Source organism: Zalophus californianus, chromosome 17 (genome assembly GCF_009762305.2).
Source record: "Zalophus californianus isolate mZalCal1 chromosome 17, mZalCal1.pri.v2, whole genome shotgun sequence".
Taxonomy (NCBI): Eukaryota; Metazoa; Chordata; class Mammalia; order Carnivora; family Otariidae; genus Zalophus; species Zalophus californianus.
Genome location: NC_045611.1, coordinates 6,954,350 through 7,193,064, shown reverse-complemented (window position 1 = coordinate 7,193,064; position 238,715 = coordinate 6,954,350). Strand labels below are relative to the sequence as shown.

General features: G+C 45.4%; 5 protein-coding genes and 1 pseudogene across 8 annotated transcripts; 2 read left to right on the top strand and 4 right to left on the bottom strand.

The window, feature by feature from the left end:
* Positions 1-2,474: 2,474 nt before the first annotated feature.
* Positions 2,475-14,107, bottom strand: C17H16orf46 (chromosome 17 C16orf46 homolog). 4 transcript variants are annotated; one of them, XM_027617180.1, is made up of 6 exons: positions 13,909-14,107; positions 11,448-11,620; positions 11,041-11,127; positions 10,341-10,410; positions 8,608-8,855; positions 2,475-4,745 (listed from the first exon to the last, which is right to left on the bottom strand). In XM_027617180.1, exons 5-6 carry the CDS (start codon positions 8,815-8,817, stop codon positions 3,750-3,752), a joined length of 1,206 nt encoding a protein of 401 aa, XP_027472981.1. In that variant the 5' UTR covers positions 8,818-8,855; positions 10,341-10,410; positions 11,041-11,127; positions 11,448-11,620; positions 13,909-14,107; the 3' UTR covers positions 2,475-3,749. The 4 variants fall into 4 exon arrangements, with proteins under 4 accessions (XP_027472981.1, XP_027472982.1, XP_027472979.1 ...); XM_027617181.1 differs by lacking the exon at positions 13,909-14,107 and adding an exon at positions 13,724-13,782; XM_027617178.1 differs by lacking the exon at positions 11,448-11,620.
* A 140-nt stretch (positions 14,108-14,247) lies between these two features.
* On the top strand, positions 14,248-150,470 carry BCO1 (beta-carotene oxygenase 1). Its single transcript, XM_027617413.2, is given in 24 exon segments — positions 14,248-14,332; positions 32,635-32,906; positions 66,491-66,569; positions 76,997-77,142; positions 87,605-87,773; positions 91,957-92,053; positions 98,121-98,320; positions 105,135-105,243; positions 105,474-105,782; positions 107,773-108,046; positions 112,163-112,387; positions 116,277-116,342; positions 116,345-116,392; positions 125,173-125,302; positions 126,902-127,054; positions 127,698-127,716; positions 128,630-128,795; positions 131,208-131,428; positions 133,834-134,091; positions 141,811-141,916; positions 145,035-145,129; positions 146,324-146,351; positions 146,354-146,434; positions 148,349-150,470. Coding segments are annotated over 14 exon segments (1,755 nt in total). The 5' UTR covers positions 14,248-14,332; positions 32,635-32,906; positions 66,491-66,569; positions 76,997-77,142; positions 87,605-87,773; positions 91,957-92,053; positions 98,121-98,320; positions 105,135-105,243; positions 105,474-105,782; positions 107,773-108,046; positions 112,163-112,323; the 3' UTR covers positions 148,669-150,470.
* Positions 19,013-33,237, bottom strand: GCSH (glycine cleavage system protein H). Its single transcript, XM_027618873.2, has 5 exons — positions 32,993-33,237; positions 29,028-29,107; positions 27,757-27,820; positions 22,136-22,267; positions 19,013-19,884 (listed from the first exon to the last, which is right to left on the bottom strand). Exons 1-5 carry the CDS (start codon positions 33,138-33,140, stop codon positions 19,787-19,789), a joined length of 522 nt encoding a protein of 173 aa, XP_027474674.1. The 5' UTR covers positions 33,141-33,237; the 3' UTR covers positions 19,013-19,786.
* On the bottom strand, positions 37,670-99,375 carry PKD1L2 (polycystin 1 like 2). The gene is given in 29 exon segments (XM_027617412.2): positions 37,670-37,780; positions 39,167-39,298; positions 39,833-39,934; positions 41,493-41,703; positions 45,472-45,632; positions 47,954-48,081; positions 49,627-49,760; positions 51,323-51,650; positions 52,532-52,717; positions 54,143-54,280; positions 57,225-57,316; positions 59,031-59,240; positions 59,660-59,815; positions 59,817-59,886; positions 62,230-62,406; positions 63,358-63,499; positions 64,188-64,305; positions 66,145-66,352; positions 67,905-68,022; positions 69,734-69,783; positions 74,881-74,958; positions 77,121-77,525; positions 79,311-79,540; positions 88,239-88,386; positions 90,783-90,893; positions 94,023-94,202; positions 96,639-96,803; positions 99,076-99,093; positions 99,096-99,375. Coding segments are annotated over 29 exon segments (4,587 nt in total).
* An 18,136-nt stretch (positions 150,471-168,606) lies between the features above and the next one.
* Positions 168,607-230,427, top strand: GAN (gigaxonin). Its single transcript, XM_027617675.2, has 11 exons — positions 168,607-171,055; positions 197,240-197,354; positions 199,928-200,278; positions 202,143-202,360; positions 202,581-202,702; positions 206,007-206,119; positions 207,078-207,227; positions 208,081-208,217; positions 208,445-208,573; positions 217,785-217,894; positions 217,982-230,427. Exons 1-11 carry the CDS (start codon positions 170,889-170,891, stop codon positions 218,161-218,163), a joined length of 1,794 nt encoding a protein of 597 aa, XP_027473476.1. The 5' UTR covers positions 168,607-170,888; the 3' UTR covers positions 218,164-230,427.
* LOC113935556 lies at positions 174,982-175,226 on the bottom strand (annotated as a pseudogene).
* Positions 230,428-238,715: the final 8,288 nt, after the last annotated feature.

Genomic DNA, 238,715 nt, shown 5'->3' with positions numbered 1-238,715 from the left:
GCAGCAAGCCAGACTTCGCCCACTTTTCCTTTGTCCCTGTGCCAAGGCTTGTGCTTTGTAAGTAAAACTGTCAGAGAAGCTGCGAACACAGGCATTGGATTCCCTAAAGCATTGGTTCTTCACTGGGCAGATTTGGCCTTGTGGCACTTGGTAACGTCTGGAGGCATTCTCGATTCTCGCAACTGAGGGATACTATTGGCATCGAGTGGATGGAGGCCAGGGATGCTGCTAAATATCCTAGTCTGTACAAAACAATCTCTACAAAGAATTATCCAGGCCTGGAACAAAGGAAGGAGAAAATGATCCTTGACACTCATGCATTTGCTCAGGATAAAGAGAATAATACCCAGAAGGGGCTTAGAACTCTTAGAACAGTGCCTTGTAAATTCAAAGGAATTACTGTATTGTGTGGCTGGTAGTAGAGCTTGGGGCAGAGCTTAGTCTGGACACCAAAAGCATGGCACTGAGTCTCCTGGCACCAGCGTCCCAGTGAGCTTGGCAGACAGTGGTAGAGTATTCCCTGGGGTACCAGTGACTGCCCTGATATGCCCTTGGTCATAGCCACAGGAGCCCCTGTTTATTTCCCACCTTGATCTTCAGTAGCCCCTAAACTGCAGCACTGAAGTTGCGCTGGACCCAAACCCGGACACCCCAAAAAGCCCCAGATATGAGGCCTCCAGTCATGCAGCTTGGCCTTGGCCAGCTGGGGATACCCAGAGAGATGGGGTAGGATTCTGTGGTCTCTCTGGGTCCTGAAGCTCTTAAGTGTGGAGGGAGGGAGAGTGAAAGGCAATTTGATTCTGGGTTCCAATCATTTTATAGCATGGTCCTTGAAATACAGGTAAATTTCACAAAAGGGGGCCACGTCCAGAATAAAAAGAAAGATGCTAAAAATTAAGGAAAGTCTCCCTGAGTAACCAAAGTCCTATGTACTTGTCCAAATGTAGCCTGGCCTTATTCTGAATTAATTAAAATCTTCCCCTTGCCCTTTGAAAGTGCCACCCCTTCATCTCTGTCAGAAAACATTCTGTCTGTCCAGGTTCCCTGCCCCTCCAGCCCCTTCCTTGCCTCACCCAGACCCTCGGCAGCGTCCCCAGGCCTCAACCCGGCCTCACCCAGAAGGTGACCTCGGGCCCTGCAGGAGCCGTGTCTAGTGCTGCCACAGTTCCACGTGGTGATTTTTAAAGTTTTGAGAAAAACAGGAGTTTGGAAAGTTTGATTAATGAGACATCCAAAACTAATAGCATGAGGGGTGAAACACAGCCCTCCATGCTTGGTTTAGAGAGGAGTAGAGGATCCAAAACCCAACTAAGACCATTACCCTGAGATAGGAAGAGGGCTGTTGCCATCATTAGAACATGCTTAACACCCTTAAGTGGCATGATTTCCCCTGAAAGTTTTGTTGATGACCTAGAACCCTAATGGGGACTGCATTCTATTAGACATTTTTCCTTTATCTAGACTTGGACATCAAAGACCAGTCTGGACATCCTGATTGAATCTGAATGGAAAGGGGCAAAACCTGGAGTGATTTTATCCACAGAAAACAAGCTAAACCCAGGCTAATGCAAATAAGATCCCAGAAGGGCTTAATCAGGTTAATTGAAAAATTACCTAAAGAGATGCCAAATGCAAAACACTCATAGACGAATTTATTCATAGACAAACCTCTTAGTCAATATTTTGCTGGCCAAACTAATGTTTTGGTCAAAAAGAAGAATACTACACATCTTTAAATTTGGGCCCTTCCTTTGTTCAGACCGGCCCTCCTCTTAATTCTAAATCATTATGTTTGCCCCCAAATCTATAGAATTTATAACCCTTATCTCAACAAAAGAGTTTTTCTTAAGAAAGAAATATTTTGGGGACGCCTGTGTGGCTCAGTCAGTTAAGTGTCTGCCTTTGGCTCAGGTCATGATCCCAGGGTCCTGGGGTAAAGCCCCACATCGGGCTCCCTGCTCAGCGGGGAGTCTGCTTCTCCCTCTCCCTCTCCCTCTCCCTCTCCCTCTGCCTCTGCCTCTGCCTCCCTCGTCCTGTTCGTGCTATTTCTCTCTCTCTCTCTGTCAAATAAATAAAATCTTTAGAAAAAAATTTTGTTTTAACAAGTGTTTTCAGATTGCCTCAAGATCTCAAAACGTAAGCACCCTGGACTGAGTTGGTGGGCTCTGTCCCTGGCTCGTGCTGGTAGATGCGCTTCACTCCGTGTTTCAGCACTCTTGCCTGTTTTACATACTGAGCTTAGTCATGATCTTGCTGTTTATTAGACAGGGCTTGAAGAACCACTGACTTAGGTGGGCAGGCTAGAGCTGGAGGGTCCTCACAGAGCACAGGATCCAACACCTCATGGTCCAGACACAGTGGGAAATCAGAGTTTCTTGGGGGCAAAATCCAGATGGTTTGTTCATTCAGAGAAGAGGTGGGCAGAACCTGAATTGTTTCTAGACTATGAAAAAGCGTCCAACCTCAGTAGGCAAAATACACCTTTTAATGACAGTTGTACTATAATCATTCCTGCATTTCCGGTGTTTTGTAAATAGAAATCACAAAACAATAAAAAACCTAAACTAAGAGAAAAGACATTACAAAGACCAATTGTGAAAAGCAGATGTTTACAAATACAGTCATATAATCTGTCTACCCATCATTTAGGGGACAGAAAGTCCAGAGTTCAAGTACAACCTACCTTAAGCAAATGCAAACTATGTAATTACAGAGCAGCTAAATGGTTATTCATATTACAAAATGGTTTTTCAGAGCATTTCTCTACATAGCATTGTCACTTGGCACTTAAAATATAACTCATTTACAAATGTTTCATTTATATACAACTTCAGGAAATATGCATTGGGGTAAAATGAGGGAAGAAGGCGGACAGAAGGGAGAAAGTAACATCCCTATTCTGTAAGAGTCTGCCTGAGGTTGTGAGTTCCCAAATATTAGATGCAAGGTAAGGCTGGAGGAAGCATGTGGGGTGACAATTACAATCACAGTGACATTTTTTTCCAAATAATTATTCTTAACCTGCTTCTCAAGATGGACTTTATAGATCTGTGGCTAAAACTTTTGCAGACATGGAGACTAGCACGAGGCTATAACATAAGTATATGAAAAACCCTGGGATATGCAGCATGGAGTGGATATGATCTATCCGTGGATTTAAGGATATGACACCTTGGACACAAGGATATTTATCTGGACACAGGCTGGAGTTACCTATTAAAGCAATGTTCCAGATCTTTGTTGCAAGAGAAAATAAATCAAGAGATAGATACTTGCCTGGTTCAAAAGATCAGGAAACAATTTGGTCTAAACAAGCCCTTACACTCAGCTTAAGGCATGGGGGTGGGGCGGAAAGAGCCCCTGCTAGTTGGCTCGGGGCTGCCATGGGCATCACTGAGGGAGGCCCTTCAGAGTCCCCACCATCCACTTGGCTTCTAGGGGGAGTAGAGAGATAAGGCAGGCAGAGGCTGAGACTGGCATTACCAGTTTGCATTTTGTAAATGGCTGAGCAACAGAAGCAGGTGACACATAAATGTGGGGGTTTTGAGAATACATCAAAACCCATACCATGAGGTTCAGTTTCCTCTGGTTCGACTGCAAAAAAAGGACAAGGGAAGGGCGGGTGGGTGGGAAGAGTATGGCAGAAGAGAAGAAAGGAAGAAAAGCTGGGATGGGGTGGGAGAGAGAGACAGGGAGAGGATGAATGAATTCAAACAGTGCTTATTCCCAGGCAATTCTATTATAGCAACTCAGAGCAGTCTGTGAGTGGAGACAGGAATAACAACTCTGCTCACGGTGAGGGACGGCAAGAGAGTTCTCGGGAACATTTTGGTCTCCAACGTTTGGGGCCTGTGTTCCTGCTTGGCCTCCGTGAGAACGTGCTTTTGGGTGCTGACGGGAGGTCTTGGCTCCCTGGCTTTGAATTTGGCTTTGTAGTTTTGCACTCCGTGTTTCTGCAAAAGCTGCACGGTGGCGAGATAGCGCACGTTGCTGGGGTTGGGAGGGCACATCGGGTTTTTCTCAGGCAGGAGGGACCAGTGCAGGCAGCACCGCTCCGGATTGGCCAGCAGGGATGTGGGGGCCACCCGGGGAGGGAAAGGCAGTGTGTCATTGCCCTTGGGGTGCTTGGCCAGCTCAATGGGTCTCTTTTCACCTTTCCCATCAACTGTTTTCAATCCATATGCACAAGCCACACACTCATCCTTTTCCACACTCAGCACCTTCTCTTCCGGCTGCAAGAAAAATTTCTTACTCTTCTTACCCAGAACATCCAAGCCGTTTGCGGGTGAAGCCTTCAGGGGAGGTAAAACTAAAAGGGCCCTGGAAGTCAAGGAGTCTGAGACGGAGGGACCTCTGCTGGGGCTTCTCGGGTCCTTGCCCCTAAGAGCCTCGGGGGTGGCCCAGTCTTCCTTGCACCAAATAAACTCCTTTATTTGCAGACTTTTTTTCTCTCCCTGACCGTAGGGGGGAAAGCAGATCTTGCTAATCTCCTTGGAGGCAGCGGTGGGGCCTGGAGGGGTCCCCTGAGTCTGGGAGGGGCTGCCTTGATCCTTCTCTGGACCCACCTCAGCCAGAGCCCCCGACCCCAACTTCTCCGCCTCGGCCTGAGGCCTGGCCTCAGCGCTCCCTTGGGAGAGACTGCCACAGAGTAAGCAGCTGCTGGTACTTTCTCCCACCTTCGCCTTTTTAAGCTTCTTCCTGGGCCAGATGCAGGCAGTTGGACAAGTCCTTCCCCAGCCTTGGACCTGCAAATAAAGCAGCACGTTACTCCCGGCAGAGCTGCTCAAACTCTAGCTGGCCAGCTGTGGCCACACCCCCATTTTGGCCATCCTATCTGAACCAATATTTTTCTTAAAATTGACTCACTTTTTTTTTTTTAATCTTAACACTATTTTAGCCTCATACTAAGTAATAACATTTGTAACAGTATTTGTTAATCTGAAATATAGCAACTGGATTTAATACTAAAATACTAAGCAAAAATATCTGTACATGGCCATCTTGATGTGCTGACTATATGTTTTTAGATGCACATCAAAATAAAGTCAGGACTCTTAAAATAAAATCAGAACTGTTTGTACTTGTCTCCCTACCAGGCTCTCTCAGACCACCAGGCTCTGTTACCAAACCCCAGGAGACTGCTGTGTGGAGGGGCTGGAGGAAGAGACAATGAACAGAGGCAGGTCCCTGAGTCAGGGTACTCCCCAGCACCCTGCGCCACCTGCCTCCCCCCACCCCCGCAATCCGTCCATGCCCAGAGTTCCCTGGCTGAATTTGCCACAAATGTCACCGTTAAATAGAGTTGCCAGATAAAAATCAGGACCACATCTGAGACATACTTAACACTGAACATATTAGGTACCGTTGACCAAAATTCAAATTTAACTGGGCATCCCGTATCTTCATTTGCTAAATCTGGCAAACTTATGTGTAAAAAAAAAAAAAAAAAAGCAATCATAGTTTCCATGCTTTTACTATGTTCCAGGCACTGAGCTAAGGATCCACTGGTATTGGCATTGGTTCATTTCACCCACACCACAGCACTATAATTCAGGTATTCTGATGCCCAGTATACAGAGGTGGAAACTGCCGTTCCAAACGCTATTACAGCCAATGGCAAGTTCTGCCACATTCAGAAGGTCTGTGCATTCCCACGCAGGGGACAAGGAGAGGCTGTGAGGAGCCAGCCTCTGGTCATCTTGCACAAAAACATCCCTTTATCATCCTTCCCTCCTGACCTCTGCACCCTCTCACTGCATGTGCTCAGCTCCCCAAATTCCAAAGTGTGAAGCATCACTTTTTCAAAAAGTCTAGTAAGTGCCCGACACTGAATCAGGTGTTCCTGTCCTCCTCGTACAGCCCTCTGGCCAGCATTTACGGATGAGGAACTTGGAGCAACAGCACAGGAGCCCTCCCCAAGGTTAGCTGCCTACAAGTGGTGAATTTGAACCTGAGCTTTCTTATTCCAAAGTCCTAGCCCTTACCAAAGCCGTGCTGATACCTCAAATATATTCCAACCAAAAAACCCCATTTTCTTTTGCATAGTTAAGTCCTAATTCTTAGATGGCAATTATATATGGGGGTTCTAAGGTCGCTGCCCTGAGCTGCACTCTTGAGACAGCCTACGGACAACTCTCCCAGCCTACTCTTCTGGCTTCTGTTCTGGAACCTTGTCCCTTCATGTGCTGCTGAGTTGGCACTGGGTCTTCAAGAGGACCATATTGCTTGCTTCAGACCTCACTGCTCTCAACCCTGACTTCCCAGGTGACTTCCCAGCTTTTGCAGAGAAGGGTCCCAGCACATTAGCTAACAGATCCTCAGGCTAACTGGCCTCTCTACCGAAGGTGGCTTCAGCTGCAATGAGACAAGTCCCACACTCCCATACGCCCTCCTGCACCCTCCCCACCACCCTGCTCCCTCAGACAAGGGGGGATTTGTCTCCTGGCCATGCTTATGTAGCATGCCAACTTTTACTCAGCTGGATAATTATTGAGGGAAACCTAAATTCTGGGGCTTTAATCTTTCTACAGATGTTTACAGATGTTCTATTAAACAGGTGCATTTGATGAGTCAGCAAATGTTCTCTACTTGCTTGACCCTAAGAGTCATCTAAGCTGCTGCCTAAAAATCCAGATTCCTGAGCCCCACCACAACCTACTAAGCCAATACTCACAAGATGGACCTGGGCAGGTGGTTTTAAAAACACCCCAGGTGAGCCTTGGGTTGAAGCTGCTATAGAGGATCTACGTCTCCAGGGTGTTCCGGTGGCCTGGCAGGGGATCCAAGTCCAGAGATGGGGGTCAATGACACCTGGCTCTTTTGATTCTCACAGGTGGGCTGTCACAGGTAAGCTAAATGTTGGTTGCGTTGGTCTGGGTCAAAAATGTACAGCCCTGAGGCACCCCATCCTGAGAGGTCTCTTGGCTCTGCAAACATAGGCAACTCTCACTAACTGCTGCCAGCAAAGTGTTCTCTGTCCTCATTTAAATGCTGGCCCATGGGTCCCTGGCACCAGTACAGGAAGTATCAAAGGGCCACAAGCCAGGGCCGGAAGCTGGCTTTGGTGGGACAGGCCTCTGACACCCCTCCTGGGACAAGGCTGCCTGAGAAGCCAGGGAGGGCTAGTGGGCAGAGAGTGAAGAGCAATGGGCAGCAGGAAGGAGGAGGTGGCACGGCACGATCATCCTCGACAGACTGTGAGCGGCAAACATACTCTCAGCATGGGGCACATGTGGCATTTCTTCCAATTAATAGAAAATTCTTTTCCAACAGCCCTTGGATAGATACATTTCAAAGTCATTACTTTCAATAGTAAACTGAACCTTCTAAATTAGAAAGTTTCAAATCCTCAAATAGAACTGTCTGTAACCCTGCCTTAGCGGGCATGAGCCTGTGTGTACACCAGGTGGGGGTGGGGCGGTGCCACAGAGAGAGTACAAGAGGAGGGTCCTGACGACACGACTCCTTCAACTGTCAAGTGGACTTAGGGGAGTGGCTCTGCCATGTCTTGGCCTCAGTTTCCATATTTATAAAATAAACCAATTAGATCAGGATTCCTCAACCTCAACACTACTGACATTTAGGGCATGTTATGGATTGCATGACTGTGTTCCCCCAAATTCCTCTGTTGAAGCCCAAATCCCCAAGGTGATAGTATTTGGAGGTGGGGCCTTTGGAGGTTATTAGGGTTAATGAAGTCAAGATGGGATCAGTGCCCTTATAAGAGGATATAAGAGATCTACTTGCACCACGAAGGAGGGCCTTGTGAGCACAAAACAGGAGGAGGTTCCCCCACCAGAAGCCAACCATGCTGGCACCCTGATCTCAGATATCCACCCTCCAGACTGCAAGAAATAAATGTCTGTTGCGTATGCTCCCAGTCTATGGTATTCTGTTATAGCAGCCCCGAACTAAGACGGGACTGGCTCATTCCTTGTGGTGGGGGCCATCCTGGGCGCTGTGGGATGTGGAGCAGCACCTCTGGGCTCCATCCAGTAGATGCCAGTAGCACCCTCTTCCCCTCACCCTCAGTTCTGTGACAGTGCCAAGCATCACCTAAGAATCACTGTATTAGACCAAATTTCCTTACGGTTCTAAATTTAGGATTCTATTGTCGATTCCAAGAATCGTTTAAGAATAAACCCCTGGGGTTCTGAGTGAGCCATTAGGACAGAAATCCCAGGCCTCCGGGAGCTTAGCACAGCAGCTAAGGAGCTTGGGTTCTGGAGCCCGGAAGAGCTGGATTCGAGCTCTGCCTTGGCCTCCGGCCGGGTGATGTTCGGCACACTCTTTCACCTTTTGGGTGCCTCGTTTTCCTTGTTTGAAAACTGAGGCTGTTCATAATACCTACCTCATAGGGCTGTTGAGGGGTTGGATGAATTGATGTATGTGAAGCATTTAGTCCTGTGCTTGCCAACACTCACTGGCCACAAATACCCAATGAAAGGTACCGCTCTTACCATTACTTATATTTTACCTCTATTCCTAAGGTTTCTGTATTTCATTGTTTATACATTTTTTAGTAATAATTATTTTTGGCAAAAGTAAAAGGAAAGGCTCACATCAAAACACAGACACACGAGGCACCTCAGCCAAGGAGATACTCACAGCTTCTTCCCATCCAGTTCCGATGACAAATTCGCCGGCCCTTTTATCTTGTTCAAGTGTAATGTCACTGATACTGAGAAGACAACAAACATGATACTTTTCACTTCTTTCATCTGGGCAAGGAGAGGTTAATTCTGTTTCTTCTGGGCTTTGAATTTTGTTATTTTCACTATTTTCTAACTCAGTCTCATTTTTCTGACAGAGATCCATTACTGTGATTGTGGCTGAAGGTTTTTAACATCTTCTTCCTGTAGCATGAAATGCGGGCTGAACTTAGTTTGTAATATTCATTTCTTAAAAACTGAATCAGTAACTCAGGCAAAATAACATCCAGACACATTCCAGAATAGACTGGAATATTACAAAACCATCTATTGCCGGATATTGATATAATAAAAGATACAGCTAATTGGAAAGACTAATGGATTTAATTAAAGAGCAGAGTTGGGATTGAAGAGAAGAGGACAGGGGGAGGCTGGCAGAGGCTCTGGCCCTCATCATGGGGTAGAGTGCGGCAAGGAATGTAGGTCTAAACACCCCTGCTGTCCATTCCAAAAAAGTCCAGATGCTACTGTGCTGACACCATGGGAAGTGTGGTGGGCACGTGTGACCTGGCCACTTTCCCTTCTTTTCCTTCCTGGCAACTCTGGATACCGGTCGAGGCTGGGGAGCATGTGTTCTAGGCTGGGTCGGTCTGCTCAACCTAATCCACCCTGGATGACTGAGTCCTTATGAAAGTGGACACAGACATGCAGAGAGGGAGGCCATGTGACGAGGCCCAGGGAGAAGACTACAAGCCACAGAGAGGGGCCTAGAGCAGATCCTTCCCTCACGGCCCTTGGAAGAAACCAACATTGGCCAATGCCTTGATTTCAGACTTGCTGCTTCCAGAACTGTGAAGCAGTACATTTCTGTTGTTTAAGCCACCCAGTCTGTGGTCCTGTATCAAAGCAGCCCTAGCACACTAGGACCACATGTCGTGGTAACGGTAGCAGTGGCAGTGATGATGAGGGTGATACCATCCATCCTTAAATGATGTTTTTCCAGGTTGAAAAATGGAACTTGGCATTTATAATCAGTCAAAGAGTCAGGAAAGTTGTCATCCTTTTTTTGTTTCTGGGTTTTGTTGTTTTTTGTTTTTTTTTTGAGTAGACTCCACACCCAGCATGGAGCCTAACGCAGTGCTTGAACTCACGACCCTGAGATCAAGACCTGAGCTGAAATCAAGACTCAGATTCTTAACCAACTGAATCACCCATGGAAAGTTATCATCCTAATCAGGAGCACAGACTTGATTGCCAAACAGCCAGGGTTCCAATCCTATTAGTATGTATACGACCTTGGGCAAGTTACTTTTCTGGGTCCGTTTGCTCATCTCTAAGTTGGGCATGATTATAGTATCTTCCTACAGACAGAGGTTCCTCCTGGGCAACCCACAAGCTTCAGAGATGAATCCCTGGGCCTAGGCAGTGACCTCCAGTGGTCCAGCTGCATGCTGATGAACAGCCAGTGCCTTCTTGAGGATTCCCTGCTTGTAATGACACAGAGGCCACTGGGGACCACACACTTTGCTTTCTCTCACCCTAACCTGATCCCTGCCAGAAAGCCACGTGTTAAATTTTCTGTTGAGGGAGAGATCAATAACTTTTTATAACAATATCTGTTTAATTACCATTTTGGCTTTTTCACATAGGCTTAAAGTGGTATTTTGATTCTAATAAAGTTCCATTTACCTATGGAAGGTCAAATATCTTTGGACATCTTAATCTTTTCCAATATGACATCAGAGGAAATGAATGAAATCTGAAAGGAAAAAACGATATTAGGAGTGGCTAAAAACCAGAAGTGCTATTCTATTTACAAACACTGTAACTGCAAAGGATTGAAGAATCATTGATCCGAAGATGGCCCATTGCCTCAGCTCCCCAACGGCCCTATGAAAAGGATGAAAAGGTTCCATGTACTCTTCTCTCTGTCAGGTTAACCATCTCCAGCAACTTCAACTATTTCTCACATGTCATGAGAATATGTGAAATCTGAGAGGAAGACGATATTATCTCTATATCGAGACAAACAAACAGTGGAGGCCAAAGATGCGATATTGGGGAAGCCCCTATTTTCGAGTCAATAGAGGTTGGACCCAGTGAGGGCACCAGAAGTTCTAGTCACATTATATTCCAAAGTGCCAAAAGAAACCCAGGTAATGATAATATTAAATAATAAAAGTAAGAGCTGCATAATAGCTCTTACTATGTGCCAGGCATTATTATGAGCACTTTACATATTTGTTATAAATACTGCATTTTATAAGTACTTAATTCATTTAATGGAAGATTGTGGGAACAATATTGACTCCTTATGACCAAAAGTAAGAATCATCTCTGAAGTCAGTAAACATAGTATTCTTAGTCAAATGGCCAGATTACCGCATACCAGATTGCTAGGTGCTTCTCTGGAACACTGGTGTTCAAGCTGGATTAAGATGCTCCACTACTAAAATGGAATGTTGGTGGTCTTTTCCTAATTAGAAAAAAAAAAAAAAAACAAACGAATTCAGTTAGTGGAAAGAACAGTCTTAATTTAAAATTTTTCTCCAATAACCATGCCTTCAAGTTGTATTGCCCATTCTTGTCTTCCGGCTCATGTAAGAGATGAGAAATAGAAGTATACAAGAAGCAATCAAAGATCAACTAAAAGAGTGGATATGTGATTTCCTGCAAATGGTATGCATTCTAACTTTTATGTTGAAATGCAGACATCTGCATGGGTATAATAGCCATATTTTCCGATAGTAAAAATATGCCTAGTTTACAGAGTTGAAGTAAATCAATAGGTCATACTATTCCACTTCTTGACTTCCACGGAGTTTTGCCATCATATAACTGAGAGCTCATTACTTTACAAGCATCTTGTTTCATTCCGCTGGTGGCTCTAAAGAATAGGGTGACATCTGCAACCCTGAAACTTATGCTCCTCAGTTCCTGGTGTTCCTCCCAAAAGCAACATGATAATCCTGAAAATAAGTGAAGATGGCTATTATTTCTTCAGAAGAGAATCTCAAATTTCCTCACCTTAAGAATGCACAATTGCCTGTCAATGTCTTTAAAATGTAGTACCTGGAAATGAGGGTAATATTTCAAATGTGGTCTGGCTAGAAATGTCTATTTTGAAATCTGACTCCCTTTGATCTGAAATCTACACCTATTAATTGGACAAAGATTGCTACATGTTTAAAAAGCTATATCCCAATCTTGATTAACACTCAGCATGAGGTCAATTATAACTTCTACATTTTTCCCCATGAATTGTTAATAATCCCTGTCTTCCTCACTCCATTTACATGCCGTTAATTTTCTTTTAAAAATTTTTTCCTCTTTTTTTCCACTAGATATAGACCTCTGAATGGATCAGATCTTTCTAAAATTTCCTCTTGTTGGTTTTGGACCATTATTCCAACCTGCTTAGATACTTGCAAATCTGACTCTGACAGAGTTTGGCCATTCCTTGGCCATTCCTTCCCAATTTAAGACTTGCATTTGATGGGCATACCTCCTGTAACTTCATCTAAGTCACTGATAAAATGTTGGCGAGGAGAGGGTAAAGGACAATGCCATGTGGATATGCCTTGTACTGGGGCATTTACTAATTACCAACTGGCTGCAAATTCACCTCACTATACAATTGTCAGGCCTATGTGTATAAATCTCATCTACAGGATTCTTGATTCCATCGATTTAGGTAAACTTCATTTTTTTAAAAAAAAGACTCCTACCAAGATTTATAGAAATTTACATCTATGTCTATTAATTTTTTAAAATATTTACTGTCTATATTAGGGATGAAGAATAGGTTCCAAACTGTCGGTTCCAAACAGTCCCAACACAGCTAGAGTGTTGTGTTGAGAAGGATGTTAAAACTTGGCCACTGCAGGGAAGAGTTCTGTGGTTGATTAATGATGTCTGCCAAAGACTAAAGAGTGGTAACATACATGCCACCTAATTGCCATTGCTTATTAAAAAAGTCAGATTCCAAATGCCTTACTCTAGACTCCTACATCTGGTTGACACATTCCCAGGTAATTAATGGGGGGGGGGATGTTGATGGGCCAGGAGAGGTAAAAAGCGCAGGACATTTAAGTCAAAAGCAAGCTATGATCCCTTAAAACTCCCTGCCACCTCCCTGGCCCTACACTGTGCCCTACACCCTCCCCCCATCTTCCTGGAAGTTTCAGGTTTAAAGGAATCTTGAATCTATGTCAGAATTTCAGATGGGCTTCTGGCAGTCTCAACTGGAATTCTGAATGGATGGGCCTGTGGATCCTTAACGTGTGTTGCGTGAAGAAATCAATGAATAGAAACACTGTTAGCTATGGTGGAAGCGAAGTTTCTGAATACAGAACTGTATTTAGTTGAGCTCCTATATATGAAGCTCATATGTATGAGCTTCAGGCATATGAAGTGGTTAAATAGGTCTTGAAGATTGTCTTGGGCATGCTGATCACTGGTAATATAGTTTCTAAAGGAAAATGATACGAAGACTTCAATCTAATTTACAATTTTGGAACACAGCTCGGCAGGGAGTTGAATCTTTGCCTCAAAGTTAAGCACATGCGCCACTCAACTTGCACAGTTTGTTCACATTTTCGGGAGTATAAATCTTATCTCTCCAAGTTACTTATCTGTGCCTTATGCTTATTACGTGCCCACAGAGCACAGCAGCTTTGATGACCCATAGAAGGAATCCTAAGGGCGTGGTTTATACAACCATCCCTCCGGATCAGTTCTTTATTCCTGCAGTCCCAGTCTCCAACCCTTCCGCTCTTTCCACTCACACCCATTCACTCACTACATGCCTATTAGATAGCTAGCTCTGGTAATAAAATAGTAAAGCCACGCGTGTCTTCTCAGCTGTCACACAGCTTACAAGTCTACATGAAAGCACAAGTCATCAAAGACACACACTCCACCTGTTGCTCCAAAAGCCCCGGCCTTTCACACCTGTCTCTTTCCTTTCCTAGAATAGGCCCTCCCCTTCCCCCAGGCTCCTTCCCTTCTTCCAAGATCCTTCTTCCTCCTCTTCATCCAGCAGTTCCTGCCGTGCCACAAAAGATGCCTACCCTTCTTTCAAGAGCTGTCCTCTCCAGCAAAACGTCCCCACTTGCCCACGAGCCCCTCCTCTTCCTCCTTTGGCTCCTCCCTCACAAGGCTCCGCCCTTTCAACAGCTCCTCCCACTGCCCCACCCATTCCTCTCCGCTCCTCCCAGGACCCGCCCACTCTTATTCCAGCCCCGGCCCACACTACCTCTCGCTTTTGCCTCCCCGCCTCGGAGGGCAGCTTCCTTTAGAACCGGGCAGGGCCTGTCGCTCTGCCGCCTGTGGAGTTGTCTGGGGCCTTGCCCCGGAGGCGGGGGAAGCGGCCGCGGCCGCTCACACCCTTCTGTGGGCCCCACGGGATGGAAGTCCCCGGGACAGTTAAGTCCCCGCCGGCAGGCGAGCGCGACAGTTGCCCTGGGTTACGGACGCGCTGGGGGCGGGGCCCGCGGGGGGTTGTCGCGGAAGTGATGCAGGGCCCGCCTTGCGTAACAAAGCTTGAGCGCGGGAGACGCCTCTGGCTGACGGCTGTGGGCACGTGCTCCCAGCAGGCTCTGCGCAGCTGCGCACCTTCCCTGCCCCAACCGCGCCTGAGGAGCGGCGGCCGGCTGTGAGCGCCTGAGGACTCGTTTGAGGTAAGGTGCAAGACCAAGCACGAGTCAGGGAGATGGACGCAGCGGCCGGATGCCCCGCGGACGGTGGAGTTAGAAAAGAGAGGGCCGTAGGACCGGCTTCCCCTCAGAAACCCAGGATCTCACGCCCGGCACTGTTGTCGTCGGGCCGGCGGGGGCTAAGGGGGGGGGCTCCTCTGCGCGTTGTAGGATGCTGAGCAGCATCCGTGGCCTCACCCTTTAGATGCCCGGCAACCAAAAAGGTCCCCAGCTTTGCCAGCTGTTCCCAAATTGCCCCTCCTCCAGGAGAGCGACTGCGGGCCAGAAACTTCCTAGTGGAATCTGCTCTTTAACTTTCGGGCCCCGCTTGCCTGACGGGGCAGTACTAGTTTGAATCCGCTGGCGACACCACGTCGCGCTCGTCGAACTTGTGTCGTGTTGCGGTACAACCCTGAAGGGAAGTAGCCTCACGCCCTTAAGTCAGACGACGAAGTGGGCACAGCTACCCACTGCTCCCCTCCTTTGGTCCTCGCACTTTTGAACACCTCGAGGTTCAGCCAGCGGTGGGAACCTATGGCTCAGGCCAGGTGGTTCAGTGGTGGAGCCTGGACCCAACTCACGTCTGATTCTAACGCCGGCCTGCTTTCTAGTTGTGTGTGTGTGTGTGTGTGTGTGTGAATAATTCTGTTGTGTAAAAGCATTAGAATGTCTTTTATAGCACTGTGATAAAGAGGCATTTGGAAAGATAGCTGTGTATTACTCCTTTTTTTTTTTTTTTTTTTTTAAACAGAACCCACAGTAGTAATTAGAATGCCTGGAAAGTCTACGGAAAGACTATTGTGTAATTATTCTGGGATGTTAGAACAAAGTACTTTTCTAGATATTACTACTTTTTTAGGTGTAATTTCTTTGCCTAAAATATGCATATTTGTATCTTGTATCTCACAACCAGGAAGAAATGGTAGGCCTTCATACTTGTAAAAACAATTGTACAAAACTGCATTACTTCATTGCACATTTTTAAAACATAAAACGTTCATAAATTTAAATGATAGGAAAGTATCATAAATGTTGGCATTTAAAAATGTCACACCCCAGGCCACCTGGGTGGCTTAGGCAATTAAGTGTCCCAGTCTCTACTTGGCTCAGGTCCTGATCTCATGGGTTGTGAGATTGAGCCCTGCATCAGGCTCTGCGCTCACTGGGGAGTCTGCTTGGATATTCTCTCCCTCTGCCCCTTACCCCACTCGTGCACTCTCCCTTTCCAATAAGTAAAATCTTAAAAATAAAAATGTTACAACCCTTTGAAAGGTACTGAAAGAAATCTAGTAAGTTTGATACCCATCAACATCTATTTAAAAATATAAACTAAAAGGATAGAATTTTTTTCTTAAATTCATAATTTTATTTTTTTAAATATTTTTTATTTGAGAGAGAGAGAATGAGAGAGAGAGAGCACATGAGGGGGGAGGGTCAGAGGGAGAAGCAGACTCCCTGCAGAGCAGGGAGCCCGATGCGGGATTCGATCCCGGGACTCCAGGATCATGACCTGGGCCGAAGGCAGTCGCTTAACCAACTGAGCCACCCAGGCGCCTTCGTAATTGTATTCTTAATTCTACCTCCTACACAACTTTATTCTAACATTTATGGTCAAATGGTCAAGACTTAATTGAGTAGTCTTGTCAATTTGATGTGCAAAAAGAAACAAATTTGAAAGTGAAAAACACCATAAGGCGAAAAGTCCATTGTTTTTCCAGATCGAGAATTGTCTTTATCCCTACTCAGTTGACAAACAGTAGGAATGTATTAAATGTGTTGATAAATATTAATGTTGCTGGAAGTATATCGGAATGAAATGGGTGGCACTGTTCCTCCCCTCTGCAATTCTTGTATCTGGATAAACGTCACATACTGCTAGAATGAGACAGATTCAGCCCCAATTTTATTCATTTTTTAAACATATATAATCTGAGATACCTTGTTCATATGAAGATGCATATGGAAGAGGTTTTGTTATAGCAGTTTCCCAAGTTTTTAAGAACTCCTTTCCACAGAGAAATCAGTTAACAAAATTTGAAATCACCTGACTAGCAGAAGGCTTTGTTACCCACTCATTAAAGCTACTTTCTGTTTCTGGGAAGTATACCAAAAATTTTAACGAAGTATTTTACTAAATGACTCTTAATTAAACATGACTGTAAGCATGTTCTCATGAAGCACATGTGGAAAGTTGGAAGATGGTAATTGATTTCCTTTACAGTAACTGTGCCTGCACACCTTGCTTTTAAATGGGCTAGTGGTAATCACTGTTGAAGTTTAGCAGGTAAAAACCTGATAGCATGACTGAGCAGAAACATGAAGGGACAATTGTTTTGTAATTACAGACTGAATCAAGATATCAGAAGCTCTAGTAGAATAAGGTCCTAGAATTGGCCAAGGAATGTTTCAAGAACAGAAAGATGGAGGCAAGAGATAGATGAAAACTGTATTTTCTATTTAATTTTTCTGTGAACCTAAATCTGGCCTAGAAAGGGAAAATACTGATGGGGATAGATAGTAGTAAAGCCATTTGCAGGGAAGAATTTAATCTCCTTGTAAAGTGAGGGCCCTTTCTGAGGAAGGCATATGTGTGACTGGGTCTGAAAGAATAGTGATTGTTAAGCAGTAATAAGGACAGTTACATGGGAGAGGGAGAGGGAACACAAGCAGTGGGAGTGGGAGAGGGAGAAAAAAGCCTCCCCGCGGAGCAGGGAGCCCCATGTGGGGCTTCATCCCAGGACCCTGGGATCATGACCTGAGCCGAAGGCAGATAGATGCTTAACCAACTGAGCCACCCAGGTGCCCCAAGATTTATTTATTTTAGAGAGAACACAGAAGCAGGGGGAGGGGTAGAGGGAGAATTTCAAGCAGACTCTCTGCTGAGGTCAGAGCCTGATGCAGGCAGATCCCAGAACCCTGAGATCATGACCCCACTGAAACCAAGAATCAGATGCTCAACCAGCTGAGCCACCCAGGCGCCCCTAGTAGTTTTTTTTTTTTTTAAGATTTTATTTATTTGAGAGAGCGAGAATGAGAGAGAGAGAGAGCACATGAGAGGGGGGAGGGTCAGAGGGAGAAGCAGACTCCCTGCTGAGCAGGGAGCCCGATGTGGGACTCGATCCCGGGACTCCAGGATCATGACCTGAGCCGAAGGCAGTCGCTTAACCAACTGAGCCACCCAGGCGCCCGCCCCTAGTAGTTTCTTTCTTAAAACTTAACATTGTCAACTTCTTTAAACTTGGGGAGGTGATAAAATTTTTAAGGTTATAAAAAGATTTTTGTAATACCTCTAGGGTAACCTGTTCTGTTTCTTGAGTTTTAATTATTAGCAATCATTACTCAAAACCTTTATTAAAATGCTCTATTAAGACCAAAACCATTCAAAAGGAATTATGAGGTCAAGGAAATTAAATTCTCTCTTGATTTACTGTTTGGAAGGCCATTCAACGCCTGTTATTTTTGGCAGCACTACGATACAAATGAGGGTTGAAATGGTTCTGTATTCTAAATAGCAAGAGAGCAAGTTGCCATACTGTTCAGCTCTTTGAAAAAGCTCAAAGGGAGCCTAACAAAGCAAGCATGTGTCTTTGGGAAAGGATGGGAGAATAAAAACTGCCCATCTCTTTCAGATTATAATCACTGATGTCCTTTCACTCTGGAATTGCCATTTTTGCATACTTCCCTCCTTTAGAACATTCATTCTCCCTCCCTACCATCCCTATTCCAGTATAAGTATTTTTATAGTAACACTAGCTAAAGAACTGATAAAGAATGGACCAGGAAATGTGAAAATCCTAACCATGGATTTTTAAGTGTCCAGCTCTTTAAGTGTCTTACCCTCTCTACTACCTTTCTTTCCTGTGAAATGGTGGTATTTATGGATCTGTCCTACCTAGCTCTGGATATTGCTTTAATCATCAAAGAAGGTAATGTATGAGAGTACTTCAAAACAAAAGAGTAAATCTATGTAATTATTACTCATTCTGTTTCTAAAGCAGAGTAAATTAATTTTTAATAACTAAAAATTGACTAATAATTATACAAACAAGGAAAACAGTCACCCAAAATATTTTCAATACTTTCTTGATAAGGGTGCAAAGATATAGCTCAGCAGTGACATGGCCCTTAAAGGATGGTTTCTCTCTCCGGAGGAGCAGGAAATATTTGTTATTTACCTACCTATTTCATCTAGGTTTTCACATTTGCAGTTTATTCACCGTCAGAAGGTGGTAGTATTTGAATACATCCCTTTTCCTGCATTAACTGGGAAAAATGATAGAGGTTTGTCTGCTCTTGCTATGTGTATGTGTATATTTATATATATTTACAGTTTTGTGTGTATATATAATATCCCCTTCAAAATATCAGCATATTATACTTGGCTTAGAAAATATGCTATTTAGCTACTTAAAAACACCAGTGGGCACTGTAAATTTGCTTAAGCTGCGAAGAATATTCACTAAGTCAATGTGCGAGCTCATAAAAAGTTTCACTATGTCCATTTCTGTTCCCATTAAAGTGGAAACCTGAATGTGGTTTACTTTCTTAAGGATGCCAAGTGTTGTGCTTATCCAACTTTTACCTTTCCTTGTTTTCCTCTTCTGTCTTCTAACCTAGAAGCATTACAAAAAACAAAACAAAACACCACAAAACAAAAACCACCAGTCAGTGCTTTCTTTGTGATTATATTAAAGATGACCAAAAATGGTACTTAATGCTATCAGGCAATTAGGTCTTTAAGAAAAACCAGATTTGTGACTAAAAGGAAACATTTTCTTGGAACCTTTCATTGCTATGGCTTAAATTTCCTTTTAAAAAAATAACTTTCCATAAGTTAAAATTAGCATTTTCACAAATACTAGCAGAGTCACTAAATGAAGTATTAAAACAAAAAACATGAATAACGAAGAAGTTGAATGTTTTATTATTAAACTATCTTCCTGCAAGGCTGTTGCTTCATTGTATAAAAATAGCACCAGCAAGTGCAGTATATTGCAAAATTAAGGTAGTATTGTTCTTTATCTGACACATACAACTAACAAACCTTTCTCTACTGCCAGTTATGTCCAATGGAAAGATTATTTAAGCATTTTGACCCCCATCCAGGGATAGATGTAAGCTTAAGGCTTAAGGCAACAATGTCATCCTTGAATTACATAATTTTTATAACTAGTTTTTAACCAAAGATAATTTCAGGATTCTGAATATTATAACTGGAGCATAAAAATCAGAGGGTGTTGCAAAACAGATGCATGTTGTGTTTTTCTGCAAACGTTATAAAGTTAAGGGGTATTTTCTTCCATTAGCATTGTTGCAAGTAGTTTCTTTCTCCACTGGTATTGCTAATAGTTGCTATTTTAAATCCTCTGTGTACCACTAATTTAAGACAACTATGCTAGATTAAGTTGTTTCATACTAGTTTATTTAGGGGTTCCATTTTCACTCCTCAATAGATTTTATGTATTTCTCATATGCTTCTTCACTCATTAATTCATCCAGTTCTGAAGGATCACTGAGTGCTATCTTGATCAGCCAACCTGCAACCGAAAAAAAGTATTATATTCCAAATTACCTTTTTAAATTGATCTAGTATTCTTTACATAAATCACTCATTATTCAAGGAGCTTTATATTTTAGCCCTAAGAATTCAGTTAATATCCTTGCATATCACAACTGAAAAGCATGAAAGCCAGAATAGATTCTACTATAATGGATTAAGAACTCTTAACCTCAAACCTGTCAGAATGGCTATAATAAAAAAACACAAAAAACAAAAAATGTTGACTAGATGTGGAGAAAAAGAAACCTCTGTGCACTGTTGGTGGGAATGCAAACTGGTGCAGCCACTGGAAGACAGTATGGAGGTGCCCCCAAAAGTTAAACCCTATGATCCAGTATTTGCACTACTGAGTATTTATCCAAAGAATGCAAAAACTAATTCAAAAGGCTATATGCATCCCTATGTTTACTGAAGCATTATTTAAAATAGCCAAACTATGGAGCAGCCCAAGTGTCCATCAACAGATGAATAGATGAAGATGTGGTGTATATATTTGTGCGTTTGTGTATAAAATGGATAATTACTCAGCCATTAAGAAAAATATGAAATCTTGCCATTTGCAACAACATGGATGGTGCTAGATAGTATAATGTTAAGCAAAATAAGTCAGTCGGAGAAAGACAACACAGGATTTCAATCATATGTGGAATTTTTTTAAAGTAGGCTGCACACCCAGCATGGAGCCCAACATGGGGCTTGAACTCATGACCCCAATCAAGACTTGAGCTGAGGTCAAGAGTTGGATACTTAACTGACTGAGCCACCCAGAAACCCCTCATATGTGGAATTTATGAAACAAAACAAACAAAGGAAAAAAAAAAAGAGACTCTTCAGTATAGAGAACAAACTGATAATTATCAGGGCAAGGTAGGTGGAAGGATGGATGAAATATGGCATGGGGATTAAAGAGTACATTTATTGGGCGCCTGGGTGGCTCAGTTGGTTAAGCGACTGCCTTCGGCTCAGGTCATGATCCTGGAGTCCCGGAATTGAGTCCTGCATTGGGCTCCCTGCTCAGTGGGGAGTCTGCTTCTCCCTCTGACCCTCTTCCCTCTCGTGTTCTCTATCTCTCATTCTCTCTCTCTCGCAAATAAATAAATAAAATCTTTAAAAAAAAAGTACATTTATCATGATAAGCTATGAGTAATGTGTAGAATTGCTGAATCACTATATTGTACACCTGAAACTAATATAAACACTATGTTAACAATACTAGAATTAAATTTTTAAAAATTAAAAACAACAAAAAAACCTCAAGTTGTCGCAACCATCAACAACATTGAGGGATCCAAATATACAAGACCAGGGATATCTTTCTTTAACAGAAGGAACACCGACACTGTAACTGCTGAGGTGAAGGAGAGGAGGGAACAGAAAGCACTACTAGAGTTAGAAGGGCTAGGTGACAGGCAACAGAGAACTACAAGCTAATCTTAATTTTGTAATTCATGTACAAAATGGAGAAAACTGCTGCTACCATACTTCACTGGGTTATTAAGAAGATGAAAATGTGACAAAACTGATGCAATACGTATTAATTTATTACCACCTTTATGTCTGAAGAGTTAAATACTTTGAAAAGTGTTCATAAAAAGTCTATACCTGTAATACTAAGAACTCTGTAAAAGAAGGCAATGCTTTTATTGACAGAGATCTTAAAGCTAACCTTTTTTTTTTTCAAAGATTTTATTTATTTAAGAGAGAATGAGAGACAGAGAGCACGAGAGGGAAGAGGGTCAGAGGGAGAAGCAGACTCCCCGCCGAGCAGGGAACCCGACGCAGGATTCGATCCCAGGACTCCAGGATCATGACCTGAGCCGAAGGCAGTCACTTAACCAACTGAGGCACCCAGGCGCCCCTTAAAGCTAACCTTATATATTCAGCTAATCTGTGTTTCCCTTTTTTAAAGCAAAATATCCCTATCTCGTATCAAAAAGAGGGGCACCTGGGTGGCTCAGTCGTTAAGCGTCTGCCTTCAGCTCAGGTCATGATCCCAGGGTCCTGGGATCAAGCCCCGCGCCCAGCTCCTTGCTCCGCGGGAAGCCTGCTTCTCCCTCTCCCACTCCCCCTGCTGGTGTTCCCTCTCTCGCTGTGTCTCTCTGTCAAATAAATAAAATCTTAAAAAAAAAAAAGTACAAAAAGATAGCTAAATCTGCTAAAGCTTGCTTTAAACTCTAAATGTTAACTGCAGCAATAATCCTTTGAAAACATTTCTAGCAACAACTTACCATCTTCATAACAAGATTTGTTGACAAGTCCTGGATTTTCTGCAAGAGCTTCATTAATTTCAGTTACTTCTCCTGATAGAGGAGAATAGAGTTCACTAGCAGCTTTCACACTTTCCAAAGCACCAAACTCATCTAAATTGAGAAAATTAAGATATTAAATATCAAAAGTCAATGACCTGAAAATATAAAATAGGGATAAGTGGTCACCTTTAATACAGGCACGATAAAACATTCTAAATATCTTTAAAGATTTTACTTATTTATTTGAGAGAGATACAAGAGAGAGCACAAGCAGGGAGAAGGAGAAGCAGACTCTCTGCTGAGCAGGGAGCCTGACACAGGGCTTGATCCCAGGACCCTGGGATCATGACCTGAGCCAAAGGCAGACACTTAACTGACTGAGCCACCCAGGTGCCCCCAAAGCATTCTTAGTATCTTTAACTAAAAAAAAAAAAAAAAAAGTTTCGTCATGCTCATATCACCTGTGTGAAGGGTATAAATATCCTCAATTAAGTGGACCTGTTTTTAGACGGAATCAACAACAAATGGTGATGTATCTAAATACCAGATGTACTTAAACCCAGTAAAACTCAATGAAAATGAAATTTTAGGAGATTCCAGTAATGGTGAAGTACCTCATCAGACCAGCCTTCTTACAGATAACAATTATAAACTCTGAACAAAACAAAAAACAATTATATGAAGGCTCTAAAGGGTGACCAAAGGAGGAGTCAATCCTTAAAAGGGGCCCAAACTGAGTGAGATCTTCTTTTATATAATTTGTACTGACAACACTGCCCCATTCAAAGCACACAGTTTCACCAGAACACAGAGAAAACCAGTCTTATTTGCTTGAGAGGTCAGAGGATGGAACGTGGGCCTGCGAAGGTGGCTGGAAACTGAGGGTTGAAATCCTATAAAGAAGGGAGCCATGGTCAAGAGAAAAAGTAGTCAACAGATGCTAAAAGGACCCATAGACCCACATACTGGAATAAGCAGAGAACCTAAAAGTAACTATTACAAATATGTTCAGATTTTTAAAAAGATCATCATGTGTGAACACATGGGGGAATACCTGCAAAGAAATTGAAATTTTAAAAACGGACATTCTAGAACTGAAGTATAATATCTAAAATAAAATTCACCGGGTGGCAGTAACAGCAGAAGGGTCAGTGAATGTGAAGAAAGAGCACGTGAAATTAACCATATTTCAGTCTTTTGAATGAAAAAAGACTGAAAAATTAACAGAGCCTTGGTCACCTCTGGGACAACACTGAGTGATCTGAACTGAATGATACTGAGAATAAAATATACCCAAATGTGTGGGATATAGCTAAAATAGTGCTTAGAAGGCAATTATCTTTAGGTCTCATTTACAAAGAACATCTTAAAAATCAATGACCTGGGTTCTAGAGACACTAGAAAATGAACAATAGCAGTCAGTTCATGGAAAGGAGACAACACTTGAAAGAAGGGACAATAGTGATTTTTGATTTTTTTTTTAAAGATTATTTATTTATTTATTTGCCAGAGAGAGAGACACAGTGAGAGAGGGAACACAAGCAGGGGGAGAGGGAGAGGGAGAGAGAGAAGGAGAAGGAGAAGCAGGCTTCCCGCGGAGCAGAGAGCCTGATGCGGGGCTCGATCCCAGGACCCTGGGATCATGACCTGAGCCGAAGGCAGACGCTTAACGACTGAGCCAAATGGCTTTTGGCCTGAAGACAGGCACCAATCTTTGCCATTTGGGGCAGACAAAATTCTGAGAGAAAATCTCAGTCTGAATTGGCATAAGGGACCAGAAGACAAGTTGAGGCCGCCATAACTACTGGAAAGTGAGGTGGGAAAGCCCAAGGAGAGAGACTAAAAGGGAGAGCCCCAAATCCTGTGTATAAACTCTGTCCAGGTCTCTGAATGATGCCTGAGTCATGCATGCACAGCTGGTGTCCCACCTAAGGCTAAAAGAATTAAACTTAGATTTTAGCTGCTACCGATCACAAGGGAGACAGCGTTTTATAGTATGGGTAAAAAAGTACTTACTAAAACAAAGCCCCAATTTTCTACCTAAGGAAAAATTAGATAGAGAAATTAAGTCTAATTTGAAGGAAGAAAACAAAGCTAGGAGCATGAAATAAATGGACTATAAAAAAATTAACGGTAAAAATTTGCTTCTTTCAGGATTAATATGATTAATAGCTAACAAGACTGATGAAAAAAAAGAGAGAAAACACACAAATTACCACATCTTTACTACTGAATTTGACAACCTGGAAAAATTCCCCCCAAAATATAAGGAAATCAAAGATAATGTAGAAAATATGAACAGCCTTATATCTATTAAAGAAATTAAGTTTGTATCAGAAAGAAATCATCTGACTCAAGATTTAGCTAATTAATTCTATTAAACATTTAAGGAAGAAATAATACCAATCTTGCACATTCTTTCAGAAAAAGAGAGAAGGTGAGAACATTTCCAAACTTAGTCTAAGAGGCCTATACAGGGATGCCTGGGTGGCTCAGTTGGTTAAGTGTCTGCCTTCGGCTCAGGTCATGATCCCAGGGTCCTGGAATTGAGTCCCAGATTGGGCTCCTTGCTCTACAGGGAGCCTGCTTCTCCCTCTGTTTGATGGTACCCCCCTGCTTGTGCTCTCTCTCACTCTGGCAAATAAATAAATAAAAATCTTAAAAAAACAAAAACAAACAAAAGCAAGAGGTCAATATAACTAATTCCAAAATCTGACAAAGCCATTGTAAAAGACCAATCTCTCTAATGAATATTAATACAAAAATGATTAATTAGCAAATCAAATCCCACAGTATATTTTTAAAGGTAATTTTTGCATCATAACTACCAGGAGTGCAAATCTGGTTAAACATTTAAAAATAACCTTATTCATCACATTAACAGAATAAAGGAGAAAACCCTTATGATCATGTCAATAAGATGGATAAAACAAATGTGACAAAATTCAACATCTATAAACGATAAAAACTATCAGCAAACTAGATGGAAAGGAACCTCCTCATCTGATAATGAGATTCTATCAAAAACCCCCAGCTAACTATCATGCCTAAATGATGAAATCTTAATGCATTCTCAAGATCAGGAACAAGGCCAAGGCAATGATGTCTACCTCACTGCTTCTATACAACATTATACTGAGGGCTCAGTATATAAGGCAAGAAAAAGAAAGAAAATGCATAAATATTGAAAAGAAATAAAGTTCTTTATTTACAGATTACATTATTGTTTACATAGAAGATTCAAAGGAATCTATAAAACTGTTAAGAATCAGTCAATTTAATAATGCTTGAAAATGGAAGCAAAAACTATATAAAGTTTCAAGAAGAAAACACGGAGAGTACCTTTGCAAACTTGGTATAGGCCAGAGTTGCTCAAACTTTCTTGGTTCATAGTGCCCTAAGTATCTTAGTAATATATTTTTCATTTTTAACTACGAGTATTTACTGATAATGTGTGTCTGTTGCATACTATACAAGTTCTCTATCAGGGAATCAGACTGAACACCACACTGTCTTACTGATGATCCTTGCTTACTCTCATGCAAAATTTGCTTCAAAGACACATTACCCAAGATAACACAGATCTAATATTGGATAACTTAACTCTATTGAGCTATCAGTGTGTGGTGTCCAAAAGAGACTGAAAATTTTAACTATCCCATAGCTCTAGGGCATATAGGATGGGAACCATGGAGACAAAGATTTCTTAGAAAAGATGCAATGTTCTGTACATAAATAAAAACATTAATAACTTGGACTTGTTAAAAATTAAAAGCTTATCAAAAAAAAATTAAAAGCTTATCAAAAGAACAGTTAAAATGAAAAGACAAAATAACAAACTATGACAAAATTTCACAAAATATAGATCTGAAAAAGGATTTGTACCTAGAATATATAGAATGCCTAAAAATCAATGGTAAAAAGACAACACAAATAAATTGGAAAAGGCTTGACTAGAGACTACAAACAGATGTGAGTGGCAAAAAGCACATGGAAGGGGGTACTCAAAAATAATTTGTCATCTCACAGTGAGATCTGCAGTGCCTAGAACTCTCTCATATTGCTGGTGAGAATGTAAAATGGTACAACCACTTTGGGAACCTGTTTGGCAATTTCTTAAAAAGTTAAAACATACAACTACTATACTACAAGCCACAAATTCCACTCATATATATATGCATATATATACACATATACACACACATATATATACCCAAGAGAAATGAACACATCTACAAAAAAGACTTCAACAAAAAAGTTTATAGTAGCTTTATTTCTAATAGCTAAAAACTAGAAACACGGAAATCCATCAACAGGAGAAAAGATTAAAATGTTACCTAATGGTACGCTACTCAGCAATAAAAAAAATAAACTACTGGTCACTCAACATAAATCTCAAAATCATGACACTGGACAAAAGAAGCCAGACATAATATAAAAACTGTGTGGTTCCTTTTGAATGAAGTTTAAATAATAGACAAAACTAACCTATGGTGTCAGAAATCAGAGAACAGGTTGTCTTGAGAAGGGTTTTAATTGGCAAGGCTTACACAGTGTTTCGTTTGTCAGAACTCACTGGATTGTAGACTTCATGCATTCACTGTATGTAAATTTTTCATCAATTTTATAAAAGCCTTTAGCAGAAAAGTTTAAAGACAGTATTCACTAGGGATATTTATGTTAACGTAAGTTTTTTAAGCATAGAAACCAGGTTCATGCTGCTCACTTGCTGTAAAGAGATGTTCAGAAACAGGATCTCTTGCTTGAGAGCAGCAGAGTGGGTACAAAATATCATGAGAAAACAAGAACAACTGTTCTCTGATGTAGAGAACACAGGAAAATGGACAAAGATTATTAATCACAACAGGATCTTGTTATGGCATCGGAAAGGTTCCTATGAAGACCTTCAAAAAAGAGGGATATGACCTAATATTATATGAGAGCCAGGAAGCAGAAAAAGTTCAAACAAGATAAATGATGGGGAGGGCGCCTGGGTGGCTCAGTCGGTTAAGCGACTGCCTTCGGCTCAGGTCATGATCCTGGAGTCCCGGGATTGAGTCCCACATCGGGCTTCCTGCTCAGCAGGGAGTCTGCTTCTCCCTCTGACCCTCTTCCCTCTCATTCTCTCTCTCTCAAATAAATAAATAAATAAATCTTAAAAAAAAAAAGATAAATGATGGGGAAAGTTTAAGCAGAAAAAAAAACATGGCCAATATTGTCAAAGATACCTAGAAAAAGATTCTTTACTGTCTCCAAAGAAAAACAGATTTTACCTTCTCATCCTACTTTTGGATATGGCCATTTGAGAAAGTGATGCTTGAAGATTTTGCTGCCATTTTGTGACCTCTGACACACTGAGGCAGAAAAAGTATGAAAAGAGGTCATGTCCTTGATGAGCCTTCACTGTGCCACTAAGCCAATCCCCTGTATCCACCTATCTCCAGACTCCTTGAGGGAGATAAACCCCAACTTTAATCTTTTAGATGAGTTTTCTATTACTTGAGTAAAAAGCACTCTAACTGGTCCTAGGTGCAAACAAGTTATTATTCAAGGTAAAGAAAACTTACGGCATGGATAATATACCAAGATGAGAAAAATACCTTGTTTGTTCAGTTTTGTCCCAACTTCAGGCAGACTACAGTAAACAACATCTCCCAGAGCTTCCTAAAACAAACAAAACAAACCTTTAAGAAATCAAATTAAACCTCCTAGTGAATAGAAACAAGTCAAACACTAACCTTCTATAATTCAGATAGTACATATTTTACACTCCAGGGGCCACATTCTTTAGTTTTTCTTACAACTCTTCAAAAATGCAAAACATTCTTAGCTCAGGACCTGTAAGAAAACAGGCCACCAGCTAGCCTGGCCCACAAGCAGCAGTGACTCCTGTCATAAACCATATCCCCCTCATCCCCCCCATATACTAGCTCCTCTGAGAACAAACACCTTGTGCTTTTCTACCTTTGCAGTTTTGCTTAGGCCATTTCCCCTGCTGTATTTGCTAAAATCCTACCCACTGATCTGTAAATCATAGTCCTCATACCTTGTACTCCCTGAAGATCTTGATTCCAAGTTAAGAAGTGAGCTCTCCATCAGGTGAGTTACAACCCTTGTACTATGCAGGTTATCCATCATATGTTTTGCGTGTCATTTTCCATGTAGGTGATTCCCCTCATAGATAAAACTCCAGGAGGTGAAGACACTTGTACAGTGTTGTACACAGTACCCTGTACTGGGCCTCAGTATGTACACAGGCCAGTGATGATAACAATTGTCATTGATGCTCAATACCTGAGATCCCAACACTTCTGAAGACTAGTATATAGTCCTATCAGTTAACAGGTTCCCCTTCTTGCCCCACCGCCCCCCACAGCCCCAGCTGAAAATCACTGACTCATACTTGCTCTTTGGCTTCTCATTTTCTTCTGAATAATTTCTCATTATGGGATCAGTGGGGATAGTGAAATTAAAGAAAAAGATTGGCTACATAAAAGGTTTGCCTTTGTCTAATCTGTGCCAGTCTAGGTTTTCCTTCTTTATCCCTTGGGGTTGTGCATGTATCACAGTATCCACAAACACTGTCAACACTCCCAACGCCTTCTGCTTGCTCTTATTTTTTCCTTAACTGCCCAAAGATGAAACATTTCTTTCTTGAATAAGGTGTTTACTTCTAAGTGTTAACCTTTTAATAATCTCTTAAAGCACTATATACTGCTCTAACTAAATTTATATTTTTACTTGTTTACTTCATTGATGTTCTTTAAAGGGCCCAAAATAATAAGGGGCAGAATAAACAATCTTTAAAAGGTAGAGCAATCCAATTTAGGCAAGAGCACATTGTTTTAAGTATTTCAAGACAATCCAATACCTGTGCAAAATTGCTGATTCCCACTGTTCCAATACCATTTTCTGTTGTTATCCATTCATGTTTGTCTGTGAATTTACGCACTAAAATAGAAGACCAATATTTCAGAAAAGCAGTGGTATCACTTCTTAAAAAGCACTTTTCATATCAATACTGTCAAAAGGCAAGACTTTCCCAGTATTTGTGTTTGACTTAACACTGCATTTCAATAATACACTGCCCAGAAAAAACCAGATCACATGAAAAGACGGAACATCTCAAGAGTAGTATCATTTAGGCAAAGATGGCTTGATGTGAATAACACCTTGTGCATCTTTTGGAGATTTGGTTATTCCAACATTAGTCTAAATTACACATACAAACTATTTTGGAGCGTACTTCAAAATATATACTCATCTATTACTGGTCTGTCTTACAGAAGGTAGTCTGTCCCTCTGTAGACTTGGGGTGAGGGAGCATAAATGCTCATAATGCTTATAAATGATTTAACCTGAAGAAAAAAAAATGTGCCTCTTTAGGTAGAGTTGACCTAAGAGGGCTTCAATGCATCCTGGTTATAAAGTGGAATCTTACATGAATGAAATTGACCTGCAACAATTACAACTTGACCAAGTTCTTAAAATTCCATTTTCATTGAATTCAAGCCTGCCCTTGAAGAAAGTGGCTACTATCATTTAAAGAAACAAACTATAAGATCAGAACTCAACAGTCACCTCAGAGCTAAGGCATTAACTGGTGGAAAGTCAAGTTCTGCTCAACATTCAATGGACAGGTTAGCCCTTGGCTTTATGAGCTTCTTTTCTTCAAAGACATGGCCGAACTATTCAAGGATTCCTAGAAAAAAGACTGACCAAAGTTCAAGACATGTGAAAAAAGCTATTTAGAATTTAATGTTAGTAGTACTTGCTTTAAAGAATAAATAATTTTTTTTAAAAAGCATAATGCTACCTTCTTAAATATTATGTTACCACATTCTGAGGCCAAGTATTTTTCCAAAAACAATGCCTCAGAAGTTAATAGGACAATGGTTCATCAATTCACATGCTGTATTCGAGTAAGCCTTTCTGGTTCACTCTTACCCCTTACCCACAAGAGAGTTGTACTTAAAACAGCATTAAAATGCTTTGATTACACAGCTCTGATACACAGCAGAATGTAACTTACTGCTTTCTTTTTCCCTTAATCATTAAAAAACTTTAATTTCATATTCTTCACTGTAAGAAGTTGTAAAATCTGTCACAAAGGAACTTGCTTTGCTTCATTCCACTTCAAATAACTAAATGCTTCAGGTCAATCTGATCTTTCCGTAAAGTTTCTAACTTGGTGTTCTGACTGCAACTCTCTCCCCCACTGCCTTTTCTTGAGTACTTCAAGTTAGAATTTCTTTCCTGCCAGAAGCCTTTTGTAGCCCTCCAAGGTTCCTAGGCCATCCAACTGACTCCTACAGCACTCTGTACCACTCTCTTCAGATCCTGACCCTACAATACACAGCACTTAAGGAGCTACACATATAACCCTTTTGTCCATTCTTCCCAGCAAGGAGATGAAGTACAAAGCAAGCAAGAGCATGGTTTATCTCATTATCTCATTTTCATTTGTATTCCCAGTTCTAACACAGAGCTTACCAAACAGTAAGCACTCAGAAGTTTAAGGAGTGAAGTAATTCTTTAGTTTTAATTAAGTAGATTCTGAGCAAAATATCTCTGTACATATTTGGCTACACTCAATTCTCCCTATCACTGTTACAACTCTAGAACTGGTCGATTATAATACAAATTATGAAATAATGACTTCTCTGAGACTACTGTCTCAATTTTGGCCTTGGCATCTTGCCTTATTGTAAAGATAATCTTAGGAGTAAGGTTGCTCACATACACTCAGTTTAACAATTGAACAACCACAAATTTGGAGGAAAGACAGCAACATTAGTAAGGTAAATGCATGTTAAGTCCACTTAATTTCAAAGTCCGGGAGACTTTTTACAAGGCCAAGCTGTTTAGGCTAAAGACAATGATTAGTTTAATTCTCCTTTAGCCCTCAGCCTAATAGGAAAAAAGTGGACAGATTAGGTAAAAATTACTTTCCTACTGAGCCTTTAAGAACATCATTTTTGGCCTCAAAATGAGGCATTTCAGTAATTTATGAAAAGTCTGCATTTTCCTCCTTTCAAAGTCACAAGTCAAGGGGCACCTGGCTGGCTCAGTAGGTGGAGCATGTGACTTAATCTCAGGGTCATGAGTTCAAGCCACACGTGGAGCATGGAGCTTACTAAAAAAAAGTGTTCCAAAGTCACTAGCCAGATAACAAATATTGGCCAATTTTTACCTACTTGGTTCTATAATATTTAATAACGAGTAACATTTGCCAAGTACTTACTATGTCTTAGGCTATATGAGAGCGCCGAATCCTAACCACTAGACCACCAGGGAAGGTTATATGTACAGCAGTTACATTATTTCATTTCATCCTCCCAACAACTCTGCGTGGTAGAGGTATTATCATTTACATTTTTCTGATGAGGGGAACAGACTCAGAAATTAAGTGACTCTGCCCAAGATCACAGATCTAGTAAGAGGATCAAAACTGGAACTTGGATCTCTCTGTTCTTAAAAACCTTGGTGTTCAACCAGATCATGGGTTATTACTATTTTGGACAATATTTTTTTTTAAAGATTTTATTTATCTATTTGAGAGAGAGAGAATGAGAGATAGAGAGCACGAGAGGGAAGAGGATCAGAGGGAGAAGCAGACTCCCTGCTGAGCAGGGAGCCCGATGTGGAACTCGATCCCGGGACTCCAGGATCATGACCTGAGCCGAAGGCAGTTGCTTAACCAACTGAGCCACCCAGGTGCCCTATTTTGGACAATATTTAACTAGCTAACTGGAAACTGCAAAAAGCCAGCAGTAAGCGTCACACTGAATAACCAAAAAAACCCACCAGACTTGAAATTCATTTCTTCTCTGAGATATGCTTTCCCCTTTGTATTCAAATTGGTGCTTACTGATAGGTGTCACCAACAGAACTAAAGGAATATATTGGCAACGGAAGAGAAGCATCTTTATGTTTCAGACTGGAATAAATGTCATCAAGTGTTCCATTCCCAAACAGGTTTCTAAGACAGTGAACTTAACGCGACAACAGCCATCACAGGCTTATGCACCCCTAAGAAAGAAGCCTGAGTTCTTGGAGGTGCATTAGCATCTCAATCATTTGTGCACGCAGTAAGGAAACTTTTTCTGAGGTGATAATTGTGCTGAAGTATGGTAGCACAGATGACCAAGACATTTGTGGGCAGGGCCCCCAGTTATTTTAATTGCATGTCCGTATGAGGCCTCATTTCTGTCCCAACACATCCACGACTCAATATAGGTTTTAGTAGAATGTAAGAGTCCCAAAGACTTTATCTCACTGTTTGTAGGAAACAGCCAAGTCTTCCAAGTTATGCTCACTTTTGCTAGTAAAAATCTAGCCCCAGTGCTTTAATTACATTAATCGCTCTATAATTTTACTTTAGAGTTTAATTACATTAATCGCTCTATAATTTTACTTTAGAGTTCTCAGTGACAGTCCATGTAGCAAACTAAAGCCTACCATGTCTCCAATTTTAGGGCCCACGATGCACACACACGCGGGATAACCTAAGGTCGCGAAGGAGCTTAGCGACGCTTGCACGGTTCTCCAGCAGCGAGCGGCCGGCGCTCCCGTGGAACGAGCTCGCACTTGGCAGTCGCGCGTGTAGTCCAGGCTTCCTCCTCCTGGCTCCCCAACCCTCAGGACAAAGGCTGCGGTGTCGGCCACGCAACTAGGGATCCCAGCAGTAGAAAGAAGCGTGGGCAGGGGTCGCCTCGCCTGACCCGGGTGTCAGCACTGGGGACTCGAGGTAAGCAGCGACCCGCGGAGGGAGGCGCCCAGCCCTGTTGCCCCAAGCAGCCCGGCTCTCCCCCACGTGCCCGCCCGCGCGCTTACCGGAGAGCAGAGCGGAGCCCGTGCGCAGTGTCCGGACGGCGCCCGCCCTCAGCCCCCAGGGCCGCGTCAGGCACGGTGCGGCGGGCGCGGAGGCGACGCGCAGACTGCAGGCCGCAGCCCGCACGCTCCGCACCGCTCGCAGCGCCATGTTCACAGACGTGCGGGGGTCGCGGTACAAGGGACTCGGGAACCCCAGCCGGCAGGGGCGGGGCAGGGGCGGGGCGGAGGCGGCCCCAGACCGGAGCGAGCCGGAGCGAGCCGGCTGGTCCGGGCCGTGGGGGAGGGGCTTTGTGGGGCGGGGGCGGGGACTCCAGGCCGGGCGCGGCCTCGGATAGGGCGACGCGCGCGAAAGGGGCGGGGATATGCGGCCGAATTGCGGCCCGGTAGGGGCAGGCGGTGAGGGGCGGGGCCTAGCGCAGTAGCTGGTCGGAGTCGGGGGCTGCGGTGCGGCGCGGGGCGGGGCAGGACCTCGTTCCCCGGAGTCGCTTTACGGCTAGTGAAAGTGCAAGGTCAGCAGCTCCAGCTTTGCTAGTGTGGGAGACGCCCCGGGGTATTGAGGGGGTTCCCGGCAGAGATGGCTTCGCGGGAGCGCGTTCCTGTGCCGTTGGGTCCCTGAGGTCCCCGGGAAGGTAGTGCCCCTAGTCCTGTTAAAGGATACTCTCCCCTCCTTCTACAGAGGATCAAGGTCACCCAGAGCAGGGTTCATAGCCAGGTCTAAACTGAGTCATTCCAAACGAAGCGGGTTGTTGGGCATTGGCCATAGGAGCTCTGACACAGTTTCTCTTTGATATTTCAAAATACTGGAAACAATCCAGGAACCGACTTTATTACTTTACAGATCCCAAGAGGCCTGGGTACCCCAAACGGGACAGACAGAATCATGAACCTCGTAGAGGGTGCAAGGACTTGTCTGAGGATCGGGAATGTCTCCTTGGAGACTGGGTGGGAGCCAGTCGGCTGATGCAGGAGTAATCAAAAGGCAAAGATGAAGCCCAGCATGGTCACTTCCTTGTATAAGTAGCCAGCCCATGACCAAGGCCTTTTGAGAAAAGCAGAAATCATGTTTCCCATCCAAGGAGACAGAAAATAATTAAGTTCTGGGAAAGACCTCACCTTCAACACAAATTTTATGGAGTGGGCAGGGATCAGCAAAGAAACACCAGAGTGAAAAACACATCAAGCTCCACATCCTCATTATTACAGGGTGGGCAACTTAAAGTGATGTGAGTGTGTGCAGGGATGTTTGGGAGATTCATGTTGTTACACTGATCTTCCACCCCACTCATAAAAGGGGCACTGTCAGCACATCTGTGCAGTGGCTTGCAAGGGCTGTCATGCTCCATTTTCCTTTCCCTTGGTATGTGCCAGGGTCTGTGCAAACATTACCTTTTTATGTATTTTATTTATTTATTTGACAGAGACAGCAAAAGAGGAAACACCAACAGGGGGAGCTGGAGAGGGAGAAGGCAGGCTGGGATCATGACCTGAGAGGAAGGCAGACACTTAACAACTGAGCCACCCAGGTGCCCCAAACATTACCTTTTTAATCTCCAAACCACTTTCTGATAGGTATTACTTTCATTTCATAGGTGAGGAACTGGAGGCTCAGAAAGGTTAAATGACTTGCCCAAGAGTAGAATGAGGAAAGCATTTATAGCTTAAGCAGCTATTAGGTGGCAGTAGCAGGACTTGACCTCTAATCGGATTCACAGTCAACTTCTCTTAAGTTCTGTTCTTTGTGCCTCCATTTGGGAAGCTGACTGGCTCACAGTGGTCTTTTCCAAACTCCAGATCTTGGCTAGCTTCAATGTCAATATGCTGTTTTATTGTTGTTTCATTATAAGCCAACATAGCATACTGCAAACCATTCCCTAAAATATTTGTTTCCAGCTCGACTAATGCATTTGGTGGGAAGAACAAGGTCACATATCAGTCTGTGGACCATATCACATGCCCTTCCACCAAAACAATAGGAAATGTGTCATTTTTTTTAATCTAATAAGCATTAGGATAATAAAAAAATTTTTTTTTCATAACTGATAATCTTTGTAACATCCATGGCTTGAGATTTGAAAGGTCATCTCATAGCACATTTGGTACAGACACCTGAAAATTGCATGTGGTGTTTTCTTTCAGGTGTCTTAGAAGGGGCGCACTCATCTTGTTAAACTTTTTTTTTCTCTCATAACTATAATTGAAGGAGTTGCCAATTTGATATTTACAGTCAGTAAAGGAGTGGAGAGTAGATGGGAAAGATGAGAGAGATGAAGAACTTACAACTTCTCCAGATCTTAGAACTTTTCCTATTTAAAAGAGACTGTATGGGGGCACCTGGGTGGCTCAGTTGGTTAAGCGTCTGCCTTCGGCTCAGGTCATGATCCTGGGGTCGTGGGATTGAGCCCTGAGTCAGGCTCCCTGCTCAGCAAGGAGTCTGCTTCTCCCTCTGCCTATACCCTGGCTCATTCTCTCTCCCTCGCTCTCCCCCTCCCCTTCCCCCTCTCCCTCATAAATAAATAAAATCTTAAAAAAAAAAACCCAGACTGTACATATCTGGGTAGGTCTCTGTACCAGTCTATTGGGACATGTGTGTACACCTTGCCATGGGTTATTTGATGAACATCTCTGCACATGTAACTCATGTTCATACATGACACAATAAAGAATAGATGATGGGCTTTTGGTTGGATAGAAGATGATGAAATCCCCAAGGTTTTGTGTATGTTCAATGTTGTGTGGCTCTTTATAAAGGATCCTGGGTGTGGTTTTTTGTTTGTTTGTTTGTTTTTTTGTTTTTTTGGTCAGGGCGGGATGCGGATTCACCTGTCATAAAAAAACATTGAGGCTCTCATCCAGATAGAAGACAGTAGTTCAGCTCCAGGGTTGATTAAGTCAGTCATCAAGCATTCATGTTCCTCTCATCTTTCTGCTCTGCTTCGGATTGCTCCCCATGGTCTCAAGGTAGCTGCCAAAGTTCCAGAAGTCTTGTTCAGACCAGACAATATCTAGCAGCATAAGACCCCATGTCTATGTGTCTCTTTTTATTAGCAAGTAGACCTTTCCAGGAAGTGTCCTGGGGACTTCAGTTTTCATTGGCCGGAACTGGGTCATGTGACTACCCTAAAATCCTCACACCAAGGGAAATGGATTATTATTACTAAGACAAATCAGTATTTACCTTAGGTAGCTACAGGGTAACCTTCCCATGAGTCATGTGGGAAAGGGGTAGAGGTCTACCTGAACGAAGTTGAGTTCTGACAGCAAGGAAGAAAATGTGGGATGGAACCAGGCAGGCAGCCTGGAGGATGTTTCCGAAGGTATGTGAGGAGGAGGGACCAGACGGGTGAGCTGGAGAGGATATGGGAGGTGTGTCCCCTGCATGGGGGAGGGGAAATGTGCCCTTATCCACACAGACACCTGAAAGCCTTTTATAATCTAGATCTGTGGTTCTCAGAATTTAGAGCATGGTTATCAAGTCTGACTGTGCATTGGAATCACCTGGGGAGGCTTTAAAACTATTGTTGCCTGGGTCCTAGCCCAGAGGTTCTGATGTATTGGAATGAAGTCCGGGGATGCTAGCATGCAGCCAAGGTTGTGAACCACTGGTGTAGATCAGCAATTCCCAAAGTATCATCTAAGGAACACTAGCTCTGACTGAGGTGCTGCAGTATTGGATGCCTGGGTCAGAAAGGTTTGGGAGTCATTATACACTTTATCTCTTGTGCTCATCTCATCCCAGGAGACTACAGTGCCCGTTTAGCATATTAAAAATTCCCATACCAAAGAATTGTATAACCTTTTATACAAATGTGTTTCTCACATTTATTTGATTCAGAAACATTTCTGAGGGAATGACACCTGTTACGTTGAATTTTGTTTTCTAAAGAGGTATGTTGAAGTCCTAACCCCCAATACTGCAAATGTGATCAAAATTGGAAATAGGGTTGTTGCAGATGTAACTAGTTAAGATGAGGTCATAATGGAGTAGGTTGGGCCCTCAACCCAGTATGACTAGAGAACTTATAAGAGGAAGAGAAACACAGGGACAGACACAAGGAAGAAGGCCATGTGACGACACAGAGATTAGAATGACGCATCTTCAAGCCAAGGAACACCAAAGGACACCAGAAGCTGGAAGAGAAGACTCTTCTCCAGAGTCTTGGTGAGAACATGCCCCCCTTGACACCTTGATTTTGGGCTTCTGTCCTCCAGAATGCAGGCCATAAATATATGGTATTTTAAGCCACCTAGTTTGTGGTACTTTGTTCTGGCAACTGTAGCCGTTAATATCTCTTGGACACAGTTTGAGAAACCCTGAACTAGAATCATTCAGAAGCAACCCCTCACCAACCAAGAAGATGAAATAGTCCATAGAGATTATTTTTCCCAAACTCCAGACAATATTTGTTTTATTTCTAGAACGAAATACATTTGAACAAACAGTCTATTACAGTAGTGGCAATCGCACATATCTGTATATATATTTTTCTTACTTTTTCACTTGCCAGGCTTGGTGACTTTTCTATGCACACAGGAAAACATACAGAGAGACTGTAGAATCACCAATAAACATAGGTCTGAGGCTCTGGCCTTCCCCCCTCTACAGATGCTTATGTGTAGATGAAGACCTTAACCCTTGGGTGCAGCTGGTACAGGTGGAGGGGACCAGACCTCTGACCGCTACTTGGGCTGCTCACTGCTGTTTCCAGGCTCCTCTTTTTTACATTTAATACCCAGGAAACCAAGTATTTTCATCAGCAACAAATCAACAATCTCTCCTTCCTCCGACAGCTGAAGAGGGAAAAAGAACCATGTGATGTACATAGAACCATCCTCTTTGGGGGCTTCTCTTTCTTTCTAAGGGGAAACCATGGTTTTATTTGGTCTCTGCCAAAGTCACTTGAGTATTTTTTTTTTAAGATTTTATTTATTTATTTATTTGACAGAGAGAGAGATAGCAAGAGCAGGAACACAAGCAGGAGAAGTGGGAGAGGGAGAAGAGAAGCAGACTCCCCGCTGAGCAGGGAGCCCGATGCGGGGCTCGATCCCAGGACCCTGGGATCATGACCTGAGCCGAAGGCAGACGCTCAACAACTGAGCCACCCAGGCGCCCCAAAGTCACTTGAGTATTTAGAGCCAATTTTGTGTTGGGAGTCCCCTTCTTCTGGGCATCCCAAGGGTGTATGCTCCCACCTTTATCCCCAGGAGGTCCCTTCTTCCCCTGTGATGAGAATAAAATTCCCTCTACCCACCCCCAACGGAGGCTCTTAGGAATTTATGTGCAAAGACCCTTGTGCTTTGCTGCTGGGAAAGCGAAATGGTGCAGCCACTTTGGGAAATCGTTTGCTGGCTTCTCAAAATTTAAACTAGTTACCATATGACTTGTTGAAATAAATTTCCAGGCCCAAGATGGAGCTGCTCCTGCCTGGCATGCCATGACAGCAAACCGAAGCTTACAGAACTTTTGTGTCCCTGTAAATGCTTCCTTGCCCAGAATTCAGTATATCAGTTCAGCCGGTCCCCAGACACCAAGCGACCTCTGGGCTCTATACTTATTTTCTTTTCTGTCTCTCCCCAAACAAGGTTGACTGTGCAGCCCTAGCTAATCAGATATATATATTTTTTTCCTCTTCCTTGTTCTTTATTATTTATCCTGTAAAAGCTTCCTGCCTTCCACCCCCTTTGTACTTTTCTGAATGGAGAGTGTCCACTTCATGAAGTGTTCAAGTTTATATCACCTAAGTTATCTGCTTTAATAATTTTTTAACAGGTTCTCAGACTTGGCTGTGTGTAAAAATCACATGGGAAGATTTCAAAAATAACGGTGTTTGACTCATTCCCCCCAGGGATTTTGTGTTTATTGGTCTCAGTGCAGCAGCAGACGTCCCAAAAGCCCCCACATGATTCTAATGTAGAAGTAAGGCTGAGAATTACTGTGGTCATGAGTGGGAGTGCCACCTTGGGAATCAGGAGACCTGATTCTAGTCTGCTCTTCATTTGCTTGGCATCTTAGGGAAGTAATTTCCTCCTTCTGCACCTGTCCCCCCCCCCCCCCCTGCCATGAAATGAGGGCTTTGGGCTACAGTGGTCTCTCACATCCCCTTAATGTCTAATGCTGCTCAGTCTCTTCCTAGTTCAAGGTCAGTGGCTGTTGAAAAATAGGCCAAAGGGACTCACCTGATCATATTTTTGCTCCTCATTGAAGGCCACCAGGATGACAGAGATAAATAGATTCAGCACTACAAATGTCATGAAAATGATGCAAGACCCAATCAGGAAGGAGCCAAGCACTGGGCTGTAGTCTAGGACCTGTGGGGAAGAAAGCCAGTCACCCCCAGGAGTCCTGTGCCCTAATGGCCACTTCCCCTAGGCACCCTTTGAGGGAAAACTGGTTCCCAGACTAGGCAGAGCCTGGGACCAGGAAGGTCCCCTTCTGCCGGGCAGTGCTCTCAAGAGCTGCTAGGAGAGAAAAAGGACCGCATCCCCTACTCCCTACTGCCACCATTTCCAAATATGGCTACCATTCCTGGCTAGGGCCAGGAGCATTCCCTTCTAGAGACCTCCCAGCACAGCCCTCTCCTGAGTAGCCAGTGCCTGTTGTTCTCCCATAAGCTGGGGTCCCCAGGGCAAGCTATGGGCCCTAGTATGGGGCTGTCTGCCTAGAGGAAGGGAAACAATTTTATTTGTCCAAAGTTGCCCTGTGCTTACCAAGCCACGGACCCAAGGGGTAACATTCACCCAGGAGGAGGCATTTCAGGAGGGTGCTTTTTCTAATTTTCATAAAGGCTTGGTGTAGATGGCAGTGTCTATGTCCCCCACCCCCACCACACCACACCCCATTACCTCCTCATAGTTAAAGATTCCTAGCTGAAGGCTGATCATCGTTTCTGCTGCATCAAAGAGGGTTTTGTAGGAATGGAGTTTCCAACCAAATATTAAGTTTGACTGTTATGGAAAGAGTCCTCGTGAACAGAGAAAGAAACCTGTTTCTTTCAGGTTTCTTTCAGAAAGTGACCTCCCCGCCCCACGCCCAACGCCTATTGATTGACAGCAGAGACAGTGTTCTGGGTCAGCCACATCCTTGGCCTGGCTGTACCTACTTTTGGTACCTACAGGGGCTTGCAAGTGGGTGTATGTACATACCCAGTTCTGTAAGGGATGCATACGCACTTTGGGGGCTCAGGCACTATTGTGTTCACTCAGATGACTGCTCTAAGACTCAGTGATGAAACTGGGCTCTTTGAGGCCCTAACCTTTGCTCTGGGGGAGTTGGGTTGGATAACATCAGGCTTCTGCCTGGACAGGGCCTTACCCGGCCTTACCCGCCCCCCACCATTGATGAGTTCCTCCTCACCACAGCACCCTTCCCCCCAAAGATTTCCACTATTGTGTCAGGCAGGCCAGGCACTCCCTTGGCTCTGAGTTGGTGACCTCTGGTCCCAGAGGACACTGCAGTATCCCTGCAGCTCCTGCACTGCAGATGGAGGACTGAATAAATCCATTTGAATTGAGGGGTCGGGTGGAGAATTTTTTATAAAATCAGACTTCAGCTTTTTAGCATATGCCCTCCATCACTGCATCAACCCACCTCACCCGATTTCTCAGGGGGAGAGGAGAAGATGGAGTAGGGTCAGAGAGTAGGGAGTCAGGGTTGAGGTGATAGGGACAGGAAGAGGAGGCGGAATGTGGAAAGGGTTAGAGAGGGAGTGGGACTGGGATAAGAGGGACCACTGGGTGCTATGGAGGTCGGGGATGGTGGAATAGGAGGCTGGGTGGGCCAAGGCAAGAACTGGGAGAGGGCTTGGGGTAGGGAGTGGGTCAGGATTGGGTGAAGGGTCACAGAGGAGTGGGAGCCATGGTATTCTGGGGAATATGGACTTGGAGAGGATGGGGGCATATTTAGATGGAGATCAAAATTTGGCAGAGGGTCTTTGTTTCCCACATTAATTGATAATAAAAGAGTTGATAACGCAATATTTTTTTCATTCACAAAAGAGATGTGATTGCCAAAAAGCTCTCAGTGTCAAGGGACTGAATGAAATGATTTTTGGCCCTATTAAGTTCATGCCTCATGTGTAAGGCATCGAGCAGTGACATAGTCTACAGATGTGTCTGTCCTCACTTCCCCTTCTCTGCCCAATTCATCTCCACATCCCCCAACACAGAGGGAATGTTCTGTGCATGTCTGCGCAATTGGGATCTTAGGAGAACTGACACATCCAGGCAGGGTCTAGATACAGAAAGGAATCCTTTATTGGAGGTAGTCAGCCCTTTCTGTCTTAGAGACTATACCCCCTCACTCTTACCCAACTGAGGTCTCCAGCCTTTGCCATTTGGGGTGGCCAGTTTATGAGCTCCCATCTAAAAAGCCCTGGACTCAGAAGCTCCACCATCTCCCTCAGGTACCAAAGTCTTCTTACCCTAACCCTCAACCCCCCACCACTGAGAAGCCTGTGCTTCCAAGGAGACCAGCCCTGAAGGTTTCACCGAAGGAGCCACTCACTGCAATGGAGTAAGCCAGAAGCATGATAAGGATGATGATGATAAAGCCTGAAATGTCCCCCCAAGCACGGCGTAGGGCTGAAGTGATCATATTCATTTTGGGGTTCAACCTGAGCAGATGCCAAAGCTTCACTGTGGACAGCAACACCAGGAAGGCAATAATGTAGCCAAGGGCAGCATCAGCCGCTGCTGTCTCACTGAAACTGATACCCCTGTGGGACCAAAACGGGAGACTGGGTCTCAGAGACTATGAGAAGCTCAGCCAGAGCTCATTTGGCCTCAGTTCAGCCCAGGATGCAGGATTAGATTTATTATGATCTCAGAGGCCATCACTTCCCACAGTAGGTCTGGGAGATAGAACTGGTCCAATCTCCCCAGCTAGGTAATGATGAGCTGGTGATGATGGTGATGGTGGTGATGATGGTTATGATATGGATGACGATAATGATGATGGAGGTGATGGTGGTGGTGATGATGGTGATAATGATAGGGCTGATGGTGATGGTGGTAAGAATGATGGTGAAGATGATGCCTATGATAGGGATGATGATGTTGATGGTAGTCATGGGACCATTTCCTAGCATTTTTGGTTAATGGCAGCAGAGCTATGGAAATCCTCCCAGTGTCAAGAGGATGGAAGTGAGGGCATTCTGTGAGCCTCCTCTCCTGGCTCGGGTTCCCTAGATGCCACATCGTCCCTCACACTTGTCTTGAGTGTATGTCTGCACTGCTCTTGCATTTGAAGGAAGGATGGAAGTATCACTCACTTTCTGTGCTAAGTAAGGACCTAATAAACCTCAACTGCATTGTCTCAACTGACCTTCAAGACCACTGGATGAGGTAAGTATTGCTGTCTCTTTTACAGATAAGGACGAAGAGTTGGCACAAGGTCACAGAGCTAGTGACCTAACTAGTGGTGAAAGAATGAGAGTTGGAATCCAGGCATGTCTGATTCCAAAGTCTGGGTCCTTCCTGCCCTCCCACCCTGCCCTTCATTCCCTTCACTTCCTGTATTTGCACTTTTAATTCAGTCTTAATATTGGTGTATTGTTAAAATGACATAGAACTAAGGGTGCCTGAGCAGCTCAGTCGGCTAAGCGTCCCACTCTTGATCTCAGCTCAGGTCTTGATCTCAGGCTTATGTGTTCAAGCCCCATGTTGGGCTCCATGCTGAGCATGGAGCCCACGTAAAAAAAAAAAAAGAAAAAAGTAAAATGGAGTAGACCTATATCTGGTGACATAGATGGAGAAGAGGTTATTGTTAAAGGATTTCCTTTTTCCCTTGGTGCCTGTGATTCTTGACCACACCACTTCGAAGAATGAAGAGGTAGACCAGACAAAGAGTGGTGGGCAGCAAAGCAAAGTTTATTAAGCAATAGTAAAGTGATAATACAAAGCTCCTGAAGAGGGAGGGGCCCTGAGAGGCTTGCCGCTGGAGTTTCTAAGTCTAGGGGTCTTGATGGGCTTGTTGTCAGCTGTTTTAATCTGAGAAACCCTCCATGTTCCTGTCATCCAATCAGGTTTTTGTCATCCATCTGTGGGAAAGGGTGGAGGGCTCCTTCCAGGGTGGTGTAAAATCCTTTTAAAGGTGGTTTCCTCTTAGGGTGGGGCCCCTTGTCCCTGCCTGCCTTTCTTCCAACTCTCCTTCATCATTATGGAAAAAAATTACATGATCTCAAGGTTGTAAAAGCATTTAATATACATTTATAATGCCTGAATGAAAGCTACCCTTCTACCTAATCTCCTGCCTTCCAGAATCTTCCTTCCCTTTGAGCAGACTGGGGCTGCTGGTATGGATGGCTGCTTCCTCCTTTGGCTCCTGCAGCACCTTTTTCCTGCCTCTTTTAAAATACCTAACCCTCTCTCATGCCATTTAGAGCTCAGTGAAGGTCTGTGAGCTAAATGACCCAGCCTAGGGTATAGGTTAGGAATGCAGAGTTCAAATTACAGGCCCTGCATTTCCATTTCCAAATTCTCTGACCTTGGACAGACATCCTTTCTGAGCCTCAACTCCTTATCTGTAAAAAAACAAAAAAAAGATGTTCATAATTCTATCTTTCAGAAATTTGGGGAAGATTAAAGTAGATGAAATAATGCTTTTAAAGTGGTGTTTTTATAACAGTGTACAGCATCCAAGAATGAATAAATATTATCCATATCAATAAAATTAGTGGGTGAGTCAAGAAACACAATGGTTTGAAGGATTGCGATCCTAGAGACACACAAGCTAGGTTTTTGGGGTTTTTAAACAAATTTTAAGATTTTAAGTAATCTCTACACCCAACATAGGGCTCAAACTCATGATCTTGAGATTAAGAGTCGCATGTTCTACTGACTGAGCCAGCCAGGTACCCTTTAAGGATTTTATTTTAGGTAATCTCTACACCCAACATGAGGCTTGAATTTACAATCCCAAGATCAAGAGTTGCATGCTGTACTGACTGAGCCCCTCACATAAGCTAGGTTTAAATTACTTCTCTGCCACCTTTTAGCTCTGTGGCTTGGGGAAGTTACCTCTGTGAGCTTTAATTTCTTTCCTTTTTTTTTTTTTTTTTTTAAAGATTGTATATATGTATGTATGTTTTTATTTGTCAGAGAGAACAAGCAGGGAGAGCAGCAGGCAGAGGGAGAAGCAGGCTCCCCACTGAGCAAGGAGCCAGATATGGGACTCGATCCCAGGATCCCGGGATCATGACCTGAGCCGAAGGCGGATGCTTAACCCACTGAGCTACCCAAGCATCCCTTCAATTTCTTTATTTGTAAAATGGAATATTGTTAATGTAAGCAGAAAGAGTTAGGGGTCCCCAGAAACAGAAAGACCTAGCTTTCTTGACATAGGAAGTCATTTTAGGCCCCCAGCCATCTTGTGAATGGATGTAAGAATAAAACAGCCATTATCAGGCCAGGAGATAGTCTGATCATATCAGGGACAATCTGTGCTAAAACAAAGCCAAGATTGACCTGATGTACATTCTTGAGTTCTCGTTGCAGGATCTAAACCCCCTTGAGTACTCAGATACCAGACCAGCTAAAGCCAGGGAAATGATAATGCTGAACTTTGCCAGCCCTAGTGACTTCCACCTGGACTCAGTTACCCTTAGATGACTTCTGCCCCAATGTCATGCTGTATTCCCCATTGTGCACACAAGCCCTTTTGAGTATGTATTCACCCTTACCTTAAAACTTCCCCAATTTTGTGGTTTGGGGAGACACTGCTTTGGGAAAGATCCTCGGTGTTCTCCTTTACTTGTTGCAAGTAAAATTCTTCCTTTTCCTACTCTCTTGGCTTGGTCTTTTGTCTTTTTTCTTTTGGCTCGACACCCACCAAGAGGCAAACCCATGTCCGGGTAGTAACAACATCTACCGCCGTGGGTTCTTGCAAGCATCTGGTAGGCTAGTGCATTTGGTCTAGCAGAGTGGACACTTTATGTAAACAGTAGCAGATGTAGGCAGACTGGTGTGCTACTACATCTTTGGGGAAGGGACCTTCACAGGGTGTCACATGGTCTTATTTTTTGGTAAGATTTGCAAAAGTAAGATATTGTTCTATTTTGTATTAAAGAGCCCTCTCAACTGCAGATGTGTCAGGCCCCAAACCTGAATCTAAGTGGTAGCTATAGTTATGTTTTTTGTTTTTTTTTTTTAAGATTTTATTTATTTGAGAGAGAGAATGAGATAGAGAGAGCATGAGAGGGGGAGGGTCAGAGGGAGAAGCAGACTCCCTGCTTAGCAGGGAGCCCGACGCGGGACTCGATCCCAGGACTCCAGGATCATGACCTGAGCTGAAGGCAGTCGCGTAACCAACTGAGCCACCCAGGCACCCTATAGTTATGTTTTTAAAGAGTGACCCTGGTGATCTGAAGGTCAACAAGATTTCAACCCACGCCTTGGGGGGGGTTCTCCCCCCCCAACCCTGGGGCCACAGAGCTGGAGGAAGCAGGTCTAGTGTGGGAGTTGGGGGCCAAGGCAGAACCACTTACTCCTCCCCATGGTTCCGGTAGCACTGGATTTCACGTTCTGCCAGGATGGCCCTCTTCACAAACATCGCCAGGGCACTCCAGCTGGCCAGGATGATGGTCAGCTCCAGAAGATTTCACTTGCTATGGAAATAGCACCACCTCTGTTTCCTCATGAGCTTGCCCTAGGAAAGGAGCTGGAGGTTCTACCAAATGCTGTAGCCAGAACTGTGCCTCCCTACCCCTTCCACCATGGCTCTCCAAACCCCCCAAGATGACCCTCCAGCAGGGGCCTACTGTATCCTGGAGAGGCTTCTCAATAAAGAAGCCATAGAGTGCCTGGGGCCTCTCCCCTGTCTTGTGCACAGCCCCCGCTCTGCTTTCATTACCAGCTTGGGCTGCTTTCATTACCAGAATTTGGGGGTACATAAGAGTAAATACAGCATCTAACAAGAAAAACATTTATCTCCGATGCAAAAAATTGGGGAATGGGAAAGAACCCCCCACCTTTCATAGAGCATTTACTTTAGAAAACTTGTAATTGTGAAATCTTTCTCTGCCTCTTTGAGACATATATAAATCTTTTTGAAAGTTAAACTAGCCTCAGGAATGTTTTTCTAAAGGACCTGGGAGCTTTCTCTTTGAAGTGGGAACACAAAGGAAAGAAGGTAGTGCCCTTCACTCCCAGTTTCCCTGGGACGGTAAAAGCCAAATGGTAGGCCCCTGGCTCCAGGTTGCAAAATTACCTTCTAGTGTGAACATGTACATTTATTTTTCCTTTTGATAAAGGCAGTTAGCAAACACAAGTGGCCACCCCAATTACCGGATGAATTTAGGGTGGACTAGTGGGACAGATGATTCCATAAATCCTCTTGAGGATTAATTACTGTTTATCTTAAGGATGTATATAAAATGGGTCCTATTTGACTGGCAATGCAAGGGTGAGACTCCTTTCTGTCTTTGGAATCTGTTAGTGGATTGCCTGGGATGTGCATCACAGTCTAGTGTCATGCTTATTCAATAAGAAAAGTTGTTTTCTTAGGGGGAAGTGGGGAGTTACCGTTTAACAGGTACGGTTTCCGTTTTGTAAGAGGGAAAAAAATCTGGAGATGGATGGTAGTGATGGTTGCACGACAATGTGAATGTACGTAACGCCACTGAGCTGTACATTTAAAGATGTTTAAAGTGGTAAATTTTATGTTATATATATTTATCTACCACAATTAAAAATGAGTAATTTTGTTAAAGTAGTTTTTTTTTCCTACCTTTGTGGAGAGGTTTTCTAGATTGGCAGGAGACCGTTTTTAATCCTCTTTCCCCATCGGGTGTCACACGTCGAAAGGAATTACGCTGTGTGAGTTCTAGGCCTCCCTCCTGTTTTTCCCTCTCACTAAAGAGAATCTTCCTACTGTTCTGTTCTATTTCCCTCCTCCTCACTACTCTTACGGAGAATGGATTTGTGTTTGGCTGCTAGGAGGCTAAAGTTTGCCTCCATTATAAAGGGATGGAGATGGCGGAAGATTTTAAGAACTGCTTAAGTGGCATTTTGAGAAAGATGTAAGGGCTTTGGAGAGAAGCGTTGTGTGGCAGCTGCAGGCAGAGGGTGAGGGCAATCCGGAGGGGAGGAGTGAGCTCGGGGGTGGGTGGTGGATGGGCCTCCTTTGATGTTCTTAGGTTGCTATTTGATGACTGTTCCCTGTTGGGTTTGCAATGGTGATGCTCAGAGGCCCCATGGGATCGAGGTTTATGAGTCTGAGGTGCGACAGAGGGGTTGAGTGTCGAGTTCAGGGGTCACACTTTCTGGATTCAATTTTGGCCTTGGATAAATTCCTTAATGTCTCTTTAGGTTTCAGCTTCCTACTCTGTGAAGGGCTTCAGCTTCCTACTTTTGAAGTGGAGCCAATAGAAACTTTCTCCTGGTATTAAAGGAGAAAATCCATTCAAGGTTCTTCGCACAATGTCTGTCACGTGGTAAACAATCAAAGTATCATCCTTACTTCAAAGTGGTTGTTGTGGCTCTTGAGCAGGGGATGGGGAGGCCCTTTCAAGATGTCTGATTTGCATTTTTGGTGGGCAGGGGCGGGGGTATGTACCAAGCTTCAAATGAGTTCCCAGCTTCCTCAAACCACCATCATTATCAACATCGGCACCTTCGTTTTGCAACATGGTGCTATTTAAAGTTGGCAGAGGGGATTTTTTTTCCTAATTCCCAGGGACCACAGGTGAACTGCCAGCTACCTTTGAAATTTTTGGAAGGTCTCAGTTCCTCTCCCTTCCCCACCCAGGAAGGACTACGCTCTGAGTCTCAGTTCCTGAGAGGTGCTGAAAGCTGGTCCCTGATCTGGGTCAGCCCTCAGGACTGCAGAAGGACCAAAAGGGTGCCATGGCAAACAGGTTAGCAGAATACTCCCCTCTCCTTTCTTGAGGCTTCACTCTGGGGAACGTGTGTGAGAGGGGACAGGCACACTGCTGCTTCTATCCCATGGAGCCATAGCCTACACCTCACCTGCAAAATCATGTAGTAGAGGAGGAACAGGAGGTAGATGGCCTCTGCTGCTAGCACGAAGGGGTGCCAGCCGTCAGTGAAGGGGTACAGGCGCAGGCTCTGCAGGCTCATATGTGCAAAGAAGGTTCCTGGGAAGCAAAACATGTTCTGCTTACTCCTGGTCACCCACCCGCTCAGAGCCACCACTTCTGACCAGAAGTCATCAGTGGCATGATGAAAACTCAGGCATTTTGAGGGCTGGCCAGGGCAGAAGAGAAGATAAAGGTCCTTCAGACCCACAGACCCGAGAGACTGGACACATAGTGGATGTCAAAGATAATGGACATATCAGAGGGGACGCAGGAAGCTGAGCTGGAAGAGCCACTCCCTATCCTCTGCATCTGGTGTCAGCCATTTGTGCCCTCAGTCACCTCCAGCCAAATCACACCACTCACTGAACATTCATTTACTCCAGGCTGGCTCACTTAAAGCTGGTTCACCTAAAGAGAGTTCACTGAAGATCAATTCATCTATTGACCAGTATGTCTAAAATTCAGCCTTCTTTTGAATCCTCTTTCATCCATTTATGTGTCTTATTTTGGGGGGGAGTATTGTAATGATATTTTAGTAATGATTAAAAAAAATAGTTTGATAAGGCTACCGCCTCTGAAGACAAAGCCAACCCCGAGAAGGTCAGAATGGAGAGACACAAACAACCTGAGTCCTTGCCAATATCAGTGGACTGCTTGAACCAACCAGACCTGAAACCCAATCCTCATTTCTCATTTGTAGAAACACATAATTTAGTCAGATATGTTTGGGGACAGGCTGCTTAATTGGTCCCTAAGAACCACAAAGGTGGCAAAAAGAAGTAGAACACAAGGATACAAATACCCCCCCACACACAAAAGGATTTAAAAGAAGCACTTGACAATGGCCAGTGATCATGAAAGTTGAAGGCCTTTTACTTTTCTTTCCACTATTCTGAAATTTAAAGAACTACAGGCATGTATTAGCTCTATTAAAAATGTAATTTGATACTAAAAATGGCTTAATTTTTAAAGGAGAGGTGGTTGAATTTTAGGAAAATTCGTTATCAGCTGAGGAAGCTTTGGGTCAGTGTTTTCAATAGATTTTGATAGCATTAAAAGAGGAGGAAGGCGGGAAATGGGGAGAAAGAAATGGAACAGAACACAAACTATCAGAGTATATTGCATGTAGTGAAGGAATATATTTTTGAAGCTTTTGTCTCAGTTATGTATCTTTGTGTGTGTGTGTTGGAAAATAATGTAAAATGTACTTTGTCCTGTAGGTTGAGGTACAAGTTGTAAAATGTTGTTTTAGGTGAAATTATTTGTTACCAGGTCACCCCCTCCCCAGCCTGCCTTCCCCAGAGCAGGAAGCTCAAGGTGATGAGCTGCCTTCAGACTCCAACTGGGTTCCCTCAGGGTATCTTGGGAGACAGGCCAGAGAAAAGTAGAGGCAACTAGGAATAAAGCTGGAGCAGCCCTGGAACCTGGCCTTTGGGTGCCCAGGGAGAACCAAGACCCACCCCCAAATCTCCCAAACAACCACTGGCTCCAGAACTCTGGCCCTGGGGCAGCAAGGCCCAGCCTGGTCAGGAGGCCTGGCCCAGAGGGAGGGGAGTCTGTCTTCAGAACATTCTAGATGGGGTCACAGGCAAGGCTGCCCACCCAGGGCGCTAGTCTCCAGGGTCAGAATGATGATGCAGAACGGGTTGACGTTGGCGTTGTAAACAATGAACTCCACAAAAACGGCTCTGGTCAGTCTGTCCAGCCAGGTGTTGTCAAAGAGGTACTGGAGAATTCTGTAGGAAGAGGGCTAATTAGGAACATTTCCAACTACAGTGGCTCTCTGCCCTCTATGCCCGGGGCCATAGGGCCTTGGAGCTGCTCCTGGGAGTGATCACAGTTTCCCACCAATGGTGCAGTGTCTTTGCACCCATGGTCTCCTGGATGTTAGAGAAGAGGTCCTCAAAGTGTGGTCCCCGTACTGCCGGCATCCACATCATCTGAAAACTCAGTAGAAATGCAGATTCTCAGTCCCTACCTCAGATCTCTCGAAACAAAGTCCTCTGGGGGATCTGTGTTTGGGGGATCTGTGTTTTGCTGAGCCTTCCAGGGGATTGTGACACTTTTTAAAGTTTAAGGACCACCATGTGAGAGGAACCGCATAGAAAATCAGGGGCTTAAGCAGGCAGCAATAGCAGCAGTAGAGACCTCTCTTGGGTTGGCATTTCACATGAAACCAGTTTCTGGAGGTCTGTCCACTGGTGTTGTGGAAAGAGCATGTGCTGGAGGGATTGGGGTTCAAATCCTGACTGCCTCGTAGGCAAGCTGATAACCTCTCCAGGACTCAGCCTCCTCATCTATGATAGTGTTACCACCAGTGCTTCAGGAACATTGTGAAGAGAAAATGCAATAGCATGTCTGTGTGTGTGTGTGTGTGTGTGTGTGTGTGTGTGTGTGTGTGTGTGTGTAATAGTGACAGCTGTTATTACTGGCAGCAATAGTAATGGGCATATTTTAAAATATGCCCTGTGCCCACTGGGTCTGTGTCCTGCCTGGTGTATAGAAGAGAGAATATCAGTTGTCGCAGTGGCAGGAAGACCCGTCTTGTGCTGAAATTGACTATTCCTGTCCTGTCCTTAATCCCAGGGGACCCCCGCCAGTTGTTCTCCTTGGGGGTTTGTTACCTGTGTTCCTAGAGAAGACTGAGGTGCACATGGGTTCACTAACTTGCCTGGGGCCACACAGCTAACAGGAGCAGTGCCAGGGTTTCACACTCAGGGCTCTCTAACTCTAGAGTGTACTGGGAGAGGCGGTCTGCATGGGCTGTGGATGTCCATGCACAATCATGTTGGGTATTCCAGGAATGCAAGGTCCTGGCTGGGCTTTGCCCAAGCCATTTCTTAAGGCTATGTTTGTAGTGAGCAGCCTCGAGGGATAAGGTGACATCCTTCAGACAAAGAGCACGCTTGCTTCTATCACTATAGGAACAGTGAATGCTCCATACTCAGTGCTCTTCCTTGGTACTGTAACTCACTGCACATAAAAACATGATTCTTCGCTAAGGATAAGAGTCTTAACCACTTCCCACTGCCTGGTGGTGGATGGCTTTGTGTGGTAGAGTTCCCCATCACTATACTGGCTTTTGCAGAGGCCACCAGACTCAGCCAATCAAGCTGAGAGTGCTGGAGAGGGACTCTGAGATTGCAGTTTCCAGGGGCCTGGAAATACAATCTGAATACTTCTGAGTCCCCCAGTTCCTCCCTACAATGACATGAATGAGCTTTGCTGCACCTGTTAATCAGACCTAGACTCTAGCAAATGGCTTTCCTTGGCCACACACGAGTCAAGTGAGTCTTACCTTGATGCACTTTTGCGATCAGTCCCCAAGGGGACCACATAACCTCCTCCCCGGTACACAGTGAGTTTGCCCCAGATGGGATACCCTCGGCATTGGCTCTGGCTCTGGTACTGCCAAGCCTGGGAAAAGCCACTGCTGTTATTGGGTATGGAGGCATTCCAGCCTTCCCCATAGTCTGACAGGTCTTCAATATCCAGGGAATATGGTGCATGGCATCCATCAAGAGAAGCCTGCAGCTGTGGGGCAAGAGGGCAAGAGCTTTCCAGGACCCTCACTTGGCGAATCTGGGCACTGCCAACCAGCTTAGAGTTCCCATCAGTGATAAAGCCTGGAGATGAAAAACAGGTGGGTCAGCCTAGCCATCAAAATTGTCTTAGTGCATCCTGGCCTGGATGCTAACGTGAACTTCAATGTACCCATTGTAAAAACAGTCAAGAGTAAGTAGTTCATGGTCAACCAAAGGCTACATTCATCACCATCTTCTTACCTTAGGTGTTTTCTACTTCCTGCATAACTTCTCTTGAGGAATGGTACCCCCACCACCTAGTCATCAACTTGGAGACACTTTGTACCCTTTCTCTCAATGCCCACATCCTAATAGTCAACAAGGCTCATCAACTCTACCTCTTCAGTGTTATCTGCACCTGTGCCCATCTCTCCATCACTCCTGCCTCTCATCCCTGCATCAGCCCCATCATTTCTCCCCAGCATCCTAACTACTCTCTATTCCAACTTCCACAAGATTCCGCAATGATCCTTCTTAAATGCAAATTTGATTATGTTACTCCCTCAGAGAAACTGTGAATGCTTTCTCAATATGAACTTCTGAGACCCTTCATGATCTGGTCCCTATTTCTCTCTCCTGCTTTGCTTCTTACTCAACTTATATCTTACACTGCAGGCACACTCAATGCTTTGTAATTCCAGGAACAGCAGTGCTGTGGTGTTTCAGGCTTGCCTTTTCTCACGTTGTCCCTTTTGCCCAGTATACTGTTTCTGCCTAGCCGATTCATGTTCGGTTATCTCTCATTTAGGAAGTCCTCCACTCTGCATCAGGGGAGGGTTAAGGCCCCTCTCTTGTGCATACACAGCCTTCTGAGGGTCTCTCCTTCAAAGCATATGGCTGATGGTGACAGTGACCCACTCCTGTTCCTAGAAAGGAGTCTGCACAAGGGGGCTGACACACGTCCTGGGGTGAAGGGAGAGTACTTGGGTAATGACTGTACAGGTTGCTCACGAGGGTGGTGTTGGCCCACATGAAGAATTCCTTGAAGCTTAACACAGCTGAAAAGCCCTGGGTGAAGCTGTGCTCAAGGTGTCTGTTGAAGTGGTAGGTGCTGGGGTCCCTCTGCCCATAGACAACCAGCAGCAGCATCCACAGGAAGCCCAGGTATGCTGAAAACGGAGGCACAGCCCCTGGTCAGGCAGAGTCCCCCACCTCCCACCAAGCCCAAGGCAGGAAGTGGAATGGCGTATAGCTCAGAATAGTCGAGGTCTTGTAGACCAGCTACTTGCCCCCATTAGACAGTGGGAAGGAGTAAAGTCCACAGATCATGAGCTTCCTGCCTGGGTTCAAATCCTGGCTCTGCCACTTCCTATCCATGTGCCCTTTACAAGTGACTTAACTCCTCTGCTTTACTCTCATCTGTGAAATGGGGATAATAATTCTATTTCACAGGGTTGTAATGAGGGAGTCAACAAATTAATATTTATTAGCACTTAAAAATAGTGCCTGCCCAGAATTCATGCTATATAAATGTTTCTTTAAAAGAATCTTCTAAAAATGGGGCTCTGCCATGTTGCAGTGGTGAGGATAGGGCAATGAAAATGACAGTTGTGTTCCTTGCCCTCGTGGAGCTCACCTGTGGACAGGTGAGTGTGATGTAAGGGCCCCTTACATACAAAGATTTAGTTTAGGATGCCAGCCATTAGAATGTGGGGGATGCAGAGCCTTTCCCAGAATCTCTGGGTCCAGGGCCTGGGAATATGCATCCCAGCAACCCCTCCCTGGGATGTATTGGGGCTCTGCCCACACCTCTGGGCTCTCGTCATTCTGTAACATGCTGCTACTCCTCTGCAAGTTCCCTGCTCTCTGCATTTGTCTGGCTGTATGTGCTGCAGGGTCCGTGTCCTCCCCGAGAGCAGCCCTCACCAGTGACCTGTGCGTGACAACCCGGGAGTGTGTACTACATGCCCCCGCAGAGGTCCCCAGCAGGACTGAGCTCCAGTTCCCACATGAAATCCACTCATCACACCTTTCACCTCCCTTCTCTTCTCTACCAGTGTTTCCCAGGATCACCTCCCAAACTAACTACTTGTACCCCAATCTGCTTATGGGGGAACCCAGACTAAGATACACAGTGATGTTGAAAGCTCCTGGTCGGTAGGCTTGGGCAGTCTTTCTGAAGACAGTCTTTGGGCTGAGAATTAAAGAATAAGGAATTAGCCGGAAGAAAAGATGGGGAGGAGGGGAGGCACATTCCAAGCAGATTAGATTAGCCTGGGCAAAGGCCTGGGGTCCAGAGAGGGCAAGGAGTCCCAGGAGCAGCAGAACATGGTGTGACCAGAGCTCAGGGCACAAGGGGCTACAAGAGGTGACTCAGGGTGTGTGGAGCAACAGTAGGAAGTATGGATTTTATCAAGGGCCATGTGGGGCCATCAAGGGATTTTAAGTGTAGGGGAGAAGCTGAGGCGAACTGGTATTTGGAAAACAGGCCCAGAGGCAGCATGGGTCTGTCAAAGATTGCACCATTGTCTGTTCAAGTCTGTGCTGACAAGCAATGAGTGGGGAGGCTGCTGTGGGTGACCTTGGTTGCCTACCCAAGATTTCTCTGATGAAGGCAAATGCCTTCTGTTCCTTGAGATGGGTGGTTTTCATCTTCTCGATGTCAATGGCCAAAGGCGGCTGGTAAATGTCCTTTCTGCTGCATCTTTGTGCTCGAAACAAGGCAGAAGGGCCTGTGAAAGCAAAGACACGAGGACAGTCCCCCAAAGGGCAATGGACCCAGCCTCTACTTTTGCAGCCAGAAGCCTCCTCCCTCACCAGGAACAACAGGATCCACCATTCCTCTTCCTCAGGAGCCATTTCCCAATGCTGCCCTCCACGCCCCTGCCCCTGCCATCCCTGTGCTCAGAATTCTGTCCCTACTTCAACTGGGGGATTCTTCTCATACTGAAAGCACAACGCCCTCCCTTCCTGTGCTCCTGGACCCTAAGATGGATCCCTGTGTTCCCGAAACTGTAACAGATGGAAGAAGGGGGGTCACTAATATTTCCAATTCCTGTCATGTCTAAGTATATCTTTTTCAAGCCACTTTATTGAGCTATAATTTTCATAAATTTTCCCATTGGAAGTCTACAATTCAATGATTTTAGGACATTTATAGAGTTGTGCAACCATCACCACAACGATTTTAGAACATTTTCATTAGCCCAGAAAGTCCCCTCACATCCCCATGAAGTTAGTCCCCACTCCCAGTCTGTCCCACCCTCAGCCTCATTAATCTGCTTTCTGTGTCTGTAGGTTTTTTCTGGATATTACGTATAAATGGAATCCTACAGTGCATCGTTTCTTGTGTCTGGCTTTTTTCACTTAGCATAATGGTTTGGAGTCCATCCATATTGTTGTGTAATTAGTATTTAGTTTCTTTTTTGGTATGGATACACTCCTGTTTGTTTATGCATTCACATCTAGATTGTTACTAGTGTTGGCTATTAGGAATAATGCTGCTAGGAACATTTACATACAGGTGTGTGTATAGACATATATGTTCATTTCTTTTGGGTAGATTCCTAGGAGTGGCCATTTGGCTATTTCAGATGAACCTGCTCTGAACATGTCTATACAAGTTCTTGCATGGAAATAAGTCTTCAAGTCTCTGGGATAAATGCCCAAGAATGCAATTGCTGCAGCATATGGTGAATCCATTTTTAGTTTTGAAAGGAACTGCCAAACTTGTCCAGAGTGACTGCAACATTTTACATTCCCACCAGCAGTGTGTGAATGCTCCAGTTCCTCAGCATCCTTGTCAGCATTTGGTATTATCACTACTTTTTTTTTTTTTAAATATTTTATTTATTTATTTGACAGAGAGACACAGCAAGAGAGGGAACACAAGCACAGGGAGTGGGAGAGGGAGAAGCAGGTCCCCGCTGAGCAGGGAGCCCGATGCGGGGCTCGATCCCAGGACCCTGGGATCATGACCTGAGCCGAAGGCAGACTCTTAACGACTGAGCCACCCAGGTGCCCCGGTATTATCGCTACTTTTAACTTTAGCCATTCTGATAGGGGTGTATTGTCCAAACTGTCTTTTGAATCCATGCCTTTCTTTCCACCCCCACTGCCAGGACATGTCACTTCTTGTCTGGACCATTCCAACAGTCTTTTCCCCACTTGTACTTTTGACCCAATACTTCTCATTTCCTAAGAGCAACCACAGTAATCTTTCCCAAATCACAAGGTAGATCATGCCTCTCTCCTATGTAGCACTCCAGAACTCCAGCACTGACCTGGGTGCTACAAGGTTCTGCTCCCCACCCACCTCTTGGCCCTCATTTTGAACCATTCTTCCCCTAATTCCCCATGCTTGGGCCACACTGTCAGTAATCACTATAAAATGACAAGCTCTGTCCCACCTCAGGGCCTTTTCAAGGGCCCAGTGTGCATTTCCTCCCTTCGCCAGGCTCCAGGAGCCAACGTAGGTACTACCTCAGCAGACAGGCCTGCACTCTCCCCTTCTCTCCCCAAGTTCTCCTCACATTTCACGCTAGCATTGTTTACTTGTTTAACGTGTCTCCCCCTGTGGGCTGTGCTTTTCAAGGGCAACCCGTTCCATCCAGTGCTGCGTTGCATTGCCGGGAGTGAGAGCAGGGATTGGCTTCAAATGGTCAAGAGGGAACCTTTGAGTACGACGAGTTAAGAGCATGGTTGCACAGCTCTAGAAATTTACTAAAATCAATGAATTACACACTCACAATGAGTGGATTTCATGTAAATCATGTGCCTAAGTCATCGAACTGTGTGTTCGATGTACTCCCTGAGTGGCTGCCAAAAGAATGAATGAATATTTAATTGTTCTGGAAGCTGGCGTCTCTTTGGACAAAAATTACTCTTTTGTCTTGGGAAGGTTTTAACGGATCTGCAAAGCCAAAACAAAAACAAATCCAAACCCTATCCTAGAGTGGAAGAATACAGGCCCATGAGGAGGAAACCACACTATATAATAATGTTAGTACAATAATATAGGTATGCCTTTTGTTTATTTGCTCCTGTTTTATTTTCCCCAAACATCAAAATCTCTGCAGTGACTATTAGAGTGTTGATTCTGTTCTGTTCACATATTTGTTTTTGTGATTATCTTATTGTAGGCATTCTCAAGAGTTTAGGTTGGGAAGTGAGAAATCAGGTTGCGGGGCAGGGGGCTGCTCAGTGGCCTCCTCCAACAGGGGTCAGCATGGCTCTGTTCTAATAAAACTTCGTTTACAAAAACAAGCAGTGGGCTAGATTTGGCCTCATGGCTGTGGTTTGCAGACCCTTGTCCTGGAACCCACCTGCAAGCATGTTCTGTTTTGGTTTTCATTCTAAAGACCAGGGCCCTGAGCCTAGGAGGAGAAAGTTGCTTGCTTGGGATTTCACAGAGAATGATGGCCAGGCAGAGTGTGGACCCCAAGGGGCCTCTTCTGGCCAAGGGGTTGTGCTTGGGTCCAGAGAGAAAGGCTAGGGTAGAGAAGGAGCAAGGTTGCTCGAGAGAGTGAAGGAGTCATTTGGTTTTGGATGGTTTGGGGCTGCTTTCCCAATCAGGGGTAAAGGAATGATGGGGCAAGAAGGTCAGCAGCTGGGCTATGTAGGGCTGTCTCAGCTTCATCGGTTTCCAGGCCCCTTCCTCCACCTATGCACCATTACCTGGGCCAGACAGACGTCCTGGGAGGGAGGTCACAGGCTCCTCCTCATTTTCCACTCTCTTCAAGACCAGTGCAAAGAAGGCTGCAAAGCATCTCAGGAAACAAACTGAGGGTTGCTGGAGTGGTGGGGGGTGGGAGGGATGGGGTGGCTGGGTGATAGACATTGGGGAGGGTATGTGCTATGGTGAGTGCTGTGAATTGTACAAGACTGATGAATCACGGACCTGTACTTCTGAAACAAATAATGCAATATATGTTAAGAAAAAAGAAAGAAGAAGAAGAAGATAGCAGGAGGGGAAGAATGAAGGGGAGTAAGTCGGAGGGGGAGACGAACCATGAGAGACGATGGACTCTGAAAAACAAACTGAGGGTTCTAGAGGGGAGGGGGGTGGGGGGATGGGTTAGCCTGGTGATGGGTATTAAGGAGGGCACGTTCTGCGTGGAGCACTGGGTGTTATGGAACACTACATCAAAAACTAATGATGTAATGTATGGTGATTAACATAACAATAAAAAATTATTAAAAAAAAAAAAAGAAGGCTGCAAAGCCCAGCACCTGGAAAACACCCACTGTGAACCCCAGGCCTGGGTTGGAAACTGTCAACTCCTGGGATCTGAGAGGGGTCAGGATCAAGGCCACATCTGTGTCCTGGGCACAGAAGCCATGCTCTGAGGAAGTCAGGCGGGAACCAAGGCCATCCTGTGCCAAGAGGGGACGTGGCTGTGAAGGGAGAGGGCCAGGGCACCTGGCCACCAAGCAGAGACTGTGAATCCTGAGCTCAGCCTGCTTCTCATACCAGAGCTTTCCCACCTGCGCTCCCCTGCTGGTAGAGCTCCCTCTTATCTGTTATACTAACTCTAGTGCTGAAATACATCTCCTTCCTCCCTCCATCCTGCCCCCTTTCTTCCTGTATTAAGTAATTCATTCCATCCATGCCTTCATCTCTGCACCTAAGCTTGTGCTTCGTAGGATTCTGTGCTTTGGTTGGGAGCAAAATGGCTCACATCTCCATTCTTACTATTCTCAGACTAGATTGGAGGAGATGTCGGGAGTTGTTTATACCTTCTGATAAAGGCTATTCAGGGCAGAACTGGGGACTATCAGGTAAAATGGGGGTTAGGGATTTGGAGAGTCTCATAGGCATAAAGATTCACTGTAAATGTCCCTTCCTTTCTGCAGTCCCACCCCCCACCCCAACACAAACAGTATATTCCTACCACCTGACTCCTTCCAGGGGGAGCTGTGGCTCCAAACTCCAGGCTGGGGCTCAGTATTTCTCCAACTCTGACAGTAACTTTACATTTCAGAAATAGGAGTGCATCTTTCAAATGATGCACAGATTTAATGACTTGGTGTTTTGTTTTGTTTTGTTTTGTTTTCTGAAGGTAAAGTTCCTGTAAATTGCTGGCCTATCTCACAATTAAAACGATCTTTAGAATTGAAGAAATGTGGTATTATTCATATTTATACATGTGACCTAGGGCAAGATGTTTGTGACCTTACCTTCCTAACCTTGGGTTGTCATTTATAGAATGGAGGCGAGGACCCTCCTGAGGGTCACTGATGGTGACTTGCCACATCTTGGTAAGCCATTCGGCCTGGCCTAGAGTCTCTGTCCCAGAACCCCTGTCCCAGAACTTGGATTATCACAGAGATTATGTTCATTGTAATTCCCCACCCGGCACCAGCCCCACCTCACCGACAAGATGCTGTGTAGGTTTGTAATCAATAGACAAAGGAATGGCTGAGCCTAAGGACAAGGCAGCTGGCAGGATGGAAAGTGTGGGCAGAGGGGTCCAGGGCAACCTGACCTTCAGGGACTGGGTGACAAACACGCTCTCCACGAAGGAGACGGCCATGGAGATGAGCCACTTGAGGGAGCTGCCCGGCCCATAGTGCAGGCCATAGAGCATGGTGAAAAAGGCTGCCACGCTGCTGGTGGCTGCCACCAGGAGCCAGCCCACCAGGACGCACCACCAGGGCAGGCCCTGAGGATGCTTGCTCGCCATCAAGAAGCTGAAATGCAGGATGGGTGTGATCAGAGTGGCACCCGCCTGGTCAAGTTCAAATCCCACTTCACCCTTACCAGCTGCGTGACTGTGGCCAAACTCCTTGACCTCTCAGACCCTGTATCTCATACCCATCTCAAAGGGCTATTCTGTATTCTATCTGGCATCTCGTACCCACCTCTTTATCTGGTACCCACCTCAAAGGGCACCTTTAATTACTTCGTTTTTTTTTTTTTTCTGAAGGGAAAGTTCCTGTAAATTGCTGGCCTTTCTCACAAAAAGATCTTTAGAATTGAGGAAATATGGTATTATTTATATTATACATGTGATCTGGGTGAACATCCTTAAGGTGGCCTGGGATATACTCTCTCTGCAGGCCCCCCACTGGGGGCAGGTGCCCACTAAGCACCCAGGGGAGGGGATTACCTGGTGTACCCTGGGGGTGGGGTGCCCAGCTGTCCCCCCAGGCAGCCCTTCAGCATCTGCACCTGGCTGAGGGCCCGGGCGTGGCTCTGGCTCTGGGGGAAGCCACGGGGCCCCACCAGCTGAAGCTCTTGCTCCATGTGTTCCAGCTGAAGGTAGACACTGCTTGTAGGCATTGTCCTTCTGAGGGTCACTTGGGCCCACCTCTGGCATAAGGCATCGCATTTGTTCTGGAGGTCAAGGGACAGAGAGCATCAGCTGGTGCCGAATGACAGAGCAGACTGCCTGCCATAAAAACAGTGTTAGTAACAGCTTTCTTGCATCGAGCACTTACTATGTGCTTTGCCATGAGAGATCTAGACTCAGAAAGATGGGGAAAGGTACCAGGCTCCAATGGCCAGTTAGAATTCATATGTTCCTCTTCAACCTTTTATCAAGGGCACTCTCAAAATTTCCTTACACATCGACAGAAGAGAACAGAATAAATACCTATCACCTGCTGCTGTAAGCGCCAACCTTTTGCCAATCTTGTTTTGTCTCTGTCCTCTCCCCCCACTTTCTTCTCTTTCTGGAATACCTTAAAGCAAATCCTAGACATGGTATAATCTCATCAGCAAATGTTATTTTAAAGATTTTTATTATTTATGTGTCAGAAAGAGAGAGAACACAACCAGGGGGAGCAGCAGCAGAGGGAGACGCAGGCTCCCTGGAGAGCAGGGAGCCCGATGTGGGGCTTGATCCCAGGGATCATGACCTGAGCCAAAGGCAGGCGCTTAACCTTCTGAGCCACCCAGGCGTCCCAGCAAATATTTTAATATATACAAGATTTGCCTGGTGCCAAAGATAGTGTTAGCCTTAATCTTTTGTTTTCAACTTATTTTTATTATGAAAAATGTTAAACTTACAAAAGTAGAGTAATGAGATGAACCTGCACACACCCACTACTCAAAGTTATCAACTCGTGGCCAGTCGTGTTTCCCTGGCACCCAGCCTGCTCTCTCCACGTGGATGATTTTGCAGCAAATTCCAACGCCCAGGTCATGTCACTAAATGTTTCGATTTTTATATGTTTCTACAGAAGAGAGGGACTCTTTTTTAAAAAGAAAACCATGATGTCATTATCAACCTTTAAAATGAGTAATGATAATCCCTTAATAGCATGAAATACCCAGTGAGTGGTCAAGTTTTCCCCCGTTATCTCATGAGTGTTTTCCTACAGTTGGTTTGTTCAAATTTCAGCTTCCTAAAAAGTTTTAAAACAAACAAACAAAGGGTTTTTTTGTTTTAAATTACTCACTGCAAGGAAAAAAACAAACCTGAACATTTCCACTCTTCCCCATGTGTTCTAGGGGAAGCTTGGGCTTGGCCTCTCCAGGCAGAACCAGGCCTAGGACTCTGTCCCTGAGCTGAGAGGCTGGTGCCCCGGGGCACCTTCTCCCAGAGCAGCAAGGGCTCAGGTTGATTGGATCAGTGTTTGTCTTTGCCAAGAGGAACAGGAAGCCAGATATGGGAGATGGCAGGAGAGAGCACCCCCCCCCCCCACCACGGCCCCTCTGCAGTCACCAGTGAGAAGTGAATGAGTGGGAAGGTAACCAGCAATGTGGAGAAGGGTGTTGCTGGGCTTGGGCTCGATGACGGTGAAGGTCTGGGACAACATCAACTTTGCCTCCCGCTGACTCAGGCCTCCTCCCTCACCCTCCTTGCTGAAGCCACAGCTGCAGGTTCTGACATCAACAGCCTTCATGTTGCAACCCCTCTGGCAATGTTTCTGGAAGATTCCATCACTCCCAATCAATTGTAATACCACTTACTGAATACCTGCTTTGTATCAGGCTGGGTCTAAGGTTTCATGTGTCTTATGACCTCATTCAGTCCTCGGAATGAGTCAAGAGGCAAAGTGGATCAATACTCCCATTTTACTGGAGAGGAAGCTAAGTCATAGGCTGAGCAACCTGTCCAAAGTCGCACAGCTACTCTTGCAGCTGGGAGAGCCCCAGGGCCTGGCTGACTCGAGAGTCCATGTCCTAAGGCCTCTGCTATGAACACCAAAGCCACAGCTCATGAAGGCATGGCAGGCACTCAGGGACTCCATGCTTTCAGAGAGAAGACAGCCATCTATACTGATCCACTGGCCTCTCTAGGTAATCACATGCTGCTAGGACTTTGGAATAATTTTACTGGAATCCATAAAAAATTCAAAAAAATTTTTCTCTCTTTACAGACTTAAAAAAATTCAAGGTAGTAAACCAAATTACAAAAAGGAGAAGGAGGAAGAGGAAGCGGGGAGTAGGAGATCTTAAAAATTAGCTCAAAACACATCCAAGTTCACTCAAAAGTCACTTCCTGTACAAAGGCCTTCCTAGGCTGGTTGATCTGAAGAGCATCCCCCTCCCGCAGGCATGTGGCTGGGTCAGTGTGCCTGGGGCTGGGGTTAAGGTGTAGGAGGTTCTTCATTCTGCAAACCTCTCTCACATGGAACATACTTTTTGCAGCTCTCACAGAGAGACAGGTCCCTGTTCTGGGAGAAATGGAGCCTAGCAGGTGAAGGGAGAGCAATAGCCCTGGGCCGGTACCTGACTCCAGACAGAAGCAGTACTCCAGGGGGCCCAGGGCCGAGGATGTGTTGCAGAAGATGGTGAAGCGTGTCAGAATGGTACCCTCCTCTGGGGTGATGGTGCAGATGGGCACCTCAGGGGGAGGCAGAGAGCTGATCACATAGGTGTCCTCCCCATAGGCATGCCCAGTCACTGCTGGGGAGTGAAGACAGAGGGTGCTTGAGGGGCTCTGTGGGTCACACAAAGTACCATGCTTCAGGATTGCCCTGGGACCTTGTTAAGCATGCAGATTCCCGGGCCCATGTTCTGACCCGAGCCTCAGACCTCTCTGGAGGTTCTGGGATGGGGTCCAGAAATCTGCATATCTAACAGCTACCCCTATTGCAGGGTATCCTGGGGCCTCACATTTTGAGAGTCAGTCCTTCATCTGTAAAACAGGGCTAATATTAGTAGCTTCCTTGCAGCTTTGGTGAGGAGGAAGTCTATTGGGAAACAAAATGACTTGCTCAAGATCACCAAGCCCAGAAGGTCCATGGTCAGAATCTAGAAACAGGCTGATCCTGCCCAAGGCCTTACTCTTTCCAGGCTTCCACCTGCACCAGCATCCCACACAGCCTGGTATTTCAAAAAGAGTATGTACCTGGAAGAGCTGGGCATAAAGAGAATTTTAACCAATTAAAAATGATTAGTGTAGACCTAATCCAGAAAGTTTGGGGCAAGTCTGGGAGTGTTCATTTTAAACCAATACCCCAGGTTGTCCCAGTGTGGGAGGCCTATGGGCCATTTTGAGAAAAACTGAATCAAATGAATCCATCCAGAAAAGAATAATCACCCATCGTTTGTCTTTTTGAGAGTCTACATTTCCCACCGCACTGGGCTTGTTTAAAATGAGAATCTTCCTGGCAGGACATGCAGGCTGCACCACCCCAGAATAATATGTCTCATCCACCCTGCATAATGCAATTCAGAGGAATTGAGGAAACTGAGGCACAGTTTAAGTGCTGGTGATGGGATTAACACCAGAGCCTGCGTCTGGCCCCTGACCCTGCACTGAAGTCCCACATTTCAGGGCTTCTGGGTTTGTCTTGGTTCACTTTCTGCAGCAGACGGGACCCGTGACAAGAGATTTAGGGGAGGCCTCCACACCTGTGGCTCTGATCCGGATGGCCTGGCCCCAGGTCTGCAGGAAGGAGCTGTTCAACCGCAGCATGGAGGTGTTGCTCTGAAGGAGGATTAAAGCACTCAGCCAAAATTCCTGGAATCCGCAGGCAGCCGGGAGAGGCTCAGCCTGAAAGAGCACCAACCAGAGCCCTTGAGGCTTCAGCCAGGCTGCTGGACCTCAGCAGTACAGTGGCTTCTCACCCCTAGGAGGCCTTCCAGATCTGTCTCTGCTGCAAAGACACCACCTGCTTCCCCAAGTCAGCCCAAATACCCAATTTCCAGTCTGGTGTAGGTGTTTGTCCGAGATCAGGTTCCCTTGAAGAAGAGCCTGAGACAAGGATTCGTGTGCAGGTCATTTACTGAGGGAGGGCTCTTGGGAAAACCAGAGTGGAGAGAGAAGCAGAGTAGGGCAGAGAAGTGGTTTCAGGAGGTGTCCAGTCAGCCTCAGCCTGATCCCACAGGGAGTGTGAGCTGCACCACAGAAGTTCTCTTACTCAGAGGCAGGGAGGCTGGACCATTAGACCCCCACCTCCATCAGTTACTGGCCGGCAGTCACTCCACAGCGGCTGGGATGGGTGCATCAGCCTGGGAAGAGGGACTGGGCTGGGGCACCTGCAGCATCTGCTGTGATGTTTCCCCATTGCTTCTGCTCCCTTGCATCTGTTCTCCCTTCTGACCAATGCCCTGGTTTTTCTCTGGGAATACCACCACCCCGCCCCCTCACCTTTTGGGCTCTCGCCTGCCCCCAGCTCAGTCCTGGGCATGTGACCCAGGTTCTGGTCAGTCGAAGTGGGAGTAACTGCCAGTGTCCTCACCTTCTCCAGACAGGTGTCCTCTAAATACCAGTTGAACATGGCCACTGAGGAGTTGTCCCGCATGGTGACTCTGAGCACGACATCTTCACTGGCATTCGCTGGTCTGCAGTTCTCACAACTGAGAGGGAGACAGAAAGGAGTGAGGAAGCTCGCTCAGGCCTCGTGACCTCGTCTTTTGTCTGGTTCTTCTCAGGTCGTTTGCAAAGGTGGCAGAGGGCCTTTTTTCAAGTGAAAGGTGGAATAAAAGTAACCCATGCCCCAACCAAAACCACACATAGTGTTGGTCATGAGATGGAGTGATTTGTGCCTGACCAAATTCCCACCTCATTCCCGACGAAAGACAATGGTTTGGAAAGTGCATGAAGCCCAGGGTCCTCGGATCCTGTCCGTGCCTCGTAAGAATGGTCACCTTGCATGAGTCACTTAAACTCTCTGAGCCTCATTTTCTTCTGCAAAGTGGGGGGGGGGGATAAAAGCAGACAATATTTTCATGAGTCCTTCTGGCTCTAACAATAATAAAGGAATGCTATGGTTTTATTGCCTGCATGCCACAGGTTATAAACAATTTGCATCATTATTTGCTTATCCAGTGCTTACCACGACCCTAGGAGCAACATCTTAGAATCCCCTATCACAGACAAGCAAACCAGGCTCAGGGAGCCAATGTGATTTGTATCAGGTGACACGACTCCTGAGTGGGAGAAAGGAACACGCACCAGCACATCTGCATTCAGATCCTGGGTCTTCTCTCTAGCGTCCCAATCCCTCCCTAGAGCCAGTGAGAAATCACTCTGGCATCTGCCGTGTGTCTAGCCCATCCGCAGGACCTTTCAGTTTTAACTCCTTAGCAGCTCTCAATCTCCTACTTCTGTCTTCATGTCTTCCTAGCACAGGTGTACCAGACATTCTCTAACAACTCTTTGTGGCTCTGGGCACTAGGAGACTAATCTCCATAGACTGGGTCACCTGAGTTCCCATGCCCTCTGGCTTCTGGTTGGCAATGGGAGGCATTGGCTTGGGAATCAGAGGGTGAGGGAGGGAGGTGGGTATTTATTCACCACTGTCACTGCGCCTTAGCAGGTGGGCAACAGTTGGCAGTGGCTGTGTTCCTCCCCTAACCAAGACCACAGCTCCCGGGGGGTTCCAGCAACGCCATCCCCCACTCCTTCCTTCCGCAGTCCTAAGAAGAGTGGCTTCTTCCTATTGTAGTCCTGCACTGTCATCCCTTTGTTTGCCCACATTTGTAAATAGACCCTTTGTCCAACTCTCATCAATTCCCAGTTTGAGGGAGACATCTACTTCTTGCTGGGACCCAGTTGATAGACCAGGCTACCTTGAACTTTCACCTTGACTCCTGCAAGAACTCAAGCAATCTCCTGGAGCCCTCTCTTGCCCTCCTGCAACCTGCTCTCCACCCTGCTACCACAGCATTTTGAAGTAAGACATAATCATGTCCCCAGCCTGCTTGCAACTCTTGGGTGACTTTCCAGAACTCTTCAAATCATGTCTGTGACATAACCCACAAGGTTGCACCAGAGCCAGGCCCTACCTTTTCTCCCGGTTTCTTCTTGCCCCTCTCTCTCCTTCCATACTTGAGCCACATCAGTCTCCTTCACTTCCAGCTTATTCTATGCTCTCTCCCTTTGCCATCCAATTTCCTCTCCAGCCCCCTTTTCCTGCCAAGCTGGTTCCTCTTCCTTCTTCACATCTCTCCTGAGGGAAGCCTTCCCTGGTCCCGAGTCTGGGAAGTTGTCTTTGGGGTGCACTATCTCCCTGCATTTGTTGGGGCAAATCATTGCTGACCACCAGGGAGCACTACCTGTTAGAACTATGACCGGGGCTTTTGGGCCACCCCTGTAAGACCTGCCCCTACGTCAGTGCCAGCTGGAGCTAGCTCTTCAGTAAACGGTGGCTGAAGGGGTGGCAACACCACAGGAGTTTGCTCTCTCGCCCCCACCTGACTCGAGGCCTGAGTTCCAGGGGGGCGGACACATAGAGGCACTGCTCCTCCCGGTTCTCCAGCTCCCTGCCTCTCCAGGTGGCCAGGCGCAGGGTGATGGCAGAGTTGGGTGGTGGCAGGCAGGACGGAGGAAGCACCAGCTCCCTTTGGTCTGTGCAGAGCAGCTGCCTCTCAACACAGTAGCTCCGCTGGGCTCAGCAATGTCCTGAGAGAGGGGGGCAAACACTGTTATCCATCCAGGGACCCTTCTGGTTTGGGATTTTTAGAAGAAAAGAGTCATATATAGATAGGAAAAGCAGCTCCAAAGAGAGAGTTTGGTTTTTAAAAACACTGTCATTTGCAGGGTGCAGGAATGGTGCTGCGGAAGGATGCTTCTGGGGAAATGAGCGGCGCTTCACCCTGACTCCAAGCAGACCTGCAGGGTATGTCAGCTTCTTTTGTTTGTACCAGGCACTTGGCACTGATGAATGAATGGGCAGGCATATAGCAGGAGAGAGGCCAGGAGGATAGACCACTCTGCCTGGGAGAGCATCCAGGGCAGTTTCTTATCCCTGGTGCAACTCTCACTCCACTTGGAAACGATTGTCCTCAGCTGTATGTCCCTGTGGGTACACTGGGGACCTGGGGGGCTGTATCTCTATCTGAGAGGCTGCATGTCATCTCCAGCTTTATGATACCAGCTGGGTAAGTCCCTGTATCCTTTGCCCTTCATCTCTGTTGATCGATGTTTATCCATCAGTCACCTTGCTTCCTCTGCCCCCCAGTATAGTAGCCACTCACAGCACACATGATCTAGGGTTGGGCCATTAACTCAACCACCCAAACTCTATACGTGCATCCTTTATGAATTCTGATAATGAGAATTAACATTCAAAAGGATGTCCTGAGCACTTACCAAGGGATATTGAAAGGCTTCAAATTTTCCATGACTTTTGACCCAGCTATTCCATTTCTTGAAATTTATTTACTTTCTCAAAACTTATTTATGAAAGTTACCACAGAGGCAAATAAAGATAGAACTACAAGGATGTTCATTACAACATTGTTTATAAGGGCAAATAATTCAAAACAACCTAAATGTCCAAAAATAGGGCACCAGTAAATAAACGATCATACATCAACTAAACAGGCTATGTACTTATTATGAAATCAAGATGGAGAAGATATCATGACATTAAAATATGCAGGATATATTGTTCAAAGAAAAAATCACTAATAAAAATAATTTGTACATTAGAGATGGCATTCATTTCCAAAAGAATGTCTGCCTAGCTAGGATATATCCCTACAGAAAGGAGGACAACCGTTTCTAAATAATGGGTACTGGTGCTAGCTACTCTCTTGGTTTGTCTGAAAATGCCTCCTCACTTCCAGACTCTCTTCCCAGTGACATATCAAGCACGAGGAAGTGAAAGGAGGGATCCACTCAGCGGGTGGAGGTTTTTTTTATTTTATCACTGAAGTTGTTTGTGGTGAAAATAAAGCAGATTGACTTTTAGGATCAATTACTTTTCTCAGATTCTTTACAGATAATGCATCTCCTTGTTGCCTGCCTTCAGGGCTACCTCTGCCTTGGTTTGCCACTGCTTTCCCCCAGCCTCCCATTTCCATGGAATTCTCAATCTCTGGCACATGCAAGGTGCACAAAATGGCAGGCATAAGTAATGCCTGTGTGAAGGCTAAAAAACAGCAAACCTGACCTCTATCCATTACTGTGTGGTGAGCTAGGACAGTTCCAGAGCTCTGCAGCCACCTACCACATGACCACTGGAAGCGTAAATCCTTGTCACTGTCTGGCCAGCCCAGAGTCACAGTCGTGAAAGGACCCACATACTGACCAGGTTCCACATACACCCGCACATTCCCTTTCTCTCTCTGCAGAAAAAGCAACTAGTTGGTGAGATAACCCCTCCACCTCCACTTGGTATCCCACCTCCCACCCACAGCAATCTATGCCAAGGGTAGCCACAGCATAGGACGTAGAATGGAAACAGACCCTGTATGATCCACCTGGCTGCCCTCTGGGGATGAATCACAGGGTAAGTAACTTTAGTCTGAATGTGGGCTCAGTGCTAAGGGTCCACCGTGCATCTAACTGTTAACAGAGCCTGCTCTGGGACAGGGCCCGTGCTTGATGCCCAGAGATACGGGAATAGAGACCTGGGCCTTGCCCTTAAGTTTGGGAGGGAATACAGACAAGAAAACAGGCCATTAAAACACAGAGTGCTAACTGCTATAGAGATAGGGGCCCAGAGGATTATGAGAATGTGTAAAAGGGAAGCAGTAGATTGAGAACATCTGTTCCTATGAAGGTTTGATAACATTCGATTCCTGGGTTGCTGTGGATTAAATGAGAGAAGCTACTGACATGCTTTCTATTGTGTCTGGTGCAGAGGAAGGCACAGAGCTGTGACCTCTGCAAAGTGGATAGCTGGTGTCAGGGCAAGCTTCCCCAGAGGACAGGACCACAGAGTTATTGTGAAGGAGTGAGCCTGTGGGTTCTAGGAGGAGAGATCTGCAGGTATAAGGTGTGCTCCTGGAGTAAGTTCTGGTAGGACCTAATAAACGGCTAGGCCTAGAGGGCTTAGCCTGGTGTAACAGGAGGCTACATGGCAGAACTCAACCCCTAGTGGTCTCCCATGGCCTGAGAATAAAACCCAAACCCCTGTCTTGGTACCCAAGACCTCATATGATCTGGTCTCTGTCCATCTCTCTGTAATCTCCTACATAGTCCCCCCACCATAGGCCTAAGGCTAACTTTTAGCCCCAGGGCCTTCATATCTCTGAAGCTCTTATTCTGCTTTCCAGCATGACTGACTGTCTTAGCTTCAGGTTCCCGCTTGAATGTCACCTGAATATCACCTTCCAAGAGGCCTCATCTGATCGCATTTGCTAGGCCACCCTGTTTGGTTGCTGTCATTGTACCCTGTTGCTTCTAGTTAGACATTTATCACAACTCCTAACGCGACGCTAATTTGTTCGGTAGTTTCACCCACTAGGCTCCAGGAAGGCGCTGTTTATTCACCTTTGTATCCATAGTCCCTAACACCAAGCCTTGGACATTGTAGATGCACAGTCTTTGTTACTGAACAAGTGCATGCATGGGCAATGTCAACAGCAAGGAGCTGAGGACTCAGTCTTGCTGTAAAAACAAAGGAACCTGGACCTGTTTTCTAAGTTAAGCATTAACAGCTATAAATTTCCTTCTGAACACTGCTTTAGCTGCATCCCACAAATTTGGATAGGTTGTACTATCATCACTCAGAAATATTTTTAAATTTTCCTTGTGAATTTTTTCTTTGACCTGTTGATTTTTTTTCAAGTGTGCTGTTTAATTTCCAAGATGTCTAAAAGGTATATACATATCCCAAATATCTTATTACTGAATTGTAATATAACACTGTTCTGGTTGGAGAACATGCTTGGTTTCATTTCATTCCTTCTGGATCTCTTTTCAAATGGAAGAAACCTCTGTGCTTCCTAGTATTCTGGCTATTAGCACCAATAGACCCAAATTCAAAACTAAAGCAGAGTGCTTAGACATCTTTTTCTTGTGAGGTTAAGTGTTTAAAAAACAAATACTCACATTCTTTTCCTTGGCATTTGTTCCAGATGGTTCTTGTAGACTGGAAGGAGCTATAAACACAATGGGAACAGGCATCAGACTTTGATAGTGTTTATAAGGTTGCCAAAGGGCCCTTTGAAGGTCCTGGAGCATACCATGAAGAAGTGAGCCTGTGGGTTCTAGGAGGAGAGATCGACACGTATAAGGTGTGCTCCTGGAGTAAGTTCTGGTAGGACCTAATAAATGGCTAGGCCTAGAGGGCTTAGCCTGGTGTAACAGGAGGCTACATGGCAGAACTCAACCCCTAGTGGTCTCCCATGGCCTGAGAATAAAACCCGTGGTCCTTCAGGGTATGCTCAAGATGCCCTAGGGGATCCACCTGTCTTGGAAATGGGTTAGGGAAATTTAGCAAACACTCAGACCATAGAAATGGGTAAAAACCCAAACCATCATGTCCACCATTGGACTAAAGACACCTCTTTTGTTGTTAAGAAAGGCAGGCACTTGCCAATGCAGATAACACACAAGATTTGGAGACAGACATGTGGCTGTATGCTGTTAATGTTTAACTACCAGTTGAGGGAGGAAGTGGGGAACTCTGATTTGTAGTGTTGCTACTTTCTGTGGTGTCACTATTCCCACTAAGGCAGATTTCAAGCTACCAAGCTGACCTCAGTGAATGTAGAGCAAGAGATGGACAGAACGAGCTCTGACAAGCTGCTAGGAGCCAGCTTCAGCACACCATGGTGCATTTCTGGGTCCTTCTATTGGCCTCTTACTGGCTATGTGAACCTTTGAAGTTTAGTTATTCTTTCTGACTCTTAGGTTCCTGACCTGTTTGTTATAGAAAGGCAATCCCCATTTCTCAAGGCTCCAGGAGGGCTGAATGCTGTGATTCTGTACCATTGCTTTGTAATCTATATCTATATATATATCCGTAAAGAGTATTAGTATATCAAGTGAAAAAAATGGAAAGTGTACATGCAGTGGATATGCTCTGAAAATACTGAACTGTGAATATGTTAATGTCTAACTAAAGTGTAGTGATTAAGATAGGAATGTGTTTTATCTGCACTGGTAGATCCATGTGAGTCTCTAGGCCCCAGTGACCTAGTTATTTTAAGATCTACCACCAATCGGGCACCTGGGTGGCTCAGATGGTTAAGCGTCTGCCTTCGGCTCAGGTCATGATCCCAGGGTCCTGGGATCGAGTCCTGCATCGGGCTCCCTGCTCAGCGGGGAGCCTGCTTCTCCCTCTGCTTCTCTCTCTCTCTCTCTCTCTCTCTGTCTCTCATGAATAAATAAATAAAATCTTTAAAAAAAAAAAGATCTACCACCAATCTTTAAAAAATTCTCTCCCAGTGAATTCTCATTCAGAGAACTCTAACTTTAAAGGGCTATAAAATTATACAAAGCAAAGCTAAGATGCCAGACATAGAGGCCCTTCTAAATCTTAAGAAGGAAGATGGTCCAGTAACCCTGAATGAAGAAATCAAGAAAAATAGTTGCTGCCTCTGATCCTGCCATGAATTAGCTGAGTGACTTCTAGAGAGACTTCTAGAGACTTCTAGAAAGTCATTTAAGCTCTCTGGGCCTCAAATTCCATATGTGGAAAAGGAGGGCTGTGGACAGTAGCGAAGACATCTTATGGTTTTTTTTCATTTTCCCTGAGGAACCATCCTTTCCCCACTCTCAGTCCTTGGTTTGGGAAAGTTGGCCCTGCCTGCATCATGTTCCAGGTGGACATGTGATTCTGGTCTGCCCAAACTGAATACCACTTTCCGCTGGCCTCGGCACTGGCTCCTGGAGGGAACATGAACCAAGCTTGGACCAGTAGAGGCAACCTCAAGACTTCTGGAGATATCCACAAAGAGGCGCTCCTTCTCTAGGGTTAAAGATTGAGGCCTGGGGCCATCCTGCTACTGCTTGGGAAGAGGGAATCAGAATGAAGCCTAAGTAGAACCAAGAGATGGGGAGAGATAGACTTCTGATGACATTGAGTGATTGATCCAGCTGTGCCTAAACCCTGGACTTTTCCTTTCCTGAGTTGATAGAATTTCCCTTTGACTTGAGCCAGTCTGAACTGCTTTTCTGTCCCTTGCTACTCAAAGAGTCCTGGCAAAGACATTTGCGATGAACTTTCAGCTCTGTGACTGTTACTGTTGGTTGCCTACCCAGCAGCCAGTACTCCACCCTTCTTCCTGGTTGCTAGAATCCACCTTCTCCCACAAAGCTGGAGGTGCTGGATACCTGCTTCCTAGCATCCCTTACAGCTGGGGTACATGACCCCAGCTGATGGTATCTGAGGGGAAGATTGCTGGGGACAAGGGGAAAAACGTCCCCCCTAGTAACAAGAGCTACAGAGAGGGAAGCGGGGTTGTGCAGCTGCTGGATAATGCTGGGCTGATATGTGATGTCTGGAACTGCAGCAGCTGTGTTGATGAGACACAAGCCTAAGGACAAAGCAGAAGCTCTGAGGATGGCAGAACAGGACAACAGAGTGAGCCTGGATCCTTGCTGGTGACACTGAGCCACTGAACCAACCCTGGAACTACTTACCTCCTAACTTCTTAGTATGTGGGATAATAAAGCCTTGAACCTAAAGCCACCTTGGTTGGGCTTTGTGTTGCTTGGAGCTTAAAGCAACATAACGAATACAAACTGTGATATTTTAGAATTCTGTAACAATGGTTGGATGTTTTACTGCATATATCACTGCCCCTTAACATCTGTAGAGCAAGGTAAATATTCAGAGCTTTGTTTTGAAGAGTTCCTCACTGGATCCCAAGCAAATACAATGCCCCAGACTCCTGGTCATGAGTTCTATACTCCCTTGCAGAAATTCCTTGCCTGTCAGGGATGTCCACTCTCACCACTGCTATTCAACATAGTATTAGAAGTCCTAGCCACAGCAATCAGACAACAAAAAGAAATCAAAGGCATCCAAATCGGCAAAGAGGAAGTCAAACTCTCACTCTTTGCAGATGATATGATACTGTATGTGGAAAACCCAAAAGACTCCACCCCAAAACTGCTAGAACTCATACAGGAATTCAGTCAAGTAGCAGGATATAAAATCAATGCACAGAAATCAGTGGCATTCCTATACACCAACAACAAGACAGAAGAGAGACAAATCAAGGAGTCGATCCCATTTACAATTGCACCCAAAACCATAAGATACCTAGGAATAAGTTTAACCAAAGAGGCAAAGGATCTGTACTCAGAAAACTATAAAATACTCATGAAAGAAATTGAAGAAGACACAAAGAAATGGAAAAACGTTCCATGCTCATGGATTGGAAGAACAAACATTGTGAAGATGTCAATGCTACCTAGAGCAATCTACACATTCAATGCAATCCCCATCAAAATACCATCCACTTTTTTCAAAGAAATGGAACAAATAATCCTAAAATTTGTATGGAACCAGAAGAGACCCCGAATAGCCAGAGGAATATTGAAAAAGAAAAGCAAAGCTGGCGGCATCACAATTCCGGACTTCCAGCTCTATTACAAAGCTGTCATCATCAAGACAGTATGGGACTGGCACAAAAACAGACACATAGATCAATGGAACAGAATCAAGAGCCCAGAAATGGACCCTCAACTCTATGGTCAACTCATCTTTGACAAAGCAGGAAAGAATGTCCAATGGAAAAAAGACAGTCTCTTCCACAAATGGTGTTGGGAAAATTGGACAGCCACATGCAGAAGAATGAAACTGGACCATTTCCTTACACCACACACAAAAATAGACTCCAGATGGTTGAAAGACCTAAACGTGAGACAGGAGTCCATTAAAATCCTAAAGGAGAACACAGGCAGGAACCTCTTCGACCTCAGCCGCAGCAACTTCTTCCTAGAAACATCTCCAAAAGCAAGGGAAGCAAGGGCAAAAATGAACTATTGGGATTTCATCAAGATAAAAAGCTTTTGCACAGCAAAAGAAACAGTCCACAAAACCAAAAGACAACCGACAGAATGGGAGAAAATATTTGCAAATGACATATCAGATAAAGGGCTAGTATCCAAAATCTATAAAGAACTTATCAAACTCAACACCCAAAGAACAAATAATCCAATCAAGAAATGGGCAGCAGACATGAACAGACATTTTTCCAAAGAAGACATCCAAATGGCCAACAGACACATGAAAAAGTGCTCAACATCGCTCGGCATCAGGGAAATCCACATCAAAACCTCAATGAGATACCACCTCACACCCGTCAGAATGGCTAAAATTAACAAGTCAGGAAATGACTGTTGGCGGGGATGTAGAGAAAGGGGAACCCTCCTACACTGTTGGTGGGAATGCAAGCTGGTGCAGCCACTCTGGAAAACAGTATGGAGGTTCCTCAAACAGTTGAAAATAGAGCTACCGTACAATCCAGCAATTGCACTACTGGGTATTTACCCCAAAGATACAAATGTAGGGATCCGAAGGGTTACATGCACCCCGATGTTTATAGCAGCAATGTCCACCATAGCCAAACTGTGGAAAGAGCCAAGATGTCCATCGACAGATGGATGGATAAAGAAGATGTGGTATATATACACAATGGCATATTATGCAGCCATCAAAAGGAATGAGATCTTGCCATTTGCAACGACGTGGATGGAACTGGAGGGTGTTATGCTGAGTGAAATAAGTCAATCAGAGAAAGACATGTATCATATGACCTCACTGATATGAGGAATTCTTAATCTCAGGAAACAAACTGAGTGTTGCTGAGTGGTGGGGGGTGGGAGGGATGGGGTGGCTGGTTGATAGACATTGGGTAGGGTATGTGCTATGGTGAGCGCTGTGAATTGTGCAAGACTGTTGAATCACAGATCTGTACCTCTGAAACAAATAATGCAACATATGTTAAGAAAAAAGAAGAAGAAGAAGATAGCAGGAGGGGAAGAATGAAGGGGAGTAAGTCGGAGGGGGAGACGAACCATGAGAGACGATGGACTCTGAAAAACAAACTGAGGGTTCTAGAGGGGAGGGGGGTAGGGGGATGGGTTAGCCTGGTGATGGGTATTAAGGAGGGCACGTTCTGCGTGGAGCACTGGGTGTTATGCACAAACAATGAATCATGGAACACTGCATCAAGAACTAATGATGTAATGTATGGTGATTAACATAACAATAAAAAATTAAAAAAAAATAAATTCCTTGCCTGTGACAGCGATGCTTCCGACTTCCAAACTTAAGTTTGAGAAGGCATTCCTCACCGTCACAGTGACCAGAAAGGTGCCTACAATGCAAAGAGTAGAGAATTATGGGTGTTGCAATGAATTGTGTAACTTATGCTGACACAGCTCTCCCACCATGTGCTTCTCAGGTCCACTGACAGCAGCATTTGAATCTTTCATCCTCTGAGCATTTAATGAACCCCTCTTGTATACCAGGTATGGTGCAAGGCTCTGGGGACACAGAGATGAATGAAATGTGGTCTTTGTCTTCAAGGTCCTTATAGTCTAGTAGACGTGCAGGAGACCAAGTGCCAAACCATGGTAGAAATTGGCATGGGGGCATTGTGGACACAGAGCAGGGGGTCACTTCATGGATAATGGTTCATGGTGGGGCTAAAGCTAAAGTTCAAAGGACGAGTAGTGCTCATTAGTCAGATTAGAGAGGAGATTCCAGCAGAAGGAAAGACATGACAGGACTTTTAAAAGATTGAGGGGTAGAAAAGGGAGAGAAGGATTTGTAAGACTTATTTGGGGTAATTGTGTATCCCTTTTCCTCCTCCCTCATGGGGAAGAGTGGTGGGTGCTACCTTCGCAAGTCTAGAGGGAAACTCATCAGAGGGGACCCTTGGAAAGGTGGATATGTGCTCTTTGCAGTTGAGTACCCCCATGGAAGGGTTCCTTACTTATGCCCTTGAAGGATGGTCTATGACAGGGGGTGGAGTGAGAGGGAGAGAGGGAGGGAGGAAAGGTCTGCATTCCTGCCTTTGGAAACACCAGCAGTCGCTGGTAGCAGTCCAAGGAAAAGGTGAGAATTTTCTACAGACCAGGTGCTTGTCTTGGGGATAGGGTGTGCTGGAAAGGGTAGCAACAATGAGAACAAGGAGTGACCTTGTTGGTGATCCAGAAGAAGCAGCAGCTGGGCAGATGTGGCCAGCTGAGGGAGAGGCATCACGCCCATCCTGGGAGCTGAGGGACACAACAGGGGCCTCAAAAGCCCATAGAAGCTCCCACAAGAGGTAGCTGCAAACATCTGCTGGGCCCTGAAAGCAAAGACTGGGCCAGCGCCACCAAGTGAGGGCCTTCCTGTCCTATCTGGTTCTGTCTCCTTCCTCCTCACCTCCTTCATCCCTAGAGTCATCCAAATCTGTTTTTCTTGAGGGGAGAAGACTACTTATCATCTAAGAGTGAGCTAAAACCTCACAGGGCCTGCAGAGATTTTATCTATCATGCCCTGCCAGGCAACTTTTATAGAAGACAAAAATTAATTTGCATTTGAATTATAGCCTACATATTGTGCTTATTTTCCATTGTCATTTTATTTCATTCTGGATTCTCTGTTTCAAGCTGGACCTCTGATACCTGGCAAAATTCCAGTGTTTTTCTTCTCAAATCTGTCATTTAACCTGCTATTTCTTTTGCCAGCTCTGCAGCTGAGGGCATGGTAGCCCCATACCTGCATAGTGTTCCCCTCTTTATTACATACCTCTGAGACCCAGGGCCAGGGACCCAGGGTACAGAGTTCTGGTGGGCTGGAGACTCTGTGACCCTCATCACATTCCTGCCTGCTGACCTCACCGCACTGCCCTGAAGGACTGTCTGTTCTCTCCAGATTAAATGCAAATGTCAGCTGTGGTCACCTCCCCTGGTGGTGCCAGCCAGTCTGTCACCCTGTCTCTGTTCCAGCCCCCATCGTGACACTTCCTCTCTTCTCCCTCCCTCTCCCACCCTTGTTTTTACCTGTCTCTCTCCCCCAAGGGCATGGACTAGTTTCCTGAACCACACTCTCCTCTAGAAATGATGGAAAAATTGGAATACTCCAGTTATCCTTCAGTGGTTCTCAGTGGGGGAGATTTTGCTGTCCAGGGGACAGTTGGCAATGTCTGGAGGCATTTTTGGTTGTCATGACTTAGGGGCCTGGTGCTACTGGCATCTAGTGGATAGAAGCCAGGGATACCGCTAAACATCCTACAATGTGCAGGACAGTCCCCACAAGAAAGTATGATCCATTCCCAAATGTCAGAAGTGCCAGAATTGAGAACCCCTGTGACTCTGAGCTCTATGAGGGCAGATAATATGTCTCTTCCTTATTTTGTGACCTAGGCTGGATGCTGTGAACCAGGTTTGTGACCAGGACACACCAAAACTGGCTGGCGGAATGCTGGATACCCAAGTTGGGAAGGAAAGAGGAGGGAAGTTTGGAAGGGGGCCCACCAACCCCAAGTACCTTCAAGAGGAACTGCCACATGGTAAATCCCAAATGGCCCCTTGAGGCTTTCTTCTTGATGGCTGAAGTTTGCATTGAGTCCTGCCACTTCAAAGGTCAGCCCCTCTGGGATGCCATGAGCCACTGAGATGTTGACCAGTAGGTCTTGTCCAAGCTCCAAGTGGTCAGAACCCCAGGAGGCCTGTAGCCCTGACAGAAGTTCCATGAAGTGGACTGTGATGTTTCTAGAGGGTGCAGAGGTGGTAGTGTTGCTGGTGGCTCGGATCTCCAGGTGGTGCATCCCGGGGCCCATCCTCTGCTGAGCTGCTCTGTCCAGGGTCAGATTGTAGGGTAGCAGGCCCCTCGGTGTGGTGAACTCAGCCAGGGTTATGTTACCAAACAGTGCAGTGTAAGTCACCCCAGTTCCTATGTGGGGTAAGAAATATTTAACAATGTTGGCAACAACCATGCTGTAGATTGTACCGAGTTAGTTAAGACTCAAGCTCTGAGGTCAGATTCTGGATAGAGCTAGGGGCATGATATAGCCGTAAAGACATATGAAAGGATAAGTCCCAACCCCAAGTATTAACTGTGATTATTTCTGAGTAATGGACACATGAATGATTTTTCTTTTTGGGTCCTCTCGGCTCATCTGCACATTCTAATTTATACTATGCATGTGTTACCCATAAACTTAAAGGTTTGTAATAAAGATTTGAGAACATTTTGTTGACAGGTTTGGCCTTGGAGGGAGGAAGGCTAAAAAGGGAGCATCTCCCGAGGCATGGCTCATTTTTATGCATGACAATTAGCCTCCAGTCTTGTTCTAGGCAGGAGCAGGTGAAGCTGTTTCCTTCCACCTCCATGGCAGACTGCCTGGAACCCTGCTCTACAGGAGCACTCAGCCTGTCCACATTAAGAGGTGCTCCCTTGCAGGTTGGTGCTGGCTATCCTAAATGGATGCTGAATACTGTGGTTGACTCTTAAAAATCTGATTTAAACCACCAAATTAGGATTCTTTCCAATAGAAACCAAGCAAATATATTTCTTGTTTGAACAATGATGATGCAGCTAATGCTGCCAAGAGTAATGTTAGCCCTCTGACTTTTATGTTTACTGCTCCCTCTCCCCACACTTGGCGAAGAGCAGGCACTTAATTATATTTGTAGAATGAAAAAATAAATGGATTATTTTGGGTTTCCCAGGTGCACAAAGCCACCATCTTCAGCCAACAAGCACACTGGAACAGAGAGGAGCCCCGAGTACCATGTTTAAGGACCCACGGTGGCTCCGTTAAGTCACTGCTGAGTGAGGCTCCAGGAGCTGCGAGGTCTGACTGAGTCATGTCCTCCCCTCTGCAGCTCTGCAGCACACAGTTTACCTCAACAGGCTTCTGTCCAGATCTCAAATTGGACCTGTGCCTGAAGGAAAGATGCTGCCTTTGGTGAGGATGGGTCATAGTTGGTAGGGTCTCTATTGAGAAAAGGGATGATATTCAGAGTATTCAACAACTGAAACTGCGTGGGTCCCTCCTGGCCAAATAGGATGGGTGTTCTGATAAATCATAATGGACACTGTGACCAATCAGAATAGATGCTTTGACTGATCAGAAGGGATACCTTGCCTAATCAAAATGGACATGATGACCAACAAGAATGGCCTCTGTGACCAATCAGAAAAGAAACTGGCCAATCAGAGCAGACACCAGCCATAGCAGCTGCTGTGGGTGTAGCAGTATATGTCACCAAATAGCAGTCCTGATTGGCGGCAGCATCACTGTGCCAAGCTGGTCAGTGCTGGCCACGCTGAGATGACCTCTGGCCCAGCTGGTAGCTCTCCCGGTCCTATGCAAGTTCCCCAACAAGGAGTGACTTGGAAATTCAGTTCTTCTGATGAGACCGTGGGCATGCACAAAAGGACATTCGGAAGGCTGAGAGCTTCACTAGCTTACTGGGCTTGTGACTTTGAGCCAATTTCTGAACCTTCCCTGCATTTCTTCATATGTAAAATGGAGATAATAGTAGTACGTACTGGGTGGGCTAGTACACGTAAAGCACTTAGACCAGTTCCGGGCACATACTAGGTGCTATTGAGCTAAAAAACTGACTCAATATATGAGTGCTGTTAGTATTCACTAAAGCCTGGGAGTTGGGTGGATAGATTTGGGGAAAATCAAGGTCGCCTTGACCTTGATCATTTCTGTAGACTCACCTCCATCAAGTACCACCTGAATCCACAGCAGGTCCCCAGAGACAGTGCGGCAGAGAGGGCTGGCTCCTGACTTGGACAGGCTGGAGCACCCGGTCACATGGAGCCTCTCCATCTTGTCTCGGATGGTCACGTGCTTCTGAGCCATCACATGCCACTCAGTGGTTGTGCACTCAGCAAACACAGTGAATTCCCCAGGGGCTCTGAACTGGTGGGTCACGTTGCTGGATGAACTGCAGGCAATAGTCGGTGTTAGCAGTGTTGTGGACACACAAACACATGCATTCACACATGTGTGCACACATGCACTCACCCACCTCATGCTCCCCTGTTCTGCAAAGAGAAACAGATGAAGAAAGAGATGCTATGCAACCAAGCTGTTGGTGTTCATGAAGGTTACATTGAGATATCTGGAACAGATGGGAGTGGAAGAAAGAGCAGTGACCAGCCAGGGTCACTTCAATATTTGGTTACAAGTTCTTTTTCTGCTATTTATTCCTTCTGTCACTCACATAAATCCCCTCCCTGGGTCTTCTTGCTTTATCTGTAAAATACTATGCCCCAGCCTACCTTTCTGAGTCATATTTTCCCCATGTGTAAAATGGGATCCTATTCCAAATGTATCAGAATTATGGGTATGTTTTGCTTCTCATTTTTCCAAGGGAACTAGTTAAAAATCTCTAACATGGCCTGTAAAGACCCACATGACCTGCCTTCCTGACCTCACCCCCATCTCCTGCCACACCCCTCTAACTCTATATCCACTCAGACCTCTTTTCAGTTCCTGGAATGTGCCACCTCCTGTCTGCGTCAAGGCCTGCAGGTGTGCTATTCTTTGCTGGGAAGACTCTTACCCATCTCAGCTCACACTCATACTGCTCCTTCCATTCTCAGCTTAAACATCACCACCTCAAGGAAGCCTTCCTTAGGTCCCCGTAAAGGAAATGCTGTAGCTTCTTCTGATTCTTCTCTGCTAGGTCGTCAACACAGTGTCTGTCTAATTCTTGGTTATAAACCTGGCACCTAGCACAGTGCCCCGCACAGAGTGGATGCTGAGAAATATTTGACAAATAAACGTATTTGTGAAAAAGCTTGGAAAACAGTAACCTGACTTTTAGTGCTGGCCACCACAGTGTAAGCCTACCACAGCCCATTTCTTCCATTGATTACAACGAAAAACCTGGGCAGATTTCAAAAAAACTTCCCAAGGATTCTGAAAAGTAAACAACAGCAGACAGTTGGGGAAGAAATTTAAAACTTTAAGAATTATCCATAAAGATGGCATTTTCCTGTTTTGTCTTTTTTTTTAAACCTCCTTTATCTGTTGGCTTTGTCCCTAGGGTAGCCTGAGTCACGAAACTGTGCAATGAATGAAGAAAACAAAAACCCCAAGAGAAATTCCCTCTATTTAGCCAGAGAACCAGGAAAAGGGACCCAGTGAGCTCAAGAACACAGGGAAAATATCTGTTTTTGTTTTGTGTTCTCTTTTTTTTTCTCTTGGCCCTGACCCAGGCTGTCCTCCCTCAGAGCTGTATTGACTGTGTAGGGTGATGCAAACACCAAATCCCCAAGAGAAAACCCATCTTTCTAGCCAGAGGAGCAATGAAGAAAGACCTGTGGGAGCTGGAGATTGTAGGGGAAACCCTGAAAAGGAGAGATGTGGAGAGGAGGATCCCCCACTTCTTTGTACAACCTAGCACAAACCATGACCTCCACCACAAATTATACTGTAAAACAGACCCAAAGACACACAGCCAAGGCTTTGTTGAAGTCAAACTACAACATAAATACCACCCTGAGTGGCACATGAGTGGGGCAGACCCAAACAGTTTTGGAAACTGAATGGACATGGGAACCACCACTCACAGAAGGCAAGTCATAAAATGTGGTCTGAATCTAACCGGGGGCGGGTGGGGTTGCCTGCTAAAAGAAAATAAACAAAAATCCATTTTCCAGAGGATTTTAACAGGATCCAGAGTCTCAGAACCTACTATCAAAGTGTCCAGAATACAATCCAAAATGGCTTGATATACAAAGAATGAGGAAAATTTGATCCAGTCTCAAGGGAAAACATAATAGATGTCAGCCTGTAGATGACTCAGGGGTTAGAATTATCAGACAGACTTGAAATCCACCATTATAGCCATGCTCCATGACATAAAAGTAAACCCTCTTTAAATGAACGGAAAGCTAGACATTCTGAACAAAGAAACAGAAACTATTTTTTTTAAGAATGAAAGTTTTAGAAATAAAAAACACAATATCTGAAATAAAAAATTCCCTGGATTCAATAGCAGAATAATGACGACAGAGGAAAGTCAGTGAACTTGAACACAGAGCAAGAGAAAGCATCCAAGTTGAAGAACAGATATTAAATAAATGTAAATATTAATAAAATATTAAATTTTTAAAAATGAGCATCATCAATCTGTGTGACAATATCGAAAGATAAAATATTTGTGTCATTGGGGTATCAATAAGAAGAGTGAGATTGGTGCAGAAAAGTATACTCAAGGAATAATGGATGAAAACTTCCCCAGTTTGGCAAAACACATACATTTGAAGATTCAAGAAGCTCCATGAACCCCCAAAAGGAAAAAAGTTAAAGAAAACCATGCCCACACATATAGTAATCAAACTGCTGAAAATCAAAGATAAATGAGATAAATAAAAAAATCAAACTGCTGAAAAAAATGGCACATTACACGTAGATTGTGAGTGACTGTAGATTTCCCCTCAGAAACCCATGGTGGTCAGAAGACAGTGGCAACATCTTCAAGTATTGAAAGAAAAGAACTTTCAACACTTAATTCTATATCCAGCAGAAATGTCCTCCAGGAAGTGAAGCAAAATAAAGACATTCTCATGAATAAAGAAATCCTCTAAGAGAGTTTGTTGCCAGAAAATCTGCTATAGAAGAAATGGTTAAGGGAGTTTTTCCAGCTGATGGGAAATGGTATCAGAGGGGAACTTGGAATTTCAGGGATGAAGGGAGAGCACAAGTAATGGTTAATTATTTTGGTAAATGCATAGGCTACTTTCCTCCTCTTCAGTTCTTTAAATGTGTATGACTGTTGAAAGGGGTTTTCAATGTATGTAACTGTCCTACATAGGATAATTATAAAGGAGGTTGGGCAAAGGGACCTATATGCCAGGAAGGCTTCAACATTTTACTGAAGTCAGATATTAACTCCAAGTAGACAATGAAAGGTTGGATATGTGTGTTGTAATCCCTGAAGCAACTACTAAAAAAGTAATAAAGAGAACCAAAAAAGCTGATAGATATGTTAAAATGGGATACTAAAAATATTCAAATACTCCAAAAGAAGACAAGAAAGGAGAGGAACAGAGGGAAAATAAACAGAAGGGCAAAGAGAAAACAAATTAACAAAATATAGTAGACCTAAATCTAACTATATCAATAATTACATTACTTATAAATGGTCTAAATGCAAAAATTATTGTGCCAGATGGAATTTTAAAAAACAAGACTCAACCAAAGATTGTCTACAAGAAGGCTACCTTAAATATAATGATAAAGATATGTTAAAAGTACAAGTATAGGGGAACCTGGGTGGCTCAGATGGTTAAGCATCTGCCTTCGGCTCAGGTCATGATCCCAGGGTCCTGGGATCGAGTCCCGCATCGGGCTCCCTGCTCCTTGGGAGCCTGCTTCTCCCTCTGCTTCTCTCTCTCCCTCTGTCTCTCATGAATAAATAAATAAAATCTTTTAAAAAAAAAGTACAAGTATAGAAGCTACACCAGCAAACGCTAATGAAAAAAATGCTTGATAAGGCTTTATTAATATCAGACTGTGTCGATTTCAGAACAAGAAAACATTATAGAGAAATGTGAAGGATGGTTTTGAATAGCAAAATCTGGGCTATTTTTCAGGGATCTGCCTGGAAGAAGCAACTCATTCCATTCTCTGAACTCTGCTGCCAACTGAAATTGCCCAGGACTAAAAGGCAGAGAAATGGATTTTTCCTGATTGTCTCCCAGTGAGCCCACCCAAGGGAGAAGACAACAAAGTCATTTTAGAAACGGCTGCCAACAAAGGGACGATACGCTCAGAGTACAAAGCAACAGAGGCAACAACTATACATTTTGTTATGATGCTGTGAGCCAGCAATTCCACCCCTGGGTGCAAACCCAACAGAAATGTGTACATGTGTGCACAAAAGACTTGTGCTCAAATGTTCACAGCTGCACAATTTGTAATTGCCCAAATGGGAAACCACCGAAAAGGCCTATCAACACTAGAATGGATAAGTAAACTGAGAAATGTCCAAACAATGGAATGGTATACAGGAATGACAAAAAAGAAATCATAATTATACACAACCATATGGATAAATCTCAAAAAGGCACTATTGAACAGATGTCAAACACAAAAGAGAATACACTTTATGATTCCATTTATAGAAGTTTCAAACAGGTCGCACTGATTGATAGTGCTAGGAATCAGTACCCTTGGGGGCCTGAGGAGGTTTCCTGAGAGACAGGTCATGTTTTATTTCTTGATCTGAGTGCTGGTTACATGGGTGTGTTCACTGTGTAAAAATTAACTGAGCTGTGTCTTTTTGTGCATTTTTTGCATGTGTCTTATGCTTCAATAAAAAATACAAAAATTAGTTTAAGATACTGCCATTCACTGATTTGTACATGCTGCTTGGTAGTTGACATTAATGGGATGCAGCTTTTCTTTAAAAAGAAAGAAAATGGAGAAGGAAGCTCACATTTTTTAGCTTTGCTCATAATGTACAATTGTTAAGAATACCAAGGTCTGTGTCATTTTGTTAATGTCACTCACCGGTTGCTAGCCAGCTTGGTGGACAAGGCCCTCTGACTAGATAAGGCAGTGTGGTGGAATGGAGAGGGTAGGAAGCTAGAAATGAGGTCTCCAGGACTCCATCAGTCACCTGTATAACCTAATGTCTCAGTGCCCTTGTCCATACAATGAGGCAAGAGCCATTCCTGGCTGGGTCGTTCTAAGGTTTACATGAGACCATGGCTGAGTAAGTACCTGGCATGTAATAGACTCAAATATTGTAGTTTTATTTTTATAATAGGATGACGTTTATGCCACTTAGCCTCTTAAAAATAAAAGTAGTGCCTACTTCTATGTAATATGAATGTAATGGCAACAGTTACCCATTTTTGAGAATCAACTCTGTGCCAGTTCTTTTCTTCTTTGTAGTCCCATTTAGTCCTTAAATTACCAAGCGACTATTAGCAATACTTGCAATAATATTAACAATCACAGGTCATGTACCTGAAATGCCTGAAGATTCTTATATATCCTCTGTAGTGGATGCACGTCACCGAGAGTCTGTCCTTCGAGACCGAAGTCTGCATCCCCCCAACACTCTGGCGTGTTAGTGCCCAAGGGCTCACACCTGAATCCATCTCCAGGAATTCCCCTTAGCCAAAGGGAGCTGCCTCCCCCAAGATGCCGTCTTGCCTCCAAGGGCTGCCCAGTGCCAGGGTACAAAGCTTCCACTCTCTTGCCTCAATCAAGACAGGTCCCAGCTCTAGAGTTCTCTGTGGGGATTGGAGGGGCCTGTGTTGCTAGTGCATCCCAGTCAGACTTCTGCCCCTGCTCCATCCTTGTACCCCCCAGGAAACCTGCTGCCTCACAAATCAGTTTCCTGGTATCCAAATTACATATTCTAAAAACAATTTCTCTAAACTGGCTGGCATCAAGGCTCTTCATCAGCAGACCTCTTTTGAGTTTTCCAGCATCATCTTTCATTTTTCCCACACACTCCTGAACTCCTGTTGTAATAAGGTACTCAAAGTTACATGAGGAGGCCACTCCCCTTCACATCCATGACCTCCTTTTCTCTACCTCCACTCCTCCTGCCTGGTTCCCCTGAAAGACTTCAGTCCTTTGTGACCATCACCTCCCACATAATTCCTCTGAGCCTCCCAAAATTCTGTACATCTAGGTCACCCTAAATTTTGTGTTGTCTTGAGAATTACTGATTTCCTGGGAAGTCCCCCTTGCAGACTCAGTTGTGTGCAGGGGCAGCTCTGAATAGACCCAAGAATGACGGCAATCCCCGGATATGTCTGTAGGTGGCGCTGAGTTACCCAACGCGGGACAAGGACAAATTTCACCTTAGCAAATTGTTCCATAAGGCACGTAATCAATTTCAGAAACATAGACAGTTTCCCACAGCAAACAGTAAAGCAAAACAACCTGACGTTCAAATGAACACAAGACATGGAGAATGCAAGGCGAGCAGGAACTTCTCAAGGAGAAAGCCTTTGACTTTTATTTTGCTGTTTCTGTTTGAGATTGGATTCTCCCCAGTCAGCTCATGCTATTTGTCTACAACAGAGCTCAAGTGTCTGATTTACGTTTTAGCTTAACAAGGAGTTAAGCAAAAGCAGGGTTCTGTACAAACACATGAAAGAAAAGCACAGTGATGTTCACACAAGATATGTGACTTCTGTATACTTAAAATTCATGCCATTTCTAAAATTCTGGCTGAGGCTGCTAGTGCTGATAAGAAAGCATCAGAAATATATCTCCCAAAGTTAACAAAAATGATAGAAGAAGGTGGGCAGGTAGTTTCAAAGTCCAAGTTTTTAAAATAGATGCAATTGGATTGTTTGAGAGGAGTGATGGCAGAGGGTATCGCCACTACTTCTTTTGGAAAGAGAAAATTCCAGTGGCTTTGGCTTCGAGCTAATGCCCAGAGGGATTGCAAATGTAAAACACTGATTATTGTTTCTCTTCAATTATCAAAAACTTTAATCACAGAGTCTCCAGAGAGCAAGATAACAAACACACTTCACCTCACCATCCAGAGTTGACAAATACTAGCATTTTGTCCCATTTTCTCCAGTTTTTAGCTACTGTTTGTTTATTACTGGAATGTCCTTGTTTAACTAAAGGTCTTAGCAGGGCTACCAACAGTCAATTTTGACTAATGCCAAATGCAAGTTGTTTAAAATTTGGGGGCCGGAAGATTGTGTAGCTGAGCATTTGTTGTTTTACCGATGAAATGGTAGCAAGCAAGGAAGAAACCTGCAGAACAAGGCCATGGGTATGTCACTAAAACATTTTCTTCCCCAAAGCATCTACACATGTAATGTCTCGTTTTACTCCATGAAACAATCAAGGCAGTCATCAATATAAATGCAAGAGAGAAGGAGATGGAAACCCAAGACCAGGGATTGTCTCGCACATGTTAGCATCAGCTGGGATTAGAACCTTAGCTTCTGGACATGCCATTTTATTTTGACGGCACTGCAGGATGCGTGAGACCTCAGAAGACCGTTGGGTTTGAAACCAGCACTCACTGGAGCAGATTTGGGCCATGGACAGGGCTGGCCCCCTCTTGGTCCCACCCCACCCAGGGCTTCCCTCAATGTCGAGCATGCACAGGGCTGGATTCAGAACCTCTAGCTCCAACACGCTACAGCTGCAGATGTCGTGGAGTGAGGAGAGGGGCTATGGCCTCCATGATTTCCCTGGGGATTCATGTTGAACTGAGGACCACTATAAGAAGCCTCCAAACCCAATGACGACCTGAAAATTCTGGAACATTCTCGGGTACCCAGCAGAGCAGAATGGAGCTTACCCCAGGCCCCAGTAGGACTTTGAAATATTATGAACTGGGTCCAGCCTCTATCAGATTGGGAAGGCTCTGCTCCCCTAGAGGATTCAGAGTAGGGCCTTCAGGCCCTGATGCCACATGCTGTATAATCCGCTGGGGCTTCAGAGCTTCAGCTTTGATGCCAGACAGTCCTGGTTTGCATCACCATGCTGCCATTCTCTAGCTGCATGGCTTGGGCAATGCCGCTATAACCCCTCTGAGCCTCAGTTGCTTTGTCTATAAAAACAAGATAATAATTACCTAGCTCAGCACTGTCCAATAGAAATACAGTGTGAGCCACATGTGTGTATGTTTTGATAGCCACAATGAAAAAGTAAGAATAAGTAAAATTAATTTTAATAATTTTCTTTAACCCAATATATCAAAAATACTTTCATTTCAACATGTAATCAATACAAAAATATTAGTGAGATATTTTACATTTTTTATGGGAGGTTGGAGGGGGGAGCTAAATCTTCAAAATCCCAAGTGTATTTTACATTTACAGCATATCTTAAGACCTGCCACGTTTCAGGTGTTCAGTAGCTCATGTGGCGGGTGGCTATTCTATTGGATAGGGTTGCAGTGAGGATTAAATGAGATTATATGTGAGATTATATGTGAAAGCTGCTTGGCTGGACTGTTTTTAATGTTGCTACTTTTATTTTTTATTATTCTTGCCAACAGAAAACATTCCCACACCCAGGTGAGCATCTTCTTCACCTCATTACCGACTCCTTGGGCAGTGACCCAGGAGAGATTCTACCCAGAGCCAAACCATAAGGACCCAGCTCTTCATGACTTCATGCGGACTCCATCATGAGAAAACCTGTGAATGCCACTTCCTCCCATTCCTGTATGTATGCCCCTTGGTATTGTGGCTCTGCCATTCCTTCCATCAACAGGTGGAGTCCATTTCTCCACCTGTTGAAGCTGGGCTTGGCCATAGAACTTGCTTTGGCCAATGAGACATTAGAAAATGTGACACAAGTAGAGATTTGAGAAATGCTTGCCCATTAGGCCTTGTTCTCACTTGCTACTAGAACCCCTCAGACACCATGCCTGTGAGGCTAGGCTAGCCTCTTGGGTTATGAGCAACACACACTGCTAGCCAACATTCTGCTAACCACCAGACATGCAAGTGAGGACTTCTGAGACCATTCACCCCCAGCTAAGCTGGCCCAGATAAGCAAAGCCACTTAGCTGATCCAAAGAACCAAGAGAAATAATATTATTGTAACCTACTAAATTTTGGGATGTTTTGTTATGCAGCAGAAACTGACAGATACATCCTGACTTAAGTCTCAGAGATTCCTCTTACCTGGGGGGGTAGTAGGGATCGAAAGTGTGGCCATCTCCTGTACTAATTATACATGACAGATTTCCAATGAAGGGAGAGAGGAGCCATGTGAGGGAGATGGTGACATTTTCAAAGATGAAACTCTCGTTGGACACCATCAGCTGCAGGCCTGCAGATCAAAAAGGCAAATGCTGTGTGCCATCAGAAAGCAAAATTGCATGCTTCTGTTTCAAACCTACTCTCTTATATCCACCTGTCCGTCATCATCAGATGGGGCTTTTAAAGTTTTTTAAATTTTATTTTTACTTTTTAAAGTTCTTTTGAATTTTATTTTTAATTCATAGGTAATAGGTGACCAAGGTACAGAATTTGAAATGTATAAAGGGTACAGAGTGAAAAGAAAGCCTCCCTTCCCTCCTTCAGAGGCAATCATTGTTACCAGTATCCAGGGTCACCTTCCAGGGATATCTACACATTCCCAAGCACATACATACTTTCCTATTTGTACAAATGGTGCATGATGTATATTCACTATTTGATACCTTCCATTTTTTTCACTTACTGTATCCTGGAGATTGTTCTGTATGAATTCAGTTAGAGCTGCCTTGTTCTTTGTAATAGCTGTACAATGTACCCTAATTTATTTAACCAGGATTCTACTGATTGTCTAAATGTATTTTATCATGTTTAAAAAGACAAAAGGCAAAGCACCTTTAGGAAAATCTACTTGGCTAAGGTGGGCAATGATTCATTGTAAGCCATTTAGTGCACATTAAATTTTATAAAACCTGAGCTTTCAAAGTTAGCATGGAGGATGGGGAGGGGAGTAGAATTTGCTGGGGCTTCATGCAGCCCTGGGCTAATTGTGCAGCATAATCTTTCAGTTTCCAAGCACAAACAAGGAAGAAAAAGATCGAAGGAGATGAATACAAACAAAAAGGACTTTCCTGAGCTGCTCAGAACATTGTCGCCGTCCTGATTCGCAGCGACCTGAGGAAACACGGACTGTGGCTAGGCCCCTCTGGGCACTGTGGCTGGGGGCACGGGGTGGGAGGGGATGCTGGATAAAGTCTCTCCTTTTACAAATCAGAAACAGTGTGATCAGAACACACAGGTTCACAAGGGGGCAGGATATTTGAAATCAAAGTTGGAGCAGAAAATTTTGTCTGGGGTCTCCAGATCCAGTACACCCGCTGGCCTAAACAATGCATTGGTCCAATGACAGCCACACTGTGACTGGCAGATCTCCAAAGGGCACCCTTTGTCCTTTAGCAAAACCACCAAATGGAAAGCACTGCCAAAACACATGGCCTCTTCTTCCCAGAAAACAGAATGAAGACATCCTGCTCACTCTTACTCCGCCCAAGGGTGTCTAGCAAACTGATGGCGCTGGGGAAACCTGTCCTCTCCTCGTCTCTGTGCGGTCCTCCCTCCTATATGGACTCTGCTCTCTCGGATGGCCCCTGGGGACCCCAACGTCCCCTGACTCACTTCTTCACTTTAGAGCTCCTTGCACCATCTCTCATGCTCTCAATAGAAGGTGCCGTTGTGACTAATTCCCTGGACAATGGCATAGGGGAAAGTGGCGCTCATGTATGCTGCTAGTGGGAATGTAAATCGATGCAGCCATTTTGGAGTGTGAAAAAGCATATACCCTATGATCCAGCATTCCCTCTACTAGGGATCTCTCCTCTAAAAAGAATCAGGCGTATGTCAAGATATATGCACAAGAATGAGCACTGCAGTGATACTTAACAACAAAAAGTCAGAAGAAACCTAAATGTCCATCAGCAGGGGACTTGTCCAATAAATTTTGACATAATCTTATGATGGGATACTATGCAGCCATTAAAAGAATAAGGTAGTGACTGGAACAGATGTCTAGGATATATTATTAAGTAAAAAAAAGTTGAGCTGTAAACTAACATATTTAACGTGATTATATTTTACATATATACATTCATACACAGTCATGTCTATGAAAACAGTTTGAAAAGCAGAGAACTTATTCTAAACATTTAACAGTGATTTCCTTAAGGAGAATAGGACTGTAGAATTGAAGGGAGGAATTCTTCCTTCTTGATTTATAAAACTTTTATAAAGTGTACTAATATGGGTTATTTTTATGGCTTTCAAAATTTGTAGTTTTTAAAAGTCGCTGTGTGTTCTAAAATGCAGCCTACGGGCAGGGTGGTGGTTGAGTGGGTATGGGATATGGTAGCAAGACATCTTTTGACTTCTTTCAGCCAAGCAATGTTGGTCTTGTCTGATGTGTTTATTGGGTCACACCATGAAACTTAATTTGAAGGGTCCTAGGAGTTAAAAAATAAATATATTTTTAACTTCTGGCTTGACAGCTCATTTCTGCAACAGGAGCCTCAAACCCTTTACCGCATGAGGCTAGGTCAGGTGGGGAGGTCAGGCTGCAGGGAATCAGCTGTGAGTGAGGAAGTCTCTTAGCGCACAAATCGGCCCCCATGAGAGGCTGCTCCCTCTGCTCCAAGTGGGGCTGGACCTGGTGTGGAAATGAGGGAATTCCCACGTCCAGGCAAGCTGGGGACTCACCTTCTTGGCACTGGTAATGCACCCACAGGTAGCTGCCCTGGGTGGGGCACAGGTCTCCAAAGTAGGTCCCATCTGCTGCCACCTGGCATACTTGCAGCCCCTGGCACTGGCCTGGGAAGTGCCCGAATACCAGCAGGAGCAGGAACAGTGTGAAGGACGAAAAGGGACAGGTTCAGACAGAGGTGAATGATCTCTCATTCTTTCATTCATGCATTCACCCACCCTCCACCCAGTGAATATCTGCTGGTATCCACTGAAGACCAGACACTGACCTAGGTACTAGGGAGAGAAGTAGGATTCTTTCCCTCAAGCAGCTCAGGGTCCAGCACAAGGGTTCTCAAATCTTAGAATACACCAGAATCTCCTGGAGGGCTCTGGAAGACACAGATTTCCAGACCCCACCCCCAGTGCTTCTGAGTCAGTTGCCATGGGGGGGTGGGCAGTGTAAGAATTTACTTTTCTAACAAGCGTCCAGATGATGCTGATGCTGCTGGCCCAAACACCCCACTTTGGGAAGCACTGGTCCAGTAGCATCCAGTCAGATGGCCTGAAGTGGAAACTTACATTTGGAGAACTGTCAAGGAGGGGAAAGATCGGGAATCCTGTCCAGGTGCCCATAGGAAGGAGAAGCATGGAGCGCCCAGGCTCATGTCATCCCAGCACCTCTCCCTCCTGCCCAGGCAGATGAGTTACATCCCTACAGAGAAGCCTAGAAGGACAGGCAAGTGCTGCCTGGTTGTAGGACCCATTTCCATGCTGGATGTCAGCTGGGACCCACCCTTAGCTCCTAGAGGCCATTCTCTAGTCCTTGTGCATGGCCCTCTGTTATCTCAGAGCCAGCAATGGGGTATTGGATCTGTCTGACATTTGAACTCTGATTTCTCCATCAGCCCCATCTCTGGCTTCTAGCCAAAGAAACTTCTTTGTTTTTAAGGGATCATGTGGTTAAATTGTGCCCACTTGGATAATCCAGATTAGGAGCCACAATGGCATCTGCAAAGTCCCTTTGCCATGTAAATTAACATATTCACAGGCATGGTATCTCATCATACCCAGAGTTCCAGGGATTCGGGTGGCAAATCTTGGGGGCCATACCTCTGCCTATCCCAGATAGGAAGACATAAGAAGGCAGAGTGCTTTTCATCCTGTCTTTTCATCCTCTCTCTGACTGCAGCTTCCTCTGGACAGGCCCTCCCTCGTGGTCCTCGCTTCCAAGGGCAGCCTCCACCATGATTCCAGCACCCGCTGGATGGCCCTGACTTCTGATTTTGGTAAGACCATCCCCTCCAGTTGTCCCTCCAGCCCTTAGGGGTGGCAGTGGCTTTCCATTGATGCTAATCTCAGGTTTGTATCATTATCCCGTTCGACTTCTCAGCATTTCCATGCTGGGTAATCAGTTCCTTGCATTCAATTTCCTCTGCTGAAAGACCTGGCTTGGTTTCTGTTTTCCTAATGGGACCTAGCTTGATACACTCCTCAATCAGAGTTCTGTACCCCAGCACTAGACTACAATCTCCAAGAGAGGGGGAGTGTTTTGTTTTGTTTTTGTTCACTGCTGTATCTCCACTCCAGTACATAGAACAATACCCAGCACGCAGCAGGTGAAAAATAAGTTTTACATGAGTAAATCCATGGCACCATTGCTCCCTTCCGTCGTGGCATTGAGCACAGTGCTAGGCGATTGCTTGTACCCGTATCTGTCTCCCCATTAGACTGGCAGCTCTTTGGAAAACAGACTGTTTGATCCATCCCTTTATCGACAGATCCCAGGTTAGAGCCTGGCACAATGTTGGGCTCAATGAATGTTTATTGACCAACTGACAGTGAATGAGTGAGTGTGGCACTTACATACAAACAGATTCCCCTGGAATCCTGCCCAACTCTGTTCCTCTGACCCTTCCCAGAGGGATGCAGGGCTCCTCTCCAAGGTGCTCTCTGGGGTGTGGTTGCAAGGTTTGGAAACTTGCACCTGGGCCCTTGAGGAAATAGCCCACTCAGTGCCCTGGAGGGGGACTCAGGTCACCATGAAGGAGGCACATCCTTCAGCCCACCCAGCCCAGGCCTTTCCCCCTCGGAGGGACCACAGCCTCAGGGATGCCAGAGCAACAAGGGGAGTGGGTGGGAGCCAAGTGGCTGATTTTAGTATTTCCTTCCCCCGCACCTGCTCTAAAGGCACCAGGGACAATGTGGACCAGACGTGGAGGGGAGAAGAACAAATCACTTTCCCAGGGAGACGCAGCACACTTCCCCAAACTGGGGATGAGGCTGCTTGGCAGGTTCTGGGAGTACAGGGCATTCCTTCCTGAATCCTCACGGGGCCTTTGGGTGGAGGCAGAACCCCTCATTGAATTGCCGAGAGGCACATGTAGGGAGATTCAGCCTGAGGCCCCAGAGCTTCCAGCTTGGGCCTAGACTGCTGTGTCCTCCTTTGGCCGAGAAGTAACAGACCACCTGTCTTCCTGGCACCTTGTAGGCCCGACACTACTAACCACAGCAGAGAGGAGGGGGCCCCCTGTGTCCTGGACAGTAGACCCCCAGGAGGGTGCAGGGAGCCCCCATCATCCCTGAAACAACCCCTGTCACCAGGCAAATGCAGCTCAGAGGCGGATTTAATCTGATTTAGAAAAACAAAGCCATGGAGAAACTCTCCCACATGAACAAGAGATGCCACCAGGAATGTGTGTTTCAGCATTATTCATGACAGTGAGGATTAAGACACAATCCATTCAACTCTCAACAGAGAAAAAGACACATCACGGTATAGTTATACAAGAGATTAAACGAATAAACTAGTACCTGTATCAAAGTGGATAATAGGAAATTTAAAGCCATACTCACTGCTGTAATGAGGGGACGTTAAGCAAATATGGCATAATGTTAGGATTTAACAACGATGGGTAGTGAGTCTATGGGAGTTCACTGAAATATTTCTATATAATATATAAAATATATGTTTGGAGTATTTAGAAATTTAAAAAAAGAAAGCAATATTTCTTGCACCCAAGTGGAGTGGGGAGCAAAATGGCCCCCTGGCCCATCCAGGTGGGTTTGCTGTTGGGTGAGGGGGTGAGCCACGGCCTTCTTGCTTCCCTATATGGTGCTGTGGGCAGAGACTGGCCCGTTTTCCTAATGTTGGAGGCCCAGATATGAAGGTTGTTCAAACCTTCCAGACCCCTTGGCTGGGTTCAGGACCCCAGGAACTGCCCTTTCCCGACAGCCAGAGCTGTCCTTGGGTCTTACCTGCCACTTCATCCTTGACGCTGGCCCAGCTGCATTCCTCCTCTGAGGGGCCTGCAGCACCCTAGGTGCAATAATGGGGAATCTGGCACCCATAGAAGGCATCCTGGATCTGGATGACCTCCCCTGAGCCACAGTGCATGGTGGCATTGAGGCCATCACAGGCCAGACTCTGGCGAGCACCTGTGACAAAGGGAAGGGGACACCTTAGGGAGGGATCATGGTCACGGCTAGGCAAGTGCCTGGTTGATGGGAAGTGGAAGGGTGTCAGGGGTCGGGACTGAGATGAAGGGACACATCAGGAGCTGGCTCCACAGGGATGAGAAATAGAACGTGGTGGGCATGAATACGGCTCTGGAGCGAGACTGCCTGGGCACAGATGCCACCAGCCACGCACTACCTGTGTGACCCTCTGCAAATTCCTTAGCTTCTCTGGGCCCCCTCAGCACGGGGGGAGTGACAGCACCACACCACATAGGGTCTTTAGGAGGATTAAATGAGTTTATACATGCAGAGTAAGGGCTATACAACTGGCAACTATATTCTCCTATTTTTTAAAGATTTTATTTATTTATTTGACACAGGGACAGGGGAGAGCAAGCACAAGCAGGGGAAGGGGCAGAGGGAGAAGCAGGCACCCCACTGAGCAAGAAGCCCAATGCAGGACTCAATCCCAGGACCCTGGGATCACAACCCGAGCCGAAGGCAGCCGCTTAACTGCCTGAGCCACCCAGGTGCCCTATATTCTCCTGTTTTGAGTACCTTCTTTGAGCTTTATCTGAAAGCAATGCCTGGCATATGGTAGATGCTAAGCCAGCTTTTGTTGAATGAATGAGTCTTCATACCAATCCTAGAAGCTGGGCTACTGACCTCCCCACTAGGAACGTCAGGCTCGGGGGGGTGGGGCACTGTGCTGAGACCCTCCTACAGACCAGCTACTGGCATGTGGTCCACGTTTGGTAAACATTTGTTAGAAAAGACCAATCTGGCTCAGCTGGGCACAGCCAGAAAGTAGGAAACTGGATCCATACTCAGTCCTGTCTGCCCAGTGGGAACGCCACAGGGTAAGGGATGAGACCAAAATCTGTGTTCATTTCCTATGGCTGCCGTACAAATTACCACCAAACTAATGGCTGAAGCCAGTACAAATCTATCATCCTCCAGTTATGAAGGTGAGAAGTCCAAAATGCATCTTACTGGGCTAGTATCAAGGTGTGGGCAGGCCTGGTTCCTTCTTGAGCTTCTAGGGGATGGTCTGCTCCCTAGCCTTTTCCATCTTCCAGAGGTACCCAGTTTGTTGAATTGTGACCCCTTCTTCCATCTCCAAAGCCAGCAGCGCTGCATCTGCTAGTCTCTCTGATCATAGGCAAACCCAGGTTCAGGTCTCATCATGGTCACTTCCCAGCTGTGTGGCCTTGGGCAAGGAGCTTACCCTTTCTGAGCCTCACTATTCTTAGCTTTATAATGGACCTACAATAGAACAACAGAGGTACTTCTGAGTACCTCTGATGAATACACACAGAGTGCACAGCTCTGTGTCTGGAGGTCCTGCTTGATACATGTTAGCTGTTCATGGTGTGACCTCAGACCATGGCGCCAAGACTCTGGGGGCTGGCAGATTCTGAGACAGGCTTCACATTGGGTTGCAGAAGGGGGTAAGGCTTTGGGAGGGCTGTGATAAGCAGAGAGGAAAGTTGTATGACCCACGGGTACCAGAGGTTACAAGTCTAATTCTGACACCTATTTAAACCCACACAAGGGGGGGAATTGGGGCAGGGGCCTCTGTAAATGCCCAAACCCAGAATGGGTCCCGGGAGCTAGGATTCTTCACTGAGGGGCTTGAAGGAGGGGGCTGAGCCCAGGAAGCCTGGAAGCTTTTGTCAAGCCTGGCTTGAAAGTGAGGGGACCATGGGGCAGCTTGGTTCCTAGACCATGACAGGCAGGACCCAGCATGGGGCCATGGGCCACTCATGCCAGGGTTCTTGCCCAGAGTCATCAGGGAAGGGTCCCCAGGGTACAAAGGGGGTCAACCATGGACAGCAGCTAGAAAGGACACAAGAGCAGAGTGCAGGGGATTCAGGAGTCAGAAAAGGTGGGTGGTGGGGACTCAGACCCAGGCTGGCCAGGGCAGCAGGAATCCAGGGTGAGGGAGAATAGCCTCCTGGGACCACATCTCCTTCACTGGAAGATTAGAAAAAGAGAGTAAATAGGGCTGGGCATTTGCACCTAGATGCAGATATCTGAGAGAAAAGAGGGACAGGAATGAAACTAGTGGGCGGGGAGGCAGGTAGGTGGACAGGGAGAGGTGGGGTGTAAGCTGCGGAGACAATAGGAGACAGGCACAGAGTGCCACACAGACAGAGATGGGTGGGCATTTAGGGAGACACAGAGATAGAGACAGAGACACAGACAGACACAGAGACACAGAGAGACACACACAGAGACAGAGAGAAACACAGAGACAGAGATAGAGACACACAGAAAAAGACAGAGACACAGAGGCAGAGATAGAGACAGAGACACACAGAGACAGACACAGAGACAGAGAAAGAGACAGAGACACCCAGAGGGACACAGAGAGACAGAAGGAGGGAGACCCCACAACAGAGGCCAGCTCACCAAACTTGCAGATGAAGGCAAACGGCTGCGTGCAGTTGTCTGACGCCGCCCACCCAAAGGAAGCATCTCTCCCGATGTAACCACAGGTGTTTGGTGCAGGAGAGGCCTGTCCTCTGTGCCAGGGGCTGTAGCTCACATTTGAGGTATCCAGCCAGCTCCCTGGCCCTGGGATGTGAACACAACCGCCAGGACTTGGAGACATTCTTCTGACCCCTTTTTATGGACGGGGCTGGCCTCAGCTCAGGTCCTGGTATTCGGGAGGCACTCAGTCAAGGCTGGCAGGCTGAGTGCCTCTCTTTCCCATGCCAGTGAAGGGACCTTGCTAGCTGTTATCTCTCAATACCCAAACAGAGAAACTCAACCTAAAAACCGGGGCACCAAGTCAGGGAGCCCAAAGTGGTTTGATTCAGTACATGATGCTTCTAGCTCTGTCTTACCATAATCTAAAACAGAGCACAGAAGTCTGCTTGGGATGTTCAAAGGTGTTCCACCGAGAGGCAGGGGCCCTTGTCAAATATATTTGGGCCGTGCTGAATTAAAATGGAAGCAGTATTCCTTACTTCAGGACTCTTCCGCCCCTGGAACACACTAATGTGCTCTTGAAGAAGTGCCCTGTGCACGTGTGTGGAGTACAAAGGCATTTCAAGGACACTAGAAATCTAGAAAACACTAAATATAAAATATTTACTCTGAAGACTCAAAAGTGTATTATTTTTTTACATAAATCCATTACAAATGGTTAAAAAATTTAGAGTGAAAAGGATATAAAATGAAGACATCTCCCCTCTCCCAACCTACAGGTTACTCCCATTACTGGTGTGTTTCTTATGAATCGATCCAGACTGGTTTGTATCCACATATCAGCATCTATGAGTGCCTGAAATCAATTTACACAAATGTCATCATATTGCACGTGGCACCCTGTCCCTTGCTTCTTAAATAACGTTAAATATTGGAGGTGGTTTCATGTCAGCCTACACATATCTACCTCATGTTCTGTAACAGCCATGTGGTATCGCTTGGTAATTTTTGAATAGACACAACTCCTTTAACTGCACATAAATGGACGTTCAGTATACAGAAATCCACAACTGCTATATGGGCAAATCAAGAAACAATTCAATAGACACTGCCTGAAGATGCATTTTAGAATTCAAATCCCAAGGCTATGCATTTCCTAAAACAAGCTTCTCCAACTGCTCCCTTAATTAAGCCTTTCCATCCACTCTGGTATATAAGTGCTTAGCCCAGAATGAGTTCCTCATTTCTAAAACTCAGTAGCTTCGACAGGGCAATGTGATGTGGTGGGAACTGGCAGAGTCCTCACTGCCCTTCACCAGTAGCATCATCTTGAGCAAACCATTTCCTCCCCCTGGACTTCATGTTCCTCACCCATAAAAGGGGAGTAGCAATGTGTACCTCGTGGGGCAGGTGCAAGGATTAAATATGAATGTTCATTTGTCCATTCTCTGCTATGTACAGGCACTGAGAAAACAACACGGCCAGAATGTGTTTCCTTCCCTTGAGGAGCTCATTTTCTAGGAAGAAAGACAGACACCTAAAAACTTGAGGTCATGCTGAAAGTACCCTTACAGGGGTGTGGACAAGGCCTTACAGGTGCAGAGAGAAGCACTCACCTGACTGTACTGGGGTTGGAGGAAGGAGTCCTCACAGAGTAAAAGGTAAGGAAGAGTTTCTAGGAGGACCACTAAAATGAGACTATCTAATGTGAGGGGAGCGATCCCAAGCTCTTAACCTGCTTTAATCCCGTAAGAAATGGGGAAAGCCATGTGGAAGTGTTTAAAAAAAAAAGAAAGATTTATTTATTTGAGAGAGAGGGGGTGGGAGGAGGAGCAGAGGGAGAGAGAGAGAGAGAGAGACTTAAACAGACTCTGTGCTGAGTGCAGAGCCTGACACGGGACTCAATCTCACGACCCTGAGATCATAACCCTGAGATCACGACCTGAGCCAAAACCAAGAGTCAGATGCTTAACTGACTGTGCCACCCACGGGTCCCTGGAAGTGCTTTGAAAATAGCTTAGTAATTATTTCCTGGGACCCTGTTTTCTCATCTGTAAAACAGAAGCAACAATATTATCTCACTGGTTATCGTAGGGATTCAAGGCGATAATGGACAAGAAGTACTAAGGGTAGTGCCCGGGGCTATCCCAGCAAGAACTGAAGAAGTCATAGTTAGTCTTAGTTTTAGGCACATTCAAACAAATGGACGTTTCCAGAGTGTCAGCAATGTGCCAGATTCTGTGCTGGTCACTGTACATGAGTTATTTCGTTTGGTCCACAAAACAACCAAAGAGGAGGGTATCCTCACCATGAGAATTAGGATATATTAATTTGTTCCATGAGACTCTGGGTAAGAAGCAATGGTGACAATCACAGCCACAAGCTTCCCATGAAATACAGCTTTCACAGCACCTACCTTCTGTGGTTCCATCTGAGCCGAGTTCCCTATGAGTCCAATCCACCATTCCCTGTCCTGTGAGATGTGCTTCTGCAGAAACTGTTGGGTGTCTTCATCGTGAATAAAGACCAAATGCCCCCCTTGCTCCTCACACCAGCTCTGGGCCCCATAAAAGGTGCGACCAAGAGGCGCAAATTCATAGCAAGAGTCTCTGAAGGCCACTTGGTTTTTTGAGCAAAAGTTGCCCTCCTCTGGGTTAGAGATTGTGGCCCTAAACCTCGGAGCAAGCCCCAAGAGCACCAAGCCCGCTGTGCTCATCCTTGAACCTGCTGGAGCATCTGGATGGAGCTGGCACTCACGTCCTTCTTATGCTCACAACCATCTGCCATCCATCCTTCCTTCTCTCTTTGCATCAAATAATAGTTACTACCTCTTGTTTAAGAAACAAAAGGCTCAGGATGAATGTGTCTGCATTTTTGCTTTGCCCAGCTCTTTGTTCAATTCCTGTTCCAAGTCCAATTATTTTGCAAAACGGTCTTCGAGAGAAACATATAGCTGCTATCCCACCTGTCTGCTTGTCATTCGATCAACTGTTAGCCTCTGATAAAAATTCCTTGCTATGGGTTTTATGTTCTTTTCACAAGAAGCCATCAGCATGTGGGAAGTATGTGATAAAAGAAAAATGGCAGGAAAGTGAGAGTGATGGTAAAACAAACAAGTCGCACTCATCTCCAGTGCTATTGTCTGGAGCGGTGGCCGTGCCCAAACGACAATCACATTCTCCCCAGCATGGCTTAAATCCCAGTGGATATGTCTCCCTCTCTGACTCATCACATTACTACTCATGCCTATTGGAGAAAACAGATTTTCTACACAATTGTTTTGATATCATCATGAAAACAAGCTAATATCTGGCTTTAAATTATTCCCTTGCTCTGACATAATTCAACTTATTTTTCCTCCCCAGTCCCTGGCAACCTCTACTTTCTGTCTCTGGATTTATGGATTCTGAACATCTCATGTAAATAGAATTGTACAATATGTGACCTTTTGTGTCTCGCTTCTTTCACTCAGCATAATTTTTTTCCAGGGTCATCTACATTGGTGGGTGTATTAGTACTTCATTCCTTTCTATAGCTAAATAATGTCTTGTGTATGGATATACTACATTTTGTTTATCCATTCATCCATTGATGGACATTTGGGTTATTCTTGCAGGAAAGGGATGATCTCTTAATCTCTACACATCCCATGACTGGCACACAGTAGGACTCAATGAACATTTGCCAATCTGGCTCCATCTCCCAGGTCCTTGGGTATTGGGAGAGGTCGAGAGGATGTGACTGCTAGTTGACCCGTGAATGGGACCCAGGCAATTAGAAGTTCCTCCCGCCCTCCCTGTCCTTAGAATGTGCATTCTGCTTGCCTTCCCCACTTCCAGAAGCTGTCCCAAGGACACAGCCTTGAGATAGTGGTATGGTGTTGAAACCATCTGGACAATATACATGACTGAACCCAGTTAAAGCCTCTATATAAACTTTTAAGACTTGGCTGGTGAGCATGGAGATTTACTCGTCTTGCAGCACCCAGGACAAGCCTTTTATGTTAAGTTCCCCTGCTCATTAGACCTGCCACCTACCAGTCTAGAGTGATCTGCTTCTTTCTTTGGTCTCTCCCTGCCCTACGTGTACAGAGGCCAGTTTTCGAACCAACACCGGGACTGACCCTTGGCCCCCATCCCTTTCCCAGAAGCCCTTCCAAGCCCTCTGGAGTAGCCCTGCCAGTAGCCCAGGGCAGGACTCGATGTTGTTGCTGAGTCACAGGCTGGAACACAGAGAACACTGGCCTCTTATCTCTGAGGCCAAGCTTCTAATGACTTCTATTAGAAAAATATGTGGAAGGCCTCATACAGCGATAATGTATCTCCTGGGAAAAGGCTTAATTTTTGTCCCTCACAGAACATGCTTGGAAACATTTGATAACAAATGCAAATCTGCAGGCTAAATTCCACTTTTGCATTCTTTACATTCTGATAAATTGCAGACTCCTGGGCACGGAATTCGTCTTGGTGATGTCAGCTCCCAATGTGCCTTAGCATCTGTGTACATGAAGAAAGGAAGGAGGGCATGGCTGGACCCATGTAAGCCTATTTCCAGTGATCTGATCCAAACCTTGATTTTTGGATCCAGCAAATGAAAACAGAAAGAGAATGAATTTGGTTTAAATGGGGCCTTAAGTACATGAAAAGAACCATAAAGATGTTCACGCCCTATGGCCCAGCCATCCTGGTCCTGGGAATGGACCCATTTTAGTTTGGGTTCCCCCAGAAGTTAACTGAGATGAGAATTTAAGAGCAAGCAATTTATTTGGGACGGCATGCAGGAAACAGTGGCAGGGGAGGGGGCACTGTACATTGCTTTATATGAATTGGTGTTTTTATTGGCTATAAACTGAGTTGAATCTTTGCCCTCCATTCAGCTGAAAGACAACATAACAAAAGAATCCTCATGGTCCCCTCACCCCCATAGATTTTCATTTCTTTGTGGTTCCTTCAAATGCTCTTTGCCTTGGAGATGGGTGTTTGGCCAGGCACAAATATAGTGTGCACATAATTCATCCTAGGACCTTTCCCACTTAGCTTTAGGTGGTAGGCCTTTTCCATGTTGCTAAAGGGCTTTGGAATTGGCATGGTGGGGGCTGTGCTTCCTTTCCCTGAACAGACATTTACTACACCATTCCCACAGTGCTGGATACTTTGTGTGGTTTTCCTCATCTGTTTGTTACGTGTTCAGTTTTGCAATGCTAGTCAACACGGCTATGAACATCTTCTTGCACTTGCAGTTTAGCCTGAGCTGAGTTCTCTCCTGAGGGTTGTAGCAGGCATTATCAAGGACCCATCTTAACCCCTCACACTTACCACGTAAGGCTTCTAAATGCAAGCCCCTGTAGCTCTTGGCCTCCCTCTACACACAAGGGAGAGGTTGGAGGTGCCCGGAAGTTTGTGCTTCTTGGGGAGAAACTCTCACCCTTGATTGGCCAGGGTTGGTGAATCAGTCCCCTAGATCCTTCAAGATAACTCTATAAAGCATGCTCACACCCCATCTCACAGCCCGACAGCCAGACTGAGCTTCAGTTGCCCACGATGGTAACAGCCTTGATGATGCACCGCTAACATCTTCCCTCCCTGTTTCACTTCCCCACGCCCTTGCTGGCATTTCCTGGCTTCAGCTCCCAAATAAGCCACTTGCAGTTGAATCCTTGCCTAGCCCACAGGACATGAACATCTTCATGATTCTTGCTATGGACTCAGTGCTTATTTAAACCAGATCAATTATCTTTGGGTTTTTCATGTTGCTGATCCCACTTGAAGGCTCAGACTGCCAGATCAAATCCCAGGAAACATGCTCACACAGCTCAGCTGTGTCTTGCACACTTTCCTGATGGTTTCAGTTCTATACTTGGGGACCATCTCTGAGCAACTAATAATGACCTCAGGCATTGGGATGGTGGGTGGTATTCTCTTGGTTTTTTAGATGTGTATGTAGGTGAGTCCTCCGTGTTTGTTCACCCATGCTAAGTTGTTTGTTTCTATAAGGTGGCTAGTAACCTGGATCTTGAAGGACTAGCCAGGAAAAAAGAGGTGGGGTTGGAGGCAGGGGTGGGGGGAGAGCTAGTAGAAAGGGTGTCTCAGGAAGAGGCCCTATAATACCAAATCCTTATTTCTTGGCAGTATCCCAGAACCAGCATAAACTAAAGCCCCCTGCATTATCCCCCACAGGGTGTTCTGCCACCACAGTTTTGCATATGCAGTTTCTTTCCAAGAGTGCCTCTTCTTGGGGCACCTGGCTAGCTCAGTCAGTTGAACCTCTGACTCTTGGTTTTGGCACATGTTGTGATCTTGGGTCCTGAGATCGAGCCCCGCATTGGGCTCTGTGCTCAGCGGGGAGACTGCTTGAGGATTTCTCTCCTTCTCCCTCTGCCTCTGTTCCTGCACACTCGTGCTCTCTCTCTAAAATAAATAAATCTTTAAGAGAAAAAAGAACACCTCTTCTTATACACTTGTCTGTACGCCTGCATCCTTTTCTCCAGAATAGCTCAACTATAAATCTCTTCTCTGAAGCTTTCTCATGGTCTACAGGAGTTAACTGCCATGTCTTCCATGTTCTCATAGCAGTTTAATCTACTTCTGTGTTAGCACTGTTTAAAAGTATTTGGCCCTAAAAAAAAACATAGCAAGAGACAATGAGAGAGAAACTACGAGAACTTGGCTATAAAAATGAGCCCATGGATATAGCCTTTTAAATTTCTGCTTTTAAGTTGTTTTGCTTAATGACTATTATGGGTTCAATTGTGTCTTCCAAAAAGACATGTTGGGAGTCCTAACCATTGGTACCTGTGAATGTGCCTTCTTTAGAAGTAGGGACTTTGCAGGGCGCCTGGGTTGTTCAGTTGGTTAAGCGACTGCCTTCGGCTCAGGTCATGATCCTGGAGTCCCTGGATCGAGTCCTGCATCGGGCTCCCTGCTCAGCAGGGAGTCTGCTTCTCCCTCTGACCCTCCCCCCTCTCATGTGCTCTCTCTCTCTCTCTCATTCTCTCTCTCTCAAATAAATAAATAAAATCTTTAAAAAAAAGAAAAAGAAGTAAGGACTTTGCAGATGTAATCGAGATGAGGTCATGCTGGGGTAAGGTGGGTCTAAACCCAGTGACAGGGGTCCTTATAAGAAAGAGGGGAATCTGACCACAGAGACGAACAGACACAGAGGGAGAAGGCCCCGGAACAACAGAGGCAGAGCCTGGAGCCAGGGACCATCAAGGATTGCTGGCAACCACACCAGAAGTTAGAAGGAGCAAGGAGAGATTTTTCCCTAGCGACTTCAGAAGGATCATGGCTCCACTGACACTTCGATTTTGGACTTCTGACCTCCAGAACCATAACAGAATAAATTTCTGTTTAAGCCACCATGCTTGTGGATTTTTGTGATGGCAGCTCTAGCAAACCAGCGTGATGATGATATAGCACAATGCGGCCATGTGTCATTCATTCATGCAAAAAATATTTGTTGAGCACCTACAACGTGCCAGGCACTGTGCTAAACTCTGGATTTTAAATGGGAGAGTGACATGATCAGGTTCACATTTCAGCCAGGTCACCTGGTGGCAGCAGGGAGGGTAGATTGGAGTGGGTGGGACTGGAGACAGGAAGGCCAGGAAGAGGCTACTCCCAAGAGGTGAGCGATAGTGAAGATGGTGGCTAGGGGGCTGGAGGAAAAAGGAATAATTGGAAAGATTAGTTAGGAGGCAGAAACATCAGGACTGCAGTTGTTATGTAAGTTTTATTTTATTTTTGTGAAGCTTCACTGACTGGGCCCTGAGCACAACGCGGTGGAAATTAAAGTGTTTCAGCTCAGGCATTAGAAGGCATTTCCTTTTTTACCAGTAATGCCCTCTGCGTTTCGATCTTGTCCCTTCTACCTCACAGGCATGGCATGTTATTATAATAATTACCGTTTGTTTTCCTTTCGTCCCTGTTAGGCTGTGAGTTCATGGGAGTTACGATTTCCCATCTTTCTTTCTATCTCTAAAACCCAAAATGACAATAGTCTCTGCATCTAGTAGGACTGTGTGGAATTGATGAACCCTCCTAAGTGTTAATGGGGTACGTTGTAGTCTTTCGTTTTAGTGGTGAAGCGTGCACTCCAGGACGCCCTCCCACCACTCCCTACGTCCTGCTTCCTGTACAGGCCTGTGGAGTGTGTGTCGTTCTGGGGCTCATCACTGACACTTCTCCCTTGGGGAGGCAGCTGCCACTCTCCTGGGACTTTGCCTGTCACCTTGAACCCTGTTATTCAAGATTTCCACAATATCTGCTCAGTTTATCATCCTGGCTAATTAAGGGCACCATTTAGAAGCTAACTTAATTGGAAAACCGGAAAGTAACTTAGATATCATAACCTTATCTCCACAAAGGGAAATATTAACTCATTTTTAGAAATGACTTTGTAATAGGAGATACAGAATTGCAAAATAAGGCTTTTTTTTTTTTTTAATAGCACAAAAACTTTTCTTTTCGAATTCAGTTTTTACTTCTACAGCCCATGACTGCTTTCTGGATGCAACACATCCCGTGGAAAAAGTGGCTGCTGGAAAGGCAGCCTCCTCTTCCTTGCTCCTTCCCCAAATTGTAAGGTAAGAGGATCCCATGTTCAAATCTCCCACCTCTGCTGCGTGTTGTTTGATCTGTGGCCCAAGGGCACAACCTCATGGAACTTCAGTTGCTTCCTTGATAAAAAAAAAGGGGGGGGGTGGATAATAATAGTACCTGCCAGGTCTGTGCCAGAATTAGAAGATATGGTGTGTGCAAAATACAAAGGAGGGGGCACATATCCATGAACATCTCTCCCTTCTCCCCACCAAAGGGAGGAGTCAAAGGCTTCCTGCTTGCCCAGTGAGCATCTCGGACCCTTCGAAGGGCAGACCGTGTGTGATTTTGTACAAAGTCCTGCACCCTCTGGGAGTGAATCCCCTTCTACGATCTCTGCATAGATGCTGGAGGCAGCATGGCTAACTTGTGCAAACGTGTATGTGACTTGGGAGGAAGCCTGGGAATACCTGACCCGACTTGGGGAAGAGCCCTGCCAGGTGGCACCTCCATGGAACTCCCGCCCTCTGCTGGCTCTCTGCTGCTTCCTGTTTCCCTCTCAGCAACCCCAGCCTCCAGGTCCCAGGTCTGTGAACATTCCCCTCTTCCCTCTCTCTGTCACCTGCGTGCCATCTTCCTCTGGCCCCTGCTCACCTCTCCCGCCTCTCTCCTGCCCCAGCCCCACCCCTCTAACAATCCAGAGCGGTGTGGGGTGGCCACATGGTGTGATGCCTCTGGGTCTGCACCTTTTCCAGGATCACTCTTCCCGGCTTCTCTGCTTGGCCAACTCCCAGCTGTCCTTAAGCTTCGAGGCTCAGTACTGCCATTTTCAGAAAGCATGGACATCCCTTCTCTTCACCATGCCCTTTGGCCCTGGAAGATTTCCCCCACTTGCTCTCTGGTGCCACAGCAGGCTGTCACCTCTGATGTGCAACTGCTCCCACTGGATGGGTGGCACTCCATATTTGAGGGACAGACAAATGAATAAGTGAGTGAATGAACGCATGGGCTAATTCACATTTTTCCCATTGCCAACCATGGACTTCTCTGACACTTGTTCCATCTAAACTGGAATGTCATGCAGCCATAGCTGCCTCTGTCCACCTTGGTCATATATAAATGCCATCTTAGCACCTCTCCTGCTAGCTCAGCACTGTCAATAGAACTTTCCCTGATGATGGAGATGTTCTGTCTGCACATACCAGTATGGCAGCCATTAGCCACACATGTCTGTGGAGCCTTTGAAATGTGGTTAGTATGAATGAGGAATTTAATTTCACTGTGATTAATTTGTCTTTAAATTTATATAGCCAGACACGTGCTACTAGTGGGCTACTGTACTGGACAGCACAGCTAAGCTCCCACATTAATGCCTTCACTGGACATGATCTCTTGACTTAGGATGCCATTGTCTATAGTATGAAGCCCAAATTCTTACATCCCTGCACTGTCCAATCCCTAAACCACTTTCCACCCCCATCTCAGTGATCGTGGAGGCGAACAGTGATTGCAAGTATGGCCTCTAGAGTCGAGCTGCTTGGGTTCGAAGCCCAGCTCCAGGGTGCTGGCAAGTTACTTAACTCCTCCGTGTGTCACTTTCATTATCTATATAATGGGGTTGAATACCTACTTAGGGTTCCTGTGAGGAGGACATACATTCTTATGTGCCAAAGGCTTAGAAGAATGCCGGGCCCACAGGAAGCTCTCAATAATGGCCCCTATAAATACCATCGTTTCTCTCTGTCCCTGGCAGAGAGGCTTGTCCTCACTCTCCCCACCAGAGCTGTCCAGCTCCGTGCCATCATTCACACCGGTCCTCTTTGCCTATCCAAACACTTCCCACTCTCAAGGGCTCAGCTGTGCACCTCCTTCTCCAGGAAGCTTTCTGTCCCAACCTTCCCTAACCTAAGCAAACTTTCCTCCCTCGGAACTCCCACAACACTTCCTATCTCTGCCTTTTCTAGAGCCACTGTAATAGACAACTAGTTATTACTTACCGTGTACATGTCCTCACAGCCAGACTAGAGCAAACTTAAAATCCTAGACTAGGTCATGGGTGTCTATTTTCCTTTCAGGGACAGGCCAGAGATGTATGCATTGTAACTGGTCAAAAAATTAATATTTCTGATTATCATGTTGGCTGACCTTTCCAATTTTTCTCTCTTGCCCAAGAAAAGGAAAGGAACACGCTACAAGCTCCCACTTTATTCTAAGCCCCACCACGGGCATGATCAGAGTTTTTATAGTTTAATTTAAACTTTACAGCCACCTGGTAGGACAGGTATTATAATTCCTCTTTTCAAGATCAGAAGATCAGGCAGCGGAGGGTCTGAGATTTAAGCAAGCAGCATAGGCGCTCAGCTAGTAAGCAGAAGAGCTGTGGCTCCAATGCACATGGGTCCATTGGCGTTGCCAGGGCCAAAGATGGCCCAACAAGAGGCCACACCACCCAGACACCATGTTCACACCCTTGCTTAGTCTCCTTCCCCACTGCATGTGGGCTGGTTCTGGGATTTGTGCTAACCAGTAGAAGGCAGTGAATTGAAAGTATGCCAGTCCTGGGTTCACCCTTACAGGAGGCTGGCAGCTTCTGCTTCCTCTCTCTTGAAATACTTTTGGGAGGCTTTTGCCGCCCTCGAAGGAGTCCAGCTATCCTGCCGGAGAGATCCCATGGAGAGGGTCAAGGACAGGCCCTGAGACCACATGGAGAGAGAGAGAAGCCCAGACCCAGCCCTCCCAGCATGCCAGTCAACTGCCAGCTGACTTGCAACCACATAAGGAACCCCGCGTGATGAAAGCAGAAACACTCCCAGCAGAGCCTAATCAGCCCACAGAACTGAGCTCCGAGAGGTAAGAACAATGACAGTTGCTTTAAGCTGCTAAGTTTCGGAGTGGTTTGTTTCACGGTAGTGAATGATCAAACCTCTTGTTTGAGATGAGCTACTTCCCTTCATGTTCCCGTTGCCTTGCTCTCTTATGCACTGGCCAGTTTTCAGTCCACTTGAAGGCAGCAGATGCATTTTAAAAACTGTCTTTGGAACACCCACCTTTGCTCTCCTATCTACCTCTGTTCCTCAACCAAAGACTTCAACATGTGGTAAGTGTTACTGTGTAGTGGGGAGGAATATGCACTGACAAGCTGTAGACCTGAATCAAGTTCCTTCCCATCTCTGAGGCTGTAAAAATAAGGTTGCTTATGACTCCCTTGCAGGACTGTGTAGGAATTAAATAACATGGTGCTCATCAGACACCTAGCATGGTACTTGGCACGTGTCAAGCATCCAGTGAATGGCATTCGTGAGAGGCTGGAGAACAGGCCAGGAGACAGTTCCTACTGGTGACAAGGCTCTCGTCCCACTCTTCCCTTATTAACAAAGACCTAGAAAGCAGGGGTCAGGCTTTCAAGGGGCCAGAGCAATGCCAGAGCTTCTTGAGAAAGAGCAGCTGCTGCTTGTTATCTCTGTTTACGAAGAGGGAAGATAAACGTTCAACATGAAGGCTGTCCCGTGAACCACTGCAGGGCCCCTAACCCCTTTGGGAAATGTGTGTCCTTGGGGATATGAAGACACTGCCTCCCAACAAAAAGAACATAATGGGAGTGAAGAAGGCAGAACTGAGTCTCATTAACCACCTCTATAACTCCAAAGCTTGGCAACTAGTCAGTGTGCGTTGAAAGAAGGCACAGAATTATTTTTCTGCTTAATTCACTGCTGTATTTCCAGCACATAGTAGGTGCTTAGTAAATATATGTTGAATGAATAAATGAATGTGGGGGGTGAATGAATGCTGCACTGCCTGTAGCCAACACTGCAGGTTGCCTCTTGCAAGCCATTCCCTCCTTGTTCCTTGCTAATGGATTCCCGGTGTGAGTCTGGAGGCAACATGCTGCCCAGGAAGACTCCTGATGGGTTTAAGAAAGTCAGGGCACAGCTACTCCTCCTTGCCAGGAATTGGTCTGGGGGGGGGGGGGGTCATGGGACACCATTTAACCAATGAGACTAAGAGAAAAATCTGCTCAGGGGATTCTGGGAAAGGTTTTCCTTGGCATAAAGAGAGGGAGCTATAAGAAGGAAATGCCTCCTTCCCCCCCCCCAACTATGTGTCTCTGCTTTAGCACATTATTATGGAAGGACATGATTCCTGGGTTGAAGGCAATCACTCATAAGCAAAACTGAGCAAGCCCAAGGATGAGAAGCCATCCCCCTGAGGATGGCATTGTGGTGGCTGGTGAGATGGTCCGGATGAGCTTCTGGGCCACCCAGGATCCCCAGATGACTTGCTGTCTGAGACAAAGTCACATCCTCAGGGTTTCTGCAGATACTCTGTTACTTCCAGCCAAAGCATCTTCCCTTAACTCTTTGAACCTTCATGATATCATTATGGGCTGAACTGTGTCTTCCTCTTCCCCACCCTAAGATTCACATTTTGGAGCACCTTGGAATGTAACTGTGTTTGGACATAGAGTCTTTAAAGAGGTGATTAAATTAAAATGAGTCCATTAGGGTGGGCCCTAATCCACCCTGACTGGTGTCCTTATAAAAAGAGGAAATTTGGACACACAGCCAGAGATGCATATGCCCAGAGGAATGACCATGTAAGGACATGGTGAGAAAGATGGCCATCTACACCAGGGAGAGAGGCCTCAGAAAAAGCCAGCCCTGCCAACACTTTGATTTTGGGCTTCCAGCCTCCAGAAGTGTAAGAAAGCAAACTTGTGCTATTTAAGCCACCAAGTGGTACTTTGTTATGGTAGCCCTAGAACACTAATACAGATAGCCATGGTTATGATCAATTTATTATCCCCATTATCAAAAAATCCTAACCTCAACATATAATTGTCCCTGGGGTACAGTTGGGGCCTGAATAAAGAAAGCTGGCCTTGGTTTCTCAGTTTTATATAACAGGGCAATGATGTCAACCCAAGACTGGCCCTCTTACATCCTCCACCCATCGACACATCTACCCATTACTTCATTCCACAAAAATCTAGCCAACATCCATCATGCATCGGCACTGAGTAGAATTGTCACGGAGTGTATACTTTGGAGTCAGGCTGCCCAGCTTGGCTTCCTAATTGTCTCCTAGTCGCTGTGTGACCTAAGGCAAGTTGGTTATCTTTTCTGACTTTTTACATCTCTAGAATGATGCTAAGAATACTCATCTCATAGGATTATATAAAGTCAGAGCAAGCTAGTACACGTAGAATACTTTGCAAAGCACTTGACTCAGAGAAGGTGCTTGATATGGATGGGGGCCATTGCTTTGCTGGATATACAAAATGCACAAGAAAGACACGGTCATGTTTTCACTTCTGTAATTTCAATATTGTCCTCCCCACAAACCATGTGGCCCAGGTATTGCCACCCTCTCTCGCAGAGTAAAGTGAGGTTCAGAGGGGTTGTCACAACAGTCACACTTTTTAAATCGCAGCCCGGAAATGCCAGTAGATCTTCTGACTTCTAAGCCTTTAGCTCTTTTTTTTTTTTCCCTGCACCAGAGCTGCTGCCTCTGGTGGTGCAATTTTTTTCCTGAGCCCATAGTTTATGCCAGACATTCTCATTTAACCCCCACAAAGACACACCTTTCACAACCTAGGAATAATAACCCTGACATGGATACACATGTTTAGACCAGACAGAAGAACAAACTGGCAAGTTACAGGACTGAATGGAAAATGTGGGTTAAAGGGAATGCCTTCTGAGCAAATGGGGAAGAAAAGGCAATAATAGTTGGTAGTGTTTGGGCCCAGGTGCTTTTGCTAGACCCTTGATTTACAATACTTTGGGACTTTGATATCATTACACCCCCATTTTACGGTTAAGGAAATGGAAGCTCAGAGAGGATAAGGCAGACGCATAGAAAAGGGAAGAATCTGAATGTAGTATCAACCCAAACTCGCAGCATCTTCCCCTGGACCAGGGCTCCTCAACAGCTACCGAGAATCAGAATCATCCAAGACATGTTTAAGACCACCCAGGGCTGGGCTCCCCCTTGAGAGATCCTGCATTAGTGGGTGTGTAGTGAGGCTCAGCGCCGGACCCTGAGCGCATGCAGCCAGGTGATCGGAGTGTGTAGCCAGGGGTGGGCGTGCAGCCAGACCAGGCGGCTGTCCGGACTGGGCCCCTGGATCCAGGAATGCGGTCTCAGCCCAGACCTGACAAGAACTGTACTCAGCAGCTACGTAAAGACCAGCACCACACCCTGTCTTCCTCTACCCAGAGAGGAAACAGCTGCTGCTTTCTTTAAGCAAGAGGAGTAGAGAAGAGTCCATTAACTCATCAACATTCAAAGCCACTTGAATATGGATTTTAGGCAATGGCATCACACCAAGAGGCACAAATACAGGCGACTCTGAAATCACAGATAGGCATCCTTTCTAGTTCCTGTTAGATCAGGAAGTCGAACTGACATTTGTTTTTTTGTTTTGTTACAATTCCTCATTGTTCTCAAGTAGAGTTTTTGGTTCCCTATATTTATGGTTTAAATGGGTAAACATTTTATGTTTACTTCTCTAAAAAAGAGATATAATAAATTAAGTTGCTCTTTGAATACAATTTTTTAAGGAGGGGGAGGTTCAGGGACCTTTATTCAAAACAAAACAAAAACGCTCTCTCTGCTGAAGAAGTTCCCACCATGTGCAGAGGGAATTCTAGCGATTGACGCACTCTTGGCTCCCCTAATCCCAGGTCCTGATAGTTTCTCTTCTTGTTCTGATCATAAATCCTCTCCACCTCCTGGGCTGGATTATTTCAGGCTGCATACCTACGCAGAATGCACCCACTGAATTATCCCGCCAATTTAAACCCAGCAGAAGACTAGCTTTTCTTGCTTAAGCCAGAGTGGAACTGGAAAGGGATTTGGGGATACAATAAGAGGGTTAAAGATTAGACAGGACTCAGGCTGCGGAATTGACCTTTGACCACAGATAAATAACGCCAGCGCAGCTTCCCCCTGGCGTGTGAATAGATACCAGGCTCTCAGGGCATCGGGAGGGAAGGAGATGTAAGAGAAGGGAGCTGCAGGAGAGCGGAAAGGAAAGAAAAGGAGGAGCCGAAGAGCAACCAGTTGCCTTGAACAGAGCAGAGTGTCTGTGTGTCAGAGTGTCAACATCACTCCCGCTCAGCGCCATGGATATCATATTTGGCAGAAATAAAAAGGAGCAGCTGGAACCTGTGAGGGCCAAAGTGACAGGTGAGCGTTTCGTAAAGACGGCGGGCTCTTCTTATGTGTTTAGACATACACTTTTTTTCTGTTTATGAAAGAAATATTTATTGTAAATTATTTTTGGAAAATCTGGAAAACAGTATATAGTGGGGAATGATCCACAATCCAGACGTATTCTCTGTGAAAATCTAGGTGTGCTTTTTATGCACCGAAACTGTTTCCAGGGAGAGAGAGAGTCATTCTCACTACTTCAGGGGAAGAGCCTGAGGAGGCTATGACTGGCACGGATACAGTGGAATTATTCGGCAAAATGTGGCCCATTCCAAGCAGGTGGTACCTTTGTGCAAATATGTGCAACCTAAGTTAGTTGCAAAATGGCATGAGACATGCACGTGGGCTCCCACTTTTGCGTGTGCAAGCTGGAGGGCATGCAGAGCATGTCTTGATTTCCTCGCAGGAGCCCACGGTGTGATCTGGGCCCTCGAGTACCTGCAGAGCCATAAGTCCAACAGACCCAGAGTGGGACCCTCCAAGGGAGAATTCCTTTATCAGGCCTTGTGTCTCGTTTTCTTCATCTGTTATTTCTCTGGCTCTCTCTCTCTGTGCTGTCCCTGAGAAGGGCGAGTGAGCTGGCTCAGGCACATAGGCGGTTTCATCTTCAGATACTCGGATCTGGAGGTTTTTCCCGAGTGAGCATTTCTCTGTGAGGAAAGTCAGATTGGAGCTTTTCAACCAAGGAGTTGCCTTGGAAGGCTTTTCAAAGAGTAGCTTTTATGTTTGTTTTTCTCTGATTACGAAGGTAACATAGGATCTATATGTGTGTGTGTTTTATGTATACGTACATATATAAAAACTTGGAAGTGCTAATGGGAACACAGAGAGGGAAATCAGCTGTATTTTCATCTCAAGCACTCCTAATATTGGAGTATTTTAAGTTTTTAAAAGATAGAGATTGTATAGACTACAAATATTTTTTTCAAAAACAAATGTATATTTACTATTAATTTTTTATTTTATTTTTTTTAAGATTTTATTTATTTATTTGACAGAGACATAGTGAGAGAGGGAACACAAGCAGGGGGAGTGGGAGAGGGAGAAGCAGGCTTCCCGCAGAGCAGGGAGCCCGACACGCGGTTCGACGCAGGGCTCGACGCAGGGCTCGATCCCAGGACCCCGGGATCATGACCTGAGCCGAAGGCAGACGCTTAACGACTGAGCCACCCAGGCGCCCCTAATTTTTTATTTTAAAAAAGAGAGCCCCCAATAGCTATCTTTTTATGTTCGGGGATGCCATGAACATGTTGCCCATAAGCATTATGTTTAATGACTGCATGGAAATCCTTGGAAATTTTAGAAAGCCGGAATCCTAGAACCTACAGATCTGAGTGGACCCCTGGATCCAGATCAGCTGTTCTCCCCACCTCTACCCTACACCTGCAGCCTCCCCATCACCTGGGCGCTTGTTAGAATCACAAATTCCTGGGCCCACTCCAGACCCATGGAATCAGATATGCTGGGGTTGGAGCCCAGCAATCTGTGTTTCTACAAGCCCTCTGGTGGCTTCCAAGTGTGAGAACCACTGCTGTAAATCATGCCTCCCTCCTTGAGGGAAGCCGAGGGCTGGAGAGGGAGGGGCTGCAACTTGCCCAAGGCCAGGGCGGCCAGTGAAGGACAGGCTCCCAACCCTCACTCCAGGCCTCCAGTCCTGGGTCAAGTCTAATCATTGGCTAACTGCTAACTGAAGATTGTGCCTATGTGGCCATGTCTGCCCACAGAGGCCATGTCCAGGCTTCATGTCGGGCTGTGCATTGTTAGCTCTGAGACCTCCTTGGCCAGTTACTTAAGCATTTCCTGCCTCCGTTCCCTCTTATGTCAAACGGTCCGCGTGTACCTACCACATGGGGTTGCTGCCATGACTATATGATTTAATGCCACCTGCCCCCCAGTGCCTGGCACATGGTGCTCAATATGTGTCCTTCTGTCTAGAGCTTTGACTGTGCTCAGATTCATCTCTCTCTGCTCTGCCTCACCTGCTCCTTCTCCTGCATCTGGGTCTCTGTGAATAGCCCCACTGCTCACTTAGCTGCCCAAGGCAGGAGACTTGGTGGCACTTTGGGGTGCTCCCTGCCCTCTCCCCCTACGGCTCAGACTCCCGGTCCTGTCCATTCCACGTCCTCCAACTCTCTGTCTGTTGTTTCTCTCTTCCTTTCTCTGGTCGTCCCACCTCTTCTTGGCTCCTCCTCCCACCACACTCTACACCACAGAGACAACTTTTAAAACCCCAAATCTGAGCACATTCCATTCATATGAGCTGTCCAGAAGAGGTAGATGAGTGGTTGTCAGGAGGACAGGACTTTGTTTTGGGGTGATGGAATGTTCTGGAACTAGACGATGATGATTGCATAACATTGTGATTATATTAAAAACCACTGAATTGTACACCTTAAAATGGTGGATTTTTTGTTGTTGTTGTTATGTGAATTTTATCTCAAGAAAAAAATTGCACACGCACGAAAATCAGATCCTCTCATTCCCTGTTTTAACTGGCCAAGCTGTCCCATTCTTCTGAGTGTCTAGTAAAAGCCCTTGGTGTGGTCTCATTGACCTTTATCACATGGTCCCTGCTTAGCTCTCCAGCCTCAATACTTGGGCTTCCTCGCTTGAAAATTGCAGACCAGTCTTGCTATACAACTGGCACATCTCCTGGTCTTTGACCTGGTCTTTGATCTCTTCGTTCAGGTTCCCCCAGAGATAAGAATTCAGATGTAAGTATTTTAATTTGGGATGTGATCCCAAGAAACACTGGGAGGGAAACCAATAAAAGGGCATTGTCAAGCCACTGACCACTGTGAGCCCTCAGAGCTGAGCCCTCTGGGCATAGGGTAAAACATGCCTCATATTGTCCCAGCTGAGGGCAAAGAAGTGGTGACAAGTGATGCCCAACTCCCCATCCATCTTTGGGTGACAACCACTTCCAGGGGCATTAACTCCAAGGTGTTCCAGCTTGCCCAGTGTGTGGGCAGATCATCTCCCTCAGTGAAAACAAAGCCCTCAGGCAGAGAGCTGCAGGTAGTGGCAGAAAGCAGCCTTCAGGGAGAGGTCAGGGCCAAGAGGACAAGGGTGGGGCACCAACGGCGTCTGTTCCAGCACCCTACCTCCAGAGCTGTGCTGTTCAACAGAGATAGAATGCATGCCACATGCATAGTTTTAAATTTCCTAATAGCCACACTGAAAAAGGGGAAAAAAAAGGTCAATTTTAACTGTATATTTTTAAGGCAACATATCCAAAATATTATACGTTCAACATGTAATCAATATTTTTTAAATTGCTATTGAGATATTTTACATTTTTTTATATTTAGCCTTTGAAATTCAGTGTGTATTTTACACTTTACAGCACATCTCTGTTCAGACTGGCCAGGTTTCAAGTCCTCAGTGGCCACATGAGACCGGTGGCTACCATATTGGGCAGCACAGTTCTAGAATGTTCTTTCCCCACCTTTGGGAGGCCACTACCTACTCCCCTTCAAGACTCAGCCAGCGGCTCCTCCAGGAAGCAAGCCCAACCCTCCTGCTCTCACCCCACCTGGAGGTGAGGTTCTATTCTACACAGCCTCCTTGCTGAGCCTGTCACATTGCCTTCCTTCATTGTGGTGTGGTTTGGGTGTCTGTTCATCCATCTGCTCCGTGGGTGGTGAGCAACTTGAGGACAGGGATGACGTCAGTTCATCTCGGTATCCTCAGTGCTGGCACAATCCAGGCATATCCTACCCTTTCTGGAAACGACTGCCGAAGGAATGAGTGGGTGCAGTGAGTCGTGTTGGGACTGTGACCTCAATTCCTTTCCATGGCCACGTCTCATAGCTTTTTGGTTGGGATGTGAAAACTGGAAACAAAACATTCTTTCTCTTAACAGGCAGGATTCCCACATGGCTGCAGGGCACCCTGCTCTGCAATGGGCCTGGAATGCACACAGTGGGGGAGACTGGTTTGATGGCCTGGCCTTGCTCCACAGCTTCACAATTAGAGATGGTAAGAGTACTGTGTTGGTTTGCCATTGCTGCTGTAAAGACAACCACAAATTTAGTAGCTTAAAACAGCACTCATTTATTCTTACAGTTATGGAAGTCAGAAGTCAAAACTGGGCTAAAATCAAGGTGTTGGAGGCTCCAGGGAAATAGCCCATTTCCTTGCCTTTTCCGGCTTCTAGATGCTGCCTGCATTCCTTAGCTTGTGGCCCCAGCTGCACCTGCAAAGAGCAGCAGAGCATCTTGCACACCTGCTCTCTCCCTCACTCTCCCCACTTCCCTCACTTCCATAATCAGTTCCTTCTCTGACCTTCCTGTCTGCCTCTTATAAGGACCTTTATGATGGCATTGGGCCCACCCAGATAATCCAGGATCATCTCCCTTCTCAAAACCTTTAATATAATCATGCCTGCATTGCCCTATAAGGTAACAACTTCATAGGTTTCAGGGATTAGAACATGGACATCTTGGAGAGTCCATCATTCAGCCAACCACAAGCACAAACCTCCCTGGAAAGGCGGCCAAGTTTCTCTTTCAGAGAGCCCAACCTGCAAAATGATATGCATTCTCGTTAAGATGGGTGAGAGCAGGAGGAGATTACTGGCTTTGGAGTCAGACATGCCTCAAATCAGAATAGGAAGAGAACAGAGCTGAAAGGAACAGAGCTGAGTAGATTGCTCACCAGGCAAGGGAGACCAGTCACTCAAGCAACAAGTTCAGTGGCTCTCCCAAAGGGGAGACTGAAATGGCTGAATAAGGCAGAATTCTGGGTTCAGGTGACTGGCTCACGAGGTGGATGGTAAACTCTTTGCTGTTGGCCATGAAGCTGCTGTATGTCACAACAGCACACTCTGAGTTCTTAAAGAGGTCTGGGATGGGTCACATGAGGCTTTAGCAGGCTCAGAGTCACATGCTGGGGAAGTTCGTGTCCTAATGGTTCAGCTTGGTGACATTTTTCTTTAACCCCTGCATTCCAGCATGACAAACAGATCACTTCACCTCCCTTGGCCTCTGTGTCCACCGCAGTAAAAAGAGCTTGATGATCTCCTCTGGAGAGCTGTCATGATCATTAGAAGGGCCAGGTATCTAGCAGGGGCCTGACACCTGGTAGGCGCAGAATAGATTGAAAACCACCATCACTGTCACTGGGTTTGAATCCTCCTTCATCCTAGCTAACATGCACCCAAGCTGTGTGACCTTGGCCAAGTTACTGACCCTTTCTCTCTCTCCCCATCTGTAAAATGGAGATATCAGGAATGTGGAATTTAAGGAATTTAAAGGCATTAATATGTGTAAGGAGCTTTGTATAATACCTGGCACAGAACACGTGCTCAATAACCATTAGTGTTATTTTTGCTTAATTACTATTTCATCTAAGCCAGTCAGCAATTATTTTTTTGGTGCAGACTCTGTGCCAGTGGCTTGCTCTAGGATTTCATGAATAGAGACCCCATGTGTGAAAACCATGAGCTCTGAGTTTGCAAAAACTTAACAGATTTTACTGAGACTCAGCTACAGAGTGGGTGGTTCCATATTTGCCGACAGCTCTCAGCCTTAACAGTCCCCTCCTCTCCTGATAGAAGTTACCAATGATTCCTAGGGAAATCAACGCTGTTCTGGATGACGTGCATGAAAGGTAAAAGTACACTGGCTTCCTTTCCAGAAGGCCCTGCTTTGCCATGCTGTCAGGTCCCTTGTGGTCCATTTCAGGTGCTCACATTAGCACTGCGTGGGAGGTGTGCTTTGTCCCCTCTTTGCAGACACAGAAATGGGAGCTTTAGAGAGGTTGAGTGACTTATCCGAGCAAGGTCACTGAGGTAGGGCTAAGATCTGACTTGTTTTGTCTAGGGTTCAAGTTTGCAACCATCCCTGCTCTCCTCCTCCCACCGCCACACATCCCCCTGAGAAATGGCAGGTAGCTTAAGTGAGCCCTCACAGCTTACTGAATGGTGGTTTCCACATCCTTCCATAGAGGCTCTGGGGACAAGAGAACCAGTAGGGGATGACCAATCCATGGCTGTCTTTCAGAAGCATGGCTGCCATCCACCAAAATCCTTGAGTGGGCTAAACTTTCTAAAAGTTTCTAGTAGATTTTTCAAATTAAAAATTCATTGTCAAAGGTAAGTACCTGTTTTATTGTCTTTTATGGGATGGTCAGTTAGGTGTGACCACAAAAGGAGACAGAGAGAGGCTTGGGAGCAAAGCCTTTTATACTCACAGGTCCTAGGAGGCACGGCATGTCACACCGGTCCACAGTGGATAGCAACAGGGTGGTCCAGAGGCAGAACACAGGAGCAGGGGAAGCACATAGGCCATGGCCTGTCCTGGGGTTTCTGAGGGAAAGACAAGATGGAGCAGAGTAAACAGCTTAGGATCAGCTGGTGTGAGTAGTGCTGGCAGGCTTTGGACTTCGGGGGTGGTCTCTGGTCGCCTGGCACCTGGCCCTGGGGTGATGAAGGCAGAGGAATATTGCTTCCTGGAGTGCGTGGACCAGAGGGAGGAGATCTGGCTCTGGATAGGTTAGTTTTCATCTCACAGATATGCTGGGCCCTTGGCTACCTCTAAAAATTGGCTAGTCCAGGGAAGGACAGTCTCCTCCAACCAGAACGGTTTTTTAAGATATCAAAACATAATATATAGGAAAATTAAAAAAAATATGCAATAGCATGAAAGACTTGATTCTATGCATAATCTGGAACTGGCTGGAAAATGGGAAGTACAGAGAGTCCACTCAATTACTCGTCCTCCCCCATCCTGCTCTTGAACCTGGCCTGTGTCGAAGGTACATGCCCTACTCTGCTTTGCAATGATCAGCTTGCCATTCTCCAGCCTAGGGTGGGAGGCCCCAGAACACAGGGTTTCTGTTCAAATTGTTGTGTCTTCATTACCTGGCACTGGGCCTGGCCCAGAGGGGCACTAGGAAACTCTTTATGGAGCCCAAATGGCATGAACGAGGTAAAGGTTGTTTTGGGAGAAGGAAGCAATACGTTCCCAGTCGATCTCTTCAACACTCACTACAGGGAGTGCTTGCTGGCCACTGGCTCAAGTGCTTTGTGCCCACCCACAACTCAGCCCTCACTACAGCTTCTGAGGAAGGTACCTTTTGATTTTACAGATGAGCCTGATGCCCAGAGAGGCTAAGTAACTTGCCCAAAGGCACACAGCTAGGAAGTGGTGGATGTCAGATATAAACCCAACGCTCTCTAAATCTAGAATCTCATGACTGAAGACTTACGCTGTTCTGCTCTGCTTCCCCCTCTTGCTGGCTACCCTCCCCCCTCGTCTCTCCAGCCCAATCCTCTCGAGGCTGTCAGATTGCCAACATTAGTGCGGCACAGCCTGGCCTCATCTCTCCTCTCCTCTACAACTCTCAATGGCTCCCCATTCTACTCCCCAAGAGTAGAAGCATAAACCAAAAATGTTAAGTACTACTATACATGATTCAAGAGGACATGCACAGGGTGAGCAGGGTCCTCTGATTTACAGATAACACAAAGCCAATATTTCTCAAAAGGTGGTTTGTGTACCTCTTAACATCAGAATCCCCTAGGATTAAAGCTCTAAACCCTGAGACCCCACCCAGGGCTGAGTGAATCATAATCCTGAAGGGTACGGTCAGGGCATTGGTGTTTCTAACACATTTCCTAGATGGCCCTGAGCACACTGAGGTTTCAGAAAACCTCTGCAGTGAGCTGGTGCAGCCGCTCTGGAAAACACTATGGAGGTTCCTCAAAGAATTGAAAATAGAGCTACCCTACAACCCAGCAATTGCACGACTGGGTATTTACCCCAAAGATACAAATGTAGTGATCCAAAGGGGCATGTGCGCCCCAATGTTTATAGCAGTAATGTCCACAACAGCCAAACTGTGGAAAGAGCCTAGATGTGCATCAACAGATGAATGGATAAAGAAGATGTGGTGTACACAAACACACACACACACAGGAATATCATGCAGCCATCAAAAAATGAAATCTTGCCATTTGCAATAACGTTGATTGAACTAGAGGGTATTATGCTAAGCGAGATAAGTCACTCAGAGAAAGACAATTATCATATGATCTCACTGATATGAGGAATTTGAGAAACAAGACAGGATCATAGGGGAAGAGAGGGAAAAATGAAACAAGATGAAACCAGAGAGGGAGACAAACCATAAGAGACTCTTAATCTCAGGAAACAAACTGAGGGTTGCTGGAGTGGGGGGGTTGGGAGGGATGGGGTGACTGGGTGATGGACATTGGGGAGGATATGTGCTATGGTGGACGCTGTGAATTGTGTAAGACTGATGAATCACAGATCTGTACCCCTGAAACAAATAATACATTATGTGTTAATAAAAAAAAAAAAAAAGAAGACCTCTGCAGTGAACCTCCAGTCTCTCTGCCCTGTCCCACCCAAGACCAAGTTCATCAGCACACTGTGGAGGTGGGGCTCAGGCTTCTGCCACTGTTTCAAAGCACCAGGTGATGAGTGTACAGCCAGCATGGAAAACCTGAATCAGTGCCAAACCAGTAAGAAAAGACTGGAATAAGAAAGCAGAAAGATAGAAAAATGGTCTGTGGCCTTCAGCAGAAACCAGTGAAAGTTAATGTTTTAAAAACCTAAGATTTAACTAAAGGAGCAGAGCGGAGGAGAAGCCGGACAAAGGGTATATAGGAGTGCTCTTTTTTGTAAGTCTAAAATAATTTGTGTGTTTTTTTTTTTTTAAAGTAGGCTTCACGCCCAGCACAGGGCTTGAACTCATCACCCTGAGATCAAGACCTGAGCTGAGTTCAAGTGTCGGACACTTAACCAAATGAGCCACCGAGGCGCCCTTAAAATTATTTCAAAATTAAAAATTTTTATAAAGCAGGCATAGAGATGAATAAACTCAAGTCTCCCTCAACAGTACATTTCGATAATTTTTTATTTAGAGACAAGGTCATTGTCCCACGAGGATTTCAACATGTGAATTCCAAGAGCCAGCATCACCAAGGTTTAGAGGCAAAAAGAGCTCTCCAGAATTTAGCCTTTTCTGGAGCTTTTTCAATTATTATAGCTTTAAACTAGCCTTTTGGAAGTTTGCTTAAAATGGAGGTAGATTATATATATATGTATATATATATAATCTCTCAGTCCCCCCAGAATATCAAACTTGACCCAATTCTAGAAGATTCCAGGCAGGAGCACATCTGTTTACTTGTGTCCCTTTAGAAGGAATGTGGCTAATTGGGGCTCACCAGGGAGCAGGGTTCTGGGGAATGTGTGGTGACCTTCTTTAATCTCAGCCTCAGAGTTGAGTGTCAGCCTTGAGTAATTCCAGAGACATGTTTTCCTATGGCCCCTGAGCCCTCCATGCGTGCTCTGAGGCTGGTTGTTTATAGGAAATGGGCCTCCTGCTGACAGCTAGCCTGGGATGGGTGTTTACATTTCAAGTGAACTTAATCCAGCATTTTAGGGAAAGCACCTTAGCCAGTGCTTTTAGGTGGTGACCCTCAGAGAGTGACCAGCGAAGCACAGGCTGAGTCAGGGGGAGACCAGGGTGGCCGTGAAGTAGGGTCTATGTAGCATGTGACCAAAGACCAGTGTGTGTGGCCACACCAACCCCCAGCTGAGTCTTCCTGCCTCCAGGATTTTGTTGGACCATTCCAAATTTCCACAGTCATTACTTGGCAAGTGCATGCCATGTGCCAATGGGCCTAACTCCTTATATCATCCCATCTCATTTAAAACTGCCAATCCTATCTGGGGAGGGCTGCGTGATCCCTAATTTCCAGTTGAGAAAACTGAGGTTCAATGAGATAAAGAGACTCACCCAGGGTCACATGGCTGGAATTAGGACTAACCCTGGAACCAAAGCCTGCCCACTCTACCCACTGCATCTCAATAGCATATGTAGCTTTTATTGAGCACCTACTATGTGCTGAATGCTTTACAGGCCTTAAGCATCACAGCAACTCCATAAGAAACATATCATGATCCTCACATCAGAGCAGAGAGGTCAAGTCCTGACTCTGACACAAGGTCAAGTGCATGGTCAGTAGATGACAGAGTAGGATTCATAGCCACTTGGAGACCTGAATCCCCTCAGGGGTAGAGATGTGCCTATGCTGGTCACCCCCACTTCCTGGCCCACCAAGGTGATTAATAGATACTGGTTGAATACACAAACCCAGGGCTGGGTTAACCCGAAGTCATTCCTCCCTATTTCTTCCTGCAGCCCCAGAACAGAGCCTCCACTCCTGAAGTATCTCAGTGATACTTATTTTCACAGCAGCCACCTGTGAAAAGACGTTTGAGAAGAGGATAGATGGTGATCTGCCCCTGGGCACACACAGTTTACCTCCCAAAGCCTAGAGAAAGAACTAGAAGATCTTTCATGGTCTCTTCCAATTTTATGAAGACTAGCGTCACCATTATTGCTATTATTTCCATCTAGGTGCACAGGCTGGAGTCCTTACCACTGAAACGAACACTCACGTCCTTTGGAGATGGACATGAAAACGCAATCCCGAGGGCAAATCTAATAGAGACTTTTAGGGGTCAAAATAGTGGCTCGCGGGGCAGGGAGGGGAGAAGCTTGTGACTGGACAAGTTATGGGGGACCTCCAGGGGGTTCTCATGTTCTGTCTGTTAACTAGGTTGTAGTTCATATGGGTCAGTTCAGTTTGTGAAGCTTCAGCAAGCCATGCAGTTATGGTAGCCCTTTTCCAGAGGTGCATTTTTAATAACGAGGATCAGACAGAATGGTCAAACTCATGGTGGTGGCTGTGTCAGCTTTGAATCCAGCTTACCCCTCCCTAGCTGTGTGGCTTAAAGCAAGGTACTTAGCCTCTCTGTGCCTCAATTTTACTCACTGGAACTGGGCCTGCAAGGTCATGAGTGCCTAAGCCCCTTGTACTTCATTTGGTAAGAAATTTGAAACCCTCAAGTGCTTAAATTTTCTTATTTTGTTGATTAGCAAATGACATTAGGTTGATTCCCGCCCCCCCTTAAGAACACATTTCTGGTTGATGTATTCTATACACTTCCAATGTTTTAGAATCAAACCAGAAAAAATACACATAAAGTGTCCACACAGTACTTAGCACACATGTGCACAATAAATGTCAGCTCTTAGCACTGTTTCCTTTCTTAGATATAAAAAGTCACCAGACAAGAATTTCTTGGGAAGGTGTTCTCTCCTAAGCCCATCATCATGACAGTGGATACATGATTTATATCTCTCTAATCAACTTGTTTTATGGGAATGAAATGTCAGTATGACCTGGGCTTTTTGCATATTATATTTGAACCAACATTGGAAACATATATTATATTACAGCAAAGAATGTATTCTATAGCAGGGAAAAATCAACATGTCACTTGCTAATTAACAGCAAAATTAAAATTTAAAAACCTAGAGGTTTCAAATTGTCCACCAAATGGTTTGAAGGCCTCATATATGCCAGTAGAGCCCCCGCCCCTTAACCTCATCCCATAGGGCTGCTCCCAAGCCCCTGCCTCATGCTAAAACCCATGTTACTCAGCTCCTGCAGGAGGTGGGCTGCCTTTCCCACCTCCAGCCCTTCGCTTTCAGACTTTCAAGGAAGAGTGAATGGAAGTGCACTACTCTCTCTCCTACTTACCACTTCCCCAGTCTATGGAGGGCAAATAATTTTATTCATCTTCCAAGGGCTATTTCAAGTCCCACCTCCTCCAGGAAGCCTTTCCTGATCCATCCACTCCCAGATGGGCCTCCTCAGCTCTCTCCTCTCTTCTCCCCCACCCCTGCTCCCCTTTCTCTTCCAGAAGGAAACTGTGAATATATTACATTACTCTGCGAAGTAAAAGGGTCTTTGCAGATGTGATTAAGTTAAGGAACTTGAGGTGGGGAGATTATCCAGGTGGGCTCAGTGTAATTACAAGCGTCATCACAAGGGAAAGAGGGAGGTCAGAGTCAGAAAAGATGTGACAATAGCATCAGAGGTCAGAGTCATGTGACCATAAGCCAAGCAATGCAGGCAACTTCTAGAAGCTAGAAAAGCCAGAAATAGATTTCCCTGCTGACACCTTGCTTTCTAGGCCTGTAAGACCCATTCAGGCTACATCTTCCAAAATGGTAAGATAACAAATTTGTGTCATTTTAAGCCACTAAGTTTGTGGTAATTTGTTACAACAGCCATAGGAACCTAATACAGGTCTAGAAACATATATACATTTTCAGGTTGGTCTTGATGAACTGGTCAAGAGTCCCTGCTTTTATGCAGTGAGTTAGATTTTCTCCAGTGTCTATGTGAATGAGACCTCCACACAGGTACTGACACTTTACCATATATGGAATCAGGTGCTAGGTCACCCTCTGGCTGTAGTAGGTATCAAATATTACTCCAGGGGCTGAAATGGTCAGTGGAAGGTTTCTAGGGCTAAACCAGGTCCTGAGGAAACCCAGGCCAAGTATGAGGCCTTCTGGACCAGTCCTCCAAATTCGGACCTTCCCTGGAGGGATACTAGCATGGTGGAAGAGATGGTCAATGGGCCAGATCAGCACCTCTTGGCAAGGTGACTGAACATGTCTGAGCCTCAGTCCCCTGCTATGTAAAATGGAGCTCATAGGGATACTTACCTTACCATATTGTTGTCTCAAGTGAGGAAATGTGTGTGAGAGCTCACTGCAAATGCTCCTTGTATCCAGCCCACACTAAAGAACACCATCCTACTGAACTCACCTTTCCTTCTGTAATACCCCTACAATGACTGAAATTGACCTTAAAATTGACTGTAAAAGTGTCAGCCTGGATGATTCTGCATGTTCTCTTTTAGGTGAAGTCTATTACAGGAGCAAATACCTGAGAAGTGATACCTACAATGCCAACATCAAGGCCAACAGGATTGTGGTGTCAGAGTTTGGAACGATGGCCTATCTAGACCCCTGCAAAAACATATTTTCCAAGTAACTGTCTGTTTTGAATCTGGTCATGCTTTTTGAGATCCTTGGTGGTCAAAACAACAACCAGCGTCCTCTCCTCTGACAATCCTCTGTAGAGTACATGAAAACCTTCACCTGGCCAGGCTTTGCCTGTCTATGGCACACAGTTCTTGATCACTGATAGCAAGAGGCAAAGGGCATCTGACAGATTATTAGGTATTTTTCCATATGGCTGGTAGGAGAGCAATTTGGAATTATATCTCAAAAATTATAAACGCACGTTCTCTTCAGTCTAGAGAGAGGCTTGCTCGCGTCTGGAATGGCAAACGTACAATGTTATCCATGGCTGCATCATTTGTTATAATGAAGAACTGAACATAACCCAAATGCTCATCAACAGAAGGGTAGTTAAATAAATAAGAGTGAAGCTGTACAAGAAAATACCAGGCAGGAGCAAAAAAATGTGGGGGGTGATGAGGATGCTCCCTATGTGCTGAATGGAAAGATTTCCCAGATACCTTGTTGAGTGGTGGGTACAGGGCGGAATAAGGTGTAGAAAGAGCATATGCTATGCTATGTTTTGTGTAAAAAAGCAAGAAATCTGGATTTATTTTTGCTTGTATGTGCGTAGAGAAAGTGGGAGGATCTGTGAGGTGGGGAAACTGGCAAATGAGAGAAAGAGACAGGGAAAGGTTTTTAGTTGAATATGTTTCAAATCATCTGGGCTGTGATGACTATGAATGTAGTACAGGCTTGATGATTAAACTGTTGGCCAGGGAATCAGACCCACTGTCAGTGTCTCCTTCCTGATACTCTTCGGATATAGACGAGTTAGGAAATGTGCTAGCAGTAGACTGGTCCAGAGATGGAAGATTGCTCCTGCTTTCCTGGAACTGACGTCATCTTTCCAGTTCCAGTATCCAGTGCTGGGGCTGGCACACAGCAAGCACTGAACTGGCATTTGCAGGCGGGGGAGGAGCCACGCAGGAAGTGGGGAGGGGATGGAGGGGGGAGGGAAGGAACGCAAAACCACCCCTTGTTGGGCGGCTTTGCTGCTTCACCATTCACCAGCAGGGGGAGCACTAACCAATATATGGATCCAGGATCTTCTGATCAAACTGATGAGTTTTTCTCTCATAATTTGTTTACTTTCCTTTAAAGAAAAAAAAAAAACTAATTTCCTGGACAAATTCAGAGTGTCCATTGTGGACTTTCATTTCTTCCAAAAGCAAGGATTAGCTGTTTTGCTAGCCTTAGGGGGCCATTATGGATGGATACATAAGATTTCTGTAGAAATTCTTAAAATACTTCAGAACAACCTACCAGCTCTTGGTGTCTCTGGTGTGGGAGACCTTTGGATTTTTCAGAGCCCAGGAGGGTTCAGTTGGTGGCCATCTTGTCCCAGATGACTCACTTCTTAGCTAATTCAACACAGTGGTATCTTTGGGCAACTTGATCTCCAAGTCCTCCAGATTCCTCAAGTGATCCTTTGGGACTTGGAACTTTCCCCCCTTGAATTGTAGAGCATTTTAAGTGGTAGGAAAACTAAAGCCATCTTGAGCAGAACTTTCCAGCTGGGTAGACACAGCTATTGATTTGCTCTTGATCTGCTTTCCTCCACAGAGCATTCACATACTTGTCCCATACCATCCCCGATTTCACAGACAACTGCCTGATTAACATCATGAAGTGTGGAGAAGACGTCTATGCGACCGCAGAGACCAATTACATCAGGAAAATCAACCCACAGACTCTGGAAACCCGGAGAAGGTACCAGTGAATCTACTACAACCTCAGCATCAGTTCCTGCTCATGAGAGAGAGACCGCCTGGGTTGGGCCATGTGGCCTGCAGGAACACACGGGGGCAGCCCCTCCTCTAATGCCATTGGATCCTGAGCTTCCCCAGCACAGCCCTTAGCACTAGATTCTAAGCTCTCTTGGGGTGAGGTCTGTGTCATTTCATCTCTGTGTCTGTGTTTATTCTTAGGGCTACCGAAGCAAAGTACCACAAACTAGGTGGGTTAGAACAACAGAGATTTATTCTCTCACATTCTGGAGGCTGGAAATCTGAAATCGGGGTGTCCTCAGAGCCATGCTCTCTCTGAAGGCTCCGGGGGAAGATGCTGGCTTCCCTCTTCCAGCCTTTGGTGGCTGCCAGGAATCCTCAGTGTTCCTTGGCTTATAGATGCATCACTCCAATCTCTTCTAGAGATAAAAATCATTGGATTAGGGTGCACCTCCATCCAGAATTACCTCATTTTAACTTGATTACATCTACAAAGGCCCTGTTTCCAAATATACATACCAAGGGTTGGGGCTTCAGCATATCATTTTGAAAGACACAATTCAACCCATAACATTGTCCACTAGTGGGAGCGTAATGGGAGTTTGAATGAATGACTGTACTGGATTGCCCAGACTGGAGCAGCCCTACCTGGTATTGACCTGAAGAGGGAGACCTTAGGCAGAGAGGAAGAGGACAAAAATAAATACCCAAGCAGATACCTTTCCTGGGCAGAATCAAATCAACATTTTCATGAAAATCAATAGACCCACTCATTTTTTCTCCAGCTGGCTATTCAAAGCCTCAATGTCTTCTCAATACATTTTAACGGTCTGTTAAAGGGAATACTTTTCTTAGCTGTGAAATTATGTCCAGCAGCTTTTAAGCTGGGTGGCATAGGTCCAACTGATGTATGCTTTCCACAAAGCCTCAGAGAGGAAATATTAAGAGAGAATGAAGCCTTGCCTGACTTTTGGCCGGAGGTCATGCTCTTCTGGGGGAAGAGAGGAGGACAGTTGTTTCCTCAGGCACGCATTATTCTGTGGCTGTGCCCTGTTGGGGATGGGGGGGCCATTACTGGGCTTGTTAGTCAAGTTTCGCTTTGACCAGGCGTTTTTGTAACTCTCTGTTCCCAGAATAATCCTATGAGAGAGCCCTGGAGATTTATGCCTCTGTGGCATGCAAAAGGGGAGAATTTAAATGATGTAACCAGAAAGACACAAAGCAGCGGTTAAGATTAGTGCTAAGGCTGCCTCTCTGTGCAGGTCATTGATTGGTCTGTGTCGAGGAATCCTGCTGCCATGCTGAGGACACCCTCAGGGCCAGGGGGCAGGGTTGCAACAACTGTCACAGAAAAGACACACAGCTCACCGACTCCCCTGCAACCTCTGTGCTATAGGAGGCCACCCATGAGGTGCTATCAGGTCACACGGGTAAACATTCTCTTTAAAGGTGAAGTCTGCCTTATTTTCACATCAGGAGATAGGCAAAAGGAGCCCTCATCTCTCTCAACCTAGAAGTAGGTGCTTTTCATCAAGTTTCACCCTCCCCCCATTTGTAAAAGCAGGTGGCTATCATTTTGCAGGTTGATTATGGCAAATATGTGCCTGTAAATCTGGCAACAGCACATCCTCATTATGATGCAGCCGGAAATGTTCTTAATATGGGCACATCCATCATGGACAAGGGGAAGACGAAATATGTGATCTTTAAGATCCCTGCCACTGTACCAGGTAGGTCATTCTGGGGATATCTTGAAGGACAGATGCCAAGGGTGGCTACCTCTAAAGAGTTCTGATTTTTATTGATGACATAAGACTCAATCTGACACTTTCCCTCATGGGTGATTCAGATGACCATGAACACACTTTTCTCCTTCAGGGGAAAAGAGATGTTGCCAGGCTTCCTATTGAAAGAACGAATTCCTTTACTATTCTAACCTGCTTTTCTTTGGGCTCCAGTTCATTGATTCATTAATTTAACCATTATTCATCCACCATTTAACTATCCATCCGTCTGTCCATCCATCATCCATCCAATCATCCATCATCCATCCATCTACCTATCCATCCGTCATCCATCCAACCACCTGTCTGTACATCCCTCCGCCCATCAAACATCATTCCTTCCATCCATTTTTTTTTCAGTTTTCTAACATAACTTTGTATGCCGAAGCTGTACTGCCCACTTTCAACCCAGCCCCTGAAGCCAGGTTCCTAGTATTGTTATGGGAGCTCAGCCCTGCTTCAGACCTTCAACCTTTCAGACTCCACCCCTCTCCTCCCCTCCCCCCCCCCCCCCCCCCCCCATTCTCTGGGCCTTCTGAACTTTCTCCATTTAAGGCCAGGAACCTGGAGCAAAGCCCAGGCTAGTTGTGATTTCATGTTCCTGAGGGGAGGAGGCTCCTGACCCTTATTTGTCCAGGACCCTCCTGGGAACCACACCCAGGAGACCAGGCCTCTGAGGGTGGTTGCACAGGGCTCAGGAGACAGCGCAGAATGACGAGAGTGCGGGCTTGACCTGCTGGTTTAGGAAAACTGGCTTCCATCTGTGATCCCAGCTGGTCCCCTCCCTCATAGTCTTGTAGAAGCTCCTGAGCTACTTACTAGGCTCTATTGGCAGATGTGAGCCCCTAAGGTCAGAAGGCACAATGAGTATTCTTAAACGGAACTCCCATGAATTAAGCTAATAAAGGATTAGGGCGTCCAGCCAGACTCCTAGAATGTCAGACCTGCGGATGGTCCAGGCATCTGAGTTTGCCCTGTCATATTATAAAAGAGGGTGATGAGGCCCAGGGGGATCAGGTGGCAGCAGGAGCCTCCAGCACCATGCTAGCAGCTCCCCACTGAGCCCCTCCTGCATGCTGGTGGCTTCCCTGGAATTCATGCCCATGTCCTGCCTCCTAGGACAGGGTGCTCTCCATTTCAGTTTGCTTTGTGCTCCATTTGTTTTGTGAAGAAAAGAACCACCCCACAACCCCACAGCCTCCCTCCCACCAGTCAGCTGTTTACGGTGTGCCCAGGTGACCACAAGCAAGGCGGGGACGCTTGCAGATAACTCATTATAAGCCAGCCCCAGGCCTGGGCGGGGAGGCCTTTTGGCCAGTGGTGACTCATCCTGACAGAGGAATAAGAGCACGAACATGTACTGCGCACCTCTGCTGTCTGGACACAGGCCAAGCTACTTGGACTACTTCATGATTTCATTCTGTTGTCTCTCTCCACTCTGTGAGTGTTATTATCCCTAATAACAGAGGAGGTGGCCCAGCTAAGAGGGCTGTGTCTTCTTGGCCTAAACCTTGTGTCTTTGGCCATAATGATAGACCATATTCCATCATGCCTCAGTTTCCCATCTGTAAAATGGGCATCATACCGTCTTCTTCCATTGTCACAAGATGTATAACAGTCTCTTATCACAGTGGGTGCTTAGTCTCACCCCCAGCTGTTTCTGAATGGTCAGCGCGAAGAGAAATTCATGGAAACCCTGTGAGGTACATCTCAAATAATGGGCCTCAGCAAAATATCAAAGTCGAAGCCTAGGAAGCTGGCCCATCCCCTGGGCGCTGGATAGAAATGCAGAACCTCAGGCCCCAGCCCCACATACTGAGTCAGACTTCACACTTTGATCATGAACCCTGATGATCCGTATGCATGAAGAGGTGTTGCTCCAGAGCAGGGGCGACAAGCTTTTTCTGGAAAGGGCCCAAGAGCGAAAATCTTTGCAGACCTGTAGTCCCTGTTGCAACTCCTCAGCAAAGCCACTGAGGCTCCAGAGCAGGGGTAGCCATGGACCCCGCATAAAGGAGGGAGCGTGGCTGTGTTTCGAAGAAACCTTGATGCAAACACAGGTGGAGGCTGGTTTGAGCCCCCAGGCTGTCGTGCAGACCCCTGGCCCCGAGGTCTGGCTCCAGGCTCCATGCTTTCAGATTGTAGCACCAGGTCTTGCAGGGCAGGGGGGCCTAAGTGGGAACACTCGGAGCCCCTGCGTCAGCCGGACAACAGCCCCTTCATCGGTTTACTTGTCGGCTCTCATCTAAAGGCTCTTCTTAGCGACGAGGTCAGTTTGAAAGGCTCCGCTGCAGGTGATGGGGGCGTTGTCTGGGGGTGGCAGGTCCTGTGCTGCTCCTGAGGCTTGCCTTTCTCTAGAGGACAAGAAGGGGAAGAACCCCTTGAAGCACATGGAGGTGTTCTGCTCCATCATCTCCCCCTCCCTCCTCTCCCCGAGCTATTACCACAGCTTCGGAGTCACTGAGAACCGCATCGTTTTCCTCAAGCAGCCTTTCAAGCTAGATATCCTCAAAATGTCAACTGCGTACATCCGGGGAGTGAACTGGGCCTCCTGCCTGGCTTTCCACAAGGAGGACAAGGTAAGACCTGGCTGGGACCCCCAGCCCCACAGGGATGGCCCAAGGGAGGAAGCAGACTGACATGGAGGTTGGCATGCAGGAGGTTTCCTAGGGAGGGAGGGTGTGAGCCACCGTGCAGTCTCCCCGGAAGCATCAGCCAAGCTTCCAGAGAGTTCTGAAGTTGGATGGTTCTGCAGAGTGGTCCCAGGTGGGGGTGAGGGGGCCGGGGCCCCAAGTCAATGAGTCAGTAGAGCAGACGGTACCTGTCAGAAAAGCATGTGACCTCGGGCAAGCCGGCTCTCATCAGCCAGGCAGTCGGCACCAGCCCGGTGGCCAAGGGCTACTCCTCAGTCCTGACCCATGTCTGGGCTCCTTGCAGCTTCCACCATCCATGGACAAGGCCCTTCCAGCGTCCCGGCAGCCACTGGGTAATGTCAGGGAAGGGTGCCGTAGATGATTTAGACATCATAATGATAGAGCGTTCCACCAGATGGTACAACCAAACATCTGCGGGCACACCTGAGTGCTCCAAGTGTGGATGTGTGTATACGTGTGTATGCCTGCCTGTATATACGGGTGTGTGTGTGTGTGCATGCACATATATATGTGTATGAATATATCTGTGCATGGATATGTGTGTATATATTTACTTCCTCTTGAAATGAGTAAATTTTTACTTGTGATAAATATCAAGGAATTTTTAGTATTCTCTATTCAAACAATACACAAGGAGAGAAAGTAACATGTCAAGTCCCCTGTCCTCCCCCTGGCCACTGGCAGTCCCCTCTCCAGAGGGAACCACCACTATGTGTCTTTAAGACCTGTCCTTTCTTCTCAGGGAGGAGAGTGAGGTCCCTCCTCTGCTCAGAACATTCTTGTGATTTCCCATCTTCCTCGGAATAAGATCCAAAGGCTTCACTGACCAAGCCTGCAAATCTTCACAGGCCCACATTCCAACCACTGGCTCCCTATCTATTCAGCCTCCTCTTGGACCTCCTGTATCTCAAACTAGCCTAACACGTTCTTTACATTTTCTGTCCTTTCCACCTGAAATGTTCTTCCCCAGATGGTTTCCTCCCTCAGTTAATCCAGGTCTCAGCTAAATGTCCAGATCCCTGAAGCCTTTCGTGATAAACCAATCTCTAACAGACCCCGCCCCAGGCTTCTCCATCCCCTACCTGGCTTCATTTTTCTCAGTAATGCTCATTGTCCTTGGCACATTATTTGATCATTGACTGCTGGCCTCTCCCCCACTGGACTATAAGCTCCATGAAAGCAAGGGCTTGGTTTTGTTCTGTCTTTCCTGGAAAAATGTTCCTGAAAAAGTGTCTGATGTGTCCTAGACCCTCTGTCTATATTTGTGGAATAAATGTTGGGGCTAGGGGCCAGCAGGGAAGCCAGCTGTAATTGGATTGCTCTTCAGCCCCTGGACATCCCTTGGCCCTCAGAGAATCCCACAGAGAGAAGACCGAGCTGCCAGGTGCAGGCAGAAAGCCCGGGCAAGGGCTTTGGAATGCATTGAGAGCTCTCTGAAAAGTTTCTGTGCCCAACCCAGGGATTGGGTTCACAGAGAAGAAAAGAGCTAAAATAATTCTATATTCACCTGCCCACCACCCCCACCCTCCACGCTGTCAAAGCCTTCCTCCTCTGCACCCCCACTCAATGTTCAACCTAGATTCTGAAGAAGGAGAGCAAGAGGCACATGAGCTGGGAGGAGGTGGCCAAAGACCAGCCTGGAGTAGTCCCTCCCTGCCTTTCAGAAGGAGGGTGGTTAGGCCAGAGCTGCCAAAAGAAAGAACCCCACACATACTTCAGATTAGACAACTAGGGTTGCAAATACGGCTAATTACCATCCAGAGTGATATCACCTCAGGATACCCAGAGGTGTGTGCAGATACCTATGTGGGCCCCTTAACTAGAATAGGTCGCTCCACGCCACAGCCCCCAGGATAAGGGAGATTACCATGACAACTGCATCCTGGCCAACCAGGCAGCAGGTGGACGTCAGGAGAAGGAACCCAAAAGGGCTGGTGTGGTTTTAGGGTTTTAGGGCCTCCAGCTATGGATAGAGCCCAAGGAGGGCTAGAAGACTGGCCAGTTCTCCCCAACATGGCCATTGCCAGGGAGCTAGCTCATCACGGCCCACCTGGAGTCACAGTTGCTTGAAGGAGGGGAGAGATGGGTGTAGCCTCAGGGGCTTCCCCCAGACTCTGCCCTGGTGCTGCAGAGGCCCCAGCAGCAAAGCTTCCCTAACTGCTCCATCTGAAGGAGGTGATCAGGGACCAGCAACAGCCGGGAGCTCTGTGGGAAGGGGATGCTCCAGGGTCACGAGCTAGTGGGCAGGGCTGGGTCTTGTCCTGCACCCACTGCCATCGTGCCGGGCCGGCAGGGGGAAAGCTGACCCCTGGGTGTGCCTCTGCTTTCAGACTTACATTCACATCATCGACCAGAGGACCAGGAAGCCTGTGCCCACCAAGTTTTACACGGACCCCATGGTGGTCTTTCATCACGTCAACGCCTACGAGGAGGACGGCTGCCTTCTGTTTGACGTCGTCACCTACAAGGACAGCAGCCTTTACCCGCTCTTCTACTTGGCCAACCTGAACCAGGACTTTGAGGAGAACTGCAGGCTCACCTCCATCCCCACCCTCAGGAGGTTCACCGTGCCCCTCAATGTAGACAAGGTAACAGCTTGGAAGGGGACCCATTTCATTCCTGGGGAGTTGTGAGCCCCAGTGGGGAGTGACTTTGGCGCTCATTAGATTGACGTTGAAATCCAAAGCAAGCTGTTCATAAAGACAAAACATTTTTTCATTGTTTTTCCAAAAGTGGTGCATATTCATCGTAGAAACCTAAGAAAATATAGATTGGGTAAAAAGGAAAAAAAAAACATGAATCTCTTATGGATATATTTGTATTGCCTCCCACAACTCTCTCTTTCTCTCTCAGTAGATAGGCCAACAGACATATTAATACACATGTTGATGTATCTGTGTATATGTATATATAATACACATGCCTATTGATACATGTCTCAATAAAGCTGTGAAAAATTCTATGTAGTAGGACTTCTCTAAAACTTAGAAATATATACATGTATATTTTATATTGCTTAATTTTAGAGAAGGAAATCACAGAGAATTTTTAACAGCTTTATTGAGAGATAATTTCACATACCATACATTTAAAGTGGACCATTCAGCTGCTTTTAGTAACTTCACAGAGTTGTGCCACCAGCTGGATTTTAAAACCTTTTTATTAGCCTGGGAAGAAACCCCTCCACTTACCCTGCTCCACCCCTCCATCCCCCAGCCCCAGGTGAGCACTAATCCACTTCCTGTCTCTGAGGATCTGCCTGTTCTAGACACATCACACACACGCCAGGCGGTCTCCCGCGGTGGCCACCCTCCCTCTGTGCCGTGTTTCTGAGGCCTGGTCTCTGCCTCAGCACACACCAACCCTTCCTTGCTTTTCATGGCGGAATATGCACATACTGTTTTGTGCACTGCTTTTTTCCGCTTAATGTGTATATCTAAACATCTCTCCATGACATTCAGTATTCTTCTACAACATTATTTTAAATATTTGTGTGACGATTCCAGGCCGGGATTCATCACTATTCACTTACCCAATGCCCTGCTGTTGATTAGTCCCCTTCTTGCATTAAAAATGACCACTAAGCCAGACATTATCCTCAATTAGGGTGATGCTACCAAGGCTCCGGGCTTGGTTTCGGAGGCTACAGAGATTCCTGGCTCCAGAACTCACTGACTTCATGACTTAATTAATTTAAATGAAAGCAAATTCAATTCAACTCAATTTTGATGGCTCCTATTTACTAAATGAACTCTATGTGCCAGGTACTTTGCTAAGCATTTTATTTTCCTTGCCTCACTTAGTGATCAAAACAACCTATGGGAGAGGTCCTCATATTAGCCTCATTTTACAGATGAAGAAACTGAGGCTCAGAGAAGTTAAGGAATATTCCCAAGGTCACACAGCCCTCAGGGGCAGAGCCTATGATTAGCACCTGCAGCAGCCTGTCTCTCAACCCCTGGCACACCCAGGGGTCAGCTTTCCCCCTGCCCCCTTTTTACCCAATCTGTATGCTTGCAGTTGGTAAATGTACAACTCTGCCATTCTCCCCAGCAGGCCTAAGTCCGGAAAAGAGCCCAGACAGGTCACCCTGACCCCTCTCGGGGCTCTGCAGGCCTGGAAAATGGAGGACACTACTACAGAGACCCAGAGAATCTTCTTGTACCCTCACTGCCCGGGCTCCTCAATGCAGGAGCTCAGGCATGCTCCCTCCCAGTCAGCAGGGCACCCCGGTTTGTCTGGCTCCAGAGTTGGGGTTCTTTCCTATCTTTCCAGCATTTCCCCATCTGTAATCATTGGTCTATCTCTGTCACGATTTTCACCATATCTCCTATCACCTCAATTTAACATTCACAAAGTCGTGCTTTGTTTAAATCTACTCACTCTTTTTTTTTTGAAATGATAAGGCATTTTTTAAAATTTTATTATGTTATGTTAATCACCATACATTACATCATTAGTTTTTGATGTAGTGTTTCATGATTCATTGTTTGCGTATAACACCCAGTGCTCCATGCAGAACGTGCCCTCCTTAATACCCATCACCAGGCCAACCTATCCCCCCACCCCCCTCCCCTCTAGAACCCTCAGTTTGTTTCTCAGAGTCCATAGTCTCTCATGGTTCATCCCCCCCTCCGATTTCCCCCCCTTCATTTTTCCTTTCCTGCTATCTTCTTCTTCTTCTTCTTCTTCTTTTTAACATATAATGTATTATTTGTTTCAGAGGTACAGATCTGTTAAATCTACTCGCTCTTGAAAGGAAACTATCACTGGCCAATGGAAAGCTAGCATTGCCTCCTGCAAATAGAAGACAAGCATGGACATAAAACAGTGGGGAGAAAAGCAGAGGTCTGAAGCTCTAGCCAGATACTGTTGCTTGCCAAGACTTAATCTCTTTGTTAAAAAGAAAGTTCTAAAAGTATGAGGTGTTAAAGACATAGTGGCACCTCACTGAGACTCTGCTTGACCCAGTCAGAAAGACTGGAAGAGAAGAAGGAATGAACTTTCTCCCCACGTGGTTCAGGGCTATTGAATGAACAGCCACCTTCCACAAAGTCATCACACGGGCCGTACCGCAGTGCCATGCTTGATCTCCTGGTTCCAGGAAGCAGTGGGGGTGTCATAGAGCACACAGGTGGCAAATCCCAAGGCTTGGCCATGCCTCACATCAACTTAGGCCCGGGGATGAAACAGAGAAAGGAAACGCTCCCTCCCACTGCCCACACACCAAGGGATTTTATAACCTTTTATCATGCTTGAAAAATGATTTGCTTCCTTGGAACTAGGCTAAGAAGTTCAGCATGTATATTTTGAAAAGCTGCCATGTGAGCCATCTACTGCTTTGAAACTAACAAAGAAGTGTGAGCCCTGGGAAGGGTAGCTCTGGCCACGCTTTTTAATTGCTATTTATTGTCCCTTAAACATCTTCTTGCTTCACTTTCAAGTTGCCCTGCCTGCATATTGAAATCAAAAAGTTGAGCAGATGGACATGGCAGACATGTCTAGATCTGGCAGCTCTAATTCCGTCCTATCCAGAGGTTTTTTAGGACAGACCTTGGGAGACGCCAGCTTTCTCTGTCACCCATCGGTCTGGGGCCGTGGCACTGTCGCTGTCCCTCTGCCTGCAACCCTGTCCTCTTCCCATCAGGTCTCCGCTCCAGTCTTGGCTTCAGGTTGGACTCACGGGGTGAGGGTTAGGCACCTGGGCTGGGTCCTGGGGGCGGGGAAGGGCAGGGCATGGTCTCAGCCCACAGGGGCTTCTAGTTTGCAGCGAGTTTAGCAAATTCCTGCTCAGCCTTCGGGTGTCAGGATCATCACTCCCTTTAGAGGAGTTTGTATGCTCTGATGGCACCTGCAGTTCCTTGCTGGACATTTGTCCCAGGTAAATGAGCTTGTTCAGTCACCTGCCCTGGGAAAGCTTTGGGAGGGCCAGAGCCCTTGGTCTTGTCAGCTGTTTATCCCCTGCACCCGTCACAGGGCCTGGCACCCAAAAGGGTTCTCATTAAGCTCCTGACTACTCTAAATCAATGAACGAATGACAATTGGGTGAGAAATGTGAAGCGGGGGGGGGGGGGGGGGGGGTCTCTAAAAGGACTCAGGTCTCTCTCTAGCATTTGGAACATTTCCTAAGTGGAAAGTGCTTTCCGTATAGAATGGTCATAGTGAAGTATATTTAAAAGTCTGGGACCTCCCAGCTGTCCCAGATTCTCTTGTGTTTGGGCCAGCTGGGGTCAAAGGAAGGTGGGGCCCCTTGGCACCCTTGGCCTGTTTATGCAGGGTGGCACAGGGTTGTCTAAGGCAGGGCTGGGCTGGGAGGGGCATGGACGTGTACAGACAGTTCGGGCAGCAGCCCTGCCCTCGTCCTGCGGGGCTCAGTGCGCTGCCTCCAGGTGGGTTCATCAGCACTTGCCTTCCCTTCCAACAGCTATCCGTGCGTGAGGGGCCATCATGGGAGAAGGCACTGTGGACTTACAACGGGTGGTTTTGACTCCTGGCTCAGTAGATTTGGGTTTTGTCTTGACCCCAAGTGCAAAAACAAAGATCCAATAATAAAGGAAGCTGCTGAGAGCTCATTATGTGCCAGGCCCTGTGTTAGATGCTTTTTTTCCTCTTAGACCCCAGCAGGAGGGGCCCCTGCTCTGGCCTGAGCATCTGGGGGGCGTGGGATCCTGATCCTGCCCTTCTCTGGCAGTTTCCCTTCCTCACAGAGTGAGGAGTTCATAGGGCCAAAAGGCTGTGCCCATCTGGAGATGTGCTCTCCCTTGCCCCATGAACCATCTACCCGGGATCCCTGAATTCTCTGCCCAGATAGCCCCACGACTGCTTCTGGTGCCTGCTTGTCTCTTCCTAAAAGCAGGCTGCACCACTGGTGTTGTGGCCTCAGACCCACGAGGTAGCCAGAGTTGGCTATTGGCTTGGTCATGTTGGCTGGGGAATCTGTGCAGTGAGAAGAAAAGGGGGCAGGAAACAAAGAACCTGAGCCCAGAGGCTGGCCCTCATTCTGCCACCCTAACCTGGCTCAAAACTCCAAGGAGTCCTAGAATTCCAAATTCACACATCCTTACAGACCAGCACTGTGCAAAAGAATCCACTGCAATGATGAAGCATTCTCAGTCTAATGCAGTAGCCACTAGCCACGTGGGCCACTGAACCGTGACCAGTGCAGCTGAGGAACTGGATGTTTAATTGTACTTAATTTTAAGTTAAATGTAAATAACCACATGTGGTCAGTGGTTACCATATTGGACAGTGCAGTTCCACATTATGAAGGTCTCTGTATCAAGGTAGGGGGAGAGAATGGTATCTCACTTAACAATTTGCTCAGTGTATTTAGACTTAGGGTGGTGGGTCTCCACTCTTGTCCTGGGTCCTGCAAATTTTAGGAACTGTTAAATGTTTTGCATGCTTCTCACCTAATCAGTAGGATACCCCTCTATGTTGTTTATTATCCCCGTGACTACAGATGAGAGAAAAAGTAACTTGCCCAACATTGCAGGAACACCTGTGGGGTTTGAGTTGGGATTTGAATGCATGTCTGTCTGGCTCTGAGTTACTAACTATGATGTGCCTGGCCCTGGACCAGGTGTTTTTATAACCATTGTTTAATTGTAACCGTAGTCTTCAGACAGCAGTCAAAGCAACCCCCCTTATGGTCACCACCCGTCAAAAAGTTATGAATTGCCCCCATATTTTACAAACCAGGAAATGGGGTCGGGGAGGCATGAGGGCTGAGGGTGGGGAGAGGCTGCTCAAGCTCACATAGAAACCCTTAGAGTCTGATTTCACACAGCGGGCTTCTGAACCCCAAAGCCGGGGTTTCGGGGAATTACCGAGATGGCCACTTCTCCCGGGAGTTCCCTCCAGCTAAGGGGTTTTAAAGCAAACCTGTAGGATTTTGGTGATGTTGGGCTGGAAAGCCCTTTCTTCTCAAAGCTGAGCACACTGGCCACCAAAAGCAGCCAAGTCATGTTCATTACTGCTGTGTGGAAAAATTCAGTTTATCCCTCAACCAGTCTGACCAGTTTCAGGCTTGAATTAGAAGACGTCTCTGCAGACGGACTCCCTGCGATGCAGGCCCAGGGCATGCACAGCAGGCCTGTTGCTGTCAGGTGACTTAGCAAGGCACCAGGTAGAGTCTCCGCTGCTTTGTGGTGTGGTACAGGTGGATGTACTGAGTGCCGGGCGACTTTTCCACGCATTTCATCTCATTTAATTCCTACAACTACCCTGTACAGCACATGTTTTGCACCTTGACAGTGGAAGGAAAGTTTATTGAGTCATGCATTCACTCATTCATTGAGCAGTTGCTTCCTGGGCGCTATGTGCCACGCACTGAACAAAATCTGGTCCCGTCTTCAAGGGGAAGACAACATAAAAGAAGGAAGCAGCTCCATACAGGAGATAATTACAGCTCAGGACAAATGCCTTGGGCGACACTGCAGATGGAAATGTTAAGGAAGGGGATATTTGAGCAGAGACATACAGGATGGGAATAGGCCAGCCTCAGGGCCTTTGTACCTGCTTTGCCCTCTGCCTACAGTGCCCTTGCTTCTGAGCAGAATTGCGTTGCCAAGGGCCCAGACTCTCCTTTCCTCTGTGTGGCCTTGGGCAACTCACTTTCCTTCTCTGGGCTTCGTTTTCCTCTTCTGTCAACTAGGGATTGAACTAAAATCTCAGAGGGCCCCTGCAGTTCAACTGCTAGGATGCAGCAAATTTACCCCCCTTCCCAGCAAAAAGCTGCTATCATTCAAATAAGTTTCTGTTAATTATAAAATCCCGTTTTGGAAAATTTGGAAAGTAGAGAAAAGTTTAAATGAGAAGTCAGCCATAACAATAATTCTCAACCTGTAAACTCCACGAAGGCAGGGGCTTGGTTTTATTTCTCCTCCTTCATTGCCTAAACTGCACTCACTCCCTGTGGTGGTAATAATAATAATAATAATAATATACAATGTAGGGGAGGCTGGGTGGCTCATTTGGTTAAGCATCTGACTTTTGGTTTTGGCTCAGGTCCTGATCTCAGGGTCATGAGATTGAGCCCTTCATTGGGCTCCTCGCACAGAGCAGAGTCTGCTTGAGATTCTCTCTCCATCTCCCTCTGCCCCTCCCACTCACATGTGCATGATCTCTCTCTCCCTAAAATAAATAAATAAATCTTAAAAAAAGAAACAAACAAATAAACCAGGGTGCCTGGGTGGCTCAGTCAGTTAAATGTCTGCCTTCGGCTCAGGTCATGATCCCCGGGTCCTTGGATCAAGCCCCACGTTGGGCTCCCTGCTCAGTGGGGAGCCTGCTTCTCCTTCTCCCTCTGCTGCTTCCCCTGCTTGAGCTTGCTCTCTCTCAAATAAATAAGTAAATAATCTTTAAAACAACAACAACATTATCAACTGCAACTAACATTTATTTAGCAGACTATTAACCAGACCCTCTTGTAAACCATTTGCATGGATTATTTAATCTGCACAGTAACTTGGAGATGCGTATACTCTTTGCATGATGCATCTACTGTACCTTATTATACAGATAAGGACATAGAACTCCAGAGATAGTAGTAGAGGCTCAATAAATATTAAATCAATTGTTTTAAATCCCTCTCCTGGGTTACCATGATGATGGTAAGGCACTGAATAAAGTCTGATTATAAATTGAGACCAAGGAATGCCCTCCATAGATCCTTCACTCCCAAGCAATTCTTATTGCCTGTTTGTTTTCATTTCAGCAGTGGTACGTTTTCATAGGAGAAAATCCTGAAAATACAGATAAGCGTAGAAAAAGAAAGTCCCCATAATCCCACCGCCTGCTGTCTTGTTAATAATTGGTATATTTCCCCCAGGCTCTTTTCAGCGTAAGTTCTTTTTAAGCTTATTGAGCTCAGACTGCGTATGCAATTTACTCTACTGCTTTTCTCGGTATTCTATCATGAGCATTTCCCATGTTATTATGAACTCTTTATAAACATCCTTTTAATGACCGATGCAGCTTTACACAGGCGAATCAGCCAGTATTGAAAAAGTGAGAACCTACCAACACATTAATTTCACCTGTGAAAGATAAGGTAGCCCACAGTAGGAAAAAAGAGCCAGGAGTTTTGGGACCCCCGTCCTACTACCTACCAGCTACGAGGTCTCAGAGAATAAGAATAAAAATACCAACAATATGATAGCTGCTTCCTATGGTTCACATAAGGCCAGAACAAGATGACATCCACTAAAGCACTTTTTTTTTTTTTTTTTAATGTACACAGTAAAGCAAGTGTTTGCTCTGGATAACCAGTTTTCAATTTTTTTTTTTTTTGAAAACTGATTCAGGGTGCAGAAGTGGGCTCAAATTTAATCAAATTGGCATCTACAACAGCAAGAGCCCTGAAGGAAAAAGATGACCAGGTCTACTGCCAGCCGGAGTTGCTTTATGAAGGTAAAATGCATCCTCTTTGCAGATGCTTAGGGAAGGGGCAGCCTTTCGTGAATTCCCGTGAGACTTCTCTGTACCTCCTTCTGATGCAGAGAAGCTATGCACCGACAAGGGACAAACAGGAAGACTCATGGGGTGTCCCAGTGGAAAACATTTGGGGACAGTTCTCTTTCATATATCTTCAAACAGCTCCCAGGAAGGTACTGGGGCGGGGGTGGTTGTTAGACCAGATGACTTTCACAGCTGGCCTCTATAAATGCGCCGATTTATTGAACGCTGACTTACTGAACAGGGACAGTGTGTTTGCATTGCCACTTCTACACCTTCAGAATACCCTGCAGAACAGGGGCCATCAGCCCCATCTGACAGAGGAGGAGATGGCTCAGAAAGGCTGTGCTCCACAGAGTGTAAACCCCTCCAGTAAGAGTCACGCCCATGAGAGCCGGGCTTCTGAATCTGGACACCCCTGATATTTGGGGTCGGGTCGCACTTTGTGCGGGGGCCCGGGTCGCGCTTTGTGCGGGGGGCTGTAGGATATTGAGCAACACCTCTGGCCTTGACCCACCAGATGCCTGTAGCACCAGCACCCTGAATTGGAATAACCAAAAACATGTCCAGACAGTGCCAATGTCCGGTGGGGGCACCATCATGCTGATGGAGAACCACTGCCCTAGAATATAAGCCTGTGAGGTGGGGACTATGTTTCTGTGCTCACTGTATCCCCAGCATGTGACAGAAGTGTGGCTTAGAGGGGTCCATCCTCAACACAGGTGTGGAATGAATGGTCTTGTCCAGGACACTCAGCTAGAGGGTGGCCAGGCATGGCTCTGCTTTGCTCTCACGTTGGCTCCCGCCAGGTGCACACATCTGGAAGGACACTGTCTTGGGGACTTTGTTAGGACAACCCCAGATTTGCCCATAAGAACCACTGCTGTAAAATAGCATCCTAGGATCCTGAAACAGGTTCTGGGTGGCACCCCCGGCGCTGGGAGTCTTTGGAAGTGAATATATAGATCTTGGTAATAGACCTTTTTTTTTTTTTAAGATTTTATTTATTTATTTGGCAGAGAGAGCGAGAACGCACACCAGCAGGTAGAATGGCAGGCAGAGGGAGAAGGAGAAGCAGGCTCCCCGCCAAGCAGAGAGCCCCACATGGGGCTTGATCCCAGGACTCTGGGATTACGACCAGAGCTGAAGGCAGACACGTAACTGACTGAGCACCCAGGCGCCCCTTGTTCCCAGTTCTTAAGGCATTGACTTGCATCTCCACTCACTTGCCACATTGGGCAGATGGAGGGTTAAAACGTTGTGGTCTTTTTTGTATCGGGGAAGAGATTTCTCGCTTACTGTGGCAATCTTGGGCAATCCTGAAAAGTATGTAAATAGATAGATCCCTCATAATCCCTTCACCCATGGCAACCCTTTGGAAATACCCATTGTCTTTCTGTCATGTACAGGGTGCTTGGCATATGCCAGGCCCTCTTCTAGAGCTTCCCAGACCTCACCCCAACAGTCTCATCCCATTATCCTTGACATTAGGTGAATTCACACATATAGAGTGCTTCACCAAGGGCCTGGCCCATAGTGAGAGTCCAGCACAAGGTAGAAGTTATCAGAACAACTCTGGGAGGCAGGTGTTGGCACATGTCTTTCTTGTTTTAGAACTGAGGACAGCAAAACTGAAGATAATTCCATAACTTGGCCAAAGATAGGCAGCAGAGCCAAGATTTGAACCCAGGTCTCTCAAACTCAAAAACCCTTAACCTCTGCATTTATAGTTTTACACAATGCATACCGTACCATCTAGAATATTCTGAAATGGCTTCTTCCACTGAATGAATATAACCTGAGAATTTCTGCACATCCTGAAGATTCTTCAAGAGCATGGTTTCAATAGCCTCACAGAATTTACAGGGATAAATCCTATTTTACTTAACCAAGTTCCTGAGGCTAGTCATTGACAGGGTGGAGGTGGGGGGGGGGGGGAGTTGGTCCCCAGACCAGGTTTCAGGTCCAGGAGCACCATGCGAAGTCTCAGACCTACTCTGGGGGCAACTGTGGGCATCTTTTTCTGATTTCTGTATGTGGGTGGTCCTTCCAGCTCACAGTCACTGTGACCTGTCTCTTGAAAATTTCATGATTACTTGTCTGTGTGCCTGGACATCTTCCCACCTCCACAGGCCATTCCCCTGCACTCCCCCCAAGCCTGATAACCACTCATGCCCTGGGTCTTTTTCAGGAGGGCTCTGTGTGGCAGATTTTCCATGCCTGCTTCCTCTTTTATTGGACATTATATTTTCACCAGCAGTTGGCTCTGACTGCTTGGAATATTCCATAAGAGGGGGAATTTTCATTTCAGCCCTCAGACTTAGAAATTTAATTTGACACAACAGGCATATATGTATGCATGTACATGGACAAAATATTTAGTTTTTTTTATTACAAAAGTAAAAGGCATAACAAAAATTTCATGTAATGAGAAACCTACAGTGTACAATATAAAATATAAACTATAAGGAAGTTATTACCCCTGCAATGCTTCCAAACCTTTTCTCTACCTTTGTAACATAGTGGAGATAATACTATAACCAGCCTTTTACACTTTGTCTTATGATATGGACACTTTCCCATGTTATTAAAATTCTTTGTAAACATTAGTTTTACTTGGGTTATTAGGTGAATTCGCCAGATTTATTTAACTATTCCCCATGGACATCCCTTTCCATAGCTTCAGAAGTTTTTTCCACACCCCCACACATGTGCATGCACACATGAGTACTTTACTTTTTTAAAGAGCTCTAAAAAAATTGCAGTAGCCTCTGATTTTAATCATGCAATTCTTTTTGATTTCTATCTTGGATAATTAAAGATGCTTATACACTTAAAAAAAACTAGGTCTCTCTTTCCTTGCTCCTGAACCTTCTAATAGAGCCAAGGTAATTATCAGAGTTTCCCTCCCCCTGCCCTGTTACCGACCTTGATCTAATCCAGGGCCTGAAGCAAGTTCAGGGATCCTGGACTGGGAGCTGTTTTTGTGGACAGGATGCCCAGCCTGGCATGAAGGGTAGATGCTCCCAGCCCTCAGTGATGGGGGCTTCATTGGCCATGTCATTCTCTTCAGGCTTAGAACTGCCTCGGATCAATTATGCTCACAACGGAAAGCCATACCGCTATGTCTTTGGTGCTGAAGTTCAGTGGAGCCCCATCCCAACCAAGGTACTGATCCCTGTGTGACTTGGGCTGGCGCTCCCTACAATGATTGTGTCTGCCTGCAAAGCTCAACTCTAGGTTCTTGGGCTGGGTGACCTTGATCAGAAAAGGGAGGTCCCTTTGGGGGCAGAGGGCAGATCAGAGAGTGAAGTCTGTTTGGGACAATACCATGGAAGCAATGATGGGCCTTCCAAGAGAGGCAGCCCTATCTGATGGACTGAAGCACAGCAAAGAGGTCACAGCTGTAGGTCATCCACTGATTTCTTTATCCAGTACATGTTTATGGAGCACCAACCGTGTGTTACAGCATGGTGGCAGTGAGGATAAGGAAGTGATAGGACGATCCCAGTCCCTGCCCTCAAGGAACTCATCCTTTCAAGCGGAGGGCCGAAACTTGGAGCATTTAGTTATTGTTATTTGTTACTATTTGTTGAACACTTACTGTATCCCGGGGACTATGCTAAGTGTACAGATAGAACTTGTCTTTAATATCTGCATTTTTAATAATAAATAGAATATCTTTTCTAAAAAAATGGAAGCAGTGCAGAAATGTACAAAGCAAAAAATGAAGGGTCACACACACACACACACACACACACACACACACATACTCCCCACTAATCCCACACCCTAAGGGGAAACAGGTCTATTAGGGATTAAGAGAAATCCAGGGACTTGCCCTTTTAAAAGAACAAAAGGATCGTATTACACTTTAAATGTTTGCATTGAATACATTCATTGAACACATACAAAAATTGCAGTGTAGCGCCAAATGCCAGATAAATTCAAGATTTTTTTTGAACAACCATTTTTATTCCATAAGATTCAAAACATTTTATAAAAGAATACATAAAAACACGTTTTAATGAGTGTTTCTTATGATATTTAAAGTCAAGAAGTCATCCTTAAAAGTCGGAATCATCCTAGGGTGCCTGGATGGCTCAGTCAGGATTTTTATTTCTAAAAATTCAGTATGTAGTGTCAGTTATTGGATGGCAGGAGGACCTTTGCTTAAAGATGGAGGAGGAAGCTAGCTGCTTTCATTTCTGCTGTTATACTGACCCTAGGTAGATGTCATTTGGAGTCTACGCTGGAGGGGCTTGAACCCCTCTGTCTGTGGGCATTGATGTCCTCGGTTCCCAGGGAATGAGCATGCTCTCCAACAAGTCACTCACGTGTCTTTCCTCTTTGGATGTACAGATACTGAAATACGATGTTCTCTCAAAGTCATCCTTAAATGGGGACAGGAGCACTGCCGGCCAGCAGAACCCCCGTTGGTACCCACGCCAGGTGCCAAGGACGAGGACGATGGTAAGACTCCAGGAAGGGGAGCCCGCTTGCCGCACTCTGTTTGTGATCACCCCTCAGAGGCATTGTTTGGGGGCAGCGACCCTCCCTCTACAACCCCCACAAGACAGAGCTGGTAGAACCAGGCTTGGAAACCCAGGTCTGTCTGAGTCCAAAGCGGTGAGGTTAAGGAGTCCCTCAAAACACCCTCACTTCTGACACAAACTGCAAGTTGAGGGGTCCCCAAGACCACCCTCTGTTTCGACAGGACTCACAGAATACACTGAAATCTGTTCTATTCATGGTTATGCTTTATCATAGTAAAAGGTTGCAGATTGAAAGAAAACACACTCATGGGACAGAATCCAGGAGAATTCCATTCCCGGAGTATCTGGTTGTCCCAGGAGGTCACAGCCCACCCCAACTCCTCCAATACCCATGGAATGTCACCAACCAGGGAAGCTCACCCAAGCCTTCGTGTCAGAGCTTTTTAGGGGCTTGGTCATGTAGACATGGTTGGTTGGCTATGTGGTTGACCTTTAGCCTTCAGCCCCTCTGGAGGTCAAGCTGACATCTAATTCACTTTGCTAGGATAGATCATCAGGCTGGCCCCAGATAAATAAAGACACTCTTATGAGGCAGGACATTACAAGGGCTTAGAGTCACCTCCCAGGAGCAAAGACCAGATCTCCTTTTGGGGGACATTAAATTGTTTACTACACAAAAGCCCACTTCTTTTCCACTTTAAAATTCACTGCAATGGCTGCGACAGAATTCTTAACCCTATTTAAGCATGTATCTTCTGTACCTGTAAGTGTGTATTTGTGGCCCACCTCTCTTTTCTAGATTTCCATATGACCAAATGGTCCTTTCCCTCCTTGACTCTGCCTTTGCCCCAGAAATCCCTGCCCGTACTCCTGGGGATGCTAAGTAGGGCGACCAGAACCATGGGTGGGGCTGCTCCCCTGAGCTGCCAACTGTTTCCCTTAGGTGAGAAGGAGTGGTTTTCTGCCTGGGCCGTGACTTCCTACTGATCCTGCATGGCATGGCACACCAGGACCCCACATTACCGTCACCTCTGAGGTGGGGGATTGTTGGTGGCACCTCCTGCTGAAGTTGGCCTCCTACTGGGCAGGCCCAGGGCTTCCCCTACTTTCTCTTGTGGGCAGGGAGTAGCAATGTCTTCATTTCACCAAAGGAGAGAATGATGCAACTTACCTAAGGCCACACACCCAGTGCCTACAGAGTTAGGATTTTAATCTAAGCCAATCTGACTCCAACTACGCTCAACCACCCTGAGACCCAGGAGACCTTGGGAGGAATCACAAGTAGTTGCTGGAAGTTTAGGGGCATTATTTCATTTAATCCTATATCCCTTGAGAGTGAGTACTTAGAGTATGTCCATTTTACAGAGGGAAAGGCTGAGGCTACCAACGTGCTGCCTGTGCATAAAGTGGGTTGGGCTCATTCGAATGTTGTTGAATGCAGCTAGTCTGAGTTTAGCTAAGTGCCATAGATTTAGCCTAAATGCAGCATCAAAACTGATTCTCTGTAATCAGACTTTCTAAATAGTAGGCAAATAGCCTTTCTCCAATGCATGCAATACTTTACAAAATGCTTTCATTACTCACCATGCAAGAGATTCTCTGAGCAACCCTGGGAGGGCAGGGAGGATTCTCCTTACTCTGCAGATGAACAGACTAAGGTTCGGAGAGGTAAAAGGACTGGCCCCGGCAGGGCTGGAACCAGGTCTTCTGATTCCTACTTCCCTGACCTTTCCCTTCTGCTCCCACAGAATCTCAAAGTTGTGTTCCTTTTGTTTTGATTCCATACTTACTTCAAAGAGGACAGGGAGATATAGCTGAGAAACCTATCCCTCCAGCTGCAGGAAGTTCAAGTCCGCACTTTCACAAAGTGCCTCTTTTTGTTTCCCCAAAGGGATTATCCTATCAGCCATCGTCTCTACCGATCCCCAAAGGCTGCCTTTTCTGCTTATTCTGGATGCCAAAAGTTTTACAGAATTGGCTCGTGCATCCATTGATGTAGAGATGCACCTGGATCTCCATGGGTTATTCATCCTGGACACAGACTGGGACAAGAGGAAGCAGGCCCCTTCCCAGGAAGAGCGGGACAGGGCTCCAGACTGCCTCGTGGCCCCTCAGAGACGACTGGGTTGGGGCCTGGGCCCTGGGCCCTGGGCAGAATGGCGCCACTGGCAGGCTCCCACAGGACTCCAGGCTTGCTCCCTCTCTGAGTGAAGGGGAGGTCCTTCATTTCGCTTTGCACTTATTCTTTGTGTGACTGCTTTGAGACAAAGGTATGGAAATAGTGCTTGTCAGTATCTTTTCTTTCAACTTATTTTGGCTATAAAAACCTTATTTGAAAGTGGACCAAATGTTTATTGATTAGCTCAAGCACTTCTAAGAAAGCCCTTTTCCTTTATTATAACGATGGTGACCAGAAATTGTATTAAGTCACATAATCATCCTTCTTAGAATGGGCAACTACTGACATCTCAGAGAAGAGACAAGTAAATATTTATCGCTGCTCCTTCCTGCCACCCCTTCTCTCCCTCTTTCCAGTAAACTAGCTTGTGCATCTAGGAGTTCTAACTTTCTCCACCATGCCCTGTTAGTAAATTGTGTGATCAGGAAGGCATGTTGCTTTGCGGTCATTCCATGCAAGGCATGGCATAATTTAAAATAATAAAAACTTCAAAGTCTGTTCCAACGTTATTTAATTTTTGCATGGCTTCTTTCCTCAAGTTCTTCTATAGCAATAAAATAGAGGGGCTGGCCAGTTTGTAGCCTGTTAGATGCCCCATTGTACACCCAGTGGGACAGCAGGTTGGTGTGGGCATCCCCCTTTGCAGGAGGGGGTGGGGGGCTGGACGCTGACCCAACTAGCCATGGTCAGGGGGCTAGAATCAAGGATTGAGGCCCAGGCCTGGGCTGGTATGAGGAGTTCTTGCTGAGAACTGGGGGAGTGAGCCATGCCAGTATCTGTGGTTTCCCAAGGAAAGTAGATTCCCCAAAATGAATGTGCTGCCAGGATGGGATAGGTGTTTGCACAGAGATGAAAGGAGGTTGGTGGTGGCAATGGTGGAAGCTGGGAACAAGCCAAGAAGGGTCCCACATGAGCACTGGGAACCCCCATGGATAGTTGAGTCTCACCTTTGTAGTCTAGTGGGTGCCTGATTTAGCAACCCAAAGGCAGGCTGAATAATTCCAACATGCCCATGTCATAGGGTCGGGGGAGCTGGGAGTCCACCCTCATCCCGCACCTGCCTCCTGCCCTAAATCTGGATTTCATTCGGTTATTGGTAGGGATTCAATGACATGTCTCGAAGACAGGAAGGAATCTCTGGTGACACTGCATGGAGTACCCCAGAGGGCAGACCTCTCAAGGATGGTCTTGACTTTTGCCCTCTGGCCACCATGAAGCCACACTTAGCTCCCACTCAAATGGAGGCTCCATCAGGTCTGGGGGTTGGGTTTTGTTTGGGGGGTGTTTTTTTGGACATTTTTATTGGAATAATTGTAGATTCATGTACAGTTCTAAGAAATAATACAAAAGAGATCCTGCATGGACTTTACCTGGTTTTCCCAATAGTAGCATTATAGTACAGTATTGCAACCAGGAGGATCCTGACATTGATTCAATCCACAGATCTTTTTCAGATCTCCCAGTTTTACTTGTACACATTACTATGTGTGTTTAGCTCTATGCAATTTTATCATATGTGTAAATTCCTATATCCACCACCACAGTCAAGATGTTGGATGGCACATCAACACAAGGATTCATGTGGTGATTTTTTTTTACCACTATACCAACTTTCTCCCACCATGACCCTCCCACCCCATCCCTAGCCCCTGGCAAGCACCATTTCTAAAATTCTGTCCTTTCAAAACTGTTATATAAATGGAATCACCAGTATTAACCTTTGAGGATTGACGTTTCCTAGCAGAATTGCTTGAAGATTCATCCATGTTGTTCTGTGTTGGGTATGTTTTTGTTTACTACTGTATCCTCAGCACCTAGAACACTGCTTGGTGCATGACAGCCTCTCAATAAATATTTGTTGAGTGAATGCATGAGTGAATTCCTTCAACAAACAGGTTGTTGGTTGATAGTGTACCAACAAGAAATGGATATTTTCCTAATGATCTCTTGGGACGACGAAGAAGACAATTCACAGGGAACCCAATGACAGCACCCAAGACTCCCCACTCAGGTTCCTCTCCCTGCCATCCCTGATCCCTCCTCTCTCTCTTTCCCTGTCAGTTCCTCAAAACCCCTCTCCCGTCCCAGCATTTCCATTTCATCCTTGGCTTCTATATCACATTAAACAAAACCTGACCCCTGGAAATGGCAGAATGAAGACCATCTCTGCTTCCTTTGGGGATCCCAGCACCTCTGGCCTTCATGAGATCAACTGGGAGGAAATGCCAGCTACGGTGGCTTAAGAAAAACGTGACTGAGGTCTGCATTCAGAGAGCAACAATGTGACACTCGCCTACTCATTATTCTGCTTCAGACATTTGAGAAGAGGGTAGAATTAAGAAATGCTTCCCCCACCCCCATTCTACTCAATTCCAATTGCCAAACAGTATCCAGACCCACTCACGAGAAAGGGTGCAGTTCTGCGGGGAAGAAAAATATGCCTGTGGTTTGTTTACCTTGTTTATGATGACAGGTGAGATACCAGACTGATGAGGAAGCCTGGCACACCAAATCTTTTTTTCTCGGTTTCAAAAACACCAAAGGTTGATGACAGGATACCCGATTTATCTTGATCCTTAACGCCATCGTGTTTCATCACACACAGGCCAGGGTAATTAGCTCAAAAGGCCACAGGAGCTAAGACACATGCGCCTTTCTTGAAGGCACCACAAGACTGTGCATCTTCCTCTCCGAGCCTTCCTTGTTCTGCTTCATGTGGGTGTAACATATGACCAGGAAGTTCTGCAGGAACAATCACTCAGATTTGTTTATTGCTTTGATAAAGCCACAGAGTTTCACAAGTGCTCTGAGATGTGTCAGCTACTCGGTAAGCCCTCAAATGTTTGCTGACCCACTAACTTTTTCCTTCAAAGGTCTTTCTCATTTGATTCCCGTTCAGGAATAAGCTGGATGTATTCTTGGACAAATCAACTCACAAAACATCTAAGTGCTTTCGAGCTACATCCGCATTACTGGTTCACACTCACTTCCTCCCAAAATTACGGAGCGTCGGGCTGACTCCATTAAGAAGGTGGCTGGTCCAGGTTAAGTACAAACACCTTTGATCACTTCTTAAGTTGTTTAAAGACTGTTTGGGTGGTTTTTAAATGGCCAAGAGAAGTCTTTCCTGTGGCAAATCAGGACACGCAGACAGAAGAGTCATTCTCAGCTTCCTCATCAACAGGGATGAGACCTGTGGCCTCTACAGCTCAACTTCCTTCTAGGTGTTTGGCCCGGCCACCAGGTGCAGACACACACACACACACAGTCGGCTGCACCAGCTGCTGGGCCACATCAGGAAACAGTCCCTTGAGGTCAAGCACCAGCAAAGAGGCTGGGGATTTTCTTGGACAAGGCGAGCACCATGTTGAGCAGAGTGGGCATGAGCCAGTCTTCTTTCCTCTTGGTGATCAGGAAAGGCTTCCCAGAAGCGTGTGCCTTCAGGAGCTGCCTGAGTGTTTGGAGGGAGCACCTGGCAAAGTGCTGGTCCTTACAGGCTGATAGTGTAGCTCAGGAAAAGGATTTGGGGATGGGTGTGGGTTGACTGAACAAAGCAGGTGGAGAGTGACTTCCCCAGGAAAGAGCAGTTGAAAGAGTTACAGAATTAGGCAAATTTTTTTGTGTGTCTGATTATAAAAATCATGTATGTTCATCATAGAGCACCTGGTTACATTAAAAAAGAAATGAGAAAGACACCCATAGTCCCACTATCAAGAGAAAACCCCTGAAATCATTCTAGTGTGGGGTTTTTTTCAGTATTTAAAATATTTTTGTACACAGCATATATAGTAGCAATGGGTTTGTAACCTACCCACTAGTTTATAACCTGCTTCTTTCACCAAACATACAATACAGGTATTTTCTTCAAAGTACTAAATTCTTCTAATGGGAGCACGTTACTTCATCTTTGGGACATGGCATGATGTACACTATCCTACTGCTGGACATTTAGGCTGTTTCCAATTTTTGACTATTATAAATAATGCCAGATGAGTAACTGCGCACACGTTTCTAGAGCTGACCCCTCCCCCAGCTCTGTATTTAAGTGGTTATTATTGCGATTTTCTTTGGCTAGATTCCCAACTTGGTATTTCGGAGCCAAAGAGTAGATAAACAAGGTTTTGCGTGTTCTTTGAAAGGCCTAGGGTTTTGGCTTGATTCAGAGGAAACTGAGAAGCCATTACAGAATCCAAGAGGCTCACATGGTCAAAGTGGCTGGAGGTCACAGAAAAAGAAGGGGGCACATGGTAATATAACTTTCGTCCAAATCCTCCCTTCCTCTTCTTCCCTATTCCACCTCCTCCACATCTTTCCACTCCGTGCAGACACATGCTCTTTTCCAGGTATACGTTCACTTCAGGCACTCATTCATCCATTCAGTGATAACCAAGACTGTGTTGGCATTTAATGGTGAGCACAGTTAGCACCTCAGCTGTCCTCAGGAAACGTGCGGTGTCGTGAAGGACACAGCATCAGGGAGACAGACCGACACCATTCAGTGGAGTGGTGATAAGAAACAGGAACACCCCAGGGGACACCCAGTGCTGTCTTGAAAACCAGGGATGGCTGCTATGGGAAAGATGGCAGCAGGGAACTAGGGAAAATGGGCGATTCCATTGCTGAGGCCTGGAATCAGGGTATTGGGAAATTTAGAAAACTTCAACTGTGAGGTAGAAGCTGGGCGGGAAAGGCAAGTTTCAGCCAGATCCCCAATTTATCTGTACTCAGGTAAGAAATGGAATTGGCACTAACTCAAGAGAAATCTCCAGTGGCCTCTTCAAGGACAATCAAGGACTGATAGTCATTCTTCTTTTTATTCTATTTTTTTTAAGATTTTATTTATTTAGAAAGAGGTGGGTGGGGGCAGAGGGAGAGAGAATCTCCAGCAGACTCTGCCCTCAGCACAGAGCCTGATGCAGGGCTCAGTTTCATGACCCTGAGATCATGACTGAACCAAAATCAAGAGCCGGGCGCTTAACTGACTAAGCCACCCAGGCACCCCAATAATACATTTTTGAGATCTAAGGCACATACCATAAAATTCACTCATATAAAGTATACAATTCAATGGTTTTTAGTATATTCAGTGTGGTGTAACAATCACCACTAGCTTTAGAACATTTTCATCACCCCCAAAAGAAACCCTGTCCCCATTAGCAGTCTCTCCTTCTGCACCCCCACCCCCAATTCTAGACAACCACAAGTCCGTTTTCTTTTCTTTTTTTTTAAGATTTTATTTATTTGACAGAGAGAGACACAGCGAGAGAGGGAACACAAACAGGGGGATGGGGAGAGGGAGAAGCAGGCTTCCTGCTGAGGAGGGAGCCCCATGCGGGGCTCGATCCCAGGACCCTGGGACCGTGACCTGAGCTGAAGGCAGACACTTAACAACTGAGCCACCCAGGCGCCCCTCACAAGTCCGTTTTCTATCTCTGTGGATTTGCCTCTTCTGGATATTTCATATAAATTGAATAACACAAGGTTTGGAGTTTTTGTGACTGACTTCTTTCACATAGCATAATGTTTTCAAGGTTTGTTTATGCTGTTGCATGAATCAACACTTCATTCGTTTTGTGGCCAAATAATATTCCATTGTATGAATACCCCACATTTTGTCTATCCGTTCATCAGGTGATAGACATCTGGGTTGTTTCTTCTCTTTCGCTATGGTGAATAATGCTGCTACGGACATCATGTGGACATATGTTTTCATTCCTCTTAAGTATATTCCTAGGAGTGAAATTGTTGTGTCATATGATCACTCTGTGTTTAACATTTTGAGGAACTGCCAAGCTGCTTTTCAAAGTGGCTGCACCATTTTACATTCCACCAGAAATATATGAGGGTTTCCATCTGTCCACATCCTTCCTAACCTGTTATTGTCTCCTGTTTTTATATTAGCCATCCTAGATATAATGAAGTGGTATCTTGTGGTTTTCATTTACATTTCCCTAATAACTAATGATGTTGAGCATCCTTCCATGTGCTTACTGGCCATGTGTATGTCTTCTTTGGAGAAATACCTACTCCAATCTTTTGCCACCTTTTTTTTTTTTTAAAAAAAATAGGCTCCATGTCCAGCATGGAGACCAACGGGGGCTTGAACTCACAACCCTGAGACCAAGACTTGAGCTGAGATCAAGAGTCGGATGCTTAACCAACTGAGCCACCGACACCCCTCTTTTGCCACTTTTAAACTGGGGTATTTGTCTTTTTATCGTTGAGTTGTAAGGGTTTTTTATATATTATAGATGTAAATCCCTTATCAAATATATGATTTATAATATCTTCTCTCATTTTGTAGGTAGTCTTTATTTTCTTGATGGTGCCCTTTGAAGTACAAAGCTTTTAAAATTTTGATGAAGTCCAACTTATGTAATTTTTTTTATTTCTTCTACTTTTGGTGTCATATCCAAGAAACCATTACTAATCTACAGTCCCAAAGATCTACTCCTATGTTTGCTTCTATGAATATTATGGTTTTAGCACTTACATTTAGGTCTATGATCCATTTTGGGTTAATTTTTGCTTACAGTGTGAGGTAAGGGTCCTCCTTCACTCTTGCATATGGATATCCAGTTGTCCCAGCATAAAAGTCACTTTTTAGGGTTGATAAATCTTCCAGGCAGGAAAAAAAAATGTATCACCTTTTCCTCCATCATTCCCTAGAAGATGTTTCCTTCAATCAACAAGAAGAAACTGTAGGCAGCTCTTGGCTGATCCCAGCAAGGCCTTGGTTCACCAACAAGGAAACCAGGATGGAAGACTCAGTCAGTAGTACATGGCTTCTCTGCAGTGGAAATTTAATGCCTTCCTCCACCTTCATTACTGGGCCCTGGCAAAGTTCCAGGTAAGTCTAGCATATGTATGTTTAATTTGGAGTCACAAGCTCTGGTGGGATTTTCTAGTATTTTCTTTCTTTGAGTACATCCACTGTGTTCCAGGAAGACTGTGGGTGGCTGGTCTTCCTAGAGATCCTAGCCCATCCCAGGAGGAAGGAGAGCTGGTGGGTGGCTTTGGGGCTAGTGAAAAGCATGAGTTCCCTGATTTTGTCTTCAGTCTGCCATTTGGGTTGAATAGGCTAGAGACTTTAGCCTAGTTCAGGGTTTTTTATTTTTTTATTTTTTTAATGTTATTATGTTATGTTAGTCACCATACAATACATCGTTAGTATTTGATGTGGTGATCCACGATCCATTGTTTTCATATAACACCCAGTGCTCCATGCAGTACGTGCCCTTCTTAATGCCCATCACCAGGCTAACCAATCCCCCCTCCCTCCTCCCCTCTAAAACCCTGTTTGTTTCTCAGAGTCCATAGTCTCTCATGGTTCATCTCCTCCTCCAATCCCCCCCACTTCATTTTTCCCTTCCTCCTCCTAATGTCCTCCATACTATTCCTTATGTTCCACAAATAAGTGAAACCATATGATAATTGACTTTCTCTGCTTGACTTATTTCACTTAGCATAATCTCCTCCAGTCCCATCCATGTTCATCCTTTCTGATGGCTGAGTAATATTCCATTGTCTATATGGACCACATCTTCTTTATCCATTCACATGTTGAAGGGCATCTTGGCTCTTTCCACAGTTTGGCTATTTGCTGACATTGCTGCTATGAACATTGGGGTGCATATGGCCCTTCTTTTCACTACATCTGTGTCTTTGGGATAAATACCCAGGAGTGCAATTGCTGCGTCATAGGGTAGCTCTATTTTTTTTTTTATTTTTTTTTATTTTTATTTTTTTTTAAAGATTTTATTTATTTATTCGACAGATAGAGAGACAGCACAAGCAGGCAGACTGGCAGGCAGAGGGAGAGGGAGAAGCAGGCTCTCCACTGAGCAGGGAGCCGGACGTGGGGCTCGATTCCAGGACCCTGGGATCATGACCTGAGCCGAAGGCAGCCGCTTAACCGACTGAGCCACCCAGGCGCCCCGGGTAGCTCTATTTTTAAATTTTTGAGGAACCTCCACACTGTTTTCCAAAGTGGCTGTACCAACTTGCATTCCCACTAACAGTGTAAGAGGGTTCCCCTTTCTCCACAACCTCTCCAACATTTGTTGTTTCTTTCCCTGTCCATTTTTGCCATTCTAACTGATATAAGGTGGTATCTCAATGTGGTTTTGATTTGAATTTCCCTGATGGCTAATGATGATGAACATTTTTTCTTGTGTCTGTTAGCCATTTGTATGTCTTCTTCAGAGAAGTGTCTTTTCATATCTTCTGCCCATTTTTTGACTTGATTATCTGTTTTTTGGGTGTTGAGTTTGAGAAGTTCTTTATAGATCTTGGATACCAGCCCTTTATCTGTAGTGTCATTTGCAAATATCTTCTCCCATTCTGTGGGTTGCCTCTTTGTTCAGGGTTGTTTAAATTACCATGGGAATGAACATGGGAGGAACAGTGATGTCTTCATCATTTGTGGATCTTCTCTGTTAAGGGCAGGAACTGAGCCTTCTTATTCTGACAACAGTATAACAAGAGCAAATATGTATTGACAACTCATGCTCCGCCAAGCACTGTGCTTAAGGCCTTCATGTGCTGGTTCTTATATAATCCTCAGAATGCCCTGAGGTAGATCCTGGGACCATTCCCATTTTATCGATGAGAAAACTGAGTCTCAGAACAGTTAACTGACTTGACCAAGCTCACATAGATGGTTCCTGAGACTCCAAAGTCCAACTTCTTAATCACTACTTTTATTGCCTGAATCTTACTTATCCACCTTTGGTGCTTATTACAGTGCCTGGGGCAAAGCGGATCATTTATTTAACTTCTCTGTGCCTCTGTTTCCTCATCTGTAGAATGAGGATAGTAATAGAATGTACCTCACAGGGCTACAGTGAGGATTAAATGAATCAGTGTTCTTAAAGTCTCAGTCCTAATCTGAGTTAGCTGAGGTTATGTGGGCAATTCAGGCAGAGGATGCTACTTGTAAACCCTTGAGTGAAGGCTGGTCTTCCTCTCTCTGAGCAAGGCCTCCTTCCTGCTGCGGTGAAAGGGGAAAGGTCAGCCTCCCAGGCACCCAGAGTGGTCCAGTCCATCCCAATGGCTGAGTGGCATCAGAAATGACAAGCAGATTGTTGGCACACCCCAAATAGCCACTGCACAACAAATAGTCTAATCAGGTATGGGCAGAACATGGTTGCAAGGGTTAGAGAGCAGGGCCTCTGGGTTACTAGGTTTCAGTTCAAATAGCAGCCATCTCCTGGGGTTGATATGACAACTAAAGAGGATACTATGTTACCAAAGGCACAGGCCAATGCCCAGCACAGGACGAGTGGTCAAGAATGGGAAGTTCACAGGGCAGGGATTTTCATCAGTTTGGTTCATCACCATATCCTTATCTGAAATAGCACTGTTTTCTATGGCTGCTGGAACAAATCACCACAGACATGGTGGTGTAAGCAACCCAGATTTATTCTTACAGTTCTGGAGGTCAGAAGTCCAAAATGAGTCTTGTAGGAATAAAATCAAGGTGCAGAAGGGCAGCTTCCCTCTGGAGGCTGTGGGGGAGAGTCTGTTTCCTTGCCTCTTCCACCTTCCTCATCCCATGGCTCCAGGTCTCACACCACCTCCCCCATTGTCTCCCTGCTCAGCATCCCAACACTTTCCTCCTTCTGCAGTCAAAATCTCCTACCTCTCTCTTAATAGGACCCTTGTGATTATATTTAGGGCATACCAGATAACCCAGATTACCCTTCCTATCTAAAATCCTTAACTTTATGCCATCTGCAAAGTCCCTTTGCCATCTAGGTGACATTCAGAGGTTCCAGGAATTAGGACTTTGGTATCTTTGGGGACCATTATCCAGCCTACCCCAAGCACCTAGATCTTAATGCACTCAGTAAATACCTGCTGCGTGAATGCGCAAATGCCAGACATTGAGCAGTGCCACTGGCACCACCTTGGCTTGGCCCTCACAAGAGTGACCACAGCAGCACACATGGCGTCTTTGCCTTCAGGTCCTGCTCAAAGTTCACCTTCAGTGTGGATTTCCTGACCCCAATTTAACACTGCAACTTAACTCTGCCATCACACACACTCCTGATCCCCTACCTCCCTTTTAAGATCATTTTCCCTGAAGCACTTTTGGCCTTCTAGCACACTGTAAAATTTACGTGTTTATTATGGCTATTGGTATTTATCCATCTTCCTCACTGGAAACTCAAGGATTACTTTCGGGGCAAGGACTTTTCTGTTTTAGTCTCACATGTCTCCTAGGGGTCTAGAGCAGTGTTGGGCACATAGTCAGGGTTCAATACGTGAGTGTCAAATAAACATAGGACCTGCATGGCCTCACCAAGTTTCTCTCAGCTGTGAATCTGGTTCTTTATCTTTTGTGCTTGATCATGGCTTTCATAACCATGAAGGCATTGCCTGTGGTGAGGCCAATCGATTCTAGGCAATCTATGTATTATCCTGTTCAAGGTCTCCACCCCTTTCCATTAACACACTGGCAATTTTGATCTCTAAAATACACATAACCTCAATTCTTATCTCCACCAAGACTTGCGAAAGTCTGGGAGGGCAATGGATGATTTAGTTTTGGATATTTACTGAAGGATAAACTTTTGAGAATTGAGATGATACAGAGATGGGAGGGTAAGTGATCCCTGGCTGAAGTTGCTGGGGTTTGTTACACTGAGTTATACTGTTTCTAACTAGTCTGCCTGGAGGTAATGAGTTTGTGGTTTCTGTAGTTGGTCAGGCTTAAGAGGTTGGCTGTAGAGGGGTCTTGAGCACCTGAGGGGGCATGGTGGAGGAGCTTCAGGGTGCCCGTGAGCTTCCTGAAACTGCATATGAACTCGTGTATATATGTATGTATGTATATGTATATATATATAAGGAGAGTGCAGTCCATTGCTTGAATCAGCTTCTCAACAGGAGAAGTGGAGAACTTCTGCACCGCCCCAGCTGTGAGGATTCTATGAGCCTGTGACTCATGACATACAGCGCAACGGCACAGGCTGCACACAGCTCAGGGAGGAAGGGCATGGCCCCTTCCCACCACTCCTCCCCCCTAACAAGGCCCCAAGCTATTGAGTTAAAGATGCTGAACCAGGCACTGGTTCAAATCTCAAGTGGACCAATCTCAGTTTTCACAAGACTCTGGGCATTTCTTGAGGTCCCAGTTGTTCTCATAGGTAGAATTGGGATTGCTCTACTTTATTTGATTTTTGTGAGAACATGAAAATTCTTCAAGGGTACAAAATGCTGTAGAATCACAAAGTATTAATGATAAAGAAAATTGCTTTTTTTTTTTTTTTGCTATGTGTCAACAGACTGCCATCCATCCATCTACCCATCCATCCCATAAATATTTGCTTCCTCACAACATGCATAAAAGCTACTGTGTATGTGACAAAAGCTTTATATAAAACACTAACCCTCATTTTAAAAAATCATGAAAAAACTGAGGTTCAGAGAACTCAGGTTACTCACTCAAAACCTAGAAAGTGATAGAGCAGAGCCTGATTGAAAACCTAATTCTGACTGCTGCAATGGCAATGTTCATCGTCATCACCCACCAAAACACTCCTGAAGGCAGAAGGGAGGGGAGCTACCTTCCAAAAGGAAGGCGGGAGGACAGGTCTACCAAAGATAGTACCTTGAAATCTGTGTTTTACCTTACAATGCATGCTCATGTTATAGTGCACTCCATATTATGCCCATGCTCGTTTGAATATCAAAGAGTTTCCCAGCAATCTTTAAGTCCAAGTAATGCTCTGGGAAGGGGGTCTCCCCCCGTGTAGCTCTGCTACAATCCACACCCCAAACACCATTTTCCATGTCAGATGTTGGTTGTTCGTGTTTGAGACTTATCTCCTGCATTGGGCTAGAAGTTCCTGGGGGGCAAGAGCTGAATCTGATTCCTCCTTTCTCCCTCTTGAGACCGAGTCTAGCATCCAGCCTGAAGCAAGCACACAGATCATGAATTTGGCAAATACTTATTGCATGCCTGCCTAACCAAGTTCAGGTGCCACCAGAGAGTCAGATGGGTTGCTACTCTCAAAACATTTACAACTGAGCTGGAGAGGCCAGGCTTCCAGAACCTGCCTGGAAAGGATCTTTCCAAGACTCTTGGCACCACATTTTAAAAGCTTGGGACTGTAATGCAGCAATAGAAGAAATGGTAATTAGGTAATTAGACACCAAACAAAATGTGTCATTAAATAGGACAAATTTTGTGAAAAGTGACAACCTGTTCCTCTGGAAAGGCAGCATTGTGTCAGAGAGCACACCTTGCAGTCACAAAGTACAAATTATTGATGATGAAATGAGTCTTTCCCAAGAGGGAAAAGTTGAAAGCACAGTCACCTGCTCTTGATGCTATCTATTTTGCCAGAAGGGTCTCAGTCTCTGATTGCTTGGCCTTTGAGGGCCACATTCCGAACTTCAGCGGCACAGAGAAACCCGTGTCCCTTTCTAACAAACATGGGTAGGTTCTGGGCTTATTAGATTGAACTTGATTCATTATATATTTCCTGAGCTCACTGTGTCTGTGCAGGCCATGCAGCGAGAGGCAGGTATACATGATGAAGGGCTTGGCAATGAAACAAACTTGGCAATGAAACAGGGAGTCAAAATCCTGGCTTCTCCGTGAATCAGCTGAGAACAGGGTTCTCAGAACAGGGTTTTTAGCTCTCTGAGCCTTGGTGTTTTAAACCACAGCATGGAGATCCTAATTCTTATCTTGTAGGTTGTTGTAAAGGTTCATTGGGGTGATAGACAAAAAGCTCTCTGCACAGGGAATTGCACACAGATGGACACAAGAAGGGGCAATTGTGGAAAAATTAAGGAAGTGATCTCTAATTTCAAGAAACCTCAGGTCTAGTGAAAAGACCAGGATGTTAACAGGTAAATGTCATTAGTATGATGGGTGCGACTATTTTTTAAAGTGAACATTTATTGAGCACTTACTGTGGGCCAGATACTGTGCTAAACGATTGTAGCTGGATAAGCTCATTTATTCCGCACCAAACCGTGTATAGCAGGAACCACAACTGTTTCCAGTGGGGCACATGAGGCTTAGAGGCAGTTTAAGTAACATGCCCAGGGGCACAGAGCTGGAAAGTGATAAGAAGCAGGGTTTGAACCCAGCAATCAGACTCCAGAGGAAGATTTCAAGGCACAACAAAAGAGAAAGAAGTCAGGAGAGGCTTCACAGAGCTGATACTAGAACGGTGAGCAGTTTTTCAGGCACCAGCCATGAGAGAAGGAGCCCAGTCAGGAGGAAAAAGCAGCTGCAAACAGCTGGTGGGATGAATAGCTTGTTCTGTTTGGGAATTCAGGTGGGTGTGTGCAGAGGGTTTGGGATGAGGGTGGTGAGGATCTAGAAGATGAATTGGGGGACACCTCAGATGCCAGCCATAGGGACTTGGACTTTAACCTGAAAGAAATGCAGGACCAATAATGGATGAGAAAGACGGGGTCACTGGCATGTAGGGAATGCGCCTGTCTGCTAGGTTCAAAGATGAAATGACTCTGGGTACTCTATTGGGATAATCAGGCCATATCAAATTTTCCAACTAAAATACGACTTTCTAGATATTGTGTATGTGCAAGTCTCCCCTTTCCCCTACTGGCCAATAAGTTCCTTAAATGGGTGCTTGAAGAATCAGGTGAATGAGTGATGGCAAGCATGAACGAGTAAATGAGAACTAAAGCTGTGAACTGAGTTGTGAGCTGGATTTAAGAAAATGCATGTAGCTGGGGTGGGTCGTGAACCTAAATGTGAAAGGGAAACAGAAAAACTTCTAGAAGAGAGCATAGGAAAATAGAATTGTGGTTGCAAAGTTTTTCAAACAGAATATGAACAGCACTAGCCATAAAAGGAAAGAGTAATACACTCAACTTCAATAAAATTAAGAATGTCTGTTCATCAAAGACGCTATTTAGAGAGTGAAAGGCAAGCCCCAAATAGAAGAAATGTGTGTTCCCATATATATGATAAAGAACTCCTAGGGCGCCTGGGTGGCTCAGTCGTTAAGTGTCTGCCTTCGGCTCAGGTCATGATCCTAGGGTCCTGGGATCGACCCCCACATCGGGCTCCCTGCTTAGCGGGAAGCCTGGTTCTCCCTCTCCCACTCCCCCTGCTTGTGTTCCCTCTCTTGCTGTGTCTCTCTCTCTGTCAAATAAATACATAAAATCTTAAAAAAAATAAAAAAGAACTATCACTTTGAAGAACCAATTTTTAAAAATGAGGGACAACTCAAACAAGCACTTAAATACATGTATTTAATATATATACACACACACTTCATAAATATATACACACACACATATATACATATTAAAATACATACATATGTACATATACCACCACACACCCACCAGAATGGGTGTAATTAAAAGAGCAACACCACCAATTACAGAAGGATGCGGAGCAAATGGAACTCCCGTGCATGACTCCTGGTGGGAGTATAATTTGGTACAACCACTTTGGAAAACTGCCTGGCAATGTTTGCTGAAGCTGAACATATGCCCACCCTATGACCAAGCAATTCAACTCTTGGGCACATCGACGCAAGAAAAAAGTGCCAATAGCCCACCCAAAGACTTGTTCATAACAGCTCCATTATAATAGCCCCGAACGGGAAACAATCCAAACATCTATCAGCAGGAAAATGGATAAACATAGAGTGGCACAGTCACACAATGGTATAGTCACATTTACAAAAAAACTGACTATGGCCACAAGCAACCAAATGGAAGAATTTCAAAGACATTATAGAGTGAAAAATGCTGAATGCAAAGGTTCAAGAACAGGAGAAACCAATCAATAGTGACAGAAGTCAAACAGTGGGTTCCTCTGGGAGGTACTGCCTGGACATGTGTCTGCGGGAGCCTCTGGATTCCTGGAAATGGTCTTTATCTTCATCCGGCTGGTGATTCCACAGGCATGCTCATACGGAACAATTCACTGAGCCATACACTTAAGATTAGTGCACTCTACTGTACATTATACCTCAATAAAGACGTTTTGATAGATAATATTTTATAGTGTTAGTTTTGAAACTTGCTGAAGAAGAGGTCTGACACACTTTAGAAAACATTAAGAATGAATTTAAATGTTAAAACAATAAAATTAAAGGCATGGAGCATGAAATAAAAGGACTAGAATGGGGTGTTTCAAGAGCTGGAGCAGGAAAAGGGAGTATTAGGGGAGTCAGAACACAGACTACGGCCACCTAGAGCCCAGCACCAGGGAGAAAGCCTCAGAGAGGTCGTCAACCCAGACCTGCAGGGGACCTGGCCGGAGGGGAAGGGACTAGATTTTGCCGTGGAAGTCAACTAGAAGCGAATCATTCCTGGGGCTCCTTGGTGGCTCAGTCCGTTGAACATCTGACTCTTGATTTCGGCTCAGGTCATGATCTCGGGGTCATGAGACTGAGCCCTGTGTTGGACTCGGTGCTGAATGTGGAGCCTGCTAGGGATTCTCTCTCTCCCTCTGCCTTCCTCCCACTCATGCTCTCTCTAAGTAATTAAATCAAATCTTAAAAGAAGAAAAAGAAAAAAGAGAAGGAGAAGCAGCAGCAGCAGCAGCTAATCATTCCTGAGCTGGGCAAGGATGCCAGTGAGAACCAAGATGAGGACTGGTGGTAACAGCAACAACCAACAGAACACTTAGCATTTACTGAGCACCTACTACATGCCAGGCCCTGTTGTCAGCACTTCACTGGAGTCATCTCCTTTAATCCTCCCAACCACTCTGTGAAGTTACTCTGGTTACCCCAAGTTTACAGAGTGCAGTAACTTCCCCAGGGTCTCGTCTCCAAGGGTCAGAGAAAGAGACCCAGGGCAGGCAGGTAGGAAATCCAGTGAATTAAAGGATTTCAAATGACTTCAGACATTTGAACAGGTCTTAGGAGCAGACGGATTACTTACATGGTACAAATTCTGCAGGATAGACCTGCTCATTGTACACCCAGTGGTGTACTGACCAGAATCCTAGGAAGAGAGCAGAAATGGGGTATTTTTTTTATGCTTTCAGGTATATAAACATATAATACCCAAACTAAATTTAAAGGGTACAGTGTGCAAAAGGGTGTGGCTTGAAAGGGGTAAAGTAAATGTTCTTGCACTGAACTTGGTTTGAAAGTAGATATTGGGGGGGCACCTGGGTGGCTTAGTCATTAAGCGTCTGCCTTCGGCTCGGGTCATGATCCGGGGTCCTGGGATCGAGCCCTGCATCGGGCTCCCTGCTTCATGGGAAGCCTACTTCACCCTCTCCCACTCCCCCTGCTTGTGTTCCCTCTCTCGTTATGTCTCTGTATGTCAAATAAATAAATAAAATCTTTAAAATAAAATAAAAAATAGATATTGGGGCAACCTATGCCAAGAGCTGTTATATTGTGACCTCCTATGATCTGGGAGTTTCATTTTGTGTCCTTCGAGTCACTCTTGATAATTCGTCTTCCTCCATGTTGGCAATGTCAGGTTAGGCAGCAAGGGATGAAAAAATCCAGGAAGCTTCCTCCCCTCCCCCTACCTTCCTTCCTTCTGTTTCTTTCTTTTGATAAGTATATATTTATTACACACATATTATATTCCATGCGTTGTTCTAGAGGCTGAGGATACAGTGATGAATAAAATAGGAAGTTCCTGCCAGGCCTCATGAAACCTGTATTAAAGTTAGAGGAAACACACAATTCACAAACAAACATAGAATTTCAGGTAGTGATTGAATGCACTGAGGAAAAATGAAGTTAGTTAAGTGGGGGCCTTTCTGAGGAGTTATGTTTAAGCTCTGACCTAGGTAAAATGAAAGAGCAAGCTATGACAACATGAGGAAAGAGACTTCCAGGATCCGAAATCAGCCAGTGCAAAGGCCCTGAGGTGGGCATATATGAGGCCTGGTTGGAGAAGAGCAAAAAGGCCAGTTTGGTTAGTGCACACTGAGGGAGAGGACAGTGGTAGGAAATGAGGTCACAGAGAAAGTAAAAGCTCACGTTGGGCTTTGTAAGCCACAGGGAAGCCATTGGAAGATTTTGCATTGGGAAGCAATCTGATCTGATTAGCTTATGGGGAGAAAGAACTCACAAGGGGGCAAGAGAAAAAGCAAGGAGGGCAACTAGGAGGCCATTGCTGGAGTCTAGGGGGAGTTGACTGGTGGCTCTATCAGGTGGTACTGGCAGAGGCTGTGGGATGAGGCTGGATTCAGGAGACTGTCTACAGGAAGAGCTGCAAGGTTTGCTGGTGAGAACAGTATGAGAGACAGAGGTCAAGGATGTCCCTAAGTTTCTGTCCTTCAGTCCTTAAATGAATGATGCTGCCACAGATTTGAGGAATGATTAGGTTTAAGGGGTAAACCAAGAGTTTAATTTCTGACATGTTGAGTTGCAGATGCCCATTAGATATTAACTTGGAGTTGTTAGCAGGCTGTTGCTTGGTGTTTGGTGGGAGAATCGTAGAAATCATCTGAAGTAATCCCTTACGGACAGAAAAATCTCAGTTCTCCCTAGTTGTTAACATTTATTCATTCAAGTAAATATTTCTTGAGTACCTACGTGTGTCCTGCACTGTACCGTGTGCTAGGGAGTACAGCACGGATTTGGTCAGAAACAGTCACTATCTTCGTTACAACTTAATTAGTTCACTCGCTTCTGAGACACTTTTCTGAATATTGTGTAAATACATGGAATCAACTCTCAAGAGTTATAAATACTGAGATGCTCTCTGACTCAGCAATTTGGAAGAGCTTAGATTTTCCAAAAGAAAGGAGCTATAAATAGATTTGGACAAATGACAGATTTACCCATAAAATATGCAAAGACCGCCTTAAAATGAATCAGAAGAGACTGTCTCAACCAAATTAATGTTTATGAAGAGTCAACTTGGTGTAATGGAAAAGCTTACAGGGCTAGAAGGCAGAGGCTCTGGGCCTGTGTGTTCCCCTTCGACTAGGTCACATGTATGACCTTGACTGAGTCCTTGACTCATCTTGCGTCAGTTTTCTCTTCAATAAATTGAATCTGAAAGTCAGTGTTTTCTAAAGAGCCTCCAAACTATTAAGTTCTTTCTTTGCATTATTTCTTTTACTGGATTCTCATTCCTCTTTCCAACATTTATTAAAAAAACAAAACCCCAAACTCTAAGGTGATTCTTCTCTTCTATGAGGGCTCATTTTTCAAAGCAAAATAAAGCTGTTTTTTTTTCCTTTTTGCAACTGGAAAATTCTGATTGTAAAAATGATTCATGATCAGAAAAGCACAGAGTAAAAAGTCTCTACAATGATACCAGTGAGGTAACTATGTTTGTTTTCACCATGGTTGTATCTGCTACGTATCATATGGCAGGTGCTGAATAAATATTTGTTGAGTGAATGACCACTGCTAACATCTTGTGAATTTTAGTCAAAAAATAAATAAAAAAAGGGAGAAAAAGAAAATCCTTTCTCTGGGGGTTGTTTAGCCACTAAAGCAGAAGGGGTCAGTTACAGTCACCAGGGACTAAAATGGCTGGGAGCCTACCGGATCTCAAATTACTGGTTTCACAACAGCTGAGGTCTGAAATCTATGGAATGTGGGGAAACAATAACACTAAATATACCATTCTGATGGCTGTAAACAGTATCAAGGGTGGCTCAGTTTGAGCAATAACAAGACAGGCTACAAAACAGTCCAAGGGCTGACCAGGAGTGGCTCTTGCAGCTGACGGGAGGGCAGGCTCTGCCCCACAGATCCTTCCTCCCACGCTTGGGCCCTCTTCCTTCCCTACAGCACCAGGATGTTTTCTTGGGGCACCTGAGCTGACCTCAACACTTTATTGAAAATCTAGCATCTTTTTGATTGTTAACTCTCCTCTCTATAAACCAAGGTGATTTTCTGATTACCTCTGGAAGTGAATTAAAGCCAGAACCTGTCTGTAGACACATGCTCCATCTTTTTCTCCCAAATGAAAGGAAGAGCTAACGTTGAAAAACTGGGACATCTGACATGTGGATCTGAATTTTCAGATCTCTTGAAAAATCACTGGTTTTCGCCCCACTGGGCCCTAATCCCATGGAGCAATCATCTAGAGCTGAGGGGCAGCCTCCTGCTCTGGACGGGGTGTTGCTCAGCTCCCTGTCATCCCCCTGACCCCACTGTGTTAGTTACATCCTGCCTCCTGTGCTCATTTTCCCCACTTGCTACCTCTAATTATGCAAAAGCACTTGAGCGGCATCTATTAAGTACCAAGCACTATGCAAGTCCTTTGGAACAGGAGTGAATACAACACAGCTCCTATCTTGAAGGAGCTCACAAACCAACTTAGAAACTGGTTAATTACAGTGCAGTTAAGTCCACAGAAAGCAGGAACATGGCATAGCACAGGGACTCTGACCTGAGAGGCTGCTTGGAGACCTCCCTTGAAGGTCATGTTTGAGCTTGGTTTTGAAAGATGAATGAGTTACTCAGGCAGGTGGGCTGTTGGGAAATACTGCCAACAGCGGGGCTGTTTCTGAAAGCACATATAAGGTCTTCTGTTGATCAGCTGCCTGTTGCACAAGTGACCCTCTCAAGCCAGCAACTACCTTTTCCCTGGTTAATGCAGGTCTGTCTACAGTCTGTCTACAGCCCTCTGCCCAGATGTCCCCTGGTAATCAGAAAATCACCTTGGGTTTACTGAGATGGGAGTTAACAATCAAAAGGATCCTAGGTTTTCAATAAAGCATTGAGGTCAGCTCAGGTGCCCCAAGAAAACTCATCCTGGTGCTGTAGGAAGGAAGAGGGCCCAAGGGTGGGAGGAAGGCTTTGTGGGGGCAGAGCCTACCCCTTCCTTCTCTTTTGTCAAAATGCCAGAGAAGGTTCACCAGAAGAGCCTACCTGACTAATCCCCAGTCACCTCCAGTTATTTCAACTAAGGCAATACTCCCATTCCAGGGAAACTGGTTACCTGAGGGTAATTCTGTTATTTGAACCTTGTTTTGTTTTGGAACCTCCTGATAGTTGAAGAGTAGACCAGCATTCCATGCAATTAATAAGTATTTATCAAATATCTATATTGTACAGAGAACTGTCATATACATCATCTTTGACCCCAACAACCCAGTTGAGAATGAAGACAAAGACAAATCAACTAAAAACAGAAGATAAAATTCAGAAAACATTTATTAAGTGCTTGGTATTCACAATTTTGTTAATCCCTCCATCCACCCAACATTCAGTGAGCATTACTAGGGCCCGGCACTGTGCTTAGGACCTGGAAATCGAGCCACTTAAATATACAAGCTAGCTGGTGACATGGATAAATAAGCCCATTTATAAATAAGTTACCTGCCAGAGCAATGTACAAAGTACAGCAACAATTTGGAGAAAGGAGTTTTGACTGCTTCCAGGAATACTGGGCAGGTACCACGGAGAAGATGAGTTTGAGCTGCTTATCTCGTTTTTTTTTTCTTTTATTGTGACATTTTACAACATACACAAAATACAGAGACTAGTACAATGAAACTCCGCGTACCCACAACCCGCTTTAACCATTAGTGACTCATAGACACTTTTGATTCATCTACATCCTCACCCGTTTCCCTCCATCCCTTCATTTTGTTTTGAAGCCAATCTGAGACATCCTTACCATTTCATCCATAAATGCTGAGCTGAGTTTGAAGAAGGAACTTAGAAATGTCTAGACCTTCCACTATTAACTTCCTTTTCCCCATCCATTCTGCCAGTGACTTTGCCAGAGTTATATACTCTGATTCCTGCGGTGACTCCACAGCCTGAGCTGGTTCAGGGTAAAGACTCAAGGCTGTATTGGACCCTTCCAGTTGGTTGAAGAAAAAGATTGAACTGATCCAGTGAAAACCCCCTCCTGCCTTATCTGAAATGCTGACCATTCTTCAGGTCGTTGGTCCTAATTGCTAATTCTTCAGAAAAATTGCTAATTTTTTAGTATATGTGCTGCCGAAGCGAGCACAGAAAAATTGCTAGTTCTTTAGAAGCTTCTTGAGGGTTGTACAAATGAACTAATGTTTGCACAATCAGGTTGTACAAACAACCTAGTGTTTGAACAAAATGGTGGCTACATTCCACGCTCCCATGAGCCCTTTACCTCCAGGGAAACCTCGACCAAAGGGGCTTGCCCTGACTGAGACCACCCAAAGTTGCTTCCTGTCACAACTCTGATCTTCACCGGGTTGGGAATCTAGTCACATCTTAACATCAGGTTCTCTACACACACCCTCAACCCCTCTGGCATTTCCTATCTGTCTGAAAAGTCCCAACATCCACGCAGTTACTCAACCAGAACACTGTCCTGGACGCCCTCTCCCTCGGAATTCTGTCTATTCCTTTAATGCCGCCCCTTATTATCCACGTCCATCACATCCTTCGATTTAGGTCCCCGAGCCCTTCCTTCAAGTACTGCAACATTTAAGCATCTTTCCGCCTTTAGCACCACCCTCCTCATTCTCCCCGCAGCTGGGTGATCTTTATAAAACACCCTGTTCAAAACCCTCTCATTGTTCCTAACCCCTGCAGGATCAAGACCAACCTCTTTACCACAGACAAGGCGGTTCTGCAAAATATAAGGCCTGTCAGTTACTTCTCCAGCTTCATCTGCTACATCTCCTCCGTAGCCGGCAACCAGATGCTCTTTCTGAGGGCCCGCTTCCTCGGGGCTCTGTGCTCTTACCCGGGAAGCGCCTTTTCTCTCATCAATAAGAAAAGCTACACCCACCGCGCCCTTGCTTACACGCGTGAGCTCACAAGAGTCCACAACAACACGAAGAAGTCATCACCTTCATTTTGCATATGGAGAAATTGAGGATGGGCACCTTACCCATGGCCACACAGCTACTGAGTGGAAGAGCCAAGGCTCGGATTCAGACTCGCGGCGCCAGAGGCCCCGGGCTGAACCACTGAGTCCCAGGTACCTGCACATCTTCCACCACCGCAGCAACGGTTCCTGGCGGCTGACAGACGCTCGCTGCGCCGGGACCACGACCTGCTGATCCCGCAGAGGAACGAGGCTTCTGATTGGCTGCCTCCGGCGACCACTGGCGAGGGGGAGGGCCCGAGGGCGCGGGGGCGTCGCGGAGAAATGACGCAATGCCGCGGCTCCTTAAAGGCGCAAGCCCCTTGCGCCGCCGATGGCGCAGGCGCGTTCCGGGCACTCCCGCTTCTCCGAGCGCAGAGAGCCGGGCCGGACAGGCGCGCGCGCGCGCTGTGCAGACAGGGCGCGCGCCGGACGCGGGCAGCTCGAGGGGTCTGGCGGGGCGGCTGGGGCAGCTGAACCAGAGGGCTGACGAGCCGGCGCCGAGATGGCCGAAGGCAGCGCTGTGTCCGACCCCCAGCATGCCGCGCGTCTGCTGCGAGCGCTCAGCTCTTTCCGCGAGGAGTCCCGCTTTTGCGACGCGCACCTGGTCCTCGACGGGGAGGAGATCCCCGTGCAGAAGAACATCCTGGCGGCGGCCAGCCCATACATCAGGTGAGGAGGGGGCCGCGGCGGGTCGGGCGGGGCCGCGCTGCCGGGAGCCCGGGGGCGGGCCGGGCCGGGCGTGTCCCGGGAGCTCCTGATCCCCCCTCCCCCAGCCGCCCCACTCCTCCCCGGTCACTGCTCGGCGCGGGGTCCCTCCGGGCGGACCCCCTGCTGGGCCCCGGGACAGCCCCTTAGCTTCGGTTACTCTCGGGCCAGACCCGTGCCCCCTGGGGACCCCCGGCCCTCTCGGAGCCCGAGCCGCAGCCCTCCCGTCCTCCCAGCTCCGGTGCTCACCGCCTGGCGTTCGCCCGGGCCTCCGAGCCGCCGAGGCCCCCCGGACGCGGTCCTGAGGCGGCCCGGGACCCGCACCCGCGAGCAGGGCGGGGCCTCGCCCGGGCCCGGCCCGCGGAGCCCGGCTGAAGTTTGCCGGCCGCTCGCCTCCAAATCGCCCAGTGGGCCGGGCCCGCGCGGCGAACTGAGCCGGGCGCGCCCCTCCCGCGGAGGAGCCAAACAAACACTTCCTCGCCGGCTGTGGGCAGAAGGAAAAGCTCGTGGGATCTTCTCCCTGGGATCGGCGATCCGACCCCCAAGGCCGAAGTTCCTGTCAGACGTGTCTTTTTCCACTGCCGGTGGGAGCTCTCTTTAAAAGCAGGGCTGTGCCTTATAGACACGTTAAAGTAAGCTGTAGCTAATTTTAGAGCACTTACTGTAATTCTCAGTATGCGGTTATAAGCGAGGATCATGAGATTTTAGAGACTCAGAGGGCATTTTAAAATAACTAAAACAAAGCTTAACCTGATATGCTAAGTCAACTAACCAGGTTAATTAAGGTTGATTAGATGGTGCTTAACCAAGTGTATCAGATCTTGCAAGGGGCTGTATTTTCTTATAGCAACTTTCTGCAAACTGGGTTGCTCTTTTAATAAAAGAAAAAAAATACTAAAAGCTGGAGAAACTGTTCAGTAAGCGGGTTAAATATAGACTAATAGTAGAGAATGCCACTAGAATTGACAGGTCAGAAAAAGCAAAATGATGTGCATGGTATTCTTAGTGCTTTGTCCTAGCACAACCCAGCACCCAAACTCCATTTTAACCTTTGCATTAGGAGATATCTATGCCAACTCAGAAGCAGTTCAGGTGCCCTTGTAACTTCTCCTGGCTGCGCTCTGTAAAGCTACTTGGACTCTTTGTAGATCTAAAGGTGGGGTGCAGGGAGTCTTTGTTAATATGGAATTTGGATTGCCGGTATGACAGACAGATCCTGGCTGGCAGTTCCGAGGTTTGAGCAATAAATATCAAATTGGAATCGGTGGATCAGAGTCTTTCCTGTATCCAAAGTATTCCCTGTTTGGGGAAATACTTAGGATAACTACTTTAGATGCATTATTGTTGCAGTTCTGTAAGTGGCATCCAGCAGACTTAAAAGAAAATTACAAATCACTGAACACATGCTCTCTATCCCCTTTCCATGCTTCAATTTTCTCCATACCACTTACCGCTATAATATACTCTGTATTTCACACATTTACTTGGCCCATCTTCCCCAACCACAGTGTAAGCTCTGTGAGGTCAGGGATTTTTCTTTTGTCCATTACTCTATCCCTGGCAGCCAGAAAGGACAGTGCCTAGTGGTTCAGCATATGTGTTGAATGAGTGACTGCCTGCCTTTCTTCCCCAGCAGGTTGGACAGTAGATGATTGGCTCTGTTATATTTCATTTCAGATGCTCAGTTATCCCTGATTGAGAAGAGCACTGGGCCTGCTTTCTCCTTCCAGCTTTTACTCTTATAGCTGTGAGCTGTTGGCAGGTGACTTACTCTTGACTTAAGCTCGCTAGTCTGATAAACGAGAGAGAAAAATGTGTCTTTCTCTCATTTAATCTTTGACCTGTGCAGGAATGTGAAATAGTGCTTTGAACTCTTCCAGGTCGGCACACAAGTCTACAAAGGTAGTGGTATTCACTGCTATATCTGCTGCATGAGGAGAGGTGTGGTATCCACTTGTGACGTGGTGGCAAATAATGATAATATTTAGTAGTGTCAAATGTTACTTATTTATAATAGCAGTAATTTAGGTGTTATTAATCAAGGTGGCCAAGCTGAAAGGAACTTCAGATCTTTTCTGGTCTAACTCTGTTACTCTTCAAATAAGGAAATGGGACTCAGTGGGCCTCAATGATTTTATTATGAGGAAGTTACTAGTACTTAGTGGTTGAACTAAGATTAGACTCCAAGTTAATGACAGTTCATCTCCTACTCTAACCATACCAAGTTACAACATTAACTCATACTTAACTATTCTTTGTGTAAGCTCTACTACTTATCGATTCACAATATGTTATAGTTTAAATGCTTATCAAGTACTTTTACATACCGTCTCATTTTGATTTTCACTTCCATCTTGTTTAGTAGGTAGGACAGATGTTTTTGACATTTTATAGATAAACATGAATCAGACCATGTGTTTTTGTCAGTGACTGATTATTTTATTTGTTGAAGTGCTAGAATGTTTTTGGTTGTCTTTTAAAATGGTCAATCTCAAGACTACTTCAAAGTAATTTGACTAATCTGTATTACTACTTCGAAATAAACTAGTTACTTTTGACACCTATGATTTTGGGCTTTTATAATGTGTCTTTTTTGTTTGAAAGGAACTTTAAAGAATTATGTTGAAACAAAATGAATTTGCATGTTCTAGCACTTGATGTTTCTTACTTTCCCTTTTGAAGCTAAGCATTCAGGTCTGTGATGTCATTAATATGTGAATTGGGTGTTCAAAAGTCTGGTAGTCTCTGACATTTTATAAGAATTTGAGTTTTGTTTATTATCTTTGGTTAGCCTAGTTTAAGTAACTATCCTAAGCAATGTGTAGTTGTGTGGTTTAGAAACAATGTTATATATTGCTTCTGAATGCCCAACAGAGGGAACCAATTCAGCTTTGTCAGAGTAGGAATTTGGCATACTTTCTACTTAATATAGAAAAGTCTTTTAACCTAACTTATTGGTTTAATCATTTCCTGTGCTTTATCTCTGGTTTAGCATTTATTTTTCCTCCTGCTACTCTTAGCTGTCATACACTAGGAAGACTTTCAGTATAAAAGGAAAAAAAAAAGAAAGCTCGGCTTTAGCAGTATAACCCTAATGATAACCTGAGAAAAGGTTGTGTAGAGTATGTGTCAAGCAGCGTTAGGATACAGATGCTACTGGAAGGCAGGCAGGACCTTCCACAGTCCATCATTGAGCCCAGTAAGTGGGATTCTGCTTTCCCAGTAGGCCCTCTTTGCAGCTTTTCCCCATTCTGATCCCTGAGGGACGTTTTTTCCTTCAGTTTGTTGGGAAAACTAAATCTGAGTGTGGCTGACGGGGATGCCTGGGTGGCTCAGTCGGTTAAGCAGCTGCCTTCGGCCTGGGTCATGATCCCAGGGTCCTGGGATCAAGTCCCACATCAAGCTCCTTGCTCAACAGGGAGCCTGCTTCTCCCTCTCTCTCCCTCTGCTTGTGCTCTCTCTGTCAAATAAATAAAATCTTAAAAAAAAAAAATGTGGCTGACGACCTTTAAGGATGGCAAAATTGAATTCGTTGGTGTGACGACCCACAGAATCTTTCCTTTCTCAGCAGCCCTGAGACCTTCTGGGAAAGGTTCCCTGAGGCTTATAGGAAATTTCCCTTTCTCTTGAATATTGCAAAGTTTGCTTTGCTTCATGTCTGAGGCTCTTCTGATTCTGGCACAATCCCATTGATCTGATAGAGAGTTCAGACTCTTTTCTCTTATGAGCTGTGTTTCTTTGGGAGTAATGTAGGTGAAAAGGATTTGAAAATGAACCACTGTATGATTCTGCAGGGACAGGTGTAGGTTCCTATCTTCTATTCACTTTTTTTTGGTGGGGAGGGTGCTATTTATTTATGACAGATATTCCACATCCATGATCCTCTCCAGTCAGAAGTTCTTTAAAATGATGCCGTTGGCCTTGGCCAGTCAGAGGATAAAGTCCTCTGACTCACCCAACCTGCAAATGGCCCCACAGATAGCATTGGTTTTAAACTGGCTGTTGAGCCTGCCATTCACTTTGTCAGCCTCAGCTACAGTCACCTGAACGGGTGCATGGTCCTTGGTGCTGATGATGCAGAGGAGTATTTCCACGGCACGTACAGGTGCACAAGCTTGCCCGTGTCCTTCTGCATGTCGAGGGCACGTCTGCTGCCACCTCCATGATCATGGGCCCAGAAAAGCCTCTGTTCACTTTTGAGAATTTCGTTTTTTGGGGGGTATCTGTTGGAACGTTAATTTGTTTAGTTTTTCGTCCTGGAGAGTAAAGGGAAGAAAGATCCTCAAGATTTTTAGATCCCTTGAGTCAGCCAACAGTACGAATGGCAGTTTCTCCCCCTTGTTTTTCAGGGAAAGCTGGTCCTGTGAGGGTGGAGTGGAGACATTGGGCCCAGAAGCCAGTCTAGAGCATCTTGTACTGCTTTTCTGGGACTTGGTTTCCTCATCTGCGAAGTGAGGTTGGCCTGGCCACATGAACGGCAAATCTCCTTTAAGTGTGAATTGTGTGGCTCCGTGCTATTTTTGTTTTGCTTTGTGTGTATATGTTGTGGAGAGGGGGTCTGTTTCTGTTCTTACAGCTTTATTGTATCCTTTAAAGTTTTGTTGCGCATTGACAATAAAGCATTTCCTTTGCCCTGTCATACAGGATTTGGTTGGGTATTCTGCTATATAAACTCAGCCCCATAGAGCTGTTTTGTAACAAGCATTTATTTTATGCTGTTACTCTGGATGTATTCCAAGGCCTAATTATCGATGAGCCTGTTTTGCCATTTAAATCTAAACTTTGACTCATAGATGATGCTGATGAACTACTTAAGGAGACTAATATGATCTTTGTAGGAAGTCCAAGTTTCAGAGCAGCATAGAAATTGTCGTCATCCTTTCTTTGGGCCCCTGAAACCTGTCCTGTTAGTATTCGATAGGCACTAATGTCCATTAGTTTTGTCTCCTGTGCGCCGAGCATGCTGTTGGTACCCAAGTCCCTTTTCTTTCACTTGTGCTTTGAGTTTATGGTCCCCTGCGTGCGTCTGCTCCTGTCACGGGATTTTGAATGACAACTGTAGCCTGGTAAGTTCCTTAGTGCCCAAGGGTTCAGCTAGAAGCTCCCGGTTCTGAGACTCTTGCTGAGTCTTGAACATTCTTAAAATTCAAATGATGAGACCTGCCCCTTGCTGTTCCTTCATGGTGCTGGGAAATAAGTTGGGCCTGAATACCTTTCAATGGATCTGGGCCTTGTTTTTGTCCAGCCACTGTAAGGCATCCCGAACAACTGCTTCACGAGATGAAATCTGTCCTGAAGGGCTTACAGTCATATATAATGCAAAATGTTTTTTTTTCTTCTTCTCCTCTCCCTCTTCCTCCCCCTTCTCCTCCTCCTCTTTCACCTCCCCCTCCTTTTTAGTGTTTGCAATCATTTGATTAAGCCCTTTTCTTATGTGAGGTTTTCAAAACTGATATTAAAGTATGTTCTGTTTCAGAAGACCGAAGCAGTATTTTCTCTGGCTTCTAAGAAAACTAAGCACTTGCAAATTGGAGCTCTAAGTTTAGCATAGATTACTCATTTCAGCTTAAAGGTATTTGTTTAATTATCCGAGACAGTGGTTGCCTGCTAGTAGCAGTGAATGCTCGAGTTCTGGAGAGGTTTTTGGAAGATTTCAAGTGATGAAACAAATGAGTAAAATTCTTGTTAGACTAGAGAATCTGACATAAAGTGAAATGTTAAGTGTTTAGATTTGCTGTAGAACTTTCCTGAGGACTGGCATTTTGAGTAATAGTATATGTGATAGAAGTAAAACATCTCTCATGAGCACTGATGGATAAGTTGTCATTTTTTAATCTATGCCCTTTGACTTCTGCCTCTTCTTACAGTTTGTATTTTCCCCTGTAAGTCCTCTTCAATGTTTTTAAAGTAATTTCTCTTATGTAATTTAGAGAATCAAGCAAAGTGCTTTTCCATAAACTCTGGTTCTGACAATGTAGATTTGGACAATATAGCCTAAGCGTCCAGATTACAAAGCCACTCTATCCATTGTTTAAACTGTTAATCAGTTTGTCTCATGATATCAAAGTGAGGCTTAAAATCTATTTATAATCCATAAAGAAAACATAATTAGGACAAATAAGGAGTCATTTGGCTTATGAGTACTGTGAGGTTAGTCCTTCAGGGAGCCGCATGATCCTTCAGCAGGAGACAAGTCTGTCATTTTGTGTACTGAAGCTATAATATAAATGAATAATTTGTAAGTTAGAATTCTAGGTTAAGGGTGGAGACGCAGAGGTGTGGGGTGTGACAAGTGGCAGACTGGTTGCAACCTGGAATTCAAGTGTTTCCCGTGGGTTCTCCATCCCCTAAGACACGCTGAGTCCAAAGAAGGAAGGAAATCAAGGGCTGAGGTAAAGGTGGCATCTGTAGTTCTTCAGAGGGTAAAGGTCATGTCTAAATGCCCTCTAGTGCTCAGCTGGAGCTCTTGACCCCTGTGCTCAGAAGAGCAGAGAGTGAAGTCTTCTTTCTTGGTGTTTAGTGCCAAAAAGTGACTTAGCTATAAGATGATGGTCTAATGTTTGCTGATTCCGTTCCTCTGTGGGAATAAATTATAATATTTTCCCCTCTATTCAGAGATCTTAGGAAAATAGAATACTTAAAGAAAATAAGATCTTGTTAAAATTTTGTTAGATGAAATAACCTTTAAGCAATAAAGCTTTGAGAGGTAGATGTATGAAAAATGGAAGATGGAAGGACTGGTTTTAAAAAAGAGACTGTTGAGTAATGGGATGTAGACAAATGTCTTTCGTTTTCCTTTGTAGAGTTAATGTGCTGATGGGTATAGAACCTTAAATGTATATTTTTTCCCACAGGTATTTTGTGATTCTTTTCAACTACTGAATGTTTCCCTATCTTTTTAGGAATAAAAGACATTTGATGCTTGTGATTTTCATATTAGCATGGTTAGATGAGTAGAAATACTGTGGTTTTGTAGTCACATGAGCATCATTGGCCTGTTGCCTGTGCCTCTGAATAATTGTAAATTGTTTAGTATTCTTGAGCTCAAAATATTTTTATACTTTTGTCACTTAAATTGTACCTCTCAGTCCTTGAATTGGAGGAAACCTCCCATTTAGGAATGTGGGGTTGGTACGAGTCTCTTCTGACACGTGGAGCACGTTCACTGGGAGTAGCGGGAAGTTTGAGCAGAGTGACACTTTGAGAGCTGAGGGGATCCTTGGTTTCCCTTTTCTCCTTGCCCACTTCTTCAGGATGGAATTGGAGGCCAGTAGGCCCCAGGTCTTCCTGTATAGTCTTCCATTTGGTTAGCAAGAGGAAGCGTTTCCCAGCAATGCCCAGTTTTCTTCCTACACCAAAGCTGGCATGCAAGGTTTAGACCTACTCCAGCAGGTGCGGGACATTTTGGGTGTGGTCGGTTGGTCGGTTTGCTTGTTTTCCTGCCTGGCTCCTTTCAGGTACTAGTGCTGCCTTGTGTGACCGGAACGACTACGTCTATCCCCTGCCTGAAAATGATAATCCCTGTGGTTGGCAGGAAGGGAATAAAATTTTAGTTTTTTTACCTCCTGCAGTTGGGGGCATAGGGACAGGAACGAAGTAGTCATTTTACTTCCTTTCCCTACCGTCTCCTTTGCTGTTTGATAGGAAAGTGAATTATGAAAATATGCACCACTGACACAGCTGTTGGTACATTCTTTAGAAATGACATCACTGTCTTAAGCCACGTGCTTGTGGGATTGTGCTCACAAATAATACACTACAGTTCAAGAATTAACTTTGTCCTTTTTTCCAAAGAAGACACAGATGGCCAACAGACACATCAAAAGATGCTCAGCATCACTCATCATCAGGGAAATGCAAATCAAAGCCACAATGAGATATCGCTGTATACCTGTTAGAAGGGCTAAAATCAAAAAGACAAGAAATCACAGGTGTTGGCAAGGATGTAGAGAAGGAACCCTCGTCCACCGTTGCTGGGAACGTATACTGGTGTAGTCACTGCAGAAAACAGTATAGAGTTTCCTCAAAAAATGAAAACTAGAAATACCGTATGATCCAATAATTCCACTATTGAGTGTTTATCTAAAGAAAATGAAAACACTCTTCAAAAGATACAGGTACCCCTACCTACATTTATTGCAGCATTATTTACAATCGCCAAGATATGTAAGCAACCTAAGTGTCCGTCAGTAGATGAATGGATAAGGAAGATGTGGTATATGTACACAGGGGACTATTACACAGCCATAAAAAAGGATGAGACCATGCCATTCAAGACAGCATGGATGGACAGAGAGGGTTTTATGCTAAGTGAAATAAGTTAGACTGAGACAAATACCGTATGATTTCACGCATAAGTAAAACCTAAAAAAATAAAAGCAACAAATGAACAAACAACAAAAAGCAAAAAATCAGACCTAGAATTACAGAGAACAAACTTATGGTTGCCAGAGGGGAGGGGGAAGGGGTTGGGCATAATGAGTTAAAAGGAGAGGGAGATACGGGTTTCCAGTGATGGAATGAGTAAGTCATGGGAATGCAAGGCACAGCATAAGGAATATGGTCGATAATATTGTAATCCCGTGTATGGAGACAGATGGCGGCCACACTTGTGGTGAGCGCAGCATAACGTATGAACTGGTTGAGTTACTGTGTTGTCCACCTGAAACTAAGGTAACATTGGATGTCAGCTATACTCAAATAAAAAAGAAAAGAAAATCCATTGTAAAAAAGTTGGCATTGTCTTGAAGTATGACGTGTACTGTGTAAACCCATCAACAGCTAGAGGTGGCAGTAAAGGGACCTTACGTCATTAGTGTTAACTGTCTAGGGGCTTGATTATAGGTTTAGCCGTTTGTCCATCAGGTACACAAGAAGCCACTCGGTGACAGCTGGGTGCCGCAGAGACCATGGTGACAGGTGACAGGTGAGGAGTTCACACTGCACTAGTCACGGGCTCTTGCACGTTGCGAGGCTTAGTGGTGTTTGTGCACTGACTGCTGTCTCACTGCATCTCCCACAGACAGTGTCGGGCCTGAGCCTGCGTACGTGGGGGCCTAAATCACTTAGTTATCTTTTCTACCTCGTTGGGGCTAGAAAAGGAAATAAACATAGGACCAAAGACTTTTCAACATACTTTTGATGATTCACTTAGTTTTTCAGTACTGTATATCTTGATGTTGTGTGGTGCTGTCTATTTCAAGAATGGGGAAGGAATAGGTTGACTTTATTTTTGGAGTAGATCATTCTGAAAGTCTGCTCTAAAAGTCTATTTAAATGACTCATCTGATCATGGACTACTACATTAGTGACTCCAGTTAATCACCTTTACAGAAATAACGGTCTTTGAGAACATGGATCTTTGGTCAAGTTTCCCTAATATGCTCGTTCATTCACTAAACTTTTCTTGAGCACTTTTGTGCAGCACAGCCGTGCCCTGGGCACCCAGGGCTCCGGCATCCATAGAGTCCATCTCAGGAGGCAGACAGTGAAGATGTCTGCCACAGAGAGATGTAAGGGATGGACGTGGCTGCTGCTGCGGTCCGGGTGGAAGGAGCACCACTCTGAGGGTCTGAAGGTGGAGGAGGATTGACGAGAGCAGGTGGGGCGGGGGTCTGGTAGGGGGGTGGCACAGGGGGGCACAGGAAACCAAAGTGCGCTGGTCCAGAGACCGGAACAGACAGGCACGCCAGATGGAGCGGGGTGGGGGGTGGGGGTCAGAAGAACACCAGCATAAGATGGTGAGCAGTGGGTAGGATGGCATGAAACAAAATTAGAGGGGTGGGCAGGACCCTGTTGTCCTGGGTTGGTACTCACACTGCTCTCCAGTAAGATTCAACTTTTCACTGTAGCATTTCCCGGAGCTGCTGGATGTGTATTGGGAACCGACTGGGGATGTGGTGGGGTATGGGAAAGGGACCCAATATAATCTTCCAACATAGTTTAGTCTGTGCACGAGTTTAGGTTTTATTTTAAGGGTTATGGATAGACATTGAGGGGTTATAAGAAGAAGAAGATGTAGTCTTATTTGGGAGGGTGCTGCAGTTGTTGGGACAGGAAATAAGGAGGCCCTGGACTAGGGTTTGTCAATGAGTTGGAATAAACTGTCTCAATTAGAGGTAGTGGCGATAGGACTTGTTGGTGAGAAGACCAAAAAGAATCTAGGTTCACGTCCTCATGATCACCAGTAAACAGTGCTTGTCGCTTTGAGTATTCAATCAGGGACAGCTTTAAAAGATTCTGTAAAGCACAGAATCTGTTTTCAAAGTTTACAGCTTAGTTGTGCAAAGACACGGTATAGGACAGTATTTTAATTGTATAGATGCTTGTGGTTCTAGGAGTTGTGCAGAGGAAGAAGTACTTGGGTGATGACATAAGGTTCCATGCAGGAAACAGAATTTGGGCAAAGCCTTGAAGAGGAGGACTAGCGGGTGGATTGAGGGGGGAGCGTAAAGAGAGGCAGGGATCATTCAGGTAGGAGAGAGGTGTAAGCACAGGATCAGAAGGTGTGCACTCAGGTAGTCAGTAGACCAATGGCACTGGACTGGAGGCTGGAATAGGAATGGGGGCAAGTGTGGATGGACAGGTAGGTAAGAACGGATTCTAGGGTGCCAGCGAATGAGTTTAGATTTTTGTTCACTCATTAAATACTAGTACTATGAATGGAGGTCCACTTTAGGAAGGTGACTTGGTTGTTGTATGTCCACAGGCCTGGGAGGGCCTTGGAGTTGCTGGCTGATGTGGACAGCCCGCCATGGCAGTGTCCTGCACACCGGGTAGAGGCCAGTATCCAGGATTAGGGAAGAAAGCAGCCTGCTGTTCACTCAATGTGGGGACTAAGGATGAGGAAGAAGGAGGGGGTAGCAGGTTTTGAGCCTGGCTGCCTAAGGAAAGTGGGAAACGGAACATTCTGGTTTTGTGTTGAATTTGGGATAACATTGCTGAATGAACATCTTCATCATACTCTTCTGGTTCTTGAAAATGCTGCGACTGCTTCACAGGTCTGTGAATACATATGTTTATTTTTGCACATGTTTCTTGTCTCTGCCTTTCTTGACCTCCTCTTTTCTGACAGATACATGTGTACTCCTCCTTCAGGCCCTGATTCCGATACCCCTTCCTAACATTTTCCCAGTTCCGCCAAATAATCACTCCCTCCTACAGGCTCCTTTGGCATATCGCGTGTGCCTTCAGCGCTGCCTGTCTGTCTTTCATGCTGTGGGGAGAACTAGAACAGACAGGTGCACTGGGTGCTTTCAGAGCCCTTGTCTTTATCTCTAGGGCCAGAGGCACTAAGCCCATTACTGGAAACCCCGTCCATGAGAGAATTGAGTTGACTGCTGTCTGTATGTACTGACAGAGACGTGGAAGATCAGAGTCCAGGATGCTGGACACGCTGCTGCCAGACAAGGTGACACTTTTTCCTGTAACCTTTGCTGAGTAGCTGACCATGTGCTGGGGATGGGAGAGAGAAACAGAACAAACCGTCCTACGACAGAAGTTACTACAAGGGAGTCTTTAATTTGCCCTGTTTTAGATGCACAATCAACCCAACAGGCTGTTTCTGGTGCCAAGAAACCTGGAGAGGAAGGGACCAAATTCTTTATTCAGAAGGAGCAGCTCCAGTGAGAGAGCTTTTGTGACGATATGACTAAAGAATTGAGAAGCATTCATTCCCTTGACAACATTTTGGAAGGTGCTTTGAGCTTCAAGTTGTTTGGAGAAGTTTGTAACAGTAGATTGCATATTGCAGAGGCGCCAGAAGCAAGGAGGCGGCTTGAAGCTGCTGGAGAGGTGCTCAGCCCACCCTTTCTGAAAGGGGATGCTCGGGGCCGTGTTCGAGGCTGTGTTTTTGCTTCTGTTTTCCTCTACCCCACTCACTATCTCCTTCCTCAAAAAGGGAAAAACAACAACAACCCTGTTTCATAACCTTCACTTCATGCTTTGGTTTGAACTGCTTTGAAAGGATGCATACAAACACAATAATAAAGTCATAGAAATTCTTGCTCTTCCTGTGAGCTGATTCAGGAGCACAAATCCTCCTTCTCACTCTTTACGTTGGCAAAGAGGGAATGGGAGGTGAGTAGGAATGCAGAAGTTCTGTAACACTTCATTTCCTGCCGTGAAACAGAATGAGAGGAGCCAGTTTTCCACTAGAGAACCCTTGTGAGAAGTGCCCCCAAATCAAAGGACCAGCGCTTGAGAGGACCGTGTGCATGGGGTCTTCAAAGGGTACAGAAGGAGCCTCTTTTAAATAGCATCTGAAAATGCATCCTGAGTAGAAAATCTGGAACTGTCTTGACAGGTTGTGGCATGAATGTCTTTCTTTTATGTGCTTTTCCAGAAGGTCAGGGTGTGACTGAAGCAAGGGGTCAGGCTTGTTTCATTCTAGAGGAGTTTTTTGCTTCACAAGTTTGCTGCATCATGATTCTGCCTTTGAACTCATCTTAAAATTTTAACGTGCATTTTCAAACCTTGTCTTCTAAGAGGTAAATTTTATGGACTGCTTTACTCGCAAAATTACAAGAACCAGATTTAAATTTTAAGAATTTTTTTTTTTTTACACAAAAAAAAATCACGGAAGATCACACAAGAGTTATTTATGTCACCCTTTTTTCTGGTTCTGAACACTGTACTTAATTGTTGTTGTCATCACCCAAATAGACCTGTCACTTACGGTTCATCTTTCCCTCTCCTTACAGCTTAATATCACGTCCTGATCATCCTTTTTAATAGCCAGTTCTTACTACATCATGTTACTGTATGATGCAACTTGCTGCATCGTTCCCCTTTGACATTTTAATTTCCAGTTCTTTTTTCTTCTGAATAGCGACTCTATAAGCAAATTAGGAAAAACAAAAACAAAAAACCAGGAGGTTCTTTTTTCTTTGTATTTTTTGTGGGTACAGGTAAACCCACTTTGGGGGCTATGTGCCCGGTATATCTATTTCTGAAGATAGAAACAGATCCGTTCTTGGAGAATAAAACCAGATTACTGTCCAGGAAGACTGGATTATCATGTAGAAACCCTGGTAGTGTATCTGATGTTTTTCCCACAGGCCTGTCACTATGGCCTTGTCGCTTTTCCAAGTGTTTTCTCAAAGTTATTGCTGTTTTGCCTATCTTTTAGACCGGATCTTTAAATTTATGCTTGCTACTGTAAAACTATTTAGAGGAGGGTTTGGCAGAGTTTTTCTGTAAAGAGTCCAATGTTTTAGGCTTTTGAGGCCACAGGTGGCCTCTTTCACCTAGTCGTCTTTGTTGTTTTAACAACCTTTTAAAAATATAAAAACCATTTTTAGCTCAGAGGCCCTACAGAAACAGGCTGTAGGTTGTAGTTTGTTGACCGTTGACCCTAGATTATTAAATTTTTTAAAAATTTGGACATAGAAACTGTAACTCTGTAAGATCATCTTTAAAGCTGTTTAAATCATGTAATGATGACTTGCAGGCCAGCCTTGGGTGGAGCACAGGTCCACAGTCAAGGCTGATTCCCTCTGGCCCACCCTCCCATCTTCTCTTTCTTCTAGGTGATTGTTCTGTTGCATATCTTCTTCTTTCTACATTTTTTCTTTTTTTCCCCTCCCTTCTAGCTCTTTCCCCCGGCACAGAAGCATGCTTGGGCCCCTTTTATGGCCTGATATGTGGGAGACATACAAATGTCCAGCAGATGCATCTCTGCGACCTCTGCTAGGGAGTGCATGATTTTTTAAAATTTATTTGTTTATTTATTTATTTATTTTAAGTAGGCTTCATGCCCAGCATGGAGCCCAACATGGGGCTTGAACTCAAAACCCTGAGATCCAAATCTGAGCTGAGATCAAGAGTCAGACACTTAACCAACTGAGCCGCCCAGGCGCCCCACAAGCACATAATTCTTCAAGCAAGAGTCTCTAAATTTTGTCTTGTCCACGGTCTCACCACCTTTTTTTTCTTCCCTCTGCTCCTATCTTATTATTCCATTAAACCTGCTTTTCAAAATTGCTAAATATAATTGCCAAATCTAGTGAAAACTTGGAAGTGTTTATCCGACTTGACCCGTCTGCTGTATTTATCACTCTTGGTCATTTTCTTGACACTTGGTCTCTCCAGGCTTCTGTGACCCTTCTTGTCCCATTTCCCCTACTGCCGGCTTTTCTGGCTCTCCTCCCTGTCTGTCCCTATGCGTGATGTGGCCCAAGTTCCTGTCCTCCCCCCCACTCTCTCAACGACTTCATCTACTCCCATGATGCCGCTGCCTCGGCCTCTCTGCTGAGCACCAGGCCTGATATACCCGACAGCCTGCTGCAGGGATGCCCTGCCCCCCCAGGCCAGCTCCCCTCCCCCGGCTGGGTGGCCCGCCCTTCACCATGCTTGTCAGTGTGCTGCCAGACTCCCTGGGAGAAATTCGGAGACCTCGGGGATGCACCTCTCTCTCCCTCTGCACCTTCGTGACGCCACGGCCCATCATTTCGGCCTCTCCAGTCTCTGCCACCTGTCTCCTCTTCAGCATCACTGCTGCTCACATTCCAGTTCCTAGTTCTGAAAGGTGCCAGAACTGGTCCGTCTGCCCCCGGGCTCTGTCCCCATCAGTCCACACTGCTGCTACCCCAGTGCTTCTTCTGGAATGTCATTAGATAATGCCTAGAACTCATGCCTTCCGAGACAAGGTTGGTGCCGGTACTGGAGAAGGAAAAATACACCATGAGCCCAGAGTATTTGTGCCAGAAAGTCAGGAGATGCCCAAAAGACGGGAGAGCCGACGTGAAAGAACTCTCAGTGGCCATAGCTGTGGCAGTTTGAGCAAGGAAATGAGTATCAGTAACATTGGATTATAAACCCTAGAATAGAATACGTAGCCACATGTGTAGGCGTGAGTAAATGAATGAGTGGGTGAATAAAGGGAGAAGAGACAGCTTTTATTTTTCAGTTTTACAAAAAACAAACAACTGTTTTTGAGAGAGAACCTGCATGCACGAGCCGGGGCAGGAAGGGGCAGAGGAGAGGGAGAGAGAGAATCGTAAGCAGACTCCATGCCCAGCGCAGAGCCCTACGCGGGACTTGATCTCAAGCCCTCGAGATCATGACCTGAGCTGAAACCAAGAGTCAGATGCTTAACCGACCGAGCCACTGAGGCGCCCCAGATAGCTCCTCCTTATAGAAGAATTTCCATTAATAAATGTAGATGGAATATAATAATCGAAAACCATCATTTGAGCACGATAATAATAATAATTGTTACAGGCAAGATATACCAGTGGATACTGAAATTAGTGGGCAAGAGTTTGAAGAGAAAAAGGATATTTGGGGGCGCCTGGGTGGCTCAGTCGGTTGAGCATCTGCCTTTGGCTCAGGTCATTATCTCAGGGTCCTAGGATCGAGTCCCGCATCGGGCTCCCTGCTCAGTGGGGAGCCTGCTTCTCCCTCTTACTCTCCCTCTGTGATCGCTCTTGTTCTCTCTTGAATAAATAAAATCTTTCTTAAGAAAGGATAATTGTATATTCTAAATTATCTTCTCCAATAGACTTAATAATAACAAAGGGATAAATAGTGACTTTTAACTTCTTAGTGGAGAAACCAGCAGATGCCATCATAGCCAAATGACCAAGGTTAACCTACACATCAGCATCCTGATACACTGCACAGAAGGACATGACATCACTTCTGTAGGGTTCCTGCCAAAAGTACATAACCTCAGTCTGATTATAAGAAATAAAACCCAACTTGAGGAACATTGTACAAAATAATTGACCACTACTCACCAAAGAGTCAAGGCCTTGAAAGGTGAAGATCTGAAGGACTGTCACAAGTTAGAGACACAATCATGAACTGAAGTTTAGAACCCTAGATTGGACCCCAGAACAGAGAGAAGACATTAGGAGGGAAACTGGTGAAATCTGAATAAAGTCCATAATTTACTTAATAGTATTATACCAGTCTTTAGTTCTTAGTGTTGACAGTTGTACTAAGATTATTTAAGATATTAACATTAGTGGAAGCCACGTGAGGGGGGTATAGGAACTCTCCAATTAAAAACTTTTCTGTAAGTCTAAAATTATTTCAAATTAAAAAGATTTTTAGGGGCGCCTAGGTGGCTCAGTCATTAAGCGTCTGGCTTCGGCTCAGGTCATGCGTGGGATCGAGCCCCACATCGGGCTCCCTGCTCAGCGGGAAGCCTGCTTCTCCCTCTCCCGCTCCCCCTGCTTGTGTTCCCTCTCGCTGTGTCTCTCTCTGTCAAATAAATAAATAAAATCTGTAAAAAAAAAAAAAAAAAAAAGATTTTAAAAAAATTCCTCATGTACAACTCCATTTCCCTTGAGGTGAAGTCCAAATGTGCTCACCCCTGTTGTTGCTTGGACGTACAATACTTCACTGCCTTTGCTGTCCCTCTTCGGTGTAAAACCCTCAGCTGAGGCCCGATTCAGGTGCCACCTCCATGAAGCCTTTTCTGACCTCTCTCCCTAGAGAGCTGACTTTTTGCCTCCCTTGTACTTAGCACAGCACCTGCTCCACAGTATTTAGAGTGATTCACTTGTCTTACCCCTTGGTCTCCTCTGTCACTCCTGTGACAGTTCCAAAGTCTTCCCTTATCTTTCTTGGCCTTGGCCCGTATGGGTGGGTACTGATCAGTTTTTCGGTAGACTGTTGAGGAATTTGGGTTTGATTTCTTACAATTAGACTGAGGTTCTGCATTTGTGGCAAGAATAGCTCTGGAGTGACATCGCATCATCCTCCGTGTACCTGTCCGGGCCCCATGATATTTTGTCCCAACGTTAGATAACATTGATCACGTGGTTAAAGATGGCGTCCACCGGTTTAATCCACTGTATTTCTCTTTGTGATTAATAATTATGGGGCAATACTTTGAGATTATGAAAGTATTCCATGCCTCATCAACTTTCACTCACTAGTGTTAGTGTCCACTTGGCTCTGTAACTCAGTCACTCCTTCTGTTTTTAGACTCCTGTCAGGCTTACGCAGCTGGGTAGAGACTAGCACCTCGTCCTAAGATGGGGACAACCTGGTGAGGAACAGGCTTCCAGCAGGCTGGGGTAGAGATTTGTGGGGACATAATGCTCGAGGCATCAGACTCCTGGAAATAACTCATAACATTTCATTTTACTGACCTGAAGCCCAGGGTTAGAGGTGATGGTTTGTCAGTTCCTCGAGATTGGGGCCCACCACCTAGTTGAGATCTGATTTCTGAAACCATACCTAGTGCTTGGTGCTGTGCCTGGAACAGCAGAGGGACTCATAGCAAGGGTAGCAGCCTGGCCCTACAGGCTTTATGGGTTTGATCCCATTGCCTCTCTCTCCCTTCAGGGGTCGCTGTGCTTGGGCAGGTGTAAGTGAGGTCACCTGTACCTGTTGCATATCCACAGTCCCTGCAGTGTGCTGTGGGTACCGCCTCTCCTTCCCACCCCCGTCCCCCCAGCGCACACCCTGCGGAAGTTTTCTCAAGCTCTCCTCCTGCTGAAGGTAATTCACACTTGGCATGCATGTTCTCTTATCTGAAAACATTCTCTCCCTCCAGATAAATTTTTCCTTTGTTCAGATCACATGACTCAAAGGCATACGCTTTGTGTTCTCGTATTTCTTCCAGATATTGATATAATTGGACATGGTTGCTCAGAGCAGGTCTAAATAGGAACACTGTATTTCATCTTCAGAGTGGATGGTGTGCTGTCAGAGGAAAATGGAAGACATTTCTGTGACTCCGTGTGTGCTGCCTGGTCGGCGGTGGGCAGTGAGGAGGTTGTCAGGGATGGATGGCACTGTGGCCGTGGCCTCTTGGGACTTGAGGTGGTTCTGCTTCAGCTTCATTACTATGGGGCTGCTTGGTGGGATGACACCTGAACAGTAAACTCTTGGTTTTCTAGAAATCTTTCCTAATCTTTACATTTTTCCAAGCAGTGCGCTAGTGACAGTGAGCTGAGGGCAAGGAAGCGGAGATGGAACACCGGCCAGTTAGGGAACTTCATTCACAGACTGCAGACCTCCCCTAAGCCAGCCTTACACTCCAGTTTACGTTTGCCCTCAGTGCAAACTCAGGTGATGGCACCCTGGACATGCAGGTAGCTTTGCAGCAGGGGGACAGTCAGTTCTCGAATTGCAGACTACAGCACACACGGATTGGATGCTGGGGGAAGCACCACCCCCCCCTCAGTGTGGGCGAACAAGCGGGACACAGCACAGGAAAGCTCACAACCGTCGGGCTGGTCAGTGGTGCCGTTTCCGCACAAGTATGCTCGCTTTGGTTCAGTAACTGGCATTGCAGCGGTCCAATGCATCGGGCCCCCAGCCTGGCTGTATCGTGCTGTCAATTCAAGTCCATACACATTTGCCAAGTGCCGTTTGGTACCAGGCACTTTGTGAGGGAAGGGGATAGGGTGGTAAACAAGACAAAGTCCCTGTCGTCATGGGTATGGGCGATAAGCCACATCTCTATGTGGTTTATGAGATGGTGATAAATTCTATGAAGAAAAATGAAGCAGGGAAGGGAGTAGAGGCATTATTTTAGATAGCGTGGTACCCGGGCTGCTCTTTGGAGCAGAGACCTGAAGTGAGTGAAGTATTAAACCATGTGATTAGGGGGAGTAGAGGGTGAAGGGAACATTCCAGGGGTGAGGGAATGTGTTACAATAAGCTGGGGAACTTTTTAAATGTACACAGTCTTGGAACCTGACTCAGTTGGTCTGGGATGGGACCCAGGGATCTGCTTTTCTAGAAGAGCTTGCCAGAAGATTCTGGGAAGCCAGGTTCAGGAGCTACTCTTAAAACCCGTTCAAATTATGAGTCATTGCAGGATCTTTGTGAGGAGGGAAGTTTTGATGGTGAGGAAGTGAAAACTAAGCCATCTAGGTAAGAATAGCTGAAGGCTGGAGGTGAAGAGAAAGGGATAGAAGGAGATGAAAGGAAGTAATGAAGGAAAAGCTCCATTAACATGGTACGCCGGTAGTGAGGCTCTGCTCCTAGAATCCTAATAGGAGGCATGCGGCCACGTCCCAGCTCTGCTGGTTCTTTCCCACCTCCCACTTCGAAATCCCTGCTCTCCGTGTGCCGTGTTAGGCTGGTGGCCATTCCGGGCCAGGTTGGTGGCATTATGCCCGAGCTTTCCTGCGGTTTCCTCTCCTCACTGCTCCCTGACTTTGGTCCTGTAGGAAGAGTGCCTTTTGAGCCTTTGTGGGTCACAGTGCTGGGGCAGGGGGGCTCACCTAGAGGTCTGTGGCACCTGGTTCATAGCCCACCGGGCCTGGAGGCTTCCCCCTCTGGGACCCCTGCTTCTATCTCATGTAAATCGAGTAGATGATGTTCTTGGGTGACAGGAACCATTAGAAAGCGAGGTTCCTCTTTTCCCATCCATAAAAAGGAGGCCATAAAAGGCATCATGGGAGGGTGCCTTCTGTTGATGGAAATATTACCTGCAAATTTATATTTATTAAGTTGAATGGGGACTAAAACAATACATTTTTAAAACAGACATTATTTTCTAGAGCAGTTAAAGTTTGTGGCAGAATTGACATTTCAAAAGTTTTTTTTTTTTTTTAAGATTTTATTTATTTATTCATGAGAGACAGAGAGAGAGAGAGAGGCAGAGGGAGAAGCAGGCTCCCAAGGAGGAGGGAGCCCGATGCGGGACTCGATCCCAGGACCCTGGGATCAATGACCTGAGCCGAAGGCAGACGCTTAACCATCTGAGCCACCCAGGCATCCCAGAATTGACATTTCAGTTCAGGTACAGAGATGTCCCATCTACCCCGTGCCCCCACACATGCATAACCTCCCCCATTATCAGTGGCCCCACCAGAGTGGACATTTGTTATAGTTGATGGACCCACACTGACACATCACTGTCACCCAGAGCCCGTGGCTTACGTTAGTGTTCAGTCTTGGTGCTGTACATTCTGTGGGTTTAGGCAAATATATGATGACAGGTATCCATCATACTTTCACTGCCCTGGACATCCATTTCTGATGTGGTTTTTAGGAGCTCATGAAGATGAGAAAGGTGGGGAGGAGCATCTGTAAAACAGATTCCCCTCCCCGCCCAGGAACATGAATTAGGAGTTTGGCTTAAGCAGGCAAATGCAGTGGTGAGCCTAAGCCCCTCTGCACAGATCTCAGAGAGCCTGCTGTCAGTAGCTACACAGTTTGAGGCGACATGAATCATTTAAAACCGTATGAATAATGCCCATGAATCATCCCAGAAATTTCTGTAAATCTTGACTTAAACATTACATTCTCTTGCATTCTATTTGAGTACGTTTCCTTGCTTTTATTGGAGACAAGCTTTTGCATCAAAGAGGAAGAAAAGTCACTTAGATTGATTCTGTCACCGTTGCATCAAATCCCATTCAGTGATGTCTAAAGTGGTTCTTGGAAGAGTAGAATCAGGCCTGGTTACCTGGGCATTTAGACACATTGAACTTGCTCAGCAATTGGAAGCCAGTGAGGAAAGAACTATTTATAACCAACAGTTTACTTTGGCTCTGTTATACTCACTTAAAGGTTGTAAGCCTCTTTCATGGATGCAAAATTTTGAATAATACCAGCTTCTTTATTAACTAGTAGCCAACAATGTTTTTTTTTTTCTTTACAAAATCTCTTTTCAGTGTTTCCAAGGCAAAGAAAAATTGATTTTGTTTCACGTCTGTTCAAATTTAATAGGACGGAAAATAAATGCTTGCCTGCCCAGAGGATAGGTGATTGGAGGAAAAATAAAACTTGTACAGCATATTCCACAGCAGGCGTGTTATAAACCCTCGATCCCTGATCGAGTTGGCACGACTTCACCCTCTAGGACTCTACAGGACGCTTCCAGAGCCAAGTCTCCGCACGAACTCAATGACCTATTTCATCCGTTTTGTCCAGAAATGTTTGGGGGTGGGAGAGCTCTCAAATCACCTTATCTAACTGCTTCTTTTTACAAATGAGAAAACAGGGGTAGAGAGGGGAAATGTCTTGCCCTAGCAACAAAACTGGGAAAGAATGTGACAGGCATAGATATTTATATCTGAACACCCGAGGCCCCATTTTATGATACTCTCAATTACTTCTAGTGTTTTCCGCATGTGATAAAATTCTCCAAGTGACATTTTAAGACTGCTGCATTCTCCAGGAGAGAGTTTGTAAATTGACATTATATCATAATAAAAGTGAGGATATTGCTACTTCCAGTAAATTTAGGTATGACTCTACAGCTTCCTAGGGGAGAGATGAAGAACACAGAAAAGAACAGTTGATTTACCTCCTGTTTTTTTACAGGCTAACTTTCAAAACAGAACTGTTAGTTATTAACGCTCTGGGTGAACTTTCTTTTCTTTTCTTTTAAAATTTGTTAACTCAGTGCAGTTCACCGAATTTTGTGTAGCAAAGGAGAGAGAGATGATGTGCAAGATGAGAAAATTCTAGATAAAAAGGGGAAGTTATGGAGAAAATGTACTGGGCTGGAGGATGAGGACAGTTAATTGGTGGATCTTGGGCAAATTAAGGTCTTTCCTGAAGGAAAGAAATGTAAGCCAGAGTGACAAAAACTAAAGAGATCAAGAGACTTAGCTGGGGAATCAGGAAAAAGGGAAGACAAAAGGAGGGAGAAAAAGACACATTTGAGGTTACTGAGTTGGAAAGGCATGGCATCTCTCCAAGAATTGAGAGAAGGAGGTAACAGAGTGATGGTAGGCTCTGAAGCAAGACTCTTTCAAAATAGATTTGAGTGACTCTTACCAGCTAGGATTGGAAGAGATTTGAGATCAGCTTTCACCGTATTCTTGACAGATGGGTGGTCATGCAGCCCACGAGGACATCACCTGCACACTGGTGATGTTCAGATAACAAGCCGCCATAATACAAGTACATGCATGGAGGTTAAGAGTTTATTTTTTTTTAAGATTTTATTTATTTGGGAGAGAAAGCACGAGCTGGGGAGAGGGGCAGAGAGAGAGGGAGAAGCAGACTCCCTGCTGAGCAGGGAGCCCAATGCTGGGCCCAATCCCAGGACCCTGGGATCATGACCTGAAGATGCTTAACTGACTGAGCCACCCAGGTGCCCCACTGAGGTTAAGAGTTTAGACACTTGTAGCAATTTGCCAGAGTAATTTTATGTCTGTTGAATCTGATAAAATAATTGGGGCCTGCATTTTATGTATCTTTTTATTTCATTTTTCTAATAATTCCTTCATTTTTTAATTGCAAATATAATTGACATAACATTGTATTAGCTTCAGGTATACAACACAATGATTCGATATTTGTATACATTGCAGAATGATCTCCACGGTAAGTCTAGTTAACCTGTCACCTTACATAGTTACAAAACTTTTTTTCTTGTGATGAGAACTTGTAAGATCTACTCTCTTGGCAGCTTTCAAATATGCAGTACAATATTATTAACTGTAGTTGCCACGTGGTACATTATATTCCCATTATACTTTTATTATATTTTACAAAATACTCATCTGGGATGGATTACAAGTACCAAATAACCCGTGGGTAATTTGGGAAGCATTGATTAACCCCTTGCTACTCAGAGGGGTCTGGAGACCAGCAGCATCTGTGCTGCCTGAGACCTTGTTACAAATGCAGAAACTCAAGCCCCACCAAGACCTTCTGGATCAAGACCCCTGGATGACCCAGTTGAACATTAAAGTTTGAGAAACGCTGTGCTTCTGTCCTTTCAGCATTGGACAGGTGCAATTATTAAAAGCTCTTCCTCATACCGCTTCTGGTTCCACGTCACTGTACCTGAGGTCATGCAGGAAGGAAACCTCATGTGACAGTACTTTGAATATTCAAAGACCACTATCACTTCCAACACTTACTTTACAAATAACTGTTGAATATCTATTCTTTGTGAACCACTGGGCTCCATTGTCCGGAGCCATTGATAAACAGGACTCTGGCTTTAAGGAACTTGAAGTTAAATAAAGGAGATATGAAATGGAATATGTACTTAAATACCACGATGGCAACAGAACTTGATGGACTCATGAAGTGCTTGGGAAATCTATAGCAGGAGAAATTATTTGTACTTGCATGGAGGTGAGGGTGCAGGTGCAGCCTGTGGAGGGTGGAGTGACGAGGAATAACTTTTTGTGGAACTGACATTTCAGGCAGTCTTTACAAGACGGGTAGGAATGGAGTGTGCAGGGATAGTATCAGGAGAGATCAGACATTTCAGATGTTTAGAGACTTGATAGTACAATGATTCATTTTTCATGGCTTGAAAAAGGATCTGCTTTTAGAGAAGTCTGAAATGGTCAGTGCTCATATCTACAGGAGTCTTATTTTCTGTCCTCTTTGCCATCTCTCACTGAGACAGAAAACTGTATTTTTCATTGTGAAAATATATGATGGTGTAGTCAACTTCAAAAACACAGCCACCGTGCAGTCATGTGGTTGACCACTGAAAGGAAAGGTCTGTTTGTAGCCCCTTCATCTCCAGTCCGGTCCCCCTCCTCCTTCCACTGTCCACACCAGGAGCAGGTAGGCACAGCCAGCTCTTGGGTGAACATGTATTATTTTAAAATAAGAACAGCTCCAGTTCTAGGTTGAGGTTCCTCCACCTGAACATGTTCCGGAGTTACAGCCTTTAAATAGCAACCTTCTCAGTCTGGGTCTGGTCAGGAGACAGTCCACACAGTGACTTCAACAAAGAAAGCTTGATATAAAGAATTATAAACTACAGTGGGAGATAGGAGTCATGAGGGATTAGCTCGTAAGAAGTAAGGAAAAGTCTAAAAAATACAGGAATAGCCCATAGAAGGAGCAGCCTCCACTTGAGGCTGAGTTCCAGACATTTTGAACAGCGCACAGCCACAACTCTCTGTATGGCATGGAAGCCATGCAGCTGGAACTTGCCAGAAGTTTGTCCTCGCAGGTGCCTGGGAAAGCTGTTCATGAGAGGTGTCAAAACTGCCCTCGGGAGCCGCAGGGAAGACTCCCACATGCTGCCGGCAGCTGTGCCCCCAGGAGCTCCGTGCTGGGGAGGCTGGCTGTGTTATAGGAGCCTCCCAGGCTGCTGACCAGAACCAGGAAGCACAGTCTTTCCACCGCTCTCTGCCGAAAAGCTTAACGTCATGCCAGTTGACAAAGGAAAATTATTTAAGAGGCTCAGATTCATTTTCACAGGGCAGGCAAAAAGGGAGAATTTGGAGCTGAGAGGCAATGCGTCGATAACCAGCACAGTGATTGAGAAATACAGTCATGACATCCTCAGTGAAAAATTCCGTGTGTGCTGCCAAAAAGACTCTACGGTGCATTTCAGATTTAGGTCTTAGTCTTACCACTAATACGATTTTTCTCTCTTGGTTGGGAATTGACAAGATTTTTTCCTTCACTTATTAAAAGTGTCAGGCATGCAGATAAACCCAGGCTGCAGTGAGCACCTGTAGAGGCAGGAATAGCAGACATGAAATACAGGAAGGAAACAAGGTTGTCTGATGATCTTCATACTCCAGGTACATTATCCCATCAATTTCATCTTCTTCAGGGTCTCCAAGGCCTCAGGATGGACTGGCTTCCTTCTACTTGTACATAGCTGCTGGCCCAGGACCATTCTGCACCATTGCCTACATTGACTTCCCTTCTTTCCTGTGTTGGGGCATGTCTTTTAGTTATTGAAATCCTCCTGTTTCTTGATTCACTCCCTTGTTTATTGGGGCACATTTTCTAGCAGCACAGTGAGAAAGGTCGCAAGGGAGATAATTTGTTTTGAGACCATGTGTAGCTGAAAATATCCATTCTATCTTGACATTTGATTGGTAGTTTGGCTGGTAATCAAAATCTGTGTTGGAAATAATTTTTCTTCAGAAGTTTGAGGTCATATGCTCTTCGGGCAGACCTTTGTCCATAGCTTTAGGTCTTTCCTTTCAGCGCTGGTCAGGTCCTCCAAAGAGTCCTCCAGTTTCTTGTCTGGCTTTCAATACTTAAGAGCAGAATTGGGGAAAAAAGATTGATGGTCTCAGCATTCAGTATGTAAACACTCTATTTGCTCTCTCTTTTTGGTGCAGTACAATTACCCTCAAATGTGCCTGATATCGCCCCTGTCCAGAGACCCACTCTCTGTTTTATACTCTTCACGATGTAAATCACTTATCTTACACTGGAGCTGGGTGGGGAGGGCCTTACGGGGAGTTGTGTATATATGTGGAGGCAGGACCTGGAAATTCAGCTCCTTACTACCAGTGTCAACCTGTGTCTATTTTTGGCTCATCTCTCACCCTCCTTCCACAGCTGCCTCATTTGACCAATTCCCAGCCTCAGGGGGTGGGAGGTTCTTAAGTGCAATTTAGATTGTGTCTTACCTTTTCTCACTGCTAAATTATGAACATCATTTAGACCTTGGGTAAGGGACCAGTTCTTAAACAAGACACAAAAAACATTCACCATGAAAAATTATTCTTCAAGTTGTTCATTGCCTTAAACAAAGGTGTCGAGTCTGCCAAAGGTTTAATATCAAGACTCTAATAACTCCTACACCTCCACATGAAGACAGTTAACTCAATGTAAAAAATGAACAGGAGACTTGAACTTAACATGTGTTTCACAGAAGAGAAAACACATGTGGCCACAGACACAAAGAGATGTTCCACACCTGTGTGACAGGGCGGTGCAGATCACAACCCCAAGGAGAGTGGTTTCGTGGGTACAGTAATAACAAAGAAGCAAGGGAAAAATCAGGCATGGGATTTAGGACGATAGTTACTTCTGATGGGGAGAGCAGAGGGATGGATGGTGAGAAGGAACGTTTGGGTAGAAGCAGGTTCTTGTCAAGGTCCTAGCTTGTGTTTTGGGTGGGATGTTTGTGGGGTCCTTGTTACATTATTGAAAATAATTAGATAATTAAATACATGAAAAAAAAAATAAAAGCCTAACAGGGCTGGGGCTCCCAAGGTGAAGTAGAGATCCTTACTCAGGTGGCTCTTAGTTCTTTGGTTGTCTGTTTTTTAAGAAGTAGCATTCTGAATCCTGGAACAAGTGTTTTGTAGTCAGAAGTTATAAAATATATATATGTGTATATATATATATATATTAATCTAAAGTTAACAAATAACATTTCCTAGGTGGGGTTCATATGCTGATAAATATCTACGTTATAGAGTTTTAGTGCATAAAGATTTATAGCTATTTCTGTTCTTTCATAGAAATTTTACATTTTTTTCCCTTTCTTAGGACAAAGTTAAACTATAATCCTCCAAAAGATGATGGATCAACCTATAAGATTGAACTTGAAGGGATATCGGTAATGGTTATGAGAGAGATCCTGGATTACATCTTCAGTGGGCAGGTATGATGAGACACACAGGAAGGAAGACTAAGTAGATGCCTCTCAAGCCCAGGGTGAGGGTCTCCTTCATCCATTCTCTGACCCAGCAACATTGTCCTCTTCATCCATCATTGTCTGTGTGACACGTATCTCCTGCTGGGAATGGCGCCCAGCTGTTCTTCCAGGGCTCTGCTCTTAAAAGAAAAGCAGACTGAGTAAAATCTTAACTCAGTCCCCGTTTTTGTATTTATCATTCTGAGCTCCACCTTCCATCGTGAGTTGGGAAGGACCTGGGATGCTCCTTTCATGGCTGTCTTTATGTTTTTAAACCTTAATTCCCATCTTGCTTTGTACCCCATAACCTGGAAATGGGAGCTTCCTTGGGCGGTGGGAGTTATTTTATAGAAATAAAGAGTCTGAGATTCACACAAATGACAGGCACCCGCGTTGTGTTCATGATGCCTGGGTTCTGTTGCCTCAGTAGGACCAATATCCCTGTTGCACCCCATTCTTTACTTTCTGCCCACTTAAATTTCTGGGGATTTAATGAAACCCAGGGGAAAAGGTGATAAGTGATTAGACTTCTTTTTCTTTGCCATCCTCAAGCTCTCAACCCCTGATTTTGTGATTTAAAATGTAGCACGAGGGCTCTTATGAATAATCTTAGGTTGAACCAGGGCTAATTTTTTAACAGGAAGAAATTAGTTTATCTTACATTTGGTTATGTGAGAATGCATTTTATCTTGACTCTTTGAGAGCTTCTTTCCCTCTCTCTCCCGTATTCCTTCCTCATCTTATTTTACCTTTCCTGTTTGTAAGAGCTGCCTCCTACGTGTTTTCTAACACACTGCTTGCCTTCTCTGGATATATTCATTCAGTCAACCTCGGTGATTGTCATTCTTTTTGAAGTTTTTGGGTTAATTTCATGATGTTACCCCTTCTCTTTTCTCTGAACACTAGGTGGGGGTGTGTGTGCATGTAAGATTATGTGTGTGATTGTTAAAAATAAATGAATTTAGATTGGTTTGGGACAGTCCTTAAAATACTGAAGATACTCGGAAGCATCACAAAACCAGGCTGAGGACCAACCTCTCATCTAACTTCTAAAATATTTCAGCAGCAACTATAACAGGTTATAAGCCAGGAGGAACGAATTCCTCTTCCGGCGTGGATTTGAATCTTGAAACCTTATTTACAGATTGACTTCAGTGTTTTGTTCCCAGTTAAAATTAATTATGGTTTAAGAAAAGAAAAATAGAGAAAAAATTAAGTATGGTTTATAACCATAGTTGCAACATAAGTTATAACCAACTCCTGATCTGGCACTTTGGTTTTATCAGGATGGAATGTGGTGGTTTTCTTGCATGCCTGTATCTGAGGGTGTACAGCCATCCACTGTTGTGTGGCCGAATTTATTATTTTTTAAAAAGATTTTATTTATTTATTTGATAGAAAGAAACACAGCGAGAGAGGGAACACAAGCAGGGGGAGTGGGAGAGGGAGAAGCAGGCTTCCCGCTGATCAGGGAGCCCGATGCGGGGCTCGATCTCAGGACCCTGGGATCGTGACCTGAGCCGAAGGCAGACGCTTAACGACTGAGCCACCCAGGCACCCCTGTGTGGCTGAATTTAATACATCAAGTAAACGGGAAATTTTTCCTTACTTGTGACTTGCTTGACACACTTCTTTCCACAGTTCTGTTGCTCAGTTTATATAAGGTGATTGGCAGTCATACATTCTTTTTCTGCATCTGCGGTACACAGTGTGTGAAATATGACACAATGTTTCTTGCTGTACTGTACTCTGGAGCCTCTCCCTCTCATTTCCGAGTGTAGGACAAGCGCCCATTCTTTGGGAGAGGAGAATCTGGATCGTTGTGATTGTGGCGATATTTTAGAGGCTTGTTTCTTTACATTGTCTTAGTGTTGCATGCAAGAACTGTGAAATGGGAGGAGGAAGTGGCATCAGAAGATTAAGGAGAAGTGAAGTTCTTAATGATAAACAAGAACTCTTACCTTAGGGATTTCTTCCAGAAAATAGCTTTGAGACCAGAGTGTACGTATTGCACCGAATGCGATGTTTGGCATTCAGAATGAGGTCCTCGGGCCACGTGGCCCTCCCCTCTCCAAAGGGCCGGTGTGGTGTGTCTGGCATGCCATCTGGCAAAAGACAGAACGTGGTGTATCTGGAGGCAGGATTTGCCACAGTTCCAGTGCTGGTGTTTAAAGGAAACCCCTTCAGTTTACCACAGAAGGCAGCACTGTCCACCTCACAAGCATTTTGGCCACTTAGTTCTAGAAGTGAGCAATGAGGACAGTGCACCTGCAAAGGGTTCGTGATAGTTAGTTGGTAAAGCCAGGGAAGTGCTGGGAAAAGTCAGCCAGCCATGTTCTGTTCACATCGTTTGAAGGTTCGCCGGTGCCCTCAAACTCCTCTTGAAAAAGAAGCACTGGGCTGGACTGTGTGAAATTGCCAATACTTGATCATCTCTGACCTACAGAAGTGGAGCTTTCATGCGGTTCAGCCTAATAGATTAGTGGTTTGGGCTTTAAATACATACATTGAAGCGTAAAATATTTATGATACTCTTGTAGATCCGGCTGAACGAAGATACAATCCAAGATGTTGTACAGGCAGCGGACCTGCTCCTTCTTACAGATCTTAAAACTCTGTGCTGTGAGTTTTTGGAAGGCTGCATCGCAGCCGAGAACTGCATTGGCATTCGCGACTTTGCCCTCCATTACTGCCTGCACCACGTCCATTACCTAGCCACGGAGTACCTGGAGACTCATTTCCGAGACGTCAGCAGCACAGAAGAATTCTTAGAACTCAGTCCTCAGAAGCTTAAAGAAGTGATTTCTCTCGAGAAGTTAAATGTCGGCAACGAAAGATACGTGTTTGAAGCAGTAATTCGCTGGATAGCACATGATACAGAACTAAGAAAGGTACCTGTGGTTTATAACGTGGTCTGACCCTGCCTTTTTACTTCCTTATTCCATTCGTTCACTCATTTATTTACTCCAAAGTATGGGTGTTTTCTCCTTCCCCATAAACTAGAAAGGCTTACGAAGTTGTGATCTAAAAGATGTCTGGGGGCGCCTGGGTGGCTCAGTCATTAGGGCCTCCAACTCTTGATTTTGGCCCAGGTCGCGATCTCGGGGTCATGAGATTGAGCCCCACATCGGGCTCCATGCTTAGAGAAGAGTCTGCTTGGGATTCTCTCTCCTCCTTCTGCTCCCCCCATGCTCTCTCTCTTTCTCAAATAAATAAAATCTTTAAAGAAAATAAAAGATGTCTGTGGTACATCTTTGCATAGGATCATTGAAGTTGTTTTTTTCAGACCAGACTACAAAAGCGCATGTAACTCCTGATATGGCAATGAAAATATTAATACTTGTAAGGAACATAATATCCTTTCTGCATTGCTTTTAGCGGGAAAATGCATTTCAAGCTTAAGCTGGGGATTTTAGAGATTCAATGTCCCTAACTCTCTTGTTCAGCATCCATCTCTGCACCATTACTGGGCGGACCCAGGCAGGGACTCTGACACGGGCAGCAGAGAAGGGTGAGGGGAGTGAGCGTCTGGAACCTCTCTGGTGTGGGCTCTCCCTGGAGTGATCGACACCGCTCAGTAGAGAGCAGGAGAGCGCTCTGCAGTGCGGCAGTGTGGTTCCAGAGGGGAAGGTTCTGGGAGCAACAGCTGGGAAGGAAGGGTCTCAGAGAATATCAGCCTTTAGATCCAAACTGGCACTGCAGTGGGGGAGGGAGCAAAATCACAGAGCTTTAAAAAGTCCAGTGTTTATAGACTCCAGCTCCAATTGCTATATTCGAAGTAAGAACTACGTTAGGTTTTAGGGAAGTTTTCAAAATGTATAATCGCATTGTTAATGGTTCTCAGCAACTGTTGACATGGGTTTTCGTGAGTATCTTGTAATTTTTAAAATTCTGTAGGCTTATTTAGAGACTGCGGACTACTGTAACACAGATGGAAACTGTTGCACAGTGATGATAAAGAAACGCATACCCCCGTACGGCCGTAGTCTTGGAATAATCAGTATAGCCGGCGTTTGACTTTGCACGTTAGTTGGGTAGATGAGGAAAGGGGGTAGGAGGGTTCCCAGTTCGCCGCCGCTCCCAGAGACCACAGTCGCTAGCTGTCCCTTCCTTTCTTCTTCAAGGGGCGAGGTTGACTATTCCAAAACCAAGAAAAACTAGTCACTAAGGAGTTTCGCCTCTTGTATGTAGAATGCTGTAGTCCATTAGTTCAAATTTAGTGAGTCATCATGAAAAGTACATAATTCATATTATATGTTAGATTATTTTTAACAATTAATAACGAAGAAATACATAGTACTCAGAATTTTTCTGAACTGTACCTTTTCTATATTTTTCTTGTAATGTTAATGTTGCTCTCTTTTAATTATCTGTTTAACTGTACTGAATCAAGCTACTACTGTGTATAATGTTCCCATGAATGTGATTTAACTCCCAGCACATCCAGCTATGTGAAATAAGGCCGCTACGGCCAAGTGACCCTTTAGGGTGTAAAGAAAGCTGCTTGCAACTTTTCCGTGATACCTCAAATATAAACCTGAACTGATGCTTCTTTAAGTTAAACTTGTCTTTATCAAGGCTATGGGAAGTAGAAAGGAAAGGGGCCAGTAAAGCACATTCCAGCACTTGTGACTTGCCCGCTGATAATCCTTTAACAATTTCGGCTTTTCCGTGAGTCAGAAAACGTATTTTCTACTAACTGTGTGTTGCGTCCTACATTTTTTTTCTCCCCATCCTTCCTACCCTCCTGTGCAGGTCCACATGAAGGACGTGATGTCAGCACTGTGGGTTTCAGGGTTAGACTCCAGCTACTTACGGGAACAGATGCTCAATGAACCGTTAGTACGAGAAATTGTCAGAGAGTGCAACAACATACCGCTGAGCCAGCCACAGCAAGGGGAGGCCATGCTCGCGAACTTCAAGCCCCGGGGCTACTCGGAGTGCATTGTGACTGTTGGCGGAGAAGAAAGAGTGTAAGTATGGATGTGCATCGTTTCAAGAGTCATATAAGGGAAGAGCTATTTCCATGTAAACAGGAATTCATGGTATTTTTTTTTTTTTGGTGTCTAAGCATAATAGCAGAATTTTTTTAAATGTTTTAAACATTCTTTAGAGCAATAAAACTAGTCATAGTTATTATAAGCAGAACTATATAAAACACATTAACTGCTAATCAATTATTTATTTCCTTAGTTCACGGAAACCAACAGCAGCGATGCGATGTATGTGCCCTCTTTATGACCCTAATAGGCAGCTTTGGATTGAACTGGCCCCTTTAAGCATGCCAAGAATTAACCACGGAGTTCTCTCAGCAGGTACCATTCTGTGGTCAATTTTACTTAAACACAAGATCGAGTGATATGTAATTTTAGGGTTGTACAGAATGACTCGAAACCTTTTAGAGATTTAATTTTAAGAGATAATTTTATTATCTCCATGATGACGTCTTCTGTGTAGCTCTCGCTTTCAAGACTTTGTAAGGAGAAGAGTGTCTTCTGTCAGTCTTTATTGTTCCTGAATCTTTAATACGTAGCTATTTTTAAGACTTTAGTAGAGGAGCATTTTACTTGATGTCTTACCGATAGAGGAGCCACATTCAATGACTCTTCCCGCCCATTAGCTCTGTGGCTGCACCCAGAACACGGAATTCGAATCCTTGAGCCGTAAATAGTCCCGTTTTTCTGAATTCATGCAGTTTAGAATTACAGTAACTACGTGAAAAATAAAGGTGTTATGTCAAAGCAGGCATTTCGTGTGAGACTTTAGAAAACATTATTTGTATTAGCATGGCTTCAAGTTATTTTACTACAGAACGCATGTGTCACTTGACCTTCGCAAGTTTGAAAACGGCTCCACGTTAGTCAAAGCTCTCACTCACAGAGGTGATAGGAAAGGCTGTACTTGCTGCCTTCTGACTGTTCGCTGCCTTTCTCTTCACCTTGCTCTGCTCTTTGGGGTTCACCCACAAGTGCCATTTCACTAAATTCCAATTAAAATCAACAGTCTTCCTGGAATCCTTCATATTTTATAGTCTCTGCTTGCCCACTAACATTACTTTAAAGATTTTGAAAGCTATACCATACCATTCCACATTACAGATATGGCCGAAGCTATACTATAGTACAGAAATGGAATCATTTTTGGGGTTCCAAAGTGATTGAAGTTATTGTGAGTAGTAAGCAGCAGGATGCAGTGGGATAGCCAACAGGATATGAGTCTGATTTCCTTGTTCTCTCTTCTCAGAATTAGCACCTTACATTTCCTTCCCACAATGTGTACACTTATTCATAATTTTCACACACACCTGCCACAGTGTTTCCTGCGTCACAGATTTTCCAAGATTTCCTCGAGGGGTTGGTATTTCAGAAACATTGAGCAGTGAGGATGGGGTCGTGTCCAGTTGTAGTGAGCAAAGCTGTGACATGACCAAGTGTTTCTTGTACTGTGTTTCTTCTTTTCTTACCTTTTTTTTTTTTAATTGATGGACTTTTTTTGTCATTCACTTTGTTTCCGCTCTTCCAGGTTAGAAGTTATATTCTTTGTCTGTATTCCTTTGAAACTCATCATAGATACCATAGCCTGTATTCTTAAGTTATAAAAGCCCAAGTACGTTCCTCCTGTTCATGTTTCACAGTCTTGTAGTGTTAAGATTTATGACTATTTATGAATAAGTATCTACATATAAATGTTTGATTCATCTGTTTTGAATATATGCATATATATAGAGAGAGAGAGAGAGAGAGAGTTTAGATTTACCCACATATTCACTATTTTCTTTGTTTTTCCTTCTTACTCCTGAGACCTTCCATCTAGGATTATTTGCCTTCTCTCTAAGGTCTGTCCTTTTGAATTTCCTTTATTGTGGTCTACTGGTAGCAAATGCTTCGATTTCTTTGTCTAACATGCTTTGCCTTCATGCTTAAAGGATACTTGTGCTGGGTATAGAATTTTAGGGCATCTTGACTCTGTGGCTTGGCCTTTCCTTAAATCTGGAAAATTCTTATTTTTACATCTTCATGTATTGCCTCTGCCCCATTGTCTTCTTTCCTCCTGCTTTTGGTTTTCCATGTTTTTGCTTCTCCATGTGCTGCCCTCTTTATGGTTTCTTTTGACTTAACCTCCACTAAATGAGTTCTCTCTTTAACTGTGACAGATCTGCCATTAAACCCATCTACTAATTTTTTTAAATTTTATCTGGTGTTTTTCTTTTTTTATTCCTAGAGATTCTCTTTAAATCTTTTTCAGATATGCTGTGTCACTTCTACAGTCCTCTTTTTCTAAGAGTTCTCTTAAAATTTGTCTTTCAGGGCATTTGCATTGGGCTCCCTGCTCAATGGGAAGTCTGCTTCTCCCTCTGCCCCTCCCCCATGCTCATGCTCTCTCGCTATCTCTCTCTCTCTCTCTCAGATAAATTAATAAAACCTTTTTGAAATTTGTTATTCAGTTTTTAAACATGGTAAACATTCTCATGTTGTTATCATCTTTCTGGGTAGTCCAGTATTTGAAATTTGAAGTCTCTGCAAGACTACTTCCTGTTGTCTGTTGTTGCTGGTTCTTCTTTATAGAGTCTAGTTTCTGTGTCCGAGTATCTTTGGTTGGGTGCTGATCATTTTATTAAAAATTATTTATAGGAATAATTTGATGCTTTAAAATCTTAGAATATTAGAATCTAAAGATTAGGTAAGGATACTTACTTCCACACAAGTTTTACATTTGTTTCTTCTGGTTGCCTATAAGAACTGCAAATTTGGAATTGAATTACTGTAAATCGTATTCAAACCTTGAGATCTCCTAGACAAGGGAGGATATTTAAATCTGGGTTCTAATTCCTGTTGAACTTTGGAGAGGCTCTCGTGCCAGAAGTCACACTTCCTGTGGGCCTGGGGTTTTGATTTTTGTCCCTTTCACGCCCTCAAAGCCATTATAAGAAAGGTTGGAAATTTCCCACTTTGGTAAATGCCCTTAAAGCAAAATGGTTTCCATAGGTGGTGACCTCTCCAGCTCCCACTTTTCCTTTCAGCTTTGCCATATTGTCCGGTTGGCTTCTTCTCTTTTAAGATTATTTTATTTCAAAAGTTCTTGTCAAAAAAACAAAACAAAACAGAAATGTTTTGTCCGGCAATTTAGCTGTTTTGCACAGAAGTTGGTATGAATAACCTAATCCACCTTTACCTGAAATAGGAAGTTCAACAGTGATTCTTAGATGCTGTCTTGAATATGAAGTGCACAGGTGCCCCAGATCTGAGTGCTCCTGGGTCTTGAACGAGCAGATGTGGGGTGTGGATCAGAAGTTGTTTGAGAATCACAGAGAGGAGATAGGATAGATGGAGCTGCTTGGTGTCCCTGTGGGTGGTGCCAGTCTGGGTTGCACGCTGTAGGGTAGTGGGAATCCACTCAGCTGCTAGGTGAGGTGAACTTGCCAAAGTGACCCACAGATGTGAATTAGCCTCTCTCAGCAAGGATCAAATGAATTGTGATGAAGACCTCAAATCCACTGTTGTCATTAGAGAAGTTCCCTCCACATACTGTCTCTACAGCTGTGCCATTTGTATTCAGCAGGAGATGGAAGTTGAAGAGTGAAGTTTCAACTTTCTCGTGTGTCTTGTTTGATTTTTACAGAGGGATTCTTGTTCGTGTTTGGGGGCCAAGATGAAAATAAGCAGACCCTGAGCTCAGGAGAAAAATACGACCCAGATGCAAACACATGGACGGCATTGCCACCAATGAATGAGGTAAAATGTTCTTTTTCATTTGTTTGGAAGCATGTCTGTCTTCCCTTCAGCACTTCCCTTTGTTTTGCATCTGTGTACATGTAAGGAGAGAAATGGCGACCCGTCACAGCCCCTGCTGGCTACGCCAGTGCCCACCATCCCAGCTCTCCCCTCTCGTCCATCAGACCTCCTCGTGGCTCCGCAGACCTGCACACACTCGTGCTTTGGGACCTCTGCCAGCTGCCCATGGGGCTCGCTCCTTGCTTCCACTGGTGTTTGTCCACGTGGGGCCTCCCAGAGATGCCTTCCCTCCCGCCCCTCAGCTCTCCCATCTCTGCCCGTTTTCTTTCTCTTCATGTCACGCAGCACCTTCTCACATATTGGATAGTTTTTAATTGTTCACACAAATTCCTTGATGGCTGGGGATTTTGTCTGTCTGCTCAGGGCTCCGTCTTTAGTGCTGGAACAGCGCTGGGCACAGAAGGGATGGCAGGGACACTTAAGTATTTGTTGTCAAATGACCCCTCCGGCTTCTGTCATTCCAGTCGGCCGCAGCAGGAGCCTGGCCTCCCCAGGCCTCTCCCAGCCTTGCTCTTGCTGTGGTTCTTCCTTGTCCTTCACCGCCACCTTGGAAACACTTAGCTACAGCCCATTGCTAAACACAGATAGTTTTAGTGAACCAGAAGGTAATAGTTCTTGTTGTTGTGAGCTGTGGTGCATAAAAAATGGTGATTCTGCCAGTGAATTTATCATGCAGGTAATTCCCTTGTCCCGAGTAACTCCTGGATTGGGTTCTGTCTCTTGTGACAGAAGGGTGAGCTGCTTAGGGGAATTACAGATGTCTGAGAGAGATGGTTGTGAGCATGGAACCTCTTTGCTGAAACTCTGGAATGTGATGATATCTGTGATTTTTATTAAAGGTGTGGATATCTGCTTTCAGTCTGGTAGTTGTATACAGAGATCTTTGATGTCTTTTCAGCCACGACATAATTTTGGAATTGTGGAGATAGATGGAATGCTGTACATTTTAGGAGGAGAGGATGGTGAAAAAGAGCTAATTTCCATGGAGTGTTATGACATTTATTCTAAAACCTGGACGAAGCAACCTGACTTGACCATGGTTAGAAAGGTGAGAACCGTATCTTGTGATTACAAATTGGGTTTTAAAATTAGCGTTTCTTCTTTTCCCACATACGCCTTTTTTAGTGCAATCGATAGTGTTGAAAGAGTGAATGTTGTAGGCTTCTGTCGCTATTGGTGGCCCGCCTTCTTGGTCATCTGCCGTGCGCCAGGATAGGAGATGGAGTGTGTGCGAGAGCTCGCCCTGACGGTGGGCTCTGCGCTGGGCTGCTGTGTCCACACCTGTGCTTGACAAGCGCCTCGGGAGCACACTCACCTAGGAGGTGGCCAGGTCTTCCAGCCCTATTTTCTTAATCATCATATGGGCCTAACGAGAAACAGCCTGCAGGTAAGCACGGCCATTGTGTCCTGAGTAGAGTGAAAATGTGGCTCCCATTAGCTGTTTCAAGCACGGTCTCTTGTAGTGCCATTCCCATGTGGGAGGGAGGGGCTCTTCTTCGCCCTGAAGCTTCGTCCGGTCCTGTGGATATTTACACCTCATGTGCTGTGCTCCCAGTCTCGGTGCTCCACTCACGTGGAGCAGGAATTGAGTGAGATGTTGCTCAACAGAATCTAAATCTCAGAATCTTCAGATAGTGGGGGAAGAATGGAGAGACTGGAAAGCTCTTTAAAAATTAGGGTCATTTACATACCTCCCTGAGCACAGTCGTGTCAGACAGAGGTAACAAACAGTATGTGTACTACCTCTTCTTGCTTTTCAAGTCCTGTCTTTGTAGTATTGGAAGATACCATAGTTTTACTATTAGAAATCGAAACCTTTCCCTACGGTGCTCTCTAAGGTTAGCATTTGTCGAACGTGGATTGTAAGTGTTGCCTCCCCAACTCTCACTTTCTCCTTCCAGATCGGCTGCTATGCAGCCATGAAAAAGAAAATCTATGCCATGGGGGGAGGATCGTACGGGAAACTCTTCGAATCTGTGGAGTGTTACGACCCAAGGACCCAGCAGTGGACCGCTATCTGTCCGCTAAAGGAGAGAAGGTGCGAGAATGCAGTTGTGGACTCTGTAGGCACCCCCTTTCTTTCAAATGAATCTTTCACTTGACTTAGCATTTGGTTTCTGTAAAAATAAAAGAATAATCCATTTCATAAAAAGAAAGACTCACATAGTCATGAAACCCAGAACATTGCAGAGTTAAAACAAGCAGAAAAGGAGTTCGGGAATCGGCCACGAGTTGTAAATCCATATGCTCTGTGTGACCTTTCAGATTTGGAGCCGTGGCCTGTGGCGTGGCCATGGAGCTGTACGTGTTTGGGGGAGTCCGAAGTCGTGAGGACATCCAGGGGAGTGAGATGGTCACTTGCAAGTCTGAATTCTACCACGACGAGTTTAAAAGGTAAGTTTGAACGGTTTCACGTAACTTGTACAACTTTTCCTTTCTGCTTTCAAAGTCATGTCTTAGATTTGTTTAGTTTTGTTTTCAAGTTACTTGACTGAGTTATCTTGTCTATTTAGGACATATGCCTAATGCCAACTAGAGATCTCGTCAGAGACGTCAGAAGTATTCGTAGCTTAAAACCGTAGAAAAGTGTTTCTAAAATCTATATCAGACCTTGACGCTTGGTTGTTTAAAATCAGTCATTGGCTTCCCATGGCTTTTAGGAGAAAGTTTAAACTCCTTAGCCTAGCATATATGGCCTTCTGTGATATGGCCTTTATTCTTTCTGCTACTATTCAACACATATGCTTTACTGGAGTTACACTGAGCAATTTTTCCCCCCCAAAACATGTTATGATTATCTTGGCTCTGTGCTTTTGTACTACTCCTTTTGCCTAAAATTTCCCTTCCAATATTTATCCAGTTAATATAGCCTCTTCCAAAACTGTGCTTAATTATCACTGCCTAGAGAAAGCCTTCTCACACCTCCCAGTCTCGTTTAGGCTCCTCCATCTGTAATCCCAAACATTCAGTTCATGTCTTTTGCATTGTAATTGTTAACCATAAGATTTTCTTTTTTTTTTTTTTTAAGATTTTATTTATTTGAGAGACAGGCTGAGAGAGAGAGATCACAAGCAAGGGGGAGGGGTAGAGGGAGAAGCAGACTCCCCACTGAGCAGGGAGCCCGATGTGGGACGGGATCATGACCTGAGCCAGAGGCAGACACTTAACCAGCTGAGCCACCTAGGCACCCTAACCATAAGATTCTTGAGGGCAGGGTTCGGCTCCGCTGTCCATGGATCCTAGTTTCAGCATCGTACCTGGCCTGTGTTAAACACTCAATGAAAGGTTGATTCACTGGATGAAGTCTGGTGTCACAGAGTCTTAAAACATCTGACAGGTTGCCGTACTGGTCTTATAGAGTAGACACCCTCCTACCAACCTTCTTTCCTTCTCTCCTTCCACACGTTTTATTGTGGTAACTACTAAACTGGACTGTTCAAATCCTTAGAGGGAATTGGTCATGTGAAAATTCATCTTGTTACAGTATTTCAATCCTGTTACCAGAAGGGGGTGCCATAAGGCAATGTTTAATTTCATACTATTTTAGATTAGGGCAAACAATGAGCAGCGACCAAGACTTTAGAAAAAAATGTAAATGTTACCTAACTTTTAATGGATTTTAAATTGAGGCTATTTGCATAGCCTTTCTTCCCCCCATCAATTACATGGGTAGACCTTCTTTGGAAAATTCATTAGGCAAAGTATGAGAGCAGTTTAGAGAATGTCTGCTATGGTGGGGGTGGGGAAGAATTTCAGACTTTTCTACATTTCTCTTGATACATTCCTGTGAGGGCTGACTGTCGAAGGTATAAAATAGCATGTTAATTCCTGCCCAAATGAATCTCAAGACTGTCTGCTCACCTTCATTTATAAGCAGTGGTCAGTGTGTTTGGTCTCCGATAGAATATTGACCTGTGCCATCCTCATAATGACCGAATTACTGTTTGGGCAGTGTGAGCTAGAGGCTGCCACGGGTTTTGCTGGAGGAATCAAGGCCACTTGTGCCTCACCCTTCCCTGTCCGTGTTTGTTTCTAGGACTTAAATCTGGTGCAGAGTTTCTTGGTCTGCCCTTAGTATGCTATCAATTGCTAGAACTTTTATATTTCTGTCAGGTTGTTTCATATTAATAATTGATAAGCTTTAAATGTAAGTGTATTACTTGCTTTCAGTTCATAAGTATTAGGCATAAGAATATGGCTCCTTCCTTGCTCTTAAAAAGCACTTCCAAATAAATTCATGGATCATTAGTCTCTTTGTTTCTGAGCTGTCCAGAGTTAGTTTTTAAAGTAAGCTCTGGGCCCAACGTGGAGCTCGAACTCACAAACCTGAGATCAAGAGTCTCATGTTCTACCAACTGAGCCAGCCAGGGGCCCACCAGAGTTAGTTTTTAAATAATAGAATGAGGAAAGCTTCATTTCTTTTGTCAGTATAATGTATAGGATTCTTGCTTGGGTGACACTAGATGCGTACATAACACTGAGTGCCATGTTTTAACTCCTTTGTAACTCAGTCTTCAAAACAACCTTCTGAGTCCATGTGCTCTTTTTATTCCTCTTTTAAACCAAAACATGGAGAGGTGAAGTAATGTGCTCAGAGACACACAGGTAGCAAGTGGCAGAGCTGGCACTCTGGCCCCAGAGGTCACCTTTTCAGACACCACACTACATTGCGTTAAAGTTACAGGCTTTCCTGTAAGTATCTATAGGAAGAAAATAACATATAGCTGAAGTGTATTTCTCAGAAGAGCAGATGTTTCCAAGTATGTTATATTTGCGTATTGTGGAAACTGTTGCCAGATGAGCAATCTGTATTAGATTGGAGACCGTTTATTGTTTTTAAGTAATCTCTTGTCTTTCCTGTCTTTGTTCCCTATTTTTAGGTTAAAACTTTCCTGGAAAAATGCCATATCTTATTTTCTGTGTTTCTAATGAAAAACAAAACTGTTTGAAGAAAAGCAAAGAAATTGCCATAAGTTCTATCACGTCATAGTGACAACTTGATAATACATACAGAATGACAGGCAGCTCTGTTTCTGTTCTGGTGTCCCTGCTCTTCTCATACCACCATCCTCCCAGTTATCCGTACTCAAAAAAGCTCATCTTTGATTCTCTCTCATGCTTCACATCTCATCAGTTGCCAAGTCTCGTCTGCTTTTTTAGATTCTGGAATATTTCCCACGTCACCCACCTTCGTTTCTCTGCTTCTGCCCTCCAGTGTTCGCTTTCTCATGTGTACAATGGCATCAGCCTTCTAACCAGTTTTCCTGGGCATTTGGCCTGTTTGTGGTTTTGAAAGATTAACCTGACTTTGGTCATTCCATTCTCCTCCTGGAAATTCTTGGTCTTTCCCCTTTGCTTACCAAACAGAGATAATAGTATGTAGCCTCCTGCTGGGGTTCTCCATTGTCTGATGTTAAGAGAAATGTTCAGTCTTTTCTAGTCTCTTCCTTCCCATGTCTTGCACTTCAGCTCCCTTCTTAACTCATCCTATGTTTGACTGCCTCCATGCACGTGCTCAGCCCAGATGCCACCCTTTTGTTTCTCTAGAACAGTCATGGTGACTGTTGAAGTCAGGATCTGCCAATTTCATCTTTTGATCTATAATTGAGCAGACACACTTGACAACAGGGAATCCCCATGTTTGTTCTCTTATCCGCAGGGTGGGGGCCATTATGATAGGAAAGGCTGCATGGAAGTCTCTGTAACTTTCCTACCAAGACAGAAAACTGGAAGCAGTTCTACATCCTTGAGGAATTTACGGAAATTAGTGCCACCATCAAAAACTTGAAAATGCAAGAGTGGAGCTGCCTTTCATATCCCCACTTAATTCACTTAGAAAAAGTAGAAAAGTCAGATGGATTTTGGAAAATAACTGTATGCTTTCATAAACGTAATTCGGTGGTTACCCTGATGATCACACATTTAGTCCCAGATGTGGTGTCTTTCTGCAAATGTTGTATCTTCATGCAACACGGACTCTGGCCTTGGTGTGCGGCTATTAACCCAGCTAATGCTTTTTCTTCGTACCAGTTTGCAGGGCACCAGAAGCAGTTTGCTTTTGCCCAGCAGGGCCAACAGGACCCTGCACTGTCTGGCCTCAGCACTGTGTCAGTTCTGCTGTCTCCATATGTCACTCCAGGGAGATCTTGATCACCTTGGTGTTCCATGAAAACATCCTACCAGTCCACCCCATTGACATTATGTGTGTTTGGATCATTGGTTAGGAGGTAACAGGTACTACAGATGCCTTTGTAAGACATGGAGCGCTGAACCGCATTCCTGACCAAATCTGTTTCGTCACAGTCCAGTCAAGAGACAGAAACCACACCAGTAATCTGAACAGGGAAAATGTAATTCACATAGTTATTTGACTGGTGAAAGAGAGCTCTGATGAGTGCAGAAATAGCTACTGTAGGAAGCGTGGTTACTACTACCTTTAGGGCTGAGGGAAGTATCCTAAGGAGGAGCAAACTGGGGAGAGAACTCCCCACCCTGCAAGGTATGGTGTGGCCACTGCATGCAGGACGCTGCCTGTTGGGTGGCAGACCTTGCTGAGGGCAGGCGCCTCTGGGTCTCCTGCTCACTGCAGGCCGCAGCCCATGGGAGGAGGGAGAAAGGCACACCAGCCCCAGGAAGGAAGCCCTTTGCACTATCCAGCCTTGAGGTCCCTCCAGCGCCCTCTACTGGCCAAGCCTACCACTGCATTTATTTTTTTCAAAGCTGGTTCATTTTCTCCACTGTTTTGTGTTTCATTGGTTTCTGCTCTTGTCTATATTATTTCCTTCTTTTTACCTTCTTTGGGTTTATTCTGCTCTTCCTTTCCCAGCTTCTTCAGGTAGAATTTTAGATTTTTTTCATTTCTTTACTGAAATCTCCATCTTTTCATCATAAGCATGTTCTCTTTTGAACATAGTTCTAGTAGCCACGTTCAGGTCCCCACCTGATAGATAATCCCAGCATTTGGTCGGTCATTTTGGAGTTGGCATCTGTGCATGGTTTGTTCCCCTGAGAACGGGTTCTCATTTTTCTGGCTTTTTTTTGTTGTTGAGTAATTCTGGGTTGCATCCCAAACATCGTGACTGTCACGTTGTCAGGGCCCTGAAGTCTCTTCCCGTGCTTCAGAGTGTTGCACTGAGAGTTCTGGCAGGCTGTGTACCTGGTTCGACTCCTGGCAGGCTGTCAATGCCTGCAGTGCACGGCAGCTCAAACCTCCCTCTGGTTCTGTAAGCCAGCCTCAGTTACGAGCACTCGTGGTTTCCGGGTCAGTCGAAGACTTGAGACAAGTGCATGCACATAAAATTAGGCCTCCTTCTCTACCTCCCGTCTTTCTGAGACTTCCATACACCCTGGAGATTCTGGTTGGCTCAAGACACTCTGCCCTGATTCCAGTGGCCGCGAAGACGGCAGGTCTTCTCTAGGGGTCTCAGCCACCTGGAGCTGGGGTGTCACGCTGCCTTCGGCCAAAGCTATCAAAGATCCAGAAACTCCCTCCATGTGGGTAGCTTGTTCAACTTTCCCTTTCTCAAATCTGCCTGCTTTTGCTCAGTCTCCAGAGCCCTCAGGCAATTATCTCTTGTATCTCATCCAGAGTTTGTAGCTGTTGGCCACAGGAGGATTGGATTGTTAAGGGCTTCTTTCTCCCCCCTGGAAGCAGAAACCTCACTGAAGCTCCCTCTGTCTTTCCTTCTCCTCTGCAGTTGATTGTCCCCCCACCCCCCCAGTCTCTCCTTGCCTGTCCTTCCCTCCTACTCTGCTCTTGCTGAAGCTCACTGCTACAAGCCAGGCTATATTCTAAAGTCTCCGTTGCAAGGGACATTGCTAATTCTAAGTTAGCAGAAGACACATCCCTGTACCCTCAAGTCCTAATAAGCCCATGTTTGAAAACACTGTAACTAAAGGCATACTATTGCTTCTTCTGTTACAAACAGGATTGCTCCTTAGTGATGCCTGCCAGGTACAGGGCGCTATGTGAAGTATTTTACACTGGCCACTTCATTTCATCCCTGCAAGTCATTGGATGTTAGTGGTGGTGTTTGGTCTCCCCACTTTACAGATGATGGTTAGCTAAATTGTCCAAGGTCAACGAGGTGATAGGTGGCAGAGAAAGAAGGCAAAACCATATGCCTTTTATACCTGTTTTAAAAGCAGCAGCTAAATACATGCTGCAATTCAGTTTTTATGTTTAATTTCATTTGAAGCCTCAGCGTTATATGAAATAGATTACCTAGGATTATTTTTCTGAAACCCAGGAACTCTGAGTCATTGATCTGCTTTGGACCAAATTTGGTAGATCATCTACATAGCCCGATTTCTTGAGCTTTGTTTAATTATTCCAGGGAGGAATAATGTGAGATTCTCAACTCTACAAAATTATGCCAAAATATTATTGTATTCTGATAGGCTTTTCAGTAAACAGTCTAGTCATAGATGCTCATTTAGAAGTGGCAGTTACCCTCGTGAGCATACACATGGCCCCATTATGGATTTGTCCAGAAGAGTTGTGTGCCTCTCCACTGGGGTTGGGCCTAGGTGTGGGGTTCAGCAGCAAATGAGACCTGGGGATGCTCATCGGCTTCGTTTGATTCAGAACCTGGGAAGAATTTAAATGTCAAGGTTTACATATTTAGGTTTAGCCCTGAAGACATAAAATGTGAATAAACCAGTTATTATAGTTTGACGTTTTCAAACATTTTCTTTCAAAGGCCCGTTCAGGTCCCTATTTTTACTTTTCAGTGAGAGCTCTTGGATGTTTTCTTCACCTATTTCTTAGAGACATTTTGACACCAAGGGCCAAACTATTCCCCACTTGCAGCAAACTGCTGGATACCGGTCAACATTCAGATGGAAGAGGAATCAAATGTTGAGTACAGGTATTCGACTATGGCAGCCGTCCATTAGCCGTGCCTGTGAGTCGTTATGTGATCTTGGACAGATCATTTTGCTTAGAATTCAAAATATGGAAGCTGCTACTTTGTAACAATCTGGGAAGAGTTCTTTGAAATAAAAGTGCTGTTCTTAGTCAAAGAGTTCCACATTTGTATTTAACATTCGGATGCACTAGATCTAAGCCACTGGCTTCTTGGGCACTTCATGGCAGAGTTAGAGACACAGGAATAACATCCACACGCCGTCTGTTCCAGTAAGGAGTGTAGGCCTGGACGTTGGTAGTTCTGACGGGTTTAGATCCATTCCCAAAGTCTGACTGAGGGCTGCTATACCCCAGCTATGTTGTTAGCTACCCAAAGGAAATTGTTTGGTCCAGTTACCTTAAGTAAACGTTCTTATATAGCAGAATCTACAGTTGTTGTGGTTGTTGTTTTTTAAACAAAAACAAAAACCACTTTAATTTTGAAATAATGTTATACTTAAAACTTGCAAAAATAAAGTCCCCATTAAGCCATTCACCCAGCTTTTCTTCATGTCACCATCTTAACGTAACCATTGTACAGCTATCAAAACCAAGGTATTTATGTTGGTACAATATTATTAAGTAAACTATAGTCTTTATTCGAATTTCACCAGCTCATCTGATAATCTCTCCTTTCCCTTTGCTCTGGGATGCCATGCAGGATCCGACCACACACCGAGTTGTGTTTCTTTAGTCTTTTTTGACCTGTGATGGTTCGTTGGTCTTCCGCTGCCTTTCATGACCATGTTATTCTTGAAGATGATTGGTCCGTGTTTTTATAGGGTGTCTCTTCATTTGGCTTTGTCTGATGATTTCTCATGATTAGGCTGAGGTTAGGCATTTTTGGCAGGAACACCACGGCGGTGATGCCCCCCCCCACTTCGAGGAGGACATGCTGTCTCCATGTCTTATTATTGATGATGCTAACCTTGATTACCTCGTTAAGGTGGGATCTGTTGGGTTTCTCCACTGTAAAGTTGCTATTCTTTCCTTTTAATTAACAAATATTTTGGAAGAGATAATTGAGAATATGCAAATACACCATTTCTTCTCAAACTTTCGCCATTGATTAAGCTTCCGTCGGTGGACCCGCCTGCAGTCACTAGAACTGTGGTGGTCTCCTAATGCTCATCTTTCTCTTTCTCTCGTTCCGTCTACATTTGTTAACTGGAACTCTCTAAAGAGGAGACCTGTCCCTTCTCCCTATTTTTTTTTTTTAACATATTCTGTTACTTGTATCAGTATGGACTCACGGATAGTTATTTTATTCTCTGAGTTAGAAATCCAGTACTATCATTATTTATTTTGCTGCTCACTTCTTCCAGCTTTGACCATCAGGAACACCTTCCTATTAGCACTGGGTCCTGTGGACACGCCCCACCCTTCTTTAAGCACTTCCTGTCTGGCAGCACAAGATGCTCCAGACTCATCTGATATTTTCTCTCTCGGCTGGGGAATTGGCCACCTCTTCGTGGAGCCCTGGATCCTTTTTGTGTTTATTAAATTGATTTTCAACAGAAGTGCCAAGGCAATTTAGTGAGGAAAGAAACATCTTTTCAGCAAATGATGCTGGAGCAACTAGATATCTGTATGGAAGAAAAGTGAACTTCTACCTCATACCATACCCAAAATTCAACTTGAAATATATTGTAAGACCTGAGTGTAAAAGCCAAAACTATGAAATCTCCAGAAAAAAGCATAGGGAGGAAAACCTTTGCAGCCTTGGAATAGGCAGGGATTTCCTAGAAGGACACAGAAAGCATGAACTATTTAAAAAACAAAACAAAAAAAACTGGAATTCGTCAAAATTAAGAACTGTTCTTCAGAAGGCTCCATTAAGAAAATGAAAAGATAATCGACAAGCTGGGAAAAATATTCATGATATATGTATCTAACAAAGGACTTGTATCCCCAGAATACAAAGAGTCTTACAATTCAGTAGGAAGACAAAAAACCCAATTTAAAAAATGAGCGACTCTTTGAGTAGATATTTCACAAAAGAAGATGGGTAAAATGGCCAGTGAGCGCACACGGAGATAGCCAGCATGCTTCTTCTCAGGGAAGCCCCCACCACTAACATGGCTACAGTCGGAAAGACCGACAGGAGTGAGGGCAGGTGGTAATGCTGAGCGGTTGGAATTCCCGGATGTTGCTAATTGCAGTGCAGAATGGCACAACACTTTGGAAAACAGTGCGGCATTTACTTACCGAGTGGAATATATCTTAAACCATACAGCCAGTCAATTCCGTGACATAATATTCACAAAGAAGATTTGCACTCCAGTGTCCACAACAGTTTTATTCACCATAGCCACACACTGGCAATTACCCAGATGAACGTGAGCAGGTGAATGGGTAAACCAATTCTGGTCTCTCCATACAATGGAATACCACTTAAAAAGAAACGAATAATCGATGCAAGCAACAGTGTAATGAATCTCAGGAACATTGTGCTGAGCAAAAGAAGCAGATTGAAAAGTGCATGCTCTTTACGTTTCAATGTAGGTGACATTCTAGAACAGGCAAAACTAGTATCCGTAGTGACAGGAAGGAATTCAGCGGTTACCCGGCAATGGGGATGTGGGTTGAGCTGAACTGGCGCAGTGCCTGGTACAGTTGGCTCACCGAATTGTGCTGTCTCCCTAGACCTTGTCGTCCTCTTGACTTCCTTGGTTTTGCCCATGTGTTCACTTTCAGGTGGATCTATCTTAACGACCAGAACTTATGCATCCCCGCCAGTTCCTCTTTTGTTTATGGAGCTGTACCCATAGGAGCCAGTATTTATGTTATCGGAGATCTTGATACAGGTAAGAACGTTGTGGTGATTCAGCTGGATCTGTTTCCTGGTGACTCCAAGGCATGTTGTGTCACCTGTGCTGCTTCTCGCGGTCTAGGTACCAATTACGACTACGTGCGTGAGTTTAAAAGAAGCACAGGAACCTGGCACCACACGAAACCACTCCTTCCGTCTGACCTTCGCCGCACCGGGTGTGCAGCCTTACGCATTGCAAACTGCAAGCTTTTCCGCCTGCAGCTCCAGCAGGGCTTATTCCGTATCCGTGTTCATTCACCTTGAAGAGGAGGCAGAGCAGAAGCAGAGCTCCTGACCAAGCACACCATAACACGGCTTTCTGTGAGGGGAACAGAGGTGGCAGCCGAAAATTGCTCTGTGTGCCCGGCTTTGTATGGTAACTCTGGTGGTCTTACTGTAATGCTTAGAAGCCTGAGCTCCAGCTCTTGTTTGGGAGAACCTGTAACTGTTGAAAGGGAGGAATCCGTTCCTCCAGGGAGATGTGTCTGCAGACAGACGGAGGCTAGTCCATGTCAAAGGGGGAAGGGAGGTGGGAATCGGTATCATGTAAAATATTGAAGTTAAAATCTTAAGGTGCATCTTCCCTGAAGGGAATGCATGTCTGAGTGACTGCTGTGTTCAAGTACCTGGCTTTGGTCAACAAACAAAAATCCGTATATGCAAATCCACATATCCAGACATACCAAGATTGCTTTTCTGCTACACTTGGAAGGAAATATCATGCCCAACCCTGCCCGACAAATAAGGTTTGTGCCGAACATGTTAGATTGGACTGTATGCCAGTTAGTGTCCATTTGCTACTAGTACTGTGTCTGAAGAATCTTTTTTAAACTATATTATCATGAATTGAAACTAAGATAAAATTTCTCTTTTATGACATTCTATCTTAGTCATCTAAAGGTTCAATAAATCCCTGAGTCGGGTTGCAGCCCTCGTGTGAGTTGAAGGGAAGTTGCTAACTTCTGTGTTGATTCAGATACATCATGCCATGATTTCTGGGGTTGTGAAGGCTCTCATGCGGTGCCATTCCTCCTTGCAAATAATCAGAACCATTTTATAAACACGAGGTTATGAAGCAGAGTAGATTTTCTAGAAGACCTACGTCAGACAAATCATAAAGGTCTGCCATGACTACAAAAACTGTCCAGACAAAATATTATATAGGGATCAAAAATTTCCTTCTGTCCGAAAGCACACAAAGTCTTGTTTACTACCATTAAGGATTGAAAACTTGTCTTAGAACGCGCACCTGCGTTAAGGATCTAGTCTTTGTAGCAGAATTTTCTCAATGCCGTTCACTAGCAAGAGTTTTAGACAAATTAAGTTATAAGTAAAGTTTGGCTGGTAGAATAAACTACCTCAACTTAATTTCATTCTGTTCATAGTAGAGCAAATTCACTTCTTCCTCCACCTTCCACCCCTCTCCCACACTCCCATGTCACCCCACGCTACCCCACTTCCTGTTGGGGGTAAAAGTTTGTCATTAGTAGCACTTATCGTGTGAGATACTTTGTTTTCCATTCAAATTATGCCACCTTAATGTGCAATCAGGGACTTCACAGTGCTTGATGATGTCATAATTTGAATTTTATGCAATATCAGATTTCTAATCAATTTAATACAGAGCTCTTCATTTCTAATTGTTTTCTACAGCTTTTTTTTTTTTTTCCCCTCTTGGTAAATGGCTGTAAGAAGCAGTATTTTGTCTTAATGATTAATAAATGTATAAATGTATCCTTTGGTTATAAATTTGAGAATAGGAGTTTCTTGTGGAAACTTCCTAGATGGAATGCTTTATGCTGTTAACAATATGCCTATGAAACATCGCTTATGTTTCCCCACCCATGAACAGAAGAAAGGGTAACCCCCTATCTACAGTTTTTATTCCTATACCTATTAGGAGTCAGTGCAATGCTATAAAAGCTGCTGGAAGAAGCCTTGCCTGTGGGGGTTCTAAAGAACATTGTGTGTGGCAGAAGATCCTGGTAAAAGAAGGCGGGTGGTGTTTATCTTCTGTATCAGAGGCACTGGGCCAGATTTGCCACACATTCACGTATACAGCAAAGCTGACCTTTTTTCCTGTGTATTGTGTGTACCAGTCAGCTATAGTCTGCACACTTTCCCAGTGATGCCTGGGCTACCTTTTTATCAAAGCAAGCCACGTGGCTACTACAGAAAAAGCAAACTTCTTTTTCCAATTAGATATTCATTTTTTAGGGGAAACAAATAGCTGAAAAAGTGAATTTTCTTTGGTAACATGCCCTGTACCGAACAGAACCTTGGCCTTCAGAAGTTGCAGCTGAGGTACATTAAAGTAGTGACTGATGCCCTATGAAAGACATGACACTCAGCAACTCTCTCTCTTTAATTTTTGAAGTTTAAAATTCTTCCCAGTCTACGCCAGGCCTCTCCAAGGAGACAATTCATTGTTTAGGAGTGAATGGTTCCCTATTGCAATATTTTCAGTGCCTGCATGACTTGGTAAATTCATTTTATAAAAACACTTATTTTTTTAGTTTTTTATTCAGTTCATTGACACGGTAGCTACAGAAATTAGGTAATATTTTTTAAAATAAATTTGCCACATAATATGGGATGCTATAACCAACAGAAGCTGCTAAGTGCCAAGCTGTTATTTTCCTATATATAATATATATATATTAAAATATTATGTCAAAGTGTAGGAATATATTTAATTTTATTATGTTCCAAAATTATTTTTTTTTTGTAAATGACACTTCAGTATTGTGAAATAAATTTTAACTCATGCAGGTTTGTTTTAACATTCCGCTTATGCTTGAAACATCTTTTCTTGATAAATTTTTAATACTTCTTTTTCATAAGGCACTTTTACCAGGCGTAGGTTGGAATTCGCAGTTGAGGGTAGATCTTAAAATTTTAAATAAAATACCTTTGGGGGAAGTGCAATGTATTTTCATTATCCCACCAACAGAAGGAAAGTTGTCTCAGGTTAGTCAGTGAATATTTAAAGGATCTCTCCTAGGCTACAGTCTAAAGTAGGCTTGTTTGTTTGTTTGTTTGTTTAATGCATCCAAATAGAGAGTTTTCGAAGAGGTAAGTGTTTAATTTAAAACGAAGTGTTTTTTGTGAGTGTGTGAGGGTGCTTGTATCCTGCCGGAGGGAAAAGCGTGAGAGGGAGAGAGAATGTGTGTGATGTAACTTGGTAAGTGTGTTTATATATGTTTACTTTTTCAATTGTAGTTCGAGACTACATATTTTACTGTTTCCTGGTGCTTCAGATAAATTCCTGAGCCCGTGGCCCTTCAGTTTATACTACTGTGTTAAACTCATGTTGGGTGTAACTATTCACAGAGTTGTAGTTGGTGGTAAGTTTTACTTGGTGTTTGCATTTCTTTAGTGGGATTAAGAACAGTGTTTGCCAACTAATATAGTCGCTGGGCTATAAAGATGTGGCCTAAGAAATTTTTAAATTCATTGTTTATTTCATCAGTTCTTTATTTTCATTGCTGTGAGGAACTGATAGCTAATGGTAGGCGTTCCTCAGACTGCGACAGCCAAAGACAAGTGTCTGGACGATGATGGATGGTATACTCTTTGTTCTGAAGTGTCTGGTTATGTTGCCGCTTCAATGAGGCTTTGACAGTGCCGTTTACAGGAAGCACATCCTTACATTGACCTGGTAGCGTTAGGGCTGTGTTTGCCGTGACGCCTCATTCCTCATGGTAGTAAGTTAGGTTTTCAGACAAATTCTTTAGCTGCCTTGATCCATTGGGGTTCCATCTGGTGCATTCCTACTTCAGTGTACCAAACCAAAAAGATTTCCAAGGAGTGCTAAAAACACTGCAGTATTACCTTCTTGCTGGCCTGCTTGATTCCAGAGGGGCCTCCTGTGGTCAGATGAGGACAATTGATTATCTGGGGAAAGAATGAGGTGGCACTTGGCATGGATTTAAAAGGCGCTGGAACCCCCTTAAAAAGCACCTGGTTTGTTGGGGGGAGGGTAAGACTGCCTTGTTCTGTGGCTGCCCGTCATGTCCGTGAGCCTTTGTGGAGCCAGGGAGAGAGGAGACTCCGATTAGTGCAGAAAAGCTGCCCTGGGTTTAATCAGCAAACGCTTCTAGAGCACCCACCAAGAATTCTGTTTGGATTTCTGGGGAGCTGTCATGCTGCCCTCCCTCTAGATCATAAACTTCTTGTGGGCAGGCAGCGACCCTGTCTTTGCCCATCTGCTAATCCCAGTGCTTGGCATATAGCAGGTAGTCAGTAAATGGTTGGCCACTGCATACAGTACCCTTGTAGTCAAAGCGATGTTCGTCACAGGATTGAGAAGTCCTCTCCATGAGCAACTTATTTTGCTGTATTTTAAATGAGAAACTTTAGGCACAGATGGGCTGGCCTTATAGAGTGAGAAACTAGTACAGAATAAAAAATGCAGAGTGCCTGACATATGGACGCAGACCTCTGTGGTGTCCATATGTTCTATAGGATTTCAGGCACCCTATCTTCAGCACACCTAATGCCGTTTATCACGTTTAATGTTGGGCTTTATTTATTGTTTTTTATGTGTGGCTCCCAGCCTTTTCCAGAACATACTGCTTTGATCCTCACGTCTCTGTGATGGGTGCAGTGCCCCGCCCCCGCCGCCGCCCTTGGACAGAGAGCAGTCTCTGAGGCGCAGTAGATGGGGCCTTGTTCCCCACCTCATATGTGAGTAGAAACCAGAAGCAGAATCCGGGTCTTTGTATTATCATTTCACTGTTCAGCCTTTGAGACTCCCACTTAATTTTCTAGGCACACAAGTATTTTTAGTCATAAAATAATTATTTGTGGTACAACTTAAGCCCCCACACATGTCCTTCACAAGTTACAAAGATATAAGCTGAAAGATCTTTGGTTTCCTTTGTCAGTTAGCTAGAGGAAATTTAAGGATTTATTAATGTCGTAAGAACAGAAGTACTGTTTGTGTTGACAGAAAAGCACTTTTTCCTTTTAAAGATCTGAAGCGTCATTTTTACTGTTTTTCTTACCCCGTCTAGTCAGTAAGGCAGAAGAAATTGTGTCTTAGAATGCTGGAGTAAGTCTTTTGCTAACTTTCTAATAACCCCTGAAGTACTCTTTCTAGCCAGTTCAGAAATTATAGAAATGTATCAAGGTGAGGGATGGCCGACTTGCCTATGTGGGAGAAGCACATGCGATCAGGTTGAGGCTTCGCTGCCTGCTGGCGGTGAAGTCCGTAGTATGGAAATAGAGACTTCTGCTATTTTTTTGGCAAGCCAACTGGTAAAACTTTTAAAATTTTTGTATTTTTCAGAAGGGATTCTATTTTTAATGTTAAATATATCTCAGCTTTGTCTCACGGCAGTCCTTGTGTTTATGTGACATCTGAGGAGCTCACTTATGCCTCTGTGTTCTTTGGTCTGCGTGCTCACGGTTGGGGAAGGTTTGTTCACTTTCCGTTCTGTCCCTGACATTCTCTAAGTGATTGGGTCTTTAAACTTCTCCCCTTCCTCATCACGTATCTGATAAATAAAACAGCCTTCCATAATTACCTAGGGGGAAATACCTGTCGCCTTCTCTCCCTCTCTTTCTTTCTTTCTTTTTTTTTGAGATAAAAACTAATACTTTAAAATTGCTGCTCAGCCGGAATGTAGGCTAATTATAGTTTTGGGTATTGATGTCCTCGTGGCCCAGCAAAGCTGCTGTCAATTCTTCAGTCACTGTGATGTGCGTTAGAGAAGTTACAAGCCGGAGGAGGAAGGCAGCCCACACAGCCTGGGTACTTTCAGATCAGGCCATTCACGTGACCCGTATTAATACGTGGCCACTTCCGATGATTCGGACCCCAAGCAGATGCAGGTTCAACTGTCTTTCTGGTCGGCAAATTATATTTATTAGACCTTTATTTTTAGCATTTCCATAAAAATCCTAGGTTTTAAATTACCTTATTTTTATGGATCCTACTCATCAATTACAAATAAGGTGTACGTTAGAACCTTGGGTTACATTTTTTCCAGTTAAACCTGTGAACTTGGAATAAATATGACTATATGTAGCTCTGTTTATCATGTTTCCTGTTTAATTGGATGAGAATTACATGCACTTATTCCCTTGTTCTTTGTGTTTATAGGAAAAACTCGGTTCTCGGCTACCTCATTATGTAGGGTTGTGCTTGATCCCCTGCCAATTTAGGAGAATTCAACACATTCTGTCCTTTAACAAAAGCCTGGAAGCAAGCAGCGGGCGGCCTTGAGGAATACAATTCTCTTAAGGCATATTTTCCATTTTACTACTTTTTTTTTCTTGAATAGGCACTTTTAATCAGGAGGAACAATCATTCTCCTAGAGCTGCTGCAAAGTGATTACTTGAAACTCAACTTGAACTTTAAAGAGTCTTTAAAAGACTGTGTTTTCATAACGTAGAAAAGTAGTATATTTAAACAGCACTGCTGTGTAAAACCGAGGGCTTACTCCCCATCCTGTTAGGATCAGACAGGAGAAGGTGTCTATGTGGACTCTGACCCGGCATGTGGAGTTTAGATGCTTGGGGCTACTGTGTTTCGTTGTCTACAATGTGCTACTGTGAGCAGTTTAGGGAGCTATTAAGTGTGTTTTCGTGAATTTGTTTCCCAAGAATCTTTACTTTTGATAAAAATAGAGGTTCATTAGTAGATTCCTCTTCTCTTTTGGTTCTGACAGTCTAGGGTTTTAAAATGAAATCTGAAAGTATTTCCTAAGTACAGGGTTCAGGTTGACCAAACAACATAGAAGTGCATCATACTTAAAATGAGTGATTGGATTTGTTCTGAGCATCAGCGGAACGTGCCTTCTCCATGTGGCTTGGTCCTCGCCAGCATCTGTCAGCTTCCCTAGTCGCTAAGGTAGGGGGAGCCGTGAGGCCCACCAATTCCTCCAGTCAGTCAGACCTTCCCTTCCCAGAGTGGTTTCTCACGGGAATTACCCAGCATTCCCAGTGTGCAAAAGAGTTATGCCCATTCCTAAACACCTAGTGTACTGGGAATAATCTACGGACCAGGTAAAACCTAACAACGGAACTGTCACTGTGCGCTGCCGTGATCTAGTTTTCCAACCTGTACTTTTTAGAGCGAAAGGCAGAGTTTCTCCCCACATTACAGTACTACGTGGGGCTGGCAGCAGGCATGAGACATTTCCCTAAGTGGTTTCCAAGAGAACCAAGACGTACCGCCTTAGAGCCCCAACCTTGTTATTTATTTTGAGGAAAGCATGTGTAAACACTTTGTGTACTTTACCAAGCAAACCTAGTCGCTACGAGCATGCGCAGGCCATGGTGCCGGGTGCAGATGGCTTCAAAGACTAGCTCCGCAGGCTGTGACCTTCAGGAGCCCTAAAGCCCTAAAGCCCAGATCCTTACCTGCAGACGTAGGATAAACGTGGGTGTTTACCTCTTTGGGCTGCTGTGAAGATCAGGGATGTAATGAAGGTGAGAACCCAGCACCCCCGTGCTTGAGCCGTAACTGCGGCCGCGGTGTTGGCTCACCTCAGCTTCGGGTCACTGATTGTGAGCCCCGGGGGTGGGGGGATGACAGTGTCCTCGCTGCGTGTCCTGGCCTTCGTGCTTCCCCATTGGAATGTCGGCTGCAACAGGGTCTATAAGTAAATGGATGTTTGTGTTGATAAAATGATTTACTTTCTGGACCCATGCCACTGCTTTTCTGCTGCTCTAATATTTGAATTCAGGATGATTCTGTAGAGCTGAACCATCTCCTAATACGTGCTTGGAATATTTAGAGTTGTTTTAAATAACCCTCATTCAAAATTTGCCTAATGAAGCCCTCTAATAATACTTAAAACTCTTTACCAAAGTTGAATCTTTCTTTTTCCCCTAAGATGTCACAAGTAGCAACCTATACTGGTCGAATAAACTGGAAGATATTTTAGATCTCTGTTTGAGATCGGTATACCTGTTCTCTTTTAACTTGGATGCTATGTGAAACTTAAGCAAACAAAATTTGTGTTACAAGTATGTGTGTATGTGTAGAACTTTTGCACCTTCAAATAAAGTAGGGTTATTTAAGAAAATGTTACCGAAAGTGAGCTCCTGAACCCTTCCATACGGTCACTTCCTCTCCAGTTCCCGCCCTGGGACCAGCAGATGGGGCAGCATGAAAGGCATTCTATAAAGTCATGCTCGCTGTCTCTGTGAATGAGAAAAGAAAGGAGAAATGGGGTTGACGGGGCTGAGAAGTGGACGGAACAGCCGTGCCAGATAGCGCTGCCCAGGACGGCCGCAGGTGCCGTGGCTGTGGCCATTTGTAAGGCTTTTCTTAGTGGCGTGTATAAAAATTTAGAAGGCCGAGAAAAGTGCTGGGAGGGATTAAGTGGTGGTTGTGAGGGTCCACAGCACTATGACAATATGATCAATGGCTAAATAGAGAGTCTTGTATCCAGGTTCAGAAAAGATAGTTCCTAAATGAAAAAGAAAGAAAAAAGGTGTGGGGCGGGGAATCACTGATAATTTGAACATAAGCCGACTGTTTAAAAACAAGAATACGGGCGCCTGGCTGGCTCGGTTGGCAGAGCATGTGGCTCTTGATGTCAGGGTCGTGAGTTCAAGCCGCATGTTGGGCGTAGAACATACTTTTAAAAATAAATTAAAAGAAAAAAAAAAAAAAAGAATAGTGTTTGGGTGTGGGACTGGTAGCCAGAAAAGAAAGTCTCTTTCTGCCATTTCGTCCTCCAACTGCACTGATGGGCCCCAGACCCCCAGCATTTAGCTGCCAGTTCCAGGTGCCACCATTGGAGAGTCCTAAGGCTCTGGCCTGTGGGGATGTCTTTAGAACCAGCAGGTGTGTGTGGCTTAGGCCAACAGCAGACATTGAGACAGAGTGGCCTCATGGTAAGATGGGGACCCTCTGTGGCCCTGAGCACTTGTCTCTGAACACGTTCCGTAGGAGAGTCCTTGCAGCACGACCGCATCAGTGAAAGAGTTCTTGCTTTGTGGCAGGATACTGGTCACCATCTCCAAAGCTCCTTGCAGGCGAACAGTTTAGTTAAAAAGGGGGGGGGGTTGTACTTCTACACTGACTTTGAGGAGAGCAGTCTTTGTTCCTTTCAACCTGTGCTCCCTCCTTTCCTCCCTGTCCACCTCCTGTCCGTGGCCTCCTGTCCGTGGCCTCCTCACTGTGGCCTCCGGCCAACAGCCACGGCCTTCTTCAGCAGAACTTTCAGAAATAGGCACAGTTCTAGAGATTTCCGTAAAACCGTATTGTCAACTAGAACAGCGATTCTTGCTTTTTATCTACTTTTTGCTTGAAATCTGTCAGTACCTCTGCAGATGTAAGAAAGCTGATAAGTAAAAATTGCATTCTTTCAAGCAGGACCTAGATGACTGAGGCCAGGGATGCTCTTGAGGGGGCTCGTGTGCTGGGCGGGTTGGGCTAGTCGGCCTCCTCGGGCCCCTTCCAGCTCGATGGAGTCTTGTCCTTTGAGAAGAGTTTCCAAGGGATCTGATTCCTCTCATGGTTTTGCTTTCTCTCTTCTATGAAGGCACAAGGCAGTCTTAGTCCTGGAGGGGAGGGAGGCCACCCCCGACTCATGTCTCTTCTGGCCCCACTGGCCTTGGCAAGGATCTGCCCCAAAACAGAGGAACCAGACATCAGCCAGGGCATGCACCCAAGTCCCCGGGAGGGAGTGGTCTGTGCTCTCCCATTTCTTGGGTGCATTTTCTCCCGATTTTTCGAGTCGTCTTGGCTTATAATAAGCTCTCTTTGAACCAGTGTTGGCTTTCCTCCCCATGTCCCGCCACGGCTGCCCAAAGACCCTGCTGGTGGAGTCTCCAGGAAACGGGGTCCCCCTCAGTTGGCACGTCCCTCTGCACCAGTTGAGGGACTTCAGTCAGGGTGAAAGAGGTTATTTTGGTCTCGTTTCCAAGGGTCCTCTTACTTACACCCTCTGCTTGGCCTTCCTGCCCTACCCTCTGCTCCTCATCCCACCCCTGTCCTAGCTGGGCTTTTAACGGCTTGTAAGGGATGTATCCCAAAGAGGGGGATCAAAAGAAAAACAAAAAAACCTCTTCTTGTCCCCAGACCATTAGCCTAAAATTATTTATTGAAAAGGCATTCTTCTGGGAGCTCCTGGCCCAGCCTTTGTGACTCGCACTTCCCACAGCCAGCTGGCCCTGGCTGAAGAGAGCCAGACCTGTGCCCCGGGCCCCAGGGGGGTTCCAGAGTCCACGCTGCCCGGCTCCTCCTGAGACACGGCCCGCTGCAGAGCGGAGGCTCCCGAGGCCGCTGTAGACTAGAGCAGTGTCCCTGGCGCCCGGCGCGGCCGCCTGCCCCACAGGCTCCCCTCTGAGCCACACGTACTACCTCAGCACCCAGCCGTGAGGCACTGTGCGGGCCCCACATGGCATGGTGAGGCCTGCTGGGGGGCTGGGGGGCTTGCCTGCACCCCGGCCGCCCGCACACCCGCCGCACGGCTCGTCCCCTGGGCTCATCAGAGCACAGCAAGACCACAGCAGGCTCCTTTTCTCTTCATTAGCTCGGACTTAAAAACACGCCGCTCAAATTGTGAGTAGAATCGGAAATTAGACTTGCTCATTTACAATCAGAGAGAGACCATCTTTTCATATTTTTTTTTCAAAAGGGATTTTTTTGCTTCAGAAGAAACTCCAGAAAATACGTGTATTACTATTAATCTAGCATGTGGTTCCTGAATTTGACTCTTAATGCTTTGTAAAAAATTATGCAGGATCTGGTACATGGAGCAAAAGTGTGTCATGAGCTTAAAAGCAAACCAATGTACGTGGGTTCACAGCATCTTTTCCCCTCCGTGGGACCTCAGAATTCAGGTTCTCCATGAAAACAGCCAAATTCCACGGGGCAGATAATTTTATGGTGGGAGATGTATCAAGTGGCCTTTAGTGGAGAAAAGCACAGACTATTTAGCAACACTTGCTTAATGAAACCATCAGTGGCTTTTTCTGCTGATGGGATTCTTTTCCTTTTGACTCATTTGTCACATAGCTTTTGTTTGGTTCCTCACTTCTGCACCCCTCCCTGTTGCCAGGGACACAGCGATACCTGTTTTGCTTCGAATCTTACCATTTGTGAATTCTGACAACCGAACAGCAGGAATCATGGCCTCGGCAGAAATGTCGAGAGCTCACGGCAGCCTGCCGTGTGTGAGTGTGCCTCTGCAGAACTGGGGTGGTCCACGCCTTTAACAGAAGCCGCTCCCCGCTCCTACCCCCTCCGCTCCCATCCTCCTTAGAAACCATAGTAAAGAAGCACGTTAGGCAGGCTCGGGCAGACTTCATGTTATCACTGTATGTCCCCGGTAATGGAGATGCTTGTATCTCTGTGAATGAGACCCATCCATAACTCGTGATGCACCTGTGGATTCACTTGGTTTGTATCACTAATGCAGATCTCCTGCTAGAAGAAAACGATCAAAGGAATTCCTTAAAATTCCTTAAAACGGCCAGCGATGCCCCTGTTGGCCCGTGACCTCTGTGGTACCAGGTGTAAATGCATGACATTGTCAAGAACTGGTTTTTAGCACGCTCTTGATTTGCCATTTTGATGATTTTCGTGCCATAAGGAAAATTGCACAAATACCAAGTTCAGAAGACACCGTATCAGAATTCATCTGGTTAAACAGCAGTCTTTGTTTAATTAACATATTTATGTTTTCTGACATGGCACATACAGAATCGTTTTAGTTTAAACCCTGCAGCTTTTATTATCTGATAAGATTCCAAGCGGAGCAGTCTGCTCAGATGTGTGTACAGTTGAGGTTGTACTGTGTGTGATAGGTATCCTGATCTTTCAGGAAGCACCTCCTGCTTTAAAAAAAAAGAAAAAAAAAAAGAAAACCAGAGATTTGCAGTGAAATACACAGAAGCTAAAGGAAAGACATTGTACGGACAGTTGGAAATACTTGTGTTACCAGGAAACTGCAGCTTGTAGAATTGTACTCTTCAAACTCAATAGGACAGTAGAGAAATTGTGCTGACTTGATTTTGCTGAAATGTCATGTCTCAAACATCCTGTGGTCCAAATGTATTCGTTTGTTCTTTGGAGTAACTTTCTCTTCCTTTGCTGGTATGAAATTTAGCAAAGTGGAAGTAACTTTGAATTAGTAACGTTTCTTACAGAGTTGCTTGATGGTTTACAAGATGCAAAAAGGGTATGTTCCCTTTGTCCAATCCAGTAGCACGCACTTTGTTCACCTGCTTCAGTGTGTTGTGGGGTAACTGTGGGTCGATCCCTCGCTGCGAGCGCGGGACTTGTGCTTGGGGAACACCTGCAATCGTGCTGTTCTCTTGTACCGAGGATCAGTGAAAGTGTTTTATCTTTTTTATGTAGTTTGTATTGACTGGATTTTATAACTGTAAGAAAACAGAAACAGAGTGTTGTATTTTGATCTGAAATTTGTCTATGGTAAAGTAATTTTGTTTTATGTATTGGAAGTTCATTTAAAACTTGAAATATTTTCTAGAAGGGTACCGAACAAAATGAATTGTCTTTAAGCTGTTTAATTAACCTAATAAAACAATTTGATGGGGGAGGCATTCTGATTGGTTCTAATTTTTACAGCGGCTCCTAGTAAATTTGCATCATCGATAAAGCTTGACTTGATTTCCAAACGGATTATTGTCTTTTTCACACCACAGCTGAAACAGTTTGGGTCTCAGCTGCCTGGATCGTGACACTCGATGTAAGATCAACTCCTTGTTGGCCACTCTCCACGGTCATTGCCTTGGTGGCTTCCAGCCCTACCAGAGTAAGTCTCTACTCTGTCCTTCCCCAAAAAATCGGTTTCAAATTTCCTTTTCTTGGAAGAGAGAAAGAAATTACACTTAAAGAGTAATAGAGGAGCTTGATATCAGCAATGTAGTTAAATGTTTGAGAATTCCTTCTGTGGCAGATAGAAGTCTCTCTAATTTCCTTTTGCTGCCTTGCCCAGAGACAGCAAGCCTGCAATGACCAGTGCTGCTGAAGATGTGCCAAAGGGAGATCTCTACCGAAGGTCAGGGGCAAAGAGCTTAGAGAATCTACTAGTGATGTTGAAGTTATGTAAGTCTATCACTCCTGAAATCACAGCAGGAGAAGAGGAAATGGAACATATATAATGGAATGAGTATATATTTCATACACACACACACACACACACACACACACGAACCCAGTCCTGGACACACACACACACACACACACACACACACACACACACACACGAACCCAGTCCTGGACACACACACACACACACACACACACACACACGAACCCAGTCCTGGACACACACACACACACACACACGAACCCAGTCCTGGACACACACACACACACACACACACGAACCCAGTCCTGGAGGAACATACCTGAGATTGCCTGTTATAAATGGGGGAGGGGTACTTTGCTGGTTTTGACACAGGTGGAGATAAGCACCTCACGTCCATTTTATAGCAGAGAAACTGAGGCCCAGAGAAGTTGTCACTCTGCCAAACCCATGGGCCCGGTGTTCCCGGGGGGGGGGGGGGGGGGGCGGGCAGAGCTGGGATCCAAGCCCAGGCCGTCCAGCGTCCCACCTCTTTCTGAAAGCCACTCATTTGTTTCCTTAATGGCCAAGGGTAGAAAATCGAGTTTTGCGGCTGAAAGGGTCAGCTGGGGGGAGACTCCCAGACGGGAGCCTGTTAGGAGGGTCCATGCTGCCACCGCCACCATTTTTAGCTGAAACAAGCCAGTGAGAGTCAAGGTCTATCTTTAAAAAAACTAAGACTAAGTTTGAGTGGGTTTGTGTGAGTTTTATTTTAAAAGAAACCTGTACTGGTTCATTCTTGTGTTTTGATTCCAAAAAAAAGAAAAAACGTGTAGCTTTCCGGACAACCTGAGGGAGTTCATTCCTATGGCCTGCCTGTGGTTCAGAGTAGCTTCTGAAATTTGGGTGTGAGAGGGGCGTGCTCTGAGTTATCTGCCCTGGATTTTTTCCGAGGGCGGGGTCAGCTGCTTCGGCAGGCCCCAGTCTGTTTGTACCCAAGGATCTTCTCTGCATTCCACACATTCCCTGTTAATAAAGTCACCCCGGGGACTGCAGGGGCCATGGGCCATGAGGGCAGAGGGTTTGAGTTCTAGGATGACCTTGGGAATCCATTTCCTGGACTGGATCAGTGAGGTGGGCCGGGTGGTGTCTCTGCTCTGCTTTCAAAAGAGGATCAACACTTCATACACGCTAGGATGGTTATCATAAAAAACAGCAGAGGGTATCCAGGGCTGCTGAGGGTGTAGAGACATCGGAACCCTCACGCGCTGCTGGGGGGGACATGAAATGGTACAGCAGCTGTGGAAAACCGATCGGGACTCCGATACCCGAATGTTCCCAGCAGCGTTGTTCACAATAGTCACAAGGTGGAGACAACCCGAATGGCCATCAGGGATGGATGGGTACACAAGCTGGGCCCCATCCATACAGTGGAATATTACCCAGCCAGAAAAAGGAATGAGGCGCAGGAGAACCTTGAAAACATGATGTCACGTGAAAGAAGCCGGACACAAAAGGCCACGTAGGATTCCCTTTATATGGAATGTCCAGAAAAAGCAAATCCCTAGAGACAGAAAGTAGAACTGAAGTTGCCGTGGCCTGGCGGGGGGGGTGCTGGGGCATGAGTGCTCATGGGCATGGGGTGATGAAAATGTTCTGGAACTGGGTAGAAATGCTTGCACGCCATGGGGACTGTACTAAATACCACCGGACTGTGCACTTTTCAGTGGTTTGTGTTATGTAAAGTTAACCTCAATAAAAAACAATGAAGGTTGGACTAGAACAATGAAGGAAACAGATCCACTTGGAGGCTGCCACGCTGGGAAGACTGAGGAATTCGGGAGTCCGGTGTCAAACGCAAAGTGCTGTGTGCTGCAGACAGACGGCCCTGAGCGGGCAAGATCAGGATAAAGAGGGCCAGCTTGGCAGTGTGGGGAGGCCACTTGGGGGTGGCACCCCTGTGGGCCTGCCAGTGTCTGGGTGACCTGCTGATGTCTTCCACGCCATCAGGGAATTGAACTATGTTTCTAAATTAGATTCAAGAGGAGCCAGTTAGTTAAATGAGACTGCTGGGTTCAAATCCAGTCTCTGCCACCAACTCATTCTTTGCCGAGAGCCCTTCCCCTGTGCCTCGGGTCTCCCGGGGACAATGACAGGACGTATGGCCACGGGGTCGTGGGGGAGAACTCAGCTAGTATTCGGCCGTGGCTGAGGGCCGTGGCTGAGGGCCGTGGCCCACACTCGGCAAGACCCTGTGCTGGTTATTAAGCTTTTGTCTCAGCACTGCTACTTATAAACAGGTTGGAAAAGGAGCCGTGTTTTGCGCCCTGTCGCCACCGCCCAACCCGGCCCGCCTCTTCCCCGTGGCAGTAAGCGACCTGTCTCAGTCCCAGAGCATGGCAGGGCGGCGAGGTCGCGCCCCCTCACCACTGCGGGGGAACCCGAGCCGCCGCGAGATTGTCTGTAGAAAAGGCAATGCCCGCTCCCTCAGCCTGGAGGCGGGGATGCTCAGAGAATTCCCAGCCTGGGAATCTTACCGTAAGGGTAGATATATTTTTATCCAGCAGGATATACTTATCAGCGAGGGCCAGGAAAGGGGAAACTGACTAACAATTCCAGCTGGGCCAGATTCTCCAGATTCTAGAGCTGCCGCAAGCGCTGTGTTTCCCCGACGCAGCCGTGAGGCAGGGAGGGAGGGAGAACAGGAGACATCACCTGCCTGGGGGGTCGGCTCCTTAGCTGTCTCCCCCCCCCCCGCACCCTTTGAACTGCCCAGAGACTTGGTGGCCAGCATCCACTGGACACCCGCCATCCCATGCCGGGTCCTTTGCAGCCGGTTATCTTCACAACATGCTTAAAGATCATGACCCTCACCTAACAGATGAGAAGAGCACAAGCTGTTTGAGTCCCTTAGTCCAAGTCATGTGGCTGGTCTCAGGCAGAGCTGGGATTTGAACCCAGGTCTCTTGATACCTAGGCCTGTGTTCTTTCTGCAACTGTGCTTTTGCCTTTTCGCCGTCTCTTTTTGTCGTTAGACACAGTACAGTGGGATTGGCGCTGACGAAGTGTCCCCTCCAGGGGTCCCCACAGCACCCCAAGACGAGGCCAGAAGAGCCAGCCGTGCTCGGGGACCTCCCTGTGGCTCTACCCACTATGCAGAAGAGCCTTGAGGCACCTCAGCCCCGTGGCAGGTGGGAAGGGACCCGCTGCGTCCCAAGTACGTCCATGTCCTAACCCCCAAACCGGGGAACCTGTGAGCTGACGTGGCCAAAGGGACATCGCAGATGTGATTCACCGAAGGGTTTTGAGATGAGGAGATGATTCTCTGGTATCCAGGTCGGCCGCATGTCCTCACCAGGGTTCTTGTAACAGGGAGGCCAGAGGGCCAAACGGAAGACGTTACAACAGAAGCAGCAGAGGTTGGAGGGACATGGCCACAGGCCAAGGACCACAAGCAGCCTCCAGACGCTGGAAGAGGCCAAGGGATGGTTCTCCCCAGCAGGCTCCTGAAGGAAGACCGCCCTGCCTCAGCTTGACTGCAGCCCCTTGAGACCCTTGTTGGACCTCCGGCCTGCAGAACTTCAAGAGGGTAAAGGCCCTCAGCCTGCAGCTGTGTGTCACAGCAGCTGTGGGAAACTCACACTGCCCCACCTTCTAGAAGTTAGAATTTTTTTTTTTAAGATTTTATTTATTTATTGGACAGAGAGAGAGGGAGAGCACAAGTAGGCAGAGCGGCAGGCAGAGGGAGAGGGAGAAGCGGGCTCCCTGCTCAGCGGGGCTCGATCCCAGGAGCCCGGGATCATGACCTGAGCCGAAGGCAGACGCTTAACTGACTGAGCCACCCAGGCGCCCCTAGAAATTGGAATTTGCTTAGCCCGGAGGCGCCCAGGGAGGGGACCCTAATGTGCAGCCAGAGCTGCGAACCATCCATCTTCACACGTCTTGGAAATAAGACACCTGCTTCCATCGTTGGCCCGATGTGGCCAAGACTTTCAGGGGCCAGAGCTCACTGGTCCTACCTCTCCCCAGATCTGCGCCCCGCAGACTTCCTACTCTACAGAGGCTACGGTAGAAGTCCCTGGGCCCGCCTGAGTTGCTGGAGGCCCCTCCTTACTTAGGCTTCCTTCGGACAGTGTCGAGGACCAGGAATCTCGACAGACAGCCCCTCCTGTCTTCATCACTGATCTCTGCCAATCCCACCCAACTCAACTGGAAAACCCATCCCCCAAATCCTAGCCCCCTCCCTTTGCAATCTGCTTTCGCAGTCTTTGGAAGTCCCACCGTGTTACTCCCCTGCTTAAAAACCCTTTGCTGCTGTCTCACAGCTTGGGAAGGACACCTAATCCTCACACTGTAGGCTCCGAACCACAGCGACATGTCTCTTACCCACTGCTCCAGCCTCATTTTATGCCACTTGACACCTCCCCTTACCACAGGATCCCTCTGTGACCACAGGGCATTGGCACATGCTGTGCCTCTTCACCCATCACTCATCCTGGCTCCTCATCCTTCAGGGTGTGGCATCGATGGCACCGCTTTATGGAGAGCTTCTCTGCCCCTCTCCCCCCAGCTCTGTATCAGAAGGCCTGAAAATGCCAAAAGGCCTAAAAGGTTCCAAAGTGAAGCAGAGGCATAGAGAATCAACTGCTGATTCTCTACAAATACAGATAATAACCAAACATGGGCTTCTCAGCTCATCTCTCAGGTAGGGGCGATGTTTCTTGCTTTCCCCCTCAGCCCCACTGTCATAGTAACAAAGCCGAAGAGTCGTAAATGGGAACAGACACTCAGTCCCAGGGTTAGACATCACTGGGGAGGCAAGAGCAGCGGCAAAAGGAGAGGCCCCCCCCCCAACCTGGTGGAGGCAGCCGCCTCTGAGCTAGTGCTCTGCAGCCTGCCGTGCAGAAATGGGGGCCCAGCGTGGCCAGACCTCCTGACCTTTCCAAAGAAGCTAGAAAACCTGGAGTTTTACGTGGTTTTGGTCTGGTCTCTGCATTTAAAGTCGATTCAATTTTTCCAAAAATGGTAACACTGTTCAGACCAAGCAACTATGTCTGTGGGCCTGATTTCTGACTTCTGCCCTCTTTCATCACCTGATGTATGTCTTTCTAGCTGGGGATAAATGGACAAACGTGGCCATGCTCTTTTGCAGCTGCTGCCACCAAAAACTGGGAGTTCATGGAGCCATCTCCTGCATCTGGGCTGGTCTCGTGACTCACTGGCCAATAGAGAGTGGCTGAAGTGACCCTGAGCTGGTTCCAGAGCCCGGCCCGGGATGGCCATGTAGCTTAGCCTTTGCTCTCTTGGAACCCTCCAGCCACCCTGTCAGGAAGCCCTCCGGCTAGACTCTCAGATAATGAGGCCCTGTGGAGAGAGGGGAGGCGTGGTGAGGCCCGCTGAAGCCCTCCCACCTCAGTCCAGGTGCCAGATGCCAGGGGAGGTGACAAGGGGCCTCAGGCAAGACCGGCGAAAGACCCTCCCGCCAAGCCCAGCCCAAGCTGCAGCACTGTGAGGAAATGAACGGCGGTTCTGTGGAGTCATGTGTTTGGGGGTGTTTGTTATGCAGCAACAGATAACTGACACCTAGTCCTTATCACAGGCTTTCATTCCCTTTGCTTGCTTCCCGTCCCTCTTCCCCGTGCATCTTACTCCCCCCACACACTCCCTGGACGTGGGCTCTATTAACCCACCGACCTTGTCTGTCTTGCTCCCTGTTGGGTTCCCAGGACCTCATATAATACCCAGTGGGTGTTCAGTAAATATTTGTTGAAAGAATGAATAAGTCAATGTTTAGTTCAACAAACATTTGTCATGCCAGCTCCTTGTCGCAAGACACCACGCTGGAGATGAGAGGTGACCCAGTCCCTCCAGAGGGAACTCAGAGCTTCCTAGACTTGTGGCTCATCTTCCATCGTATTCTTTTCTTTTCTGTTTCTATTTTTTTTTTTTTAAGTAAGCTCTATGCCCAACGTGGGGCTTGAATTCACAGCCCTGAGATGAAGAGTCATGTGCTCTATTGCCTGAGCCACCCAGATGCCCCCACTAAATTATCTATTTAAAATAATACAAGGGGGGGTGTCTTGCTGGCTTAAGTCGGTTAAAGGTCCGATTCTTGATTTTGGCTCAGGTCGTGATCTCAGGGTCATGAGACCGAACCCCACATCGGGCTCTGTGCTAGGTATGGAGCCTACTTTAGAGTCTCTCCCTCCCTCTCCCTCTGCCCTTCCCAACCCCCCTTCCTCACTCATGCTCTCTCTAAAAATAAAAAAAAATAAATAAATAAGAGAGGTCCCTTAGACCCCCGGCTGATGTTTCACCCACATCCCATTCCAGTGTGCGAACAAAGTAGAAGACAGTTAAGACTTCACACTCGGGCAGATTTGGGCATGGATTTGGGAGCACTCACCCCTCGTCATGTTGTCTTTAAATGGAAACAGAGGCTAATATCCCTTGAAAGGCTGCCAGGGGGCTTACCCGACGTGTGCGCGGCACCCGTCTACACATCTTGGCCTGTGCCTGGCCCGCAGTGGGCCGGGGAGGGGGGGTGGGTACGGGAAATGCTGGTCCCTTCATGTTTTTGGAGGAAATGCTGGCATCTTAGCAGGGGATGGGTCTGGCTCTCGCGCCAACTGCGTTCTCTCTCTCTCTTGTCAGCCTCCAGGCCCTGTCCTCGGGGCCCCAGGCCTTGAGCCTCTGTCAGCTGCCCTTCCTGGGTAACCGGGCCACAGCCCACCTCCAGAGGGTGCTTCTGGTCGCCTCCTGGACCACCCCCGCCCCCCCAACCAGCGTGACTGCTGAATCGTAGCCACCACTTAATGCGGGCTCTCTTCCGTTGTTTATAACCTGTGAGGTATTTTCAGATGAGAAAACAAAGACCCAGAGAGTTGAAGTCATCCGTAAAAGGGAATAAGGAGCCAGTATGTGTCATCCTTTGTGGGAGAGGGATTTGAGTGCCGTGGAAGGGGTGGGCCCAGACCAGAGCCACAGGCCGGAGCTCAGAGGCCTCCGCCTGCCCCCACATCCTCGCCGGACCTGAATTTCTCCTCCCTGGCACACCCCAGGGAAACCAGGGGCCAGCAGCATGGGGCTTAGAAGGAAACAGGGTGCGTCCCTTCTCGGGAATTCTCAGGAACTTGGCTCAGTCCCGGGCGGATCTCCCACAGCCCTTGGCAGAGGCAGGGCTGGGATGACTTCATGTTTGCATTAGACACTTTCAGGATGGGACAAAGCTTGTCTTCATATTTCAGGCCGATGACCTCGATGTGAGTGGGTGACCTCCCTCCTACCTGATGGGAGGTGAGATCCAAACTCACCGGGATCTTGATGCTGAATTAAGAGTGACATAGACCCAAAGGGCGTCTGAGCAGCCCTCCAGCATTTCCCGACACCTGCTGGGTGCCGCCCACTGTCCCTGGTGCCCAGGACACCACCCCTGCCATGGAAACTCTGGCTGGGTGCATCTTGCTTTTGCCTGAGCACTGGAATCACCTGGAGAGCTCTGCCACCTACACTCGGGCTCCACCTGAGACCAATTAAATCAGAACCTCTGGCGTGGGACCCACACATTGGCATTTTTCTAAAGCTCTCGGGTTGATTTGCAACCCAGGCTGAGAGCTACAGCACCAATGAATAAAAGTCCACGTGTTGAGCACTTATCTTTTACCAGGTTCTAAGAATTTCATATTTATAAATATTAATTAATTTACTCTTCACATGATCCCTTGTAAGGAGGTATTATTACCATTATCCCTATTTTACAGATGGGAAAACCAAGGCATGGAGTGGTGACATCATTTACCCAGTGTTGGTGAGTG

Bases quoted from the DNA above. Each gene is read 5' to 3' on its own strand.
- C17H16orf46 (XM_027617180.1), bottom strand. From the start codon at position 8,817: ATGGATCTCTGTCAGAAAAATGAGACTGAGTTAGAAAATAGTGAAAAT. The intron at 4,746-8,607 runs GTGAGTATCTCC...CTTTATTTGCAG, and splicing joins GAACTGGATGGGAAGAAGCT to GTCCAAGGCTGGGGAAGGAC.
- GCSH (XM_027618873.2), bottom strand. From the start codon at position 33,140: ATGGCGCTGCGAGCGGTGCGGAGCGTGCGGGCTGCGGCCTGCAGTCTG. The intron at 27,821-29,027 runs GTATTGGATTGT...TGTTTGTTTTAG, and splicing joins GAATCAGCAATTTTGCACAG to GAAGCTCTGGGAGATGTTGT. The intron at 22,268-27,756 runs GTATTTTTCTCA...TTCTCAATTTAG, and splicing joins GACAAAACTGAACAAACAAG to ATGAGTTTGGTGCTTTGGAA.
- GAN (XM_027617675.2), top strand. From the start codon at position 170,889: ATGGCCGAAGGCAGCGCTGTGTCCGACCCCCAGCATGCCGCGCGTCTG. The intron at 197,355-199,927 runs GTATGATGAGAC...ATACTCTTGTAG, and splicing joins ATTACATCTTCAGTGGGCAG to ATCCGGCTGAACGAAGATAC. The intron at 208,218-208,444 runs GTGCGAGAATGC...GTGACCTTTCAG, and splicing joins TGTCCGCTAAAGGAGAGAAG to ATTTGGAGCCGTGGCCTGTG.